This window comes from Trachurus trachurus (genome assembly GCF_905171665.1).
Source record: "Trachurus trachurus genome assembly, chromosome: 11".
NCBI lineage: Eukaryota > Metazoa > Chordata > Actinopteri > Carangiformes > Carangidae > Trachurus > Trachurus trachurus.
This window is the reverse complement of record NC_139904.1, coordinates 18,719,701-19,006,791: the sequence shown is the minus strand read 5'-3', so window position 1 is coordinate 19,006,791 and position 287,091 is coordinate 18,719,701. Positions and strand designations below refer to the sequence as shown.

The following is a 287,091-nucleotide window of genomic DNA, read 5'->3' as shown; positions in this document are numbered from 1 at the left end:
TTTGCGGATATCATAAATATTCTTTTTGACTAGGCAAAACTGAATTACAGATATGTAAGATATCCAGTCTGGCTTTTAAATGTTAATGGCTTCCCATACATGTTGCACCTTTTACTATCAACTCCATGCTGCAAGAAACAATTACCACATTTACATGATGTTTTTTAATTCGGAATTAATTATTCTGAATTAAATTATTTTAATTCGGAATTAAAGCTCTCATGTAAACGGGGCAATTGTCAGCATTTAATTTTACTTACAGAATTCTGCCTGAAGCTCAGAAGACAGACCAGGTCCTACTTCAACCCCTTCTCAAAGACCAATCAGCATCTTGCATGGCAGCTCCATCCATGGTATAGGCCTACTGTGTGATAGAATGAATGCATTTTTAATTTTCTGCATATTCCTGCTGGACTCAAAGTGATGCAATGTAGGCAGCACATTATGGTCTAGGCAGGCACATGGTCAGTTTTGAACAATATCATACTTTTCATATAATTCATTAAATTATGAATTCATTATGTTTTTAATTTGTAAAATCGGATTTTAATCCGAGTAGAAACTAACAAGTAGCCTAGCCTAATATTTGTAGGCCTAATAGGTTACATTTTGAGAAACAGGCTCGTGGAGTAAACATAGACTAGAAGACAGGACAGGGCAGCCTGTAGCCTACTGTACTTGTGTATTTCTCGACCTTTTACTGCCTAACCTAACCAAGATATTTAATTTCAGCGAGCTCATCAAATAAAGCTATTCTTTCACCCTTTCTCGTTTCTTCAAAAGCTCCACACTGTTACTGTAGCAACAAGACCGGACCAGCGCAAAGAGTCAACAGGTGACTCCATTTCCCAGAATGCAGTCCTCGAGCGGAAACGCCCATAGACTCCATGGAAACGACAGACTGGCGTGCTAGCCTGGAAAATAGCATAATTAGCTAGCGACTCGGTTTGCATTTGCATGTCGATAAACTTTGCTGTTCACCGACTACATTAAGGTTTGCTGCGTTTGTGTGAAGATGAGTCGTACGCCTGACGCAAGAGCGAGGTAAGACGTTCACCACGCCTCGCAAAAAAAGAAAATAAAAAAAACCTCCGTTAACGGTACCAGGGCTTTGTAACGTTAACGTTAGCCTTCACAAAAAAAATCAATTTCGCAAGAGAAGCAAAGGGTGAAAAGGTGTGTAAGCTAGCTGCTGGTTACACGTTCAGAGGAATGAGTTGTTGTGCAGTAACGTTACCTGTAATCCACGATATCTATTCTCAAAGAGATTTCCATGCATCAGCCACAAACCGCTAAAGCGCAACGTTAGCATGGGAAATGTCCTTAACTGAAGTTAATCAAACATATGGGCTTTCAAGGTTTCACTGGCTAGGTGTCTGCATCATCAACCATGATAAGATTAAAAACAAAAACTGTACATCACTTGAACAGATGTTTCAGGGCTCCGGACTTCTTTTTTTCTCCCTCTCTTTTTTTTTTTACTAGGAGCACAGTGGCCCCTAATTTAAAATTTTGGGTGCACAAGCAGAAAATCTAGGGGCGTACAATCGACTTGCAAAGCAAATATTCACATTTCCTTTTCATTCATGATCCTCACACACATTGGCCTGCCACCTGTAATGACAGATTACAGATTATTTGAGTCTTCCATGTGTCACCCGTGTTTAAAAAAAAGACCAACAACAACAAAAACAGCACATTTACTGGTTGCACATGTGCAAGTAAATTTAAAAAAATACATGCACACTTTCAAATTTTAGGGGCAAAATGTACTTGCACACTCTCAAATTGTAGGGGAAAAATGCCCCCATTTAGGGCCAGTCTGGAGCCCTGTGTTTGGTTGTCCATGTTCTCCATGCTTGTTGAACTACTGTCTGATCAGTGCATGTTCACCCACTCCAGGGACAGCCAGACAAGAAAGATCCAGGAAAACATCACCAATGTGGAGAAGCACTTCGGAGACATGTGCCAACTGTTTGCTGCCTATGTCCGTAAAACGGCCAGGCTACGAGACAAGGCAGACCTCCTGGTCCGTGAGATTGGTTTGTATGCAGACACTGAAACCCCAAACCTGAAGAGGGGCATGAAGCAGTACGCTGACCACCTGGCTAAGATTCAAGACTATCGCCAAGCTGAGGTAAAACTACAGTAATCTGCCTTCTGGTGCTTTGACATCATTGATCATTTCATGTTTACAGCCACACACCCTGAATTTGTTCAGTAACCTAATGTGTTTCTGCCTTGTAGGTGGAAAGACTTGAAGCCAAAGTCATAGAGCCATTAAAAAGTTATGGATCTGTAGTGAAACGAAAAAGGGTAAGTGTTTCCACAACCATGTTGGCATCTGCACTTCAAAATGAGCCAAAAAAAAAGACAAATGACAGTGACAAGGCTTAATCCATAATCCCTTTGGACTCACTGTAATTAGTAAAATTATTCCTCAGTGAGGACAGTGTTACCAAATTATTTTACAATTAATTTTTGTAATGCAAATACAGTTACATATATGACATTTAACTTGTCAGAGCTTTGACATCAATGTTCAGATATTTATTTACATCATAAAACACCCCAAAGATGTTGAAGTATTTTACCTTCCTGCCCTGGCCCGTCTTTACACAAGTGTGTTTTAGTTGTATCTAAATTGCTGCGGGTTCTTTGAAGCGCACATTTAAAATAGAAATGTTCTGGCCGACAATGATGCAGTGACATAATCACCAAAATACTTTCTGGAGGGAGGGCATCATGTGGATCACAGATGGTTATGGTTGTTGTCAGTAGTACCACTGCTTGGCCACGTGAGGGCATCATTGAACAAGCCTCAGAACCAACTCACTGGTATGAAGCCTTTCAACTTTCAGAGCCTTTGACATACGGTGCTGCACTGAAATAGATGTACAGTATGCCATGGTCTACTTTACAGTTGTCAAAATGCAATTAAAAGAGTATCTGTTTTTCTTGACTTTTTTATTTTATTTTAATACTTTCAAACTGCCCATATGACAGATTTTTAACTAGTTGCAAAAATGATGGATTGTTTCTTAGCTTGATTTTCATTTAGTGCTGAATAAGTCATGCAACTATGAGAACGATTGTGATTGGCCAGAGAGTCGGAGTGCAAAATGTAATTACACCTGACTTAGTTATTATTAATTATTTGTCAAAGCGGAAATACTATCCTAAAATATCATTCAGCTTATGCCTTGAACATTACCAACAGAGTAAAGATAACACGAAAAATGTTTTAAAAACAAAATGGACTTGAGGATATAATTCGGAAACAGTGAGGTTAACCAAATCCTGGTTAGATTCCTCAGTATCTAAATACCTGACTATCATAGTTATTTCTCACAATGATTGCTGTGTCCTTGTGTGCTTGTGCATCCATGCAGGAGGATCTGAAGACGACTCAAAGTGCCAGAGACAGAGAAGCCAAACAGATGGCTCAGCTTGAGAGGACCAGACAAAGAAACCCCTCAGACAGACAGATCATTGTATCCTTCCCTTGTTTTTCTTCTATTTTCCAATTCTATAATAGCGAACAGGCAGGGGGACGTCAATGTTACAAAAGCTTCTTATTTTTATTTAAGTGCAGGGGACATCTCAGAAACTGAGTAACTGCTCAGAAAGTTGTTGATATTAATGTTTCAACAGGAAAATATTCTCAGCTCTGTATAGATTTTATAACCCTGTCAAGTTTTTAAATGTTTACTTTACATTTACTTATTATTTTCATGTTGTTTCCTTGACCAAGCCCTCAGTCTCAGGTTTGTGCCATTAAAACCTGTGCATCTCATCACTGGTGATCAATGCAATTCAGTCATCAATGAATCCTTGTTTTTTAAATACAGTAATAGCTACAGATTACAGATTGTTGTTTTTACTCTTTACCGTTAGTGTAGTACATTATGGGAGTGACCTGTTACTGATTTACAACTAAAAAAAACACTGCAGCTTCTCAACGACAGGAAGGTGCGTAGTCATTGTCAGACCACTTCTTCACATGTCAATCTAAAGCACCTGCAGGAAGTGAAAATAATAACAGCAGCTCATTTTTGTCGCTCCTCTGTTACTGTTTTAAACCCCAATTAGCAACAAGGGTGACATTACAGGAACTGTTACTTTCCCTTCCTGTAAAAAGAGCATATTCTGTCAATACCTGAAGCGACAGGTTGGACTGGAACTGCAGGTCCTTTAGTTTTACTAATGGACACTGGCCCAGTTTCAAGTGCATCACATTAATGACATTGGTGACTTTCTGTACTACAGAATACAAATTAGCATACACGTCAAGCATTCATTTTTTTATGTATTCAACCAACAACCACAAATTGATGCTGTTGGATTTTCTCAAACACTTTAGCCCTCTTGTGTTAGTGTGTTTGATATGTTTTGTAGTATGTTGGATTTTCTTTTGTTCTGCCATCAGGCTGAGAGTGAGCTCCAGAGAGCCACCATGGATGCCACACGGACCACCAGGCAGCTGGAGGAGACCATAGACGAGTTTGAGAAACAGAAGATCCGTGACATCAAGGTCTGCTGCAACAAACTTTGTTTAAACTGCCTGAAATTAAGAATTTTAGTTTCTGTTGTGGGAATTGTGTGGATGTTGAGACAGTGGGTGACACTGAAGTGAAACCAGACAGTTATAATTTCAAAGGTCTTTTTTGTCCACACTTCTTTATCCTCCTTCAGTTGTTGGAAACTATTCTTGCTTTGTCATTTCGGAACCTTGTTCTTCTTCATGTCTTGTACCCAGCAGGAAGTGGTGATTCATATCAGTAGTGTCAAAGGCTACTCAGTAGGGCTGGGGCAATTCATCAATGTAGTCAACGTAATTGAATACAAAAATACTTCGATTTGCATAACGTGTGTCAATGTTTCACATTGAAGTAATATGTCAACTCCCGGTCAAAGGATGGATCGAGAACACACTGAAGTAAAAAAAAAAAAAAAAAATCGCTCACAATCATCTAAAGTGCAAAAGTGTGGGAATATTTTAGGATGTGACGGTTTTGTTCACACTGACCCAACCGCACTGCATCCAGGCCCAAAGTTCAACCGGGTCACACAGTGTGCGCACAGGGTTAGGGCTTGAAGGGTTGGGCCTCGGTGCCGCTACAGTTGAACTGTGGTGCGGTCCGTTTGTTATGTGAATGCGGCCGGACCTCGGTCTGCTCCAACTGCCTGGTGAATGTCACAGGTTTCTCTCCATCCGCAGCCGTGCTTCATTTTTACCATCGGGCGTCATGAAAACATGGTCATCATTGAAACATGAGACTTGGTCAGTGGTGCGGCGTTTGGACCGGAGTGAAAACAAACATGTGTGAACGCGAACCGTCCCTGCTGAAAAATGAAACGCATTATTTGCACATGTGGTGCAGCATGTGTGAAAAGAGCCTTCTGTTCTTGCGGAGTACGTACAGGCCTTAGAGAGAGACCCGACAATGTGGCGGTCGGTAAGCGGAGAGGAATTATGAGACTGCAGTGCACACTTTGTTTCATTTTGTTAGATTCTTATTCTTGTAAGAGAATATGTTTGAATTAAATACTGAAATTAATTGGGTAAATTCATTGTTATATTAATCGAGTAAGAGAAAAATAATAAATAGAATAACTGATAAATTAATCGACTTATGGAAAAAATAATTTTCTGATTAAACAAAATAAATAAATAATTGTACAGTGCAGCCCTACTTATCTGTACTATTATCATATTCCCTCCCCACAGAAAATATTTGGTGAGTTTGTGACAGTGGAGATGTCGTTCCATGCCAAGGCCTTGGAGGTATACACCTTGGCCTACCAGACCATTCACAGCGTGGATGAAGATGAGGACCTTGAGGTACGTTATCCATGGCTTACTCATGTGCCAACATTACTGTGTGAGAATATGAGGTGTAATTATTGACCTGACATAATCACTGGAGTGTTACTGACAAACACTTGAGAAAAAAAAAAGATGTGCTTTTAAATGCTTTTTAAAAAAGGATGAAAGCCAATAAGTCTTAAATACACCCTCTTCTGTATACTTGATTAACCTGATATTTAAGTTTAAAGCTATCATGGTCTTTGAAACCTATTACTCATCCACTCATTGCTCATATGTATTAAAGAGTCCACACCCTTTAACTGATGTGGTAACTTTGAAGTAACCTGCGGTGACTACTACACAATTCCAGAGTCAGAGCTAGCTACTTTCTTCTGTTTACAGTTTGGTCTGAAGGGTTTACCGAACTATTTTGAGAGATAAAGCCTATGGTGAGAAAACAAAGGATCAATGATATTTAGCGAGCGTGGTTTCTCCGGCTGATGCCCTTGTGCTATTTTCCTCCACCCCTTGCCATCTCATCTGTGTGTTTTTGCACTGAATCATCTCCCTTCCATTCATATTGAAGTGAAACTCCTCACCCAGACAAGGCTGTTTTTCAGTGACTCATAGCACAAAGCATGGTAGATTGAATCATCTGAAAATGGCACAATGACAGGCATGAAGATAATCCTGATCAAGAGCCTTTGCGGAATTTTATTTTCTACAGCGGAAAGCACTGGTGCGGTTTAAAGGGTAGTTCGCTGTGTTATCAGTCATACTTTATGAGCTGCTTTGTTTACGTGTGATCCAAAACTGACTGTCAGCCCAGTTGTTGATGTGCTGGATATTCCCGACTGTAGAGTTTTTCTTCTTTGTGTGTTTTCTCTTCCGAAACTCCAGGTTTTCTTTATCTGTAATATTAAATACCCCAAATTTTCTATAGCACCCCTAAACTGTATATGCGAGCTGTATGCTCAGTCTGTGTTCACTGTGGCAACTTTACAATCATTCCTTAAAATCATGGTTGGCTATCTTGCAGCATAATCAGTACACACGTAGGCGTGTGTGTGTGTAGGCATTTCTCGTCTTCCCCTATGTCTCTCTGAAAAAGTCTAGCGCCTCCTACTGTCTTTGGCAGGTGTTCAGGAGTTCGCTGCACCCCCCTGACTACCAGTCACGATTAGACATAGTGCGAGCTAATTCCAAAACCTCGCTCGATCGGACCGGGTCTTTCCTGAGTACATCAGGGACCTTGCAGGTAAGACGCAGACAGTGCATAGACTTTTAATACCTGATGCAAAACTAGAATTTCCCCTGAAGAGTCCTCACTAACTTCTCTAACAAATGAAAGTTTCATTGTGATGATGAAATTTAAAAAAAAAAAAAAAAAAAAAAAAAAAAAATTCCTTCTTCCTTTTTTGTACCCAGTAGTTTTCCTCATACCAGTAGAGACTGGTGCTCGATAACAGCCAGTCTTATCACTGCAGCCAGTTTGTGTGTGGCATCACCCCAACCATCTTTCAGTCTGTATTTCCACATGTCATAACATGCCAGTAACATCATGCATTTCCTCATAGATTCACAGCGTTACTGCAGCATCTTAACGGCAGTAGTGCACCAACTTAACTCGTAAAATGTCTGGACAACTAGGACTCCCCTTCTCACCTAATGAGACATATCATTTGATATCTTTTGAAGAGCTGTACCTGCAGGATCTCACAGGGTGTGTTCAGATGTAGTAACTTCTCTACAAAGATGTCCAGATTGTAGAGTTCAGGGGCAGATTGCAACTAACATCAGTCATCAGAATGTGCCTCAAAAGCATCCTGCGTCACATCTGGAGATCGTGTTTTGTTTCAGTGAACAAGTTTGATTTAAATCTATGAAAAACTGCAATCACTGCTAAACAACAACCACACCTGTAGTCAGGGACATAGCTACAAAAAGATCCTGATACCCACTGGATTAAACTACAAAGAAAAACATGCTGGAGTAAACATTTTGACACAGAGTCTTAATCTTAGATTCTTCACATACCATGATATATATATAACTACAGTACAAGTAATGACAAATTTAACGTGGGGACTTTGGTGTCAGTGTGTTACGGTATGTTCTCACCTCTGTCTCTATATCTTCACACTTTATTGAGAAAGAAACAGGAGGAACCCAATTGTGCTTTATAACTATCTGTGCTTTAGTGGGACATTGACTGTTTATTCGTTGTCACAGCAACAAAGAGCTTGCAGTCGGCAGACGAGAGGAGAGGAGGAGGAGGAGGATGAAGATGAATCTGAAGAGGAGGATTCTTACAACGATGAAGATAAGGACACAGATGAAGATTAAATTCTCTCAAACTGTTTAATTGTGTGTTTGTCTGTGTGGAGGGGAGGGGGAAAAAAGGATATAAACTTTTCAATACTGTTAAAACTGAAAAGAAGAGCTGTGTCATTGCCAAAATCACCTCACTCATTGGTGGTCTAAGCAGTATTGTAGTGGCGAGGTAGTGTTGTCGTGTGATGTTTCACAAGAGAGCTTGTTGTTCTTTACTAACATTTGTCTTGAAAACTCCAACCAGTTTTTTTGTCTTTTCTACAATTTTATATCATGCACGTGGTGTCAAAATGCACAGTCAACGTTCACTCATCTTTATGTGTTCTGCATTGTTCCATTAAATTGCTGTTTCTATAAAAAAGTACATGGTGTACCCTTAGTCACTGTGTATACAAAAAAAATGCCTGCAGAGAGGTTGATTGTTATTTTAGAAATTGTTGGGAGTGTGAATCAGTCTAAGTGACAGTTACATGACGACTGCAGTTGAAAGTGACTCATCTCTTCCACCGACATGCAAAAGTGCCACTAATGAAGTCGGGGACATTTTGCACTGTGCTGTGTCTGTGTTTATCAGGATATAGATGCCAGTGCATGTGTGTGTGTGTGTGTGTGTGTGGCAGCGGGCATGTTTCTGTATGTGAATATGGTGCTGTATGAAACTAATTATGTGCATGTGTTACAGAATGTGTTGTCTGTCACAGTGGAGGCTGCTGCTACCGTGTCAGCTGATGGCTCCTATGTCTGTCTTGCATGAGTCATCCAACACATTTATCATTCCTCAGCTGCCCGTGTCATGATGAATACTTTTCTGCCTCTGGACTTGTGCACATCCAACAAATGCACATTACAGGTTTATATAATTTTTTCTTAGACAAACAATACGAGCATATTTACACACATGCATGCGATCACGGAGAAGAGTTGCTTTTTCAATGTAACAAACATGAGGGCTATCAAAAAACCTCCCTTACAGCAACACCGGTTATCGCAGTGATTCTGTGAGATAAAAGCTGCGTAGGTGGTGTGTCATCAGCCCTGCGTGCAACAGCACCTTAATACATATAAAAGGTTAATGTGTATGCAAACAGCCACGCTAGCGCACACTCACGTACCAGTTTGACTTTGGTGTACTGTGGATCTGAATGGCCTGTGTTGCAATGAGTCATCACCTATAAAGTGTGTGTGTGTGTTTGCGCGAGCGGGTGAGTCACAGAGCTTTTCCAATCGTCAGATAAACCTAAAGGTTCCACTCCCTGATCACAGGGTAGAAGCACATGGACGGTGTGGACCGGCAGCGGAGAGGGAAAAAAAAGAGAGTCTGAAAGAATCAAAGGAAAAGAATCATGAAAAGGCAAAGTGGTGAAAGAAAAGACCGGTCCTCCTGTTAGCCTAGAGTTAAAGGTACAAAGGGAGATGAGGTGGTTGTGACTCACTTGCCTGTTAAAAAACAATGGCTGAGAAACAAACACGGATACCCATGGAAGGAACCAGATGTGAAGAGAAAGGAGGAGCAGGAAACGGGGACAGTTGAGAGAGGTCATCCCTAACCCCGGGTCCTTATCGCTGAGTGAGCCGTTGCCCCCTCAGCGTCACATCACTCCTATCAAATTCAACACCCCCGGGCACACGTCAGCCTCATGCAGCTGCTTTCATATGCACTAACTTTCCCTTGAGCCCTGTGCTACTGATCTTACTTTGCCAGGAGCACACTCGTCTGTCATAGGTTTTATTTTTTTTCTCTGAACATCCATTTAAAATTGCTATTACCTTCCACACTCGCCAGTAAATGGAGCCTCACACCACCTACACTATAATAATACCATTTAAATAAATAATGCTTGGAGAAAACCTTTCCTTTGAATGGCCGCAAGGTGATTCACTTCCTCTGATCTGCCACCAGAGGGGGACATTTAAAGGTTTTCTCACCTGGACTGTGTAATTTGGGAAACCTGGATACGGAGACATTGTGTTCTTTTTCAACCTGTGGGTAGCTGCAGTGTGTACGAGTGCACTGCCTCTTATCAGTTGCCGCCGGAGAGAAGCAGGCTGATTGCATTCTGGGAGAAACAAACCTGAGCTTTGAACCGTGAGACAGAAACATCCCGATGTGCATATGTGTATTTTTAGCATTTAAAAACCTGATTTTATGAGTCAATCATTTAGGTCTCCACCTTAATGACAGTGCCGGTCTGGCTGAGCCACACAGCCTTTGCAAAATGATTCAACCCTTTTGATCCACACTTGACATTTACCGTGTTGGTGCCAGGACATGCCAGTGTTTTGTGTCTGCTTTGCCAGTTTGAAACTGTGAAACAGGTGGGGGATTTAATATTCCACCAAAGAAGCCGACACAGATTTAGAGCTACGCCTTGGAATGATATTTTATGTACACACCTGTCCATATTTTTGCTCCTCCAAAAGCTACAAACATTCTCCTGTGAGAGGATAAAGGGGGAACAATTCGTGGGCCGAATGCAGCGTAGTGACTGTCTATGTTGCAGGGGCATACAGTATGCGATCAGTGCTCCTATAGATCTGCCACACAATGAGGTTAGGATTCCTTCCTCTCTCCCTCTGACTCATCTGCAGACATCCCCAATGACGGGTGTGTTTGAATGAAGGGGAAGAAGAGGCATGAAAGTGAGTGTGATATGTGTTCATGTGTCAGTGTAACTACCCCACAACTTATTTTTGCAGGCACACAAGGCCAGAGGACATAGTGTATTTCTACGGTGTACAAATGTCAGCGGCAGCGTATATACATATGTGGATATATGTGCATGTGTGCCACAGAGTCCTACAGTACAGTTGTTTGGAATATTAAATACAGTGCTGTGCTGGCGGCTGTTATAAAATCAAGAGGCAGCATAGCCGGAGTGTGACTCACACACTGACTCACTGACAGTGCTGCCATTGCATGTGTATGTTTCTGTGTGTGTGTGTGTGCGTCTCACACTCTGTGGTTCCTCCGGTCGGCCCGCAGTGTGTTGCTGGTGTTCTAAGAACTCTGGACCCTGCCACATTCCCTGGATTTCACACCAGCAAACAAGGTTACATATGTGTGTGTGTCCTCTTTCCTATAACAGCATGTGTGAGTGTTGCAAAATATCCACATACTGTACTGATAGCTCCCTGCTAATTCAATTCAGCACGGCAAGGTTTCAATCTTCACATAAAGCATCCAAAATAGGAAAAAATGATAATACAAACTGCTCCACACAGAGGACAAAGGAGTAAAAGAGGTAATATCTGTCATTTATCATTTAAAAAATGTTTGTTTTAACAGCAAAAGTTTACAACAAAAACAGTTAAAACCCTTAGGTAACAGGGTTTTTTTTTTTTACATGTGCAAAGCCCATGTGTGTGTTTAAGCAAGGTTGCATGTTTTCGTGTAGAACCGCCAGAGCGCTGTATTGCGTGCTTCCAGTCACGTGTTTGCTATTACCAAGAGAGGGGACCTGGAGCTGCTCCTGAGTCTCCTACCAACATGTGTACGGTCTCTGCTCCTGCTTCTATCCCTCTTGATTTATGCACCGACATGAAAAGCAGTGTACCTGTTGTCAAGGCCGGTGAGTTACAGCAGTCACTGCACAGTAGCTGTCCCCACATTCCTGGATCACAGGTACAAACGTAAATCAAGGGGCGGGGATGCCTGCGCTTTAAAATACAGCAAGCTGGCCGTATTTTAAATCTGTATGTGTATTGGTGTGTGTCAGGCAGCGCTGGGCCTCTGTGCTCTGCTACACTATATCATCTGATGGTGATAAAGCAGAAAGTGACTTCTTATTTACTTTCTGCCTGATGCCTGATAGTGGCGTCATTTGGATATCCCCGCTCACGCTCAGCATAAATCACTGTTTGCAAAGAATAAGAGGGAAGTGAGAAACCTGGTGTATGTATATGTGGTTGTGGGCGTGTGTTCTCTACTGGCTGATTTTGATGTTATGTATGTTAGGTATGAATCTTTACAAAGAGACAAATACTGGAAAAGGACAAACATATGCAAAAAAAAGTGTTACTTCTCTGGTTTGAGTTTCAATTACAGATGACAGGGTTTAAGGGCAAGTTCTCATATAAGACAACAAATTATATCTAATGTTTTTTTTCATATACTAAAAAGAAGGGGGATCTGGTTTGGTACAAGGATATCGAGTCGTGTTAAGTCATGTTTACTGTTTGTGCTTCAGATTTGTGTGTGCGTTATGTGTTACTACAATATCTATGTTTGGCCTCATACCCGGTCTGTCAATCTTTCCCTCCCCATGGCTGTTGATAATGATGTTGAAATCACCCGCTTTCAAAAAAAAAAAAAAAAAAAAGAATGGGAAGGAGAGCGCGTGTGCTGTTTGTGTGTCTTGCATTAATGCGTTGCGCAAGACGCTTATCAGACAGAACCGTGTTGTGATCAGTGAGGGAGGCCTTGGCTTGGGCCCGTACAGGAGCTCACTGTCGCTGCAGCCTTGGCGTGTGGCCCTGTGTGTGTGTCTGTGTGTGTGTTATAGCTCGCCTGACGTCTGTGTCTTGTCTTGTTTTTCTGTCCCGTGCCTCTCATCAGCCGGCGGCCTGGTATCAGCGTGGGTCATGATTAGTCTGTTGTGTGTATTAGCCAACTTGAGGCTCCTGCCTGAGTGTGTTTACAGTTGGCCAACCACTTCCTAGTATAATACCGCACTGCTATCAGCCATAGCCTGCAGCCCATCAGCCTTATCTCTCCCTCAGTCCATTACAATATCAATCTATTTTTATGAACTTTACCTTTCAAAAACAATTTCTGAACCTTGGCCACAGATGATTTCAACCATTGACTGATATGTTATGTGAAGCTTCCACCTGCTCTGTCCTTTACAAATGTCTTTTCCAACATGCTTTTAGTTAAAGTAGATACAACAGCAGCCACCTGGTGCTTGTTGCCCACTCACTAACAGATCCCCATGTGAGTCTGAGCCAGAGGATGTGAAGCAGAAAGATAAACAGACAGGCAGAACATATGGCAGTTCTCCTGTTTTATTGTTCATCTTTCTTTCATATTTAGAGCCAACAAAAAGAACAGTAATACTCGTAGCGACTGTGGTTAGATTTCAAACCCAAAGCATATAAGTGAAGCCTCAGCCCCTTATGGCACATATTACAGTGTAAGTGATACTTTTTTCCCCTTCTCTCTACAAACAAGAGGCAGAGGCTGCTGCAGTCTGCATGTCTCAGGTAAGTTGTAGTTCACAGGAATGTGCAAAGTGGCTGAATGTGCTCCCCGGTCGTGAAGGGAGGGGAAGAAAAAAAAAAATTCTGTCGTCTGCAATTGCACAACAAAGGCCGCATTCTCCTTCCACATTTTGAAAAATCAGAACAGAGCATTTCCCCCCTCCCCACCGAACACACCCAACCCCCCACCACCCTCTCCCTAACCCTCCACCCCCTCCTCTCGTCTCACTCTCCTCCGGCTTGAAAAATAAAGTGAAACCAAAGACAGAATGTGACATGAGAAGCTGTCAGGCCCTACCCGGGTCAACAGCAGGGGGTCAAAGCTATGTCTGGAACACAGAGTCACTGAGTGATGTGTTAAGTGTCTCTCAGGGACACTTTAGTACATGACAGCATGGTGAAAAGAGTCTGTGTGTGTGTGTGCATACATGTACAATTTTGCCAAGGCTGAGAGGAGTCGATCAGGAAAGCTAGTCCCTTGAGTACATCTCATACCCTTGCAGACTTCGCTGACCTCCCCTTGCTCCCTTACTGAGTATCACACACCATGTCAAAGTACAGGCAGGACGCCAGCTACACTGTCTAACCTGTCCTTTGGAGCTATGCTCACAAACACAAGCGTATAATAGGAGCATCACAAAATGACAAGCAGACAGGAAGCCATGCGGGGACTCTCAACAAAAAAAAAAGGACATGGAAATAAAAAAATGTGTGAAGAAATACTTTCAGCGACACACACACACACACACATCGTAGCAGTGGCTATGAGACAGCCTGGGAACAGCTAGTCCACTAATGAGGTCTATCCCATGAGGATTTAGTACTACACAGAGGAATGCAGGCACTCCGCTCTCATGACTGACCTGCCTTGACACACACAGACACACACACACACACAGTCACAAAAACACACACAGACGGGGCTACTTTACTGTCCGAGAGCTGCCCTCTTGCACATGAATGAGAACTGATAGAAGGCATCCAAGAATAGGACACTTGTAATTTGGTAGGTACTGCATTAAAAACAAACATAACAAGCACACTGGGGAATTTGACACTAATTTGAGATGAGAGCAAGTAGAGGCAGGAGGAAAAGAGGGGGAACAGGGCTGAGAAAACAGAGTGAGTAGAAGGAATAAATAAACAAGGCCACGGCACGGTCAGAGAGAGAGAAAGCCATGCAAGGAGAGAGAGAGAGATGGAAAGATGGTATTATGAGGGGATGAATCTCAGAGTTTTATTTGCACTTAGCATTTGCTCTCGAGATTGGCTCATGTTCTGGATGTGAGAGCCAACTTGAGCAAGTTTACTAGAACAGATCTGGTGTCTGAAGCAGCCAGGCCCCGTCGCTGGAGGTCTGTCGACGGAGCCTGCTGCTAACTGACAGACGGGACAGCACGGGTGTACGTCTCTTGTCACGACTCCCTCCGAGAGCACACAAAGAAGCTCTCTACCGTTCAGAGAGAGAGAGAATTTTGAGTTGAGATAACTTCACAAGTGTGTTTCGAAACATTTGGAGGAGCCAGTGCACCAGCAGTTGCGTAGCCAACCCAAACAATTTGGAGTGTGAACACATCACTCAGAAGAACACAAACCGGGTTCAACGCTATAAACAGCACTAAAATGTAGTAGTTAGATGAGGAGCTTTGAAAAACATGATTTGTTTGAGAAATCCCACTAAACAAACAAGATTTCACTTGTTTACTATGGTCGGTATCTTAATTTAGTACGCTAACAAATGCCAACACAAGGCACAGCTGAGGCTGCTGAGGCGGTCAATAACTTAGTATCTGACCTGATGACGGCAAAAGATGAAGCTTCTAGCATGACTTCCTGATGGCACAAGCAGAAACAAGGGAGTTGTTCAGACGCACAGGTGTAACTCGCAGGCAGCCATCTTGCATTGGTCCACTCGCTCTGACCAGTCATCTGCACTAAAAAATGTACTCATAACTCGGTGAAATGTATATCTCGCATATAGCTATACTTGAACTCTTAATAGATGCAGTATCATAACTGCATTTCTGACGTTCATAACAAAACAAACCGTTTGAAAATCTGTCAAAAACTGAGCAAGTTTTGGTTATTTTAGTAGAACATGCACCATAGGTTTAATGCTCTGAGGGAGCGAGCGGACCGAGCCAAGATGGCGGCCATGTGGCGACGCTGTGTCATTGGGCAGCAGTGTTGGGCGAGTCATCTAGTCTTCTTTTATGTATCTATGAGGTGAAAGGTCATCTAAGTCTTTAGGATTCATCATGCGGGAACCATAAATATCAGAACAAAAAAAATGCAAACTTTGATGTGCTGGTGGCGCTAGATGAAAGTTCAGGGACAAAACCAAAGTCAAACAGATTTATCCTCCAAGAGCAATGAACATCTGTACCTAATTTCTAGGCGATCAGTCTGACAATGTTTGAGATATTTCACCTCAAAAGAAATGTCAATGTAATGGTTGTTCTAGAGAAAAAGTCAATCAGGTCAGTAAAGTTATGAGGCTGCTCCAGGCCGTGATGTCGACTGCTTTACAATTCTGTGACAACATGTAGATAAGGACGTCCCCTCCCATGGCTTCTCTGGTATAGCTACATGATCCACTCATGCTGCAGCATTATAACAATCTACAGTTTCCTGTAGCTGTTGTCACTTGACGTCTATCTCCAGGGCTTAAAGCAAAGGAAATGTCTGTGCCTCAAATGTGTTCAGGGGTTGATGAGAAAAATGGAGCTGTAGGCTACAAGTCACATGGCTGATGGCTTCGGCACATGAACAACAAGAACAACAAATGTGATCATTTTATTGTAAATCCTCACGATAACTTGAAAGATCCAAAATGAAAAAAAAATGCACATCTAGTCATCCATTTCTCGTTCAGAAACAATCATCTGGTTATTCTTTCCAAGACTAAGCACAAGTTTCACATGCAGCCATAAATAAATATCCTATCTATGGTATAACAGACCACAGCAACAGACACATGGCACATTCGGTGCAGTGCTTTTTCAGAGAGGTGCAGTCACATGAAATGTTGAGCTGACAATGAGCAGAAGTGTCAACAAAGTTTGTTTGTTTTTTGTGAATAACATCGGCCAAATTTTTTGCTTGGTGACAATAAAGAAAAATATACAAGAATATTTAATTATGTATTTTTGAGTCTAAAATGGCTGCGGCCTCACACCAGTATTCCAGCACAGTGCCAGTGGACTTTAAACCCTGAATATCACAACTTCATTTCACAACATAATCTGACAATTACAGTGGTAACACAGTCACAAGAGCATTTTAGCAGCTTGGCCAATCATAATTAAGGACTGGGAATGTTGTTTGTTTTTTTATATTTAAAATATGGATCCAACCTCTGGACACCGTGAATGTCTGTTCTGTTCATGAAGGCGGTGGGATATTTCAGTCTAAAGCAGCAGACTAACAGTCTAGCATACCACTGCTACAGTATACCATCGCTAATGTATATTGTATATCATACCTAAGGCCTATCTTCTTTGTACAGTGGTCTGGTTATTGTTAATTGTGACTGTTTTCATTAATGGTGTGTAGCGTGGTCTGTGTGCTACCCTGACAATGACAGTGTGCAACCACTGTGCACCCATCCCTGGAAATAAACACTGGGCCACTGGTAATCGTCCCTGTGTCAGCCATGCGTAACACCATGTCACAGCCACCGCGCATGCTGAATGCCTCGCAGGCCTTTGTTTTGGAAAATGTGGCAGGGTTGCCATGGAGCCAGTGTTTGATCTATTGTAATTAACCGAGCCCATTGATTGCACAACACTTCCCCCCTGGCTCGTCTCCATCAGTGGGTAGCTCTGGATGTCTCATCAAACACCACGTTAACCACCGTTTATGCAGTCGCCTCCCCACAATGATTTGTCCTTACATGGCCTAACAGGAATGAAAGGAGCGCAGGAAGTGGACGGGAGGCAGAGCAATGAGGATCATTGGAGGATTTAACAAAGCTGAGGTTTACTGTTTGAAATGGGTTTTTGATTCTGAGCTCAAGAGACCTGATAAGTCTCAAGTGATTACAGCTGATAACTGTGTGTGTGTGTGTGTGTGTGTGTGTGTGTGTGTGTGTGTGTGTGTGTGTGTGTGTGTGTGTGTGTGTGTGTGTGTGTGTGTGTGTAAGGGGTTGGGGGTAAATCATATGCTTTATAGAAGGAATACATGTTTTATTGTCTATTATCTACCACTATCTTCAACCAAACTGACTTTGTGTTCATTTAACTCTCATATTTGCATCATGTTTATTAATATGAAACTTCAGCCTGCAGCTGATTAGCTCAGCTAAGCTAAAAACACCTGAAGCAGCTAGTTTGGCTCTGTTTAATGGTGAGAAAAATCTGCCTACAAGCACCTTTAAAACTAACACTCCGGCACATGACTGCCCGTAAAAACAGAAACTTGTTTTTACCCTTCTGTTTGTCTATGGATTAAACATGTAAGACGTAACATGTTAATTAGTGACCTTAAGCGATGCTAGGCAGATTTCCTTTTTAACTTTTAGACAGAGCCAGGGTGCTTCCACTCTCTGTGCTAAGTTAGCCGTCTCCTGACAGTAGCTTTTATATTTAGCGGACAGATGTGAGCTGTATTGATTTCCAAATCTTTGGCAAGACAGTGAACAAGCATGTTTCTAAAAATGTCAAACCAATGTCTTCAGTTGCATATTGAGGGGGATTTCTGTTATATTTATATCCCCTCGAAGCCGCAGTGGTTTATCGTGACTGTAATTCCTCTGAAATCCAGTTAGTTTGTATACGGTTTCCTTCTGGGGAAGTTGTACTAGGTGACCACATCCTTCTGTAAATTTGTCCTTTGTCCGTCAGCGGTCCAGTCAGTGTGTCCTGGTGCGTGTCATGCAGCATGGTTTAAAGTCAATTAGCCCTGCTTCTCATCCCCAGGGGTGACAATCTGGGGCTCACATGTCCCGTCAGGCCTGACCTTCACATGAGGGACTGAGCCAGCACTCGCATATGGCCAGGCCCTGGGGTGGGAAACTGCCTCCTATCAAGGACACCACTGTGCATGACAGGTTGAAGGATGGATATGAGGGTGGCTTTGTAATCTATAGAGAACATACAAATATGGCAACCTTTGTAATGTAGATATACATTTAATATTATGGTTTCAGAGGATTCCCTTTTTTCGGACTATAAAAAGTATGAGTGAAATAAAAAAAAAACATGTGAGGGGAAACAGTGTTGGAAACTGTGGTTTCCATTTTATTTATCTGATATAAGTGAAAGTGTGAAAGCCCTTTCTCTGAGTGCATAGTACTATGAACTCAGGGGATTTCCAGTGAAATGAATTTATGCTTGTTCTTTGAACCTGCTCAAAGAATGGCGCAATAACCCTACAGCTGAATTTATATCATAATTAAAGCCATTATATGGAATATAGCCTATGCAGACAACACAGGAGGCCTCATGACTTCAGTCTGGACTTTCCCGGAGCTGCTGTGAAGTTTTATTTTTTCAGTTCTTGCTCAGTAATCCAAGGTGGATCAGGGGCGTATCTGCAATGAAGCAGCCACTAAGATTATCTCTATTTTTGTGAAGGCTGGGTATGAAATAAGGAACAGAAGACCACCCAGCACTACTGGATATAAGGAAGTCCACCCAATAGAGCCAATCTAGACCAGGTTTTCACAAATGCATATTTCAGCAAGAATAACAAGAGCTAAAAGCAGCTTATCCGTCAGAGGAGAGTCCTGTCATGTAAGATATAAACAAAGTTAAGATACATAAGACGTCTGGAGCTATAATACAATTTCATAAGCATCAGCGGTCAGTGAGCAGGGGCTTCTTACAAAAGGGAGGTTTTCCTCGTGCCTCAGTTCACTAAAGGCATGGGAATAGGTGTGTGAGACGGCCCACTGCAGTAAAACAAGGTGTTTCCACTTTGAGGGTCGGTTAAATTGAACTGAATGGAAAAACAATCGTGTGATGCAGCAAACTGCCTCGGCGAGCTTTTCCAAACATTGTTTACTGCAGTTTGAGTGTGAATGTTCCAAAGCGCGCGCGTGTGTGTGTGTGAGGTTTTGATGTGCTGGTGGCTGCACAGTTGTGCAACTGCAGCCCATTTGCCCAAAGCAAATAGCAACATTCTGAGAAAGAAGAAAGGGGGTTGTGTTTTTTGTGAAGGTTTTGTGCTCTTTTTTTCTCTCTCTGTTTTCCACCAGTGTCATTCGCGTCTAATCTGCAGGGCTTGCACAATTTTCTGTTTCATTTGATGCTGAGCAACACACTGATAAAGGTCACAAGCAGGCAGGACTCTGAAAAACACCTCATTGAAAAACGCTGGGGCATGGATATGAATCATGTGCAGAACCATTTTAATAGTGTTTAATCATACTCCACAATGACAGACTACCGGTGGTTCTTGGGATATTTGAAAAGGTCATCTGGTTTGTACAAATGCCTTGTTAAATAGGTGTTAGCTCTACTTGTAAGAGCCTGTATGTACGCTTGCATTCCTGCATAACCATAACCTCCGGAAGCCACAGGTTGCCAGGTGCCTAAAGCTTTAGTCTGCTCATGCCTCTGAAAAGTAAAAAATATAAACTATGAAAGAAAATGACAAAATGTTGAGCTATACGAAACAATCACAACCTCAAATATTCTTCAATAATAAATGATAACGATACATTTATTTAAAATGAGCAAAAGTGAACAGATTGATTTACTAAACAAAAATCCAAATGCCTTGGAGTCTTTCTTTTTTGGCACATTAAGAAATAAAAATTCATCATAGAACATCTTAACAAGCAGACATGATATAATAACTCAGAATTAGATTAACTTTAACCTGCAGTAAAACCTGACTCAACCACAGCAAACAGGAAAGCGGAACACCTGTGTCGAAAGACAAATATGAAGGATGATGAAACAGATGTTTCAGTAACAAGGTAACCCTGTCAGCACAGAAGTCAACAATCATATATGCACGAGCTTGTGTGTGTGTGTGTCTGTGTGTCTGTGTGTACACTGGAGAAGGGGTAATATCCTCTCCAAGCTTTCCTGGTAAACCTGTGTTTACTGACAGAGGGATTTACCAGAGGACTAATGAGAAGGGGTGTATGTGAGGGCGTGTTGGGAAACACCAACCAGATTCTGATTTCAGATCACTTTTTCAGTTTTCACTCTTGTTGTGAAAATGTGGCAAGGGCGAGCTGACTTCAGGTCTGTGTCAAGCATCAACACCCCCCCCCCCCCCCACACACACACACACACACCCCTGAGCCAGTGTCACTGTTATTACCTATGCCAATGGGAATCCTGTGTTTACTGACCACACAAACACCAGCCAGTGCCTGGTACCAAGATTGCTTACAGTCACTAAGCATACATATGTCAGCCTGTTAGTCAGTGCACTTCCCCATGTGGTGACATACGGATGTCTGCTCCTCCCCATAATCAGGATGTAAGTCGGTCATCTGTTCAGTGGTTCTCCTCTGCCCGCTCTAATGCTGTCGGACAGTCGTCTTGTTTCATCGTCATGTGTCTGTAATCACTGTGGCGGCAAAATATGGGGAGAACAACTGCAGCAATCAGCAGTTGTGGTTTTGCAACGTAATTATAAAATCCGGCCCTGAATTCAGTGTTCATTTGTTTTCCATGGTATTGAAACCTAATGTTTGTTGTGAGGGTAAAAAAAAAAAGAAAGAGGAATGTGCACATCACCGGGCCTCTAGCACTGTTTCATTCAGTGATACTAAACCTGATGAACCCATCGTTATTCAGCCATGTTTTTGTAACTTAGTGAAGAAGAGCTGACTGCTTTTGGATGTTTGCGTGAATATGTGTGTGTGTTTATTGACTGTTTACATCATGCCCTTTTCTTGAACTTTTATAAATTGCCTTTACTTTCATGGTTTGCCAGTTTTTCTTTTTCTTTTTGCAAATAGCTCATCTTAACTCAGGGTCACTCGCCGCATTTTCAATTATTCAGCATATGATGCGAAATATGTCTCATATGTAACTCGTTCCAACACACTGAAACCCAAGGTCACATTTTAATTGGCTGTAGCGTTGCTCTGATACTCTCATATTCCCCGTAATGATGGGTTTCCGAGCTGAGCAAATTCCTAACCACCCGTTTGTCACTTGAGTCATCTCACCCTGTGCAAGCCTTTGTCTGCCAGTGCTACACAAGACATCACCCACAAACAGTGGAGCTTTTGAAATGCAGCAAATTTGAAATGTAAAAATGTTCTCTCTTTTTTTTGTTTGATTAATGCCCCAGACCACACACTGTGTGGGGGAGTGGTGGAATTTTTCTCCTTAATAAGCGTGTTTCAGGTCGAAACAGGCTGTTTTCCTTTCATTCATATTCATGTTCCAGTGTCTGTGAAAACAGGCATGTCTGAATCATCACTGCACATCACAAGGCGACTGTGTATAGATGGTAACTTCAAAGTGACTGTCCTTTACTTCCTGACATCAAAATCTCGGAAAATTTGATTTATTATCCCACTGTAAGGAACGTTTGGTTTGCTGAGGCTTCATTAAACGACCAAGTGAAATTATTCCTTTGGCTTTTAGTTAAAGTTCAAACAATTCACTGGCTGAAAACTTTTCTGGGTAACACTACAAACAAAGATGCAGAATTTTCTGCATAACCAATCAACAATCTCCCATAAATAAAGCAAACTTTTAGTCATAAATACGATCCCTTTCAATAATAAAAGCATCTTCTATGCAGCAAACAGATAAGACTTTTTCTTTTCAGTCTCCCGCTCAGATACAAACACTTCTGCCTCGACTCTTGGCAAACAAGTGGACAGTCCGTGGAAAGATGTATTAACATTGGAAAATATGCTCATCCTTTGAATTACACATTCCACCTTGACTTTTTCAGATATCTTATCTTGATAAATGTGTCATTACAAACATATTTCGGACAACTTGAGTCTATATTAGGCGTTGGAATGCCGTCCTGTATACAACAGGAGAGATGGACAGAGACAGCGGTTTTTACAAAGCTGCTATGCCACATTAAACAATAGATTGCTTCAGTTCTCCAGCAGCTGAGTTACTGCTGCAGGGTCCGCTCTGGCATCAGACCACGCTCCTTTACAGTAATATTTGTCCACCCCCTCCTCACCGTAGTGCCTGCTGCATTTGTATAAACTGTGTTTGTCACTTTATTAATAACAGGTTTGCTCTTGTCATAGCTTTTTCTCTGAGTTATTTGTAATGAACTGACGACAGACAAGTTGTAGTAAATATAGGGTCTACTGTATTTAGTCTATTGCCCTCCTTGTGTTTACATTTTATTGCTGCTCTTTTGTTGTAGGAACTCTGCACAGCCAATGACATTGTGTTCATTGAGGAAGAGGAAGGACACACTGAAGTTAACCTGGAACAGACTCTGTGCCAGGGAAGGAACTCATGTCCTGTTAAACTGTTTTTATACAGGCTGTATTTACTTACAGTAGAGGAACATTACTTTTTACGTAAACATACAACATACTCATGTGTTTTTATTAATTATTATTTATGGCACAAATTACTGGTACATATGGCCACGTGCCTGTAATGCATTTCTTGAGGCTATGTTGTTATTATGTAGCATTTAACAACAGAATAGCACAACAATCGGTAGGTCGTGTGGATTAATCATGACTCATTTTCTGTTCAAATTTAAATGGAGTCAGTAGGAATAATGAGCTTGGTCAATATGAATTTAAATTGACTGTCAAGGAAATTAACACAATAAATCATCACAGTTGCCAAATGAAAATATGGATAAGTACAGTTACGTCGTTATAATTAGGCACTGCCAGAACAGGTTTCATTCTCCCGATCGTTTCTAATCTAAAGTTAAACCAGATATTATTCCTCTCATTACAACATGTTGTTCTTAAATGCAAACATGAAGATCGAAGATTTTTTTTATAATAAAAATGAATGGATTTCTTTTTTGAGGCGCTTTAAATCTTGTGTCTCTATCAGACCTGCAGCTCTGTAGTCGATTTAAAATTTCAGGTTGAAGGTGTCTGGATGTTTTGCAGGTGATGTCTTTGTACATTTACCACGGTGCTTAATCTTGGGGCGAGTTCCGCCATTACTTCATTCTTGTCTGTATTGTCTCCTTAATAATGTAACAGTATACTATACCTCTGACTCTGGGGGGAGTTTGATCCATAGCTCCTTGGAACATGCTCTGTCGACTCAAGGTTAGATTGTTTCATTACATCCCATCAATCATTCAGTGATGTAAACATCCCCTGAGCCTAACGTTTTGCCAAATGCCCTTCATAGAGCGAGCTAAAGGAAGGAAGAGAGATGGGAGGAAAGAGAGAATAAATGCACAAGGAAGAGAGAAGACGGATGATAACCAGAGAGAGAGAGAGAGACAGATGGAGTGAGGAAGAGAGAGACACTGAGTCAGAAAGAAATATCCTGACTGAGAAGTATACGGAGCTCTTGCCGAGTATCCTGCTCTCCCTGAGAGAGGATTTGTTTGGGCTGGACAGGATACAGGGGGGGTACATCTGGACAGATTATTCCCAAATACAATATACAATATCTCTCTTCCTGTGCTGTGAGGGACAAGGAGGTTTTTCCTCCAGGAACTGTCAGTTCCTAACACTTCAGAGCACTTCACCTTGAATTCCTGGCTGGGGAGTGGAAGTTAAACTATAATTCCAACTATTTATTTGTTTGTTTATTCATATATTACATTTTACTTATCCTTTTCATTATCACAAATAACACCATTGTCATAGACTTAATTGCTGAGATCCCATGATGTAGTAACTTCCCTAAATAAGAAGTCTGAACAGGCAAAAACACAAGCAGACGATCATGCGACCTTTAAGATGAGTAAAATCATTTCCCAACTGTCTCACTTCACTGTCTGTTGTGAACACATACCACAATTCAAGTCAGTTTCTGGGCTAGTGTGCACATTGGGTCTATCAGATAGACCTTTGGGATAAGGGATAAGGGTTTCAAAGCAATAGGCTTATAGGTAGAATAACTTTCCCACATTAAAATATCTGGGAAAAAAACTACTAAACCCAAGTTGTGTTTTTGCATTATATCAAATCTTACAAAAAAAAAATATATATATATATATATATATATAATTTCATCTGCATTTGAATGCAAGCACAGTACCCATGATATGTGCCAACTTGGGACTAACAGGAACTAAGTACAGTACAACAAGCTAAAGTTTGCATTAGCACAATTACAAATATTGAGTCAAGCTAAACACCATAAAAATGCTAAGTACACTCAGCAGTCTGATCTTGGTGATTGGTCTTCAATAGACTCTTCATTCGAGTCTGACTGAGGCTGAGATGTTTTGATACAGCTGCTCTTTCACCTGACAACCTAGCGTGAACAGGAATGGTGTACAGTACAGGGCACTGGGCCTGATCCAGATGAGGAAGTGAGTATTGATATGCTCCAAGGCCAATATTAATCATAGAAGAGTATATTTACATAGCCTAAAATGTGTGTTGGAACTTTCAAGCAGCTTTATTTGATATTTTTCTTCCAACAATGTATCAAATGACAACATAAAAACAATTATCACCGGAATCTGCAGCTTCCCTCAGCATTTAGACCACAACTGTATTGTTTTGGTGGCTTACTTCTCTAAAGTTGATGTGGAAAACACAGCAGGATGTGGAGAGACAGACGTCCCTCGGGAAAAGGTACAGAACAAAAACAGAGCTGACAGAAAGTCAGTTAGACATTGACAGATGGTACATGAGCTAACTGTTTGCTAAACACGTTCGTCATGTCATCATTTAAGATGTTAGCATTGTGTTCACACTGCTTTTCAAAGCCCTTAAAATCAGCTATTGGAGTCCACAGACAGATGTGGTATATTACCTCGGTTACCTTGGTGATTTTTGCGTTAAGGAGGAACTACGGTATGCAAGATTTTTACATATATGCTACATTTTTACCTTTGTTAAACAGCTTCGGAGTAGTTGTGATGGATAAACATATGAGTTGATGGAGTTTCTCTGCCTACCACGTAGCGTCTCCGGTCAAAAACCAACCTTGCAAGATCATGCCACCGGCCCGGTGTCCTAGCTCTCGTCTTTGCCCACTGCGATACAAACGCACCCCGTAACCCATGATCTCTTGTTTATGACAGATAAGACTAGACAGATATAAACAACGTTATCCACCGCTCCATGGATTGCTTTTTTGTGCTTTTTCATTGAAAACGAATGCACATGGCCAGTAGGAGGGTTAGCAAAACAGTGGAAAAGTGGCCGGACTTACATAGTTCCCCTTTAAGAATCACAGCTTCAGCTGTAGTGGCAAGTTGGTGTTGAAACACTCACTGGATTAAAATGAAAAAATGAGAGTGTGAGCAAAAAATCTAAACGTATTTTACAAGCTGGGTGATTAATTTTCACCATTGCGCTGCCTGTTGTTATTGTGTTATTGTTACAAATAATAATAATAAAAAAGAAATAAAAAAAAACACCTCAAGGCCCGTTGGCTTATGGTCCATGGGCACCAGCCCATGGTCCTGTTCAACAACATCCACACTGGTTAAGGAGAAAAGTTGGCAACACTCAGTGTATCTGTCACAGTCAAAACCAGCCAGAAAGAGTCCTGAAATCAATACAAGGATCCAATTTCATTCAGTTTGACCTTTGAATAAAGTGGTTGAGATCATCTGGATAAACTGTTGGCTTGTTAACAACCTGTCCGACTACTTGTCTCTTTTACCTTCCTGGATGTCACTGTGTGCTGTGTTCTCATATTTCACCAGTCACTTTGTGTGCAGTGCCATCATAAAAAAAACTATCTTGTACTTTTCTCTCAAAGTTAAAAAGAATTTACCCTCAACACAAACTCGCAGCTGTATGACGTCAGTGGAAGGATTACGTATATAGACTAGATTCAGTGTATGGTTCATACACTCTCACAGGACTGGACGTGTCAAAACGCTTGTAAAACCTGAGCGTTCTGTGAGTAAAGTTTGTGGAGGTAAGATGAGCGATCCCGGTGGTCTCACTTTACTATGGTTCCTGTTATATTATCATGAGTATTTTGGAGAGGTGAACGTCTTTCATTACTGGTCTTCTTACGCACAAAGCACCTGAGGATAATGTTGTTCCTCTATCAGAGTTTCTCTCTCTCTCTCTCTCTCTTTCTCTGTCTTCAATCCGGCTGTTTCCAGTTACCTTTCAACCGGTGAAAAATATTTACTCCTGAAAATTAAGAGGATAACTTTCCATCTCCGACACTGTTCCAGGAGACATCTGGCTTGTGTTAGAAGAGCTTCAGTGTGTGTGTGTGTGTGTGTGTGTGTGTGTGTGTGTGTGTGTGTGTGTGTGTGTGTGTGTGTGTGTGTGTGTGTGTGTGTGTATGGTGGAGAATGATAATCATAAGTGAAGTGTATTGTTTCACTGTCTGTATTCTCCCACAGGGGAAGTCAGCTGCAGTGGATCACACACGCATGCAAGCCACAAAGTCTCTCAACAAATAGCACAAAAACACACATTCATACACACACAGAGACGCACAATGGGCCTCGCCATTGTGCGTGTGTGTGCCTAATGTGCAGATAATCTTGTTCTACTTCCTCTGATGAATGTATGTACGCACTCGCGGGGAGGATCCACAGGTGGAAAGCTTCAGATTCATACGTATACCGCTGACCTCAGAGGTCAAACACGATGCGTGTACGGTCTTGCTCTGACTTGCACTAGGGAATCTGCTCCTGATCCGTTTCCCCTCCGTCTCCTCAGAGAGAGTCTTGCGCACTAAACCCAACCTTGAACCAGCTCAGTGTATAAACCACATGTCTGAATAAGTCACAGCGTTGACAGCTTTCAAATAAACAGACGGTCCAGCGCTGTTAATGATCTGAACATCTTCTTCAGGGATTCACATCATGTGTTTATAATCGACTCGCGTGACCCAGGCTCGATCCGTTCGCTGGTGTTGGTAATTATAAAAATAACAATAAATATTCATGATTCTCAGTGCGGTGAAGGAAAACTGTCAAATTGTAAAAGTACAAAGATTTAAGATTAGGTTTGGCTTTCCTCCATAGATGATAAACATCCAGGGATGATGTATATCTGGAGTGTGCCAGGTTTTTAGAAAACTACATAAAAAAGATCAGACAGCATTGTGCCGAACCAACCAGCAGGGTCTCAGTTTTCAGGTTGGTAAAAATGAACATAAATGACATGAGTTTTATCATTTGCGTTCTTGCCAAAAGTAAGCATTGTCAGTTTTTATATATATATATATATAGTATAGTTACACCAGACTGGAACCTGCCACAGCCTCTGCTGCTGTACAAATAGTCTGGATCCAGTTAAATTATGTTAATCAAATGAAAACTCAAGGATCTCAACACTGAGGAGCGCTGCTTCCTCTTTCACATGTTGAAGACATTATGGCCAAAACAAACATTTATTGGAATTTCCTGACTTATAGAAATTGTTTTAGATTGAGTCATAGCCCTCAGAACCTCAGCAGCTACTAGTGAGGTGAAAAAATGTGCCCAGCGAGAGCCCCCCTCCTCCCTCCTCCTCCTGCTCTTCCTCCTCCTCCTCCTCCACCTCTCCACACCGGGTGAATACTTTGCCCATCTTTTCCAGGCAAGCCTCCATGCAGGTTTTTAGAGCTTCTCTCAGATGCACGTCCAGGCGCGGTAAACAATAATAACATATCAAAGAAGCTCACCACAGCACAGGTCGTAGAGAAACGGAACACGCCTCGGGCTGGGGAAGAAAACACTTCAAGATTCCTTGCGGCGCTCTTGACTTCATTGAGTGCCGTGACCCCTGCCTACCGCTCAGGAGCAGAGGGACAACAAGTGAACGGAGGCACGACTTTCATGATTTACCTCACTCTGCTGTGAGTTAATAGTGCCTGAGAGAGATCTATTATCCAAGCGTTGTTGCATAGCTATTTATAGAGTTTTTTGTATAACACATATTTCACTGCCGTCTCACACCATAAAAAGTAAGAGTTGGACCGGCTGCTGCACTGATCTTTCTACATGAAATCGCACATAACTCATTATTACTGTATGCAGTGTTGGGGAGACTTAAACTACATGTAGTTGAACTACATATCTTAACTACAATTTGCTGTAACTTGCTGGTAGTTAGTATTTCAACTACTTTTGGGTCAGTTTCTGTAGTTTAACTACTCAATTTACAAACTACAATTTTGGCCAATAACATGAAATATGTTTTATTTAAAAAAAGATATAATATACATTTTATTTTACCATTATCTCTCTTTGAAAAAAGGCATGAATCATGTCATGACACGCCATGCCAAGCCAACGTTCCATGACGTTCCTGTCATGGTTTTAAACATTGTTATTCAAGACACATCAATCTAGAGTATGTCTACCTCTTTGTATTATTTATTACATTTTTTGTTGACTGATTTACATTTCTGATTTACAAGTGAGTACTGGGGTAGGATTTTCATTTTCTCTTTATATTACCCAACATGTCTGTGGTAAACCTACAGCATGTTGACCAAAACTGTCAGCTTTTTGTCTTTAAAAAACTGAGAGGCTGATTTCTGCTGGCATGTGATTTTTTTGTAGGCTATTATATTTTGTTTCATACTGTATACACCACATGTCAATTTATTTACCACAGAGTTAAATGAGTATAATGAGTATAAGTAGTTGCTAAAGCTACTGTATTTTAGCTGTAGTTTTACAAACTACATTTCTCCAGGGGTAGAAATGTAGCTTGTTCAAACTACTGCCAGGCTGAACTACATGTACAAGCTACACTTGCAAAGTAGCTTCCCCAACATTGACTGTATTTATACTTTATGATGAACAATAGCAGTTCAAAACCAACGCAAATCTCAATCTTGCAGCAATATGCGTGTCAGATTAGAAACATGACAGGAATGAGCACAGCCCCGATTAGGCCTACCTGCCAGTACAAATGTAGATTTACCTGCTCTTTGCTTTTCTATTTATTTGTAGTCAGTGAAGTGTACACAGTGTTCTTGAAAAGCGCTTTTGCTCTCTATTTGAAACTAATTTAAAGATTCGTGCCATTGGGTTTGCACTTTCTTTCCCCCTGTGGATCTTGGCTTGCCGTGTGATCTACAGAAACAACTTTCCCCTAAGCCCTTCACAAGTCTCTTTTTCCATTGGTTATATACCACTGCTCAACCTGGATTTAAAACGACCGGATCAACCTTACCCCTTTCAGAATTTAACCTGAGGGAAAATAACACAGCACTCAAAAACACTGAGGGAAAATCAACACCAAACATTGAGTCACAGCCTGGTAACTTGCCTAACACCTAAGCCCTGTCTCAACACTGTAGCACAAACAAGCATGGCTCCTCTTCAGCCCAATGAGCCACGAATAGAACATTTCTGTCCTCATTTGTGAGATAGCCCTGTCACGACTACACTCAGAGTGTCCTTTACAGCGGGCTTTTGTTGTGGCTTGAATGGCAGGATGACCTCATGAAACAAAAGCAAGATGCTATCAGAAATAGGACACATACTGTTCCAAGCACTCGTGCTAAAAAAAAAACAGTTCATTTTAGGATTTGATTTCTTAGATTGACGCAAAACCACAACACAGAAGCAGTCATGGCCACATGCATAAAAAGAAATCACATCCGCAGCACATAAAGTGTTCCTGTAGTGACATGGAAACAACTTGCACAAAAAAATCCCACCAGACACACACACACACACACTCCCCCCATACACACACCTACACACACACACCCCAGGGCTGTTAAAGCAGCCAGGCATGACAGATCACGCTGCCGCTCCATTATTACGTCGTGTTACGATTAATAATGCATGTTTCCTGACACCTTAATTACCTCCGCCCACACCCTATACACACACAAATACACACATGCAAACCTTCATTCAGCACCAGCTCCATCACGTCAGCACACACACACACACACATTCTCTGTCTCCTTGTGGAGGGAACACATCAACAGCACCCATAACAACTGGATGAGGTGCTTGAGGTAAGTGCAGCTGTGTGTCCCTGAACACCCACTGCTGGACACGACGCTGCTCACGAAGCTGTCACACACCCAAAGTGATCCTGTCACACTGACTCGGCGCTCAATTTAACACAAAGCAAAGAAGACAAAACCCGTTTCCTGTGGGTTTGACTGGGTTAAATTTGGCGCAATGAATCACCCGTCAACAAAAAATGATGCACGACTGTAACCTCGACGGGGACTTCTGACCTGAAAGCTGCAGAACAGGTCTATGTGCTGTGCATAATGTTGGCTGTTTGCCTGCTGACACCTTTCAGTTGATATATAAAAAAAAAAAAAGAAAAAAAGTCTGGGAACCACCAGGCAACCCATGGTTAGATCATTAAAGATTCAAGACTGACTCATCTTATTCTGATTGGTTTCAATTCTCATGCACTTTGCACACCTTATCTGATGTGGAGCCGATAACGTTGCAAAAACAGGAAGCGCACATTGATGGGAATTGCTGCCGACTACTTCTGTTCAAGGGTCAGTTCCCATTTTTTTTCCCACTGAACCACGATGGTATGAACTCCCATTAAGATGGATATGAATAGACATTTGTTAGTGGTTCACAAAGCATCCAAAAATACATCCACAACGGCGTAGTTTGGTGGACAAGTGGTTTAAGAAGCATGAAGGCTGGAGAGATCTTTGTTGCACGTCATACAGTTCTCTGCCTCTCTCATCATTTCCTGTGTGCGTACAGTATCTCCTGCGACCTACCTAATGAAGGCAATATAAGAAAAGGCAAAACTGCAAAACTGTTGGGCCTGTTTACATCACACAAGCTACTGTTTGCAACATGAGATGAGATCATTTCATCCCACTCACGGTGACACATACCATCAATCAGAAAGAAAATGCCATGCTTGCAACCAGAGAGTCCAGTAAGACCTGCAAAATTCCCACAATACACAAGTGCAAATCAGGTGTGGAAGGTGATGTTGCCACCATTTGCAATCTGCTTGTAAGCAGTGCTCACAAATTGCTTCTGTGAAAAGAGCCCTGGGATAAAGCAAAGACTGTACTATCAACAATTTTTATTCAGAAATGTTCCTCTGAAGATTGGGTGTGTTTTTTTCCAGCTGTTAGTTTTTCCTGCTTTGAGCACCACAAACATTTTACTCTCTGCAAATAAAACAACAGCATCTATGCAGTTAAATATCATCAAGAGGGGAAAATTAGATGTTTTTTTTTTTCCTAATCTGAATGAACTGAATAGATGTCTTGCGAAACATCTTCTGATTAAGTTCTGGATCAACAGTTCAGGATGTTTTTGAAAAATTAATTTCTCACATTCTGGTCGACGATCACCCGTTAATTAGGAGGCTGTGCCATCGCGAACAAATGACTATGAATGAATTCCTTTGAAAGACTTTAGTGCCTGTTTCAATAACATCATGTGTACTCCTTTATGATGACATTCTGCCGTCGAAACTCAAACACAAACTTCATGAATGTTAACCCACATTTTCAACATCCTTCAAAACTGATGAAACGCCAAGAAACGCAGGGGCCTAATTTTCAGAAGCCACGCAGTCTGCAGTTAATGGAGCAGCACGCGGCTTTCATCTTTCTCCCGTGAGTTGTAGTGCAATCATATCATTAAAAGCTCTGCGTTAGGTAATTTGTGAAGAGTGACAGGTTGTTGTTGCTGGCTAAATAGTAAGTGTGTATGCGTACACACAAAACACTTTCTTGTCTTTTCCTCCTGCTCCTCGCTTCCTCTTTCTCCCGCTGGCCTAGCCCTGGTTTAGGCAGTGTGTTCCAATGCATGGGAAATAATTGGCCATCCCTTTCATCACGGGATTATGAGGATAAATCTCCTTTTGGAGTGGAGCAGCGCTAACAGTCATTGAAATCCTGTTACATGGGGTATTATCCTGCAATTAATTGCTTTTTCCAAACACTAAGCTCTTCTCTCCCTCTCGTGTTCGCACACTTTGATAGATTCAGCACTGGGTGACTCACTCTGGAAAGAGGTTGGGGGTTATGGGACTTGTAGAAGGGATTGGGAACAAATAACAGTTTTTAACTCTGCGTACCCGTCTCGCACTCTCACTAGAAGTGCCATTAATGATGATCCAACCTCTTCTGTTTTGGCTGGAGGATGTACTTTGTGTCCTCGCTCATTGCAATGAAGAGGGGACCGAGGATCCGCTCACTTCAGGATATAATTTAGTGTAGGTATGTTAAAAGCGGACGCCCCTTTTGAACAGCAGCTGTAGCTTATCTTTCATCAACCGGCAGAGGAGATTAACGTCAGATGACAGTGTGCCATCCTCTCTCAGCCGCTGTTTGTAAAAGAATATTTTTTACTGCGATGATAAAATAAATCAAAGCGAGTCGCACCTGGAAGAAATCGTGTGGGAGAGAACATCAAGAAGAGAACGGCTAAATGACTGAAAAACTAATGACATGACTGAAATGACTTCAGCTAGCCTATACTTTGTGCTAATTAGGAAATATTAACATGTCCACGTTACTGTAATGTGCACCGAGACTGTTTGCAGCCGAGTGTGAAGTGCTCATAGGCGAATCAGCACCTTCATGTCTGAGGCCGTGGTTCAGACCTATGGACTGCTGCTTCCGTACTGGGGCGAGTTAAGGATCTCAAGTATCGACAGGGTCTTGTTCACAGGGGAGGGTAGGATGGAGCAGGAGATCGACAAACAAATCAGGGACAGTTCAATCGTGATGGAGACGTTCTACTGGATCGTTGTGGTAAAGAAGGAGCTTTTTGTTCATTGAATTTTGTTCCAACTCTCATCTATGGTCATAACTCACATCAAGGGTCGTCATGAGAACAAATAATTGGGTGCCAAGTCGATGCCAACAAAACACAAAAAGTACGTCAATGTCAAAAAAGATTTGGGGAGCAGTAAGTGAGTAACGGATATAAAACGTTGCCCTCAGCAGGCCGCATCGATACACATAAGCAGTGGCGGCTGGTGGTCAAACTAGTTGGGTGGGCTAATAAATAAATTATACCCATTAAATGGTTAACACAGCTAAAAGTTAGGGTTATCCCATCTCACAAAAGTATAGCAACTAACTAGGCCTACATACTGCATTAAGTAGAGTAAAGGGTCTAGTCCAAAAAAAAACAAACTTCACCTGGTTATCTCACACATACACACACAGTCACGCACGCACGCACACACGCACGCACGCAATGCCCCAATGACAAGTAAACCAAGGGGGCGGGACATGACGCCTGTCAATCACTGACCCTGCGTCAGCTGGCTGCTGATTGGTCAGAACCGATCGGCCTATGGGCTGAATGAAATTAGCCCCAACAGTCGGTCAATGGCGAGGGCGGGACATGGCACCTGTCAATCATCCACAGTCTGAAAATGAATGAGAGCAGACTCGGTGAGCTGGGGCTGATTAAAATTAGCCCATTTAGAGATATCCTGTGTTTTTCTTGAAACTATTTAATATTGTTGCCAGTTCCGATTTTACTAAGACTTAGAACAATCTTTTGTATGTTATTTAGAGAATATAATATAGGCTATAATATTTTTCCTCATCTTTTGTTGTGTAATGCAGGGAGGGCTTAGCCCCACTAGCCCATTGATACCAGCCGTCACTGCGCATAAGTCTGAGCACGCTCATGGTCTTGGTGCGGCTACACTCAAACTCACGGTCCATTTTTTCATGTGAATGCAGCCGGACCTCATGACTTGCATACGCCACAAGTTTGGGCTCATGTGAACATGACGTACCATGTGTCAGTCGTCATGGAAACATGACACTGCCAGTTGTGTGGCGTTTGGACCAGAATGAAAACAAAAGTGTGTGAAGGCGAACCGTACTCGCTGAAAAATGAAACAAAGTATAATTTTCGCATCCGTGAAAACATCCTGAAAGTGAATGAATAAGAATTGTCTTGTTAAACCAAGGACACAGTAATGACTACATGACTTTGTGTTGAGCCATTTTTACCATTTTAACACTGTTCTTAATTTAATGTTGCTGCTGCTCTAAAATCTAAATCTTAAATTCTGTGCAGTTTGAGAAGTTGTTGAAGCACAGTTGAGCTTAAATACAAGAAAGTTTGATGTGAAACAGTCTTTCATTGAAGTAGTAAAGTACATGATACGTGCAGATACCCCTATCCTCCTCAACCAATCACAGTCAGGCCTCAAAAATGGGAGGATATTTAAATGCCTCGCACCGCACCAGAACCATTTGACCCTGATGAAGACGTTGCACGTCGAAATGTTGGTCCTTCTTTTGCACTAATTAAACAGTGTTGCATCACCAGTGACTCGTGTGCTCCAGGCTCCTCTTTCCTTTCTTCAAATTGCTGGTCCTTCCTGAGAGCACCGACCTCCATCTGTGGAGGGGCTGCAGCGCACAGACACTCCTCCTTCATCTAGTAAATCTAGTTTTTATCGTGGTATCGAATGAGTATCAAGAATCGTGGAAATTCACTGTTTTTTGCTGTATTTTGCTGGTATCGACTATTGAAATCATGTATTGTGACAAGCCTAATCACAACCATACATAGTGAGCCAAAGATTGAGGCCATTGATGCAAGTAGCTGAAATGGGCATCCTGTGAGAGGGTGAGGAGCTCAGAGTAGAACCACTGCTTCTTCACACCTCAAGGATCTGGATTTAGGTGGTTCAGGATCTGATAAGGATGCCTCCTGGGAACCTCTTCTTCTGGGTTTGTCCGACTTGGGCACTGATGCTCTGGGGCAGATTCAGAACTTGCTGGAGGGTTTATACCTCCTTTCTCACCTGGAAACACCCAAGAGGAGCTGGAAAGTGTTGCCAGGGAGAGGGATGTCTGGGGCCCTATAGGCTTGACCTGCTGCCACTGTGACCCAACCCCAGATAAGGAAGAGGAATATGTTATAATAGTGAATATTTTACATGGGGTGGGAATCTTTTACTGTCTCACGATTAGATTAGATTAGATTAGATTAGATTAGATTAGATTAGATTCTGATTTTTGGGGCTACGATTCGATTCAAAATTGATTTTCGATTCAAAACAATTTGATTCATGATGATTTCTGCTTCAGTCTATCGGTGTGCAAGGATCCTCGTGATCTACTCCATTCTGCTTTGCAAGACAGAAGGACTAAAGTAGGGCTGAAACGATTCCTCGAGTAATTCGAGTACCTCGATTACAAAAAATGGTCCGAGGATTTTTTTCTGCCTCGAGGAATCGTTAATTTAATTGTAGTTCAAGCGGCCGCACGGACTACTTTCAATGTGGCAGAACGTGCGCCGTAACGTAACCTATGAACGTAACCGTGCGCCCCCCCGCGCGGCCATCCGCCGCGGATGACGGCGGAGATAGCAGGGGGGCGGCGGCGGCGGCGAGGCGATGGCCGCGGTGACGGCGGAGATGTTTCAAAGTCTCTTGAAATATCAAACAAAGAAAAGGACTATGACTGTGGAAGCTTGAATGGCCAAAATACAGAAGTTATCATGACGTGAACCCACAGTCTATGCGTGAACCATATGTTGCGGTGTAAAAAAAAAAAAAAAAAAAAAAAAGACCGTTGATTCGGTAGAAACCGGGGGCCCCCACGGCATGCGGCGGCTGCGGGGGGGGGGGGGGGGGGGGGGGCTGTGACGTGTATTCGTTGTAACACGGCCCTTGCATACCACAACAGCACGTCTTCCATGTTGCAGCATCTCCGCAGAAAACATTTTTGATATATTGAAATTAATTTAATTTATTTTTATTTGTGTTTTATTTATTCTTATTTATGTTAGCAGTTGCCTCATTGGTAATGTTTCAAGACCAGAAAATACTTGCTTGTGAATTTAAGAAATAAAAACAGTTGATTCTACAAAAGGAAACCAATTGGTCATTCATTATTAAGTGAAATATGTTATTTTCTCTTGTGTATTCATAATTGCTCTTTAACCAAGCAAAAATACGTTTTATCCGATTACTCGATTAATCGATGTAATTTTCAGTAGAATACTCGATTACTAAAATATTCGATAGCTGCAGCCCTAGACTAAAGTGTCTTTTTATTGAGTTTTAAACATTTATCCATGCTTAGATGGAATCGTTGAAACTGTTGCATAAAAGCAATATCACATATTGCTTAAGTCACAAAATTAAAAGTGCCTCTTTATTTTAAAAAAACAGTGCAGTTAAACATGCTGCCTTTTAAATTCTAAGGAAATGGATTTTCCTTAGAAGAAATAGAATTGCGATTCTTTTGTGAATCGATTTTTTGGCACACCCCTACATTTTACATCACCATCAGTCAGTGGAACCATGACTCTGTGATCTAAAATCATTTTCCTCTACGTTCCTGCTCACAAAGGTGAATCGTCACCAACACACTTCTTCTTCTTCTTCTTTTCTCAGCAGGGCATGAAATGACCGTCACTTCTTGTTTCCTTTTCTCAATCGGTGTTTTCACATTCCACTCTGGGTGACATCATGGACTCGGCCGGGCTGAGTTGAGACAGCTTGTGTAACCCCAGTGATGGGCTGGTGACAGTGTGGCAGTGACGTCTTTGTGTGTGTGTGTGTGTGTGTGTGTGTGTGTGTGTGTGTGTGTGTGTGTGTGTGTGTGTGTGTGTGTGTGTGTGTGTGTGTGTGTGTGTGTGTGTGTGTGTGTGTGTGTGTGTGTGTGTTGTGGGCACGGTGCGCGAGCACACGCACAATTGCTATCAACTTCCCATTAGCAACAGGAAACCCCTTGAGTCATCCTGGAGCAGAGCAGTGAGCATAAGGGCGACTATTTCAGTGAAATCATGTGTCGGAGAGAGACTGATAAAGTTATGAAATTGCGTTCCAAGGATGTGAAGGGAAGTGAGCTGAACTTTTCAAGTGAAACTCTGCTGATTAAGGCCTGCTGGGGGATACCTGGTATATGCATGACCTTTCCCAAGAAACTGTGTTATTGCACAAACAGTGGACAAAGGCATTCAATTCAGCTTTGACTTTAAATGGTAAAAATGTATTTCCTTATTCTGCTGCACTACAGCGGAATAACTCAAGTTGTCCTCACTTTATCACGAGTACTGGGAATATGTACGCTTAATCACCTCGCTCGCCGAGTGCACAGTGTTCACGCGGTGTCACTATAATTAGCTTTTCAGGACATGAAGGCTTTTTGCGATGTAAGTGCATACGTGGTGTTCAGTTATGTGAAGAGGGTTTGTCAGAATAAAAAGGAAAAACCTGTGCAAATGAGCGGAAAAAAACATGGCAGATGCAGCTGCTTTCACACAAGCCTCTGTATGGTTTGGTGAGTTTGAAATTGATGTGAATCATATGCTTCACGGTCACCAGGACCCAACCAAGCTGAATACCTATGGGAGGTAAAGTTATTGATCTGCGGTTTTGAAGCTCAGAGTGGGCAGTTCAGCTGTCTCCACACTGCCCATACCTGACTCTGCCAAACTCCCAGCTAATTCAAAAATTGGAAAAGAGGAAGGAGTGGGGGTCGAACTGAGATTTAGGTACCAGCCGTCTCGTGAGAAGCACTCCTCCACCCGTCACTCAAAGCCGCACGCCCTCAATTATTCAGAACTTTACACTTTAATAAAATTTAAATTGGGGAGCTGTACAAAAATTCACCCCTATCACAGCTGTTACGAAGGAGGAAATTAGCTGCAGTACTGGGCTGTAAACAAGTTTCTGCTGCAAAGTTGGGCATATTTACACGGGAGTCAATGGAGATTGCTTCACTTTTGGATCCGGCCTCCAGCGGCCATTTGAAGAAGTGTAGTTCTTTGGTACTTCCATGTAGGCTTCAGAGGTTGCCACTTGGTCAGCAACTATGACAGTCTTTTGTAAGAGTGGTGTTTTAATTCCTCCTGTGGAACTTCATGACGCTTCATATTTGGGTTGGGAAATACCATTATCTGATTCCAAGTAAATACCAGGGCTATGATTGACATACAGTATACTGTGCATGCAGAGTTAAAACTAATGTGAGATGGATCTATTTTGGGTGTTATGTATTAAAACCTGATACTAGTCTATTCTACTACTAGTGTCAGTATGAGACAAAAAGGTCATCAACCAACTAGGTACTGAGTGAGTGATCATGGCCCCATTGAGCGCCTTCGTCTACAGTAAATTCAATGTAACCTGTGGTGAGGTTTTTCTTCTTTTCTCTTTTTCGGATTAGAATCAGCTGGTTTTACGAAACTAACCACTTCATGTGAACGCACTGCAAACAGACGACAGAAAATTTTACATTCAGCTAATGCTTTATAACTTCTTAGAAGACCTTTGGGGAAGTCTTTGTGCTGAGTGTGTGCAAACACGACAACTCCCCTGTGTGAGAACAAATGTTTTCAATCATTGGGGAACAATGTGTAGGTGTGAGTTCTCTACAAACAATTAGTTGTAGTATGTTGTAAAAGCCCGTGCGCTGCATATTGTAAAAAGCGAAAGAACATTTTATACCTAAACTGGGTTTTTTGGATTGCACAAAATATCCATGTTGCCAAGAGCCCAGACTCTCCAGACTAACCAACATTAGCTGAAGCAAGCACATCAAAGGAATAATGATGGACAGATTGGGATAACTAGCAAAAGAAGGATGAATTTTTTGGCCAGACTACAGTCTGGAGTCCATCCACATGAAACAATCCCCCATCTCGGCTCCTGGTTTGATTGATTGTCCCTGAGATCAGCCGAGGTTGTGAAAATATAGCGCATATTCAGTAGAGAAGGTTATAGCTGGCTGATGACTAATTTTGGATGAGACTATAACGCTCGAGTTCATACAGTTCACAGAGTCCAGGAGCTTATATGAAGATATACAGTAGAGCTGAGGCATACTGCAGTGCTAGAAGAACTTCTTTTCTTTGTTATAGAGAGTTTACACCCTGAATAGAAATTCAATCATTTTTATTGCAAGCATAGAGTTGAATATCCACTGGCCCACTTCTATCTCCCACACTCTAATTCTGCATTCACAGCAAACTGTCAGCTGTCCACAGACACAATGGTAGCAGCACACACTAGCAGACATTTGCAGAAAACAAGTTCTACTTCACAAAATTCATAAAAGACACAGTGGCAGCAGTCAGTGTAAAACCAATAGAGGAAGATAATGAACTTGTCAAAAGAATAGTGTTGCATAAACTATCCTTCCCTCTGTCCTCGTGTGACCTTTTTTCATGAAATGGAGGTCAAAGTTCAGATGCAATTACATTACTTGGCATATGCGGCATATTTTTGCATGTGGTCACACTGTCACAAAAAACAACTGTCTAGCTCTTTAATGTTACAGGGATGAAAGTATTTGATGCACCTTGTGCCTGGGTTATTACTTTATGTACAGACCATCTTCCGGTGTACATCCTCGGGATGATCATTAACCAGCACATGACTTAGCAAATGTGCATGTCAATCGGTATTTAGGTAAATTAACTTGTTGTAGGGTTGCCATAGTACTAATTAAAATAAATCAATGAGGGCTGGATCCCATTTACGTGCCTCAGTTTCAGTGTCCTGACGTCCTACATGCTGTTTTTCACATCAGCCTACACATGTTCTATACATGTTCAGTTATTTGTATATTGTTTCCAAGTGTTCACAAACCACTTCAAACATAGCACAGGTGGCTAATCTCATGTGGCATCCAGGCAGGAAGTGGAGTGAAATGGTATCGCTCCCAATTTAGATTAATGGTAGGGTTTTTTTTTTTTTTTAGCCCTACCCATTCTTACGACACTGTGTGAAGGCTGCATTACTTGAACAGCAGACACTTGAAGTTATTAGTAACATCTGTGCTGTTCCTCCTATGACGAGTCAAACTGTCTGCTGTTTAAAAGGCCCGTTATGTAAATGGAACTGTGTATTTTGTGGAAAAAATTGGTTTTCTTTATGATTTGCTTGCTTCGTTTCATCATTAGACAATCTACTCGGCAGCATCATTATTCATTCATTAAGAGAGGTCTGCTAGCAGAGCTCGTGGTGGGGATCGTTTAACCGTTATTTCAGCAGGGTCTTACTTGATCAAAACTGACCACGCCGTCCAGTTGGGAGTCCTGATTTTCATAACTGTGCTCCGGTCTCAAGTCTGCAGCTCTGTTCGTTTGTCATGTCTGCATGTGTGCGTATGTGGAATGTGACGGAGCAGCTCAAATGAAGAATAATTCACAGCGATGGCTGGCTGTCAGCCAGAGCAGATTGGACTATTCTCAGAGCAGATCAATTCCCAGCCTCCCTTCACCGCTGCTGGTGGTGAATGACTCAGCTAATTATTACAAGGGAGAGCATGCCCTGAATACTGTTTTCTCTTCTAGCTCACTAGTACGGGGATGCATGCAGCCGCACTCCTACACAGGCACTGTATATACACACACACACATCTATATAACACACACCCACGTACACCATGAGGTACATACTGGAGTCCAGCAACGTAAACTATCCTGCTTATGAGTAATGCTCAGCCTAAACATGTAGTATGGTGTGACCTGGTGTAATGATTCCAGCATGAACTCTGAGTTACATTGATACAAATTGTTATATCACACACACACACACATATGCAAACACTTTGTTTAATCACGACCAACACAAATAAGTCAGTTTTTCCAGTGTACACCTAAACAGTGTGTCACACTCAAAGACACTACAAATATACATCATCGCTTTGATGCGCTGGCACGCCGGATCCTGGCTATTGTCACATAACAATGAAGCATCTCGGCCTCCTGTACCTCTTGCCACTCATTTCCCACAGTGGCTGTTCATCCTGCTTTTTGAACTTCTTTTAAAAAAAAAAAAGAGGCAGGGAGACCGCAGCGAGAGAGGAAACCTGTTCCTGTGCCTGCTCGACGGCATGACAAACACACTTGCTCACGGAGAGACACACACATCAATCAGCTGGTGAGTCACCTCATTCGTAGGACGACCACTGCACAAAGAAAGAATGCGAGGCCTAAAAATAACAGCCATCATTTCTATGGACTCTGCAGCTCGTCCATGTTTGGACGGCCCCACGGAGACAGGTTCACATGACCTTTCTGAGTCAAGCTGAGCTGCCGTGACCTGGTTCAGTGTGTAACCTCTGGAAACGTGGAGAGGAACGGTTCTGGGGAGAAGGTCCGTGCTCCTGTTTTGCAGGACAGAAGACTGTCCAGCTGGTGCTCTGGGGATTTAGTGTGTGTGCCTCTGCTGCTGCTGCTGCTGCTGCCACCACTGTGCTTGTTCAACATAAAGCAGTGGAAAGAAGAAAAAAATAGAGAACTCTTGCGCAACGAGCACATGGTCACGCGCATGCACACACCCTGACAAACACAAAAACACGCACATTTAATTACCTCATACCTACAGTTCATCGCAATACTCATCACAGGAATGTTTGTGGGGCTGACCGTATACTGTACTTCACCCTTCAATTTCTGATACATCCTTAAGTAATAGTCCATAGGTCACTGATTACTCTTTTTCACACACACATACACAGGGAGCAGTGTGTGTGTGTGTGTGTGTGTGTGTGTGTGTGTGTGTGTGTGTGTGTGTGTGTGTGTGTGTGTGTGTGTGTGTGTGTGTGTGTGTGTGTGTGTTTCTTTTGTGGTATCTGGGTATGAGAAGTTTCAACTTCAGTGATCAGTGTCTCTGGGAGCCCAGCTGCTGCGGTGCTGTTTACAGAGCTGTGCTGGCACAGGCTATTTTATGTGAATGCTTATAGCCCCGGCACCAGTAAGGGCTTTATGGGGGTGAGTCATATCCACATAACAAACAGGCACAGCATGGGAAAATATCATGGTGATGTTAAAGCTGGAGTTAAAGCTTTACACTGCTGGAGCGGTTGTATCGACTCTTTCACACTTTGGAGGGCAAACAGTTGAGGAGGGACTGTTGCAACGTGCAATAAACGGCAATAAGAGAGAGGTGAACGTGAAGGAAGAACTGAGTCAGAGGAAGAGTTTTAAAAGATTGTTAATTATTGTCTAAAAGCATGTGCAGGCTGGATGGAGCAGCAGCCATCATAAGTGGCCATGAGGGTTTCGTCATTCAAAAAATCTGAAGAGCTCAGAGGGGAGTTTACAGATTCATTACAGCGTGACGGAGAGAGAGAGAGGAGGAGGAGAGAGAGAGAGAAATAAATAACATTATGATGTCTGAACCATATGCTGCAGGCGCTCTTGTGTGAAAGGTAATACAGTACAGCAGGCGGTTTCATCAGAGCCGTGCTGCTGGAGCTGGAGTCGGTGCCGTTACAGGATTGCTCAATGGTTGTGTCACCAGGAGGCTGGACTGGTCGGGCGGAGTGTTTGAGCTCAGAGCTCAACATCACCGCGGCTCACTCACTCTCTGCCTCTCTCTGAGTGTGTGAGGCGGTCTCTCCTCTCTCTGTCTGTCTTTTTCTCTCACCCCCCTCCTCTCTCTCCCCCTCACTCTCTTTCTCTCTCACTCACTCACTCACTCTCTCTCGTCTGTCTGGACGGTGCTCTGAGGGGGGGATCGGGATTTTCTCACCAAAAGTGCACAGACCTCGGAGCTGCGGGCATCCACTCTCTGTAAAGAAAAAAGAAAAAAGAAAAAAGGACGTGTGTTTGGATTATTTACCCCCCCAAAAAAAAGAAAAGAAAGAAGAGAAAATCCGCTGAAGTTTCATCTACACTTCAACTATAATGAGTCTGACGCGGATCAATGGAGCGCACCGTTTGTAGTTTCATCTAATCGATCGAGGAGAGAGAGAGAGGACGCATCCGAACCAGCAGCTCTCGGTGCTCAGCGCCTTCATGGTGAATCGCTCCATCAGGATGAACTTGCAGTGGGGCAGCCCGGCGGCGCCCTGCATCCGCGCCGTCAGAGTCGCGCACAAGCGGCTGGACTCGGACGACCAGCCGCCGGCCAAATGCGCCCGGCTGAGCGGAGCGGAGACCGGGGAGGCGGGGACGCAGGGTCTCCTCCTCGGCAGCTCGCCGGGCTCCCCGCCGGTCAGCCCGGTGTCCAGCCTGCCCCCCCCGGCCGCCCACCAGGGACCGTCCAGGATAGGACCGTTCCTGCTGCTACCTCTGGCGGACCGGGAGAGCATGCACAGCGCGATGAACACCGACACGGGCGATGAGCTACTGTGCAAGGTATGCGCAACCCCCCCCCCCCCCCCCCCCCTCCCCCTCTCTCTCTCTGTCATTGTGCAATTTCTTTGAATGAATGGTTGTTTCGAGACGCGGCGTTGCTCAACAGCCTCCACACCGTCTGACATGTCATCAGTGTTGAGTCGACTTTTTCACCTAAATGTGATTCGCACGCGAAAATGTGTCACGCTTTTTTGCGTAACGACAGCGAGTGTTGCTTCATGATTTTTTTTTTTTTTTTTTTTTTTAAATCCTGGACCATATTAGGCTGTGTGACTGACTGCTGCTCAATCATGTTTACAAATACGAGACGGACCAGCCTGTGCCTGCGCCTCATTCAGGTCCACCTTGTCCTCCTTGTTGGCGCTGTGTTGGCTTCACCGCCGTGTCTGTCAACCTCGGCTCATTTGCATACACGTCACTGCAATACGCCAAGCCTGTGACACAAAAATGCAAACATGCGAGGCAAAGAAAAAAAAAAAACTATACCACCACGATAAGGATCTGTTCTGATAACGCCAGACACCCCCTCCTCCTCTCCTCCTTCTCCTCTCCTCCACTGTTCCAGATCCCTGTGTTTATGCTGCACGAAAAGACCTGCAGGCGTTTGGCTTTGTTGATTAATAAAGTTAAAGGCTTTGGTGATTCATTTGTCACGCTGGAGCAAAAAGCAACGTATTGAGCTGGAATCAAAGCATATCCTACGCCTGTTTTTATCTGGCTGCCAAATTTGCATGGTTGTTTCCTCAGATTATCATTAAGAACAAACTGACCCGCTGCCTCCTCCCTTCCTTCTCTCTCCCCCCTCCTCCTCCTTTCCTATCGTCCTAATTTCCATCCTGCAAACCTCCCTCTACTCCCGTCTCTCTCTCTCTCTCCCAGGTCTTTGACATGGGGGTGTACCAGGAAAAGATCAGAGCCTACGGGATCCTGCCGGGCCACAACAACGTGGCGGGCATCAGGGACATCATCCTGGGCGAGTGCAAGGCCTACGTGTTCCTGGACAAAGACTTTGGGGACATGCACACCCTGGTGAAGAGCTGTCGCAGGCTGGACGAGGAGAGCGCCTGCAGGCTCTTCCGTCAGGTGGCCCGGGCCGTGGCGCACTGCCACCACAACGGGATCGTGCTGGGCGACCTCAAACTCCGCAAGTTCATCTTCGCCGACGAGAAAAGGTGAGAGGACGGGAGAGCCAAAGAGTCAAACCCCCAAAACCTGAAACATTTCTCACGCGTTGAACCACCTGCTTGCTCAGCATCGTATAGTCCTTTAAACCACTTCTCATCATCCGGCCTACTTTGTAGTATCGCTTCAGTTCAGATGCTCTGGGTCTTAAATGCATGCAGCGTGGTGGGACTTGCCACCAGAAAGGCACAGAGCAAACGTGGCAGCAGCTGATACACACAAGGCCATGTGTGCAGATACCGACGTGGGTGCTGATAGAGTAGGAGGTTCTGTACTTGTGGAGGCAGACTGCATAGCTTCCCAGATTTTCGCCCTCTCTGTCTGTCTGTCTTCCCTTCTCACTCACCATGTGTCTCTTTGTATGCGCCTTGTTGTGTGTTTGTTTTGCATGCCTCTCTCTCTCTCTCTCTTTCTCTGTGTGTGTGTATGTGTGAATGTAGTGGGTGGCAGCTTGGCAGAGCTGCTAGACGAGGCTGGTGAATGAGACAATCATCCCCTTCTGTGGCCTGTATCTTAGAATATATTTATTACTCATTATTTATTAATAAATAACATCATAACTGTGCTGCGGAAATAACTGACTCTCCCAACAAGGATTCATTCACATACACTTTCATCCATGAAGGAGGAGTAGTTCAAAGCACTATCCTTTGAACTCGCTCCCAAACATAAACACACACACACACACACATAGGTCTTCATGTCTGCCTCTCTGTTCAGGAAGACACACAAAATCCCTGCTTACAAAACTATTTGTCGCCTCTTTGCCCTTGCGTCACTCTCTTTCCTGTAAGCGCCTGCTGATCCCACACAACCCCTCCGCTCCGGCCCCCCCTCCAGCTTTTTCTCTCTCTCTCTCTCATGGAGACTTTTCAACAGTAACATTCTCCAGCCGTGACCTCTGGGTGTTTCAGGGTCACGCTGGATGAATGAGTGCAGACAGCCCAGTGAGAGAAGTTGAAGTTGGTTGTGCCCCCTCTCTGATAGCTATACGGCTGCAGAGCGATGAGTCACAGTGTATATGCGCAGAGGGGAAGAGGAGGAGGGGAGGGAGGGAGAGAGGGAGGGAGGAGGGGGGGCAGCATAGCTCATTTTCTTTCCCTGTGTGTGTGTGTGCGTGTCCATACATACGTGCTTGTATGTGTGGCGATTAGACATTCATGGCTGCGAGCAGGAATGTCTGTATTTCAGTATCTTGTCATCTAGGTGACGACATGGCAACTTTAACGCTGGTAGACTTGACCCACAAGACCCATCTGACCCTGGAGTTGTGGGATGACGTCTTTTTTTTTTTTTTTTTTTAAACTTCTCTTCCCTTGACTCTTTTGACCATAACGCCACTAAAAAAAAAAATAAAAATAAAAAAAGATCCTACAGAGATACAGCTGTGGATTTTGATGATACCATTAAACGGCTGTGTGACATCATGGAATTTGGTTTTCCTTTGCCAGGAAATCAAGTTTCCTGCGCCCTGAGATCGCTGCTTCCTTCTAATCATAGGCCTGACTTTTTGACTCATGTTGACATAATAACACAAGTGTCTTTGAAATGTTGCAATCCTGCATGACCTCATTTATTCCGTCACATAGTTCTTCCAAAATTCACAATCAGGCATCTTTCAAACCTCAACAATCGCACCGTGATGCAATGTCCTGGCCGACAATGCAGCACTCAGGCCAGAGGCGGAGAAAGTCACAACAATTTGACAAACGCTGTCTCCATTCACACACACACACGCACACACACACACACACACACACACACGCTGCAGCTGAAGCAGCCAGTTTAGGGAAGGTGACTAGCACTGTGAAGCATGCAGAGCTTCACTGTCGGGCCAGCCTTCCCGTGCGTCACTGATGTGGCAACAGCCATTTGAGGGTAATTATGGGATGGCTGGCGCCGCGAGTGTGGGACCCAGGTGCAGATAGCCTCGGCTCGAGAAAGAGAGGGAGAGGAGGAGGAGGAGAGAAGATATGTACTCTCAACAGAAGGATGAGTCATTCTCTCCATCCCTCCAACTCTCTCTGTTCTGTTTCCTTTTCTGTCTCCATCTCTTTTTCTCCTCTGCTGACTTATCTCCTCCACTATCTTGGTGTTTAAATATCAGCTGCTTTCTATCTTGGTCCTTCTGCCTGTCAATCTTTTCATCCTCTCTCTGTGGCTGTCCGTCTCTCTCTCTCTCTCTCTGTCTGTCTCTGTCTGTCTCTCTCCGGCCGCTCCGTCTTGATGACTGAAGTGTCTCGCGGAGTCGACCCTTCTGAACGTGAGATAAAACAGCACACTTCTCATGTGTGGTTCGACTTGATAAAGAAAAGAAAAACTCACTCCGCCTGTCAGCCTCGGGAGCAAATCTCAAGACACTCACATTCACTTTTAATTTAAACACAGTGCACATCTTTTGCCGTAGAGAATTAATCACTCTTGGAGTTACGCAGGGATATTTTTCTTTGTCCCATTAATCAAGAGCGTTTCCACGGTAAAAGTCTCCCTCTACAAATATACTCTCTCAGTCTTAATTGCTCTGGTTACAGGACTAAATGCACGTCCTGTCGTTACCATGGCTAAATATAGCGTTGAGTGTGTGAGTACAGGACGGGGGGAGGGGGTTGGAGTTGTATATTTATATGCGTGTTTATCTGAGCATGTGTGCACCAGGAAGTCTTTGGAAATTTGCTTAGGCAGCTCTGCCTCTCAAATAGGACTCAGTGTTGTGCACTTAGGTCATAGTAAGTTCACTGGTGTGTGTGTGTGTTTCTGTGTGTCCATCTGTCTGTCTTCTGTGCAGTTTAAGGATAAAGGATGGATGATTGTTTTTCCATGATGCAATCAATGGCTTACATTTAACAGATCCCTGAAATGTTTGACAGTGACAAACAAAGTCACTGTTACACACACACACACACAGAGCGCAGTGTACAGGATCAAAGAATGACTTGAGCTTTAAAACTTGTTGTGTACGTGTGAACTCGATAGCATCGTTTTCCAACAACAACATGACATTCAGTAAACATATTCTGTTTCTGTAAATGCAGATTCACGTTTGGTTTTGAACACTGTGTCCTTTGGTTCCACTGTAACATGTAAAGTTGCACGCTATACAAGATAACAGATGATGTCACTGCCATGGCATCTCGCTCTGCACTCCGCATTTAGAGCACGACGAGGGTACACACTTGAAGCTGCCGTTTGTGTCAGACGGTGTCTGAGGCTTAGGGATAAGCTGTGATAGTAAAGGAATTCCCCCTCCGTGTACTAAACATGACATTTTTCAACATTTCCTCTGCTCTTAAAGGTCACGCCAAATGTCCTGACCTTATTCTGACTTTTCTCTTCACAGGACGCAGGTGAGACTAGAGAGCCTCGAGGACTGTCGGGTCCTGGAAGACCCCAACAACGACTCCATGTCGGACACCCACGGCTGCCCCGCTTACGTCAGCCCGGAGATCCTCAGCGGCTCGGCGCCTTACTCCGGCAAGATGGCCGACATGTGGAGCCTGGGGGTCATGCTGTACACCATGCTGGTCGGCCGTTACCCCTTCCACGACCCGGACCCGGCCACGCTGTTTTCCAAGATCCGCAGAGGCCAGTGCTGTTTGCCAGAGGGCTTGTCGCCCAAGGCCAAGTGTCTGCTCCAGAGCCTGCTGAGGAAAGAACCCTGGGAGAGACTCACGGCGGCCGAGCTGCTCGCTCACCCGTGGTTCCACCAGCCGCCGTCATCGCAGGAAGCGACGCTGGGCGAACAGGAAGTGAACTCGGCGGAACAGATGGTGCCGTCCTTTGACGTGGAAGAGGACGATGATCTGTTCTGCTGACGGACTTGATCCAGCTAAAAACTGGCTGAGGGACCAAACACAAAAATTGCCATGAGGGATTCATTGTTGTTTTTTTTACATTGGCACTTTTTAGAAACTCATTTGTCTACTGTTGTGTGTACATACACCCTCAAGCTTTCTACAAAAACTTACTGTACTGTATTTTGTTGTCGTATATGTGTTACTTGCTAAGGGCATTGCTCACAATGATCATTCATTGTGTTTCTATATGTGCGTTTTTGAAATTATTTGGTGCTAAAAAAATAATAACAACAACAAGGACTCGAAACTTGCCAGATTATGTTAACAAAATAATTTCTGCGGGCCACTGCGAGTGAATCACAGAAATTTCAACTCGTGGCAAACAGTAGTCACCAATGTTTGCTCACAGCCCGGACTCACGAGGCTTCAGAAAGCATTAGATGAGCTCTGAACGGGAGGCGAGGAGACCAGGATGTTGCTCCTCTCACTCTCTGACCGGGCTGGAGGCTTCACCACGGCTGACTCACCGACCGGCTCCAAGAGGACCTAGCACAAGCTCGACGTCTCGCAGAAGGCAGTGACATGAAGTGAGAAAGATGCTTTAGCAGAGGACTGATGTGTCACACTCAGCGGGACGACACCAAAAGGTGTCACACTGCCAATCTGGCAACATCTCAGCGACTGGAGAGCATTTACAAATCTCGCACCATGCGCAGAAGGTTGAGAAAGGCAGGGTGTTACTGGTGCAAGACTCACTGAAAACTGGGACGAGTTTGTCACACACACACACTCAGAGATAAGCAGTGGCACTGGGCCAGCAGTTAAAATCAAATCATTACCTTATTTAAAAGCATGCTCAAAAAGCTGAATATTTCATATAAAGATTGCTTCCAGACGTAAGTGTCTATTAACAGGGTTGAGCCTTGCGAAATTGACTCCTCTCAAATGCTGTGTGCCATTAGCCACAATGAAACCTAACACTAATGCTTCGGGTTTAAAAACCGGTCACCTGCCTCAGCAGCAGCAGAGGTTGAAGATGGTCGTATCCTCAGCCTGAAGGCACGCTACAGCAGATAGAATACAGAAATCAAATGGTACTTCCCAACAATGCAATACACATTTCCTCTCAGTCACATGATGCTAGTATTTTCTTAAAAAAAAAAAAAAAAGAAAAGAAAAAAAAGAAAATATCCAGTTAAGGAAAGACAAACATTACAGGAAAAATGAAGACTTTCTCAGTTGAGCAGTTGAACCTGCTCTGTTCGCTTCTGTCGGAACATTATGTCAAGCTGTGTTGCTTTAACAAAAGCTGAGCTGTGCTGAGTGCTGTGCCCGTATCACTGTGTTTCATAAACTGAATGGCTCTGAATCAGTCGCAGTCAGGCGATGTTTGATGTTGGTTGTCTGATGATGACTCAACACTTGAGCCTGTCTGTAGAGAACGGTCCTGACCTTGGCTGGAAGAATCTGTTCTGACTGTTTCACCTTCTTTTTTTATGGTATTTTTTTCCCCCCTTTCCCTTTTTTTTTTTTGCCGTTGAAAGCTGTGGATCCATGGAGACTAGTCGTCATAGCTAGTGACATGATGTACCACTTTCAAAGAGATCTTTTATATTGTATTGTGACTGGCGGATGCAGTGTTTCAGTGACGTTTAGCCTCACAGGCTACTGCAGGTCTGCAGCCTGCTATTTTTCTTCTGGTACAATAACGTTGACAATGGTACTAAATCTGGCTCATCTGAGAAGCGCTGTGCATTCAATGTTTGGGTCAGGCGGTAGACTAATAAAGCTAATGTTGCAGTTCTCTCATCATCTTCTCCCATCCGCCGAGATGCGAACAGACTTGTGACAATCTGGGGGTTGTTCCTTGCAGAAAAGTAATTTAAGAGATTTATGATTTTGTTCGGTTCATACATGTAGAGTGAGTCACATGTTCATGTGACACGTAGAGTAAACTGACACGGGTGCACAAACTTCATATTGCACTGTGAATTATGTATTTGTGACACAACCTAGAGGCTTTTATGGCTCCAGACAGGTTACACACAAGAGTTATATTCGTTGTACAAAAGATGTAAATATGTATATTTGAAATATGTGTGGAGTTGTTGAATAAAGATCACATTTTTTCATATTCATACAGATTTTTCTTTCCATTACTGCTTGTCCTCCTCTCTCCCTCTCCTTCTCTCTCGCACTCACACACACACCCACCCTTGCAAACACCTGCACATTACATTACACAGCTCAGCCGCATGCCTGGAAGGTTTCCCTGAAAGACTTCTCCCCACACAGCTCTTCATCACTGCCAGTGAACTTGATACATTTTCTCATTTTCTTCAGCACTTTCAATTTCATCCCTGCAAGGGAGAAAAACTCTCCCTCTCTCCATCTCTGCCTCTAACCGCTTACTCCTCTCTGACCTTTGCTTAATGTAACATTTAACTCCTCAAACACACAAATGTCAATAATGGGTCGGTGTCTTTTCCTGGAATACGCAAGAGGGAGCGTACTTTCCTTTTTGTCTTGAGGTCAAACCATCAAACACGGACCACCAGCACCATTTAAACTCACATGCCCATGTTCTTTTATATGTAATCCACTTTTTCTTGTGACTCACAGTTTGACCTATAAGAGCTTGGCGCGTCTCCACCCCTCTCTGTGTTATGACTACCCAAGGCATGGCTGGCTGGGGCTTGCGTAAGCGTAGTGTGTGCATGTACATGCGCATACCTGCCTGCAAGTCCACATTTGTGTGTATGTGTGTGCGTGAGAGCACAAGAGTCAGATTAAGTATCAACAGGGTTACTGGAGTGCCTCAGCTGCTGGGAAGCTGCCAAACCCACGATTGCCTAACACGTCAGAGTCGCACTCCTCCGGGAATGACAGGGGCCCCTAAAAGTAGGCTAATAATGGGTCAAATAATGAATATCTAGAGAAATGTGTACATGTGTGGGAAAGGGTGTGTTCGAGATGGGAGTTTGTTTGTGGGAACTCCTCATTCACGAGATACAAGATTTAATGAGGGATGTATTTCAGTATTTTCACCAGCCCACTCGTATTTCTACACACTCGATATGAAGCCAGGAGCTAGTTAGCTCAGCTAGCATACAAAACTGGAAATTGGGAAACAACTAGCCCAAAGGTAATAAAAATCAGCCCAACAACACACCTTTAAAGACACTGACTCATAACCTCCCAGAAAACACACAGTCTTCCATTTATGCTTCAGCTTTTTTTGTTGTTGTTGTAGCTGTTTTTTACTTAAGTATGAACCAAACAAGATATAAATTAGTAATGAGTAAAGTTGGGGTGGTCTTGGTAGGCAGGTCTTGTTACTTTTTGACAGAGCCAGGCCCATTTTTAGGCTTTCTAACAGGTAAAGCTCCCAAATGTAAAACAAGGGTACATTAGCTTAAAGCTACAGTAAGGATAGGTGAGGTAAAAATGAGACGAGATGTTAACAAATGGGCTCTACTGTATTGTGTGGCTGTGTGAGCTCATCCTGTCCCTTGGCCACAAGTGTAAACTTTATCCTTCCTGGTTATCCGGGATCATTATAGTTTCCCAAGCATGTGGCGTAATCCTTAAAACAACAGACTCCACAAACTTCCTCATAACAAAATGGATGTTGCACACACTGGAGTGTCATAGGGTATTTCCTTGGTCCTGTGTGACTTCATTTTTTAAATACACATTATACAACAGAGTGGGTAATACTGTAGTCACCTGTTGCATGCAAATAAAACATGTGTATCATTGAGGAATGTAAACTTTCCTAATAAAAACTGTGTTGTTTGTTGTTGGTTTTCCCCCGTGGATCATACAAAAGGTTGTAACCCTAGGTTTCACTCAGAGCCCACACAAGGAAGTGAAGAAGCAGATCTGAGATTTGACAGTAAAGCACCTGCTCCACTCTCCACTCTGAGGTGATGTTAGGCATTGTGCTTCTTCCTGGAACTCGCTGGCACTGCCGCGCACTGCACTGATGCAATGGAAACAGCCTCCCCTGTTTAAATTACTCTGACCTGATTTATTTCACAATAAAAGCCCCTGAAGGAATCTGAAGAAGGTTGTGCCGATTATAGTTCAGAGAGGACACCGAAGGCTTGTTATAATGCTGGTATTTTCAACTGTCATCTTAAATCACAAAGGGCATACCTGGGATTCATTTGAAATAAATGAAGTTGTGATCTCTGCTGTCACCTTGTGGAGGCACAGCAAACTGCAGCTTTAGGAGTATGACAGATACAGTGCAGGGCTTTTTTTCTTTTTTCTTTTTAAGAAACTGCAACTTTATAGCAAAGATACTTTAGTGAGAGATATGACATAATTAATTGCATTTGAGGTGTATGATCCTGTATTGACAATTGCCATAGTTTCTTGGGAAGGCACTAGATAGTCATTTCATTACATTTATGTTAACTGTTACCAAAATGGATTTTGTGAGTACGGTGGCGTGCAGCCTTTCAGTCTGCGTGGGATCTCTCTAGGTTCTCTGTCTCTATGTCAGCTCTGCAATAAACTGGCAACCTGTCAACACGGGTAAGTGGTATAGACAATGGATAGATGGATGGAAGGAAAATGGATTTCCATGCAAATGTGCATGTGCAGCTCTTTTCAGAATTTTAGCAGTCGAACTAGTAAGACTAATGCTAATCAACTTTTGCTGATCAATAAAGCTTTGATACATTCATTTTAATTAAAAAGCTGTTAGTTAACTTACATTACAACGTGTAACCTTATTAGAATGTGTAACAGATTATTTCAAGTTTGTTAGAGTTGTTTGTCTATGCTGAAATGAAGCCCAACCTAGACCCAGAAAGACGATTCGTTTGCCAACTATGAATGAATTTCCATCTATTTTGATAATCACACGAACAGTTGACACCTGTATTGTTTGCCTCCATGTTTACCGACTAGCAGTCTTCTGCTTCTCTGCCTTTGTTGATCTTTGTGCCGTACTACCACCTGTTGATTAGTGTTATCAAAAATATGAAACTGGCAGGTAAGTTTATTATTCCCCCTAACGTTTATACGCAAGGACAAATAAAACCAAGTCCACTCGTAAAAATATTGCTCTGTTGCACAACTAAAGAACTTTAATCGAGAAACACTAAAAATCAAATCAATCAGCCTCGACAACAATCATTAGTTCTTGCAGCCTGATAAAAACGGGCATTGCAGGAAAACATGGCACAGCCTCATGTCTTTCGCTCCTCTGACAGAGTAAGTCTGTGGGTGGTAAATGGGAGTCTTCAGTGTTGTCGGGTCAACAGCCTCTTAAACACCGACAGGAGGGGAATAAAGAGTATTTCTCTGATGAGGTTATTTCAAACAAAGTGGACCCTCGGGGCTCAGCGGTACCACCATGATTGTTTTCTATTCAGACAAGGCGAAACAGAAAAACATTGTTCACATATTAAAACCTGCTGATGGAACGGCCCTGGGTGCCTTTATTTACTTTGTTTATCATGACTTGAAGGAGTTTGTGAACAAAAATTAAAATCAATCAATGTGTTTTTTTCTACCAACTGCTATGTAGCCTCAAACTGATAGACAAGCTTGTGCAGAATAATTTAAGGCAGAAAACCTCTTTTATAGTCAGTGTTCAGACAGGAAACATCCATCTACATCCATTTTCTGTGCCACTTATCTGTGCAGGGAACCAATTCCAGCTGACACAGGGCGAGAGTGGGGTACAGCCTGGACAGGTCGCCTGTCTATCACAGGGTCGACATAACCTCACACACTGACAAGAACACCTACGGGAAATTTTAAAGTGTGCATATCTTGGAGAGGAAGCCCAAGTACGCAGAGAGAACCCATAAAGTGTTGTGTGTTGTGTGTTAGTATTCGTTTTCTTGAGACAAGTTCAGAATCATACAAACAACCTTCTTGTTCTGCCTCCATCACTTCTTCCATTGTACCGACATTAGCACGTTAACCAGTTTGTTATTGTCGGATACTGAGTCACTGTCTTATCCAGTCTGAGGAAGTAGCGCTGCTCAGGTGATGTATGGAAACTTTTGTGTTTCTGATGGCTGAAGCTCTTGCTAGGCCTGCTAGGTAAACAACTGTTAATGCTAACAAATAGCTGCTTTAAAGCAACTGATTAACCAAAGTAAAATCTCTGCTTCGGGAGTCGGCTATAGGGTCAGCTGTGTCCAGGATGCTCTTTGCTGTGAAATCTCCAATGGAGACAGAGTAGTAGAGCTTTTCTTTCTAATATCATAGTCACAAAACAACAGTACATCAAATTGTGTTGAAGATTAGTCGATCTTTTATCTCTATGGATAATCACTTGTAAGAAATCTTATCAGACTCCATAACCATTGACTAGTATGAGGTGAACTGTTAGAAAACATAATGACAACACATTCCCAGGAGAGGGCAGTGTTTTCATGCACACGGACAAGTTTTTCTTTATAATGCTTTATAATGAAACAGCTTCTTTCGAACTGGTACAGGTGGACTCTAGGTTATGGTTCTTGTAAATATGATGTTATGATATTAACAGTGAGAACTGCATATTACTGTATGCTTGTGTTTTATGCATCTGCTGGACATAACTGAAGTGTATCAGACAACCTCACACCACTGGGTTGTCATTGGCTTTCCCATACTCATGCAGTCCCACCCTGTATTTTTATTTGAGGACTTACAAAATGAAACAACCTCAGATCTGGGTTTTATGAGGTCTTAAAACTCAACAGACCCAATACTGTTTGAATGGTTTGGTTGTGAAATTGTCCATCTGTCTGTGGAACCAGTTTTTCCTTTCCTTAGTCTAAAAATAAACCTGTTTTAACAAAGCACATGTGGAATATATAAATTTGTATTCTCAGTGGCTCCTAAAATAATTATGTTACTGCTCCGACAAATGTCCTGTAAATCAGTCATTACTGTGAGAACATCTACGGTACATATTTTATCTTCCTGTTTCATGTTGGAGTTGCTCAACATAGCTAAGAAGATGATTCAAATGTCGGGTGAAATGAATTCATGTTAATTATGTGAGAATATATTTCCCCATGCTGTATTGTAATATCACTGCTGTGTTCATTTTCTATGAGATTTCACCTTGACTGAAGTGTTTCCTCCTTTATTGTATTAAAGATTAAAGAGAAACTTTAAAGGGTGGCAGAGGATTGAACTTGAACTCACGACATCCTTCCCTCAAGTATGCGCTCTCCTGGTTAGAACAAAACAAGCGAGCTATTCTACGAGGCAGGCCAGGTGTTTGACATCACACATGAACTCAGTAGCAGGCTACGTCCATTCACTGCTAACCGCTACAGAAAATAGGCTGCGTGTCATTTCATGAAAACCACTGTATGTTTTGCTGCAGTTTCCTAGAAATGTGTTATTCCAGCGCTGGCTTTGTGCACTCAGGCTGCAGTATTAACGCTGACATCACTGACTCACGGCTGCCACAAATGGAGACAATGGGGTGTACCAGAGCGTTCCCTGAAAGCTTTGTGTCATTCATAAAAACCACACTGACAGACAGCTCCAAATAATCTGGATTTCTCTAAATTCTACCATGCTCTACTTATAGTGCCAATTGTGATTATCTGTGGCCAGAGTCATGTGGCGCTAAGGCCCATCGCGGCAGAATCATCACAAGACTAACACAGATAGACAATCTTGCACACTTTGATCTGACCACCTCACTGGGCTGCAGAAAAAGAAACATAATAAAATCAAGGTCAGAGCCTTTTTTCCCTTTTTACTCTCTCATAGTGAAGCTTACTGCTGTGATGCCATGCTTTCCTTTGGGATTTTATTGAAAGTGCAAAGCTAGTATCCTCGCCCCTCCTCGAGTACAACGGTACTTTTCTGGTAAATAGTAAAATGCTGCAGTTCTCCTGTTGTCATCCTGTGAGGGGTTTTCCTCTCGTGCATGTCACTCATGCTTCAAGCAGCACATGGTATCTTGTGCTTCCAGGGCTGCCTTGTTCAAAAGGCACTGTGTCAACTTGTCTAATAATTCCCAACTTTTTACTTTCCCTCTACAGACCCTGGTGCTCGAACACAATCGCTGCTAATCTCTGAGCAATAAACACACGCCTGTGAGGAGAGCAGAAATGATTGTGTTTTTCGGATGAAGGAGTTGATTATTTCTTGTAGGAAGGTTAAAAGGCTCCTCCAAAATATTGTCATAAGAAAGAAAATTAAATCCTGCACAGCATGAGAGCTGACCTGTAATGGTATTTTAATACTAAACCAGTTAGTTAGAGAGAGACCTGACATTTGTATTGCTCCACACGAGGGTGTACTGTATACATAAGCTGCTTAATTCCTAACCCCCTGGCTGCAAAAATGATAGATCAGCACTTTCTTTTACTGATGGCAGAGAGAAAATAGTGCATCGGCCAAACAGATTAGCTCAAAATTAAACAAAGAGCACAGTGTAAGGGGATTTGCTCTGTCACACAGGGCAGCGTGGACCAAATGAGTATACAGTGGCTATGGCTACCGCCTTTGTGGTCTTTCATGCCATTGAGCTTTGTAATGATTCTTATTCTCTAAAAATGCCCATTAGTCAACTTGCTGTTCACTTCAAGCCAGTGGATTAGATGTTGAGTACATAGGTACCATTGTGTGTTACCCAGCAGCATTAACCCTTGTCCTCCTCGCATACCCACATCCACAACAACACACTTGAGAAGCTAAAAATAAAAGGAGAAAAGAGAGATGGAGAACCACAAGACCTGTTCATATGTCCAGTGGCTACCAGGACATTAAGAGTTTATTTACTCAAGTGAGGTACATGTATGTTATTATGTTTCATTTCTTATCCTGCTGCTTTTTATGGTGGCAGATAAAACTGTTGGACACAGTCAGTAGACACCACATCAGAATGTATTACGTTCCCCACTCAGGTTATCAATCAAAAGAGTGAAAGAGAAATGGGACTCACTCACTTTCTTGGCCACAGCTCTTTCTCTCTCACTCATATGGTAACATAATGTACCATACCAAAGTCCTAATAACGTCTCTGACCTGCCCAGAAGTTCAGAAGCAACATCGACATTCGTCTGGAGTCAAATGAAGAATATTTATATCCAACATTAACTTTTTGCTTAGGATGTGTTTTGCTGCTGGGGGAAATATCTGGCTGTTTAGCTGCCAAATGCTCCAATAACAGTGTAAATAGTTGCGTTTTTACATATCCATCCAAGTATTCGCTCTAATCTGAGGCTTGTTTCTCTTCACACCAACTCAAATAAGGTAAATAACTGTCTCTTCTTCAGCTGTCAAAATGCAGTGCCTTGTTCACCAGTGAGTCACTAGCTATGATCTGCTGTGGGGTGATTTTCACACAGCTACCTGCTGTGTCCAAAAACGATGCGAGAGTGAACCAACAGAGTAAAGCTGTGGGCCCAGAAGCAAAACAGCTGAAACTCCACAAAACCCCTCTCATATTATCACTAGTGGGGGGCGTGGGAGGTTTAGATATGACATAGTATCACAATATTTTGTGTGGCAATATACACAGACACCAAGTATCAATCTTTTAAGGTAATTGCAAATTCAATTTTAAGTTTGTACAAGAATACTAGAGTACTTTTTATGACTGTGTTGGTCAGTCTGTTTGCTTGAAAATCCAATTTTGCAAGAATGAAACCTTTATCTAGATAAAACACATGTCGACAAAGTTTTACTTTCTTATTACCTTTTTGCAGTTGGGAAAAGGTAATAAACTCAACTTTATGACAATGTGTAATTGCAATACGAAGGAGGGATAGTGCAAAATGTTTACAATTGTAATAAAGTCATATCATCAAGTATCATGATGATATTGTTGATGTAATTTCCACCCCATTTTCATGTTACTGAATTAAGCAACAAGTCATCAATTTGCAGAATATTCAGACTGTGGTATTCCTATTAGGGCTGCCCCAAAAAAATCGTTTGCCATGGTAATCGATCATGAAGTCCGTGATCGATTTTTTTCCTTTTTTCCTTTTTGACACCAGTTCTCATCGTTACGATCGCGCACCCCCCAGCTGTCGAAGCTTCGATTTTGATCGATTTTATGTCCGCGAATAATTGATTATCTAAATATGATAATCGGGACAGCCCTAATTCCTATGTTTGAGGATTCAAGTAAATTGAGCAAGCCACCGCACGCCAAGCATGAACCTCATGTTCTTGCAGTCTTAACAAAATGACATGCGTGTTATGTCTAATTGAACTGAAGTTCATTGATCCTCAGGGGAAGGATTAAACACACACGTTCCCCTGACATGCTGTCTACACTCTTTTTAATCCACTACTGATGCCTGCTCTGCTGGCTCATCACCATCTTACATGCATGCTCTCTGGCTGCTCCCGAGTGGGAGAAACTGTGAGAACTTAATAGAATGACTATTTATTTCTTAAACATCTTGTCATTAGTTAAGGTGTCAGCAGGACAGACACCAAACTGTGTACAGTGCCTGAACTGTGCCAAACATGACAAGATGATGAAGGGATTTAGTCACCAATCCACATACTTGCACAATGCCCCCCACCCCCTTTCTCCATTTACTCTGAGCTCCCCATGGGTGAGCCTGGGGGTTATGAACAGGGGAACAGTGAAAGGGTAATCTTTCACTCCTTTGCATAGCACAAAGGCTTAGCTAGAGATAAGCTCACCCTCTGCAGCAAGTACTATTAGAGAGACACCCCCCTGCTTTAAAAGGAAAGTTGGTGATCCCTAGCTCCCACCAGCTAAACACTTTGATGAATTACATTCCCTCTCTAAAGTCATTTGGACTGGTAAGAAGAAGACATTGCATCGGGCTGCGTACACCTCAGCGGCTGAAGCCCTCTGGAGGTCTGGCAGGACCTGAGTTTATACTATATTGATCATTTGGGATAAAGCTCCTGCCAACCTGGTGCAACAAAGAAGCCGCTATACACCAAACAGATCAAGAACAGGTGAAACCACACAGAACTGCAGATGTACTAACTCTCTATAATAAAAGTTAGGTCAGCGCATAAAATGTCTGGACTAGTATTTGGCGATTCTGTGGAAACTTAGTCTGATGTCCAAAAATATATGGGATGTAATGTCAAGCTCTGTGACCTCTCTCCAATTTGTTATAATTAAAATTTACCAAAGAATTCCAGTCTATATTGAAACAGATTGACCTCAGGGGAAATCTATGGGCTTCAAGATCTATGTAATAGAAAATGTCACTTAGAAAATGACTTTTTTTTCCCTAGAAGCTCAAAGAGTTTAATTCTCCAGTCCTCAGTTTTGTTGGTGCCTGTACGCACAGTTGAGATCAGAAATCCACCCTGGGAACTGTAACCTCAAAGGACAGGGCCTTGAACGTGACAGGGACAAACTAGGGCTGATGTACTGTATTAATCTAATCTAATCTAAAAACAAACTGCTCATCAGTTCAATCACTGTAGGTTTCATGCTACATTACACAGACACAAAATAAAGTTTACAGTCAGACAGTTCAAACCAAACTAAATGTCACCAGAATACTGATAGAGAATCTGCATGTTTTCAGAGGACGCCCTCTAATCTCCGGTCTCAGGTGTCTTAAATGTCTTGGAATAAAATCCCAGGATTCCCAATTCCTAAAAAAAAACATTTTACTGCATTTTTATTCACCAATGACTCCACTCGCAGAGGCAACACCAGGTACGACCTCAAGATGAATGAAAACATGTACAGATGTTACTGGTTCAAATTTGCGGGGTTTTTCCTGCACTGCAGGATCGCGTGATCGCGTGACTTTTCACCACAACTGTTTTCCTCTAGGTGGCAGCACCGTACTAAATACTGCTCAGACGTTTTGGGGACAATGCTGACAGCCTGATAGCCGCGATTAGGAGTGGCGCTGTTCATGATACAGAATACAAGAGGATGAAAGGAGAACTAGCTGCAGACAGTAAATAATATAGTAGCCTAGTTTTTCAATGACAAAATGTAACGACGGCAGCTACAGTAGACTATAGCCCACGTCTCACTCTCTTTTTTCGGTCATCTGTCTCGTCATCTCCAAAATGTGTTTTTAAAATGAGCCAACTACAGTACTGTGCAGTAGTGCCGCAGATTTCTCACTCCGCACCTTGTTTGAGAGTGCAGCTGGATGATTTCTTGTGAATGAACGGGTCTGTGTCACTTTGGGGCTGGGCGATAAAACATAGGATAAATAACTTTCCCTCGATAGAAGACGCGGCCGATACAAAGTGACACCGTCAGCCATGCATAATTAATTGATCTGTTGTTTGGCCACTGTTTGAAAATAACCCGAATTATGAGCAAATAATCTGATCCAGAGCAGCAGTCATAATCAGACTTCTTCTAAATAAACCTTAACATTCAATAACTGGGTCAGGTCGGACCATGGGGTTATTTTTTCTCTTCTTCTTCACAGGAGAAAATGAGGTGCCGCTCACGGACGCGTTGATGTTTTGTGATTTATCTGCTGCCTTGACTCTGCCCTTTATACATGTGCGTTCAGATTAACAATAAGACAAGCCATGGTTGAGTTTATTGAGTTTTAGCTGCTCAATCTCATTGTTTCAAAGAAAAGGGATTGATTTTTATAACGAAATGAAACAAAAACAATATTATATTGATACATTGTTGTAAAAAAAATCCAAAAGAAACGAAAATGAACTAAAGAAAATAACTTTCACACACACACATTAAAACAGTGCGATTGGTTGAAAGCTGATAATTAGCCATGTGCTTATAAGCTGATTGGCCGAAACCAAGAACAAAGCCGCGTGAATGGCCAATCGCCATGTGTTAACGGCCGACATGTAAATCAGCTGTTTCGATGGGCGTTATATGAATAGAGATGTTAATGTGGTACTTTGCACATAGGCTGTATACTTTCTGTAACTGGAAGAAAAACAGCCAGCTGGAAGAATGTGTTGCCTAAATCTTTTACTGTGTGGGAGATCTCCACCAACGTACTGTAGCCGGGGAGAAAGCAACCGTTCTGCTGCGGGGGGAGGGAGGGGGGCTGTCGGGGTGGAGGTGCTGAAATGGAGAGCTGTCCCCCACAAGGTGCTAAAGTGAGGGAGAGGAGTGGAGACGCCGGTTGATTTGAGCGATTTAAGCAAAGCAAAGCCTGGGCTTTTATTTGGTTTTATTATATGCTTGTGGTTTTTCTCTATTTTTGCCTGTTTTCACTCTGCACCTGCCCTAATGTGTGTCTCCCTTGTCTCTAGTAAATGAATATTTCCCACAATAAAATGAGTCTTTAGAACAAAGAACTGATTTTTTTCTCTAGCTTTATAGAGCTTTATAGGCTATAATAACCTTGCTTACTGCTTTTTGAATCACTTGACAAAATAAGATGCCTCGAGCAAACTTGGATATGAAAACATTTTATTGAAGAAAAAACACACACACATTGTAGCATCAAGTTTCATTTCAAGTCCTTTCTGTCCATGCCTGGAAACTCCGTTCTCAGTGACTGCACTCTAGCTTTATTTAAAATATACAGCAGCTTTATATTAGGCTACAGTCACCAGCAGGCACACAAACAGCATCCCCAGGACAGGATATCGATTACGGTCACATGCCAGTCGCTCCTCCCTTCAGTTCTATAACTTTCTCAATGACACTGTCCAGATGATCGATGTACTTATTACAGACGCTGATGGTCAGCTTCTCCATCCAAAATGTCTGGATCGCTGCTTCCAACTCCTCCCTGTTAGTTGGTTTCGCCTCAGAGCGGATGTAGTGCTTCATCGAAGCCCAGACCAGCTCTATCGGGTTTAGATCTGGTGACCTAAACAGAAGAATATGATAGATTAGCACTTATTTCCTGCTATTAATTTATCCCAATTATAAATGCATCATTATTAATGCAGGTAATCACGCCAAATTTATGACTAACTTACTCTGCTGGTGTTGGCACCCAGTTGATTCCCTCTGTCTTCATACAGGCTCTGACACTGATTGCAGTGTGTTTGGGATCATTGTCTGGTGGAGGGAAAATAAAGAAAACATTAGATTTCACCAACTAAATCATCATTACATTGCCTTTATTGTAGCCTAAGAATGTTAAGGATGGTTTTAAAAAAGTGTTAAGATGATACCTTGGAAGAATCGATGTGTGCGCATCGGATACTGCTCTCTGAGGTATGGACCAGCAACTTTTCGGATGATTTCCTCTTGGTAAAAGTGTCGGTCCATAATGCCTGTGGGTGACATAACGGGCTTAATTTCAACATTTTTTATTCTTCATTTTTTTTATTTTTTTTATTTTAACTCTGTTTCAGACTAAATTGTTAGGTAGGTCTATATATATTCAAACTACGTTTTTTCCCCACTCACCGTCGAAAATGAGAAGCGGGCAAGGGCCACAGCGTGAAATTCCACCCCAGACATGAAGCTTGAGGGGGTGTTTAGCTTTAGGCTTTGGCGTCCCTGCAAAGTTGCTCCTCCTCCAGCACTTCAAGGCAAAACGCTCAAGGGCCACAGTCGACTCGTCGGTGAAGAGGACATCGTCGAATTTCTCCCCAGCAGCTTTCCATTTCTCAGCCTGGAGTAGACGTGCTTCTTTGTTTTTGTCCCTCGTCATAGGAACAAATCTGCAGAATATGTAGAAATTAGGCTTAAGCGAGCAGTTCATTACTAATAAATGTAACATAATTTCAAATTTCAATGCAAGATGCAAAAGAGCCTAATGTTTTACCTTGACTTCCCATAGTTCCAGCCAAGCTGATGCAACGCCTTCCGCACCGACCATAAACTGATGTTTATGTTGTGGTCACGCAAAAGAATCTCTTTCAATTTTCTTGCAGGTAACTCGTCGTTTGCTTTCAGGATGGCATCTAGTCTTTCCACCACCTGACTGATAGAGAGACATTGTTAGGGTAATAACAACAATAATAATAATAATAATAATAATAATAATAATAATAATAATAATAATGAAAATATATATATATTGGCAATACCTTGTCAGTTTACGTGGTTTACAGACTCTTTTCTCCACAGTTGCATGCAGGAAATGATGCTGAATTGTGCGCAGGGAGGCTGAGACTCCGGCCGACTTGAGATGTGCAGCGATGGCTCGTGCAGTCCAGCCTTTCCTCCGCAGAGTCTTGATGAGTTCACTCGTTTTCGCGTCGATCATAGCCATCTCTGAGTAAATCGAAGTCCAACTCAATGAAGACTAACCAAATGTAGTCCATGTACAGTAGGCTACAACAATTTATTCTTGCTGAGTGGGCGTTGATTAGGATGCCTCTCCCAAGGGGCGTGTCTGGTCTAAAATGATTTTTTTTCTTTTACTGTGGGTCTCACATTCGCCTAATGGGCGTGGCTACCCTACTGTAACTCTGCTGCCTTGTTCAATCACGTCCTCAGTTCTGTACCATATGGGCTATATGGCCCCCTGCTGATTACTCGACTCGACCTACTGATTACTTTAGCTGACCGAATTCAACTGCTTCAAGATGAAGAGCGCACGTTTCTACGGAGCATCCAAGGTCAGCAAGGCTCTCTTTCCCCGAGATGAGAACTCACCACCTGCTGCACGGGGGCGCAAAAAGGTATTTTTTCCCATTACATTTACAAGCGAGAATCAAACATTTGTCAACCTAATGGAAGAGATCAACGTTTTTAATTTTCAGTCTCTAATTTCTTTGCTATTTTTCCTTGTTACAGGTTGCAGCAAAAACCGCACAATCGTCTGCCCCGCCAGCAAAGCGTCTCATCCAAAAAAAAGCGGTAAGTGTCATAGGCCTAGACTACACTTTATACCGTGTACTGTATACTACTCTATCTCCCTTGTTTATTATACCGTAAACCATGACTCATTACTTGTTTGTTTTTCAAACCACAGGCAGAGGTTTCTCGTTTGGTGGCTCCTCGTGTTCCTGGTGATGTTGCTCTGAATATGCTCCTGGACCACAGAACGCAGCAGCTGCAGCGCGAGAAAGAGGAAAAAGGCAAGCTTCTGGCAGAAAAAGAGACCCTGCTCGCAAAAATTACCCGGATGGAGGATGAACTGGCAACCCTGAGGCAGGAAAATCAAAACCTCAGAGAGAGCGGGAACTCCGAAGGAAGAGGGCAGGCTTTCATGGAGGAGATCCGAGCTGGGATCGGAGAACTGCGAGATGCTTTCCGCGAGCAGCGAACTCGCATCCCGGTTACGCCCCTTACCCCCGTCAGGCCGATCCCACGACACACATCGACTCCTGATCTTTCCTCGTCGCAAGCCTCGATGTCTCCGCTGGTTCTATCTTCAACCTCGGACAGCATTAACATCTCTCACCAACACCCCGATGTAAGCTTGAGGCATGTCGGACCTGAAGACCATGCTCAAGTCCGTCACCAGAGCCACGGCCAGGTGGGACGTTTTGGGTGCCTACTGTTCCGGAGAGTCATTTCAGAGGACAATTACCGAGCCTGGGCCAAAACGACAAACTGGGACGGATCCCGGGGGAAACATGAACTGCCACAAAATGTGAAGAACTTTGTAGTGCAGTCACTGAGAACGGAGTTTCCAGGCATGGACAGAAAGGACTTGAAATACTGCATAGATAAGATCAACGAGTTCTTGCGAACTCCGAGAAGATCATCTGAGGGTCCTATCCTCACCCTACTGTAGCCTACAGTAGCCTACAGTACTTGATGCTACAATGTGTGTGTGTTTTTTCTTCTTCAATAAAATGTTTTCATATCCAAGTTTGCTCGAGGCATCTTATTTTGTCAAGTGATTCAAAAAGCAGTAAGCAAGGTTATTATAGCCTATAAAGCTCTATAAAGCTAGAGAAAAAAATCAGTTCTTTGTTCTAAAGACTCATTTTATTGTGGGAAATATTCATTTACTAGAGACAAGGGAGACACACATTAGGGCAGGTGCAGAGTGAAAACAGGCAAAAATAGAGAAAAACCACAAGCATATAATAAAACCAAATAAAAGCCCAGGCTTTGCTTTGCTTAAATCGCTCAAATCAACCGGCGTCTCCACTCCTCTCCCTCACTTTAGCACCTTGTGGGGGACAGCTCTCCATTTCAGCACCTCCACCCCGACAGCCCCCCTCCCTCCCCCCGCAGCAGAACGGTTGCTTTCTCCCCGGCTACAGTACGTTGGTGGAGATCTCCCACACAGTAAAAGATTTAGGCAACACATTCTTCCAGCTGGCTGTTTTTCTTCCAGTTACAGAAAGTATACAGCCTATGTGCAAAGTACCACATTAACATCTCTATTCATATAACGCCCATCGAAACAGCTGATTTACATGTCGGCCGTTAACACATGGCGATTGGCCATTCACGCGGCTTTGTTCTTGGTTTCGGCCAATCAGCTTATAAGCACATGGCTAATTATCAGCTTTCAACCAATCGCACTGTTTTAATGTGTGTGTGTGAAAGTTATTTTCTTTAGTTCATTTTCGTTTCTTTTGGATTTTTTTTACAACAATGTATCAATATAATATTGTTTTCGTTTCATTTCGTTATAAAAATCAATCCCTTTTCTTTGAAACAATGAGATTGAGCAGCTAAAACTCAATAAACTCAACCATGGCTTGTCTTATTGTTAATCTGAACGCACATGTATAAAGGGCAGAGTCAAGGCAGCAGATAAATCACAAAACATCAACGCGTCCGTGAGCGGCACCTCATTTTCTCCTGTGAAGAAGAAGAGAAAAAATAACCCCATGGTCCGACCTGACCCAGTTATTGAATGTTAAGGTTTATTTAGAAGAAGTCTGATTATGACTGCTGCTCTGGATCAGATTATTTGCTCATAATTCGGGTTATTTTCAAACAGTGGCCAAACAACAGATCAATTAATTATTATAGACTATATTTTCCATTTTTGCTAAGCGGTTTGTTCTGAATTAAATAAAAGCCTGTCCCATACAGCCGCGTGTGTTACGCCGTGTTTTGTTGATGCTATCATCTTTGCCTTGTGCAGATGATCCTTCATAATTTGTGATACATAATCATCAAGTCATAAAGCAAGACAGGCTTTATCATATTACAATATTTTCTGTGATTTAGGCAGGGTATACAGTAGTTAGTTCTAGTTTAATAGCCTAGAGTTTAAGCTGTGGATTACTGCACAGATCACTGAGTCATCCGCCTGTCGTCCTCCGTTCTCACAGATGCCACCTGGCGGTTGTTTTGGCACATTGAGGCTTTTCATTAAAACCTCTTGTCTCGCCAAAGAAAAAAAATGCATGAGTCTTGTGGCGTCTCGCGTGAACCACGCGTGAAGTCCGCAAATTTGAACCAGTAACATCTGTACAAGAAGAAGTCTGTGAGAATGATATATAACCACTACATCTATGTAGTAACAGATAGGGATGCACGATTTTTTTTTTTTTTTGACCCATACCAATAATTGATAACTTCGGATTCTCATAACTGATGCTGATACCAATAACCATAACTTTTTTTTCAAAGGAGGTTAAATCGAAAGCAACTGGACTTAGTTATTTGTCTAGGAAGACGTTCCAGTTGCTTTCGATTTAACCTCCTTTGAAATACTATGACCTGGGCAAATGAGAATATGCACCGGCCAATAACCATAACATTTATATACACACCTGAGGTTAAGAAAGGCTAAGATGTAGTGAGTAATTAAGTATTTAACATTATTAATAATAATAATAATGGTTTACATTTATATAGCCGATAACCCAAAGCGCATACAGAAACCATCATTCATTCATACCACATTCACACCTGTGGTGGTAAGCTACGTATGTCCCTGGGGCAGACTGACAGAAGCGTGGCTGCCAATGTGGGCGCCAAACGGCCCCTCCAACCACCACCAAGATCATTCATACACATTCACACAAGGTGGAGAGAGCGGGATTCGAACCGCCAACCCTCTGATTATTGGATGACCCGCTCTACCTCCTGACATTATATCTCTGCCTCTGACTTAACACAAATAATACAACCGACATCACTACTGTAATCACAACAAAAACAAGAACAGTTGTGACCCCTCAATAATCAACATTCATTATTCTTTCCAATCCACTTGACAGAAATCAAGGCAATGTTGGCTAACTATAACTGGTTCTATTAATTGGCAAAACATGTCATTATTGGACTTATCTGTGTATTTTGGCCAATAATTATGCCGATAATTATCAGCCAACCGGACCGATAATTATCTGTACGGTCGGTCCTCAAGTGTTTACTTTGTACAACTATGCAATAAAAACTTGAGGTAAAGATCGATTTAACTGAGTGTTTTGGGAGGAACATGTGCCCTGTGTAAGTGTGTGGCATGGAGTTGAGGGTTGTCGAGGTCCATTCATTTAGCAGTTTTGCACTTAACAGGCAGCTGCTGTGTTCATGAGTAGGCGGGTGATGGATGGCGAGAAGAAGAATGATGGACGGAGTAGGATAAGGAAAGGCAGGAGTTTAGGGGAGGTTAGCCCAGGGTTAGGAAGGAGGTAAAGGAAAGAAATCCAGTAGGATATGAGGGAAGACAAGACTGAGGAGAGAGAGAGAGAGAGAGAGAGAGAACAATAGAACAGCACAAAGTGAAGAAGGGGTGTTGTTGCAAGCTGTGAGTGCAGTTTGCATGGCTCCACTCTGCGGGTGACTTTAATTACCTTTCAGCGTCACTGCCTCTGCTGGTCATGAGCTGCAAGCTCCGATCACCCGCCTCTGATTATTGGGCCTTTGTGAGGGCCTCCACCCGCTGTCAGGCCGTAATTACGTTTGCGCTGGAGAGCGTCTCGGCACGTCAGAGAGCTTACAAAGCTATTATCCAAGTGCTCTCGTTCTCTACTGGCTTGAGCTGCACAAGTGCTGAAGAACTCAAAAGGTTAAGGCCAGCACATCCATAAATTGTTGTTATTGTTAACAATGATATTAGCTGGTTTGAATATGTGATTATCTGGTATTTCTGTCTGTGCTCTGAAGGTTAAGGTAAATAACAAGATAGTTTCAAGGCTGACTTGCAAACAAAAGCAGAAGGAATAAAAGAAAAGGAAGTGATTGCATAAGTAAGCTGGCGATTCACAATGAGACAGCACAATAAAGCACATAATCACCCTGTCATTGTGAAATCGTATGGTTTGTGCCATTTCTTACACTGCCACAGACGCCCAACTTCCTCCACTGTGTAAGCAACGAGGTGATGATACAATGGATAAAAGTCGATGACGGTGACAATAAAGCCACTTGTTTCCTGTTTAAACACATCTGTCACCATGGTCAACAGGAACAGACCGTATCCTATGTACATATTAAGGTGTCGATCAGTCTCCCAGGCACTGCACTATCACTCTGCAACCCTCCTCTCATGCCAGCTTCTAACATTTCTCTTTCCAATCTTCACTCAATCTCCACCTCTGAACTTAATGCAGTACCGTGCATACGAATTATCCATTTTTTTCCATTTGAGTAGAAAGAGAGTTGTCTTTTCAGATATCAACAATGTTTTAAGATGCACCGCAGTACAGCATCAGGATAACATACTACCTACTACCTTCTTTTAACACACAGCTATATTTCTCCTCCTCTCACAACGCTAATATGGTAAATTACACTGTAAATGCTTAACAGAAACATGCAATCTTTGTGAGCATGGTAGCATCCAACATTAGCATTTAGTTCAAAGCAGCATTGTTCCCATGTGCAGCCTCATGGAACAGTTAGCATGCCTGTTGATGTGCACTATAAAAAGAAGTGATTTGAGTGTTACTGCAGCTTAAAACCTTAATTCCTTTCCTCCATCCTGTTTGCTTTCACGCTGTCTAACCTTCCTTTGCATCTTTTTGTCTCTCTCTTGCTGGTCTGTAAATCCTCTGTGCCTCTGATCTCTGTTACTCCCCTTTCCCTCCATCTCCACATCCCCGCCATGCTCCCTCTCTCTCTCTCTCCCCTGCAATCACTCTCCACTGAACCAAAAAAAGGGGTGAATCCAATACCATAAAGAGAGAGCTGCAGGTGTCTATTGAAGTGGTGTCCAGCTAAGGCAGCCCACCTGTCAGCAGCCACATCCCACAAGCCCACGGCGGCCTGCACTTGTCAGAAGATCCCACCTCTCTGAGCCATCTGGTTTTAGCTGCTCAGAGTCTCAGAGCGCCGTGCTCATCCTGCAGTCCAGTGCCCTCCTGCTGAGCAAAATCAAAAGAGCTGGGATAGACCTTCAGTCGCACCAAAGTCAAAAGATTCTCAGTTGGCATTTGTCTTTAAAAAAATAAAAAATAAACGCTAAGGAACATCTCTGCAGGATATAGACCAACATGTGATGTCTGCCTGTTTTATTCGCCCTATACTGTGACCCTTTTCACCCAATATACTTCTAGTACAGTCATAAAGGAAAAAAGAAAGATGAACAGCAGCGAAAAGTGAAAGGACAAGGCAGAGGCTGCAGAGAGAAGACCTCAGGAGGACACTTTATCAGCCAGGTTTTATGACACCTTGAGATTCCTCCTTTGTCTGAGTAGAGAGCAGTGTGAAAAAACTCACCTTATGTAACATATAGCAGTAGCTCACAACACATATCACTGGTCAGCAAACTTAAAAGATTTGCCCATTGCCATATTCCCAGTAGTCATAGGAGTTGGTTCAATACCACGCTATGAAATAATCATCATTTATAATTATGTTACGAAACACGGAGCAAATACTTGAACTATTTGTGCTTTTGAAATCACTCCGCCCAGGAGCCGTGTCTGGAATGTAGTTCCGGCTATTTGTCTCGAAAACAACTCTGTCTCATAATGTTACATTATTATTTCACAGCGTGGTGAATGTGCAGGTCACAACTTCTCCACTTTGGAGTTGATGGACTGCATATTTGATGAGTTTTGAGGGACAGGGGACCTGTACCGTTACCTCAATTGTGTTCGCTGAGCAGCTCGCGTCTCTGCCCTGCGGCTCTCAAAACAACATGCACTGACAATTAAATGGTAATGATTGAACCAAATTTGCTAAAATGTTGAACTATCCCTTTCATTTTTGCATATCTTTAAATGCATACACAATTCACCAACCTAATTCCTCAGTTACTGTGATTTTGTGTCTCATTCAGTAACGGGCTTCAAAGGCCAGGCTTCAGACAACTCACTCATTCTGAGAGACAGCGGGGATGTGATGATGGACGTCAACGAGACCTTGATGTCACACTGCAGGCCAAAAGCCCCACACTGTGACACAAAGATGGGCTTAGACTTTAATTATTAGAGTTCTGACTTCAAGGTTTTCTATCTTACAGGTCAGACAGTCTGTGGAGGTCAGATTTTAGCACTTTATAAACAATACCCGCCACTCCCTTTAGAGGAGTTTTAAAGGCGACAAGATGAGTGCGAGTCTGCCTGAGCACCTTGAGGCCACTGTGCCACTGAGCAAACACCACAGTGAGGATTAAAAAAAGGTGCAGGTCTGAGCAAAGGTCTAACAGCGGAACAGAGCTGAATACAAATGCAGCGTTGGGTGATAAATCTCTTATTTTTAAACTTTGCCAATATGAGCAAAAAGGTAATAACACTATAGCTATTCAAACACTAATCATTTCTAACTGTCTCTAGTCTAACTTTAGGCCAAATTTCTTTGCAGTCTGTTAATTAATTCCTCTTAACTGAGATAGAAATTAAACAAAAGGGAATAAAAACATAATTTTCTTGGCAGAGTTAGGAGAATTAGAGGGAAGATGGTTAACTAGCTCCCAGATTTTCACTACTTGGCTCAGCCGTATAAAACCTGACTGGAGCGCCTCCTTATATGAAAGTCTGTATCCTGGCAACCGTAGAATTGGCCTTGAGATGTGATTGGAAGTTATCCCTGGCCTGGAGCTAAAACATCTCCAGGGGTGATTTCTAAGACACATATATGTCACATTTCAAACCACCTCTTCAGTCATACATATCCATTGTTAACGGCAATAAAACTCCAGCCCCGGCCTCGCTTTAAAAAACCGTTCATTATAGCCACAATTTACAATGCAACTCTGAACTTCACCAGGCGCTTGGGCGGCATATTAAAGCATCTTGTATGTACAGTAGTGCTTATATCGTCTCTGGGGCAAAAAAAAAAAAGAAGTGTCAACTGCCTTTGATTGGTGCCGTGCCTGATCACGACTGAGAGTCTTTTTCATGTGTTGTGTCGCATCCAGTGTGTGTGTGCGTATGTGTGTTTGCTTCTCAGCACAGCGAGCCATCAGAGGAACAAGAGTCTGTGTCCCCTGAACGGATTTCCCTGACACATGGCATGATTTTTGTCAAGCATCTCCTAGGAGGCAGCACTGCTACCAATTACCTCAGCGGAGTCAGCCAGCCGTCTCGCCGGTCTGACAGATGACTTTGACCTCAGCAAACACGAGGACCTTCTATTGGTTGACACATACGGCAGCTGTTGAAGCGAAAGGTTGATGGGTTGAGGTGTGGGTATATGTATGGAGGATGTGAGGCTTATTTTCAGTTTGCATCCTGTACTGTACAAGCCTCGGGCAGACAAGGACAAGTTACCTAGATGGCAGGCCTCTGTCAACGCCTGCGATGCCCCCCTCTGTAGTCTATTCACACAGACATTTTTCCCCCCTAATGATTGGGTTCACAGCCAACCTCCTGCTGGGTCTGAGAGCTTGACCGTTCTTTCACTGAACCACAGAGCCATGAACGTAACTTTGTGTGATAAGAGACACTGAATGTGACGACTGACTCATGGTATATTTGTCCGTGTGAGGATAATTCATGGGGTCGGTGACAAAGTTTGCAAACTGCATCTCATAAAATTGGAATATAAACCAAATTATGGGAATAAAAAGCAGCAACAACAACAAGTCAATACCAGGACATTTGATTTGTCTTCCTAACAATGTAGATAACTGAGCATCTAACTCTAAAAACCTGCAGGCCCCTTTTTTTATGAGTCCGCTGATGTGCTCCAATGTGATGGAGCTGCAGATCTACAGTATTAAATCTTTACCATCCCAGAGCAAAAGAAGTCTCGTTATATCAGTTAAATATCAACATTAATGCATAGTCAGAGTCAAACACACTGAGGTATGTAAGATCTAAATAAAATCCTTGCACTTTGCTGTGTAATTGGTAGACGCTTGTTTCACAATTTGCGGCGCTGCATGACTCTTCACGCTGTTATTAACATTCCCTCCAATATTACATGCTGCTAAAACACCCTCGTGTTAATCACAATAAGGCTTTCGAGCCTTACACTCCCCACGCATCTGACTTGATCCTTTGTTTTCTGTGCTGCTGTTATTATCGTAATCAAGGCTCTTGAAGTACTGGAATTTCCTCTGCTTTGGCTGACCCACCAGGCAGAGTGATGAAAATGCGCCTCATGAGTGAGAGTTCATTATTCTCGGCTTTACACACACCATGAATACAAATACACAGTAAATGTACCTGGGTGGCATACCTTACCTAAGGTAAATATCAAAGCTAATTACAATTGATTTGTTAGGTAACTCAGGCTCTGGTACAGGGTGATATCACTGTTTTGCATCTTATTTTTCCACTGCAAACACAAACAGTCGGACTTTACTTTATTAGAAGTGTCTCCTGAACAACCATCAAAACACTGTACTCATGCCATGTTAGGCTGTCTTTACACTGCATGGTTCAAGTGGCCCAATTCCGATTTTTTCCTCTCAAGTGGCTCAGATCGGATCTGTAACATGAATGTGTAAACAGGACAAATGCGCATTGAATCGGATATCGTCAGATCAGATTATATGTGGAAATAAATCAGATACAAATCAGATATCTGCCAATGCGTCTGCAGTCTAAACAGACAGATTGGATCTCTCCTGGCAATGCGTGTCATACGTCATAAATGATAATATTAATTCACATGCTCACGCGTCTCGCTGAACCTCTGTAGCCCGTGATTGACACGTGGGGCTGACCTGGACTACCGTGGCCAGCTGTGGCCAGCTGTAATCACTGTCACAGGCATTACAGCGTTTCATTTTTGTGGTGTCTGCGCGTCTGTTTTTTCCCCCCCTCACTAGTTCTTGTTTTCATATAGGCCTACAGTAACATTCATTTCGATGCAGATCGATATGAGGGCAAGCGAGGGAGTGTGAAAAAAGAGAGCGCGCGAGATAAACACCAGATTTCAGGTTTTCCTACCGGCAAAAACTGAACCGAGCTGATAAGAAATCAAGAGAGGAAAAACAAACAATGTAGCCTACACAAATGTGTCCAAGAGGCTTTGTCCCGTCCTCACTACGTGAGCGACGGAGGATCGAACAGTGGCACAACGTTACTTTTACTGTCAGCTGCTCATCTCACAGCAGCTCCGCTCCACGCAGCCACACTGACTTTATTTTGTAACGTTCACTTTGTAAGTGACGTGTTGGATATAAACTCTGAACACCAGACTCACCTTTGTTTAAAAATATTATGGAATCATAACGTGACAATCTCCTGTAGCCTATTAAAAAAGAAAAAATCACTAGTTTATTTCCAGCGGGTTGTTTCATGCAAGCAGCAGGTGTAAATGCAAATTATCAGATATGGGTCACTTCTGGTAGAATATGTAAATAGACAGTCAAAAAAATCGGATATAGGCAACAAATCGGAATTGGGCATCAAGGCCTGCAGTGTAAAGACAGCCTTAGTCTTTTCAGCAGAGTTTGTCCAGATTGTGTTATTCCACAGGAGCAGAATCAAAGTCCTTTATAACGTTCTTATTGTTTGGCAGAAGAAGTGATACAAAAAAAGCACAATGCACCATAATATTATAAACTGTGTGAAACATTGTGTTGCAGACAATGCCTCACTAGTACTTCAACTGAATGTTAGATCACCTGACTTTCTATAAATGTGCTCAAATTTGACTTTAGGCCTATAATTTCCTCTCACCAAACGTGTTATTATGTCAGCAAGCCGTGCAGATATTGATATTTTCTTCAGGTTAGGCCTGACTGTCAGACTAATTTCTCCATCATACCAGCTTTGGGTGAGTATTGTGTGTCAGGATATGAAAGGGGCTCTGCTCCTGCCTGGCAGCATCCACAGTGCAGGAACTGGACCACATGGTGAGCACCAAAGGCACAAATCTGAAACGGTGTCTTTGTGAATTTATCCTCCACCCTCTCTCTAAACACAGTTCCGTTTAGGAAATAATGAGGTTCATTCTCATCTCATCCGGTGGTGTTTGACAGATCCCTAAAGCTGCAATAACTGATTGGCCACTTGGGAGCAGCTGAAACAAGCTGTGAACATAGTACTTATGTTATCACCTCTTGGGTTCATATGGTGGGACTGTTAACGTATGTTTGCCTATTGCAAAGAGAGTAGAGGTCCACGAGTCATGCACGTGTCACTATAATTTTGTTGGCGCTGAAGCCTGAAAAAAGAGTTACTTTTATGTTTTGCAGTTGCTACAAATCCAACACTGGTATTAACAGCTGTTTGCAAGTTCAGCACCAGACTTCAGACAAGCGCCGTCTCCAGAAGTGGAAAGGAGCCGGCCGCCTTGTTTTGCTTTAATCTCTGATCAGTTTTATTTTCTCGTAAGCTTAAACCTCAGCCTGCTGTAGATATCTGACCAGTACCCAATAAGTTGGCAGGTAACCAGCTACTTATGTTAATGTTAACCATTGTAGCAATAGCACAACTTCCAAATAGCTTCTTTAAACTGTTTTGCACTAAACTGGTTGTTTATATTGGGGCTTTTGTGATTTTTTTGCTGAAAACAGAAGTCTGGTGCTGCTCAAACAACACACTGAGGGTAACTCAGAGCTGATGCTGTGGGTTCGTTCCAGGTCGCAAAACCAAAACAACAAGGTGAAGATGCCACAAAATCTAGTGCCAAAATGCAATATAGCATATATTAAAATAAGGGATCTGAATCAATGATATTTCAAACAGACAATAAGAGAATTAGAGCAGAGTGGAGGTAAGAGTTCACCCCCACATGGTGGAGAGGTGACCCAGCCTGCTGTTATCCCGTCCTGCTTCATCCACAGCATCTGGAAGCCAAACATTTATGCAAATGCACAGCAATTAGTACGAGGACGCTCATTTGCCCTAGTGTGCTCCCTAGACATGACCGGAAATCAAGAAGGAGAGCGCCAAGGGGTTTAAACAGAAGAGTGTAAAATTTCATGAATACTGATATGTGGTGTAACATGCTGGCTAATCTCCCTGCAGTGAAAACCAGAGTCAGGTCTCTCTCTCGGCAGAGCTGTTAGCGACAGCACCTCGACTGCCTGTAGAATCATTAGCAGAGGAAGCTCAGCATGCTGACACTCTATCTGAACAAATGGCCCCTCTGTAGAGACAGGTAAAGCAAAGCCCTTAACTATGTGGAGAGAGACGAGGCCGCCGCTAGCTCCTGGAGCTGATGAAGTCACGGGGGGGCTCCCCAAGTCCCAGCTGATTATCAGGCCTAAAATTCAAATTCACCTCTTGCTGTACACCATCACTCTTCAGTCCTGGATCATCTCCGTTTCCCTGAGCCCTGACCTCAGCTGCCGAAGTAAGAAATGAAAACCCTAAGCTCGGCCTCTGAAAGTGATCGACTGCTATCCTGCTCTGATTTCACAATGAAGTTGACGTGTGACACGCATTTGGAAGCAACACCTTGGTCCCCAGATCTCCGGACAGATGGCATGTGCCAGTTAGAGCGTGCCCTGGGCTGTCTGCAGCAGCCCGGCAGAGAGGAGCCATCGCTCCACAATCTACCCGTCGACGATAGAGTGTCCACCAACAAAATTATATGACCAATATGCTCCGTTTCAACCTGGGCTCAGGAGAATACGCCATTATGGCCCATTTGCATCATGTGCTCTTCCAATCCAATAAAACTGAATGTCTGAGGAGCAGGGTGATATTTGGGAAACAGGCTTGGAAAACACACAAACGCCACATTTGTAGAGGAACAATTTCTCCTCCATAGTATTCTCAGAGGGTGCTTCGCCTTATGTCTGTAACTTATTCGATATAAACATATCTCCGTCATCACTCTTGCAAATGGCCAAAAGCCAGATGATGTAACAAGGAAGACAGGGCACACTTGAGTGAACTCTGAAAATTGCGTTTTGTTTTGAGAATAACTGTGAGCAAGCAGATGACAGTCATTACAAAGTCTCAGATGCAATCATAACTAATATGAAAATTGGCAATGTGGTGCAGCACAATTTTCAGTGCTTTCAAGAGCATTGCATTTGGAACAAGTAATTGCTGAGGCAGCCTCATGAAAGTTGCTGTTAATTTGTTTGTTAAGGGGGGGGGGGGGGGGACTGTGGCTGTATGAGGAGGAGAGGCAGAATGCAAATCGATTTTGGAGTACCTCCTTCCTGCTTGTTACGCCGTCTTTGTAAGCTTTCCTTTACTTAAAAACAGCCTCTGTAGAGTCTAAAGAAGGCTTATTATTTTAGACAGTGGAACAGCTGTGGTCAGGTGGGAGTCAAAGCAGTGCAGAGGCTGCCACATAATGAGGATGTAAATGCAGGGATGCAGTCAGGGCAGCAGAGTCCAGCTGTAATGTGCCCCCCAGATTTGGCAGACACACAAACATATTACATATTGACGTATAATTCACACAGGGCTAAATACATTTAGCCCACTGAGTTGTGGTCTTAGAGACTTTTATGTGTAAGCAGGGGAGGAAGCACGCTCACTGCACCTTCACTTCACATAGTCTGGATTTTATGCAAAATATCAGTTAATGAGTCAGAGCTTTGATTTATCTTAGGTCTTATTCTGCCCCAGCTGCATGTAAATTTTTCAGGTCAGACTTGACGCTTGTACTGCATGAGCTCGTGCTTACATGTTAGTAGAGGAATTGCCTTAACCTCTTCCCATTTGTTTGGCATAATTTTACACATGGTTTAACCAGAGGTGGGTAGAGTAGCCAAAAATTGTACTCAAGTAAGAGTATAGTTACTTTAGAATAATATTACTCTAGTAAAAGTAAAAAGTAGCCATTCAAATATTTACTTGAGTAAGAGTAGAAAATACTTGGTGAAAAAGCTACTCAAGTACTGAGTAACTGCTGAGTAACCTCTGATGTGTTCGTTTAATGATCAGTGCGTAAATGTAGGCCTAATCAAATACACAGAAATATAATAGCAATGAAAAAATTCAGATATTGCCAAAGAACAACATTTAACAACTAAGACAATAGCCTAAATTACTTTTTTTTTCTTCTTTTTTTTACAAAGTAACATAAATTAAGACAAATTCAGCCACAATAGCCGTGTTTCCACTGCTAGAGTTCCTGGTAAAGGGAGGGGGTAGGAACTTCTACAGGAACCGTCCTCTCACTCGGCCCTCTCAGTGGTCGTGTTTCCACTGCAGAGTCGGACCCCGCGGTGACGTCATGAGTTTCGATCGCCGCTTAATCGTTGTGCGACAGTTTCGACCGTGACGTCACCCAGGCAGGTCACAAGCACATGCACAAAAATCATAACAACAACGGAGAAGAAGGATGGAAGGAGCTGAGGCGGTAGCCGCGTTTCTGGTTTGTGTGTTTGTGCACATGGCGGCTGATTGTAATCCTGCTTGAGTTTTTTTTTTTTTTTTTTTTTTTTTAATTTTTCACGGCATTGTTTTGTGGCGTGATGGATCCCCAGTGTGTCGAAGTGCGCTGATATTTTCATTTCGCCGCGATGACTCAAACCCCCTCTGAATCTCCTCGGTGCCGTAGACTACAATCAATGCCTGCACCTCATCGTCGGTCCATTTGTCGTACATCTTCCAGCTGTTTTCTTGTTGTTTACAGCGTCTGTCTGCTAGGCTAATGCCCCTTCTGCTCCCCCTTTTTAAAAATGTTTTGGTGCTTTCTGGTAGCGTCAGAGCCTGCTCTAGCTTTAGCCAATCAGCGCCGGGTTAACCTCGAGCCCCACCCAGGAGCTTTTCAGGGCCCAACGGAGTACCTACCCTGGAGTAGGTACTCCGTTGGCCCCCGTAAAAGTTCCTGTAAATGGCCCTGTGGGGGAGGCTCCTGCAGTGGAGACACGCACCAACGGGGCTGGCCCCATAAAATTACCCTGAAGTTCCTGCAGTGGAAACGCGCCTAATAACTATACTGTAGGTCTATGAACTGTCTGAGACTAATGCCAGAACCAGGTATTTAAACCCGGAGTCTGATAAATACGCGATCGCGCGACGATCGAAACGGCAGCTTAAACCCCAGCTTTATTAGTAAGTGACTCCTACTGCTGGAAAAACAACAGCGACAAGAGCAGTGGGGGGAAAGCTGTACAGCGACCGCGCGCACCGTTGCACATTGCTCCAAGAGCCCGGTGCGTCCGGTCTGCAGCGGAGACACGGCCACTGAGTGAGGAGAGACGGCTGTAGCAGTTAAAACGAAAGTTCCTCGTCCCAGCATGTCGCCCACTCCGTCCGTGGCCGACAGCTTTTAAAACAGTGTTTACCAACCTTGGGGTCGGGACCCCATGTGGGGTCACCTGAAATTCAAATGAGGTCGCCTGAAATGTCTAGTAGCCTAATTGATGAATTAAAAAAAATCTGACCAAGAAAGGTTAGGAACCACCGTCTTAAAAGACACTTGGGTTTTTTTGGAATGTACTTGCATAGATCTTTCAGCACTCACAATGGGCCGATATAGGCCTAAATGAAAAACTTTATATAACTTCTTGTGCTTTTTTGATGAGCAATGGCAACTGGAATATTCCAAAACTGTCAGAATAGTCAATAAACATTTACTTTCTTTGAAAATTAAGTTTAAAAAAATATTTTATTTAAAAATGTATAACCGCTTTAGGTATTCGGTATTATTCGGTTATTCGGCCAAGCATTTTGATTTTATTCGGTATTCGGCTTTGGCCAAAAAATGCCATTCGGTGCACCCCTAGTTTCTAGTGAAACCAAAGTCACATGACCACACCCCCGAGACTCGAGTCACATGACCACACCCCCGAAACTGGAGGGGTGGTCATGTGACTAGGAGTCACATGTCTCCAGGTGTGTATGGGGTTTAAACTTCCTGGGGAGGAAGAAGAATAAGATGACCTGGATGACTGAGAACCTTTTACAGTCTATGCCAAAGACGGTTTATATTGAATATCTTTGCCTTGACGGACATTATCCACGACATACCAGGGCTGACGTCATCCTAATCATTTACCAGCCGCAGTTTCTCAAATTTGGCCTTCCTGTTTACCGCGGAGATTTTGTGTGCGGTCATGTGACTGCCTGGCTCTGTCCGATTGGTTACACGGAGGCAAACATCGCGAGTGGCTACATCTGATTGGTGAAACGCAGTCATGTGACAGAGGCTCGGAAGTATCTCATTAAAAAAAAAAAATTCACATTAGATCTATAAGAAACAGTAGTGAGTAGCGACCGGAATGAAGCTCAATGTAACAGAGTAAAAGTACTGCTTCTTCTGAAGAAATATACTCAAGTAAAAGTAACAAGTATGCTGCATTGAAACTACTCTTAGAAGTACAATTTATCCAGAAAGTTACTCAAGTAAATGTAACGGAGTAAATGTAGCGCGTTACTACCCACCTCTGGGTTTAACAGCACTAAGGAGACACTGAGTCAGTTGAACTTGTAAGCAAGCATAATTAGAAAAAAGGTATTAAAAAAAAGGCAACTCCACTGGAACAATTGCAAAGTCATTAACCCTTTAAAGGGTAATTACTGTACCCTAATTAAGTAATTACTGTACTACTTTTTTACCAAATCAAATCATATAGTCCTCCAGATGTTAAGATAGTAGCTGCTAATTTAACTGATAGCAGGGCAAAAAAAATCATTAGATTCATTCAAACTAAAGTGTTTGGCGCTGATTCGTTGTGGTGTTCTGTCCTTTCAGATATGATTTCTGTCTGCATATACAGCTGTGTTTAAGGCAGCGATAAGGAGAAACTGTTGTGCCGCCACGTCCTTTGACTCATACACTCTGCCCTTGTGTCCTCCAATTTAGCAGCTTAATGGTGCGTTAACACAGAGGAGAAAAGCCTTTACTGTTGGGTTACAGTATGTTAATTTGCTTTGATTTCCTGGCTTCGTGTCATGCAGCAAAGTGACTTTCTAGTCAAGTCTTCCATGACGTGGATAAATGTGGCAGCTGGAGGACATAAAGCATCAGCCTGCTAAACATTTCTTAAAGCTTACTATATGAATGCTTTTAACAGCTTATGTTTACTGAGCTGATGTAAAGTGACTCAAATTTTTTAAAACAACACAGTTTTTGTGATTACAATCACAAAGTCCTACTGTATCATCTCAAAATGACCAGCTCAGAGTGCCACTGCCAGAGGGAGCTGCCATGGACGGATAAACAAAGCCTGGGCAGACAATGACGCCACCTGCCTCTTCTGCATCTCAAGCCACTCAGCTGTTGCCACTCAACTGTGGCCCTCAAAGGAAAGACCACTGCTCCAGGCGTCACTGTGGGCGAAACACCCGGGCAGCCGTCCTAATCATTAGAATTGGAAAAATTGAGAGGGCAAATTGAATCTAGAAAACTGGTGTCAGTGCATCAGCAGCTAAAACCGGCTCATTGGTTAAAAAAATATTGTTGCAAGGACTTCACTGAATCAGTAATGACAGATTTTTTTTTTCCCTTTTTCTTTTTTTAAGCGAGACACATAGCTACTAAAAGAAAGCCAGCTTCTTTCTTTCACAAATGAAAAGCTGAAATTACGAGCAATAAAAAAGACTTTATGGCTACAAACTCGGTCTTGTATGACCATGAGCACATGATTGCTATCCTTAGCGATAGATAGACACAAAAATTGACATTACAGTTCATACGCAGACAGGAAAATGCAAATGGCTCTGTTTCATTTACAGGAGTTGAATGCATCAAGATCAGTAGTGGGTGGCATCATTACCATGTTCACATCATACTGTTTGACCTGGAATACAGTCAATTATGCTAATTTTATATGAACAAGTTACGATTGGTAGTGAATGAAACAAGTTAAGCTTAACTTGTTTCGTTCACTACCACACAACGACTAAATTTTAGTCTATTTATGTATAAAGTGCTTGGAAATAATGAGTGAATGCTCCAAAGTTGGAATAAAGGGTGTTGATCCACTTTTTCCTCATTCTGCTAACGTTGCATGAACACAGCATATTTCTACAGTCAGTAGCTGTTAAACTACTCCGGAAGAAGAGAGCGCAATGAGAGGACATAATTAAAAGAGAACTAGTCAGACCACGAACGGTGGAAAGTAAGGTAGAAAATGTGATGAAACGGCTTTAATGTTTGTTCCAGGTATTAATTTGAGCAAGGTCACAGACTCCTCATCCCCACAGAGAGCTTCTGTTTTTGGTTGGGCTTTAGCTTTCAGTCTTTTTGGTGACGTGGAAACTATAACGCACAAGCCTGTCTCAATTATTCACATTTTATTATCCGATGCATCGACAAAATTTTCTTTTTTTATCAAATTCCCAGAATTTAAAGGTTCTTTATGCTCAAATTGAAAATGAAAGTGTGTTTGTAGTCTCGGTTTTGAAAAAAGGACGTTTCTCAGAATAATCACCAGTTACCCATTATTCACCATGTCGGCAATGACTCACTCCGTTTTCTTGCATGCCACCGATTTCTGGCAAATGCATGCTGTTTAGGTATTTTTTCCTTTCAAAGGGTTTTGTGTCAACCTATCAGGAGATGCACATATTCACAGTATCTTAATTGTCCTCTGAGCAAGGGGGAGTTTTCCTGGCAAGACTCTCAACACACAAACAAAGACTGTGTCGCTATTGTGGGTGGCTGTTACTCACTCCATCGTGGCAGGTGTAATCAGCCGACCTTTTCCCATCATCCTCTGGTTGTCCAGACAGGTCATGCCACCAAGAGAGCAGAACTTGAATATGAAAACATTTAGCCTACAAGCAGCTGAATGGTTACTTGCAGCTTTTAATCAGTTTATTCTTGATTTCTTCTTAGGAAATGGGCCTCCATTTGTGTCCTTAATTGGAGCTTTTGTTGTTCTGTTTTTGTTTACATAAGTATGAGCTTGTGTAACTGTGTATTTACTTGTATTGATGCATGTTGCTTTGCCCTGTAGTTGGAAAACAGCAAAGCGTTTTAGTTTTTGCATCAACACACTTATTCTTCTATTGTAGCACCCCCTTTGGAAACTATCACAATGTGAAAATAGTATATAGCAGTGGTATTAAGTGGTAAATAATATTTGTTTTCTACCCAAATGTTTTTCAATGAAATGTGGGGGTGCTGCTGCCTGTTGGTTGGAAAAACTTTAAATATTGTGCAGATGTGGCCCAGCAGATCTCCCATACTCCTCCTCCATACCCGTACTCAGTCACCAATAAGTAGGCCTACCACAGCTCAATGAAAGCGTCCACTAAACACACCATCACCACAACAACAACAACAACAACAACAACAAATACAACGGAATAAAGCTACTCCGTGTACACTAGAGCCAACAAAAACAAACTAGCCAACACCGTTAGCAGCGAGCTAGCCGAACACATTGCTAGGTAACGCGGCGCCAGAGCTACGGTTACCATGGCCCCGGTAACTGATGAAAACAGACACATAACATCGTGGAGCCACTGTACTCACACATGGAGGTGAAGAAAAGCCGGTTCCTCTTCAAACTGGAGCCATTCAGTCCTCTGCAGGTCTTTGTTTCGGTTCAATGTTGGTTCGACGGCCCGGAGTGGAGAAGAAGTGAAGCTGAGCTGGCACTGGACCACGCTACTGTCAAAGAAACACGCTGAGGAAGCCGGGAAAGACATTTAAAACATAATTTGACGGTCCACGGCTAGACAGAGTTTTGAGCTACAACTAGTCCCCAAGTAAAGTCCACGGGTCTGGTCTTCAAGTCAGAAAACGCGGTTTCTTCAGTGGTGAAAACCCTGTCAGGTGGCAGTCACTGGAGCGCCGCGCATGGTACCGTGACCGTCATCTCAGGTGTGGGCGTGGCCTGCTTCTTTATACAGGTAAGACCGAGGCACGCACATGCACTAACATGAACGCGCTCCCAGACCAGGCATGGTTGGTACCCAAGCTGAGGACAGGAGCTGCACATTACAATAGCTATCTGGGGCGTCATTTCTTTCCTAAATTATTGTTTTGTTTACAGGAATTTCAGATGAATTTCCAGGAAATAGTCTAAATCCAGCTTACCTATATCTCACAGTCTCAGTGTTTTTCAACCTTGGGGTCGGGACCCCACGTGTGGTCGCCTGGAATTCAAATGAGGTTTTCTGAAATGTCTAGTAATTGATCAAAAACAAATTACTGATCAAAATATTTTTTAAACTACTTAGTCTTTTTAAAATTATGATTAAAAACACCACATACGGGGCGTCGAGTGGCGCAGGAGGTTAAGCAGACGCCCCATGTAGAGGCTACAGTCCTCAGTGCAGGTGGCCCCCTAGTAGGGTGACATCAGGTAAATTGGGCCACTTTTTGGTAAATCACTTAGGAAACTAAGAAAAAGCACTGTGTGACACTGAATTATATTTTTGTAGTTAAAGCAGAAGTGAGTGATCCGGTCGTTTTCGCTAATGCTGCGTTCCAGGCAGGCTTTTGAAATCGTAAATTACAGCTTCAAGTCACAACTTACGACTTTGTAGCGTTCCAGGCAACCAACTCGTGTTTTTCCGACCTGTTTTACCGGTGAAAGTCACTATAACGGCCACTCGTAACTTCCGACCGGTGAACTCGTACCAGATCGAACTGGTACCACTTCACGGTCGGAAAAATACGAGTTTCCTTGAACGCACCATAACAGTCCTCGTCGCTACGTCACCACATTCACGGCGTTCCTTGGCTGCACACACAGCCAAGGGGGCAGTTGTCGGTCTGAGAAGTGAAGCTCACTTCCGCGTTCAAAAAGCTGCAATACCCCCGGCTGTCGCTGGGGGCTGGCTCCAGAAGGGAGCAACTCCAGTTGAGCCCCATGTTAAAATAGCCGATTTTACAGCTTTAAAAAACATATTTACAGCCTGGTACATTTCATTTTTTTGGTCTCAATCGATAGTTTCTACCCCCGCACACACTCTGAGGGGGGTGAATTTTTTTTAAACTCTACAGTTTTACTGTTATTAGGTTTAAAGTTCTGGCCAATCAGGGCGCAGAACCGTTGAGTGACAGGTCCGGCGACCGCTGCTACGAGGCCAGTGGGCGGGCTCCCGGCTGGCCAACGGCCGCACCGCTCCAAATATGGCAAGTAGAATCCAACATGGCGCGGCTCAAACCCCCGTAGTAGCGGCACAAAACAGACTCCTCCAAACCAATGGGTGACGTCACGGACGCTACGTCCATTCTTTTTACAGTCTATGCACACAGCCCTGCATGCCGTTCTCTCTCCTCATTGGATAAAAACTGTAGGATACGATAAATGTTTTCTCTTCGGCTCAGAGCAGAGCAGAGGGACTGAGAGACTCGTGTTTCAGTCCAAACACTCTATGTAAGTGATTGCTGTCGGAAGATATAACTATTTAAAGGGACAACGAGGAGTTTCTATTCGGTTATAAAAAAGTCTCACGTTAATGTGGATGAATCTCCGCTACCCACACTTGTTAATGGCTCCATTTTCGCTAAATATATCGATCTGTCTCTATCGTTATTTTGTTATTATTAGTGGTGGCGGAAATGCTGGTCGAGCCGACCAGCGTTTCCTTCATGGCGAGTTATGAGAATAACGCCGCCGAATCGCCGTTTATGGTCGGAACTACGGTAGTATGTGAACCTCTTTGAACCTCTGACTTTAATTCTTGATGAATGAAAACATGAGTCTGTCTTGCGCCGGTCAAAGAAATGTACGGTGCGCGCGGAGGCTCATAAATGTAGTGTGAAAACGCTTCGCTTTTCCAAAACTCCTCGTTGTCCCTTTAAGACTTATATTAACACAAATATATCACTCACTTCTGCTTTAATATTGACTGTTTTTAATATTTTTTTGTTGAAATGACATAATAAAATATAATTGTTCAAGTCCTATAGCTTTTGAAACATCAGCTGTCCAACATTTTTGAGATGAGCATTGTTCAGGTAAAATGTGCCACCTGTTCAGGTAAAATGAGCCAGTCATCAGCTAAAATGAGCCACTCAAGCAAAACTTCTTCTTTTTCTTCTTTTTTAAAGTTTAGTTTTGGGCTTTTAGGCCTCTAAGTGATACGGCAGCTGTAGAGAGACAGAGAGACGGAATGACATGCAGCAAAGGACCACCAGAGGAATCGAACCGGGGCCAAGGACTATAGCCTTTGCACATGGGCACCTGCTCTATCTACTGAGCTAAACAATGCCCTCAAAACACTATAATTTATGATAAAACAATCCACATATATAGCCTAATATTATTATATAACATTTGAATTCGTGAACAATAACATTGAAACATTAAGAATGAATAGAATATTAGAATAACATCATGACAATTTTGGAACTTGTGTGTGTTTGTGGTGTTAGTGTGTGTGCGTATGTGTCTGTATGTGTGCGTGCGTGTGTGTGTGTGTGTACGTGCATGTGTGTGTGGTGTTAGTGTGCGTGCGTGTGGTGTTAGTGTGCGTGCATGTGTGTCTGTGTGTTTGTGTGTGCACAGGTCACGATGCCTCCTGCACCAAAGCTAAAACACACACACACAAACATTGGGTCTGTATAATAACAAGGACAGTGTGAAGATACGTAATATATGCTGGAGAAACCATCAAAACTCTGCTCTGAAGGTGGCTCATTTTAGCTGAAATGCGGCTCAATTTACCATGATGCATTAAGGTAAATTGAGCCACCCACAAAAAATGCATTTAAATTAAAAATAAGTAAGCTTAGCAAGAATTTTGCATTCTATCCAATGGGGGGAATCACAATGTATATTATAAATCACATTTTTTATTGTCTATCTGTTTTTTTTTACGGAGTTATCAACCTAATCAGTTTCAAGTGAAATTTGTTTGCCAGGCCACTTTTCGCACACTTCTCCTCAGCAGGCTGGATATAAAGCATTGTCCCACCCAAAACAGCAACCCGAGACCACTCAAATCAATTGTTTTTTGTCAAGTACAGTTGTAGCAACAATTTGAGATAATTTACAGCCATTGCCTGTTAAAACTTAAAAAGCTAGGAGGCTCAAACCTTAAATGGCTCATTTTACCTGATGGCCCAATTTACCTGATGTCACCCTACTATCAATAAATCAAAAAATATACTTAAACATTTTTTTTTTGAAAACACCACATACAATCTTAAACAACTGTATTCTATTCTTTCATTTTCTCGACATTAAATCGAGTTCAAATAAAATGCAGCATATAAAAATATCTGAGCTGACGCATGATTGACGGCCGCGATCACATGACTGCACGTGGATTGACATCTTTGAGGTGCTCTGTGATGGTGTGCTAAGTTTTTTGTTAGGGTAAAATTGACTATTACCAATGTCAAATCAACTATGTTGTGACAATGGGGAAGGGACCATGTAAAGACGAGCCCCCCACACAAGTTCTTTAAGCATGTGCAGTAGATAAATAGGGCAAACAGACGGGAAGCATATTGTTTCAAAATCATGAGCTTGTTAAAATGCGCTGTCCACCAAACAATCCAATGCAGACATCTCTCAGAGTCTTTGCATTTCAGCCACAGTGGGACATGAATTCAATTGTGTTTCTTCCTTACAACACAACTAATTTCATCAGTTCATCAGCATCCAAAGGAAACTAAATCTACACAGTAGCAGCGGCAAGCTGAGGTACCTGGAGGCGAGCGCTGGCAGTTGATTATAATTGGGTTGCCTTTGCTATGTCCAAGCTTTCACATCCCATCAAGAGGAATGGCCTGGCAGACAGTTAATGCTGGATGACTGCTGCTTCACTGTAAGTGCAGTCAGACTGTATACTACAGAGGGAACGCACTGTATATAAATGAAATAATAACCCCAGTGATATTAATTTGGACGTTGTGCAGTCGATCCAATCAGGCCTTTCCTGGATGCAGCAGGAGGCAGGGAGACATCCAGGATATGTCCATCACAGAGACAATGATGTCACTCGTCTATGACTAATTCAACCTTATTTTAACAAGCACTTTTCTCTATCAGTTATCATGAGGTGCTCCCCAGGTCAATCCAACCACAGCATGAGATCGACTAACAAACAGACTGAACATCAATGAAAGGCCTGTCCATACAAGACGCTTTTCAGATGACATTTAAACGTGTTTACACTAATGACTGACATTTTATCTGGCTGCTAAAGAGTCTGTGCCAATGAGGTAAGTTTTGAGTTTGAGGGTTGACTGAGTCATAGCAGAAAAATGTCCTGGTCAGACGACCTCCTGCTTAAAGAGTCAGAGATTAAGAGTTGTCCCCAAGGTAGATGTCCAAGGTCAGAAGATATCAAAACAAAACAAAACAAAGAAACATAGATTTTTGGTTCCAAACTGAGACTTTCTTCACTTTTAAAACTGGTGAAAAGAAAATACCCACTGCCCATCTGCAGGGAAACATTTCCACTTGTTTCTCATTTAAATCACTGTGTTTCAATGTTTTTAAAAGAACAACCTGGCTTCTTCGTTCTCAAGGCACAAACTCTAATTGCTAGAAAATCCTCAAATCAAGCTTCTCTCTAACAGACTGAAATTGCATCTCATTTTGAGGTTTATAGGAATTAATTCTAGACAGAAATGTACTTAACAGATGGAGCTTTTTAAAACGTAATATAGAGTATAAAGTTATGTGATTTTCTGCCTTTTTTGTCACATACCGTACTGGATACTTCTTTGACCTTTTCAAGCCTTCAAATGCAACAGTCTGATAAGGAAGACTGCTCACAGTTCATGTCCACACTCCAACAAGGTGCTTTCTCAGCCTCTCACTGAAATCCATTCCTTGTGAAGTTCAAATTCTGCCAGACTTCTCAAGAAACAAGACCCCCTTCACATCTGCACAGCTGCACGCCTGCCTTGTTAAATGACTCTTTATTCAATCTCAAATTGTCTAATACACTCAGGAAAGGCTGAGCTTGACAAGACCCTATGGAGGCTTTACCGTGTCCTAATTTGATCAGAGGCCTGCATCAAACCAACCTCACGTGGTGTCTCAAGAAGCTAGTTATCTACTAATGTGGCATATAGAAGCATATAGCACACCATTTTACTCTGTTTGATCCCTGCGGTAACATGACAAAACATCTGTATCTCTGCTGGACTGTCCCACATGATTTTATAGGTTGAATGGTCTGTTTGAAACTGGGTGAAACAACCACAGGTTTAAATCCACAAATATCAAGTCTGACCTTGTTCTGTTATATAAAAAACAACTCGGTGCAAACAATGCAGTTGCGGTTATTCAAAACTGTTAACTTGTATTTCTTGTAGTGAACGTGTTTGTATGGTTGTTGTTGAGGCTTCTACGGGTACAACTAAATATGTGTATTGTTACCAGTAGCACAGCATAGTGCACATTCTTCGCATTGATACAGAAAGTTGTGTCACCACACTGAGGCTGCAAACACACAGTGTTTCCAGTTGTTCTTGGGGGCTGTTATCTAGAAAGCTACAAAAAAGAATATGCAGTGGAGTTTCTGTGCAACAACAAATTTAGTTCAACTTTCACTTGCTACATGTTTTTTTGCCTGAGTCTCACTTTGTTTCATCTCAATGTATCTGGGTGCTGTGGGAGGCATCCTGGATTGCTTGAGGGAACATTTCTTTACCTTTCAGACTTTAGCTTTTTGTAAATTTTTAATCCCAGTGCAATTTCAGTGTGCCCTCTCCAGCTGTTGGCTCCTGGAATCAACACAATCTTTCACCCAACTAGTCACGGTCTTGCCTGCAGGAATTAGGGCTTCATTTTCTCTGAGAGTTGATTGATGAGGAAGCAGGTGTTATACGTTTTGATCGTCTGCGCTAGTTCAAGGTGGATTAGCCCCGTGGTGCAGGTTGCCATGGTGACACCTCAGTTAAAAGTGTGAGACCAAAACATCGGGCTTAAACCAAAGGTTAGCTCAAAACAACACTTTAAATACACCATTAATCGAGCCACTACCTAATGTGGGGCTTTTTAGAGGTTGTAGCTGATTGTTTTATTAAAATAATAAATGCAGCTATTATAGAGCACGAGAACGTTTTTAACAGGGCAATTATTTTAGTTTTTTTCCCTTTCTGTCTCTCTCACTGTGACCTCAATAACACATCAATAAACTGGGTTTAGATCTTCTGCAGACACTTCTCACAAGATAAGCAGTTAAATGGACCAATCACTGTGAGGGATTTTTCACAATTGAGAAACCCCCCGAAATTGGGTCATTAATGGCTTATTGATGATGTGATTTGTGAAGACTTAATAGAAATCTTCTTTTGTATATTAGACAGTGTATTGGATTATCAGCATTATGGAAGCCTGAAACCTTAGTGTAATAAAAAGTTTACCAACCTTTTAATTTAAGTTTTCTGAACTATGAAAAATACTATAGAACATTTCAGCCACGTCTGTAGTTAGGGTTGAAGCTCGGCCTGTTCAGCCTGAGTTTATGAAGTCACCATAGGTTCCCATTTTTAAATTATAACAAACAAAAAAGATGACCAACTATTATCCATGGACTGGATATAATAATCTCATTTTCTCTGCTTTTGACATTTAAGAAAATACATCTCTCGCAACAAGTCAAACTTTTAACCTCTGAAATCAAGGAAGTTATTCTGATGTGTAAAAGCCTCTTACATCACAGGACGAGAAGGACAGGGCTATACATTTAAATACACAGCTTATGTGCTCAGTGTTAATTGATCAAACAGACACCAGTGTGTTCAGGGTAGGAATGACTCTTAATACATGTATACGACAATATGACAGAAGACTGTTGAAAAAAGAGACAATGATCCGTGGTTTACTTGGACTTTGGACGACATTTCACACAGACTTACTCCATCAGTGCAACACAGACCAGCTCCACAACATTTTCTTAAGATGTGCTGGTGTGAGAATTAAACCCTCTACAGGAGAAAGAAGCCTTCCGGTGTTCGGCTCTGACACTTGGCTGTGTGTGTGTGTGTGAGCTGAGGGGTGAAGTTCAAACCACACGAGGATCGAGTAACAGGACACACTATGAATAAAGACACTGTTCACTCTACTTACAAGAATCATGACATTTGAAAACGGATGTGTAAAGCTCTTATAAAACTATACATTCTGTATGTATGTGAATGTGAATGTGTGTGGAGGGGGGCTGCTGGACCCACAAATAAGCCCATCAATTAATTCAATCAATTCAATTTTCTTCCAGATAATTGAATTCATAATTGCTAAGGCCATTCAACGTCAGAGGATGGACAGAATTGTGGCTTTAAGGCAATAACATCGTCATAAACGCATGGAAACACGGAGCAAAATGCGCAATTTGGATGATTATGTTCAAGTAGAAATGATGGTGTGTGTGTGTGTGTGTGTGTGTGTGTGTGTGTGTGTGTGTGTGTGTGTGTGTGTGTGTGTGTGTGTGTGTGTGTGTGTGTGTGTGTGTGTGTGTGTGTGAGGAGTGTGCATGTTTTGCTATAGGTTGAAGCGGGTTGTAACAGTTTGTGTTTCCGTATTGTCAACTCTACTCCACAGCGGAGCAGCTGATCGTCAGAGTGAAGCATCAGTCAGCAGCTGGCTCACTCCGAGTCTCCTCCACGCTGTTGAAGTGCGTGGCCAGCTCCTGCAACACGGCTGTCCTGCCCAGGTGATCGTTCCTCCTCTTCTCCATGATCATGTCCTCCAGGCTCTGAAACTCCAACACGTGCGCGTGTTTGTCCGACATGAATATTTTCAGCCTGTACGGCTGTTTGCCTATCCGTATCTCCCCACCCATTTTGAACTCCCTCTTGCCGAACCGGCACCAGGCTGCGAAGCACTCGGAGTTCCTCCAGCTCAGCTCCCGGTCCTTCAAACCCACCTGCTCCATCGCGTTCTGCACCACCACGTCCGCACCCAGAGCTTTAAACTTGTACAACACATTCACGATCCTGCACCTCCTCCCTTGACTCGCGTCCGTCAGGAAGCTGTTTTTCACCTCGGCTCTGTGCAGGTGCACCACCTGGAAGTCTCCCACGTACACCGCCCAGTGCGGGTACTGCCCCGTGGCCACGAACTCCACCAGGTCCCCAGCTTTGCATTTGTTCAGGAGGTTCTCCGGGGAGTAAACCTCCAGGTTGGCGGACTTGACGCTCTTCTCGTAAATGCACTCATCCCTGTTGTAGACGGCGCACTCCACCTCGTCGCGCTGGTCGTATTGTTTCTCTTCCTGGTTCGGGTCTTTCTCCTTGATGTCGACCGCACAGCCGTCCTCCAGCTCGTCGTCATCGTTGGAAAAGATATACGAGACGCCGATCCGCGGTCCTTCCTCCGTGTCCACGCCGTTCGGGTCCACCGTGGGAACTTCTGCGTAACTTAAATGAGACAGCTTGTCCATCTGGTTCCCCATGCCGCTGCTCACCTGGCCGCAGCAGCCCCGTGTGGTGGCCTACGATCTGACGCCGAGAGCTGTTGACTACCGGTGGCTAAACATCACCGCCGTCTGCCACAAACCCTCACGACTGCATAAAACTTCCGTGGCCCTGCCTGCCGCCCTCGGACAGGGGTTGTATCCAAATTACGCATAAGAATGACCCCCGTGAAAACCTGTTAGTGCCCCATCAACAAGTGTGGAGTTGGGAGGGGTAGACAAACTGGTTTCAAATTCAGCACAGCACAAATATCCTCAGGTGTAGTGTCGCCGGCCCTGCGTAAAGTTCCGTCCCCCAGCTGCTGCTGCTGCTGCTGTCACACTGAAAACAAAGCCGAGTCCAACACCAAACACGGCGCCGGTGGGTCGTGTGTTTGTCTCCGCAGCAGATGAAACAGTTTCTGTGCTGGAGGCGAAGTGACTGCGCTCAGAGCTGCAGAGAGAGAGAGAGAGAGAGAGAGAGAGAGAGAGAGAGAGAGAGAGAGAGAGAGAGAGAGAGAGAGAGAGATCCGGTGAAGTGAAGGTGTAGCTCGGTGTGTGTGCTCGAAATCAACAGCGACTCTCCAGCAACACACACACACGCGCGCGCGCGCTCACAGCTCTGCTTTTAAAGCGGAAGTGCGCGTAATTTGACATCGCCGCACCTTTCACGTCCTCATCACCAGGAACAGAAAACTTGGCAGCTTGTTTGAGATGCTCAACAGTTTGACTTTATCTCAACAGTTATCAGATAGCTATCTTTTATGGCCTATATACTAAACACACACTGGCTTTAATTAGCGGCAGTTAAAAAACAAACAAACAGTAGCCTGGGCCACTCCTGTAATGTTGCTGTTGTCATTTAGCATATTTATTCAGTTAGGCTAATTCATTTCATTTGACCTTTTTTTTTTGTCTTTTTGTTGTATTATATTTGTTTATACTTTTTCATTTTGTTTGTTTTTTATAAATGTATTTTGATTTGATTTGATTTATTTTTATATTTTATTGTTCATCTTTACTATTTTATTTGTTTTATTCATCATTTTATTTGAGCTATTTAATTCTATTTATTGATTTAATGGTATGCTATTCATCTTGTCAGTTCTCTACTTTATCTTAGTTAATTAGGTAGACAAACCATCTGGTTTAGTAGGTGAATGTGCCCATATTGCAGGTGACACATCTCAACAGGATAAGGGCTGTGAGGGCTCCAACATCTTTATTTATTTTTTTACCGTTTTGACCACCTGTCTGTCCTTGAGTGAACTGAAGCTGCACAGTCATTCGCTCCCTCTCCATCTCCTGCTGGGACCATAATGTCTCTATTACGTTTGTAGTGGCTTGTGTCCTGCCTAGACTCGCTCTCGGTTATGGGCTATTTTCTCACCACTGTATCCCACAGGCAAGGGGAATGCGCTCAGTATGCCCCCAAAAAATGGCACACGCTGCAGCAGTCTCTGTGTGAAAACACCTGTGCTGCATATGTTATGGCTGCCAGCGAGAGGCTGCAAGAGACGCTGTTTCACAGGCTGTAAAGGGAAACAAATGTTCACCATTGTGAAGAAGCGAGACAGACAGAGACACAAATTCTGTTAACAGAGCAGATGAGCCCGAGTTTGACCCCATTACTGAGCTGGGTGCCCACAGGAGGGACTCATTACAACTGCAAAGTCATTCAGCATAGTGGATATGACAGAGGACGTGACTCCCAGCAGAAGCAGTTCTCACTTTCTTATCTGTTTGTCTGTTTTAAACAGGCAGAAAGGCCTCAGTTAACACAGTGAACTCAGCAGATTAGTTAGGAGGCCTTTGGGCAAAGTGACTATCAGGTTAATTAAGAGACTGAGCTTTTCCTGGAGCTGCACGGGATCACACTGTGATTTCCAACCCTGTGTAATCCAGATTGAATGTTTTGCCTGTTTGGTGAGATTGAGCCCGGGTCGCAGAGTTCACATTTCTTCACACAGGTCACCAGGTCAATGTGGCACTACCAAGGGCTGGATGGATGACATATCCATATCTCAACATCTGTAAAAGGGGATTTTCAGGTAGTCATACAGTAGTCCCCCATCACTAACTCAGAATTTAGATGAGATGAGCTCATCAAACAGATCTGTGTTTTGTGTCATCTTCAGCTATAGCGATTTAGCGCTATTTATACAGTAAGTCCTCTATGATAGAATAGATGAGCTGTATAGACCTCATAATGATACATAGTGATTGAAAGGAACATAATAAATTTTATGATCAACTGATAAAGCAGCAGTATGCATCATGCAAGAGGTTGATAATTTCACCATCACTGACCTTTCTCCAGCTTCGGCTCAAGCTTACGCACAAACTATGTGTGCGCACAACCTTTTTTTTTCTGCCTTCTATTCCCAGCGTGGCTCCTATTTCAGTCTGAAGCCTTGCAGCAGTCCCACTTTGACAATGTGGATTCAGAAATAACAAATCTGCAAAATGAACCCAGCAGATCAGTGTTACACTTTTACCAAGCACAAGGTTTCGCATCAGCGTGTGGCTGAGGGTGTTACAGGAAAGAAATGACCTGTTAGTGGCGACACGCAGCCCATTTGACCGCATCTTGGAGCTTTCTATCCTCAGGTGGCGTGACCCAGTTTAGGCCCCTGGTGCCCCCCCACCCCCCACCCCTCCTCAGTGACACAGTGTAATTTGTGGTGCTGGGAAATTACTGAAGCAGGGCGACCTGGGAGACATAGTCAATTAGGCAGGACTCCACCTGTCCGGAGGGGGCACAGCCAGCCACGGATCGAAATGTGGGCTTTTCATAGCTTCTCGAAGGCTTCACACCCGTGTATCAGACGTTGCCTTTCAGCACAGCGTCCATTTACATCCACGAGGATTGGTGAACAAGTGTGTATACTTGAGGCAGATGGACAGAGCATCCGGGCCGCTGCGTCTTGCGCACCATCTGTTCCACCTGGCTTGGAAAACATCTAGCGGCCTAATATCATGTAATGTGATTGGCTACAACTCAGAGGCAGCAGAGGCTGGAATCAGTGATACAAAACCTCAAAGTATATATATAAGAAAAGAAGCAACACTTGGGAGACATGTTCAGGGAGGAAAAAGAGTTTGCTATTATTACATATTTATTTATATTTTCATATACTTTTTACATATTTATTTGTAATAATAACATGTATCTTGAGCAGATCGGACATGGAGCAAGAATGGAAGAGGAGGGCATGTCGAAGGAATGTCACTTTCTTTTTTTTAAACCCATTTAGTTTCAAGAGCATCATCATCATCAACTCAACTGTCAATGATATTCACAGTCCCATTAAACAAGCTACAACAAAGATTTCCTAAAATATAGGCTGACATATAAAACTAGCAATTTTTTTTAAACACTGTGTTGGATGAATACCTGCGAGAGGATGGGGGATATCTGGAATGACCAAATAACTGTAACCAGATAACAGACAGGCAGGATTGGGGGCAGGGGGGAAAACTCTTATTGTGAAAGGTAGGCGTGTATGAAAACACACCAGTAGTGAGGTGCACAATACACACGCATACACAACATACACACAACAGTTTCTACACAGTCGTCATGCTTCAATGGGACCTCATGTTAAGTCTCCTTTTTTTTCTATTTTAGGATCACATCATTAGAAACAACAACCACAAGTGGGTCAAAAATACAGAAGGCAAAAAAAGAAGAAAAAAAATCATATAAAAAAACAAAACAAAATGGGTTACCATTCTAAATGTAATATAAAGTACTCTATATTCTTGGAGCCACACTTTTTGGGCCATTACGTCTGAGAAGCTGGGCAAAGCATTAGCATTTCCGTCCCTTGGGTCTTGTGACAGCCTTCACAGTGAAGTTGCCTTCTCCTCTCTGCTACAAACCCCATTTTTCAAAACATGGTGTAAACAGAATCCCCTGGAGAGTGTTGCTGGATAGCCAAGAGTGCACTGCACTGCACACCAACTGGAGCCGATCCAGGGAGAGATACTGGCAGGCAAAGAGCGGCAACAGGCCTGGGTCAAACACACACAGACCTGACTGTTCGCATTCAACCCAGTTAGATACACTTGGCTAATCTATCCGTCCTCTTGAGCTGGGCTGGTGGTTTGTAGTTTGTGACCCAGTGATTGTATTGGTTTTATATACACATAATCGAATTCACATAAATCATTTGAAAAATTTTGCGAAAATACGGAGAAAAAAAAAAAGGCAAAAAAACTAAACTAAAGCAAATCAAATCAGCTGATTTGATCTGAGACCTGGTAGTTTCTGATTGGCTGACAGTAATAAGGCAACAAAATGAAAAAAGGAAGGACAGAAAAACACAAGTGAAAGAAATATTTTACAGGCGGGAAAAAATGGTCTTTGGTGTTCTCCTGCACTGAGAAAGAATGATAACAAAGCATTAAAAAAAAAACAGAAATTTCAGTTTCTCTGATTTTTAACATGTCTGAGTTTTCAACAGGAAATATTTCCTTGTGGTAAATGTCTTTAAAATCATGTGCGCATAACAAGGGATTCAAAAAAAAGAAAAGAAAAATAAATGACATAACTTCATCCACAGGTTTGGTGAAATCCTGCAAAGTGCAAATAATAAAAAAAAAAAGCCCATTATTGATTACAAGAGGAAAGTATTTTTTTATGGTACAAGTTGTGCAACAGTATCATGCATCAGATCACTTAACATGAGACAACACAGGGAGGCAGCGGCAAGAGTCTGTGTTCAGACTCTTTCCTTTGACTGGCAAGTCCCAACAACTTGGTCCTTGAATATGCATATCATCAGCTGATTCCTGAAGAAGTCTGTTCAACACTTCATTGTTTATTTTGCGGGTCATTTGTAGAACATCTATACAATATTAACCACTTTACACTCCGCTCTCAAAGATCACTAAACATCCATTGGTTTGAAGAGGGGGTGGGGGTGGTGGGGTTGAGGGTTTGGGGGGGTTGGGGGGTCGTCATCAGAGAGCAGTGCTTGTTCCAGTTAAATGGTATTCCAGGTTATATGGTGTTTACCTGCATCACTTGAATATAGTGTGATAATAGCACCACTCCAACAGATAACACTGCCTTGCTACGAATACGAGGAATCACAGAAGGGAAACATCGAGGTGGGTGGGAGCGGGAAGGAAGGAAGGGTGGAGGGAGGGAGGGTGTCAAATTAGTGTTGGCAAGAGCTGATTCCTCATACGGTAGGTAAATGACAAAGTGCTGGCAGGGCTAATTTTCCCATGATTGGATACTGATGAACAAGAGAAGGTAGAGTTTTATGAAGAAGTGTTTCCTTGTTTGTGTTCGGATATGAAGACGTAAGGTCGACCCTCCGGTAACGATTCCCCTCGGTGAGACGTGACACTGCAAGAGAGGGCCGTCCTTTGCAAGGAGATGTTGTCGTTGTTTCTTTTTTCCTCGTGGCCAGATCTGGCGGTGGTGGTGGTGGTGGTGGTGGGGGGGGGGGATGAGGGTGTGTGTGTGGGGGGGGGGGGGGGGGGGGGGGGGGGGGTGGCTGGTTTATGTGGGTTGGTCTTTCTGCAGGGCTGAGATGTCCAGAGCAGGAGGGGCCCGCCCGCTCCACTCGCTCAGCTGTCCGTCCTTGAAGAGGAGGTTAAGGGCGGGCAGGGGGACGCCGGACTCGGCCGGGGGCTGACTGAGAGGGTTTGACACGCCGCTGTCCAGGTCAGACGGCTGGCTGCCATCCTGCCAAACAGAGGGCAAAGGTTACAGATCAGCACCCCAGGCGGGGCGGGGGAGGAGGATATTTTTTGGGACAAGGATATGTCTCTCGAGGATAACAACAACAAATCAGGAGAGGTTACGTAAAGTGGTTTCTGCCTGATTTACAGTCCGTGTGGGACAGAGCAGAGCTCACGCAACAGAGACATGATGTGTAAAAATAAAACTTCCACGTCCTTCACCTTCCCTTTTTTTTCCTTATTTTTTACTCTCTGCCTTAGATTGCTTGTTTTTCTCCCTTCTCTCTTCGCGCTCACCCACATCGTCACACTGAGACACACTATTTGAAAATCATCAGAAACCCTCATTATACCGTATCTCTCACACAATGTTGCACTCAATCTCAACTATGATAATAACGTTCTTCTTTCCTTCGTCTCCTATGTATTTGTTTTATTCCTACTATAACTTCAGTACACTACACTGCACTAACACACACACTATGTTTGGGATTTTCGTCTTTTATCTCTCAGTAAAAGAAAATAAAACATTAAAGTCGCTACGTTTAATATCAAATGTATTTATTTTGATGCCTACCAAATGAAGCAATTAGTAGCATGCTGAATTGATTAACTATTATTGGTTGAAAACAAAGGGTTTAATGATGTGGCTGCAGGACTCTAGTTGCTGTGTCAAAACCAAATATATGCACCAATATTTCTATTAATTGCACTTAAAAGTTATCATCAATTATTAATATTAATTAATATTAATTAATTAATTAATTAATTAATATTGAACTCCAGCTGTAAAATAAAATTCCTAAATCCTGATATTTTCACTGGACACAGTTGTATCTGTTTTTCTCTGTGAGTTTCTCAAGTGGCTGCCTGAAGAGACAGCAGCGTGTTTTTACCTGGAATGACTGAACAAAGCTCAACACCTTCAGCGACAGCTTTCGGCTTGAGTGAAGTAGTTCTTGAAGGCTGAAAGAACAACAAAGTCTGAAGTCTGGCACTGCTGCAACACTTTTCTTTACACTTCTCTCAATGTTTTAAACAAAAGAAACATTTGTGAGGATGCTGGGTGGGGCTTTTTTTTTTTTTTTTTTTCACCTTTCGCTGCTGCAGAGCTTGTGCGAGGCGATCTTTCGACACACTTTGCGGTTGAGCTCGGAGCTGAACAGAGGCATGCCGAAGCAGAGTTCGAGAGGGACCCATTCATCTTCAGATGAAAGGGCTGAAAGAAAGGGATTGACAAGAGAGGAGGGATGGCTTTCGTTCTGAAGCTAACATCAGGCCTTTGTCACAGGTTGTCCTTTACTCTCCACTGTCCTCAACACCTCGTCCAACTCTCAAACATCAGATCAAGTTATTGAAGATATTCAAATTAAATTATAAATACATTAACCACAAAAGTAAACTTACAGTCTGTCTTTCCTTTGACCTCCCCGTTGTTCTCTTCGGTCACGAGCTCAAAGGACTCGGTGCTGCCGTTGGTGTCCAGGCCTCCACCTAGATGAGTGTCTCCTTGGAGGAAGGACAAACCTCCATCAGCATTAAGATGCCGAAATGTTGTTTCTGGGGAACTCATCACAGCCAGATTACAGCCTGAATGACCTTCGCTCAAGCTTCATCAGAACTTTTTACAACTTTCTTTTTGCTGAATGAACATTTGTTTGACTATTAGCATAAAATGTGTACTGCCATGTGCATAAATATTGATGTGAAACAAAGACTTTGATCAGTTATGGCAGCAAGATTGAATCAGTGAATCTCAACGTAAAGGCTAAGGCAGTTCGATCCGCGTCCATTAGCAAAGGCTATCACAATAAGACTCACAATTATGCAGACAAACAGCATAATTAAAGTGGACTGTGAGCAATCTTTATCTAATTTGCACCATCAGTGCCAATGGCCATCAGAGGCAAGGACATTGCTACTAATTCAACTATAAGTCTCGTCTGCCCGGTGCTCACGTTGTTGGCGTTAGTGCGCCTCACCTCTGCACTCGGCGCTGTCGCTGGGCCTGCGACGGTGCCTGTTGTTGGAGTTGAGCATGGTGATGTAGCCGCACTGGTGCTCCAGGTCCACGTGCTCCTTCAGCTTCTGCAGCGCTTTGTGCACACACATGTTGGAGGTGGAGAACTCTGCACAGGATGGCGAAGGAGAGAACACAACCAATATATATTTAGATCAGTCTACATCACATTATAATGTAGTTATGAGTACATATGAAGTGTTAATTAGTGCACAATAGATTCAACAATTATAATTGATAAAATACCAATAAATACCTATGTGCTAATACTATGAGATGGTGTAAATAGATATTTGAAAGGGACAGTTCACCCAAAATTCAAATCTCATTATCTACTCACCCTCATGTCGACTAAGGGCTGGGAGAATTTTCAGAGTCCTCCGTGCCTTCTCTGAGTTACGGGGGGGTCCGCGCAGCAGTATTTGTCCATATAATGGTTGTGAATGGGGCTCACTTTTCTTCGTCCAAAAAGACACACAAAAAAACATCCATATACCTCCATACTGCTTGTCTGTAATGTCCCTCTTGTATTGAAGCCCCGACATGAGAAATTGTTCCGCCGGCGTGATTTGCACTGACACAGGAAGGGCAGTGAACTGAGACACTGGGAGCTTCCGCTACAAACAAGCTTAAAATACAGACTTATTTAATTTTTTTCGGAACAATTTCTCATGTCGGGGCTTCAATACAAGAGGGACATTACAGACGAGCAGTATGGAGGTATTTGGATGTTTTTTTGTTGAAATTTGAATTTTGGGTGAACTATTCCTTTAATAACATTTTATATACTAAAAAGTAAGAGAGTACCAAATAAAGAGTTACTGGGGCGTTCTATCATCAGTTTTCATGTTTTTGTTTTGTTTTGTTTAGATAAGACTTACATTAATAGGTTTTATTCAAAATGAATACATCACATACGTGACAGCTTCATGCACTAAGAGGTTCCTACCTCCCTTCATGTCCTGCTCATCGAAGGGGAATGGGATGTGAACCATTTCTCCATGGCCATGCATCCCATGACCCTGAGGGTTACACACACATAGGGTTTCTATGTTAATGCAGAGATGCTTGGTACCAAATACAGCACACAACAAGTTGAAACCAAAACTGAAAATACAAATCATACATTGTGATATCCTGAAACCCCTCACGGAAAATAAATCAAGTTTCTATGTGTTCACCTGGATGAGAACAGCAGAGTGTGTGAGGGCATCATTGAGCATGGTCAGCACGTTGGACGTAGGGACGACTCCGGGGTCGTGACCCCAGGAGGTGATCAACAACCTGTCGTACACCTGCGAAGAGTAAAAATTGATAAACAGTTAATTCTTCCACAGCTGAAACCATCACGGGAAAACTATTATTTTACAGGTAACTTAGAGATGAGCCCAATAATCAAAGAGCCAAAAATGGGAGAATCAAGACGTTCCTGTATTTCAAAGCCCTACAAAATAACAAGTATCAGGTTTCTAAGTTTAATACAGAACGCTCTATTGTTTATATTAGAAACAGTTTAATTTAGAGAAGCAAAAAACAAGAAGGAAGCAGTGGAAACCTCACTTCACCGATCAAATTAACATGTCAAATTGTCAACCTCCCACAGTGTGGAACATTAACTGATTAAAGTGCGGTAATTAAAGCTCCACTCAGGCACTGAATTTACCTGCTATTTTGACTTAAACGTGACTCTGCCTGATTGAACCAGAACATTTAATTTATTGTTTTTTTTCCCCGTCTTGTGCTGTGAAAGTGGTGGAGGGGTAAGAAGTCTGATTTTTTACTTCAGTCAGGTTCAGCTCAAAGGCAGCCTGTCGTCTGAAACATGGAGAGGAACGCATTCTGCCATGTTTCTACTGTATAAAGTGACCCATTTGCATGATATTACCTGTCCTCCCCTGTGAATTAGCTACATCAAATTGTCTTTTGTTCCCCGACTCGCATTCCCAGAATAGTTAATAAAATTCCAAGACCACTGGGAGGCCGGGGAAGGAGGGGAAAATGCAGGTGCACAGTGTGATCTGACTGTGACTTTGATGAACCTGGAGCTTTGAGGGGAAAAATGAAGTTTGACTGGGACGAAGGAAAAAACCTTGAATTTCACCTGCAGTGCTCTGATTACCTGCTCCTCCAGCTGAAAGCGCAAGGTCAACGTTTTTAAAGGGCAGGTGTCAAAGATGAATGGAAAACTACCCGTAGACGTGTTTGATCAGAATCAGCACCGTTCCTGTAATCACTTGTGTGACGTTTCTTATCCAACTTCAAAGAGGTTTCTCTTGCAGGTGCACACATTTCCTCCTTCCATTGTAAACCTACCTGTAAATTGAACCCCGACTGATTAATAATTAGTTTCGACTAACCTGGAATATGGGCGGCAGTTTGCGGAGCCTGGAGCCCTTGGAGAGCAGCAGAGACGGCGGGCCTTGGCCGGTCACATGGTACAGGTACAGCTTGAACCAGATGGAGCTCACCTCGGGGATGGCTGGGCCAATGTGCTGCGGGGAGAAACAAACACACACATATACTGTACTCACACACACACATAAGTGCACAGGAGCAGAACTAATGCACCTATATCCCCAGACACACACTTCTCCATTTCATCTCTCACAATAACAGATACTTCAAGTGGACAAAAAAAGAAAGCAACAAGCACAAAGAGGAATAATTATTCTTATGTTGTTCCTCCGTTTGAGATTTGGAAAATGAAGCTGCTATGAGAGATATGAGTAGAAAACTGAGGGGAGACCCACTTCAGCGAGTGCCGGTGGTGTAAGAATAAACAGCAGCGTGAATGGAACAACAAGAGTTTAACTTCTATCCCTCTGTCGCTCTGAGCTCAGCCAGAAATCTGGAGTGTGGCCAGGCAGAGGAATTACTCATGAGCCTCGCCTCCTCTCTCCCTCTCCTCTCTCTCTTTGTGTAGTCTTGTTGTTGGGGCAACTGTGTGCCGAGCGCTCACAACGTGCACACACACACAGTCACAGTCACAATCACTCAGGCCACACGAGTGTGAACACACAGCGAGTGACCAAACACAACCACACAAAACACACAAGCGTAAGCGCATTAACTGTTGACTAAAACACAAACACACGGAGCGCACTCACATAATAACACACACACAAACAACATTTGAGCCAATACTCCTGCTTGCCACTTAGTGCCCCCCCCCCCCCCCCCTCTCCCCTCCCCCCTCCCTCCTCTGTTCTCCCCTGGCGTCATACCTGAGGCGTGCAGCTGCTGATGGGCCTGATCTCGTTGCTGAGCGGCGCCATCGACACCAGCAGCTTGTAGTTCTTGTTGAGGACGCGGCTGCAGGTGGCCTGGTCCAGACCCAGCAGGCTCTCGCAGCGCAGCATGTCCAAGGGGAATCCTGGGGGGGGGGGGCAACCAGGGACAGTCAGAGCTTCTATGTAGGACAGGCTGAGAGCCAAGTGGAAGTCATTGGGTGCATTCACATGGTTTGGATGGGGTGGATTTATTTCTATCAAGCAGTATAACAACATTTAGTTTGTAGTTAACTTTCCACCTGTTCCCAGTTTTTATGCTAAGTTGACAAGTAACCGCAGCTTTAAAAGCTATAAAGATACCATAGTTCTCTCATCGAACTCTCAAGAAGTAAAGCGGATAAAAACATTATTGTTCTTTCATTCACTCAAATGAAAAGAAGCTCAGAAAGCTGCTGCCAACACATGATATAGACACCATGACTTTCTTTATACTTTTCTCTCCATGCTGGCTAATGAAGAACATCCTCTCAAAGGACACGAGTGTCAAGTTGACATTTTGGGATTAATAATCACCTCATGCCTCCTACAGCACATATAGAAATAAGGAGGTGTCTGTGAACAGCTGATAGTGATAATTAAATTACAACCACACTTCAGATAAGAGTCAGACGTATGGCGACTCAAACCCAGCCAAAAGGGTCAAGTCCTTTACAAAGGTCAGACTGCAGCTTCATGTTCACAACTTTAAATGTTGATTTTTGTGTAGCAGGAATTAGTGAACTTTCCATTATTTTTTATTTTTCTACTGCAATGGTGAACATCTGTAGCAAAACAAAGGCTGCTTTGTTGAGAATTGACTGAATTGATTTTACATTTTCCTTCACTTCCTAAATGAGCGATCATCACTCGAGTTTTTGTAACATTAGGGGCCTAGTTTAGCTTCAGGCACTGCACTCACTCCTCAGCAGAAGCCTGGAGCAGCAGCTGAGGACGACTGAGAGATAAGACAATCAGAGATGTGGCTCACAGCCAAAGCAAACACACAGCATCTGGCAGCACAATGGCAGCTACATGGAAACTCAGAGGTTTGCTTTGTCGTCATTGGAGGACTCGGTCTCGGCTGCTCCCTCTAGAGACGCGAGTCGAACAATACAGCTTCACTTGTGTGGACTCTTCAAGCAGAGCCACAGTCAAGACGGACTGTCCAGACACAGGTGAGAAGCAAACAGCCAGGAGCGAGACAAAGATAAAGATTTTCACTTCCTCTTTGTTATTCCCGGGGGGAGTTTCCAGCCCTTCAAAGATTTCATGAGATATTGATTTTCTAAAGCCACAAAAGAGATTTAGGTATAAAGGGTGAATATTAATCATTTAGAAGAGCTGAATATCGTTCCAATAACAAAAAACAACAGAGGGGAGGTGTTGAAGAGCAATTGATTTCTCTTTTCTTCTGATTTCCACATTGATTTTAACACTTACATAAAGAAATGCCGTTCTTTTTGTTTTCTCACTGGTTCTGAGTCACTGTGTTTTGACATAATCAAATAACAATGTTAAACACGGGTGAACTGCTATTAATGTTCTTCAAGATGAAATGTTTCTGCATCTATCATGTCATATTGAAAATGTTATATCAACAGCTTTTGTCTCCCTTTGTCTATGGCACATACACACACACCACATGGTTCTCATATCGAATTTCAGCGTTACATAAAATGATACCTGCATTTTTCTTTCCTACAGTTCATGTCACCTGCTGGCACCACAAAACACAGACAAATCACAGACAGCAGTGTGTACTGACAGCTCTTGCAGCTGGGAAGGCAGTGAGACCAACCAACAACCAAAACCAGATTGACAGCTGCAAAACAACACACAAAAACCCAATCTGGTCTGGAAGCTGCCTATTCAACACGTCTATAGACATGTGCAGGTGTGCGACATGTGGTTTCCCATAAAAACAAGGAAAACGAGAATGCAACTGCAGGTTTACTGTACCTATGTTGGGGATATCAGGTCCCTGGTCCTGAGTGAGTTCTTTGTTGTAGCGCAGGAAGAGGATGGTGTTTTTCAGGGTCAGAGCGTGGTCAAAGTAACGCTGGGCCTCGCCCTCTGCTGTGCTCTCCACCTGCAGCCACAGGAACCAACAGAGAGGTTAAACCACAGTGTTTGTCTGCTTGCGTGAGGCACTCGTGATTATGTACACATCAATTATTTGCTAAACTGAATCTGTAGACTTTGATTAGTCACTCTGGTTATTCATACAGACATGACTCGACAAAGGTCTCATTAAGGAAAAACCTTCCTCACCTTCTCCAGCTCTGCCAGGAAGCTGTCGAGAGTCTCATCAGACAGCTTACCCACTTCAAACATGGTCACAGCATGACTCTTCAGGTTCTGATAAAAAGACATAGACACAAAAATATAATGATTCAGTTTGTAATTAACTTTTTTTTTTTTTTTTTATCAAATAAGAGCTCATATGGATACGGAAGAGCATTATGGCCAACAACAGAGGTTTTTTTTTAATTTTTTTTTTTAAGATTCTGAGCTAAAAGTTAGAAATCATTTCTGAGAAAAAAACTCAAATTTCTGACTTTTTATCTCAGAATCTTACAAAAAAAAATCTCCGTTGTTGGCCCTAATGCTCTTCCTTGTCATATGTGTATATGTGTATTTGTTCCCATCCATTCACTAACTGGAGACAGGTTGCCCATCATGAGGAAGGCTGTCAGGGTGGAGTCAAAGAGAAAGGCGATCCTCTTGGTGGGAGCAGCTGGGATGCTCAGGCTGCAAACGCTGCCTGTGTCCGCTACAGGAAAAAAAAAGACACAGAAGAGGAATATTGCGATAAGATTAATGCATGTACTTCTCTCTCTTAAACCAAGCACATTAGCCTGTAATTTAGAAGAGAATTAAATATTTACAAGGACCAAAACATTCTCAACGTTCTCAAAGAGATTCAGTTTAATTGATGATTAACATGTAAATGCTGTTGATGAACAGGGCTCTTTCCTAATATCCAATTTGTTAGCTCGAACAACCCGACAATAAAAGCTTAACCTGCACAACAAAATTAAAAATCAGACCAAAAATTAGACCCGTTTTGACAAACACCTGTTAATGTGAAAATGACTTCCAAAAGCATGACCAAGCTTTCTTAGGGATTAATTAGCGCTGCTGCCTCAAAACTTCTAAAGTAACATTCAGAAAGTGCTTTGTGTGCATTCATCAGCATCTGTATTAATTTGCATATATTGCTGAATATGCTTTCGTGTGTGTGTGTGTGTGTGTGTGTGTGTGTGTGTGTGTGTGTGTGTGTGTGTGTGTGTGTAGCACAGACCCTGGTCTTCCAGACTGGTGGTGTCAGTGTCGGTAGCAGAAGAGCCTCCCTCCATGACGGGACTGCCCTGCTCCCAGGACAGCAGCATCTTCTGAGGGTCCATGGTGCTCCTATCACAGAGGACAGACACATGTACTCAAGCATCTGTTATCTATTTTTCTTTTGGTCAAATTAATTATTTTGTCAGCAGAAGAGGACAGGTCAAATATATCAGAACATCATGTTCTCTATTCATCAGCTCCTGAGCATTTCAATATTTAGAGTATTACATGTTTTCAGAAGGACAAACTGAAGGATATAAAACAGTGATGTAAATAGATGAGTGGATTCTGGCCCTAGATCGAATTTTCTTTGACCACAGACATAATAATCCTGCTTTTCAGTTTTGCACTACCTTTGTCAGGGGTATTGAGTGTCATCACTGAGTCTCTTGTCTGTGAGTCCATGTAAGGAGGACTGAGTTTAAACGTTCATTTAAAAAGGAAAACATGCTCACATTCTGGCACTTTTTTTCTCAACAGTTTGGTAATTTTGTCAGACTATATAAAGATGTATGTACAAATCAGGATTTTAGCAGAGAACTTTCTTCATTATCTGACAACAGAAACAGAAAACAACATGAAAATGAGCTAAACGGCTTAATTGGGAACTACTGTAATTCTGCTCTATTAAAATACTGTAAATATGAACAAATTAAGAGCTGACACCAACTATAGCGGGCCAACCATATGCTAGGTGTTTTACTTTGTCTTGTTTATTTTTCACTGTAATTACTATAAAATACAAGTTAGTTCTTCAACCATCTCAGATTTGACAAATGAAAATCCACTTCCAGTTGTGGGATGAGCACGGATCGGTTGAAGGTGTCACATTGCTCTTGTACGTACTTGAGTCTGTTGACAGATGGAGCATTCTTCCAGGTCGGGTGGAGCTGCTCTGAACTGATCACCTGACCTTTCTTTACAGCGAAGCCGAGGCGACAGTACATAGACACTGCGTTCTGACAAGACACAACAGAGACAAAATATTTGACCTCATTAGTCACTAGGTCCTCGGGTACTCGTCCACTGTCAAATATCACAACCCTGTGACCCTCCTGGACCTCTAAGAGTTTGCCTGAGTTTCACTGTCAGTGGGGGGCGCAGACCATGAAAAAGGGAGTGAAAGGACCAGAGTGACTTGCAGCACCTCCTCACTTCAGGAGATGATAATAAAACATCACTGTGATGATCCACACACTATGTGAGGGTTGTAACAGTGGAATCCAAAACAAGTGGCTGCTTTTGACATTTACTGTGGACGTCTACTGGTTATTAGAAGAGCAGTCAAATCATTCTGACATCAGTGTTGAGTTATGAGACTTAAAAAACTGAATAATTGTCAGGGTGATGTTCACTTGATGAGTCACAGAGTCAACAATAAAAAGTCGCTGCTCCATGACCTGGGACTCAAACTGTCTCCGAAAAGAAGAAAGAAAACGGAGCTGCTGTGTATGTTCCTCTGAAGAGTCGGCAGGATTTTTCCATTATTTCCTCAGTATATACATTCGTCAACTTCCCTTGCTGTTAAATCTTTTATTCAAAGTGAACAGGCTAGTGAAGTGAAGTAAGGTAGACTTGATTGCTTTCTACACCTTGATGCCCCAGAGGTGCAAGCCAAAGTCAGCTCTTAGCTATCCTCTTATCATATCAAAAGGAGCATGGCGAAGAATTTTTTAGGCCGTGAGGTAGTAATTACATAGAGAAAAATTAAACTCGGGTGGGGAAAAGTTCTGCACAAGGAGACCTCTCAGACATCTCAATCATCTCATCATGTTACAGGGTGTCTCCTGTCTCTCTGAAGTGCTGGCTTTCAGCAGCAGGAATGAGATGAGAGCAAGGGACAGGGGAGGTGAGCTCTTCACACCGGAGGTCATAACACTGACAGGCAGTTTGGCTCTGTGTCAGATAGAGAACGAATAGGAAGCTGGGGGAAAACTGGGCCAAACCCTAGCACCAATTCAACCAGAATGGTGTTGTCCAGCCTTCCTGTGGAGTCATGGGGCATGAGGGGTCTAATCTGAAGCTGTGTGTGTGCTGCATGTGAGTGTCACAGTATAGGCTACCTCGAAGGTGTATGCGAAAGAGTGAAACCATCGTATCGTGCAGAAATATCTACTTGTGAGGCTGCATCTCTGCTTTTCTCACCAATTTGCACTTTAAATGGCCAGAGCAACAAAAATAACAGCAAAGTCAATGCAGTGCTGATAAAATGTTATATTATTTATTTATCTGACAAATTGCCTGCACCCAAGTGTAAATATAGCATACCTCTGGAAAGTAAATGTCTGACTTTCCGTTTTAATTGAATTTTTTTTTTTTTCAGATTAGATGCCAAACTTAAATCTCCAGAAAATCGATTGGCACAACATGTAAGTCAACTGTGAAAGTATTTTGCATAAGACTAAGAAAACATACTTAAATTATCTTCACTTCCTTTAAATGTCCGTTAAATACGATATATGAAAGTTATATGAAACGATCAAAGTGAATATTTAACTATTTCTATTTGACTTTATTTTATTTAGCAGTTATCATTTTTTATCCATGGAGGGAATCCATTCAATGGAATATGAAGGAATTTGAGTTATATTAGTTTCTAACTTTTATAATATTTTTGTTTTAGCTCCCACTATTTGTGAGGCTAATTGTCTTTTTTTACTCTTTAATGGTGTAAAAGGAACTATCACTGTTTGTCTGGGAATCTGCAGTCAGGGAATACACATATTTATAACTTCTATCTTCTACATTGTTTCATGTGTTTGTTATTACTGAATATATCCGTGCTATTTCTGCAACTCTACACACTGCTGCACTGTGTGTCTTGAATCAAAGACAGAAACAAAAGCAAGGCCACATAGAGACCAGAGGAAAAAACAAACAAACAAAAAAAAAACCACATTCTATACATTCAGTTTATACATCACAATAAGTGTGACATTCAACAGTAAGTGGACACCTACCTTCACCAAGTCCAAGTCAATCTCCAGCACATTCGCCAGCTGAGCATCAAGGAGGGAGAAAGGATCAGGAGGAGAAAAGAACACAGGACTCGGTTGACAAGTTGATCAATAAACACACACACACAGTCATATTATATCTAATGAGAACAGCAGGCCAGTGCAATAAGATATATTTCTAAAGCCTACCTCTGATACGTTTGTCTGCTCATCAATGGACACAAAGATTTTGTAGAGAAGCGTTTCAAAGTAATCACCCTGCACCCGGTTCATGACAAAGCCCTCCAGCGGGGGCACTGAAAAACACAAAACACAAACAGTCATGAACAACTGTGCAACAACCGTTATTTCACCTTTTTTTTTTTTTATTTGGCTGTTGAAGTGTTTTCTCTACTTTCTTTCGTTTTTAAGGACTGTCATTATTATACTCATAATTTTCACTCTTAAATCCCCAAAGCTGTCACTTAATTCCATAGTGTTAAGTGAAGGTAATTATTCAGGGAGGATAATAATAGGATGTGAGAAGAAGACACACACAAACACACAAACACACCCTTACCTGAGATACAGCTGTCATCAGATATGGGAACATCCAAGTAGATGAACCCGCGGTTGTACAAGCCTGCAAAGAAAGAAAAAAAAATACACAAACACTCTGTAAGCATTACTGTGTTTCATTACATCAACATCTGTACTGTCATTCCAAAAAATAATTATAACTATCTGGGTACTGAAATTTGTAGAATACAAATTACGCATATTTAATATTGCGAAAAAAATAAAATCGCATGTAAACAGGTTCTTGTACTGACATGGCACAGCAGCTCCTGTGTTTAACTGTATTTAGTCACTCCGGTGGCAGAGGATAATCAATGTCAAACTGTTTACTAATTAACATTTACACTGCATGCACAAAGCCTGACTCCCTATGCTTCATCCTATAAATTCACATTCACAGGGACTTTTAACACTTTTGGTATGGGATAATATTTTTTTCATGTATTTAAGATGAAAATATAAAACTTTCCTTTTATTATCCTGAAGTTGCGGGAGCCTGGACACCTTTTAATATTTTATGATCCCATCACCCTATTTGAATGCTTTAAAATAAAATATATTCAATAGACCTTTCTCATCGAAACACTTTGACATGTGATGGGATAAATAATAAAAATAAATAAAAGCAAGAAGCTGGACAAGATCAAATATGGAGAAAGAAAGGTGAGGTAATCTTTGTTCAAAATCTTGAACCCTAACAAAGTTATTATGTTGCTGCTGTCGTGCTCAGGTCTTATAAAATGTAATACACACTCCTGAGGGAGCACGACGCAGTTAACATGGTTTACTTAAGATGTGAGGTATTTTAGTTCACAGTGGTTTTGTGCTGATATGTATTATACTGAAAGTGCCTCATATTGTAAGTCAACCTGTATTTCAATGAATGAAAGTAGAGAGACAAAATTATTAGAAATACAACTCAATACAGTGGAGTTTAATAGAGTGCCACCTTAAATGTTACAATAAACTTACCAAAATAGTTGTTTGTGACAGTGATGTTAATTCGTGTGATTAGGATAATTAGCTACAGAGATTTAAAACATCTCTTTACAGGTATGACTAAAGTGTTCAGATACTCACTTAACACTACATTGTACTCCATTGAACCAGCCAGCTGAGGACCAGAATCTATCATCTTATCAATGGCTTTCTTCTCTGCGGCAGAACAGATCTGTAATCACACACAATAAAGAGGCAACATTAGAGTACACCTGCACTAGCGGCTTTTTTTCCCATGGATGTCAAAACAACAGTGGTGGCGCGGCTGCTGGGAGGGATGAATACATTTGCATGTGATAACAGCGTGGACTGTTTTCCAGTGTTGCCTTTTTATCTTGTGGGAGGCAGAAAACCTGTTGGAAACTTGGCAGATATTATTTCTAGTCAGGTGAGATTTCAGCACTTGTACTGTAAACACTGTGAAAGGGGTTGTGATTAAAATAATGAAGTTGACTAGCTGAACTTCAATAAACATGACATACAGTAGCACAAACTTGTTTCTCCCCAAATCCATGCAATTCACTCCTCTCCCATTCAAGTGTGATGTTCCTTATGCCAGATCCTCGTTTTTATGTCACTGTCACTATTTCTTCATCACCAATCTCTATAAATTACTGTGCAATATTATTATCTCCTGGTGCAATATGTTTCTCATTTACAAGTACTTTTGTTTAAATTGTGTATATTTTGTATAGTCTGTGTTTTTCTTCTTTTCCTCTTCACCTTAGCTACAGAATTTGCACTCCAGTTTTATACCTTCATTATTGTACCCTTATTTATTTCAGCATCTATTCATCCCTCTCTCTTTACTCTCAATAAAAAGTAACAGAGTTCTCATCTCACCCTGATATCGTCTTCAGTGATGTAGCCCGTCTGTGCGACCCACCACGGCTCCACAGAGATCTCTACTGGTTTGGCGGGCAGCAGGTCACGCGCCGATTTCCTGCGGAAGAATTTCTGACAAAAAAACCCACCTCAGCTCAAGTCAATACAATCAGCTGAGAATCACTGTAAAGTTTTGGTATTTTTAGTTATTAGGAGTATTGTGGAATATATTACTAAAACATTAATAGCGAGGCTGCAAAATATAACAATGTAAAGTTGCATTCATGATGATGTGTTTCTAGTGTTTCTTGTTTTGTGTATTTCACACCAAAGCTGCAGTATGTGTTGAGTTTGCATTTTAAAAATTGCTCCGGTTATCTATTTTAGAAACAGGTCTTACTTTGGAGGATCTGCACTGGTTCATCAGGTCAATGTACTGGTTTCTCCCAATTCCCAGCAGCCGCAGACCTGCAGGACAACAGGGAGGTGAGTGAGTCGGTGAGACTCAATCACGCCTCAATAACTGGCTATGAAATTGTAATGCTACACATTAACCCCACAGAAAATAAATCTGGCCATAGTGCAGCTGCAAAAAGTGTCCCCGGCATTTTTCAATTACAGCTTCTGAGGCTCTAGTGAATAAAAAAAATTGGAGAGAATTACAACGAGGAGCAAAGTTTGAGAATGAGTTTTTCTGGATGTTTCCAACTTCATATATTGAGTTATTTCAGTGAAAGAAGGCGTTCGCAAACGGTAACAGTGACTCATCCAAACACTGCTCAGAGTGTACGTCCACACACTTCCCCACACAGGTAACACACATACACACTGAAGCAATGCTAATACATCTACCAATCAACAGACAAGCTATCTCAGACAATATAAGTGTGTGCATTAATTTCTCCTGAATCAAATCAATTTGTTATGAATCGGAGGAAATACTGGTCCATATATCTTAAGTTTTAGTCTGAGGGTGTCTGTGCGGAGGTACAGTACGCAGTTTCATCTCCAAATCCCACCTTTTCGCCCCCTCCCTTTGCCTGTGCTGCACCGGCCTGTGAGGGGCAGAGCAAAATGTGCTGGGACGGCTGCCAACGCAAGCAGGGACCAGTAAGGGACGTTTGCATTTCAGCCTCCTAAGGCTGCAGAATCCAACACGCGTATCCTGCTGTTTCACCGAGACACAGACACAACACACGAACATCCACCCACATAACCCTCTCTCACTCACACACACACACACACATACACACATACACACACACACACACACACGCTTTGACTGTCTCTCCATCCACCCACTTCTGCATGACACACTTCCAAAGCTCCTCCGGGGAGATTAGAGGAGAGAGGCCCCTCCGAGCGAGGCTCCGACAGCCTGCTGGCAGCCGTCTGTCTCCGCAGCATGAAGGTCCTGTACTGCCAGGACTCAGTCACTCACGGGCCAGCGCCAAAGCCCGTTTCACTTGACAGCAGAAAGTCAGGGGACACGACAACGGCCCTGACACTTGACTTTCAGCTCTGATGCCGTCCTAATGGGCTTCTGCAATTATTTCTGAGGAATACGTCTCCTCGGTGATGCAGCTTCCTTTTTTGGAGAAGCAATTTTGATTTACTATGTAATGGGATTTAAACAGAGACGTTCGATTTAAATCAACGAATCCATGAACCACTTGGCTGGTGCTCTGATTTGGTTATGGAAATATAAAGATATCATTTATGTTTATTAGTTATGCTAGTCAGAAGACAGGAAACCTATGTCTATAGACAAAACCGCCGTGGGAACCGTTGTTTTTTTGTAGTAAAGTAGGGGTGCACCGATTATTCGGTAACCGAATATATTCGGCCGAAAATTGCAAAAAAAGCAACATTCGGCCTTCGGTGGAATGAGCGCAAAGCAAGGCCGAATATATATATGTATATATAAAAAAATAAAAAAAAAAGTCTGATAAATACGCGATCGCGCGACGATGGAAACGGCAGCTTAAACTTCATGGAGCTTTATTAGTAGGTGACTCCTACTGCTGGAAAAACAACAGCAACAAGAGCAGTGGGGGGAAGCTGCACAGCGACCGCGCGCACCGTTGCACGTCGCTCCAAGAGCCCGGTGCCGGTGCGTCCTGTCTGCAGCGGAGACACGGCCACTGAGAGGCTGAGTGAGGGGACCGCGTTCCTGTAGGAATCATTTAAAAACCAAACAACAACATGCTGAGTAGGCTACGAAAGGGAGAGACGGCTGCAGCAGTTAAAACGAAAGCTCCTCGTCCCAGCATGTCGCCAACTCCGTCCGTGGCCGACGTCTTTTAAAACAGTGTTTCCCAACCTTGGGGTCGGGACCCCACGTGGGGTCGCCTGAAATTCAAATGAGGTCGCCTGAAATGTCTAGCAGCCTAATTGATGAATTAAAAAAAATCTGACCAAGAAAGGTTAGGAACCACTGTTTTAAAAGACACTTGGGTTTTTTTGGAATGTACTTGCATAGATCTTTCAGCACTCACAATGGGCCGATATAAATGAAAAACTTTATTTAACTTCTTGTGCTTTTTTGATGAGCAACGGCAACTGGAATATTCAAAAACTGTCATAATAGTTAATAAACATTTACTTTCTTTGAAAATTAAGTTTAAAAAAATATTTTATTTAAAAACTTTATAACCACTTTCAGTATTCGGTATTATTCGGTTATTCGGCCAAGCGTTTTGATTTTATTCGGTATTCGGCTTCGGCCCAAAAAATGCCTTTCGGTGCACCCCTATAGTAAAGTAAGAAAACTGAAACCACCGGTATTTAAAAACTACAACACAAACAAAAATCAAATGCACACACGACAAGAGAATAAATAAACTAAATATGCTCCACTTGCTAAAACGATGGCAGCCAGGTGCCAATGGCCCATTTCCATATAAAACTTTTTGGTTTGCTTAATTTGTCTTTTAAGTGTTCTACTACACAAAATATGAAAAAAAAAAGAAAAAAAGAAACAAGACTAGCTAAATTAATTTACCAATTATTTTTCCCAAGTAATTTCCTCGGTTGATAAAATGTTAGAAAAGTAAAACAAAATTCACGATATCCTAAAGGTGACATCTCCAAACATGTTTTTTTCTAACTTCAGTACAGTTCACTGATACAAATAGAGGCCATTTAATTTTCTGTACATTAATTTCACTGTCGCCTTTAATTTATAAGGGTCTGACTTTTACCATGAATAACACGGTAAAGTCAAATAACCACTGGAGATCTTAAAGTTTTAAAGTTTAAGGTGACTTCCTGACCCTCAGCTTTCTGAAAACTTTTATCTTTTCACAGCGACTGATTCACCGCTCCGTCCTCTGACAGACGTCTCAAAATGAAGAAGTGGGAAAAGATGTAGAATAAGGGACCAGGCACAGACAGAGAGAGAGTAGGTGTAAGGCAAAGTACACAGAAGCCCAGTGAAGTCATTTCATCTTTGTGGGGGAGAACTGGAGAAACTGAGCCAAAAAAAAAGAAAAAAAAACACAGGGAAGGAACTCACAGTCAGCAGCAGTGAAGTTGGGCAAGGAGTCGTAACTCTTCTCACTGTTCATAATATCCTAGAGGAGCAAAAAGAGAAAGGAGAAAGGAGAGACGGGGAAACGAAGAATTAAACTCATTTTTCCTCGCCCCTTTCTGTGTCCCCTGCCTCTGATTAATAACAGGATTAGCAGATCTGGGCAGCCATGCTAATTTCTACTCCCCGTTTTCATTAAGTGCTTAAGAGGGATTATCAGAATATGACATAGCTTTCAGCAATTTAGTGGCCACAGTTAAAGCTCAGTCGAGTTTAGTTTGGCATGCACAGGAAAGTGGGTGAAGCCTCTTTTTAAGTGAGCTAAAAACTTAATGTCTCATCTTCATTCACATTTGTAAGTGAAGTGATAAGACAGAACATATTAGTCACATCTGCTCTGATGAAACAGGAAGTATGCCAAATGTGGAACAATCGAATGTGGCAGCTCACATCTGTACACACACAAACACAGGATTGTGTGGTAATGGGAATACATCTGAGGACATTATGCATGATAATCAATCTATAACCAGCTTCAAGCGTAACCAAACAGTTGTAACTGAATTATGGGTGCATTAATGACTAGCAATAAGAAATCATAAGTATTAAACACGAGGTTTGGATTACTTTTCAAAGGCAACACTTCCATTTTTGTGAGCTGCTGGGATCAGTCTTTGAAACGTAATTAAGAAATTCAGAATTCAATGAGATCCCGTCTGGTCAAAGTCTCCGACAGACCGGTTCTCTGTGACGGCCTCCATCAACAGACTGAGCTTTATCAGTGGGAGTGAGCCGCCGTGCAGGCAGAGCCACAAACCGACTGCAGAGCAACCAACAGAGATTTTCTCTGGGTGTGCTGAGTCCTGGGATCAGAGCCTCCAACACGAGACGCCGTGAGTAGACACTGACTGACACCTAGTGCCCGACCGATGCCAAGACTACCAGCAGGATGCCATGCAATACAATGCGCACAACTTTAACCCACGTGTTCTTCTAAAACGGCCGAGTATTAAATAAACAAACTAATCAAATGCGCCGTCCCTGTTGCTAGGCGCTGTGTGTCACGTTACAACATATCTCCTGATATTGGTATGCAAACAAAATGTAATTTCAAGCCGCAGACAAAGACAGGCTTCTCCTCTATACATACTGACCACACAGTCCTGCTGTGGCTGCACAGACCGACACCTTATAGTCGATCTGTTGAGTACATTGTCTTTGTTGGTGTAACAAAGAACACGCCACACATGCCAGCAAGCTCAGATCCTTCTTACTGCTGTGGTGTTTCTTGAACTCCTTGTTTTGCCCCGAAACTGACATTTCTGCAGCTGTTTCCATGGGATTACAAAACTGAAGACATTGTTCAATTTAAATTAACAGTTTCCAAACCAATTAAAGAGTCGTTGCTGCTGCAAAACAAGAACTCCTGCTTCGCTCCTTTGAGTTTTAACCGGCTCATTGTTTCCCGAAAGCGCACATGGAAATTGTGTTATTGTCTTGGCTTTCTGAACAAACAAAAAAAAGCAAAGACTCCTGAACCAGCGAGGGATTTCACATGCCGTGTGCGACAAAGATAGATGTTTAGGTGTAAGAGCGCCGGCTTGCAGAGATTGCGACGACATAAAAAGCGCTGAAGCTCGGTTACATCAAGCGAGTTCCTCACCTCCATGATTCCTATGTAATAGGAGAACGGAGTGACTCGCAGCCCTTTGACCATGATGTCAGACAGGTGGTACGGGTACAGCATCAGGTGGTCCCGGCTGTACTTCAGCAGCTCCTCGTAATACTTGCGCTCATCCTTCCTCACATGGCGCACTGCTCATCAAACACACACACACACACACACACACACACACACACACACACACAAAGGTCACAGATGGGGTTAACAGTCGATCCACAGCAGATCAATCCATGTTAAGAAAAAGGAATATTGATCCGGAACAAGCTCAACATAGTTACATGGGAAATTACACAATTGATTAAAGTATCATTGACATTTTACTTAACTGGTAATATAATCACTTTCTCAATCATTGAGGACAAGTATGCTTATGGATAATGCCAATAATATAATGGTAACGCATACATATAGGAATATACAAAGAGACGAGTCAATTTTTGCTGCACGTACTTGCAATAAAATAAAATATTTTGTATTGCAAGTTGACCTGTTGTAGTGCAGTTACAATTAACATAAAACAGGATAAAAAAAATCACCTATATGATCAGTCAGATTTATTCACAGGTCTGTTGTATATCAGAGTTTCTCTACTCCTACTTTCTTTATTCCAGAGTCATAAATATTAGAGGATTTGTTTGCACCGTATCTTCTTAACCTCACACCCAGTCATGACATGTGATACAGCAGGAGGTGTGTGTTTAGCCCTGGACTGTGTGTGATGGGCAAACCGTCTCACCTAGGTTATTGCGGAAGCGCAGCTGGTTGCGGATGCTGTACAGCAGCACATGCTTCTCATATTCGCGCTGAGAGTTCCCCAAACTCTGCAGAAAAAAACAAACAAACACAACACACAGGTGAAGACATAAACACAAAACTGAAACAATGACGGTTTAACAAACAGGTTTTAACACAACAACCTTTAAATCTGACAGAGGGGCCATTTTAAGGGTGTCAGCTGATTTTATGCTTTAGTATAGTTCAGTTCACACCTCCAAACATACTCTCTAGAGATGCACGAACCTGGTAAGACTGACCGAATGAAATGAATCAGGTATTGGCCGAAACATGACTGACCCCCATCAAATTCTGTTTCTCTGTCAATGTCATTATGAAAGTTAGTGTTTTCACTTAGCTATGACCACCATCTCAGTTTTTTAAATCAGTTTAGTTTTTAGCCTCATTATATCTAGGCAGTGATACATTTGAATTTTTACATTTTAAGAGAAAACTACACTGATATCAAATCAGTACTCAAAGAATCAGTATCCAGAAAAGAAAAACATGGCAAAATGCTGCAAATTCTTAAAATGTTCAATTGGATTGGCACAACCCAGCTGACACACAGTAAGCGTGCGGGAACCACTTCTTCTGGTTGGTTATCCAGCTGTGCTGGTGAGCAGGATGCACAGCAGCAGCAGCAGGCGCAGCAGCACAGATACTGTACATGTGCATGTGCATGTGCCCGCCTCCTGTTTGCCACGACATGTTGGCATAATGGCACAACAGCAGATGCAGGAGGAGACATCTGTGCCTACAGTTACATCTTTCACGTTTCCCTACTTTACAATAACATGCATTAAAATCAAGTGGTGCCACTATCAAATAGTCAGTAATGTGTGCAATCTAATATGATACTGTCATCCTCATCCCCCACGGTGTTAATCTTGCTCTATTATGCAAACACGACATCTATTGGTCCTGCATGAGGGATGCTCCCTCTGGTTGCTCCTCCTCAGGTTTCTACCATTTTCCCCATTTCATAATTTTGAATTATTAGGCTACTATGATCATTTTGCATTGCAGGGGAATTCTTACTTTTGCTTTGAGGGTCCATGCATCAGAGGATGTTGAAATTTGCATGCGGCTAATTTATGATTTGTGACAAAGTGGGGGGGCCACGTTAACATGATCTGCCTCGAGTCGACTCGGGTGTGGAGTCATGTGATGCCGGCGGGCTGAGGGTGAAGCCGAGGCTGCAGCACCGACCGACCGACGGTCAGTCAGTCAGTCAGTCGGTCATGGCTCCTGCAGCAGCAGAGGAGGAGGAAGAGGAGCGGGCGGTGACAGCCGAGCCGAGCCGAGCCGAGCTGCCCGTGTGTGTGTGTGTGACATTGACAGGTTAACCCCCACCTCCTCCTTCCCTCCACCCCCCCCCCCTCCCTTCCTCTCCCCCTCGCCCCCCCTCCCGGTGTGAGGACACGGTAAAACACGGTACCTGCTTGACGTTAGCGGGCAGTTTGGTCCACGGGTAATTCTGCCTGATGTGGAATTCCACGTCCGTGTTCATCGCTCCGCTAGCTGCCTGGCTAACGGCTCAGTCCCCTTGGAAACGGTCTCACACGGGCTCTCCGGCAAAGTCCACGGTGACTTTACCCCACCGACCCCACTCCCAGCAGCCGAGCGAAGGAAGCGACCCCCCTCCCCTCCTTCGCCGTGGCAGAGAGACGTTGTTGTTATTATTTTTTCTCCGGTGGTTATTTTCTTCCTCCACGGTAAACGGCCACTTCCTTGTTGTATTTTCGAACAAGCCGTTCGTCACGCTCGTGGCCGCTGACGTCACTTCCTGCCGAGGCGTGACCGTGCCGTGGATGATGTGAATGGAGCTCGTGACAGATGAAAGGTGATTGGTTATGGTTATGTCGCACCTGGGCAGTGTCATGTCCAGAAACACCTTCATCTTTGTTGTTATTGAAGTAGCAACATGTCAGGTGGTGGTGTTGAGAGCATGGACGGATTAACCAACCGGGGGGGCCCCGGGGTAAAAGTGAGCTACTGGCCCCCCAGTGACCCCCACAGCACATTGTTTTATTAGGCTATAAGATATCAAACGATTTTATTTAACATTTTAGCAAATATGAAGAGATATAGATGAACCCAATTAATTATTTTACTGAGAAAGAGACAATATTAATTGAATGGAAAAGGGAACGAGAAAACGCAAAGAAACTAAAAAGCCTACCATATGGACCTGCTGGATGGCTGCGGATGCTGGATTGGATGTAGGTTGGCATAGTCGAAAACTTAATGTTGGGATAAAGAGTCACAGTAGGGCCTCAGCTGTTGAGAGTCACATTCATATTTTCCCAAGTATTTGGGCTATAGGCGAAGTAAATATTTTTTAACATTCACTAGTAACAAATTTGCCAATGTGCCGTTTTTCCTGTAACAGCAATCACCAACTTTTGGGGGAAAATCTTGGTCAGTAAATCCTGGGATTGATGTAATGATGATGATGTCTTATAAAATAAGAGTATAGCCTAATCCAATAAAACATGAGGGCCACCAGGTATCCTGTCAAAGAGCTGATGCTGTGTATAAATGAATAGAATAGAATAGAATAGAATAGAATAGAATAGAATAGAATAGCCTTTACTGTCATTATGCATTTCTGTACAACGAAATAGGAGAGCTGCTCCTTTAAAGTGCCAATATGTAGGCTACAAACGATAGGCTACACAATACAAATGCAATAAATAATACACATCACTTCACACACAGCATCATTAACACAGGCAGCAGTTTAAAATATGCAGCATAGTCAATTTAATTGATACACATTTCTAATGAATCTGCCATTAATTAAATTATGTATAGTCCCATTTATCCTATGTTTTTCACAAATTGAATTACTAAAGCAACAATATGTTCTGTCTCTTTCCTGCTGCAGCTGGTCTGTGGCTTTCAGTGTTCATTCATGAGACCTAAATCTTTAAAACAGATCATGAACATACATCCATCTTTCCTTTTCATCCATGGCCAGGTTACAGTGACAGTTGTCTGCAGTCTGCAGCAGGGACTTTGAGTAATCTTATTTTAGTTTCAAGACGAACTTCAAACCAAGGTCAGGTTAACTTTATTTCTCCACATATAAAATGTCATTTAAAACATAAAACCATCAAGAAAAGGTGAGAATCCTGGTTTCCTTCTGCACACGTCTGGGCCTGAGCTCTGTCAGTGGATTTGAATAAAAGTCCCAAAATCCATTATTATTCAGCACAAGTTAAATCAGTGAATCAGGACGGTGGGATTTTAAGCCAGGAAGGTGAAGTAAAAGTGGGAAATCATAATCTCTGCTCTGCACCTCATTCTGCTTTTTTATTTATTTTTTTTATGTTTTTCAGAAACCAGCCTTTGTCAGATTTTCAGCTCGATCCCTGAAGGAGTCTCCATGAGCTCGGAGCATGAAGCTGTCACTGGGTAACTAATAACACAGTGTAGGATTTCACTGTGTCTCAAAGTCCACCAAAGCTGCGTGTGCTCACATGTCATGTTGCTGACAGCTCACTTTCTTACAGCTCAGTCATTCAATCTGTCCACATGTAACTCCAGTTCCTTGTCATTTGCCACTAAACAAACATGACAATAACTCATCTCACTGCCTCTGGAGCTGCAGGTTAGGGAGGGGCCGCCGGTAGGAAATGACTTAAATGCCTCAGAACAGTTAGCCTATCTCTTTGAAATATGAGTGGGAATATGAGGTTATGACATAAAAGGTTAAGACTTCTTAAAATAGCGTTGTGTCTGTTTGTGGTTTGTCATCAGAGGATCAGGCTTCAATGTGAACAGAAACTATGAGCTGTTTCCTCTCTCAGACCGTTGAATTTCAAGGTCCGATGACGTCAAGGTGTTTAATATTTGATTGAAGATCTAATTTTTATTCATGTATAGACTGTAATTTAAGTTTTTGCATCATTTCTGGCTAATATTTCAAAGCAGCATTAATGTTCACACCCAAAACATTGCAATTAGGTTTCAAAACCTAGTTTCTGCAACAGTTAATCGTCCAGTGGCACCAAAATGAAAAGTTGTTTTATAATCGTTTTAGCTAAACTGCTCAAAATGTAAAGATGCTTTTTCACCTTGATGGGCTTCTACATTATGATTATGATTGTCATAAATTTACATCCTTGTGAAAATGTATGGAAAAAAACATCCCATAACAATGAAACCTGGTAGTTTAATATAAACAATTCAAAACAAAAAAGTGTTACAATTAAAACAAGCAACAGTTTTAATTTATAATCCTTGGGATTTTAATGAAATCAAATCCTGTTTTTAAAACTAAATAGCTATGGTCGATATTTTTTATTATTTGTTTTTTTGCAATCACTGAATAAAAACATTCAACTGAAACACAGGGTTTCTACCAGTTGTCAGAAGAAATAGGATTAAAATCTTACGTATTACAACGTTAAGCACTAAACTTATGTACAAACACACTTGGTACAAGGAGATTTCTACTGTGGTTTATGACCTCTCATGACCCCAGTGCTTTATATCAACCAAGTCTAATCTGTAATATGTCAAGTACAGTTAATAACACCACTTACCTTAAAATACAGACATTTCAAACAGCTTATCTCACTGTGTGTATGATTTAGGGCAATGGGTGTCATTTGGAAACATGACACATACCAGCTATGAAGTAACTGATACAGGTGACTGACTAGTAGTGAAAGTATCACCCCCAGTTTTGCACACTCATGCACCGACGCACAAAAACACCACCACACCTTGAGTATACAGTGCTCTAAGATCTTACAGCTGTTTCTCCTGATCAAACCAGCCCATCAGCGCTGCTCTATATTTACCTTCATCCTGGGTTACACACAAAAGGGAGGAGGAGGAGGAGGTGAGGACCTTAACAGCACAGGAAGGTGGACAAGGGTTAGCAGCTCAGGGACATTTTGATTAAACACCAGCCTGGGTGGGCTCTGTGGCTGACTCAGGACCCCGTGATGAGTCTCCTTCCCCGGGCTATTGTAAACACTCTCTCCCCTGGACCCCGTTAAGCCGGCAACTGGGTACCAAACGGCTCCGTGTCACATGAGAGGCCTGGCTGAAGTCACAGTGGCCCAGGATACTATTCTTAGCTGCAGGAATGTACACAGTGGCCTCATGGCGAGCTCACCAGCGCCTAACTGGAGAGCTGCGTCGTTTCTCTATGTCATGCTCCTTCTCTCTCCCTGACTACGCCACCCACTTTCTCTCGGGACTATGTTTTGCCTTTTTGCTTGGAACTGAAACTTTCAGACCAGACTGACAAGATATTTTGGATATTTTGGACTTTCTCAGAACAGGAGGTAAGGACTCAGCCGGTCACAGATGTTGATGAACTGACAGCAATCTCAGTATGAAAACTCAGTATAATCTCATTATTCAATGCTTTTGTTCAGTTTAATTAAGTTTTTACAGTATAAATTGAAAATTTTAATGATCACAAATTAATAATTCCTAAATAAATATGTTTATTACAGTCCGACACTTCCCCTATAAAAATAGACCACACGTGTTTTAATTTAATGATGATTACCACAGTCACAATTTTCCACCAAAACTGTATAAAAAGTTTTACATTAATAATGTTCACTAAAATTTTCAATGGTTTATTATACTGAGAGAAAATGTCACTCCCTGCAGTTGGTATTTCATAGTATACAATAATGATTAGAGGTCCAAATATACCAGACAGGCAGGGCCGGTAAGTGGGAGTAAATCAGTAGCTGTCGTGGGAGTGATTAGAAGACTTAGTGTTGCTAATAGCCCAGTGAAATTCCTGCTCTTTAAGCAGCAGGATCATCACAAACCCTTCAATCAGGGAGAGACTGACAGAGACTGAGTGGAGGGATAGCCTAGTGTTTAAAAAAAAAAGAGTAGCATACGGAAAATAGCAACAGAAACAGGTGAAGAGAGAAAGCCCAGTGAAAACGAGTCAAAGTGATGGAGAAAGAAAACACAGATGGCATGTTGACGCCGCTCTGATGGTGTTATCAGTGATGGGCGGCTTCATTACAGAGATGTGGCCTAATGCTACATGGATGCATCAAGATAATTTAGAAGCAGTTTAAAATAGAAATGTGTGAGTCAGTAATTCACATCCAGACAGCTGCACGGCAGGAGTTTTAAGAGTTTTAGTGCGAGCTAATAAATGAAAGGGTTTCCTATCACATGGATCTGCCTGGTTAGTTTGAGAGCAAAGGTGAGAAAGCCTGTAAAGAAATTACAGACATACAGTAGAGCTTCTATGACCTAACTCTACTTTGCATGTCGTGTTGTGGATATAAATTACTTACATAGTTTACTGATTAATCAACTCATCAGCCAGTACTTTACTTTTACATCCTTTAACAGCATGTTTCACTATACTACCGGTACATTATTTGAAATAACTAACTAAGTAAAACACCAGTGAATCGAATAAAACTAAAAGAAAATACAGCAGGTATGTCAGCTCAGGTTCACAAACTAAGAAGCGTTTTGGTAGATTAGGCTTTTGGTACATGTTTAGTGTATGTGCAGCTATTTTTGTAAAAACATCATCTGCATGTTGGATCTTACTCTTACGTCTCACCTGAAAATAAGTACAAATGCTTTTAGACTTTGGTTTCTGTCCATATAAAACAAATAAGATATGAATCTTTAGTGAATGTCAGAGCTGGTAAGGAGATTTATTGCCTTCATTAAGTTGTTGTTTCAAGCCTTCATGGTGATGACCACATCCTCCAAGGTGTTACGTGTTTAAAGATGTAGTCTTTATGTTCTCAACTAACTTTAAGCAAGCAAAGCATATGTCCCAAAATGACAAACTTTTTCTGATATGAAGGTAAATCAACAACAAAGCTTTGACTAATGTCATCAGTCCTGTGTTTTTGTCAACCATCTCAGTTTCTTCCTTTGTCTTCTTGTACTTTTACACAGAATGGCCTGTAGACCACGAGACGTTTTTAATTTCAAAGACTCGGAGCTTCCCTCCCACCTGCTCGGCCAGCTCAACATCCTTCGGCAGGAGCGCATCCTGACCGACGTCCTGCTCTGCACGGACGACCAGGAGATCCCCTGCCACAGGAACGTCCTGGTGTCCAGCAGCCCGTACTTCCGCGCCATGTTCTGCAGCAACTTCCTGGAGAGCAGCCAGGCCCGCGTGAATCTCAAAGGAATCTCTTCGAACGTCATCAGTGGCATCGTGGACTATGTCTACACAGGCTGCATCACTATCACCATGGAGATTGTGCTCCCTCTCATGCAGGCGGCGTCCATGCTCCACTATGGAGGTCTCTTCGAGGCCTGTTCGTTGTTTCTCCAGGAGCAGCTGAGTCCGGAAAACTGCCTGAGCATGATCCGGCTGTCTGAGATCCTTCACTGTGAGAGTCTGAGGGAGAGGGCGAAGGAGATGGCTGTTCGCTTTTTCTCCGATGTTGCCGCAACAGAGGACTTCTGCGAGTTGTCTCTTCCTGAGCTCATGTGCTACCTAGAAGACGACCGACTTTGCGCTGAGGAGGAGCAAGTGTTCGAGACCCTCCTGGCGTGGATCCACCACGACCCGTTCTCACGTCGTGGCGCGATCCACGACCTCTTCAAGAAAGTTCGTCTTCGCTACATCCATCCAACTTACCTCTTCCAGTTCATCGCCAACGACCCTCTGGTGCAGTCCTCCACGCTTTGCACCGAGATCATCGAGTCGGTGCGTCGCCTCATGCTCACAGTCAGTGCAAAGTGCAGTCGTGAGCTGAAGCCGCTCTGGACCACGCCGCGCCGGTACACCTGCAGGGAAACGCTGGTGGTGGTCGGAGGACGCAAAAACAACGAGCAAACTTCTCGAGAAGCCCTGCTGTACGATGAGAGGACTCAGCGTTGGCAGTGGTTGGCCAAGCTGCCTCTGCGGCTCTACAAAGCTGCCTATGTGTGTATTCACAGCATCCTCTATGTGCTGGGTGGGCTCAGCCTCTGCATGACATCAGGCGACAGCTCAGTCAGCGCCACAGTTTACACACTGTCCCTCAAAACCAACCAGTGGAGGACTGCCGAGCCCATGCTGGAGCGGCGATACGCCCACCAGAGTGTGTCATATCTGCACTTTATTTTTGTGTTAGGAGGCATCGGGGTGGATAAGAGAATCTCTCAGTCAGTGGAGAGGTATAACAGTATGTTTAATCAGTGGGAGGCCATGGCGCCGATGCCCACGGCGGTGCTGCATCCGGCCGTGGCAGCCAGCGATCAGAGGATCTATGTGTTCGGAGGGGAAGATGCCATGCAGAACCCTGTCAGGCTGATTCAGGTAGAGAAGACCATTCTCGTAGGGTCAAAAGGTCAAGACCTAAAGGGATAGTTCAACATTTTGGCAAATTGACACATTGCCATAATCCCTATAGTCATAGCAGTAGGTTCGTTACCTTTAATTGTCGGTGCAAGCTATTTTTAGAACGGCGGATGGCATTACGAGACAGAGTTGTTTTCGAGGCAAATACAGAGACTGTTTGCCGAAACACGAAACGCGCATCAGCAGTTTTGCATGAATTTGCGCCTAACTGTCTCATAACGTTCCGTTATTATCTCATAGCGTGGTGAATGTGCAGGTCACAACTTGTCCATGAGAGCATTTTGGAGTTGCTGATTGTGATTGTCTAGATTGTGTATTTGATGAGTTTGATGAGGGAAACCAAGAAATACCATTACCCTCGTAGCGTAGCTCTGAGCAGCTTGCGGCTCTGCTCTGCCGTTCTAAAAGTAGCTTGCACCGACAATTAAAGGTAATGAATCTACTCCTAAGACTATAAGGATTAGCTATGGCAATGGGCCAATTTGCTAAAATGTTGAACTATCCCTTTAAGTGCTAATACTGCCATTCAACTATAATTCAAGTGGTTTTTAGAAAGTTAAAAAGTTATTGAGAAATTCTGCTTTATTACCAAAGTACCAGAGTCTCTATAAAACAGACTGAGAGCTGATGTTTGTCGTGTGTTAACAGGTTTATCACATCGCTCGCAACTTGTGGTCGAGCTTAGAGACAAGGACGGTGAAAAATGTTTGTGCCCCTGCTGCGGTCATAGATGACAAGATCTACATCATAGGAGGTAAGTTCAGAAGTAACTTCAAACCTTTTACACTGTGGGACTTTTTATCATTAAAGGATAAGATGCACATTATTTCTCTTGTCAACAAGCAAATAGGCTACTTCAACCAACAATATGTTAGTCTCGATACCTGCTAACTTCCCTTCTCTGTGACTCTTAGCCCTGAGCCCACTGCATCCAATTAAATATATACAGTAAATGCTATCTGGATATTAACACTGTTGTGCAGTAGGTTTTGCTTATGTTGAAAAACTGAAAAAAGATTTTTATGAAGCCTCTGTAATTCCCTGAAACAACTACGTCTTGCAAACATCACTCAAAGAGTTGAGGGTAGAGTTATCCACAAACTGACTGTACTAACAAGTGTAGCCAGTGTCTGGCTGTAGCTTTTTACTGTGTAGATCTCCAGCATAACGCTGCAATGGGTGTCATCATTACAATTAATATAGGCACTTGAGCTTCACCCTCACTCACTGTAATGCTGCTGGAAATACTCACTAGAGCACCAAATGTGTATTAATCCACTGCTGAAAATAGTCCCCAACAAATGTAGGCTACTACTCACTCCTCTTGAAAGCATAACCCTATTGTTAGAGTTGTGGTGGTCTCCTCACTCCCTTTGGTCTCGTACTGTTGGTTGACAATAAGAAACAATAAGAAACATAATTCTTATAATATTTACATTTCCAGGGTACACCAGGAGAATGATAGCCTACGACACCAAAGCCAACAAGTTTGTCAAATGTGAGAATCTAAAGGAGAGGAGGATGCATCACAGCGCCACAGTGATCAACAACAAGCTCTACGTCACCGGGGGACGAATCCTCAACAGCCAAGATGTCATCGAGGACTCGGACTGCTTTGAATGTTACGACCCCAAAACAGACGTGTGGACCTCTAAAGGCTCTTTGCCGTACAAGCTCTTTGACCACGGCTCTCTGCCGCTGGTCTGTGTTTCCAATAGACGCAACCCTCCTTGATCAACCGTCCAGTCCACCATCTTTGGTTAAATGCTAAGCTGCATGCTCCTCACCTTCCCTTTTGCCATGATTTACTGGCCTCTAACTACACAAATGGGAAACCATTTCAGATTGACTGCATTCCTTCACGCAGCTCAGTCTCTGCCACAACTTAGCAGCGTGTTAAGTCGAGGCTGACTTCGACGTGAATCAAAGGAGAGCTCAGCTGACGCGCAGAGGTGTCATGTCTGAGACACCTGGGGTGGAACTGAGCTGAGAGAAACCCCAGAGATGACAAGAGGCAGTCACACTCGCACAACAAGCAGCTGCTCAGACACCTACGTAATCCAAAAAAGCTCTTTCCGCAGATGGCTGCGCTCGTTTGATGTCAACTGAAAGTGTTAATGTTTTAATTTCCCTGACATTTATACACAGCCTATCACTCTGACTCTGGCAGCTGCGACAACTCCTCTGTAACAGTTAAATACACAGGGAATTACGTGTATACGGCTGTGGTAATAAAGTTGCACTTTATAGAAAATACATTCCTCCGTGACCCACAGGCTTCAAACAGAGCGCACTTGATGATGAGAGCAGTTGTGACAGCCCATGGACAAGCTCCCTTGGCGAAGCGCAGTAGTCCATCACATTTGCTGAAATGTTGCTAAAACGAACAGCTGAAATGTATGACAGTATCTGGGCCAACATTATTCCAGTTTTGTTGGCTTGATCCGTGACTTTGAGATGAATTCCTGTCACTCTCCGATAAAGCATAAAGCATGTTTCCTATTGCGTTTTAATAACGGTTTTGCTTGAAACTCACAGCCCTTGAAGTGGAATAAAAAGACGTGGTGAAGTGTCAGTCAGATGAGTCACTGTGAAGACAAATGATTGTGTTTTCTCCAGTGGTGGTTTACCTTTAATCTCATTAATGTGCAATTGTTTTTGTTAAAGAAACTAGATTTTCACAGTCAGCCATGTTGATGTGAGGATATGTGACAATGCTGCCTTTGAATCCAAGTGCCTGGTGGGGATGTAGTGACCTGCTAAGCTCAACTGTGACTGAAAATGGGTTTGGAGAGAGTGTCAGCCAGCGGGTTCACGTTGATACATCTGTAACATGGAGGTGTCTCTCTCTCTAGTAGAGACTAACACGTCCCACCATCTCGCTGGTCACTCCTGTCACTACCCCTGATGACCCTTATGGAGCATACAGTCACTGCTGTGATGAACCAGCCTCCAGCCCAGGTGACGATTGCCATGGCAACCCTGTCATCATCACTCAAAGGGAATCATCTGGGGCATGCGTCGCTCCGTTTAAGGCCGCATCACTCATCAGCTGCTGTTACTTGCACAATTGAAAGACATTTCTTATTGTACAACACAATTTTATGTTGGTTGTGTGACTTGGTTGTTGTTTTTTTTACACCATGTGGTGACAGATCAAACTGAATCCTGATATTAATTTATTGCTTTGGATCTCTAAACGTACAAGAACAAATGACTGAGTCTGTGTGTTCTGCTTGCTGCTCTTTAGTTGTACTTGGTTCAGACTTAAACCGTCGTCCGTTTGTCTGCAGACCGACTGAGTCATGTTCCCTCCATACACAAGGGAACATTGTTGACAAGGACACAGAAACATGCTCACTGGCTATAAGGCAACACATTTGTTCCCCATGTATCATTAGGTAACATGCACAACATGCACAAAAATACTGCAGTGTATTCAACTCAGATGTAGTATTTAAAATAATATGGTTTGCAATGCTTTGTCTGAAGCATTATTAAGCCAAAACAGCTGTAAACATAAAATCTAAAACCCGAAACCTCACAAACTATCACACTACATCTCGCATCAGCCAAGATGTCAGACGTCGTATCGTCCACTCGGTTAGACAGAGCAGCATTCAAGAACAACACCCTGTGAAACTTTTTATTGAGCTGCTGCTAAAGACACGGCCTCTCCAGACTTTTTTATTGACTGTGTGTTTGCTTGCTGTCGTTCCATAGAAACCAGTGTGTGAGGGTCACCCCCCCCCCCAACACACACACACACACACATACTCCCCCCCTTTAGAGGGGCTGTGGCCCGGCAGGTTATTTTCAGTGTCTGTTACTAACCCATTAAGGGATAGCATTTCACTGCTTGCCAAAGCTGTGTGTCTGTGTCTACACACACACACACACACCATTGTGGTTAAGTGACCTGTATACATATATAGGAGCAGCACACATATCTCCACTAGAGGCCTCATGCTGTATAATCCTTTACAGATTTCAGGCAGAGTCTTGTTGTATTTATGTATAACTTTTTACACTGATGGTTAGTCTCATTACTGTAAAGTGTAACTAAAACTTGAAATCAATCACTGTTTTCCAATTCCCCCGTTTTTAACAAGAGTCTAATTGAAGCATCCAATATTGTTTTGAGAGGAGCACCTGCTTTCATCTTAGAGTAATGTTGAATACTAATGGAGGGCTTTCCCTGCTGCATCACATGAGTGGGCACTTTGCCAGTCTGTAATGTGACCCCTCCGCCTCTCTCCTCCTCCACCGTCCTCTGTGTTAATGTGATGGACAGGAGGGTTTAAGGAGGTTTACACCTTTACAGCATGGAATGCTTCAGAAATGCTGGGAAACTCTCGTCTGCCATCTTTTACACAGTGTCCCACAAAGATCAGTTAAGCACATCTCTCAAAGCTCTTAAAATAATGCAGCGAACTCTTCAAGCTAAAGAGTATTTACAGTCCAGATACAATAAAGCAACATAATCCATTTTCAGATTGAGCATGGCCTCTTTATTTTTAATATGAGAGAACATAGAAATTGAGCAAAAGAATGAAAACTGAGGTAAGTGAAGGTCTCCAGGTTGCCCATGTGAAGCGTTACATTCTGTTGCAACAGGTCAACTACGGGACAGTGTTCGTACGACAACAATATCGTGACCCTGTCGGCTGAATTGAATACACACAGGAGGATGTTCTGGATATGGAAAAGCAGTGCAGCTCAAAATGCCTGCACCACACACGTTCTACCACACGATGTCCCTCGGTCATTAGGACGAGGTGGAAGGTTTTCTTTCATCGCCCTCTGCTGACTGATGTGACTTGGTACAATTTGTGGAATTAAATTCAACACCAAGCTTGATATTTTTTGCAACCGAGTCAAACGTACTGTAAGAATCATGATGATTTTATTAGAATTTCTGATAAAAACAAATAAATCACAATACAGCATGCACACATTCCTTACAGAGGTCTAAAATCAAATTTAACCAGATGAACTATTCCATGGCATCAGTGTTTGACAGGCTGATTAGGGTTCGTGTGTCCATCTGGTAAAACAACTGTCACAAAACACACTATATGAACATAACATGTTTGTGTGTATATGTCTGTGTATTTGTGAATGTTGTGAAAATGTTCATAAAGTACATTCGATGACAGTCATACACTTTAAAATGCCTACAATCAATCCAGTTGAATGTTTGATTTTGTTTCAGCTGTTATCCTTTCCTACAAACCACCTGCAGCCACTCACACATCTTCATTCATGAGTAACTCTGGGAAATGGCACTATGGACCCCCAAGAGATGAAAAAAAAAAAAAAGAATTTAATAATTATAATAATAATTATTATTATTAATTAAGACAAAAACCCAACATAAACAATTAATTGGTCCAATAAAAGTGCTATTTGCAATTTAGAGGATAATTTTAACACTGAGGAGTTTATAAACTATACAATAGAAATAAAATCTTTCTTACTATTACATTGACACAAACATAATAAACACTAATAATAAAGGTCTTAGAGAAGAATTTCAAATAAAGAAACTCCAGAGGCAAAAAATCTTAAAACATGGTAAAATTATACCTCTACTTAGTTTAGCTTTTTTATATTAAATTTGAAACAATTATGATATACAGCATGTACACATTCATGGCCCACATTTCTGTGCTTCTATTGCCCAGCTTGGAACATGATAGGGCAAGAAACCAAGCCTTGGATTACCCTAAAATGTACCCCATTGAGTTTATCACACATATGTACAGTAGGTCCGTAACTACAAAGGCATTTAAAAGAAAAAAAAGAAAAAACATTTTGGCACCAGGCACATAATTAAATATACATTATAACTAAAAGCTAAACCCCACCCAGAAAAATAAACGGACTATCCCCCCTCGATGTTTTCTGAAATAATAGTAAATATACATTTCAACTGGCTAAAAAAATGAATGATGTAACATTTGGCATAATAGTTGCTGGAAGAATAAAGGAGGGGCAGGGAGTGGCTGGGATCTGCCCCAGCAGACCTGACAGGAGAATCTACAGTGCATTTCTGTCAAAAAGACAATCGGTTGTTCTTCCTGAGTGCTCCAAGTAAACAGGAACTGGAAAACTTGTTGATAGCTAAGATTAGGGCCGGGGCTTCGTTACTATTTACACAAGGGTCGCTGCAGCTTTCGGCTTTCTGCGTCACCGCCTGATCCCGCTCCTATGTCAAATATACATTCTCTTACCTGGTTTATCAACAACAGCAACATCAGCAGCTCCATATATCCATGTTGCCCACCACGTCCTGAACTACCACTGCTGCTGCCAGAAACATGGCTGACTCTGCAGCGACTGCAGAGTCCTGACTAGTCATGGCCAATCATAGCGTGCCAACTATTCCTGAGAGGGGGTAAGGTACGAGAACCTTTACTACCTTTGGGGTGGGACAGACTGGCTTCATGGTCACTTCAGATTTTTTTTTTTTTTGTTGAAAAATCATCATTTACATAAACTGCGGTGAACCAGTCCAGGTCAAAACAAGACTATGAGAGGATTTTTTTCCCTCTCTCCGTTGAACAAATGAGCTCAGCATGAACAAAAGTGCACAGGGCGGTCCTACTCTCTACACCTCGTTGATGGTGCGCTCGGAGGGCCTGAAGTTGACGGAGCTGGACGACGACATGTAGAAGGATTGGGTTTTGCGATTGAGCCGGGCGCGCTTGGTGGCCACGCACAGGCTGCGCTTGCTGGTGGAGATGATGTCCGTGATGAACTTTTTGCAGTCTACACAGACCTCCATGGCGACCCAGTCCTCCGTCAGCTCCTTGGGCAGCTCCGGCTCGTCCTGTGACCGGTCGTCTTTACTGCCGTGCTTGGAGAACCTGAGGACAGAGACATCGTGAGCAACTTTACCCTGACGAGGCCGGACGCTTTTGTATGTACAAAGAAACAAGAGTTTGACTGTTACGCACTTGTAAACACTCCTGCGCAGACTGCTTCTGCTGTGTCCAGACCCAAATGGGTTTTTTTCAGGCTCTGCTGGTGCGGCAGACGCTCCACCTGCCTCTTCTTTAGCCATAGAACTGGGGCCCAACGAGTAGATGGGCAAGGTGGAATAAGGCTTCGATGGGAGCCGCATCTGACGCACAAAGTCACACAAAATGATTAAAACCACTCACTGTATTCAGCATCTATAATAAACCTAACACTTTTCATGAATCAGATGTCAGGAGCGTCAAATTTAACAGAAAAGTGTGTTAAATGTGTTAAATATAAATCGGCCTCCTACCTTTTTAGAGCACTGGGAACACACAGGTCTGAGGAAGAGATAAATGAAGCGTTGAGTCAGAGATTACTGAACGGCTACTATGCTTCAGTTCAGTGGTTCTAGTACAAGAGAGATTCACTTTACCTTTTGCAGAACTGGCAGGTGTAGGACCAAGTGAAGAAGGAGAACCTCTTGGTCCGACATGAGAAGCAAAGCTAGAGAGGAAAGAATGTGAGGTGAACGGTGCCGGAAAATATTAGCCTGGATGGAGTTAAAAAATAATATTTAAAAAAAATCTACAGTTTGTTTTTGTTACTACCTTTCCTTTCTTGAGGGCGGTGTAGATCTCTTTGTACTGCTGGAACTTCTCCAGCTCAGCCTTGACCAGCACCTGTCGGATGTGCATCACCTCCTCCACCGTCAGAGCCAGACACTCCACAGGGTAACAGAACTCCTCCTGGAAGAAAATATTCACCACGTCAATAAAAAAAGAAAACTCCCTTCACATCAGCAGCTCAGTGACTGGACAACCCAGGAAGTGAAGCCGTCTGCTGCCACAAACACTAACACCACGTGTGAGTCCCACAAACTATACCAAACACCCACAGCACCACCACTGAACCAAAAGACCAGACATGCAATGAGATGGTGAGGGGACATGAAGGATGCTTCCAATGACGGTGCAAAATGAACACAAATGAGAGCATCCTGGTGATGTAACACAACCCACCATGCTGGTGGTCCACGGCTTTAGGCTGTCAGTTTCTTTTATTTAATTATTCTATTAACGTTATTGCTGACCACAGGTCCAAATTAAACAACAGATAATTGTATCTATAAATCTGGAGATTGTGATCTTTCCATCTAATATAACATGCATGACTTCAATCCTAATCAATGTATTAGTTATTATTTACACCCACTCAAAGCAAGTGGACCCCCACCATGTTGCAAGCTGGAGCTTTGTGACATAACGGGAAGCCTTTATTTATCTATCTTTTGTCTGAATTTATAACTTAACACACACAAAGACAAACTCACCACAAGTAAAGAAAAAAATCATAAAACTTTGCTTTTATGAATCATTTACACTTTGAATTAGCTAATGTTTCTCCACTCATCTGATTTCCCTCTTAACCTTCCCGGAGGTATTTTCAGTTAACCACAGACACAAATAGTCACGACTCCAAGTCCCATTCACCAAAACCAATCTGTTATTACAGTTATCCAGTTTTCTGGATGGGCTCCGCCTACACATGAGCTTTTGATGACAGAGTTAGATGATGTGCTGTAACAGTGACATACCGTGCCCTGAGCACCACTGGCAGCTCCCACCTGACCAGCAGACAGAGGGAACAGGACATTCAAACAGAGGCAGGTCCCAACAACTTAATCACACACAGTATGTATCATAAAATTTAATACTACAGCGCCACAAGCTTATTAGTGGATGTGATGTAACTGACATTCACATCGGTTTTTACAGCTGAGTTTGTCTGACACTTGATTTGAGTTTTCTTCTTTAATATCAAAACTTATAAAAATCTATAAAAACAAAGTTCACTACAGTTTAGGTCGGAGGAATCACAAAAATCTGAATTATAATTGATGCATTGTCTCACAATGTCCGTCCCAGCATGAGTTGATGTTTCTCTTCATATATTGCATGACATTTGATTTCATAACAGCAGAACTTCATAACAGCCAGTCTCATGATTGAAGAATCATCTGACAGTGTCCATCTCAAAGAGAAAACAGCTCCTTGAGATGGTTTCCTTCAGCTCAGTGCGGATCACAGCTGATGTTTAATAGTGCAGAACTTCCTTTTCCACATCCCCAAAACCTTTCTTCTGTGTGCCCCCTGACTTATGTCCCTCTTTGAAATCCTTATTTGTCTAAACTGAAAATGCTATGAAATAAAATCTTTAAAAAGATGGTGATGAATACACAGGATTTTGACCAAGTTACCTTGGCGCTGGAATCCGCCCTCATCTGCAGCATTGTGCAAAATAGAAAATGACTGCAGGTAAATTCTGGGGACAAGTCAACCAACCAGTGTAAACACATTAATGAGATCCGACTACCACAAGAGGAGGAGGACGGCTGCAACAAAGATCTTACTGTTTAACATCTACTAGAGAGGCTCAACCTCTCCAATCTATGTGAAAGGCAACACATGCTCGAGCATGTGTTTACGTCAGGATACAGGAAAGAGGAAATGAAAAACATCTTCTGGTAACACAAAGTATGTGTCTCTTCATGAGTTAAAAATAATGTAACGTAATTGTTCTCATGTTTAAACAGGTCAGACAGGATAAAAATGTATCATCAACAATAACAGTTAAATATGTCAATACAACCAGTGGCTCTAAATGTCTTATCTGAAATTCCTCTGGATCATCTTTAAAGGAGTAATGCAGGAGAAAAGGTCAGTAAGTCGGAGATAAAGTGAAAGTGAAGTAACACATTAAGGGTGTGAAGTTATACTGGATGAACCAGTGGTCGAGTCTACACCAGTGTTTTCGAGTGAATCCGACTTCCTGCTGGTTGTGGCTCTGGTTGGCCGTCAGAGGTCCGACATTAAACTAGTAAGTTGTGAGAATGAGCTAATTCCATCTAAATGCTCTCGGTACAGCGGCCCGGTCCTGTGGTTCCAATTACGTCCATCAGCCTCACTAGAATCATACGACCAGCACAGAGTCACTCACAGTGACCTCACGGCAGACAAATGAGCAGTCACAGGACGGGAGTAAATTCAACAGACGTATATTGTACGTCCTGTGTTGTTGTGTCGCCGTCGCCACAGTAACAGGGAGCATTCATTCAAATTATATGTGATGTGCATGTTTATGACTAAACTCTGCCCTTCACATATTTGTAACTACATATATGGTACTCTGTACATTTGGCTGACCAGTGGAGGTGATTGTGTAATAAACCGTCTTAGTTTAATTATCTAATGTGAGTGTGTTTGTGACTGATACAGTCAAATCCACTGGTTTAAGACCTGTCATCAACCTGAGGAGCTTCACTCACTCATTCATATCATTCAATAAAAACAGTTCCCATGGTCTACGTACCAAAGACTTGGAGCTCTGTTTGGATGGAGGTGCAAAGGGGCGGACACTGGTGGGGGTCTCCTTCTCGATGGAGTGTCGTCTCTGTGGAGACTGTCGCTTGTCCGGCTGTGGGGTGGCCGAGACCGGCAGGAACTTTGGAGGAGCTGCGTCAGACAAAGAGGAGTGCATCAGGAGGCGGCTACAGAGTGAACATGATGAACCTCAGGCAGAAGCAGAGGGTCTATGTTGGAGACATGTCGCAGGTGATTCTCTTACCCTTCTTCCCTACGACAGAATCGGGTGACGTGTCGTCCAATAAAGATGTGGACATACTGGAGCTGCTCCGTGTGGGCTCCTCCTGTCACCCAGGAAATCAAACATATTCAATACAGTCCAATTTCCCTATTAACTATCAAAAAGTCACTTGCCTACGAGATTATTTCAGCATTACTTTTGAAAAACCTTTTAAGAGAAGCAATTTTTTTTTTAGGGAAAAAGGGAGACAAAATATTAAGGTTTGATTTTCTTCTTGTAGACCTAGGGATACTCTAGTTATCCACCTTTTTCCGAACGTCAAAAACGTAAGACGGTTTTGCTCCTCCGGTGGAATTTTATGTTAGTACGTTTCCATGGTTTCAGTAGTCGCGGTAAATGCATGGATTTTTTTTTTTTTCCCCCAATTAAAATCTGTAAAACGCATGGATCATCACACCAGCTTTTAACAGTGGATATCACACAAATTGACATCCGTATTAAAAGCCAGTGTTAATAGATCCATGCGTTTACCGCAACCATGACAACGACCGAAAACCATGGAAACGTAAACGTACAATTCCACCAAACTGGCAAAACCGGCTTCCGGTTTTGACCATAGATGACGTTCGGAAACTTGTGGATACTGCAGCAACGTTTCTCAGGCTGCTCAACTGAAATGTCAATTTTATGTTAATTTAGATTTCCTATCTCACAGCACTTGGACAGTAATCTTACATCCGATTCGGAGCTGTCCAGCTCGGCCAGCGTGGGCGCCCTGAGCAGCCTCTTCCTCTGGCTAAGTGGCACCACTCCACCTTGATTGGGTCCCATGGTGCCACTGGCCAGAGAGTGGGTGCTGCCAGCCAACTTCCTGGGTGCATCGGGAGTGTCTGTAGGTCAAAGACAGAACAGTCAGTGAAGAAAACATAGGAGGATCGTAGCTTCTGAGAAACTAAACACAACACATTTTGGTTTGAGGAGTGAATCATAAACCCTCATGCACATCCTTATCAGAACAGCTGGCCATCATGCTTCCTGTGTAAACTATGGGCGTCTTAGCATTCAAACTATACGACGGTGCGGTGTCGATCAAGACAAACCACAAACACATGCAAATGCTGCAGATTTTTTTCTTCCTCAGTCAAACCAGCCTGACAACCATCAAGCATTACAAAGTTCCTGCTAAAGCAACAGGTCACACCACTAATGCTGGCTTTTTCCAGTGAGACGGCACTTCATGCGTCGTTTACCTGAGCTTCGGAACAAGTCCTGGGGGGTGCTGATGCTTTTCCCCGCACCTGTAAAGGAGTTACGAGAACACAGCCTTCAGCAGGACCGGACGCACATGAGTGATTTCATCCCTAACATTATAATAACTGGTACCACAGGGACGGGGGAGGGGGAGAGGGGGCAGGACAGCAACAAGCATCTGTCAGAGTGAACAGGAGTGAACAAGGAGGGGTGGGGGTGTTACACTCACACTTTGATGCTTTGTGCGTAGCTGGAAAGCACAGAGGGAGTGGAGGCGTGAGGGGAAGTGCCAAGGGAGCAGAAAAAGATGAGCCTCAGCACAAAAACAATAATTAAATATCTGGATTATGGTCGTCCAGTGAACTGCAGTCATACATCCAGACCATCATCTGACATTCAACTATTTATCTGAGGTGGGCTGCTGCTGACACCAGCGTTATGTAACTCTTCATATTCCACAGTGAGAGCGGATTAGGGTGACAGGCAGGGCAGACTGGCTGCAGAGACACAGTGATGATCTGTAATCTCACCATAGTGGCTCCGGCTCAGTGGCTACGCCTCATCAACTAGATCACAGTCACCGTGAGTGGCTACTTTACCCAGGACATTTTTTAAACACTGGGCCTTTTATACCATTCATAACACAGACATCCTGCTCTTGTAGCAGTGTGTTTATATTATGGTCCAGATATTACCGGATTTAAAATAATTGAGATCGACAGTTTTACATACAGTATCTTGACGTAAAGTTGCTCAGAACTGACGTCATCTTTTTTGGGGGGGCGGGTAGAGTGGGTGTGGATGATAACATTGAGTGAGTGACAGCAATGTGTCATACACACAAGTTCCCATGACACAAGTAGGAAAGAAAAAACAACAAGGTGTGTGTGTTTATATTAGGTTGAAGCAGGTGCTGATCCTATAAATAGGCTGGAATGCAACAAGGATGGCACAACAGCAGGATGGTGTTCAACTTTACCTGCTGAGTCAAAACTGTAAGACATGCTAAGCGGTCGCATGACTGACAGATATGCCCATGTTTGGAAAAAAAAAAACAGAGGAAATGGAAGCAAAGAAGGAGAAAAAGAAATCCATGAGAGTTAAAATGGATGATGAAGACAGTGAATCATCCAAATTTATAAAATGTTTATCATTTACATCATAGTCCGTTTCTAAAAATAATATAATTTTAACTTTTTAAACAGGAAATGTTTCAGAAAACCTGTGTTGTCCATATGTATGATTATGTAACAGCAGCTGTATGTTATCCTCCTAAAGCCCTAAACAAAGGGCATCTTGTATTTAAAGTAGTATGGTACCAACTGGGAAAATAATTGACATTTTTTATCTGATCAAAGCTTTTAAATACTTTAAAACATTATTTCCAATTGGCCAATTATGACCACCCAACCCAAAGTGACCTCCTCTGCACTGCCGGGTCTTGTGAGGAAAACCACAACAGGCAGTGTTACATAATAGAGTTATATTATTGTCAATGAAGTTTAAACTGGAGACTCATCGGTCCAAAGAAGTAACAACAACAGCAGCAGCAGCAGTGGAGGTCTGACAAACAACTGACGGCACACAGCTACAGACAGTTATATTTGCTGCGACACTTCTGATGAAGCGAACAGATCAATGCAGGAAGAGGGCTGTTAGAGCAATCATGAGTCATGACAGATGCTGCGGTTAAGAATGATTAAGTGGAGGTTAATGGTTGTTGTCTTGAGTGTTGGTTCATAAAAAGCAGCCGAAGGTTAACAGCCACACTCTGCAGCCGGGCTTCTCTCCACGTACAACAAAAGGGTTCACGCACACAGTCGGAACAAAAAGTACAACTATTTGCGTAAGAGTTACGTCCAGGAGGGTGTTGTGTCGCTATTTATAGCACGTAAACAACATCATCACCACGTCTGTGTCAGAGCCTCACCCAGACGACTTCTGCGGAGCATGTCCGGCGAGACGGGCCTGAGCTTCCTCTCAGCTTTGATGTCCTCAAGCAGACGCTCATGGAGGCTGCGGGGCCGTGGAGGGTGGGGCTTCAGTTTACGGGCCGCGACCTGCCATGGCAAGCACAGGGGGTGAGCACTTGACTGAGGTCACCATGGAAACCCAAGTGTAATTAAAGATGATCAGTCGGTCTCTAAATGTTTTGCTTTGATGGAAATACATGAGGTTAGAGATGCACCGATCCGATACCCGGATTGGATATCGGCTCCGATATTGACTAATTAGCTGGATCGGATATCGGATGAATGAGGCCGATCCAGCATTCCGATCCAGCCATTTCTTTTTTATTAATATCATACACAGCAATACAGTTAAAGCCATCTAGTTTTATTAGTAGACTTTTATTAGTTAGTGTTATTTCTTTTTGCTGCTAATGTACACTTATTATAAATAAAGTTATTTGTTAATAAATAATATTAAAGCAGAAGTAAGTGATATATTTGTGTTAATATAAGTCTTAAATAGTTATATCTTCCGACAGCAATCACTTACATAGAGTGTTTGGACCGAAACACGGGTCTGTCAGTCACTCTGCTCTGAGCCGAGGAGAAAACATTTATCGTATCCTACAGTTTTTATCCAATGAGGAGAGAGAACGGCATGCAGGGCTGTGTGTGCAGCCAAGGGACGCCGTGAATGTGGCGACGTAGGGACGAGGACTGTTATAGTGCGTTCAAGGAAACTCGTATTTTTCCGACCGTGAAGTCGTACCAGTTCGATCTGGTACGAGTTCACCGGTCGGAAGTTACGAGTGGCCGTTATAGTGACTTTCACCGGTAAAACAGGTCGGAAAAACACGAGTGGGTTGCCTGGAACGCTACAAAGTCGTAAGTTGTGACTTGAAGCTGTAATTTACGATTTCAAAAGCCTGCCTGGAACGCAGCATTAGCGAAAACGACCGGACCACTTACTTCTGCTTTAAGTACATTTCTATCTGTGTTAATTTCTTACCTTTTTTTTTTTTTAAAAAGGCTAAATGTTTATGTCAAGCCTGATGCCTTCACTCACATGGCAAGGTATACGGTTCATTCATTCAACAGTAGTATCGGATCGGTATCGGGTATCGGCCGATACGCTCAGCCCAGATATTGGTATCGGATTGGATCGGAAAAAACTCGATCGGTGCATCTCTACTGCAAACTAAACGCTGTATACTTCCAAACAAGAAAATTGCTGAGTGGGGAAAAGACCAATGTCACCGAGTTGTGTTCCTACTCACAGGATTGAGTGGCGGTCGTGACCGGATGAAGTCCAGGATAATTTCATGTGCGCTCTTCTTTAACCTTGGAGGGATGTTTCCGTTCACCTGCCATTTACAAACACATGCACTTAACACCATGACACCTGAGATTTCAATTTCACACACACAAGACAGTGCAAATTAAATGAAAAAGAAGATGTGGGCCTGTGCAGGACCGTGAAATCCTCACCATGACTTTTCGCAGTTTGTAACGTTTGGAGCGGATGTCATCCATCAGCATTTCATAGGGCGTGAGCTGGTACTCAATGGGCAGCGGGTTGTACTGGCGTTCCTGCACCTTCTTCAACTTCACACCATGTCGTAGATCTCGCATCACCTGCACCCAGAACCGTGCCTGATGGGAGTAAAAAAATGACACTTGTTACAGCCACATTCACCACCTGTGTGTAAATTTTATGTAATTCCCAACACATTTTAAGTCTTGCAATGCTTGGCGCAGTTAAGTCGTTCTCCTTACCCAGTCTGCATTTTGCAGCTCATCGAGGTCTTTAACGGGGTCCTCACGTGCGTCTCTCTCCATTTTCCGCAGGTTCTAGTCGAGAAAGGAGGAAGAACATAGAAAGAGGGTGAAGGGGAAAGGCAGAAAAAAAAATCAAAATTGTTTTTTTAACCTTATTATATGCTACTCTTCAGTTCAGTTCAGAAAACTTTATTATCCCCCGAGGGGGCAATTTGTTGTGCGACAAGCAGAACAACACAGTACTCTAGAACTCTAGAACTCTAGAATCTAGATGTACCACTGTGTCCACAGTACTGGAGCTGGAATTGAGTTAAGGACACTGGGCAATGTGCCCATATTGTCATAGCAGTCTGGTTAATTCATCAATGGATGCTGTTTTACATGAGCAGGTCGATATCTTGTCTGGTCCCACAGTGACAGTGTAGCAGAGGGGAGAAAACGCAAGTCAATAGTCAAACTAATAACTGCTATTAATGCATGTCTGCTGAATCTTCACTGAACAAGCTGATTATTGGAAGTTCTGGGTGACTTCTGGGTTTTTCAGATGTCAACTCCTCCCTGTTGATGTACTGGACATGTGCATCCGTCCTGTGTACAGTTAAAGTCAGCTGCATGAGGCAATCCTCCTGGACGTGGGAAACAAGAAGCTACTGTGTGTATTTTTAACATGTTGTCCCACTGTCCTGTCCTAATTTGTTTTTTTACCTCAGACATTAATATGTACTGACTGGGGAAGACAAAGCAGCCACTCAGACCGGACCGAGGGCCTCAGTTTAGCTTCATTACTAACACACTCAAACTCTTCTTCATATTCCATATACAGATCTAAAAAGGCTCTTGTCTCAAGTTCAGCCCAAGTTCATTAAAATAACTGAATATAACATAATCACTTGAGATCACTGCTCGTCAGACTTTTCGATCAGAAGCTCCTGTGCCGACAGCCTCGGCTGCTTTTCTCCTTATCATCTTTGCACATATTCATCCACACCCATCTTTATTGCTGGAACACATTCCTTCACCGCAAGACTAATTCCTTTTTCTGCTTATCTGATCAGTCTCTTCATATAGCTAAAAGCTGCTGCCAACTTATCTTACACCCTATTAAACATGTGATGTCTCTCACTGACACTTTTCATTAAAAAAAAGAAGGTTTCAGTGTGAAAGAGCTGATCTGCACTGGCAAAACAACAAGTGCAAGAAAAGAAACACTCAAAGACAGACTCACTGACTAGCCTCCTAATTTGTAAGCATGTGTGGTACTGTGTATGGTTACTTATTATCAATTATCCGCAAGCATTCAGTGCAACAGGAAGTAAACCTCTGTAGCTTGGTGGTTCCCCCCCCGTAAGCTCCTTAAATTGCTGTAATAATGTTGCACTTGATTCTATAACCATACGTTGCATAAGACTGTTTACATGAGTCATGCGGAAGTCGCAGCCAGTGTGTGCAAGGTACAGTAAAGCTACGCTGATATTAGGCAGCAACTGTTCACTGTAGAGGCTGTGACAGTGTGTTTTTTCATACGGATGATTTTTTAATTAATCGTCTTAAATGAAATAAACAAACTCTTGGGCGAACAGTTGCGCAACAAGCACAAGCTCTACAGGGGATCCCTCATTAATCATACTCCACTTCTTCATTTACAGGAATCAGTCTGCCAGTGAGCTAGTGTCCTGATGCCAGGGTGAGTTTGGCCAAGTTCTCCGTTGGCCTGACGAGGGGGGTCATGCGCAGTCTCAGTCCTTCTGGGACCATCACCGCCACTTTATGGGCTGTTTTGTTGTTATTGTGCTGTTTCTGGGCACCGCTCAGGCACTTTTCTTTTCTCTGCAACAGAAACTCTGTTGGGCTAACAGATCCTAATTTAACCATCTGATTTCTAAAGCAGCCACATACCAAAGCAGAGTGGGAGCCACTGAGGGCAAAAGACATTTGGTACTTTCCCATCCCTCATCCCTGCACTTCTAAACAAATGTTTCCCCTTCCACCTGGTTTTGGGAATGTGGATGAGTGACAGTAATTAAAAAGTGAGTGTCAAACTTACTCATTAAATAAGCACTGAAGACTCACTTGTTATGTTGTTATCAATGATGTCATTGTTTGTGTTTGTGCTCGACTGTTCAGACTTGGCAGTAGCTTACAAGTTCAGGATGATGCAGCAGTTTCTTACCTCCTTTGCACTTTTGATCTTTTCCAGAAAGGTGCGCAGTTCCCGGGTCTCGGCATAGAGAGCGCGACACACAGCCTGGTAGTGACAGGGAGCGTCTGATGGACTGGGCAGGTGGGAGGAACATATCTGTAGAAGGAGAAAGGGAAAAGGGAAAAGATGCGTTACATGTATATTGCACATATGCACAAACATAATTTAAACTTGACTGACATTAAAAAAACAGTAACATATTGCTGCAGAGATCTCACACAAAAATAAAAAGACAAGTACTGTCAACAGTACTGCCTGCAACCTTTACTTTTTGGTTTAACTTTTCCAGTTAGACTTGATTGCAAAGTTGCTACAGCTTTCATTTTCATTTAAACCACTGACTTTACATTTTCCATCAAATTCAAATCATATACTCACAAGAAGAGTCTAAAACCATGTTTGCAGCTCAGACACAGCAGTGCTTTAAACAAATACTAACCTATTTTAGGTATGCTAACAATGTCAAACATGCTCATCTTAATTTACTGTGTTATAAGCATGCTAACATTTTGTAATCGGCACCAAATACAAAGCATACCTGAAGCAAAAGGGAATATCATTGTGTGGTCATAAAACCCAATCACTGGTTAAATCAATAAGCCTGATGATTGAACTAGATGAAAACACTTGATCCTGAGAAGGGCAGGACTGTTTGTGCCAATTTATTTGACAATTCTTTAAACTGAAAACCAAAAAGGTCACCTCATGGTGTCACTAGAGGGAAAGTGAAAGGATCACACGTATACAGACACAACATAACCATCTTCACAGCCAAGTCACAGGTGTGGCTAAAAAACACTGAGAGTATGTGAAGTATAACATTCAACAGTGTGTACTGTGGACCTGCCCGTCCAGTAGCAGCAACATTGCCTGCCAGGTATCACCAAAGCATCTAGAGTTCACCTCTGTGGTATTTGACAGCCATTATATAAAGATTTTGTCAAAGTAATAGAAGGGCTGTCAAATTATCTCTCTGACAACAAAAGGAGGAATCCAGATGAATGACATATTTGCGTGCTCTGCCGGTGGGCTGGGCAGGGCCACAGGAATGTCTGAGTCAACAAAAGGCGTCCTCTTCCGTGACGGTAAAGGGAAATTCACAGGTAAAATGATTCCACTATAGATTTACTGACAAGACAGAAATGGCACTGAATCAGTAGTTTCCGCTGTTTATGTCAAAAACTATGATCTTTATCAGCACTAAAACAAAAACATATTATGAAAGCAAAAGTGCCAACATGAGTTTGCAGATGTAGCATCACACCGATGACTCGTGGTGTGTGAAATCTGGGCGAGCCGAGCAATCACCAGCACTAAAACAGATTGACAGTTTTGGTGAGAGGCCGACAGCTCGTCTAGCCACGCCTCGGTTCACTCTATTCCACCGAAGCCCTGAAGAAGACGGATTTGACATGCAGCTATCCCACGTTTTACTGAGACGCTTCACCAGCCACTCCTGGCATCATTAGTCAGCTTCACATTTCATCAAACCCTAATTGCCCCCACCTACCTCTGTCTGACAGAACAGCAAAGTACAAGGAAGGACAGAGGTTAGTCAGGAATGTGCAGTTACCTAATCTGACCATCTCATACCAACAAGTTGCGGTTCACACTCAAGAGGATCATTGTTGGGGTAATTAGGGGCCAGACTGGACCCGCGCTGGCAGCAAACAGACCTGACGTTTGTGTTGTACGCTGGGGTTCATTACTTAGTGGGAACAAGCTGTGAAAGTTTCTAAGCTTATTCCCCCCCAAATACCAGTGTGTTTACACTGCTATAATTACCAGGCTCATATACAGGAGCTACTTGCGTGACAGCCTCTATCAGGGGAATTTGTCTGGAGCTGGGCCGACGATGATGACGTGTGGATTCACTGCTTCGTCTACAACACACCGGTTGTAGGAACGTGGGAAAAAAGGCGGGGAACAGGCAGATGGTTCAGTTTTTAAACACATGCAGGCCAGGATATATGAGAATCTGCACATTTAATACGCAGGCAGTGACAATTTGTTGCGCCATTTCCATCTGTCATGGATCGTCTTCAGCCTGATCCCCGACTCTACGACTGATTGAAACGTTGCAGGATATTATCAAAGTGTTTTTTTAAGCATTTTATGAGAGAGACAGGAAATGGGGAGGCAGAGAGAGGGCAGAATGACATGAAGCAAAGGGCCACCGGGGGAATCGAAACAGGGCCGACTGCTGCAAGGGCTGTAGCCCCATTATCAAAGTATTTTGATAAGACTTGAAGTAAATGAAATGGAGTCAAGCAGACCAACTGACTGTCACTTTGTCATCACTCACAATGCACCAGGTAAATGAGAAAACATGCAGCTTAGTTTGAACTTCATTAATTTGTTTACAGTATTTTTTTCCATCCGTTTGTTTCTTCAAACCCCCTATCAACATACCGAGATGATGTCTTGATAGCTGCGGATGCTGCTGATTGTGCCGGTGGTGGTGGTGGTGGCAGGGACGAGTTCCTCTTCCTCACACTCGTCCTCCTCCTCCGTGGCCTCGTAGCCCTCGTCTGGACAGGGGTCGCTCTCCGTTTCTTCGATGTTGGTCATCATATCGATGAGGCGCTCCAGCGGCGGGCTGAGCTCCCGCTCCTCGTTTTCTTTGAGGCCATAGTCCAGAGCTTTGTAGATCATGACGCCCAGCGAGTCGATAACCTGTGGGACAGACGACGGATGTTATGACGGATATGGTTATCGCGTGCTGAGATACAATCGCTTCTTTCACTTGGTTTCACTCTTTTTGCTCACAGTTTATTTATACTGAACTACTGTATGTCCACAAAAGAAAAAGGGAGATTTTATTTTTTTCTTATAACACAATATTATACATCATTATTGCAACTGTTCACCGCCACATTTCTGTTTTTGGTTATTCATTTTGGTGCAGACATGTTTTTCTAGTCAAATGAAATCAGTCAGGAATTTAATTCTCCTCGACAAGAAAATGTATTTTCTCAACCCTGAGGGTAGTAATTATTTTATGAAAAATACCAGCAAGTTTTCTCCTGTCTGGTATTTGTTTGCTGGCTGTTAAGTGTTCTTTCCAGTTGACAGTCACTCATTTCCCATGTGTTTTCTCTGCCCCTGCTGCTCTTATAATTACTGCACATCCTCATGAAATGCACCAAATTTCATGGCACCGCTGTCTTAGTTAGATAAACAACTCTTATCTACAGCAAACTGAGTTCACCTGAGCAGACAAGAAGACAGTTTGTGTCCTCAAACCAGATGTGAAACAGGGCCACAGTGTTCCTCCAAACGGCATGATTATTTCCATAATCTGAGGATGATTTCATTTCATCACTACTTCCCCTCATTAATAAGCAGAGTATGACCCATCTTTTTTTTTTTGCAGATTGTTGTAGCTCGTCTTAATGTCTCTAACTACGACCAGGCTAAAATTGGGACAAAGTTGTTCTTTCACTGCAGCATGTCCACTTGGCGCTGATGCTCATGTGTCCTCCCCTGACAACTAAATCTAACCAATAATCATCAATGATCTCAGGTCAACAAGTGTTTAGCAGTGAGATGAGCTGGGGACAATAAATAAATAAATAAAAATGGACAGCATGCTGAGGACTTAGTGATGCAGGAAATGACTTCGATCAGAGTTCAGTGATAAAGGAGAAAATCAGGTTAATAGCATCTTATATAAAATGGACGTAGAGCTCTCGCCTTTATTTTAACAGTTTTTATGTGACTGATTCAGTCAATAATTACTGTTAGGCTGTCATTTATTCCAGTATTAGTCAAGATACTCCTCCTCACCTTCAAAGCCCTCCACCACCTGCCCCCCCCCCCTCCCTACCTGTCTGACCTCCTCATTCCCCACCGCCCCACCCGTGCCCTCCGATCCTCCTCCACTCTCTCCCTGACAACACCCATATCTAAACTCAAATCCTTCGGCGACAGAGCCTTCTCCCGTACTGCACCCCGACTCTGGAACTCTCCCCCCCCCCCCCCCCCATCTGTCCGCGACTCACCCTCACTCCCCACATTCAAGTCCCGGTTAAAAACATACCTCTTCTCCCAAGCCTATGACCTCCCCTACCCATAGCCGGTCTCTCATCACCTCGCTCATTAATGTGTCACTGTGTACTGTCGCTCCCTCGTCTCCCCCGTATGTCTCTACCCTGTTTCTTTTGTTTCTTTGTAAGCGTCTTTGGGTTATTGAAAAGCGCTATATAAATTAAATGAATTATTATTATTATTATTATTATTATTATTATTATTATTATTATTATTATTATTATTATTATTATTATTATTATTATTATTATTATTATTATTATTATTACTACGATGATGATATCTACCTATATAACCTATAATGTAGATATAAGTGTACGTAAGCTCCACAGGGCACATTCTCCCTCTAATAAAATATACTGTAGCTTGTATCCCTGCAGCTAGTTTCCAGCACGCTATTGTACAGTGACCTTCAATGTTTTCTATAATATTAAACAACAGGGTTGTGTCGGAATACAATTGCTGTGGATACAGTGTTTGCAGTGTGGATATACTTAATAGAAACTGCTGCCTGCTGTGTGTTTGTTTCTGTTGCTCTGTGGTCAGGTCACTCGCAATGATGGATTTAAGTTTCTGTTTTTACAGTCTGCAACAGGTCGCAGTCATCTCACACTGTAGAGGATGAATACAAAACAATGCAATGGCTGCAGTAAAGAAAGAAAACAAGCCTTATAGTATACTCCAAATAAAACTATTAGACTATTAGTCCTCCTGACTAACACCGACTGCTTCTACATGACTGTGTTATTCCATTAAAGCAATTAATTCATTAATCAAAGAGATCTTTACCACACTACTATTAAACTGAAAATGTCTCAGATCAATTATGTTTTCGATTATATGCGACGTTAAATGTAGTCACAACAATAACAATAACAACACCTCAAAGCATCTTCATAATGGTTTTGTTGAGGTAATGATGTGATCACCTATTGGCGCTAACATGTGCTACATAATGCAACTGTATGTTCTTATGACAGGAATGGCGCCACATTGTTGAAAAAGGGAGGTGTCCAAAAGCAAAACAAAGTGGCTGTGGGTGAAACTGGTGCTGATGGGCATGGCTGCTGCTGGTGCCAGGGAACAGTGTGTCTAGGTGTGTAGCACACAGAGGGGAGGGGTGTTGACTCAGCACAATTGCCTCATTGCCTTCAGCAAAGGAGGATAAAAAATCATTATGTGATTGACACGACAGCGTCGACGCGTCTTGTCTAAACTAGCCTGAGCCTTAAGATGTCTGTGCCAAACATTATTATATCATAAAAACCTGAAAGCGTGTTAATCACAGCTCATGACAAACCCGAGAGCAGGTTTTGACAAACCTGTTTCAGGTAAATTACACAAAGGATTTCAGCTTGACTGGGACTTGACCTCATACTGTGCTCCAGCTCATGCTGATCAATTAGAAAATTACTTAATTATTGTGAATATGACTAACTAGCAAACACTCAGTGAGCAGCATGTGCTTCTTCATGACAGCATTAGCTTATTCTCTAGAGACATTATTGAAGAAAGACACATATTTTCTGCATTAAAATCGAGTTATCAATTAATGAAATCTAACCACTGTTACTCAACACAGAGCCGTTTTCAACCTTATGTGGTAAAACTTAGAAAAGCTGCAGGGTTCACTGCCAAAACAAGTTACACCTCGAAGCATTTTTTTCTAAATTGCTTTATTAAGGTACTGAAATGAGCTCCGGCATGTACTGTGTAATGACACTAATGGACTATAAGTTCCTCTGAAGAAAGGAATGAAGCCACAGCAGCAAACCAGTGCATGTGTTTGCACATTTGTCAATGTTCTGTCAATGTTTTGTTTTGTTTTTTTATATGTATTTACCTTAAGCTATTCTCAACCCATAAAAAAGGAATTAATCTCTGTGTGTATCTTAAACAGTAACCATGTCTATAAACATTGTTTTCACTGCACAGGAATGACTCTGGTCCTGTCTACTTCTTGTACTTGATCTAAGAAGAAAAAGGTGAGGAGTTCATGTTACAAAGGATTTGACTTGTGGGAAATAATAAATCACTGAAAATGATAAAACTGAATAAATAACTTATAAACATTTCTTGTTATTTCTTGGGATTGTGCTTCTCTTATTTATGGATAAATCCCAGATCTGTCTGTTTTATTTGGCTCTCTCTCTCTCTCTCTCTCTCTCTCTCTCTCTCTCTCTCTCTCTCTCTCTTTCTCTCTTTCTCTCTCTAGCGCCTGAAAATACAAATGCGATGAAAGTGAAAAATTTTTATTGAGAATTTCCCCGACCCTAATCTGTTGTATTTATTCTGGGCAACGATCAATTTTACCGTTATCATTTATCAACCATCTCTATGTGCAGCTGATAATCCTGTTCCAGGGCTAAAATGAATATCCTATTCCTTGGTGTCTTATTATGTAACCTTATAATCCATCTGTAGGACAACATGCGCTGTAATGGGAGGAGGTAGCAGGGAATGCTGGAGTGACAGACGGCACAAACGGTCTCATTCATGAGCCATCTTGGTCGTCTTCTTACTGTGCACTGAAACATCATGTAACAGTAAACCAACATTAATAATCACGTGAGGGAAAAATCCTCTTGAATCCATGTCCAATTTAAGCAAGTTTCATTAGTCTATGTTTCTAAACGAGGAACATGTGCTCCACTGGCGGGGCAAAAGCAGATTCAGCCAACAGTTATAGTTTAAATCCAATTGCCCAGCCAACACAGAAATGACTTGTAATGATCAACTATCCAGTGGCTCAACAGTAGCTAGAACATCTATTCACTCAATCTTATGTCTGGTGCCCAGGCTGACTGCGGGGAAAGAGAGAGGAAGAGAAAGAGGGAAAAATTCAGCTTGATTTTCCAATTACACATCACAATCTCATATGGAGACTTGTGACTCAGAGGAATGAGGCAAGGAGGCAAAGCAGAGGAGAAGCGTGACAGAGGACGTAAGTATGCGGGTAAACAGTTGGTAAAGACAAGCAGAAAACCCACTGCTGGGTCTCAGGTACATGTTTTGTAGCGAACCGCTAATTGAAGTCAGACCCCACCCGGGATAGGTGGATGCATGCCACAGTGGATGAGACACACAAACACACATACGTTCCCACCGGTGAGGTCTCACGTCAACCACGAGTATCACGCAAAAAACACCTACGTTTCCAAATGTGTCTTAGGAAATGTAGCAGGATGAGTCATCTGGGTGTCTAAGACAAAGAATAACAGTGAGAATGAACTCAGCTTAAATATACACAACTCAGAATCAATGTGCGAATCCAATTCAAAACTGTATCTTTAACTCCATTTAGATAATACTGCAGCCTCCCTCACCAGCTACGTTTCTCACGCTCCGTTAACAAATAAGCGATACTGAGCTTGACATTACTAACCGAGGTAAAAGATGTGATTTTCCAACAATGACTTATTTTATACGAGTGAGGCTCCACTTCCCATGAAGACCGGAGATGCTGCATCTTGAGAATCAATGACGAATACAAGAAGAATCTTTTACTCATGAATAACCTTTGTCTGCTGAGGGAAGAGATGTGGTCATGTCAAATCCTGAACATCATAGCCCGAGTCAGTACAAAAAACGAAAAAGTAAAAAGAAAGCTAATACATTACAACATATAAGTATGAAAAGAAAATCCTTATCCCTTAAGTGCACATTTTCCTCAAAGCACGACCTTCTTAGTGCCTTAAAATAAATAAAATTAGGAGTAATGTAATGTTTTTTTCCTCAACTTAAGCAGCTAAATGGGTCAGGCTGTACACTTAAACACAGGCCTTTTGATGACCAAACAAAATAACAAGGGATATGTAATTTGAAACATCTGTTTGGTGTCCTCCCAGGCCAAGAATCTCACAGAAGCGAGCGAACAAGTTGGGTCACTCATGAGTAAAGTTACAACTCATGTGGCTCCAGACCTTTAAGACTGTGTGCTACTGTCTGGAGAGTTTTTCTGCCTGTGCCGTGTTTGTGGCCAGAACCTGCTTGGAAAAAAGTTTATTTACATGCAGACTTTATGATTAGATCGAGTTAAATAAATTGAGTGTACTTTATGTTTCAGTTCTGCTGTCACTGAGCCTTTAATAAAACAGCAAAATGTGTGTCAAATTGCAAGGGCAGTGTAGTTGTATATTGAAGCTGGTCAAACAGAACAAGACCACGTGCCTATGATCGGTGAAGAACCAATGAGTCAACCAGTGCGCAGATGGGATAAGAATGAACTATTTGTGTGTAAGAGCACCATTAACTCTCTCACACAAGCACATGAGAAAGGAAACAAAAACCAGGCTTTTGTACTGTTGGATCCTGCAACCAGCTCAGTTTGTACAGAAATCTAAAACTATTCCTAAACTCAGTATCACCATCTCACCGTCAAGCTGTATTCGTTACATACAGGCCATTGTAAGTGGCCTGACATCACTGTCGGGTCTGCCTTTACACCATCACACTCTCTCTTTCTTTGCAGTTACAGCCCGAGGCGTCAGTGTGGCCATCTGAGTTCACAGAGCAGTCGGATAAGCAGCCTTCAGCATTTTGCTGCAGTAGTAGAGCAAAGCCATCACAACACAGACAGTTACATAACCAGTGCTAAATCTAGAGGCCTCTCTCTGCAGGAGCGGATGCTACGTCTCCTCCCGGGCCGCAGCATCACTATCATCAGTCATAGCGGGACAGAAGATGATGCTGCTCTTTCACATCTCGTCACGGTCCCAAAAAAAAATCTCTTCATGCTCTTTTGTGGGTGGAAAAAAAAGGAAACTGTTGAGTTTGCATCCAAGTCGACTGAGGACCGAGACAACGTCCCCCTGGATCAAACATCCACCTTTGACTTTATGTGTCATCATTCCTTAACCATCTATGTGACGTACGGGCATAAAAGCTGAGGAATGCAGAGAGGGAGGACTGAAAAAAAAGTAAAACTCACAAAAAACACTCACAACGCGTGACACTGTGAACCATCAGTTATTCAGAGCTCCACAGTCTTAGCAACACATGATGCACTTGTTGTATGTGCCAGAAAAGATAAATCCACAGAAACTAGTTTGCATCACTGAAGCCCTTATTCCCCAGCTGCAAAATAACCCAGCTCCCTCTTATTGAGTTTATCCTGAAACACTGTAGGACTCAATCAGACAGACAGCTTTTTTTTTTTTATGACTGAGGAGAAAAACCTGGCTCCTCAACACAAAACAAATTTGTCATCACAAAACCGCTGAGGAGTTGCTGCAAAACATCTGAGGTATTCATCTGGTAATTTCATAAAGTTGGTTCACTAACGAGGAAACTTTCATCTCTCAGGCCTGACAGGAGGAGAAAAAAAATGAGGGATAGATTTTTTTTTCTCTTGTGGATATAAATAGAATACCCTGACTCACATAGTTCGATCTACTCAATAAACTGGCTTTGTGTTTGCTGTGAATATCCCTATATAGGCAGAAATGTAACCTTGGGGACTGTAATCTAAGATGCATGGGTGCTTATGTGTCACAAAAATCAATTGAGTGATTAGGATAACAGCGCGATGTAACATAATGAGGTCACTGATACATACAGGGATCAAACTAGGTGCCACTCACTCACTGCAGGGACCTAGTCGACAAACAAGCGTGCAGACAACTGACCCCGAAAAAAATCTCACTTTTCCTTCCTCTCAAAATACTCACACTGACATCAGAGCTGACAAGAGTGCGAGTCGGTCTTGGTAGAGACGGAGCTCATAGTCTCCAGAGGCTGTTGTAAGGGAAGATATGCACACACACACACACTAAACACACACTCAACACAGACGCCTCACATGCAGACACATGCAGCCACTGTTCAACCAGCTGCAGCGTGGAAGCCACTACTGTACACTGTACTATACTGAGACTCAGCAAAACATCCAAATACAGCCCCAAGTTTAAAAGGATTTGAATTTTACTGAAAACAAACAAAACAAAAAAGGAACAGGTCTCTGAGTGAGAAACACTTCCACATTAAGGTTCAACAATATTTCACATTAAAAAAATAAACCTGAGCCACCTACTGACCGACGGACTCGGATCTGAAACTCAGTCTATCAGGATCCATTTCAAAATCCAAGGCTTTAGCTTGTGTATTGTGTTGGCAAACTAATGGTCTTGGCCCAAAATTGAGCTACAGGGGCGTGAGCAGATCTGGCAAACTGTAGAAGCTGTAATAGGATACTACAACTAATCTCACCTTAATCTTCAACAGGGGACAAACTGGGTTAAGCTTGTCCTATAGGACGCAACATAAGGTGCACGTTCCACATAAAAGGAAATTATTTTCCTGCAAGACGTATTCACCACCAACCACCAACACGATAGGACAGCAGCCGAAGAGAAAGGCTACGGGACCAAATTTAAATGATTTTTTGATGATTTGTTTTGTCACTGGTGATGATTATGACTTGATGCTTTGGTGTCAGCGGGAAAGTGGGTCAACACACTAACCGAGTCAGTGATTAGCTCCAAAACACTCAAGTGTAGAGAAGTAGTGGTATGAGAGTGGTTAGCTGGCTGACTCACCTTACTTGGGTACTACTGAGACACAACCAACACCAAGCACAAAAACATGAGAGACACAAGCCGATGGCCAAAATGTGGCCGAGGAAAGCACTTCTTTGAATTACCGTTTATGAAGTGGCTGCGTGTATTAGATCAATTTCCACAAAATGACCTGAATGGAATTGGGTCACATGGAAAAGTGCCAGGCCAAATTTACAGATCATCTAGTTCATGTTAGCAGCTTCTCAGAAAAACAAAATTACACCAAGCAGCACACAAAAATGAGAATTTTACAAAACAAGTCTGCAACTTTAGCATCCTAACAACGACAAGACTAGAAAGCCGCGAGTGATCAGAAAATCAGCATTTGACTTTGATCATTGAATAATAGTGTACACATGAAAAATAGTGTACACATGAAACATTTAACACGTACAGTAAAATGATAAAACAAGATAATTTAAGATGATTTGTGGGCGTTTAGAAACTGTAACACAATATGTCAATATTTACTGTTATTTCAATGACCTAATCAATTGAGGCAACAATAGGCAGATTAGCTAATGATTTAAATTATACTTGCAGCAATACGTCTGCCATTGTAATATTTACTGCATGCAGGGGCAAAAATATCTCCAGACTTTTGACAATTTCTCCTACAACTCCACGCCTGGCACAAGGGAAAAGTCAGGGATCATCCATGTCAGTGAGCTTCATTCTCTGTCTGTCCAAAACTCTATGATTTGTTAATTTATTTCATTTTGGACCGAAGCAGTCGACCAACCAGCCGAGAGATTGAGACCTTCATCCTCAAAAACACTGTTTTTCCAGCATGCAACGCTCAGCAATACTACCGACTCTGACAGAGAGCTCACACAGGTGACAGCTAATTTTATCTGTGTTCAAGCTATAGATCAATCAGCAGGACTAAAATGAAAATTTAAAACAAGGTGTGAACTCAAGGTTTAACCACACACAATTAACCACACACACGGCTGATTCTGTACAATCATCACATTGATATCCAATAACAATTGTGCAAGGTGTTATTTCAATGAGACCAGCAACAGGCAAACACCCACTGTCTATTTAGCAGTCCAGCATCATTAAAGATACTGTAAGAAGTAGTAGTAGGTGATGAGCAAAGGTTAAAGTATGAGGAGGGAAAACACCCGTGCTTAACATTTTGACGTCAACAGTTCAGCGGCGAGCCGAGTAGCCACTATTCAGCCATGAGATTTCACATCTGTTCTGACTGTCAGCTGAGGCAGAGGAATTATTTCCAAATAAGCCATGCGGAAACACACTCATGCTGTGCATGCCTGTGATCACATGAACTAACAAGACAAACATGAAAGTGGATCTGGCTGCTCAGAGTTGTTAAAGAGACTCTGTAGAATTAGTCTGTGTTTACACATAATGAATCCTTCAGAGCGAGACTTCCCCTCCCAACATTATACACTGTAACCTACTTGGCCAAACAGACACTGGTCTCTTCACATGCTCTTGGCGCTGGTGTTTTAGTGTATAATAATTAAAAAATGGGATGCACTCATGAACAAAAAGAGGAGGACAGAGACGTGCTCTTCTGCATCAGAGCGCGGCACACACAATAACTTCAAAACAAAGTAGAGAGTGACATTTGTATGGAGCTCAGCTCACTCCCACTCACTCATGCGTAGTCCATCACAGGTCAGGGCTCAGTCTGAGGGAAAACACTTGAAAGGATGCCGTGCATGTTGTTTTATTTGAATGGGCAATAATGATTTTTCCTGGTTAAAACTCTCTGCTCTCTCTGAAAGCTGATTTCATGTTTCTGAAAGTTTATTTTGTGCCTGCATATCAACACACGGAAGGAAAAAATCTAGGAGAGTAGATCCCATTGGCACCTGCTGAGAAGTGACATCTAGATTTTGACTGTGCTGATGTGGCAGACAGATTAGATTTATATCCTTTCTAAAGAGAAAAAAAACGTAACATCCAAAATTTACAGCTTTCCAGTTAATGTTTAAATGTCATCTTGCTCTGACTGGAGGCAGAGGGAATGATTTTCCTTCAGGTCCACACAGGCCTATTTTTGGTGTGATTGCGCACTAATAGCATCCGCGGTGGACAAGCTGTGAAAACAGATTCTGAAATAGTACTGCCTGTGTCAGCATGACAAGTGAACTAAATGTATAGCAGATGTGGAGTGAAAGGAAATTCAACAACTGAATTACCCAAACCTTTATGTAAAAAGAAAAACAAAAGGAGAATATACAGTATCTTGAGTATCATAAAACCACTGAAATGTAGTTAATGTAAAACTTGGAGGCCGATTAGAAACTTACCGCTAATGACGTGGGAGCCGATTGGTATTTATCTGCAATGACAGAACATAAAGTAAAAATTTATTAGTTACACCCAGTAATGCTGAGAATGGTTATTACTCGCACGAGTAATTATAGGTAACAATCAACCAACATCGCAAACACACCCATTGAACTATAATGTGCATTTACTGTACAATTATACAAGGTATTTTCAAGTGAATGTCGCACACAGTGTCACAGAATATAAAATATTAACTTCACGTACGAGAGTGGAGACTAGATGTAGCCACACAGAGAGAGGAGATGAAAGAGAGCAATACAGATGACTAGAAAACGAGTGAGTGAATAAATGATCGTGTTTTCTCTGCAGCCGCTGCACACGCTGCCTGAGGCAAAGTGAGGTGTCAAAACCTGCCACAGGGGGCTGCTTGTGGTAACATGGCAGTTCATGCATGATGGGGGGATTGGGGTGGAGGGGGGGGGGCGTCTAACCACTGCTCTCTATCCATTATCCTGGAAAGCTCTCTCAATATGGAAATAAAAATAAAAGCAATACCTCAACCTTGACCGTCTGTGACCTTTCCAAAAACAAATGACTGCCTCCGAGGCTGAATGTGGTGCATTAGCTTTTGAGGTTCACTCAAAACCTGCTCTTAAAAAGTACAGAGGATAATAAGAACCTACAGTATATGGAAGAGAAAGCAACCCTTCCTCTTTTCCGTTCTGTTGGAGCAGAGACATAACCTTTGACAATCTTATCTCCTGGTCCAAGTAGCTTTCCGATACATATCTCGCATAAGATTATCAGGCTGGGTACAAAAGCTACACATAAGCCCCCCCCCCCCCCCCTTTCACACACTGATCAATTTAATACCATACATGACGTGTAATCACAAGCAATCAGTGCTGGACAAAAGATGACTGCTGGTGAGAGCAACGTCAGGGGTTAAAGTACACCGTAAGCGATAGATGTGCAGACTTTCCACACACACACACACACACACACACACACACACACACACACACACCGTTCCAGAGTTCGAGATTAGTTGACCCCGAATAAATGAGACACTTTGGTCTGAATGTGAGCGCCACAGAGTTTAAATTCTGTGAGCGGAGGTAGTGATTGAGTCATTTCCCATTACACGACGAGACTCTTGTTTTTCTTTTTCCTACAAAACTAAAAAAAGACATGTTGGCAGATATGTTTCATGGTGTGGCTCTATTTCGTATAGGTCACTATAAATTACAACCAACAGTCAGGAGAAAAAAATAAACATCCATCCACCAGCGGTCATCCTGGGAAACACTGGGTCCTCTGTTTGTCCCGGCAAAGGGAGAGGTGGCTTGGCCAGGGCCCTTGTCTCTCCTAGGGCAAGTAAATCACAGAGAGCATATTTGGAGCAGTGGGCAGTGTCACCCAGACGCTATTCAAAAGAAAAATCGATGTCTGTGCCACTAAATAGGTTTCACAGAGAGAGAGAGAATGAGAGGGGGATACAAACGAGTAGATTGTTATTTATTTTACCAGATAAAATGGCAAAAGTTTGATCTTTGATCCATTACTAGCCTCCAATCTAATAAACAAATATAGACGGCGCGGATGATCCATCCTTACTCAAACCCATTTGATAATGAGATAATCAACCACATCAACTGCATGAATGAATCTCATTCCAGTTAAAACACTGCATGCACCAAATCAACTTAAATGGAGGAGAAAACTCTGCACTGTAGGTATGAATCACTGAAAATCTTGGGGTAAACAAGTTTCGTCTTGATGCAGCGTTCAGGCATCGCCCTCCTTTAGGCAACGTGGAGTGTGAGAGAATATATTCAGCGGCACGCTCCATGTGAATTGATGGGACTGACTGACTGCAGCAGGGGCGGTGTACCTACATCTTGCATCAATCGAGTCTAAAATAAGACTCCACTTGGACTTCATCCTGCTTATTAGTTTGATTGTGTTTGCAATGCGTCACAAAAATAAACACTTCCTTGTTTGCCGAGGTGACTTGATCCGCTGACCACAGCAGCAGCAGCAGCGTATGGCTCGGGCTGCAGAGCTCAGCGTTGACGGCTGGTGATCTGGGTGCTGGCCAAACCGTGCCACCTTGTCACTGACTCATGTGCAGCCGGACATACGTAGGTTGCGTAAGCGTTGATTTTCTGCTGGAGTAGTATAACCTCTTAAACTAGCCGCCGAGCTACTGGAGGCTTAACAAGTCTCACATCTCTCTCATCGCCAGGCCTAATAAGAATCAGGACAGGGCCAAGCTGTCCCAAAATACCTCTCAGCAGCAACTCGCCACAGGAGCAGCAGCGACGGACTCTCCCCATAATCTCCAAAACTCATCTGCAGTCAGACTTCTAAAAGGCTTCTGCATCTAATCATCACGTTTGTGCTATTTTTGGGGGGTGCCGAGACACTCAGCAGCACTGACTGTATGTGTGTTTCGCACTGGAAGAGTCATTTCCACGCATGAAAACAAATAAAGCAAACATTACTGGTGGTTAGCTTCGTCTACTGTGATGAATGAGAGCTGGGCCGAGGGGTCAGCTCGAGACAGAGATGGTGGGGAGGGGGGATAAGAGGCAGGATAGTTAATAGGTTCCCAAGGGAGAGAGAGAGAAAGCAGAGCCCTCGGTGCCTGAGGCTCTGCTGACATCCACACCTCCTCCTCCTTCTCCTCCTCCCAAACCCAGGATCCCACATTTTGATGTAGTGCAGTTAAAAAGAGACAAGGTCTCAAATCTGGGACTTTTTTTTTACAGCAGATTTACCATTTACCAGATTGTCAGCAATTATAGTCTTTTTTAATTTTATTATTTAGTATTTCAGCTTGCATTCCAGGTGATAGTCCACTCCACACCAACACTAGATGGCAGATCCAGGTCAAAGGGGGATGGGATTGCTTTATACTGCCTGTCAAGCAAATAAGTGCTGATTATTCTCATTAAAAGATATATAATTGGCCTGTGAAGTGTCAGGCCCATGCTACAACTTCAACAGTCCAAAAATCCAAAATGGCATTTAACTTCCTCATCATGAACAAAAAATGTCAAATTCAAGAAGGCCAGAACCAATTTTTGATTACTTAAAAGGTTATGAAAAGTGCTACTTACTTATCTCCTGTCATTTGACTGATCAATTTTTTTTTATCACTCTCTATCTTGCTATAGTGAAACACAGTGGACCTCCAAAGGCATGCACTTCATGCAGCCTGTGTGCATGCTAGCTGTAATCCTTATTCATTTAACTGTACTAAATGTGTTTGATTGTGTTTGACATGATGCAGCCCACACCAAACACCTGCCCTGAGCTACTGCATCACTACACCTTTAATTCCCTCCAAACACTAACCTGTGTGTCTTTATCTAAATGTCACAACACAACTAATGGGGCTGTTAGCAGCACCATAATGAGTCATCTGTATTTGGCTCCTGACTCTGTAGCTATATAGCACTGGATGTGCTCCCAAGGTGCTCTGCAGTTTGAATCTACCCTATCACATGGTTCATTGTTTACTGAAGCTAACCGACTGCTGCAGGAGCATGAATTTAAAATACATGCAGCCCCCTCCTCTGTCTGAACGAGCCTTGCTGACACAGCCCCCAGTATGAATGAACCAGTATTATGAACCAACCATCATATAAATACCAGGTTTTGTTGTGATAACAAAATCGTGTAGGATAACACAGTTTTTTGTCTTGCTCTTTGTGATTTGCCAGAGGCTTTGTGGTGATCTATGGTGCATTAATAACGACCGCATCGGGCGTCTGTAAACAAATTCACCACATGGCCTGAAGCAGACAGCCACAACAACATGGCCTCTTTGTGGAGATGCTCCGCTCGGCCTGCGAGGGATGCGAAGGAAAAAAATGCTTCATTGTTGGCCGCCTGTTGAGGAGGCGATAGTCACTGTGCGGGTATTTAAAAAGCAGACACGCCGGAGGATAAATCCCGACCACCAACCAACCACCTGTGTCCGGGGCTCGGTTCGTTTACCTGTGCCGTGTTCAAAGTGCAGCACCACAGTCCCGTCTCTCCCGATCTTCACATCCCCCGGTCCCTCGATCCTCCGCGGGAAGTCGGCGGCGGAGGCACCGGCAGACTTGGAGCCTTTCCTCCGGTGTCTCTGGGCTAAAGTCCGACAACATTGATAGCACACGGCCCACGCCTGCTCCTCGTTTATCGGCTGGCTGTACAGGGACAGGATTTCCTCCAAGGAGACCGCCTCGGCTCCGCCGCCGCCGCCGCCGCAGTCCATGGTCACATCCGCGGCGTTCAGGTCGGCGGAGAAATCCCGGAGGACGGTCGGCGAAGTCAACATCCCGTCGTCGGTCCCCGGTCGCTTGGCCATGCTCAGTCAGACCATCATGAGCAGATAAAAGGAAGGGGAGAAGGTGTCTGTTGATCTGTCAGTGTTTCAGAGCCTCCTGCGGTCGGTCGGTCGGACGTTGGTCGTCGCTCTCTCAGCCGTTTGTTTTTCCGGTGGAACGAAGAGCAGCAACGGTTCACTGTGACAGGCAGGCGGGCGCGCGGCGGGCGGTTCGCTGGCAGAGCTCCGCGCGGTCCCGCTGCCCGCCGTTTAAGTTGCCTCGTCATCACCATCACCTGCAACAGGAAGAGGAAATTAATGGCCATTAACCAGGTGTGTGTCGATAAAAGTCTCACAAACAGAATTTTGAGTGTTGAGTTTCTACATTTCCCGCCTTTTATATTTCTTTAAGCTTTAAAACGTTTCTACATAATTAGCATTTAAAATAAAAAATAAGAAATGTCTTTTACCTGTTTGTTTTGTCATCTAGCTACTAGGATACTTTTACACACTTTATTTTTCTTGTTTGTACGTAGGCCTTTCCCTTCTTATCATATGGTGCTGCACCTGGAGATATAGCATTTGTGTCTTTATTATTCAATCAAAAATGATATTTTCAATCAAATAATAACTAACTTCAATTAAAAAACAACAACTTTAAATCAAAGAAAAAAAAGGGGTTCAAACGTTTTAGGGGTCTCAAATATTTTTCTTGCATTCAAACACTTCTTTTTTGTACTTTTAACTTACTTTTTTTGGATTGAATAATAGAGACACAAATGTATCTCCATAGTAGTACATGCACAAAATACCACTGCAATATAATAATTTTAAAAAGTGTATTCTCTTGAAATTTTAACTGTTCATACCTAAAACGTGAATTTAGATTTAAACGCAGGACATTTACTAGTAACTGAATATATATTCACTAAAATATTACCACATTTAATAAAATAGGGGATCATTTCACTCACTGTCTGCTTATATTGACCTATGCTGACAGTAGAATAACTTGGGCAGTTCCCTTTACTTATCATTTTACTACATATACATACATTCTCTGTACCAGAGCTCCATCTCCTGACTGTTCATCACATCACATCAAATCACATCAAGATTTTACATCATTGTATTGAACATATGTGCTATTAATTATTTAGCCTGCGGCTGCTATTATTTAACAGCATAATTAGAATCTCAACTACGGTAACTATTTTTTTTTCTGAACAACTGTAATCAAATTATTTGGTAACGATGATAATGTAAGTGGACGTATATTATTTTTATTTCATTTTTTAACCACTTCTTGTAATTAATAGGGATTTTTTCCAACATAAAAATAATACAACTTTCACAGATTTTGTTTTTCTTAGTTAAATATGATTATCATAAGTAAGCAAGTAAACGTATTGAAATGAGCTGTGATTGTGGGCTTGGTGAAGAGGTTACTCTATAAGTATTTAGGTCTTTAAGATATGTATAAATACATCCATAGATTATTTTTTTAATAACATCAAGCAAGATATTGGTCTACTGTTGCCTGTTTAAAAGCTGTTACCTGCCACTTCAGTAATGAGAAATGATTACACACACACATCACTTGGGTTTCACAACTGAAGAAGCTGACAACAACTTTAATACAAAGAAGAGAACATGACATTGTGGCAGATCCTGTGTTAAATTTTCAATCTTCTTTTCCATCACAAAACAAAGTTGGCCTGCATGTACACATTTCACCATTACCGTCTCAGTGCTATCATAGGCATCAAATACCAAACCAGACTCTGAATTTACTGACAAGACATGAATGACAAGTTGATGTTCAATTACTCTCTCTTACAGAGCAGAAAACAACATCCTCTATGAAATCAATGGTTTTCTTAAAGTGGTTGTTATCAATAGCAATATATCCCAGCTGGTCATCAGCGCCATCTGCTGGCCGTTCATCTCATTATCCTGATGATTAATTTCCATGTCTATTGGTTAAATAATTTTATTTCAAACTCTTTGCTGTTGATTATGTTTGGGTAGAGAGTTCTCACCAATGCTGAATCAATTTGTGATTGATTTACACATGCAGATCAGCGTAAGCCAAACAAATGACACATTTTTACAATACGTTGAGGTAAATGATACTGAAGTGTAAAATCATACAACATAAAGGAAGATGCAAGAAAAATGGAAAAACACAATACCCAACAAAGTTTTAAAAAATAAACAAATTAACACAGGAGCAGTTTAATTTGAATAAGTTATAGGCACATGCGGGTGTGTTTGTTTCTTTATCTTTTGAAGGCCGGAAAGTTAGTTTTCAGCCTTTAAGCCTCAAACCTCCCAATCACAGCTTCTAAACAGCACTTCAGGTTCTTCTAAATGAAAATCATTCACAGCACTGACTTAGGTCAAACAGCATCGTCATTGGTTCCCACACTTTTGTTTGTCATTCACAACAAAAGGAATACACTTGCACAAAGAACTGAAGCTAATTCTTGAGGAAGGCCCCACACACAAAACATCTGATGTGCAGATTGTGATTATCATGTGCATATGGGACGGTCTGTTTCTTAAAATTGGCTTAACACAGTGGCACATTCCCTGACCGTGGGAGAAAAGCATGGTGGAGGGTGTGAACACTGATTGTGAACCACTCTCTGCTTCACACATGCATTTGCAATGGCAACAACAAAGATGCAGCATCCCGAGATCTTTGGGTGGAGACAAACGCAGGAGCTTATGTTGTAAATCACCAAGATCGACAGCCAAGATCTTGCAAAGTCACTGGCAAACATCATCCGCACACTCTGTAAACCACCATCCCATCTTCTACCGAACTCCTCGCAGCTCCGGACATCTTCTTTTTCCCAGAGTCTCAGCCTTTCTTCATCTTTCGTCACACACTTTTCCAGGTTCGGTGTCTCCACTACCGTTGATACTGACTGACTGCCCATCCTTAGACAACGCGTTGGCCTCATTTGATGCCCTCCTTTTGGAGTCACGGGTGGTTTGCTGTGGAAAGATGTAAGAATTTGAAGGTCACGTCATTTAAATGTCACCACACTGGACAGAGAGTGAGTGGGCGAAGACGACCCACTGAGACCTGAGTCTTTGGTGCGCTGCCCCTAAGTGGAAGGTTAAGTAAATAAAGCACAACAGTCTTTGTTCACGAGATGCTGAAATTATAATTTGTCAGGTCAGAGGAATTCATTTTGTAGATGTTTATGAATTCTCAGGTGAGTTTTGTAAAGGACGAGAAACATTCAAACCACAATCCTCAACGACAGAATTTATCTAAATCTTAGACAGTTTGTCTGAGTCTCTATAACTCCTCTACGTTAATGTTAAAAACCCATAAATTTGCATTCTGGGAGGAGACAACAGTTTTTTTTTTTTTAAAGTGCAGTTAGTTCTCAAGACAGAAAATTAGAGAAACATACGTCTACAAGTAAATGTTGTGGTTGAACATATCAGGAATATGTTTTTGAGAAATTATTATTCTCTAATTGTGTACTTACGACTGAAGAAGAAGGGCCAAAATTGTTGATTGGCAAGACTATCAAACACAGATATTTGATTACAGATATTTGAGAATATTATTGTATGAATAGTATACAGTACATTATCCATCAATACGCACACTAAAAACCACCTCTGAGAGCCTGCTACTAATGATTATTCAGTGATTGTGTTTAATTTCTCTATATCAATTTGTATGTTGTGTCAGTGAATAATGAGAAACATTAATTTGATTTCAGGATGAAAATCCTTACATTTAAAAACACAACTGAAACAATACACGGTTTACATCTCTGTATACTGAATTACTTATTATCCCTCCACACAGACAGCAGTTACTCCAGCACTTTCTGCTCTAACGCTACATATATGGCTACACTGCAGTGTGCAGGGATATGTAGGCTATAGACACTGCAGGGTTGTTGTACAGCTCTAGTCGTATGCATTTGCTTTTCTTTCATTGTGCTTCATTATGTCTATATTCCCTGTTTTCATAGTTATCATATCTGTGCACATCTGTTACAGACAGGAAAACACTAGATAAAAGTTCATTCTGATTCTGCAGAGCATCCTGGTGGCATCACAGGTCGATTATGACAAGCTGCTTCTGCTGCTGTTCATTCCCAGCTGTCAGACATGCCAGCGCCCTGCTGCCAGTCATACCTACATCACTTAAGGAGCGTCTGGCTCTCCTCTGGTGGTTGGAGCCAGTGGTGGAGGTGGAGGAAGTGGTGGAGGAGGAGGAGGAGGAAAAGGAGGAGGTGGTGGTGGTGGTGGTAGTGGTGAGGGCCTGCTTCCCACACTGGGTGCCTGTGTTCACCATCCTCTTCTCTCGCAGACTGGCCTCCAGAGCTTTACCTGTGGACAACAGTTAAGGACTTCCAGTGGGTTATCACTTGAAACACAATCACATCCTCGTCCAGGGCTTCACCCAGACAAGGACACCACACAACAACGGAGAGGCAACAAGAACTGCTATCTATGTCTGGAGTTGACAGCTGCTTGTGTGTTTGAATGGTTCGTTTGGCTTTGCAGTGCAGCCACCTGCAATGTTTGATCATATTGGAAGACTGAGTGTTGCGTGTGTGTGTGTGTGTGTGTGTGTGTGTGTGTGTGTGTGTGTGTGTGTGTGTGTGTGTGTGTGTGTGTGTGTGTGTGTGTGTGTGTGTGTGTGTGTGTGTGTGTGTGTGTGTGGCCTGTGGTACGCGCAGATTAAAGGACGAGGCTCTTACTGTTTGCTACAGGTAGAGGGGTCTCCACGTCCGTGTTGGTGAGCCACGTCGATTCCGTCTCCCTGGTCCAGCTCTCATGATACCTCGGCTCGATGATCGCGTCCGCCCGACTCCCTCCACAACCCATCGGGACAATCATCCAGGGCAGGTGTAGCCGCAGCTGACACGGACTGAACACGGTTCAAGACTCGTCTCACCGCAGCTGCAGCATCATCATCATCCTCCTCCCGCGGATCTCTACTGCAGCTCTATCCGGGCGTCCGTGTCCATTATCAGCACCAGAGCTGCTGCTGCTGCTGCTGCTGTTAGTGGTGGTGATGGTGGTGGTGGTGGTGTAGGAGCTGGTGGTCGCTGATGCTGCTCCTCACAGACATCAGCTGAGCAGAGTGAATACACACCGGGGCTATCTGCGTCACCCAGAGAGAGAGAGAGAGAGAGAAGGGGAGAGGAGGGGGATGGAGACTGTATCCGCTGATAGGCTGAGGGCCAAATGAAGCCCAGCCTCTGTCAGCATCATCACACCACCACCACCACCTCTAACACTACCAGCATCATCATGCAAATGTGCACGATGCCCATCACAACCACTCATAATTTCAGAGGATTATTAATATGTTGATGATGATTAAGAAATAATAAGGAGTAAACTCCAAAAACATTTTTTTTAAAATTATAATTCATGGTATATTGAGTTGTAAAAAGATCTTCACCATCCACTCATGACTAGGCTATAGTTACAAATATTAGAAGAATGGGCCGCTGTATGTATTTCTACATGGATGACCACATTTTGTTTTTCTATTAGACCCTCAGCACAAAATAAAATAATCTGGTGAGAAATAAGAAATGAAGACAAACTGCCACGATAAAATGAGGAAAAAAGGACTTCCCAGTGTGAATATATGTATAGGCTATGCACATACTGTACACACCTGTTAAAAGTCTTTGGATAAACACCGGAAACTTGAGTTCACCATGGAGGTTTTACAATAATCCACCATTGTGCAGACAGTTGTAAACATGATAAAGTTATTAATGAGCCGGCGTTTTAGTTTTCTGTGATACAATAAAGATAAATATAAGGGATGGAGGAGGACATTTTTTACCACCTAAGCTTTCATGAAGGCTTCTTAATTGTCACGTATTCTGTGGGGAAATACTGAAATACCGATCAGTACAGTTTTGTTCTTTGTTATTAACTTGCACTTCCAATGCCTATGTGGTCTATTATATTTATATTGTGCAAGTATGAACATGAAGAGAAAAATGAACTGAAGGCAAGTATCTTTCACATAGAGCATTTATTTTCACATTTATTTTAAATATGTGGTTCATTTCTCAGTTATACTGACAATACAGTATTTGCACATAGACCTATGATAATTATTCTTAAAACGCTTAATATACAGAAATCAAGGGAGCATACGAGCAGCAAACATATTGCTTCCTTATACTGTAAAATGACCGGTTTCAGCATTTCACAGGATTAGAGCTGGAGAGGGGGAAACAATGGTCAACATCTACTTGTAAACAGACATTCCTTACATGGAGCTAAAAACACATCACCTTCAAAAACTGAACAAACAAAAACACATTCGCTGATTTTAGAGTCTTTAAATAAATACTATATTTAACATACATTTATTTTCCCCCCATATTTCCCCCACACATTGGTACTGTTCATGTTACTTTAAATAAAGTAGGATGAGGGGGAAAAACGACAGTAAAAATATTGTTTCATGTCCTTTGATGTCACGAGGGAATGTCGACCGTTTTGGTGGGTGTACACTGTGAAGATGTTTACTCTTACAGCATGGTACAAAGAGGAGGTGGCAGCACAGGAGAGGGCCCATATTCAAGTGTATTAGAGCAGAAGTTACCTCTGTGATCTGTCCGACTTTATTTATAGTCACCAATCAGCTCTGATACCTAACAACTCACTGTGTTTCCACCCAGGAATGTGGCAGGAACATAAAGGAGGAGAGAAAGGGAATGAGAAAGCCACAAAGTGAGAAAAGAGGGAGAACAGAGACGGGGTGGGAATAAATTAAAGCTTGTGGATGTGACTGTGTTATATCAGAACATTACTGCACATGAAAATGATGATGACGATGATGATGACGATGCATCTAGACTTTGAAGTCCAGCAGGTTGCAGTCGATCTTGTAGTAAACATATGGGTAGTACTCCTGCTGGCTCAAATTCAGACCTGGGATGTCCATCGAGGCCTAGTGGCACAGGAGAGACAGGAACACAAACATTACGCACATATTTTAATCATAATAAAGTCCAGTTGAGATGGTTATATGGCTGGTTTAATGTGTCCATATCAACTAACAAAGAGTAATTTAATCTTTTTGGTGTCTCCTGAAGCAGTGGAGTAACTCCAAACTCCCAAAACAAGCATCAGGAGAGATTGTACTAAAAAAAAAAGATTATTTTTAACCTTGGCAAAGTGTGAAGTATTTTAATAACTGTATGTTTCTTTCTGATATGAAATATGTCTTGAGTCTTGTGATGTGTGAGAGGGTGTATTATGCACATGTGTATGGATGTTTAGAACGCTATGTAAATTGATAATTCTTACCTTTCTATTGTTCTTACTCACCTGCCCAGGGACTACGGATACATACCGGTACAAGGCATCTCTTCTCATCTCGAGACTAATGTTATTTTGTACATTGTCCCTGATACAAATAAACGTATTAAACTAAACTAAATGTATCATTATAATAATTATACTTCCACTATGTTAAACAGTGTGTGAATGGGGCTCACATCAATGATTGCAGCACTGCTGTCCAGATGTTTGTAGAGGTCGTACAGCACCTCCCTCAGCTTCTTCATGTTCTTCTTGTTGGGCTGAAGCAGCATGGCCTGGAAGTTGACTGGCAGCCCGTATCTACGAAACACAACAGGCCGGTCAACGCAGGCGGTCGCACACTTTTCACAAACATCGCAGACGCCGCTACAGTAGGTCTTAACTCTCTCACCTCAGCACCGACTCCACAAACACGCGCAGGGCTTTTATGTGAATCCACGCAATGAAGGCTTCACTGAAATTCACTTTCAGCCATCGTACCAGAGGCCCCTGTAAGTACAACAACAGCATTTCACCAAACAAAAATACACACTCATCATCAGCCTCACAGATGAGATCTAAAACTGATCTTGTCATTAATTACCCAAACTTAAAGCAGATATCAGCTTCACGGCCGTTTCGGCTAATGCTGCGTTCAAGGCAGGCTTTTGAAACCGTAAGTTACAGCTTCAAGTCACAACTACGACTTGGTAGCGTTCCAGGTAACCCGTAGCTCGTGTTTTTACCATCCTGTTGTCTGTGAAAGTTCCCTATAACGGCCACTCGTAACTTCCGACCCGTGAACTCGTACCAGATCGAACTGGTATGACTTCACAGGAAGGAAAAACACAAAGTACGAGTTTCTTTGAACGCACCATGAGTTAGCAGCCCCCGCCCTTGTCAGGCATCAATTGGTCCTCGTGCTACGTCACCACATTCACGCGCATCCCTTGGCTGCACACACAGCCCTTCATGCCGTTCTCTCTCCTCATTGGATAACACTTGTATCCCACAAGGAAAATTTTCTCCTCGGGTTACAGCAGAGCAGAGTGACGGAGAGACTCGTGTTTAGGCTGAAATACTTCATGTAAGTGATTGCTGACGGAAAATAGGACTATTTAGGACTTATATTAACAAAAACATTCCACTGATATCTGCTTTAATTCACTGGTGTGAAGAATAACCATACATTTGAAAACACTGGTGAATGGCTACAGTAACTTCCTCTTTCTCTAGCTGTTCAGTAGTGAGGTTTGTAGAGAAATCAGCAGCCGTACAAACTGTTTCTTCTTGTCAGTGGACAAACGTGTCATCTCTTCTTTGTCTGCCTTCATCTCCTCCTCATTGTACTGGAAATCACGCACTGTAAACCTGGGTCAGGACACACAGCAGAGAGCTGGCAATCAGATGATGGGCAGACATCACACACACTCACACACACTCACACACACACACTCAAGTGCTCTTCTGAAAATAAGTGACATGCAAACACACAGACACTGAATGAAATCCCTCTGTTATGCTAATTGGAGAGACCATCGAGTGCTGGCAAAATTGTGTTTATCGCGTCTTTTTTTAGAGCATAACAAGGCAGCCCCTGTGTTTCACAAACACATAGCCTACTTCAGTAATGACCTATCATCACTGCTGTTAGTCTGTGGTTGATTTCCCGAGGGATAAATAAACATCATTCATGGAAAACCACCAATAGTAAAAAAGAAAAAAAAAAAAAAAAAAGAAGGCTTAAAAGTCAAATAAAAAAATATATTCTAATTACATTTACACATGAACTCTTTTGACCTGCTCACATTCTTATGACACAAGTGAAACTGAGTCATTTACTTGTTTTCTCTGGCCTTGTGCTTGAAGTCGTCGACAGCCTTCCTGAAGAGAGTGACACTGAACAGACCGCTGTCATGGTCTTCAAACAGCAGCCTGAAGGAGAGGAACCACAAGACGAAGGATCAGCACCTGTGAGACTCTTATCAGCAGTATTTGTTATAGAGAACACAACACAGGCTCTCTGGTGGATCTTACTCAATAATTCATAAACACAGGACACACAGGCTCCCTCCGTTCATGTAAAATATCATATAAATTATAATGTTGCTGAGTCATTTTTTAACTTTTGTGTCAAGTCAGTGTTTTTGTACCACCCAGCTGTCTCACAGCCATGACACATCACTTGTGTGGAGCAGGTTATATGGTTTATATTCTATGAGATTAAAAGATGACAGCAGGGGTGAAGAGTAAATACAAGTATGTACTGAAATGTATGACTTTGACACTATACTGAGAAGAGAATTAGTCCTTTTAGCTTTTAGTCACTGGAATTAGTTTCGGTTTATTAGGAAAATGCGATGGACCATATGCTGTTTTGATCACAGAAGAAAAAAACTATCACAGCCAACTCCTACACTGTCAGCCATGTTTGATCAGCTCAGTCTGAGCCTGGCAGTCACAGCCATAACAACAGCTACATGAGATAAAAGACAAGGCAGAGTACCAGTGGGCTTATTGTAGGTGAGGTCCTTATTTGAAAATGTGTACAAAAAGACTGATTCCTATTGTTTTAAGAGAACTATGAAAAAGGCAATATATTGAATATTGATTCGAAAGTTTTGGGGGGTATTTCAGCAGGCTTATTGGCATATTATACAAGTTCTACAAAGTCAGTGCTTTAAATATGTTCTTCCTGAGTTATTATGTTAATGTGGAACAATACAATGTGTTCACATCAAGTAAAAAAGTATTTTTCAAAATCAAATAACTCCGCACACTGTAAATGTATTGAATGGCTACATTTCGGTTTTGCAAGAAAGGGACAGTGACACATCCTCCACTAACCCTAACAACCAATCCTCTGGACCGAGCACTAGCCAAAAAAACAAGGTCCCGTAAAAGCCTCACACATAACTGGATAGTGTGAGTCACAGCTCCAACTCCATTTTTGACTCCCCACTTCTTTCCCCCTCCCTTATGCACCAGTACAACTGAGAAATTAGAAAATTATTTGTTCACAATTTTTGGTCATCAAGTGATTGCACAGCTTCCTCTGTAATAAAGAGATTTCCTTTGATACACATTAGTCGCCAGCTGTGTCGTTCATGCAACAGAGGGTAAATGATCCCAAACAAACACTTTTCCTGTTGTTTCTGGATATTGAAATGAAAATATAATAAAACGAGTTAGAGAGAAGTCTTCCTCCCTGCTCTGTATTTCTCCTGTGGATCATAGGAAGTTTCTTGTTCCTCGATCACATCAGCAGATCGTGCTCCGTATCTGGTCTGGAGGAGCAGGTTGCTAGGTAACCACATCACAATGAGACGTGTATGTCCAGAAGCCTGAAGGTAATGTCTTGAATCATCTGGCTATGTTGGCTAAAGGTCAACCCCTCTCTACAGGTCAACCACGTAATGTTTTCTTTTCTAATGGGAGTCAATTGCTTTTTGCAGGTCAACCATGAAATATTGCCAATTTTAATCAGAGTCAAGCACAAGGCTAAATCAACTGAAGAGGGGTGAGAAAGGAAGAGGAGGCAAAGTGTCGAAAGTGTCTGGTCTGAGGAAGTTATAAAAAATATAATTAAAATGTTCTTTGAAATGAATAAATCACCCAGAAATGTCGTCTCTTTCCTTTGTCTGATCATTCATGAATTTAAAAACAGAGTCATCTTGTTATTCTTACTTAGTGGAGCGTGGTACAACCATTTCTGCCAGTGTTTCATACTCCTTCTGCCAGTCACCGTAGCCTGTCCTGGTGATGGTAGAAAGGGAAAGTAAAATTTGAACATGAAGTTTTAAGGCTGAGACCAAAACTGGTTTTATTGAACAAAAACAAACTGTTTAAAAAAGAAAAAGTATACCTATACCTATGTAATTTGACCATTTCCAGGTCTAAATAGGTTTCCGTTTTTTCCATGTAATACAATGTAGACTACACTCTAAATATACTTACTAGTAAAATATCAAAACGAAATGAATGAAGGAAAAAATATACACAAAACAAATATAGAGAGACTAATGAAGGTGTGCTTACTTTGGTACGACTACCAGCATGGTAATCAGGTACTCTGAGTCCAGGACAAAGTCCTCCTTCTTCACTATGTCAGCCAGACTCCTGGTCAACAAGCTCCCCCTAAAGGACAACATATGACAACACACAGATAACATCAGGAAAATCTATTTTGTACAATGCAATGTGCTACTTTACAGATTTAATTACTGACTATTTCAATCTCATCATCCAAGGGAGGAATGATACTGAGATAAAGCTATAGGTACAGTTTCTTACAAAGGCAACACTGTAAACTGAGTTTTTATCTTGCTGGGTTGATGGTTATAAAAAAAAGAGTAAGAGAATAAAAGGAGAAAGAGTTGAGACCCCAGTTTGAAGGATCTGTACATGGAGATTTATTCTTGTTTAAAACTGTCACTGAAGAAAAGAGTGACAGATATTTTCCGCTATTACTCACGCATTCTTCCTCTCCAGATTCTGCAGATTTCCCTTCAGATTGTTGTAGGCTGAAGCTCTAGCCTTCAGGTCGTTGTCTATTTGAGTCGCTTGCTGGAAACCGAGCAGGAGAAGGTTAGTATGGAAAATTTTCCCGTCTTTATCCAGCAAAATCAAAATGTCTGCATGTGATATGTGACAACATGTGATAGTTTGTGTTACTGAGTACTGTACATTTGTTTTCTGTAGTAATTTATTCTGCTGCATTCAGTCTGTCTCGTCAGTCTTAATTTTCCTTGGAGGTTGACTCATTTTAAGCCAAAATTGTAAGACACACACACCCCCACCCAGGCTTACTCAGGTGTATGACCAATGTTACCATGGCTACGTGGTATTCAGTGACACCTGTGCTGAGTAATAATGCCCCCCAAAAAAACAAACAGGGAAACATGGCTCGTAATTTGTGGTTTGAGGTGTGTTTTTTTTGCTAAGGCAGATATGGTTCCTTGATCAACAATTACCCACAATTCATTGCACCACAGTCCATCTCAACATAGTCAAAAACTAGATACTAGCTACATGAAATTAGAGTGTATCTGAAGTCTGGCTATTTGTTATGATAGACACAGTCAAAGTCTGTCTTGGTGAAACCAAACCCAGGTCTAAGACCAATGTCACCAAGGCAACAGTGACACTAAAGCCGACGAAAAAACGTGAAAACATGGCCTATAATTTGTAGTTTGCTGACACTGTTTTGGAGGAAAAAGAGCAAAACATTTTGACTGCAGCCATTTTCCTTTTTATTATTTTATTCTTTGATGATTACAAACTAAAACCTCCTTGTACTATACTGTTGAATTCTTCTGAAAGACAAATATTTTTCTGCAAAGATAAACAGAGCTGAGCACTGAGGTGTGGTTCCTTTGTCCAAGTTGGTCAGCCATTTTTAAAAAATATATAAATTACAAATTGTTTATTTTATAAAGTATAATCCACAGTAATCTTCATCCTGAAGTATTCAGTGTATTGATGTATATCATATAAACATTATAAGTGATCAGATTTTCTAACATACCTTGGAGATGATCTCAGAGATGTTTTTCAAAGACTGTTTGATTGGGTACTTTGCCATGTCCCACTGAAACCTGGTGATGTAAGTGACCAGGTCAACTGCAGAGAGAAGCAGATAAAGCCAGCAGCACCAATCACAATCAATAAACAGGTTTTGTTTGCTATCATGATCACATCACAATGGTTTATTGTATGAGTTGTAGTTGTGAGTCTTACTGTGTCTGCGCTGTGTAGGTACCTGCCTTGGGACTATACGGATTAAATTTAGCATTTGTGCTAAGTTCGCTGCATTTTGTTTAATGCAGCAATGTTGATTCATGTGCATTGTCCCGATTCAATACATAAATAAATGAAATGAAATGACATCCATAGTAACCGCTAACCACAATCACTTCATACTTCAAAGTCTTATCAGCAACAACAATGTCTGTGCATCAGTGTGAGGATGTCGACGGTGATTACCTCCGTTAGCCAGTAGATTCTCCTGGACTTTGTCTCGGCTGTCCTCCAGAACGTCAGCCATGTACTGAGCCACCTTCTTCACCACACTGAGGAGAGAGATCAGGGGTCAACATGAGTGGCCGAAACATGGGATCATGTTTTAGCAATGTAAAAGTAAAAGTAAAGCTTATACGTTTCCACAAAAGTGTCCAGTTTGGCCAGCTCATCCGACAGACCCACTAAGACGTCTAGTGTTCCAACCTGAAGAAACAGAGAACAACGTTTTAAGAAACGGCCCCATGACGGCCCCTTCACTGTCCACACAGAGGCTTTAACTACAGAAGGCAGCTGTGTTTAACCTTGAGGTCGGGAATGTTGAACTTGTTGTTGGTAGAGAGGTTGGTGCGTGAGGTGGCGACCATCATCTTGTCCCAGGTCTGCTGGCACGTCTTCTCCCCCGGAGCGGAGATCAACCAGAATTCTGTCATGGCTGCTGGCAGGAAGTTTGTCCACCGGGCCTCTGATGTAAGACAGTCACTGCAGAGAGAGGTGAAGGTTAGATTATAAATAAATTCATCTTTATTATGACTCTGTCCAGGACTTTTGTTGTTCTGTTGCCAACTCTGAACTACGAAGAAGAGGGACAGGAGGTGAAAAGTGAAAATTTGTCAGTTGAAATGTTGCCGTTTCAATTATATCATGAGTGTCATGTTATTCATTAATTCATTTATTTCACATTAACAAATACTCATGGATTGGCATTTGGCACTTAAGAGACATATTAATCAGGGAACATCAATACTCAAGTACAATACTTGACCAATTCTCCACTGTGACATCATGACAAAATATTACATAATATTGATATTCCACTATAAATTGACACGATAAAGATGATTTTATTCCTATGGCCCACTCCTACATTTTATTCTAACTATTACTTAAACAACTGAGTGTTGGGGAAATGCTATCGTTTGTTAACAATTGGGTCCATTTCTGAACTCTGACATATGCTTTCATCTAAGCCTAACTTAATTTCACATACACACATCTTCAGTCATAAGTGAAGTGCATATGTACGCCTATGTTTACCCATGTATTGTATTATTTTGCAATATAAGATTGAGGTGTGTGTACTTTATTTGATCATTTATATGTATCGCTCCTTTACATAGCCTCCCCCACTACATTTATGAAAAAAAAAAAAAAAAACATGACGCGTGATGACACTTACCTCACAATTTAAGTTACCAGTGACTTTTCTTTAGAGTTACCAGGCAAAATGTACCATTATCTAACCGCAGGTAAATGTCATACAGTATACTGTATTGGCTCTTTCTCAACCAGCTAAAATATTAAAATGCTGCTGACATGGTCAGACATCAATAAACCAATAACATAATATATTCTATATGACAAATAGAAAGAGGTCATAGAAATGAATAGAGATCATTCCACAGGATCACTATTTAGCCTACTTGTAAACTGATACAGATAATGTTTTGTTCTCTTTCTTTCCTTTGTACTTATGTAATTGAGTCACAGTCATATTTTCATACATATCAGTGTCTTGTTCCTCTTTTTAAGTCCTGTTTGCCTCAGACTCACGAGCTTCCTCACATTTCCCAGTGGTTTTAAGTGTGGTCACTGGGCTGAACAGTGGTGGCTGATTGCATCAAGGGGAAGGACAGCAGAGACAGACATGTCTGCTGATTGACTGTCATATGACCAGTCTCCATGCAAGACCAGCTAAACACATTGATCCTGCTCGTCATTTAAAACAACAACACAAAGAGCTTTGTTGCTTTACGTTAGATTTACAGCTCATCCTCTAATCGGAACCAGTGACAGACAACAACAACAACATAACCAGGTGCATACATGGTTAAATCCAGTGCTAGCTTTGCTGCTGACATGAGCTTGTTTGCAGTGCAGTGTCGCGCTGTCACGACATCAATAATCTGTGCGTCTTCATACTCACCGATGTGTTTGACGCCTTCGGTGTTTGCTCCACACGGTGTAAATCAGTCAAGTAATCGCAGCTTCCCATACATAGCGCAGATAATAGCAGGTTTTCGCCTCAGAGGTCCTTCAACACAGCATCTCACTCACAGTCAGCTGACCGAGGAAGGGGGAGTAATGCGCGTGCGCAAAGGGGCTGCTGCGCACTGTGCTGCCTTCACGTGACCCGTCTGTCCTGGTGAGGTTCAGGGTCTAAACATGAGCACAGAGAGCCATGAATATATGGGGAAGAACACGTGTTGGTGTTGAGCAGTCCTTAAATTAAAAATATAAGGTGTGCTTAATAATAACAGACTTTAAAATAGCATTTACATATAAGGTAGGTAACAATATTTTAAATAGTCTGTGGTTAGAGACTTATAAAAGTAATTAGCTCACATGATGAGAAACATGGTTGTAATTTTTTTACATGGTTTTCATAACTGAACATCATGGCTAACCTGAGTTATCCAACAGTCATTCAACATGGATCAATAGTGAAAATAGCTGGATGATATGGATACACTGAGTGAGCTGAAGATTAGTAGGCCTAAGCTAAAATAGCTAAATGAATAGGTAAAATGAGGCTCAGCCAATTAAAGTGGTTAGTAGTGGTGGTGGTGGTGGTGGTGAGAGGTGGTTAAAGGTGTTACAATACACGTACAATGCTTCCTTTGATATTTTTTTCTTGAATATTTTATTGCAAAACTGTGACTTTTATAATGTTCTATATTTTATTGTTCTATAAAACACTTTGAATAGCCCTTTTGTATGAAGTGTGCTCTACAAATAAAATTGCCCGACCTTGCCCAAAATTTATTTTTTTATTTTTCTTGAATGGAGAAAAAATGTTTTATTACTGTATAACTCATTTGTTTCCTTCATGTTGCAATATATAACTTTCACCACTTGGTCTTACTCCTTTCATGCTCCTTGCCCTGCACAAGCTGGTAATTGTCAGTAAATGCATAATTTCCGGCTGTACCTAAAGGCAGCATGCGTTTGTTTTGACAGCTCAGTCAGTGGTTCTCAATACTGACCTCCTCTGGTGAGATGTAGCTACTCCATTTGTGAACAGTTAATGCCTTTGGGTGAGTTAAATGTCTTTCAGTCAACATCTTCTTTGAAGAGCATTCAGCTGTTTGCAGTTCTTCATGAAATGCAAGTTTGAACATCATTGTGTGCACACCTGTTTACTTCTACTGAATGCATAGCTGTGGAGTGACAAAAAAGAGGGATAAGGACCACCTCGTCTGCTTTCTTATGGTTAAAGAATAATCTATTTATGTTATAGTTTTACACAGTTACATCATGTGTGTTTCTCTGCTGCAACGTGGTCTGATGAAGAGCTATGAGCTCGAAACGTTACTACTGATGTGCTAATAAATCTGCACATAAGGGAGCTGATGTGTGCGGTCTCCTTTTTTTGCTTTTCATGTCCACATTTTTGAGGCCAGCACCTATTGAACTGGATGTGCGCGACCGTGTCTACTCTTTGTTCTCTGCTGCAACGTGTTCAAATGTGTTGTTATAAAACTAGAGTTAGAAGAACTCTGAAGTTTTTGACAGATTATATGATATTAATGTTGGCTAATCTTACATTTTCATGTAAACATGAACACAAATTTTTGTTTCATGAAAAATAGACTATTAACGTGAATGCGTTGTCATGAATGGCATAAATAATAAAAAAATAAATTGAAATTCATGTCATAGCACCAGTCCTAACACCTGGCAAGTTAAAATCTCCATTTGTCAGACAGTTTCCAATTGGGACAAATTAATAAACACTGTTTCTAGGGTTAGTGCATGTCTGATGTTTCTTGCCACTAAATAGAGATACCGAATGTGCTGAGCCACATCCTCTTGACCCTGACTGTTGTCTTATCGAAACAGTTTGGAAAATGTTTTGTGGGAAGGTTGTTGGGTATTGAGAATTGGTTATTTATGCCACTGTTTGTTTATATCTGTTACCTCTGGCTGCAAATTGTATTTCCTTCCTGAATACAGTGAGAGCATTCACCTAAACTCAGTAGAACCAAAGCACAAAATCTAATTTACCCCCGTCTCCATGGATCCTGATGAGAACCTTGAAGCACATACTTTACTGTACACTTTACACCATGTTGACCATCTTCCCGCGTAGCTTCTTGGGAGACCTGGCGCTCCACACAATTGTGTCTTGTAAGATCCACATGTCGACACTGTGTGGTGTACGAAATAAAGTTCACAGGATATTGGGATTACAGTAAAGAAAACAGCAATAAATCAATTATCAGTGTTACCAGTGTTTATTACACAAATTGTGCAAGATATTTTTATATTGATAATTTAATTGACAGAATATTGCTTTCTTTTTTGCAATCCCTGTGTACTGTCATTTATGGCTCTATTGCAAATGTTATCTTGTACCATAAATTGCACAATATTTACAAATACACTCTCGCTCCACTGCCCTACTTATATTGCTCCCAAAAAGATTTAGAAGCCAGAAAATGTAACACCTTGTTTCTCAGAATTTAGGAATCCATGGCCCAATTTGATTAAGCACTTTCAGCTGTTTGTTTGTGCCTCAGGGCCATTAGCATGGTGGTGCGGAGTGAATCCATACATTCAACCCAGTCTCTCTCTCTCTCTCTGATCATAGCAAAGGAGGCCAGCCAACTGAGATACTTCAAAATAATAGTGTCAGATTGCTTCCACAGGATTTTCCTTGTTGTGCCGAATCTGGTGGTTTCTAGGCCGTGCTGTTTTGTGAACAGAGTGTCCCTTGGAGTGACTGCCATAAAACAAAGATAAGAGCCACAGGACCGACAGACAGACAGACAGACAGACATACAGCCACGGAGACACAGATGAAGCCCTGCATCGTGTTGTATCACAGAAACACAAGTCATACGACTAAGGTGGCTGCAGGCTGAGTTTTTTCAACGTTGTACCAAACTCCTGACTACCATGCTTAATAAAATTAATATTTACTAAATGAAGTTCTTTTCCGTCAAATTGGATTACATAGAGCATTTAATTATCACAGTTGAAATAAGTCTGGGAGAGAGTGTGACAAAGGCTTAAGGTCTAATCAACAAAATATTCAGTAAGCTCTTGAATCGTAATAATCCCCCACATTCCATCAGACACTGGGAGGAAAACAGAGAACGTCAAAAACAGAGACAAAATGTGTGTGTTTTGTCTTTTCTGAAGTTTAGCTGATGTTTTAAAATTGTCTAAGTCTCCAGATGGATCCAGACAAAGTGTGGTAACAATAATAACATGTAATCGAGCGAGTGTTGTAGTTGGAAAGCTTTTGGCCCAGTGACTTTCGCAACCTCATAAGGCCTGCACTTATGCACTCTAAATGTCTTCGAGACTCACAAATACTCTCTGAAAAAATAGGGTTGAATATCTTGGGTTTTTATTCACTGACTGTAAACATGTGGATGAAAAGCAGAGCATATCTCAAAGAAATTTAAAACTGTGATGCAGGGTCATAAAGGATCATGGAGGATAGGATACAGGTTTTGGCCGGATGTTACTTAAAACAAAGACATCTTTTTTGCATTCTCACACGGACTTAGTCAAACAAGAAAAATACAAATATCCTCAAGGAATCAGCAAATGCCTGCATGTTCAATGAATGAGCCAGCCCAGCAATGATGTCAAGTTATTATTACCACTAATTGTATTTTCTGCTCACCAAGATGTTGATTATACATTCAACAGTAATCCATAAATATGTCATCAAAGGTTTTTTTTTTTTTTTTTACTTGTGTTGTTTGTTTTGAATAAGCTCTTAAGCTATTTACTGAACATATCCTTAAAAAAATAAAAACTAATTTAAACCTAAAATTTACCTAAGCTAAACAAACAGCCCGGTAGGTTATATCCCAAGGCAGGGGTGCAAAGTTTCAGCCACACCTTCATGTTTACAGAGGATCCTTGTTTAATGAACTTTGGAGATTTAGCCTAATACAATGTTTATCTAGCTTCATATATAACCTATTCACAGAAAATTGTATGTGAAATATCTCCTCCAGATTTATTTATTTTTTGAATTAGAAGGGATGCAGGTTGTCAGACAATTAATTACACCAATAGTGGCTTTTAAAATATTTTATACATTTGTTAGTTTGTCGCTTAAAATAGCCCTTGTTCTTTTGTAACAGCAAATGGACTGTCTCAAATGAGTGTTTCAGCGTAATCCAATTCACAAGTGTTTACAGGTGTAAGAAGTGTAATTTGATTGTCTCATCTAAAAAAGAGCAGCAGGGGGGTTACGAGGACTGATTGACTTGAACCGGTGGCCATCTACGGAAAGTTTTATGGTTATGTAACGTGAGTAAACATCGCAGACCGGCCGCGGCCTCTGTATATGTTCGGAAATACATATTTGGTATGTTCTCAAAATTACTGGCCGCTGATTGGTGGAACTGAACGTTAGGCCCCGCCCCCCGGCCGTTGATTACCTTTTCCACTTCCCCTGCTCGGTTCCAGTAGTTCTCCACCCACCAGCCGATAGACAGAGAAGACACCGCTCGACCGACGCTCGTCCCCTCGCTCGAAACATATGGCCAAAACAGCCCACTTTCTTTCTTATATCGTTGTGCCCACTACTCTTTAAAAATTCCGCCGAAAAAGAGAAGACGATTTTCCAAAACATTCTGGCCGTTATCTCACGTAAGTACAGCGGAATACTTGGGTTGAGTTCCTTGGATCCAGCAGGCGGACGTAACATGGCGGGCTGCTCTTTCTGCCTTCTTGCCACACATGACAGACCGATTCATTGGATTTTGTGTTTTTGTGTTGCCTTACGACTGACTGTCAAGCTGTTATTACATACATTAGGTGGCCGTAGGTCCTGCTTTTAGTTTTTAACCGTGTGCTGTTGATGTTTGTGCGAGGGTTAGTGTGAATTACAGCGTTAACGTAAGCTTCTTGTATCGACGTGCTGTCGGCAGCCAACTCAACGTTAGCAGGAATCTCTCTCAGCGGCGCGTTTCCTCCGCCATGGCCTTATATATCTATATATATTCACAGAAGCGAGACTTAAACGTGTTTAATGTAACCGGTAGTGACATTTATACGCTGTAGTTAAGGTCTCCTGTTATGTTATGGTGACGCATCGCAATAATAATACCGCTTTTGTCAAGTTGTGACAGTATTGTGACGCCTGCAATGCGCATGCGCGGCATGTGTATAGATAGTTACCGCATAATCTAACAGTGATTAAAAACAGACGGCTGGAGTAATACAATTAATAGGTAATACTATTCTGTAGTAAAATGCTTTTGTATTAGTTGGAAATGAAAAGCACAAGCAACATAAATGGGCGTGAACGTTACTTAACACATTGTTTATGTCAATGAAATACTGACTATGGTGTCAACAAATGTTAGCCCACAGGTGATAGAAGTAGACTTTGTAGTGACATAGGGATCAAATTGATTGACTTGTCTAGTAGTATAGCCAAAGGCATTTAAGTTAGCATTTTAATTTGTTTGTGATGTCCCTTGAGTGTTGAGAGCTAATATTATTTGTTTGTCCCTCAGGGCTCCCCTGTCTCTGTACAGGTGTATGAGCGATACCCGGAGGGGCTAGGGGCAGCTCTCTACCGGGAGCACTTTGACTTCAACGCTGAGCCACCTTGGGATCCTAGCTGATAGCGGGACAGGTCCATCTCCTGACTTGTCCATGTGAGTGACCCACAAACACACAGGCACACACATACACTCGTATCAAAGTCCAGGATCATTGTGTTCTGTGTAGAAACTGCTGTATGAGTAAACACACGTTTTTGATTTGAAGTGTTGAGAAGCCAGTTGATTTAAATAAAAGCTCAGGGAAGAGTCTGAAGCCAATTTAAAAATATTTTGAGTTCAGTGTTTAAACCCACTATATAACAGTATGTGAATACAAACAGTTTACATTCATGTATGTGTAACTTATTTTTGAATAGTGAAGATGTAAAATAGCATGTGATCGTTTTTGTTTTGTAAATGATGGTAAAGGAATTCAGTGTGATGATATTAATTGTAATGTTTCTTTCTCTCTCTGTTTATTTTTCCAGTTTGTTGCATACCGGCAGGACCCATTGGCTCAGTCGTGACCCCTTGACTTGTTTATCTGTTCTTTATGATTGTCGGCTTAGCGGAATACGGTTGAGATGAAAGGACTCGCTGACAAACCCAGCTACATAATTGAACTCCTGGAGGGAGGAGTGACCCTAGAAGATGTCATTGATGGACACATCTATGAGCAGGCTCTGGTCAGTTCAGCTCGTAGGCCTTTTAGTATCTTCCTGAGCAAACTCGCTAGTGATTCAGATATTTTGCATGAAACTTGTGTTAGCGCTTTAACCTGGTACTCGGTACGTTTTCTCTGCTTTACGTACTCTTGTGTTTACAGGTGGAGAAGAATGCGTTTGTGGTGGGTGACCTCGGTGCCCTGATGCGACAGCATGTGTGCTGGCAGAGTGTCGTGCCAGAGCTGCAGCCCTACTACCCAGTCAAGTGCAACAGCAGCCCTGCAGTCATCCAGGTGCTGGCCTCCTTGGGCCTGGGTTTCATTTGCAGCAGCAAGGTAAACTTTGGACTTCACAGAATCAAATTCAGTCAGCTTTGAGTCATTCGTTTATTTATTTTTAACTGCTCAGTGCTTCATCCTCTTACGTTAGCTCTTGACATTTTGGAGCCATTACATTACAAGCACTCAATTGATTACTGGTCAGCTGATTACTGCTCTCCTCTCGACTTACGCAACACTTGATGCCATTTTTATTGTTTTGATGCTGCTTTCAGACTTTGTTGCATATCTAACACGTGTGTCCTCTCTGCCGTAGGCTGAAATGAACCTGGTGCTGGACCATGGCGTGCCACCAGAAAACATCATTCTGTCAGGTGTTTGCAAGCAGCTGGCGCACATCAAGTTTGCTGCCAAGAACAACATCCAGCATCTTGTGTGCGAAAATGAGGCAGAGTTGTCCAAGATTTCCCGCCTGCACCCTAACGCAAAGTATGTGGTCAAGTTAGGCTGAATATTTTATTTGTTTGTTACCATTAGTCCTCATGACTTTCTGTAAAACTGACTCTGAATCACTCTCTCCCTGTGGAGGTACATTTATTTCCCCCCTCATGTTTGGATCCCAGGCTGATGGTTTTTCAAAAATCTTTTGTAGGTTGCTGCTGCAGTTGACCACTGAGGCTCACGCAGCTGAGACCAGCATGACCTTCGGCTCTTCTCTGAAGAGCTGCCGGCACCTGCTGGAGGCAGCCGTGGAGCTAGGGGTTCAGGTGGTCGGGGTAACCTTCCACATTCCCAGCTCCTGCCAAGACCTGCCACAGGCTTACACCCATGCACTGTCAGATGCCCGCTGTGTGTTTGACATGGGGGTGAGTACTGTCTTGGAAAATATCTCTTCTATTTAGTAAATAAACATTTTAAGAGTATTTTCAGAAACCTCAATGCCTTTTTATCTCTTGATTAATCATTATGTGGCTGTTTTTGTGTTCAGGTGGATCTGGGCTTCAACATGAACATCCTGGACATTGGTGGTGGATTTACTGGCTCAGAGTTTCAACTTAAACAGGTAAGTGATACACAGCGGTGATAACCGATGACGCATAGTGGAAGCTCCGCCATGTGTAGCTGAAACAGAACTTTTTAATTTAGAAGTTCTCAACGCCTGTAAACAAAGTTCTTGCACCACATTTGTTTTCATCAAGACCCACTCTCATATTTACTGTAACATTGTATGAACAGGTTGAGTCTGCAGTCAGGCCGCTGCTGGACGCTTACTTCCCCCCCATGTCTGGTGTGCAAGTGTTGGCTCAGCCCGGCAGCTTCTATGTGGCCTCAGCTTTCAGCCTGGCAGTCAACGTGATCGGCAAAAAGGTGTTGACCCACCACTGGGACAGTCTGGCTCAGGGTGAGTTGTCTGTTGGTTTTTTTCCCCTATATTTTTTGTCCTGTGTAGTCTAATTAGATCTGACTCTAGCACATATTTCTCTGCACCCCGACTCTGAATATATGTGGGTCAATTATTATCTAACATGATTATATGTGTTCTCATATTTGGTATTTAAAGATTTTTCACACACATGTCTGTTACATAATCATAACTAATCCCTCAGAGGTCAAGTCGCGCTCTGGGGACCTCACCTCAGTTTCATTTCTGACATGGTCACCCACTGTGTTCTCATAGGTGAAAACAATGAGGATACCGAGTTCCTGTACTACATGAATGAAGGTGTCTATGGCCCATTCAGCCACAAGCTCCTGGGAAACTCCATCGCTGCCCCGTCAGTGCATAAGGTTAGTAGGTCTCCACCCTAAAGTTAACCCTATTCAGGCCTGAATGAGACATCTGATAGTGGCTCCAGTTCTATTGGGAAAAAGGGGGTCATGCATTGTGGGTATTTCAGGAAGTTGGATCAGCATCGCCTCAGATATACTGACTCATATAAAGAACCTACATTGAATCTGTGTTTTTTCATACAAAGCAAAGTTATTTCAAACACATCCTGTTGTCCTGATGTGTGACATTTCTTCAAAAGGTCAGTGGCGACAAAAAACAAATAAAACAACAACAAAAAAAACAGCCGGTTGCTACCTAACTGTTCTTCCTGCCAGATCAGGATATTGCATTTCCTCTTCTGTGCTCTGTTTACCTCACACACAAAATAACTACAGGTTTTCAAGATTACATAACACACAAATGGTTAACTATTAGGGTCAGGGGTAAGTAAACAGACAAAGATGGCAGGTGGTGTTGGAACTGTACTGTGGTGCTTCAGGGTAGTAATTCATATCATGCATCACAGACGGCTGGGTAATGGGATACCACCTACTGTAATACTTTTTACCTGAATCTTTTATAGTGGGCTTCAGCTCATGATAGGTATCGCCTCCCGTATTGCATAGTATAATTATATACCGTACATTTGGGCAGAGGTGTATAAAGTACTTGGAAAAAAACAACTAAGTAAAAGTACAAATACCATAACTGAAAATTACTTTGGTAAAAGTTAAACTCACCCATAAGAAAATCACTTGAGTAAAAGTCTTAAAGTAGCTCACATTAAATGTACTTAAGTATCAAAAGTATCTTGTGAAAAAATATACTCGAGTATCAAAAGTACAAGTAAAGTACAAAGTACGCAAAACAACCAAAAATGGTTTTCCCCTTCTTCTCTTTATTTCACTTTCAGGTGAATAAAATAGATGTGGTATGATAAAACGAAAACAAAAAAAACACGCGAGCAAACATGTGGAGTGAGGGAATCAAGTGTCTCGTGCCTGCCTGAGAACATAACTATAAATAAAGTGTCTGTCTGCCTGAGAACACAAAAAAGTGCCTCCTGTTAACGTTAACTGCGCAGGTAGCCATGTCGATCTCCGCCGCCCAGCGCATCCCGCCCTTACCTCTAATCTTAGCGAGAGTACCGTACGTTGTTCTTCTCGTCCTCTCGGACACGCCCATTCCAGATAATCCTTTGATTAATATATTTCTATTTTAATTTGTAACGAGGTGGTAAACGTCAAAGTAACGGAGTAAAAGTATATATTTAACTTTTACATGTAGTAGAGTAAACGTTTTTAAAAAATCAAGCAAAGTACAGACCTCTGCATTTGGGTTAGCACTGTCATTTATTAAGACAGAAGGTCTCATTTGGTTAGGAAAGAGCAAGTCTCTTTTCCTCATTGTTGCTTATTGGATTTGATGACACTGTTTCCTCTCTGCAGCATGTGCTCTGCGCCGAGCAGACGGTGTATCCCAGCAGCCTGTGGGGCCCGTCACTGGACCAGCTGGACCAGGTGGTTGAGCGCTGCCTGTTGCCTGAGCTCAGTGTAGGAGACTGGCTTCTCTTCTCCAACATGGGAGCGTGCGGCCTGGAGGAGTCTTCATGCCTCTTCAGCTCCCCCCAGCTGCCCATCTACTACACTGTCTCCACCTCTGACTGGTGAGTGTGCAGTGAGTCGCTCTGTGAGGGTCCACCACTAATACGTACAGACGTCAGGGGCGTCATGTGATGTTTCTTCAGAGAACTGATCTCGGTGTTTGGTTTCGCCCACAGGTACGAAATGCAGGAGGCCGGTGTGGCACTGGACAGCACCATGAAGAATTTCTCCATGGTCCAGTACAGTGCATAACTACCTTTTGCCCCTGTCCCATATTATGTTGCACGGATCCTCCTCAGCCTCTCCTTCCACCGTGTGAGCACAGAGGGTCAGCGTGGTGTATCTGGGACAAGGGGCTAAATGTGGTCAACATTCCAGCCACCATGGAAAACGCAGTGTCCTATCATTTCTTCCAGGAATTAGATGTTTTTTTTACCTCTAGAAATGGAAAACAATTGGTGTTTGATACCTCAATTGTCTAAATTTTTATCTGGAAGATAATCTTCTTACTTTTGCTCCTCCCTCCAATGGACTTCGAAAAAAAAAGTCTTGTCAGCTAAATGAACTCCAGGCCAAGCTCGTATGACATTATGCAACAAAATGGACGACTCTTTGGAGATGGGACCCCCCCGACATGTTTGGGGTGGTTTTGTTTCCTAAATAAAAATCCAGTTTACAAAATGCACAATTGATTTAAATCATATTGATCACCTGTTGACAGTCGTGTAAATCCTGTACCTGTTCAATACACAAACATTTTGTCTGTAGATGATTTTTTGAAGTGTTTAAAAGAATCGATGCCTTGTGTGGATTCTGTACTTCAGACCCCTCACTTTGCAGAGTTTAAATGAAATTATGACAATGATGTAACCTATTTCTATATTGCAGTTCACCTCAATGCATTTTTATTTATTGGATTCAGATATTACTGGGGGCATATTTAAAGCTCCGTCTTTAAGTGTGGTTTGCCCAGGTATTATGCTGTGGCCCATTTAACAGTGTTTTCCTGATTTAAGATATTGATGTGTTTTTTTAACGCTACATGGATATAAGTGTGCTGTGATTGCCATTTGTGACCTCAGTGGTTTCCCTTTACTCGAAAGGCTTGAAGGAATCACAGTGGGAGACGCTCTCTACACTGAGTCAGAGCTTGAATACAGAGAAGCTGTACACCTAAATGCACTCCTTATCTCTAATAATAGGGCGAGGTTAATCTGGTCTAAAATGCACAAAATCTTCTGTAGGTTAAAAAAATACTGTGACATTTGACAGCACTGTCCTGGTTATTTGTTAGATCCTCATGTATTAGTGTCCCCTGCCATGGGGTTCGGTCCATGTTCTCCCAGATACTGAAAAAGCAGCACATTTCCTGACACATGCTCAAACTTAAGTGATTTGTATGCAGCTGGTATAGACTCACATGTCTATATCCCTAAAGTAGAAGACATGCTAGTTGTACACAGACCTCTCTGAGGCAGTGCAAAGTTGCAAACCATGAATACAATGCCAGACAATTCCTCATACCTCTCAAAAGTTGTGAGGGACATACTGCACAGTCTCTTGTACAGCTAAACCGCTCATGTCTATTGATATTAAAGGTGACCTGACTTTACTGCAGTTTTTAAAGAATCCTGCCCTTGTGTTAAAAATGACTAATGTATTAATTACTTGCTTGTCTAAGGCACTAATGGACCATAGCCTGTTTTGACTGTAAATTGTGCTTGTTAGTTATGAAAGTGATTAATTTAATACATTTCTGACTGAAATCATTTTTCTTGTCTGTGTGTGATCTTTGGCTTTGTAAGGCGCAACAGTTGAATATTACAACAAGATAAAGTTTTCAAAGTAATTGAAAACAATTGTGGCATGCTAAGGGACTAATGTCCTGAATGAAATAGTTAAATTTCCTGAAACAGCCTCATAATAAGGATTTAGGGCTGGTTGGGGTCAGGTAATAAATCCCTCTTTCAGTAAAAGTGTCAGACTTATGCAAATATTATAAACTTTTAACTACACCTCTCTTTGAAATTGAGTTATCTCATTTTCTCTGTCACTTTAAATAAGACACCACCAATTTTATTCAAAAAGCTACCCTCAACACAGAAATCTGTTATATTTGTATATGTTTCGGGCTGGTTAATAAATTTGTCACGAGGAAAAAAAGGGATGTGGCACACTCTTCTTCCCCCTGACGAAGACCATGTTTGGTCGAAACGTTGGTTTTTAACACAGCTTGAATAAATATTTTTGCATCTGAGGCTACGAGTGTGCCACATCCCTTTTTTTCCTCAGTTCATTTTTTGTTTGTGAGCACCTCATCAATACAGGTGTGCGCTCTCCTCTTCAAAGTAATAAGTTTGTCATACCAGGGAAGTAGTCTTTTTACTTGTGTTTAATTCAATAGTATACTATTTTTTAGTGTTTTCAATGATGACTGCTTTTATTGTTACCAAAAAATCAATTCTTAATCATAGGCTTTCAATCCGAATACAAAATACAAAGAAATACTGTACAACAATATTAATCTTATTGATTAGTGTAATTTAACCGAGCATAACTGGAAAGAAAGATTAAAACATTTGTCACTGGTTTCATTTAAGTCAGAGTATGCTCAAGGATCAAGTGTCTGGGCTGTCAATCACACTCCAGATATTGATTAAATATTAAATTGATATAGTGAACTCAGCTCCTGCAGTGTTGTTAATGAACACTGGCATGTTTGCACACTTTGATGACACACAAAACATATGATGAACACTTTTATTACATTGTAATTATCAAAGCGCTCAGCATCTATTATGCTCTCTCCACTCTTTTTGTACCTGTGCATCAAAGTATGTAATTAATTATATAGGCCTACATATTCCTAAAGGCCTTTTCAAACTAAACCCATTATTACATCAGCTTTAGCTCCACTCTGAACCCTCAGCATCATTAACAAATCAAGTAAAAGATTTACATACACATGTAATGTAAGTGCAATGATTTCTACCACAGAAATTGGCTTCAAAATGTTTATGAATTACCGCCACTGAAACACTCCCTGGATATTGTTCAAGAGAAAGGATAACAGTCGAGTCAGTTGTTGCTCTTGGAGGAGTCATTATTGCTTCAATCAAGCGCCTCATTCACATACTTGAGTTTGGCGCTTACTGCATGTAATGGTCAGACAGTGTGCTGCAGAGTGTACAGTGGTGATAGTGATGATGAAGAAAGAGCAGGCAGCTTTTAACAACAGCACCGAGTGAAACAACGGCATAGAAACAAATAAAAGGTTTTGCAATTACAAGATGATAGGGTTGCAATTATCACAATTGAGGGTAACTTTCTTGATTCACAGCCTGTTCATGTAACAGAGCAGTAAGTCTGAAAGCACTCAGGGTTGTTGAATCTGATTGGTGGACTGTTCATTGGTTTAATTGCGTAATCTGATATTGGTTTGACAAGAAGGAATCTCACTGGAAGAAATCCCTTTATTCACTACTAAGTGGGTTTAGACATGATGTAATCCAGCTCTGTTGTCCTTCAGCAGTCTTACCTTCGGGACATGGCTGTTCTGCCTTGGTGAGAAATGCTGCAGTGCAATGTGCTGCAGTACGGCCACAAAATTTCACTTTACCCTGTCTGTCTGTCTGTCTGGGTTATTACTGTTATTGCCCCAGGAATCATATTGTCCTGGTTTGTATTGTCTGACCAGAGGGCACAGTGGTTGACGTGACCTTATTAGTCAACTTTTACTGTAAATCTTTAATGATACAGAATTTCAATTCGAGTTGAGATGTGACAGGTAACCAATGTCAACTAAGCGAGGTGTCATGATGACTCGTCAAGGCACAAACTGGTGTGAATAAGATAGCCTAATGTATGGACAACTCGGCTAACATTAGGGCGTAATGAGATTCTTCGGAAATCAGAAACACTTGTACACTGGTGCACTTGATTGTCCAAGACGAAGAAGCTTTGGACTGGACTAAAGTCACATTGATGCTTTAACGAAGTATCGATTTGTCTCCAAAAACTGTGACCTTGTTTCGTAAAGGCCAACAGGTGGCTTGACCTTTGCTCAACTTGTAGGAGAGCGAACACATAGGGAAGTTGTTGGCTGGGAAGGCTGAACATAATTGTTAATTTAAAAAAAAAAAGAAGACATAAATTAACTTTTATCTATAACTGATCATAAAATTGTTAAATTTATTTTAGCTATTTGTATAAGTGACCACATGGTCGTAGCTAGCCTTATCGTTATTGTTGTCTTCAAACATGACAAAAAGTCCAAGCACTTTATGCTATGCTAGCCCAGACACATCTGACCTACCAATTTCACTTCCTCTCCTATCAAAATGGCGGATCCACATGATTGGCTAAAAAAAGTAGCATGATATGACGTCACGGCAGAGGGACCGCCCATTTAGCTCATTTTCTCGACATCTCATTGGTTACCCTTAGTCATGTACCACGTGACTGCCAGTGGGGGTCGCTGTAGCCACGCCCCCTCTGCCTAGCTATGTGGTGTAGGACCCAAAAATCAATTAACAAGTTAGTTTTTACATGAAATTCATAAAGTGTCTGATGAAACCTGTCACCTGAACACAGTTTGACAGCGGTTGACAGTCGAGGTACAAGGAGAAAAAGTTATTCAGTTTTTAGGGTGAGAGGCCTCCCATTGGTCAGTTTGTGCAGTATGCAAATGAGGTCGACGACGTCACATCCTGAAGTTGAGCGCCATATTTTTCCTCAATAAGGGGAAGAAAGGGACAAAAGCGGACCAAAAATAAATTATCTGCGGAGGGGGTTTGTACACGCCACCTTTCGTTTTGTGCGGTGTTGTTCCTAAAGCAGCTATACACGCGGAGGATGCTCCTCGGCTGAGCGTGTGCGTGTGTGTTTGTGTGTGTGTGAGAGTGTGTGTGTGTGTGCAGCAGCGCTAGCAGCGGACGCAGCTCGTCGACACACAGTTGCGGGCCACCGGTGGAAGTGGAAAAACGTCGGAGGCGGCAACGCAACAACTAACGTTAACTGGAAAATCAGACGAGGTAAATATCCGTGAGGAGGCTGAGGGCATCCTCACGTCGGGGGAGGCGGCGGCGGCGGCGGCGTGGTCGGATCAGTGACCCGGCTCGATGCTGTCAGCCGGAAACCAGGGGGCTATATGATGAGCCCAATGTGGGCAGCTTATATATGCACATATACGCACACACAGCAATGTTAGCTCCTATGATGAGCGTGTGTGTGCAGGGACAGGTTATAGGTAGAGGGTATTTAATCCACATGCACACTTTGCCCAACGCGAGGCAAAAGTTTCCACCTCGCTCGTCAGTAAATCGCGGTTGTTGTTGTTGTTGTGTTTCTTCTTTTTCTGTTGTGTGCATGTTGGGGTTTAACGTGAGAGATGGTTAAAGTGAGATCAGCTGTTGCACACTGTTATGAAGTGTGTGTGCGCGCTCCCATGATGCGCACATGTAGGGATAATGAATAATAACATCATGTAGCGGTTCAACCGTGCTGTGATTTCATCTAGAGAGGAAACTACCATAAAGACCGGGGATGTTATCGCAGACCTGTGCTTCACTATTTTTCTATTTCATGGTCGCTACAGTATATTTATAAGTTTATGTTTGTGTTCTTGCAGCATGGCTGTATGCAGTGGCGCACCCTTGGCAGTAAATGTGTTCATTTATGATCAGAATGAGATGGTAGTTTACTGAAATCATAATATCTTGTCGATATACCCACTGTACAAATTAACTCACCACAATTGTCATTGTTTTCAGTACTTTCCATTTTCTCAGTTTCACCTATTTCTCAAGTGGCTATAATAGTTATGTGCTACAAATACATAAAGTAAAAACCTAATTTAATCATGTGTCTGTTATCATTAGAGTAATTAATTTGTGTTGATGCTCTATGACTTCACAATACATTTCTTGTTGTTAGGTATAATGTATCAGGTACCGGTGGGAAGCATTGACAAAATCAGGAAGGCACGCAAGGCAGTGAAAAACATCCTCAGTGAGATCGGCCTAGAGGACTGCCAAAACCTGCTGAAGGTATGTCTCATATTTGAAATTAAGTAAATATGTCTTTAAGATATTGGTCTAACGTGCAGTTAACAGTGGTCATAAGCCATAATTTCTAGTTTTTGTTAATGATTGCCTTTGTTTTTTTGTCTTTTTGCACTGGCTAATGAAGCTCTGTACTTCATTTTGCTGCATATGCATCTATGCATCTGTGCTTGGTGATCCATTGCAAATCTCCCAACTATCATTACAATTAAAGTCTAACGTGTCACATTCAGGTTGTAAGTTCATCAGAGACGCCGCCTGCCTCATATAACTTATGAAACTGAAAAAAATGCATGTTTTTTTTATGTCCCTTATGAATATAAAGGAAGTTAGGTCTTGCTAACTGATTGATATTTAATACTGGTTTCAAGTGACATAACATCAGTCTATACATAGCCAAATTTGTCATGTTGTATTAATCCAGATAACACCATGGCAACCGCTATGTCACAGTAAAAAAAAAAGATAATTCATTGTATAGTGAATAATGTTTGTTAGATTCAGGATATGGTTCTTCAAATACAACCAAACGCATCAAATCAGATTTGGATTTGATATGTCGATGGTCACATTAAAAGAAAGCTGTTCAGAGGGTTTTTCTCTTTAGTTGTTATGGCAACTGGGAGGGGGCTGGGCGATATGATGTCATGTCTACTGTCAGAGATTTTCTGTGGTAGTGAGCTAATGTGGATAATGTTGCAAATCCATGAGCAGAAGCGCTTTATGGCAGTTTTGTCTTTATACAAGTGTGATGTGATTTGTCAGATATTTTCTTTTACATATTTTATCCCAGCTCCAATTAAAAACTCACTACTACACTTATTGTTTTATGGCAGAGATTTCACTCTTGACTCTTGTTGCTGATGGTATGATTACAAGTCAAATCTTGAAGAATGACACAATTTCTTCATTTTTTCTCAATTAGACTGCATCCGGGAGTGCATAGGTATAACACATAGGTGAAGATCCATTTTTGTAACTCAATTCACATATTCGGTGATGCACTTTAATTTTTACTCCACCGTCTTTATCTGATGGCGGCTGCTGCTGTAACTTTGCTTTCGCTTTTAGGATTTGGCTTGACAAGTTAAAACTAAAGCCTGTCTGCTGTTATTCCTGTGTAGTAAATGGGTGGAGAATGCAACTCAACACCCAGCAAGAATATAAATCAGCATCTCTAAAACAGTTTACACAAAAACTGCTGTATCAGGCTGCATTAGCTTAAACTGTCACATATCATTATCATACAGTATAAGTATAACACCTATAACACCTTTGAATGTAGGGTTTTAAATGAACATGTTTTACATTGTACTATTACTTATATTTAACAATTGCTTGCTCATTGTTCACTGTGCAGGATCTCAATGAAGACACTGAGAAAGCCCCAGAAGATGACGAGGCCTTTCTGGAAACTGAGTGGCTTGACTTCACAGATGGATACAGCACGAGACAACAGAAAAAGGTGACCATGACACTGTTGAGAACTTTTAATAATCAACAAAAACTGATCATTAGCTTTGAATAATTGTTAGATAAGACTGATCTGTCACCTTTCTTGTGGATTACAGTGCCCTGTCCACAAGTTTCCGAATGTCAAAAACGTAAGCCGGTTTTGCTCTTCCAGTGGAAATGTATGTTTACGTTTCCATGGTTTCCCTAGTTGTCATAGTTGCAGTAAACCCATGGATCTGTTAACGCTGGCTTTTAACAATGGATGTCCATTTGTGTGATATCCATTGTTAAAAGCTGGCGTGATGATCCATGCGTTTTACAGATTTTTAATTGAGGAAAAAAAAAATCCATACCATGGATGATCTTTTACCACGACTACTGAAACCAAGGAAACGTAAACATTCAGTTCCACCAGAAGAGCAAAACCGGCTTACGTTTTTGACGTTCGGAAAAATGTGGATACAATGGGAAAGTTAGATTTGATTCACTTATTTGTAATAGCGGTGATAACTGACTCTTGTTTTTTTCTACTTCCTCTGTCTATACAGTGGCCTTATCGGTCGCGGTCTCTGTGCTGTACCCTGTGCAAGTACTCATCACAGAACATCTACAACTTCAGGAGTCACGTCTCCCGCTGCCATGGATATGTTCAGTCATTCTGTGCGCTGGCACCCTGCTCTCAGTGCCTCTTTGTCAGCCACCCCAAGACTGTCAAGAAGCACATGCTGTTCTTCCATGCCAAACCCACCAGCCACATACAGTCACAGAGGGAGGCTGTAACCACCCACCGTGGAAACGAGAGGTACCAGTGTCGGAGATGCGGATTTCCGAGCTCCTCTATCTTTGTTATGAAGAAGCACATTATCCTTAAGCACCTGGACAGTTTGGCAGAACAGTATATAGGTTACAGATTACATGTTCAAGGGACTACATCCATAAAGGTCTATTGCTGCAAAGTGTGCAAGGTGAACGCTGGAAATCTAGACCAAATGCTGCATCACATGCTGGTTGAGCCTTCGCACTATGCAGTCAGCACACAGGTGCAGAGCATGATTCATGAAAACAAGAACTACACCATTAAACAAACGCCCAATGGGAATGGCGTATTTGTGACATTCCCAAGTATCGCTCCTAAACCACAGCAACCTCAAATGTTAAGCGGTAAGTCCTTGGTTTTACCGAGTAATGGTCAAGCCCCGGGGACTGTGGTGACATTACAGCAGCTACAAGCAGCTACAAACAGCGCTACGCTGATATGTACCCCGGGAACAAACCAAGCTTTTCTGCCTCCTCAAGCATCAGCGCTAGTGCAACTAGCTAGCGCTGAGGCTAAAGGTTTGCTCCAGCCTGGTGCCACGATAGCCCTCCGAAGTACTTTGCCCCAAGGACAGTCAATGGTCCAGATCCCCAATGTGTCTAATGTGTCTCTGAAACAGGCACCGATGACTCTAGCCACTGCTCCTGTTGCCACTGCTGCTCAACCACAACCGACTCCACAAGCGCAGCAGATCTTTGTCCCTTCAGGACTACAGGCCAACGTGGTAGCTGGAACCGGGGCCGTGCCCAAGTCTAATGTGGTTACACAAAATGCATCAACAAACCAACTCGCCCTACAAGGAACCATGCTGACTTCACAGTCTCTGCTGAGTCACCTGATCCCAACCGGTAACAAGGTGAACGGCATGCCCACGTACACTTTTGCTCCACTACAAGTAGCAGTGCCTGTTTCTCAAAGCACAAGTACCCCTCTCAAGGCTGTTGGGCAAACAAGTAACTCCTCAACTCCACAAACTAAGAAATGGATCACCTGTCCCCTCTGCAATGAACTTTTCCCCTCCAATGTCTTTGACATGCATACAGAGGTCGCCCACCAGACAAAATCTACCACGTCCAAGTCAGAAAGTGTGGCGGCAAGGGCAGCGTTCCTGAAGAAAATGCCCGACAAAACTGTCAAATGTCTAACATGCAAAATTCTTCTGTCAGAAAAGAGTGTCTTCCAGCACCTGCTGCATGGGCTGAATTGCTTGTACTGCTCTGCTTTGTTTTTTTCAATCAAACAACTGACTGAGCATGTTAAGATGCACAATCCCACAAGCAAATCATACTGTGATTTCCTGAGGCAGAAGTACAGGATCTACTCGAAAGGTATCAGTGGAATCCTATTCCCTTACTTCGATGTCAACACCACTGCACCCAAAGAAGTCCTCGGAGACACAGAGGTCAACCTGGCTCTGGTCACAAACTCACTTGACCTGATCTACTTCAAGTTGCAGCCCAGCAGCCAGCCAGAAATCTGTCCAGCGCCTGTGAAAATCAACAACGCCTTCTGCCCCTTCTGTGACGAAAAGTTTCAGAACGAGTCCAAACACCTACAGCACCTGAAGCAGAAACACTTTGTAGCGCCCACCATCCATGCCATCCTCAAAACGGAGGCATTCAAGTGCATATACTGCAACGGGGTGTACACAGGGAAGGTCACCCAGCAGGCTGTGATGCTTCACATCCAGCGTTGCCGTTGTTCACCAAAACAACAGCAACAACCACCACCGCCGCCCAAACCGACAGCAGCAGCAGCACCGGCACCATCACAAACACAACAACTGCAGCAGACCCCAAAACAAGCTCAGATCATTCAGCCATCTGGACTCTACTTTCTCCAAGTGCCACAAAGGCTGACGATGAAACAGACTTTACCTCCAGCACGTATTTTGCCAGCTCCAACCACAACAGAGCCCCAAGAGTCAGAGGCAGAGATACAGTCCAAGAAGAGGCTGGAGGCTGCGCTGAGGCAGGTCATCGAGGCCAACAAACGCGAACGAGAACAAAAGGCGGCCAACCGTAAGAAGCGAGAGCAGGAGAAGGTGTTGCCCCCACCAGAGCCCGAGATCCAGAGCGACCCGTCGGTGAAGCTGGTTTTGGAGCCTTCTGGGGTCGAGCGCCGCTGCAGCGAGGAGCGCAGAGACTTCATATCTAAATACTTCAACCTGAACCCCTATGCGACCAAAGCAGAGACTGATGAGCTGTGCAGGAGGCTGTCGCTCACTAAGGCAGAGCTGGCGGCACTCTTCAGCGCAAAGCGCAGCAGATGCATGAAGAGTCTCAAGAGGAACACGGCTGCGATTTTCCTCGGCTTCAACATGACCCAAGTGAGCAAACTTAAGCACAACCTTGCCATCCCAGAACAGAAGCCAGCAGATCCCGTGGAGCAGCCGCCCAGTGCTACAGCAGAGCGGTTGGAGAACAGTGAGGACAGACCAGAGCCTATGGACCACAGTGGAAATGAGAAAGTTACAGAGGAGGTGGAGCAGATGGAATGAGTTTAGAAATGTGTGAAAATGTAATAATCTGAAAATGGCAAATAATTAAAAAATATATAGGTTTCCCTGATTAAAAACAGAACAAAAGCATATTAATTTGATGATTTTTGGTTTTGACCGTCACTGGAGTTTATCATGTAGTGGATACAGGGTATTTCCTGCATACACCTGTACTTGGGGGCAGTTTCTTAATGTAGCCTTCATTAGTAGTTCTTCATATGACTTCATTATGTTGTCAGTGTCTCCTAATTTCTACATGAATGCAGAGCCACATTGTGATGCTCCCTAACGTATATAATACATAATAAGATTATGGTGCAGACTGTTGAGCTGTAACAGTATTTAGCTGGTAACAATCTCTTATTTTACCATGGGTACTGACTTCAACATAAGCACTCATCAGTGACTAGTAGCTCCCGTTTCGCCCCCTTTATTTATGCCCATTTGTACAAAATTGTGTTTTCATTTCTTCTCTGCAAATATTGAGACTTTGGTGCACACCTCAGTATCGAGTAGGGTTATGTTATTATGCTTTCCTTCACATTTTTAAAAAAACATATTTGGACCTATTTCTGTCATGCGCACAGCTTCATTGTTTTCTCATTCATGTTTTGTTTGGTTTTTCACATTATTTTCCTCTCTCTGTTGTGTTGGCACAGTTTAAGAGGGAAATGTCTCCTGCTCACCAGCTACAAAAAGTGTTTTGGTGGATGTTCATCTTGCAGTTTCAAAGCCAAATTCGTAGAATGTATAAATGTTTGAGCTAAGAAGTTGCTGGATTTTCTGATTTTCATGAGCACCTGGTATATTATAACTCTCCAACCATGTTGCTTGCATGAGCCTTTGTTTTACTGTCAGATAAAAATTTTATTTTGTGCCATTGTGAAGTCTACATATTTGCATAGACTTGTGGAAATTTAACCTATAGATTCAGAGAAACTTAATTAACTTAGTGTTATTGGGTGTTGATTCTGCCACCATACATCTTCTGTTCTCCTGACTGCTGTTTTTTTGTACTATACTTAAATTTTCTATATAATTCCTAGAGGATAAAAACAATGTTGGGAGAGGTAAAAATTCTCATTCTGTCCAAGACCACTGTGTTGTTAATAATAAAGTGGTTTCCTTTTACGTAAATGGTTAACTCATTTTTATTTTCAATTTGTAATAAACTATAGAGTTTTTAATCAAGCTGTGCTTAATGCACTCCAAGGTAGATTTCTTTCCTGTGTAACTGACTGACCTTGAAAATGATGGAAAAACTTTAGTGTACGCTTCATTCCTTTATCAGCGGGGACAAAACAGTTCAAGTAATAATAAAAACAATGGAAGACTAACATGTTTTTTTCATTTGTTTAATATTCCCCCTGAGAAATACTCAAGTTAATCACTTTGCCCACCATGGACATTTTGGTCTTCCATTGTGATGGCTCTAAAATTAAATACATCCGTCGCAATACTGATCAAGTTAAGTGCTTCAAACTAAAGCAGCTCGAAATACAAGATAAATATGTATTGGGGCCAGCCAAATGTCTAATTACAAAAAGCATTAATTATTAATATGGTACCAGAATCTAGGAAATTGTCACCTGAAAGAAAATCTTAAATCAAGGTCTACTTACTAGCTGTCCCACATTCTGTTTAGTGAGACTCATTGTCTTCAACAAAATAGTGTGATTGACATTTAGTCATTCCAGCAGTAGTATAGATACTTCACCTTTTCTTATACAAGGATTAAGACCCATGTATAGACAGACCTACAGTGGACCTCAGAACAGCTCTCTTAATTGACCTTTTGGTGAGGCCGTTTTTGTTCACTGATGTTTTCAAGTTAGGGAACAAACTTTTATTGAACTGTTATTTCACAGGGGCACGGATTTGGTCGAGGACTGAGGGGCCACTGTAGTCGTTGGTTTGAATGACCTCCAGTCTCTTGAGGTACTCCTCTGGGAGGCCGTTCTGCTCTGCACCCAGGCACACCACCTAGTACAGAAGGCACAGAGAGAGACGTTGAGGAAGACTATTGCTTAGCATATTGCTGTTATAATACAGTTGTCTTTGACCTAGTGTTTGCTTAATTGGTGTGCACACACCTGTTTGTACTGAGGAGAGGGAGGACAAGCGTGGAAGTTGTTCATTTGATAGGTCCTGCAGAGAATCAGTCCTTTGTCCGTCTCCACCGAGACCTCCAGGGGTGAGTACATGCCCAGGTTCACCCCCTCCTGGCTGAGGACCCATGGAGGAGAAAAAAGCAGCACCAATGCATTACAATGACCAATGTTCACAGCTGATCTGATTTGCAGCTTTGTGTTTTGATGACATGTCTCACCTGTCAAGGCTTATGAGGTTTTCGTTGCTCAAAGTCCAGATGACCCCCCACACTTCTGCGCCTGGACAGAACTCAATGGTAGCCACCCCACCATGCCAGGAGTTTTCCACATGTTTTTCCCAAAGGCCAAAGTTCAACTTATAGTCCTATGTACACACACAAACACACACAGTGGGGAGGTAAATGGGGGGCAGGTGGTATATAGTTCAAAAAGCTATGAAGAGTGCACTTTAGACTTTTTTTTTTTTTTTTTTTAATCCCACAATGTAATTTGTATTTTAAACGGTGTCCCCTGGTCTGTTCGCTGGGTCACTCTCACAGACCCAATACAGCGATATTCGTCATTTTGGATAACAAAAGTCTGAAAATACTATTGCGAAGTACATCATGGCACAAGAAGCGTTGAGTACATGTGTTTCTATGGTAACCTGCCGTTGCGCACCACTGATATGGAACGGCAGTTAAATTGTAACCCGGGTTGTTTAACATGGTAAACAACTGTCAACCAGGCCAGCAGCCGAAATCATCCGTGGACACAGTGAGTGTAACAAATAGCTGTTCGGTGAATGGGCTGTATAATCCAAACAACATGACAGTTTATGCGTTTATTGCGTTGTTTAATTTCCCCTCTGAGACATGATTTATGTACATTTCCAGCCGTTAAGCTAACGAATGAATGCGTGGTGGTGGTGGACGGTGCTGCGTTCAGGTCCCACCGGTCCAGTTGGTCGTCGGGTTTGTACACGTACAAACGGCTTATAATGTCGGACAAGCGAGCGTAGTTTGTTACAATGAATAGATACTTAGTTAATGAATAACTATTTATACGCACCAGGCATCGTACGTAATTGTGGGTTTCGTGTGAAAGATCACGTTAACGTTACACAAAACCAACTCGTCACCGATGTGTGCTTATTTCCAACACGACTTGAACGTCATGTCGATTAAAAGGGGAAACTACACAATATTGTTAATAATTGTTGTATTCTTTAAAAAAGCCATTGTTACCTTCAGTCGACCCGTGGTGCAAAATATCGCAGAGGGGTTTTTCAGCTGCAGTCTCTCCTTCAACAAGTTGCTCCCAAAAGCGAAATACATGAAGCGGCCGCTGGCAGCAGCGACAGACATTTCTGAGATTTTAACAACGTCGGCGGCGAAGCAGAGACATAAGAGCCGGGCCAACATGCAGGCCAACACCAGCGGCAGACGTCGGAGGACCGGTGTAGCCGCCAGACTGAGGCCGTGTCTTCGTCCAGCCGCCACCGGAGCAGAGACTCTGTGACCAGCTACAACATCTAGTGAATGAATGGCTCCTATACCACCAGCGGTTTGAAAGGAAGAAACGAAGACTGGATATTTCTGCTACTGCAACCACAACAACTACAATTTAACAAGTTGTTCACAGAAACGACACTACATCGACATCGTTGAGGAAACAACAGAGGTTACGTCTGTGTATTTCATCAGCTATGTACAGGCTATGTAGTGTTGTGTTGTGCTATTACTGATGAGAACCAGAAGAGGGCGCTACAGGATCGTGTGTCGTAATGAATGTGACCGTAGAAGGAGAGTGAATAAAGCATGGAAGAAGTGGTGAAGCACAGAGTCAGAGAAGTTTCTCCGGCTAGTTCTTTACTGCAATAAAGTCAGCTCGGCTGAAGTAGGCTACGTCTGCTCTTGTGGTTAATTGTTGTGTCATGCCACATCAATACTCTGTAAAGTTGGTACTGTCACAAAAGTAGCCTACTTCCAAATCATTAGGCCCATCATAATTCACAAGCACTAGTGCATTTGTATAACAGTTAAATGGATCAATTTCGGACTTAATTATACTAGTGTAGCCGCTGGAGGGAGGCGGGGTTATAAATTCGGACAGGCAGATTTAAGGAGGCCCTAATCAGGCAGAAAGACAGCTGTCTGTCTGGAGTCCTCACCGGGCAGGAATAGAAGGTAGGGTATTGATGGCAGCTATAGGGAGTGCAGGATGAGGGTGTTTATTTATTTATTAGGGTCCGGGCAGCGCAGCTGACAGGACACTATTGTATTCCTAGGAATTCTTCTTCTTCTTTCTTTCTTTCTTTCTTTCTTCTTCTTCCAAGGAAGTCATACTTCCCATGGGCGAAAACTCACCAAACTTTGCACAAAGGTCCAGTCCCATGCCAGATTCACTCAACTCCAAGGACATGTGCCCCCCCCTCCTAGGGGGGGGCACAATAAGCGTTTAAATTAAAAAACTTAAAAAATTCCCACCAAACCAACGGTAGATGCTACAGTTTTGAAACTTCACCACAATGTAGCCTCAATACTGCTGAAACTTTTGTCCACTTAAACTTATTACAAATTATGAAGTCCATCACTCAGTTTTTTTCAATAACTGTAAAACTTTTAAAATGTATCTCCTCCCACAATTTTTGCTCAATTGACACCAAACTTGCTACAGAGAATCTCCAGACTGTCCTCCACAAAACTTGTTTCTCGGATTTTTGATTAAGCAAAAATTGAGCCTACAGTGCATGAAAACGTTTGACTGTAAACACTACTGTAAACATATACCATCAAATTCTTGCTAAATACATTTTCAATCTTCCTGAAAAAAATTGAGAATATTCTGGAGTCATGGTTGATGAAGTTTAGCAAATATCAGAATTTTATCTCAAAAACTGAATTTTCTAGAACATTTTGACTTCTGCTCTCATGGGAACAACTGCAGTCAATGTGAGAGTGGAATTTATAAACATCATATTTTCTCTTATGAAGCAAAACACTTATCATTAAAAACAAATCACCAACATTTCCATGCTGTCAAGATGCAATTTATGTATTATCAGATTTTTGTTTAGATGACTGAATTATTGACATTTTGACCATTTCATCACAACAGCTGCCCGGGCACTGGCTCACCTGAGTGGATAAATGAAGCTACACAGCAGGTCTCACTACCAGCCAATTAGCTCAGCGAGTTAGGAGCTGGTTCTTGGTGTCAGAGGCTGTGGGTTCGAGACCCAGCAAGGGTGATGATGATGATGATGACGGATCAAAATGTCACATGTCCTTAAGCTGTTTTGCTGTCTAAATGCAATTTATGTATTAACAGATTTTTGTTTAGATAATAGAATTTCTGACTTTCTGAAATCTGCCTTGACAACAGCTGCCTGGGCACTGACTCCCTGAGTGGATAAATGAAGCTACACAGCAGGTCTCACTACCAGCCAATTAGCTCAGCGAGTTAGGAGCTGGTTCTTGGTGTCAGAGGTTGTGAGTTCGAGACCCAGCAAGGGTGATGGTGATGATGACAGATCAAAATGTCAGTTGACCTCAATATGAAACACAAGACAATTGTCCTAATGGTGGCATCACAGCAAGCCTCTAAATTAAAAAACAACAACAAATAGCCTGGACTGGTCCATGCGCGAAGGCTCCTAACATCTTAGACTCATAGTAGATGTTTGACAAATATCATTATTTTACCTCAAAAACTGATTTTTCTTTTTACTGTGGTTTCAAATCTGCCTACACGACAGTGAATGGCTTAGTCAATTTGTGAAGCCACTGTTGAACTGCCACTTGTCAATTAGCTCAGTGTGATAGACAATGGTCTTTGGTTCCCGAGGTTGTGGGTTCAATCCTCAACTGATGCAAATTGAACATTATAAGGTTAACTGTCTTGTCTTCCTATTCTCCTGTTTGTTGCTCAGAATTGCCTAAATTTGCCCAAAAGTAGCCCGGACCCGACCCATTGCTGCGCAGCAGCTATAATCTTCTTCTTCTTCTTTCTTTCTTCTTCCAAGGAAGTCATACTTCCCATGGGTGAAAACTCACCAAACTTTGCACAAAGGTCCAGTCCCATGCCAGATTCACTCAACTCCAAGGACATGTGCCCCCCCCCTCCTAGGGGGGGCACAATAAGCGTTTAAATTTAAAAACTTAAAAAATTCCTACCAAACCAACGGTAGATGCTAAAGTTTTGAAACTTCACCACAATGTAGCCTCAATACTGCTGAAACTTTTGTCCACTTAAACTCATTACAAATTATGAAGTCCATCACTCTGTTTTTTTCAATAACTGTAAAACTTTTAAAATGTATCTCCTCCCACAATTTTTGCTCAATTGACACCAAACTTGCTACAGAGCATCTTCAGACCGTCCTCCACAAAACTTGTTTCTCAGATTTTTGATTAAGCAAAAATTGAGCCTACAGTGCATTAAAACGTTTGACTGTAAACACTACTGTAAACATATACCATCAAATTCTTGATAAATACATTTTCAATCTTCCTGAAAAAAATTGACAATATTCTGGAGTCATGGTTGATGAAGTTTGGCAAATATCTGAATTTTATCTCAAAAACTGAATTTTTGAGAACATTTTGAATTCTGCTCTCATGGGAACAACTGCAGCCAATGTGAGAGTGGAATTTATAAACATCATATTTTCTCTTATGAGGCAAAACACTTATCATTAAAAACAAATCACCAACATTTCTATGCTGTCAAGATGCAATTTATGTATTATCAGATTTTTGTTTAGATGACTGAATTTCTGACTTTTGACCATTTCATCACAACAGCTGCCCGGGCACTGATTCACCTGAGTGGATAAATAAAGCTACACAGCAAGCCTCACTACCAGCCAATTAGCTCAGTGAGTTAGGACCTGGTTCTTGGTGTCAGAGATTGTGAGTTCGAGACCCAACAAGGGTGATAATGACGATAACAGATCAAAATGTCACATGTCCTCAAGCTCTTTTGCTGTCTAGATGCAATTTATGTATTAACAGATTTTTGTTTAGATAACAGAATTTCTGACTTTTTGACCATTTTTGAAATCTGCGTTCACAACAGCTGCCCGGGCACTGACTCACCTGAGTGGATAAATGAAGCTACACAGCAGGTCTCACCACCAGCCAATTAGCTCAGCGAGTTAGGAGCTGGTTCTTGGTGTCAGAGGTTGTGAGTTCGAGACCCAGCAAGGGTGATGATGATGATGACAGATCAAAATGTCAATTGTCCTCAACACGAAATACAAGACAATTGTCCTAATGGTAGCATCACAGCAAGCCTCTAAGTTTAAAAATCCAAATAGCTTGGACTGGACCATGTGTCACAGTAGATGTTTTACAAATACATATCATTATTCTACCTCAAAAACTGATTTTTCTTTTTACTGTGGTTTCAAATCTGCCTGCGCGACAGTGAATGGCTTACTCAATTTGTGAAGCCACCTTTGCACTGCCACTTGTCAATTAGCTCAGTGCGATAGACCACGGTCTTTGGTTCCCGAGGTTGTGGGTTCAATCCTCAAATGATGCAAATTGGACATTATAAGGTCAACTGTCCTGTCTTCCTATTCTCCTGTTTGTTGCTCAGAATTGCCTAAATATGCCCAAAAGTAGCCCGGACCCGACCCATTGCTGCGCAGCAGCTATAATTATTATTCTTTTTTTTTTTCTCTATGTATGATATGGGGGTAGAATGTAACCCACTGAGCATTAGACGTCTATTAGACGTCTAGTCTAAGTTTAGACCAACATTCGCCCGTCTATAATCGGTCTATATTTTAGCCCAAATCTAGACGATAGAATTTAATCCATTAATCATTAAATATTAAATAAAAAAACAACTGTAAATTGTATAAATGATGGCCAAATGTTGGATTAAAACATTTTTAACAGTCATTTATCAATGTACAGTGTAGTTTAGATTTAGACTCGATTTAGACATCTAAATCAAGACCTCATTTAAACGTCTATTTTTAGACCAAATCTAGACAATTGAATTGTATAATGAATACTGACCAAAGAAAACAACTGTAAATTGTATAAATGATGGCCAAATGCTGGATTAAAACATTTTTAACAGTCATTGATCAATGTACAGTGTAGTTTAGATTTAGACTCGATTTAGACGTCTAAATCAAGACCTCATATCAACGTCTATTTTTAGACCAAATCTAGATGATTGCACTAAATGATGAATACCGTCCAAAAAGTAACTGTAACTTGTATAAATGGTGGCCAAATGTTGGATTAAAACATTTACAGCAGTCATTGATCAATGTACAGTGTAGTTTAGATTTAGACTCGATTTAGACATCTAAATCAAGACCTCATATCAACGTCTATTTTTAGACCAAATCTAGACGATTGAATTAAATACATTAAATAATGAATACTGACCAAAGAAATAGCCTAACTGTAAGTTGCACAATGGTGTCCAGATATTGTACTAAAATCATCTGAATGACCATTGATCAATATACAGTGAAGTTTAGATTTAGCCTTGATTTAGACGTTTAATCAGCATCTAGATTTAGACCAGGTTTAAACTATTAAGTGATCTTTATTTTTTTAATGTTGTTTATGTTATGTTTACATCTTATGCTTTCTTTTTTAAGCATAAGATTATGCCAACCATGTTTAGAAATATTTAGATATCACTATTAACCTATATAGATATAGGCAGTTTGCAATTAAGTTTATTGAGCATTAATGCAAATAATTCCTTTGAAAAAATAATTATTGGTGAACAGTAAAATAAAATGGCAATTTGCACGGCGATCGGGGACAGTAGCCAATATGGATATGGAGATACTGTCAGCAGATCCCTCCCCTCCCCACTAGGAGGCAGCAACACGCTGGAAGTTGTCTTGTGGACCGGAAATCAGTTTCGGGAAGTTCAAAAACGACTTCTGGCCGTCTATGCTTCTAGCACTACACCACATCCATGCACAACACTGGTCGAGAGCGGAGAAGAGTGTGCGAAAAGAAGAAGAGCTTCCTATAGGTGAGTGGTCAAGGTTACGTTATTGAAATGCTGCTTTTTCCTGCAATGTTTGTTCATTTAATTGTCATCAATCCGTTTGCAAAATGCCGACGATATGCTTGATATGCTAGCTATGGCTTGCCTGCCCTGCTAGCTCGCTAGCTATGGCTTGCCTGCTAGTACAAGCATCATTGCAAAAATGATTTGTTTGTTTGTGAAATATGGCATGCTCAGCCAAAAGTAAGGTTTAAATGAGACTTTACACAGTAGCACATACAATAGCAGATTTTCTTGAGTCATATGATGCATAATACTTACTACCTGAAAATATAAGCCCAAAATTGATTAAAATATAGCTAGCAGCACTATTTCCAGTGTCTATTTGATTTCATAAACTCCCAGTTACAGACTTGTAAGGGTCACATTTTCCTTACCTAAAGGAACAGTCCCTGAATTCAACTTTGAAAAGCGTTTCCTTAAGTAATTCCATGTTTTTCACAATGTTGATAATTTGTATGATATTATACAGATTGCAAAACTGTCTCATATTGGAGGAAAGGATTTGAAGACCTGCACGAACAAAATCATGGACAGGTATGATTACACATAGAAGTTTAATATCTGTAGAACAGACAACATAGGCTAATAGTGGGTGGTTACAAGTTATATAAGTTTACTGTTAACAATTGTCTTCATTTTTTATCTGTTGCAGACTCTTCATGAACAGCATCATGACACAATTTAATATGTTGGAGGTGGGAAGCAAAAGAAGAGGGCCTTCACACAGACTGCCTTCTACTCTGTGGTCACAGGTAAATAGAAAACTGTCTGCTAGTTATTTGGAAATTGCTTCATGTTAAACATGTGTGACTGACATGACATTAACAAACAACAATTTGTCTGGACTGTACTAGGTAATCTCTGTAATACTGACAATTATGAAACTTAATTGGTGTTGTTTCATGAAAGGGAACCATAATACAGTTATAGTCAGGCTTTATTTATTAATTTATTAATCTTCACAGACTTACTGCGCAGTGCAAGTTTTGTCCAGCGCAGTGCAGCACGCGCTTGGTTTGCAGTTTGGTAGACAGAGGTGTGCAGAGATGGGTGTGGCGGCGCAGCAGGGGGAGGAGTCACATTCAGCTTGGCGCAGTGACAGTTTCGTGCCAAAGAGCAACGCCGACGGTGCGCTGAATGCTTGCCAACTAAAATCAGGTCTACTCTCAGCGCAAGGTAGTGCAGTGGTAGTTTGGCTGACAGGCGCAGAGTGCACACGTCACCAAGACCTCACAGGCAGGTTTCCACAGATTCAGGCACATTTTAATGCAATTGCAATTGTCACTATTCAATGCAATCATCTTAATCAGCACATACATCTATATCTATATAGATTGTCCCATCACATCTGATGTCAGATCAAAGGCAGTTGGCATGTGTAATGGAACTCAACCTGCCTGATTTAACACAGATTAAAACGTGATGCAAAATAACAAGTTAACATCTCTCTCAGCCAACCACAAACAGCATCAGAGAGTGAATATATATTCGGCATTGCTCATCTCCGGAAAAAAAGAGAGAGAGACGCTCTGCGATGCGTCCTTTACGCACAGCTACTTCTGGTTTCATCCCCATTACTATTTTTTTATGTTGATGTGATCTGTGCACAGTGGTTACAGGGGTTTAAAGGAGCATTATCGCAAATACAGCAGTAATAGCATAAAATAAGCTGAAATATGCAAAAGATTGGTCGGGGGAGCCATAAATAAATTTACAAAGAAAATAGCAAACAGTGTAGTGTCCGTGGGGCAAATGCAGAATTTGTCTATGTTATGATCCAAGCCGGCCCGGCACTTGCTGCGTTTAATTGCACTCGGAACGCGGAAAACCAAACTCCGAATCGCAAAAATTCAATAGAAAATTGTAATGTAGCAGTGTTACTGTGCGTTCACACCAAAAGCTTCCAAAGCGTCAAAAACGCCGGAAGTCAATTTATTTTCAATGAGCGCCCGGCGACACCGAGCGTCCAAAGCGTCAACAGGCGTTGCCGCGCTTCCAGAGCGTCCAAAGCTTCCAAAGCGTCCAAAGCGTCACCAGATGAAAAGTTGAGCCAGGTTTAACTTTAGGGTAATTAGCTATGACGCGGTCAAACGGCAACCGGCGGCAGCCTGTCAGAATAGAGATATCCGTCGGTTGCCTGTTTTTTTCTTTTTTTGTATTTCGGCTCCCCAATGACCAGCGCGATCGAACTTTGACGTCAGTCACCAGACGAGCGGCCAAAGCGGCTGAAAATATTTGCAGTTTTGGGAGCTGTCTTGTCTGACGCCCCCCCTCGAGCGTTTTTGACGCTTTGGAAGCTTTTGGTGTGAACGCACAGTTAGGCTGCTTACAGTCACTGAATCGCTCGGTAGAACACTTCTCTCCACGCCCCTGTGTCTTTCTTCAGCTGTCCTCTCAGCGTTATTAACGTGTTGACACAAAAATGATTTTAACGGCACATTAACGCGGGCCACTCTGTAGTTTTGGAAAACAGAGAGGCTGCTCCTCTCCAGACATGTGTATGCGTCTGTGTGTGTGAGTTACTACAGTTACGGCGACGCTCCTGTCCCCCGGATATTTCTGCAGTTGGATTTACATGATCTGGTCTGAGACATGAAACTCATGGACTGAGGAGTCGTCCACTGCGGTCTGCACGTACTCCGTCGTGCATTTGTAGGAGGAAGTTGTAGCTGTTGTTGTGGTTGTGCGCGACGTAGAGCTGCCGTGTCGACTAGGGAGTTTTTTTTTTCCTTTCCCCAATCGCACGGTGAGGGGGGGGGGGCATATTTTTTCTCCTCATGTCCTACACTAGAGAACTTGTTCTTCTTATCACCAAACGAGGCTGCTCTCTCTCTGACAACTGATTGCACTTGTTTATATCTGATATGCTCCGCCACTGGCTCCATCTAGTCTCGTCCATGTCGAAATGACAAAATTGCAGTGCGCATCACTCGTGGCGCATTTAAAGGTGAGGAGAGGAGCTCATTTGATTGGTGAAGAACGGACTCGCACCCTCTCCTTTGCCATTTGCGCCGGTAGGAGTAGAGGGACGGGAGGAGTGCCTGTGCCGAGCTGCGCCGTGCACCAAACTTGTAAAGTGCTCCTAGACACACCCCGTTGGCGCGACTGCGCCTGGTTTATGAAACTAGAGCCCCAAGTCTCAAATGGGTGGTGACCAATGCCCATTAGTCAAGTCCTTTGAAACCATGTACCTTTTGTTATTGGATAGTATCTCTGTGACATCACGTAAAACAATGGGCAACCACACTTGCAATTTCTCTTCATTTATTTTATTGCTTTGTTTGCAGAAGCTGTACGAAAGTCCTTTAAGGATGCCACAGATGACCTCATTGCCTCAGCAACGGGGCTACATTTTAAGCAGGCCCCAGCTCGCAGCGGTGGAGGGGGCTACAAGAGTGTGTAGTTGTTTGTCTTTTTGTTAACAGTTTCAGGGTGTTCTTTTCAAATTTCTAATGTTTTTAACCCTCCTGTTCTGTTCTGACTCAAATTGACCCAATCTGTTCACTTCCTCCATCCTTGGTTCTTTCCTTCCTTCCCTTCATCCTTCCTTCTTCCTTCTTCTTGATCCACTTGTTCCCTCCCTCCATGTTTTGTATTTTCTGTTTTGTAAAGGAATTAAAAATATTTATATTGCACTTTCATATGTTTGTGATGGTTGGAATTTGTTTTAAAAATGTAGGTTGATTGAGATTACAGTAGGATAGTTTGGTTAATGTTCCCATCAAGAGATATATTTATATCCAGTGGTAAAATAAGCATGACATTAGTGTTACTGAAACCTATTTAAAAGACCAAAAAAACACATAATGTGAATAGATTGTCATAACATACTGCAACTACATCAAGGTAAGGATCACAGGTTAAATTTGGTCATGATGCATTTTGACAACTTTAATGTCCTTTTTAATATAGGGTTCTTGTTAATAATTTGATAGATTGTAATTACATGACTTAAATATCTAGATTTATTAGAATATCCATGTAATAGTATGTTTAATTGATGTCTAGATTTTGTAATGGGCTTTAAATATGGTATAAAAGTAAACGTCTAAAATTAGTCTATAAATAGACGTTCATTAGCAGTTATTTAAACGTCTAAGGTTAGACAAGACGTATACATTTGGTATAAAAATAGACGTCTGGCAAACGTCTAAATTTAGACGTCTATAAATAGACGTCTATTAGCGGTTATTTAAACGTCTATGATTAGACAAGATGTCTAGACGTAGTCGTCTTTTAGACGTCTTTTAGACGGCTAGTATAAACTTAGACGTCTAAAAAACTTTCACTTTTATACCAGTGGTAGACCGATTTTAGCCTAGACGTCTAGGTACCATTTAGACGTCTATTAGACGTCTTTTAGACCGGAAAATGCTCGGTGGGAAGTCTTGTCTGGCTCACACTCCAGAACAGAAGGTGGCGGTAATGCACCAAAAGCTGGATGCCAACCGCCGTAAAACTAAAAGAAGAAGAAGAGAAGAAGAGTCCTCACCGGCTGATTTGCTGCAGGCTGGTGAGGAGGATTGTGTGAGGGCACTGCCGACCTTGTTAGGTGCCGTTCCTGTGTGTTAAACTGCACAACAAGTGCCCAGCGCATATAACCTACTGAAACACGGAGCAGGTTGGGCTCCTGGGTAGGAATGAGCTGGTGAACAGGAGTTACAGGAGGGAAGCGAGCCAACAAGGGTCGGTCAGATCAGTGTGTGTGCACCCTGTGACAGTCGTATGGTGCATGAGGAACAGCTGTGCATGGCCTGACTGCTGTTCCTTTTTCCTCTTCTTTGTGGTTTGGTTGATGTGTTCAGTTGAGCAGCTACCGCGGAGCGGGATTGCGCTCCTTGATGGTCTCGTGTTAAGATACACAGAGCGGAGCTGTTCAGCTGAGCCGTCATTTATTTTGTTTGTTTGTTTTTGTTTTGTTTGTTTTACCACTCTCCCAGTCCCACCTATTGACCATGTTAAACAGTCGGCTTCCATCTCCAAGTGTGCTCAGTCTGCCTTAACTCGAGGGGCTTAGGGGTTTGCTGTGTATACCGGCAGGAGTTGCATTTGAGCGTGTGCAGTGTTTGGTTGCTCTATAGAGGTGCTGTGTTATAGTAACTGCCAGGTGCGTGTGTGTAATGTTATAAATCACTGTGTCTATCCCCTCTCTCACTCGCAGTAAGCCCGAGGGAGCCAGGCCGGCTGTATCCTGATCATTAGAGGAGATGTTTTAATCATTATTGCTCCTTTTACATGTGCCAATAAATAAATAGATTTGAATATAACTTTTGTATAAATAAAGAAACAAGTGTTGTTTTAAAACTTTATACTGGAGTTCTGGCTCATCTTTTGAACCAAGGGTAACACTAGTAAATATTTCTAAAACCATGATTTTAGTTTAATAAAAAAATAAAAAAATGTCTATTTTACATTTTTTTCCGCATTGCTAAAATACTATCCTGTTGTGTAAATCAATTGCTCAGTTGTCTAAGCTAATTCACTGAATTGAACATCCTTACCAATACACCATACCTAAAAACACTTGGAGATCTCAGTCATTCCTTTTGCAAAACTAAAACACATTCTCATACAATAAAACATAATTGTCAGTGTGATGCATGATAATCACAAAGGGCAAAACATAAACCCAAGTAAAACACGTGTCATCCAATAAACACAATGACTCAAAATTGATCACACTTGTTTCTCTTTATGTGACAACCAATATAAGCCCCAAATCAGAGTGCAAGAATACGAAGAGTGGTCATTTCTGGTGCATTGAAAGACAATTATGGGAGGCAGGCCAAAGAGTCCCACCAATCATGAGTAGATTATCTGTCCAGTGCACCATAATCCTGAGATTTAGACAAGCAAACGGATGCAGTCTATTTTACTGGATTGTTTTATCATTGAAACTACCATTACACTTTAAGTGTAAAAATATAGCATGTGGTGTTGATGAAGTGCTGTGGCCTGACCCAGCCCAAAGATAAGATGAAGCTCAATGACTGCGTGACCAATTGTGTGCAGTCTTTTGATTTTTCCCCCCTTAGCTTTCATTCAAGATGGAACATTTTGTTTTTCCACATGTACCTGTTACCATAGTTTATGGTTGATGAATGAGGAGTAAATGCTGAATCCACTGAGTTGTCTTTTTTTCTCTTAACATTTGGAGATGCAAAATCCATATGCCATACTGTAATGTGATCAATAAACATTTCTCCATGAGCCACATGCCCTGAACACTGTGTTTTCCTTTTATCTTTAATAATAAATGTCATTTGTAAAGATTCTGTGATCATCTGCAGTGTGATCCCCTTACATGATAACAATGATAATAGAAACATTAATTACAATATAATCATAATACAAATTTGACAGATTGTAGGGAAATAAATGTATAAAAAAAACATGAATGAATCCTGAAGTGTGCTATGTATATTCAGTTAAAACATTTTATGAATATCCATATTTACAAATCTTGATGTATGTTGATTTCAGAATTATACTTGCATGATGAGTTTAGGCATTTGTCTTCTGCTGATGAATCTCTTGGATTTCAATGGTATTGGCATATAAAATTTCTGGACTCTCATATATGTTCTCTTCTTGCTTCAGATGGTCCATGATACACTGGTGCAGGAAAACATACTGGGACTGAAAATAAATTAAAGGAGAATTCTGGTCATTTTCTAAATAACACTCTACAGCTCTAGGTCCTCGAGTGCTATCATAGGAAAACACCCGAGAAAAATATGTGCAACCAGGACCTAGCTCTCCTCCTGCTAGCTGCGCAACATTGCAGTTAAACAAGGAAGTAATTGGGGCAGAACTTTAACACCATGACTTTGGCCTCTATAATGCTCAAAATATCACTACACATGCTTTGCAACATCCACCAGTTCCTTACCACACAACACTGACTGTGCATAATCTGTTAATATGAGAGAGCAGTGCTACATGTGTGTTTTACCTTCACTGATATGGCATTCCCGAGCTCGACAGTTGACTAGTAAGGTCATGTGTAAGCATGTTTAGTTATATTTTGAGCATAATAGAGGCCAAAGTCACAGTTTTAAAGTTTTGCCTCCATTACTTCTGTTTAACTGCAATGTTGCGCAGCTAGCAGGAGGAGAGCTAGGTATGTCCGGTCCGCACATATTTTTCTCGGGTGTTTTCCTATGGTAGCACTCTGGGACCTAGAACTGTAGGTAAACACTGTAATCTATGTTAATCTCTTATTTGCCACATGATGGTATAATTTGCATGTTTACCAGACTCAGAGCTTCCCAATCTTAAACTTAAAAAAAACTTAAATTCTTAAACAGCAAGCTTTTGTGTTTGTACTTATAACTCAGTGTCATAAACAATGCAAATAGCTCAATTTTACCTCATACACAATGCAAATAGCTCAGTTTTACCTCTGATCGCACCATGTATGGTCGACTCAGCCTCATCTTGTGCACAACAGCTTTGATGCCCACTTCTCTTTTTTTGTCGAGCTGCTGAAGCAGCACATCCAGGGCAATGATAATACCTGTCCTCCCCTCTCCGGCACTAAGAGACAGAGAAGTAACACAGATAAAATAAAATAAAAAGTCATCATGAAGTAGTGCTGCAGGTTTCCATATCGGTCATTCATTTCACATAGAAATCTTCAACGACTGACCCTCAAACAGCTTAAAGCAGAAGTAAGCGGAATATTTGCGTTAATATAGGCTAAGTCTTAAGTAGTTATATCTTCCGACGGCAATCACTTACATAGAGTGTTTGGTCCGAAACACGGGTCTGTCAGTCACTCTGCTCTGCTCTGAGGCGAGGAGAAAACGTCTTGTATAGGCTACTTCCTTGTATCCTACAAGCTTTATCCAATGAGGAGAGAGAACGGCATGAAGGGCTGTGTGTGCAGCCAAGGGATGCGCGTGAATGTGGTGACGTAGGGACGAGGACCAATAGATCCATGACGAGGGCGGGGGCTGCTAACTCCATCGGCAGACAAAAAGTTAGCCAAAACGACCGGATCGCTTACTTCTGCTTTAACTGCTTATGTACATCTAACAACATCAACAACAACATCAGGAAACAGAACAAGAATTTTAATTTTAATGGTTGTCATAACTTGTCAAATGGAAGTGTCCAACAAATGGTATAGTTATTGTCCAGAAAGACAGAAGCATGTATTCTGTACCTGCAGTGAACCACGGTTGGTGCTCCATCCCCCTCTGTGTCTATGTGGCGCCTCACCAGCTCTGAGAACTGGATCAGGACGTCGGTTCCTTGTGGGACTCCGTGGTCAGGCCAGGCGGTGAAGTGGAAATGTTTCACCGTGAGCTCTTCAGACGTGCTTGTCTGTTGAGAGGTTTCACATGGACAAATACAAAAACTGTAGGTCAATGTCATGAACCAATAAACTGCCCGGTTAAGTTTTTTTTTTTTTTTGCTCAGAGATGAGTTAATACTATCTAACCTATTTATTCACACTAAAATATTAAAGATGTTGATTACATTTTTCACACTGAACTCCCTCAATGTCCAGTTGGGCTCCTGCTGCTCAGATTTCATGGTGATCAGTAAGTTTCCATGAGAGCAAGGGTCGCTGTCTGGAGGCCAGTATCGTTCACACTTGGTCTGGAGACAAAACACACATTAGAAAAACAAAATTAGATTCTTGAAGTTGTTTAGTTGAGACAACAGAACAAAAAGTGGCGATGAACAACGGTCTAAGCGTTTCTTTGTGGTGACCCTCATGAACCACACTGGAACAGTAGTTCAAAGTAATTACACGATAAGGAAGTTGTTACCACGAAAGTCATTGATTTCGCAACCGCTCGTAAAATTTGAGGTCAGCACGTAGGATGTGAGAATAAAACATTTCTGAATACTAACCTGTCCTTCTTCAACACAGTTGGTTACCATGACGATGCCTTTCACTCTTTGCTCCCAAATCATCCTCCAGAAGTCACTAAAGGTGGAGGGCAAAGGACCCTGAGTAGCAATGTACTCGCTCTCTCCATTGTAGCCCTGAGAAGCCGTTGTTAAAGTAAATATGTTTAGATCTGAGCATAGTTCAACCTTATCAAACCTGACCTATTTTTGATTTTCACAAGCTATATAGTAATTAGAGAACAATATTTACTGTACAAGATGATTGTCAGTGATCAAATAATACCTGCATGTAACTGGCATTAATGTAGTCAGAGGTCTCATTGGGATTTGATGTGCTTAGCTTCACTCGACACCAGTCGTCTAGGATGATAAAACAGAAGATGTAGGCTACAGTAGGCTATGATGTACAGCCACATCAGAATGACTCCTTGGACCTGGACCGTTTAATGTATTTCTATAACTCATGACATCAGAAGACAAGCTTACATGGCAGGACATTGTCGAAACGATTCCTGGCTTTGTTCTCAGGCTGAGTCGCTGCTTTACACGTCTGCTTAGTGCCAACAGAGGCCAAGCTCTGCATGAAGTTGGCAGATAACACAACATGCAATATAATGTGTCATGGAAAATAAATAAAACAGTCAACTTAACAGACTTTTACACACTTTTACAGTCATATGCAAAATAAACAGGAAGAGAATTAAGAGGAAGATGTTTTTATACCTCATATTCTTCTCTGACTCCTCTATGGTCATCCACACTTAACTGGTGGAAGTGGTCTGGAAATGTTGCTACAGAAATTGCTCTAAGACAAATGTAAAATGCATGTCACATTACATAAAATTACTGATGTGTAGACATTTTACCAGATAGAGACTGACACTAATCATATAGTGATTTTTTTTCATTTGAGGTAAACAACTGATTCTATCCCAAATGGGATTCAGGGTCTAAACCTTGACGTACTTGCTCATTTCATCAGCTTGTTTGAATCCAACAATGAATGTTTTCTTTCTGTTGTGGGAAAGAATCAAAGAGAAGTTCACTGCCTGACAGTAACCTATATGACTGAGCCTGACAGTATAAGTTGTTGTGTTGACACTGAGGTGGCACCAACCTGATTAAATTTGTTTTTTTGAGCAAAATGAAGACAGCCAGGCCGATCAGAATAAAAAACAGCAGCACACCAATTACTGACCCAGCAATGACTCCTGCAGAGAGTAAAATTTGGCTAAAATCAACAAAAACTCAACGCAGCAGAAAAGTTCCTATCTACGCACAGATCACAGTCTAATTTTCTTTATTTTGCCACCAGGTTGAATTTTATGATGGTAGAAAAGGCTACCAATTCAAAGAACCTGAACAAGAGAGTCATATTACCAATGCCAATTTAAAAAGTAGTATTTTTACTCGACTCACCTCTCGGATCAGTATAGCACAAAAAAACATACGGTGCAGAGCGCCTTATGGTCCCTGGACCCAGGCTCACTGAACCTATGGAGACTTCATACGTCTTAGCAGGTTGGAATCCAGGTATTTTGATCTGATCTCCCCCGTTTTCAGATACTGTGTAAGTTTGCCCGGTCACATTCACCTCCACTTCAGCCCACTCGCCTTCCAGTTTATCCCAGACAACATTGATGGCATAGCCACCATTCGAGTACTCACAGAAAGCATTTACATCTGCAGGAACTGAATGAAACAAGTGGAAAGAGTCACAAACAACAACATATAACAGACTCTAAATATATGACTTTATATATTTGTAGACATACAGATTTGATTTAATTGACTTGTCATTTTAGAATATGCCCCATATAACACATTAAATTTGTGTTTACTTTTTTATAGATAAATTGATGAAGCACTTAATTACAAAACCAATAAATAAATTAATAATAGGCTAATCATTAGTTGCATCCCATATAATGTTGGACTACTTCTAAAACTAAAAAGATTGAATACAACTGCAGACAAAGCTTCAATAACTTGTGTTTTACAGAGTAGGCTCTTTGTAGGCTCTTTGTAAATGTAAATGTGGAATAAGATATTATTGATACGGAAAAACATTATCTACTGACAATAATTTGTCATCTGATTAGACAGCCTGTACATACTTGTTATAATGAAGTCTTCATAAGCAGTGCTATTGAGTCCAGAGAATGTTGTGATCACACTGAATGGATACTCTGTCCCAGGCTCGAGTTTGAGCTTGACTGAATGTGTGTGGTTTGCAGCTGGGGGAACCGTTATGGTGCTCCCATTAATATGAAGCATGTATCCCCAGTTTTCATTCACATTGTCCCATGTCAGGGTTACGCTTGTGGTTGAACGTTCAGCCACAGTGACTGAAGAGACCTTTGGAGGAACTGATGGAAAGAAAGACACACATAAATCTTTGCACTGTGACTATATAACAACATTAATGATAATAATGACAAACATGATAATAAGACATACGATAACCAGAAGAACACTTTGCATGTCAATGGGTAAAAGATAGTTCAAATTGTTGTCACTAACCACTTACAGCTTCAAACGTCTATCCAGTGCTGCTGTCTGAGTCTCTCAAACGAAGAGAGTGAAACTAAATAGTGAAGAGACCTCATGCTCTACTGGGGTCCCTGGTTGAGATTCTGTGATATTTTCCTCCTTTATTTTATTATTGCTCTCATACTGTAGGATCTACCTTGCACCACATCAAACCTATTACTCTCAGCTTGGTTCAACAACATCACATCCATAACATTGTCAGGTTGTTGTTTTTTAAACAAATGAACAGTCTGGTTCAGTTAATTATTTTATCAGCAACAGCCAAAAATATCACAGTAACATCGCTCTGTTAGTGAGAAACTTGATGTTAGATGTTGGTACAGAGCTCTGGTCTGCCTCTTGTTTTACAGCTGTATAAAAAGAAAATACTCTCTTACCAGTTGATGCAATGAGGCTGACTCCAGTGCTGTTGATGTGATCAAACACAGTCAGGAGAGTGAAGGTGTATGTTGTTCCACTTGTGAGTCCTGAGATTGTGTGTCTCACAGGATTTTGTCCCTCTGATGCAGTGACTGTTTCCTCTTTGTCATTGAACTGAAGTATATAGTTGGGGATGTTGTCCACTTTTGTCCACTCCAGAGTTATGCTGGTCTCATTTTGGGTCACTGCTTGAAACCTTTCAGCATTAGGTGCTGGGATCAAAAAGGAAGAGAGGAAAGTTTAACAAAATGTGGATGTTAAAATGTTTTTTGAAGAAGAAACAAACTACTCATTTCCATATTCAGGCTTCTTGTATGAAGGGTTATAAGGAGTTTGCATGCAAAAGAGACGATTTGAAAGAAACTGTGGCAAATAGATTTTCAACACGGATACTGATATTACAACAAAACTTTATCTTCTTCATCCAATAAACAGGAGTGATGAATTAAAAGAAAATTGTAAAGTTAAAAATTATTCAAAAATGACAAATAGGCCACACTTAATCATGAGTCGATCTAGAACTGGCAAACCGTGTTTCAATTACTTTGCCACCAACCACTAACAGCTTCAAATGTCTATCCAGTGCTGCTGAGTCTCTCAAACACAGTGAAGAGTGAAACTAAATACTGTCCCAGCTGAAAGTGAGACCGCAAACTTTACTGACGTATCTTAATAGGCTAATTCATATCTTCCTTCTCTATACAACCATTGCTCTCATATTGTAGCATTTATCCTGAGATGTTGTTAACGTTGTCCTACATCAGACCTTTAGTGCTCTCAGTTTGGTTCAACAGCATCACATCCTTATTGTCAGGAACTAAGATCACTGAGTGGACAATATCATCACTGGGTTGTCAGGAGCTGTTTTTGATCAAATAAACGGTTTGATTCAGTTAATTATTTGATCAGCAAAATCCAAAAATATCACAGTAACATCGCTCTGTTACTGAGAAACTTGATGTTTGATGTTGGTACAGAGCTCTGGTCTGCCTCTTGTTTCACAGCTGTATAAAAAGAAAATACTCTCTTACCAGTTGATGCAGTGAGGCTGACTCCAGTGCTGTTGATACCTTCATGCACAGTCAAGAGAGTGAAGGTGTATGTTGTTGTACTTGTGAGTCCTGAGATTGTGTGTCTCATAGGATTTTGTCCCTCTGCTGCAGTGACTGTTTCCTCTCTGTTATTGAACTTAAGTATATATTTGGTGATGTTGTCCACTCTATACCACTCCAGAGTTATACTGGTCTCACTTTGGGTCACTGCTTGAAACCCTTCAGCATTACGAGGAGCTGGGATCAAAAAGGAAGAGAGGAAAGTTTAACAAGATGTTGATGTTAAAATCTTTTTTTTTTTTTTTTTTTTTTTTTTTTTTGAAGAAGAAGAAGAAGAAGAAGAAGAAGAAGAAGAAGAAGAAGAAGAAGAAGAAATGACAAACTATTAATGTCAATATTCAGGCTTCTTGTATAAAGGGTTATAAGGAGTTTGCATATAAAAGATATGATTTGCAGAATCTGTGGCAATTGGATTTTTAACAGTGATACTGATATTACAAATCCTACATCAGACCTATAGTGCTCTCAGTTTGGTTCAACAACATCACATCTTTGTCAGGAACTAAGATCACTGAGTGGACAATATTATCACTGGGTTGTCAGGAGCTGTTTTTGATCAAATAAACGGTTTGATTCAGTTAATTATTTTATCAGCAACAGCCAAAAATATCACAGTAACATCCCTCTGTTACTGAGAAACTTGATGTTAGATGTTGGTACAGAGCTCTGGTCTGTCTCTTTTTTTACAGCTGTATAAAAATAAAATACTCTCTTACCAGTTGATGCATCGATGCTGACTCCAGTGCTTCTGATGTTATCAAACACAGTCAAGAGAGTGAAGGTGTATGTTGTTGCACTTGTGAGTCCTGAGATTTGTCTCACAGGATCTTGTTCCTCTGCTGCAGTGATCGTTTCCACTCTGTCATTGAACTTAAGTATATAGTTGGGGATGTTTTCCACTTTTGTCCACTCCAGAGTTATACTGGTCTCATTTTGGGTCACTGCTTGAAACCTTTCAGGATTACGAGGAGCTGGGATCAAAAAGGAAGAGAGGAAGGTTTAACAAGATGTTGATGTTCAAAAGAATTTATGAAGAACTGATAAACAAGCTATACATTTCAATATTCAGGCTTCTTGTATAAATGGTTATAAGGAGTTTGCCTATAAAATAGACGATTTGCAGAAATTGTGCCAATTTGATTGATACTGATGTTTCAATAAATCCTCATCTTCTTCTGCCAATGAACAGGAGTGGTTTGCTAAAAGAATATGGTAACATAATACTAAAAATTATATGAAAATTACAAGTAGGCTATACTTAATCATCGAGTTTATCTAGAATCTGCAAACCATGTTTCAATTACTTTGCCACCTTCCACCATCTATCCAGTGCTGCTGAGTCTCTCAAACACAGTGAAGAGAGTGAAACTAAATACTGTCCCAGCTGTAAGTGAAGAGACTTAAAACTCTACTGACGTCTCTTAATAAGATTAATTGATTCCTTCTCTATACAACCATGGATCTTGTATCTAAGCATTAGATGTTGTTAACTTTGTTGTCCTCGATCAGACCTATAGTGCTCTCAGTTTGGTTCAACAACATCACATCCTTATTGTCAGGAACTAAGATCACTGAGTGGACAATATCATCACTGGGTTGTCAGGAGCTGTTTTTGATCAAATAAACGGTTTGATGCAGTTAATTATTTTATCAGCAACAGCCAAAAATATCACAGTAACATCCCTCTGTTACTGAGAAACTTGATGTTAGATGTTGGTACAGAGCTCTGGTCTGTCTCTTTTTTTACAGCTGTATAAAAATAAAATACTCTCTTACCAGTTGATGCATCGATGCTGACTCCAGTGCTGTTGATGTGATGAAACACAGTCAGGAGAGTGAAGGTGTATGTTGTTGCACTTATGAGTCCTGAGATTGTGTGTCTCACAGGATCTTGTTCCTCTGCTGCAGTGATCGTTTCCACTCTGTCATTGAACTTAAGTATATAGTTGGGGATGTTTTCCACTTTTGTCCACTCCAGAGTTATACTGGTCTCATTTTGGGTCACTGCTTGAAACCTTTCAGGATTACGAGGAGCTGGGATCAAAAAGGAAGAGAGGAAGGTTTAACAAGATGTTGATGTTCAAAAGAATTTATGAAGAACTGATAAACAAGTGTAATGGGAAATTTTGGTGTAACCCATTGTATGCTTTACAAGGGTTGTATAACCATGTTAACTAAGTGAACTTCCTTTCACTTTGTGGAAAGTGGTACTCAGCTAATCCTTTCCTTTTACCTGTGTGACATACACCAGACACAAAATCACTGAATCCACACAGAGCAGGTTAAAGGTCAGACCGGTGCTCTGTGTTAATTTACAAGGGGAGTTGTGTCCTGGCGGTGAAGCCAGGCACAGCTATCACAGCCATATATTTTGTCTGTTGTTCAAATGTGTTTTGGGAACTATAAAGATAGCGCCCGGGTGAGCCTCTTCAGCTCACTCACTCACTGACTGTACTCCTGTGCAGTTGTGTTGTGTGACTCCATTCATGAATGCCTTTTATTAAAACTCAAGAAAGACAGCTGACGTGTCCAGTTATACTTTTTTAAATACTTTGGTGAAGGAACAACATTTTTTGCCACCACACAAGCTATACATTTCAATATTCAGGCTTCTTGTATAAATGGTTATAAGGAGTTTGCCTATAAAATAGACGATTTGCAGAAATTGTGCCAATTTGATTGATACTGATGTTTCAATAAATCCTCATCTTCTTCTGCCAATGAACAGGAGTGGTTTGCTAAAAGAATATGGTAACATAATACTAAAAATTATATGAAAATTACAAGTAGGCTATACTTAATCACCGAGTTTATCTAGAATCTGCAAACCATGTTTCAATTACTTTGCCACCTTCCACCATCTATCCAGTGCTGCTGAGTCTCTCAAACACAGTGAAGAGAGTGAAACTAAATACTGTCCCAGCTGTAAGTGAAGAGACTTAAAACTCTACTGACGTCTCTTAATAAGATTAATTGATTCCTTCTCTATACAACCATGGATCTTGTATCTAAGCATTAGATGTTGTTAACTTTGTTGTCCTACATCAGACCTATAGTGCTCTCAGTTTGGTTCAACAGCATCACATCCTTATTGTCAAGAACTAAGATCACTGAGTGGACAATATCATCACTGGGTTGTCAGGAGCTGTTTTTGATCAAATAAACGGTTTGATGCAGTTAATTATTTGATCAGCAAAATCCAAAAATATCACAGTAACATCCCTCTGTTACTGAGAAACTTGATGTTAGATGTTGGTACAGAGCTCTGGTCTGTCTCTTTTTTTACAGCTGTATAAAAAGAAAATACTCTCTTACCAGTTGATGCAGTGAGGTTGACTCCAGTGCTGTTGATACCTTCAAACACAGTCAAGAGAGTGAAGGTGTATGTTGTTGTACTTGTGAGTCCTGAGATTGTGTGTCTCACAGGATTTTGTCCCTCTGGTGCAGTGACTGTTTCCTCTCTGTTATTGAACTTAAGTATATAGTTGGGGATGTTTTCCACTTTTGTCCACTCCAGAGTTATACTGGTCTCATTTTGGGTCACTGCTTGAAACCTTTCAGGATTACGAGGAGCTGGGATCAAAAAGGAAGAGAGGAAAGTTTAACAAGATGTTGATGTTCAAAAGAATTTATGAAGAAATTATAAACAAGCTATTAATTTCAATATTCAGGCTCGTTGTATAAAGGATTATAAGGGGTTTGCACGATTTACAGAAATTGTGCCAATTTGATTGACACTGATGTTTCAACAAATCCTCATCTTCTTCTGCCAATGAACAGGAGTGATTTCCTAAAAGAATATGTTAACATAATACAAAAAAAATGTATGAAAATTACAAGTAGGCCATACTTAATCATCGAGTTGATCTAGAATCTTTACTTGTAATTGTTTTTCTGTTTCTATTTTTCTATGTGTGTAAAGCACCTTGTGTTGCATTTCCGTGTATGAAAGGTGCTCTATAAATAAAGATTGATTGAACCATGTTTCAATTACTTTGCCACCTTCCACCGTCTATCCAGTGCTGCTGAGTCTCTCAAACACAGTGAAGAGAGTGAAACTAAATACTGTCCCAGCTGTAAGTGAAGAGACTTAAAACTCTACTGACGTCTCTTAATAAGATTAATTGATTCCTTCTCTATACAACCATGGATCTTGTATCTAAGCATTAGATGTTGTTAACTTTGTTGTCCTACATCAGACCTATAGTGCTCTCAGTTTGGTTCAACAGCATCACATCCTTATTGTCAGGAACTAAGATCACTGAGTGGACAATATCATCACTGGGTTGTCAGGAGCTGTTTTTGATCAAATAAATGGTTTGATGCAGTTAATTATTTTATCAGCAACAGCCAAAAATATCACAGTAACATCGCTCTGTTAGTGAGAAACTTGATGTTAGATGTTGGTACAGAGCTCTGGTCTGCCTCTTGTTTTACAGCTGTATAAAAAGAAAATACTCTCTTACCAGTTGATGCAATGAGGCTGACTCCAGTGCTGTTGATGTGACCAAACACAGTCAAGAGATTGAAGGTGTATGTTGTTGCACTTGTGAGTCCTGAGATTGTGTGTCTCACAGGATCTTGTCCCTCTGCTGCAGTGACTGTTTCCTCTCTGTCATTGAACTTCAGTATATAGTTGAGGATGTTGTCCACTTTTGTCCACTCCAGAGTTATACTGGTCTCATTTTGGGTCACTGCTTGAAACCCTTCAGCATTAGGAGGAGCTGGGATCAGAAAGGAAGAGAGGAAAGTTGATGTTATTTTTTTGTTTTTATTTTTTATGAAGAAATAATAAACTATTAATGTCAATATTCATGCTTCTTGTGTAAAGCATTATAAGGAGTTTACACACAAAAGAGACGATTTGCAGAAACGGTGGCAATTTGATTTTCAACAGTGATATTGATATCAACAAATCCTCATATTCTTTATTGACTGTCTGAAAGGAGTGATTTTCTAAAAGACTACGGTAACATAATGTTAAAAACAATATGAAAATTAGGCTATACTTAATCATGATTCGATCTAGAATTTGTAAACCATGGTTCAATTACTTTACTTTATTTTCTATTTTTTCTAATCTTTATTGTAAGCACTTTGAGACTTGTTCTTCAGGTGAAAATGCGCTCTATAAATACAATTTATTATTATTATTATTATTATTATTATTATTATTATTATTATTATTATTATTATTATTATTATTATTATTATTACTTTGCCACCAACCACTTACAGCTTCAAATGTCTATCAGTGCTGCTGAGTCTCTCAAACACAGTGAAGAGTGAAACTCAATACTGTCCCAGCTGTAAGTGAAGAGACCTCAAACTCTACTGATGTCCGTTGATAAGATTGATTTATATCTTCCTTCTCTATACCTTTGCTCTCATATTGTAGCATTTATTCTGAGGTGCTGTTAACCTTGTCCTACATCAGACCTATAGTTCTCTCAGTTTGATTCAACAACATCACATCCTTATTGTCAGGAACTAAGATCACTGAGTGGACAATATCATCACTGGGTTGTCAGGGGCTTTTTTTTAAATCAAATAAACGGTTCGATTCAGTTAATTATTTTATCAGCAACAGCCAAAAATATCACAGTAACATCCCTCTGTTACTGAGAAACTTGATGTTAGATGTTGGTACAGAGCTCTGGTCTGCCTCTTGTTTTACAGCTGTTAAAAAAGAAAATACTCTCTTACCCGTTGATGCAGTGACGTTGACTCCAGTGTTGTTGATACCTTCAAACACAGTCAAGAGACTGAAGGTGTATGTTGTTGCACTTGTGAGTCCTGAGATTGTGTGTTCCACATTTTGTCCCTCTGGTGCAGTGACTGTTTCCTCTCTGTCATTGAACTTAAGTATATAGTTGGTGATGTTGTCCACTTTTGTCCACTCCAGAGTTATACTGGTCTCATTTTGGGTCACTGCTTGAAACCCTTCAGCATTAGGAGGAGCTGGGATCAGAAAGGAAGAGAGGAAGTTTCAACAAAATTATTATTATTATTATTTTAAGAAATTATAAACAAAGCATTAATGTCAATGTTCAGGCTCCTTTTCTAAAGGATTATAAGGAGTTTGCATATAAGAGAAAATAATGTCCGTCTTTCGTAGGTTTCCTGTTGCATCATCAGTAATTAATACCAGTAACTTTATAAACAGGACCAATTTGTTACAGGAATATCAAAATATAACAATAATCATGACCTGACATGATAATTAGAAGGACAGATTTTGTACATCACAACCAAAGTGTGTGGAGACACTGAGTGGAAATTATATCAAATTGCTTAAAATTGATATAATGTATTGCTGATATTACAAATTCCATCTTGCTCATCAGATGAATAAGACAAAATCACACCATACCACAATACCATATGATCATTGCAAATGCAGCTAAACTTGACAATCTGTTTAGATTACAATCTGCAGTATGATATGTGACAATACAAACATGTCAACCACAACAATTAAAGAGTGAGATGGATACTTACGACCTGTTTGTAGTGCTGGAGGTGGTGTTGTTCTGGAATCAGTGACATCCTAAAAACAGAAAAAAGTTTGTTAGGGGACAGAGAGAAGGACCCACACTCAAATAAAATATCAAGTCCAGATGTGTGACCTACATCTGACAGTGAAATCTACACAGAGCCTGAACCTCTCTGAGTAAATTTAAGTTGTGTTTTTTTCCCCTCTGGGATACCTATACTATCTATATCATAGAATACAACACTACTGTCTAGGTGTGATCTATTGTACTCCACCTTTAATAGACACAAAAATAAACATCACAAACTGTGCTACAAACTTTCTGAGACAAACTAATGACACAAATTTGCAGAAACCTTGTTGAGGCAGTGCAGAACACCAAAGGCAAATTATAGGTGCTGCACAGCAATGGACTCGGGGCCTCAATTTTAGGCAAAATCAGGCAATTTGAAAGTTACAAAGTTGTTGCCCATATGGTTGATTTGTTATGAATTTTCAAAGTTTTGAAATTTAAAGGCGAGCTGTAATGCCACCATCAGGACTATTGTCTTGTGTTTCCAGTTGAGGACATCTGGCATTTCGATGTGTCTTCATCACCCTAGCTGAGGCTTGAAATCACAACCAAGAACCCGATCCCAAGTTGTCGTGGCAGATTTCAAAAATTGTAAAAATGTCTCATCAAAAATCTGATAATACATAAAATGCATCTTGACCACATGGAAATGTTGGTGATTTGTTTTTAATGAGAAGTTGTTTTGCTTAAAATGCCACTGTTCTTGCTCTCTAGCAAGTTTGGTGTCATATAGGTGTAATAATTTTTACAGAATTTGAAGAAAAAAACAAAAATAGATTGATGGACTTCATAATTTGTAGCCTGCGTTAAAGCAGCCAAAAGTTTCAGCAGTGGGGCTACATTTTGGTGAAAGCTGTTGTCAAAACTGTAGCATATACCATTGGTTTTGGTAGAAATACCAAATCACCCCTCACAATTTCCATTGTAAGAAGAAGAACATTGAGGAAAACAATAGGACAAATAAAGGTGTAGAAATTCAATAAGGCAAATAAAGGTGTGAAATTCTTATCTTGCTTTTTGTACCTCTACTTCCTTATCAACAACAATCATAACGGACAAAACATGCTAACAAAAGTCCCAACTTGATTTAGACACTACTTATCAATTGCATTAAAAAAATGACAAAATAAAACAAAAAAACACATAATATCTCTCTATCTTGTACTGTACCACACATGCACACTAAGTTATAAGTGCTACTCCTACATGCTACTCTGAATGCACTTTCTTCTATTTTATTCCTCTTAAATTTATCAATTTGTAGCTTACATGCACAGTGCACCTACATGCTGGCCTCGGGGTCACAGTGATATTGTTTTAATACGTTCCTGTTAAGGAGATGTCGGATACAATATTTTGCCTATGGGGATAAATAAAGGATCTCTATCCATGTATGACTCATCTTTCACCATCTGGAAAAGTCCACCAATCTCAGTCTTTTTTTGAATTTACTCTTCATCCTGACACTTTTTAATGTTAACTACATTACAATTCATGTCATTCATACATATAATGAAGTTAATAATTAAATATAATAACAACAATAATAAATAATATTAAAGTTGCACCAGCCCATGACTATCAAAGTAGAAAGTTAAAAAAAAAAAAAAAAACTTACCCAGAGAAGACTCAGAAAGACATACAGCATCAAGTGGTTTGAGGTTGTTTTAAAAGATAAAGGCTTCATCATCGTTATGGTTTGTTAAGCTAAACACATACTATAAACTTGTTAAAGGATGAACTTAGGTTTCTAACTTCAGTGTGCAAAGGATTTCTTCCAGCCTGAGCTGATGTAGTCCAATGTCCACTGTACTCCAGTGGTGTTGACTTTTATTTCTTAACTATTTCCTCCTTTCATATCATCGGTTCTTTCCCATTTTCACAAATGATTAGGTTTATATTAGGTAAATAGCTGCCTCCCCCTTTTAGACCTTGCATACAGGGAGAGGCCTTTGTAATGTTCCTGTTGCAGTATTAATTTGTGTTGCCTGTACTTTCTTCTGGTACAAACACTTCTCTGTAGCAGCCTCTACTGGCAGTCTGGTGGAAACAGATCTTCTTACTAACCTTGATGAAAAGGCTAGACTGCAGTAAGGGCTATGAAGTCTCCTCTGTATGACTACCAGTACCTGCAATTAAAGCAGAGGACTCTGCACTTGAATAACTCCACAGACCACGTTTAAAAGATTGATTTTAGCATGTGTGCATATCACGTATATATTGATTGATCTCCATTTTGACCACAAACTTAAAGCAGATATCAGTGGAATGTTTTTGTTAATATAAGTCCTAAATAGTCCTATTTTCCGTCAGCAATCACTTACATGAAGTATTTCAGCCTAAACACGAGTCTCTCCGTCACTCTGCTCTGCTGTAACCCGAGGAGAAAATTTTCCTTGTGGGATACAAGTGTTATCCAATGAGGAGAGAGAACGTCATGAAGGGCTGTGTGTGCAGCCAAGGGATGCGCGTGAATGTGGTGACGTAGCACGAGGACCAATTGATGCCTGACAAGGGCGGGGGCTGCTAACTCATGGTGCGTTCAAAGAAACTCGTACTTTGTGTTTTTCCTTCCTGTGAAGTCATACCAGTTCGATCTGGTACGAGTTCACGGGTCGGAAGTTACGAGTGGCCGTTATAGGGAACTTTCACAGACAACAGGATGGTAAAAACACGAGCTACGGGTTACCTGGAACGCTACCAAGTCGTAGTTGTGACTTGAAGCTGTAACTTACGGTTTCAAAAGCCTGCCTTGAACGCAGCATTAGCCGAAACGGCCGTGAAGCTGATATCTGCTTTAACGTAATAATCCCTTTGGCAAACATTTATATGCAAATACCCTTTATTATGCCATGTAACGAAAACATAATGTAGGAACACAAAGTGCCCTGACTTGAAAAAAAAAAAAAATCCAGTCAACAACACAGCAATAACACACATAAGTCAGGTTTATCCTCTTTGTAAGGAGCATTTTAATGTACAAAATAAGAAAAAACAAAGAAAAACACAGAAATTCACAAAACCATTTCCTCTGAGAAAAAAAAATCCTGTACAAACAGCTGGTTGGTGTGTAGAAGAAACTGTATGGCCTGGTGATCATCTCCTGGGACCGCCCCGACCTCGTCCCCGTCCTCTGCCACGACCTCGTCCTCTTCCTCGTCCCCGGCCAGCCACTGAGAAAAGACACAAAAACACATTAGTCAGAAACATTTACCAGCAAACCAGAGTTAAATTTCCCCCCAACACCTTATTAACAACTACACTGAATGATGCCAGAGCTGCTTGACTCGTCATAAAATCTAAATGTTGGTCAATTACTTCAGGTGAGATTAGTATTGTTGGTTTCTCAACTGCAACATTGCCACTTTGCAGAACTGACACCATTAACATTAGATACCGATGTTGGCAATGAAAACGTGGAGTCACTTTGCACAAATCTAACATCAGCATTGGTGTTTAACTTAAGAGATTGAGGATTTTTGCTATACGGTTAAAATAATCAACCTCTTGTTCAGGCTCCGTACCAACCTTAACATTGATTACAAACGTAACAAACAAACCTATATAGAGCTTGTTAATGCATCAACATCCTGTAATAACTACATCTGCTTAAGAGGAAAAATGGGTTTGAGTGGAAGATATTTCCCTGACGCTTGCTTACAGCATAACCTTAACGATACAACAAGGGTTAAGATAAAACAGAACCCAACATCAGTGGTGTGATTACGTTCATTATGTCTTCTTTTTAGTATTTTGCGTTTTCTACTTCATTGACATGTTTTGATTGCACGCTGCAGTCGAAACATGTCAAGGAGGCAACGTTAAAGATTTACTTGTGACTGTTAAAAATGAAGTAGAAAACCCTAAAACGGATTCTACATCAAAACAACTAAAAACAAAACAACAAAACAAAACGACCCACTGTATCCTCGTGTCACTTCCTCCACACTCACCTGCTTCCCTCTTCTTGGACTTGATCTTTGGCTCGATGTCGACCAGCAAGGTGTCCAGTGGGAGGCTGTCGGGCAGGATGAAGTAGCGGATGTTGTTGCCACGGATACTAAGCGACTCCAGCTGAGTGGGCTCCCTGTTCTTCAGGGTCATTTTCACAGCCTTCAGGTGGGTGTTCATACTTACATCAACACCTAAACAGGAAAACAAGAAGAGAAGAATGAAAATGAGAACAGATCAACCATCCCAATGACTGCACAAGGTACAGCTACAGGAGCTTCATTTGAAGTCATTCAAACTACTCCTGTGTTTTCATGAATCCTCCATCCTTGCATTAGAGCCGAAACAGGTAAGACTGAACATCTGGAAGGCAGCAACATCAGCCTGAGCCAGTGCTGTGCCCCAAAGTTAACCAGAGTCTCAGCAGACAAGCTGCCTTGTTACAGCCTTGATGCAGTATCACTTGTTGTGGTGAATTCAATGTAGCCAGGGGTCGGCCAAACATGACCTCCTAATCTACACTGAGGATGCACCACACAAAAACGATCACCTGGCCATGCGCACTAGCACTATGCACTTATAGAGCTGCCAAAATCACAAATACATTAGGACAACACCCCAAAAGCAAAGGACTTAGTGGCACCGTGAACCTACAAACAGATTCAACGATTCTTAACTGGAGCCATAACAAACTAAATCTCTCAGTGCAGTTTGTCAGTACAGACTGGTTGTGGCACCAACAGTTTCTTACCTGTGATGGTGCCGTGGACCTGGGTGCCATTTTTCAGTTCGATGGTAACCGTCTCATGGCTGAGCTTCATCAAAAACCTTTAAAAAACAAACAGCAGGAGAGAACAAGGTTACACACATTGTAAACACATCGACCTGTGGACCCTGTTCAGTTTTAAGTTGCAGGGTCCCAGACAAACTTTTTATTTTCTAGGAGCACAGAGCCCCTTACTTAAAATGTTAGGAGCACAAGCAGAAAGTTAAACACCAAATAAAGTATTGATTACATTTAGGCTAGTTTTCATTCATGATCCTCACACACATTGGCCTGGCCTGCCACCATACCAGGTTATTTGACTCTCCATTTTCACCAGAGTTAAACAAAACAAACAAAAACACAGACAATTTACTGGTTGCACATGCGCATGTAGATTAAAAAAAAAAAAAAAGTACTTTATGCACACTCATAAAATTTCGGGGGCAAAATGCCTAATGCCCCCACTTAGGGGCAGCCTGTTACCTTAGTTAGCCTCAGTTAGCTGTGGAGCTAACCTGCACCAAAACAAAGGCACTACGGTGAAACGCGGCCTCCGCTCAGACTGAAGGACAACTTTCTTGCTTCATTTAGTATTTTCAAATCACATTGAGAAGAAACTCTAGTAAACCGGGGTTTAACTCGGGTTTAAAGAAGCCGTAGTAAGTTAATAGTAGAGGCGGGGCCTACGACTAACGTTACCGTAACGTTAACGTCCGTATGAATTCATGCGAGTTGGCAAACTGTATCTAGCCGAGCACCTGGACAAGTTCAGGACTAAACCCTGGGCTCAGGCATTAATAACCCCACATGTGTGAGCGTGTATCTGTGTTTGTTGTGAATGAATATCGGGTTATTTCAGAGCCCGGTGCCCGGTCTTTGTAGCAGCAGCCTGCCTCCCTCCCTCCATTCATTCCGCTTCCCGCCTCCATCACCGTCTCGGCACCGTAACTATCTACCTCCATCCGCCGGCGTCGGTTCGTTTTCAACAAATCTAATCACACAGCTCGACGGACAAAGTGTTTTCACGTCCACCTACCTGACTAGTTTCATGATGGTGACGGATTGCAGACACAAATCCTCCACCGGAGAGAAAAAATTACAGCGCTCAAGTGAAAACACACAGGCCGCTGTCGTACGTACGGTTTACGTCGCGGTATCACGACGTCACGTTGATGACGCGACGAAGAGGAAGAAGAAGAGGCGGCCATTATGGGACCACAGCGCCGCCTGTCGGCTGAGAGCATGGATGTATTAGGCTGAGAGAGGGACAACGTTTTAGACAAGGGGAGTTTAACCAAAGTCCTTCTAGGCAATATTAGAACGTCTCTGTCTGGTTTAACTTCTTTATCCAACATACAGTATTTTCAAACAAACATTTTATTCACAGATAAAAGAAAGAAAGAAAAAAGAAATGAATTGAGGAAGAAAAAAAAGAAAGAATTACAAATGCGTGGTTTAATTTTGGCACTGTCCTTATGCAAAATGTTTAGGGAAATGAAGAAAAAAATATAGGCTACACAAAGAAATATATCTGTAGTTCTGTCATCATAAAGGCAAACTAATGTATCTACAAATTTGAATTAATTAAATATTACTTGTATTTCATGATCTATTAATGATATTAGCATTATTAGAACAATAAAAACAATATATAAATTGGTGTATAGGCTACATTCCTTTGTTTTGTTGTTGATGCGTTGGTTCTCTGAATTAGGCTTATCAAAGTTAAAAAGGTCAGTTTTCACCTGCCAGCAGCTGTAGATATATCAGAGTAATACTGCTACATTGACCACAGGCTGTCTCTGAAAACCTGTATGATTTCAAGATTTAATGGAAATCCTCACACAGAATTAGTTTTAAAAGTGATGAAAACTGGGAGAAAGACAAACAATTGTTGTAGCGTGTCTAATGTGTTGTAGTTCCCAGTGGTTGCCAACAGATGCTGTTAAAATGCTGTTTAATTGAGGATTTTCCATCTGACTGGTTGAGCACCACTCACTGGGAGAGGTAATGTCCTGCATGAATACATCCTGAATGAATAACATTTCATTTTGCTTGACACTATTTGTGGTAAAGAATTCAACATACATTCATCAAATAATCAAGTCAAGTTTACTCCTGAATATCAGTGTCAACAGTGTTTCAACGAGTAATTCAATGTTTTTAAAGTATTCAAATTTAAAAAGTATGACGTTAGTTTACTTCATTGCTATCACAAGTTGTTGATAACTAGTGACAAGGGGAAGTTGACAGTAGGCACGATGCTCTTGATCATAAATAATCAGGGAAAGAAAAAAGTGACATGGAGCTGCCTGTTCTTTCTTTTTTCCGATTGAGAGCAGTTTTGAAACGACTGTCGTAAAGCACTTACACAAAACCCATGGCGACACACTTTCAGTTCTTTTTATTGAGAGTAAACTTTGCACTGACACTTTCATTTACAGTTTTGGCCACACATCAAACCTCTCTTATGGACCGACTGGGAATGTATCAAGTATAATCTATGAGAGTGCAATTTCATTTTTTTTTTTTTAATTGTGAAGTTGTTGGTTGAGGAATCTTTAAAATATAAACATTATATATGGAGTGCAAAATGGCACAGAGCCATTCCCTTGATGCCATAAATCCAATTCTAATTGAGAAAAGAAAAAAGAGGAAATAATACCAAAAAGTGGCCCTCATCAGTCCTCCACACCTTTGCCTGACAGCACTGGATTAGTGCAACGCATTAACAGCATGCTTGTGCAAATCAAAAGACCCCGGACTCAGTGCTCCCACTGTTGCACCATGCAACCCAAAAAGAAGTGTGTGCAGTCCTGTGGATCAAGCCATTCCTCGGGGAACAAAGTCTGAAACGTTAACGGGGGCGACACCAGCTGCCCTCACATCTCAGTAGGCTTTAAGAAGTGTCTTGGTCAGCACCTACAGTACAACCTGTCCGGCACCTTCACAGTCTCATGTTCAATACACAGAGGAGCGGGTGCCGTGTCGGGGTTTTGTTGTCACTTCCTCTCAAGTCACTTCACTTTAATCAAGCGTCAAAACTCACACTATCAATTATAAGTGATGCACGTTTGATCGCAGGTCACATTATAACTGGCTGCTTTTGTAAAAGTCAAGGGAGGAATTTAAACAAAATTGGAATTTGACAGGATTTCTTTCTTTTTTTCCTTCTTTTTTAACATTTGTTTGGCATGCCGTCAAAATATGATTAAAACACTCCATCATTACCATTTCAGTCCCCAAAGCACCAAATCATATCTCAACACAAAAGGCAGTGTTTAATTCTCTTGTAAACATTAAGGTTGGGCAATAAAGTTTTCAGATAAAGGCTGCACGACAACCCAGGAGTCAGAGTGCTACATCACATTTTGAAAATGAAATCAAAGGCCGACATTCAGATAAAGTGGTTGGTAATTATAGTGGAAACTCAGAGTGTGAATAATAAAGGAGTGAATTAGTTCAGACGTCTGATTAAGTAAATCGGCCAAAACATGGGTGTGTGTGTGTGTTCTCTGGGGATAAGGTCAAGTGAGATAAAACAGGGCGGAAAGGACAAACAATACGAATGTGCATCAAGAACCTCAGTGTATTATGGCAACAGCCAGAGTGGTGTGTCCTCCATTAACTTCCATTAGCAACTTGTTTAGCATGTTTAAAAAGTAATGACACTAATAAATACCAACAAAATAAACAAGTACAATCGAAACAAAAAAGGCACACAGACCAAACAACTCTGGTCTCAACTGGAAGAGATTTTATCTCTATGATAAAGAACAAAGGAATTTTTTTTTTTTTTTTTTAAAGGATACGTTACAGTAAAAACCCAACCCATCTCACATCTGTCAACAGCACACCGCACTAGCCATCAGTAGTGGAACAGATATGATAATAACAGCAAACTCAAAGGTTGCAGAAGGATTTTGATTTACAGCATTTTGCGACTGCTTTGGCTCGGTTTCTGTTCGCAAATTCCTTAACGGAGAAATGCATCGACGTAACACGTTCTCCCTGGGAACACACTGTGGTTTGAGGTTATGCAGGATTACAGCACTTCGCTGTGGTCTAGATGATGAAACTGACTGAAATGTTTACTTGTTTGTGAAATGGTAAACAAATGCAATGAAGTATAATCCAAAATCATCATTTTGACCTGTATGTACAGTATAAAGAAGCCACACTCTCTCCAGACGTCTTCATGTATGTAAAGACATTAAAGCAGAAATGTTTCATAAATACAAAAGTTAGTCTTACTCTATCATTTCAAATACTTTATAGTTCTGCATAAATGACAGTTTTGTCACTACACAAAGTGGAAATGGCGTAGAACTAGTTAGTGTTTGACAGCAGCACTTCAATAGATGTTTTCATTGCATTTCATTGTTTTGCGATAATCTGAGCCAAAGCAACAATAAAATACCGTAACATTTATGAAAGTCACAGATGAAAACTCATCTATAAATCGATATAATCGATAAAGACAAAAAAGGACATGGAATGAGTAGCAGGATGACCAGGAGAAATTAGAGGGTTCAACCCCCTCCCCTGAAATCAAGCAGCCATGACGCTGAACTGCCTTTTGAGCAGGACACTGAATTCCTACCGCTGCTCTGTAGCTGAGACTGACCTCCGACGTCTCCGTGCAGGGTGACAATACAATTGATCATCTGAGAATTACAAAAGACTTGTTTCCGTCATAAAATCCAGATAAGCGCGTACCACCGAGCAGACAGGTGTGTGGTGGTTCTTTGAAGCCTACCGAAAGGAAAGATCAGTAGTGTGTGTTGGCTCTCTTAAACAAAGCAGGCACAGTGTGCGTGAAGGTCCAAAAATCTGAATTAGGCCCTCTGATTGTACAGTACGCTGACAAGCTCCAAGGTTTAAGTTATCATCGTATTTGGCTCTCGGAGCTCTGAACAGGCTCGTGGTTGGGTCGCCGTGGTAATAATAAAGTGTAGGTGTACGAGGCAAGTTTGGATTTCAGCAGCACCAAAACTTCACCCTGAACAAACTGAGAAGACAAAAATACAGGAGGCAGGGAATAAATAAAACAAGACATGTGCAGCATTTTTATGTGTTATGATATCAGTAGCTTTCCGTTGATGTACTCTGTTTTAAACACTAATTTGTTTTCAAAGAATAGTTTGTCTGTTTTTACGGCAGACAGAAGCACTTAAAAAAAAAAAAAAAAAAATTCTGCGTATGACATCATCTTAACTGGACAAAGTCTGCAGGGTTTTGCGTCCTCTCTAGATACAGTATAATACATACAGCAAGCACTCTACCCCCAAAGACCTAGATCTCTCATCGAGGCGTCACTGTTACATCGTGTATTCTTCCATCAGAGCTTCACTCTACTTTTTCTGTCTTTGATTTTCTTTCCTCTTTCGTTCCCATCGTTCTTTCTCTTCCTGAACTTTCTCTCTCTCTTCTGCTCCGTCACACCAGGTGAACCTGCTCCTCCCACTCCTCAGGCGACTGATCCACCTCTAACTGAAGAACCAGGTCCAAGTCCCTCTCCGTGGCCGAGGCAGTGTGTGCAGGACTGTTTCCACGTTGGGAGTGCGAGCACGGGTGTGTGTGCGCTTCGTCCAGCGACAGGTCCGCCACACACCCTGCGTCCGCCCCCTCCTCGCCGGCGTCTCTGTGTTCCAGCTCCAGAGTGTTGGGCCGCGTCGTCTTCTGGCCCTCCGCGCCGGCAGCAGCACCTAAACGGGGACTGGCAGACGCCCCGTCCGCTTCTGGCTCGCCCTCCAGGGGCTGCCAGAGCGGGGCGGGGGTCACGCCCCTGGACGTCTGGCTCTCCGACTCAGTCTCAGTGTGCGTGTCGGGGGAGGAGTCGGTCTCTGTGGTGGGCGGGGAGGGGATGAGGGCCAGGCTCTGCGGGTTGTTCTGTGGGTTGATGTTGTTGTTGAACCAGGCCATGATGTTGTCCAGCAGCTGGGCACTGGCTGTGGGGTCCAGGGCCTCCAGGCTCTGGGGGTCGCTGGGGGTGAACGGGCCCCCGGGGGGGATCACCGGCGAAAGCAGCAGCTCCGGCTCGAGCTCTGGAGATGGGAGGCACAACTGGGCGGGGGGCTGGGGGTCTGTTTTGGGCGGGCGTTCAAGAGTGTAGGCAGGAGGACGCTCCTGAGTGTAAGAGCTACTGTGTTCTGGGCAGGGGGTGTAAGAGCTGTCTGGTTTGGGGGCGTTGTCGTACGTGGCTGCGTGTTCCCGGTTGTACGAGCTGGGATGGGCGGCGTTTTGGGAGGGATTCTGGGCTCCACGCTCCCCCATGCAGGAGGCAGCGTGTTCGGCCTCGGCCAGATAAGCCGTGGAGTGGCAGTAACTCTGCTCTTTGCCGTCGTAGCGAGGGTCCGTGATGGTGATATGGTCGAGTGCGTACGGAGCCGTCAGTGCGCTCTGGTCTTGTCTATGGCTGCAGTCGCTGTAAGCGGGTTCGGTGGCGTACGGAGCGGTGAGAGTACTGTGGTTGTATGTGTGGTGCGAGCAGAGCTGCTCCTGGGTGTGTGTGTCCAGGTCGTAAGGAGTGGTTATGTTCCCCAGTTTCATAAGGCTGTCTCCCAACTCCAGCAGCTCTGCACTGAGAGAGGGAGGCGGGGGAGGGAGGGGGAGGGGGTTGGACGTCATGGGAGGCTGGGAGGTGGAGTCTGTCCTGTTAGGGGGGCGAGGAGGATCCAGGAGCGACGCGGGGAAGGTTGAGCCTCTGGCTCCTGGAGGGCCGTCTGTGTTGATGGAGTGCAAAGCGACGTCTCCCAGGTCAACCGAGGGTCCCGGCCTCCTCTCCTGTCCTCTGTCCAGCCCACGCTCCAGCTCCGCTCGCCCCTCCATCCCTCGCTCCATCCCGCCCTCCAGGCCTCGCTCTCTGCGGGAATCCTGGAGCGAGAGCTGGATGGCCAGGAGGATGTTGGGGTCGTCTTCGTCCAGCGAGCCCAGCACTCTCCGGCGGCCCTCGCTCCTCTCTGGAACTTCTGGAAAAGAAAACGTCACATTAAAAACAGGGAGCACTTTGTGTGACTTTGACTGCCAATTGATCCGAGTGATCAATGGCTCTGTGTGCTTCGACAGGCCTGATTCATAGAGCAATAAAGTAAAATCCCATTTGCAGGTTGTCGGGTGCAATGACAAGTGAAAATTTATAAATGGGAGGCAAGGAATGAGTTGGACTGGGATGTATAGTATTACAAATCCGCAGTATATAGTCCTACACATGAGTAAAAATATGGACCTGCGCAAAATTCCCATACACTATATACAGCTTTTTGCCTTTTTTGATAATCCCTGTGATAAAGATCATTATATAAGGCTGTGAAACTAGACCTGTGTTGTCACTCCTCCTGCTGGTCTCTGGTGTGTTGCTGCTGCTTCTGAGGTTGTGCAGACTCAGCATGTCTCCTCTGCGCCGTGGCCTGTGTCTACGACGGTACTGAATGTCAGCATAATCCTGCGAAGAGTATTCAGGCTACGTTAGTACAAAACCAACACTAAGCAGCTGTAACGTGTAGTCTACAGCTATATATACACATATCAAATGGCAAGGACCAAGTTAAAATAAATGTGCATTTCTGTGGTGGGTGTTAAGCTTTGGAATTCGTTTACAGTCGAAGAGAAAAGTTGTTCAAATGTTTTTCAGTTTAAGAGGGTAAATAAGAAAAAGATGGGGAATTATATATAGAAACATGTTGTGATGGAAGATATTGGTTGTGGACATATACAAAATACAGTTCATTCATTACGCACAAAGTTGCAAGAAACCATGGTGCATTACCTGTGACTGCCTCTCCCTCTGATCTGCTCCTAGTACAGTGTGACGATTCCCCATCTTAACACATAAGCAAACCTGAGTCAGCTGCAGCCGTAGTCATGCGTTAGTATGACCTCATACAGAAGTAGGTCAGGTCATCACTTGCACTTGGTTTGAGAAAGTAGCATTAGCTTAGCAAGAACAGAAAAATGTGTATCTGTATCTACTAGTGTGTATCTAGTTACCTCTGGAGAGGCAAAGCCAAGATATTCCCAGTCCCATGATCCTCCAGGGTAGCTGAAAGAAACACAAACACGTGAGTGTTTTATCAAGGTTGCTACACCTGTGCCTCCTGAGTCTCTGCCAGAGCCTCTTTAGTGCAAATAATTTGTTAACCTGTGCAAAGTGAAACCATATTTTGTTTATGTGCGAGTGTGTTTGTCCTCACTTCCTGCGGGGAAGCTCAGGGGAGTCATTAGGAGCCACGCCACGCGCCACTGATGCCAGGAACTCCTGCCTCTTCTGCTGGACCAGTCGGGCTGCACTGATTATCTTGTGGCACGGCGTCCTCAGGTACGGCCGGTTCACCTTCTGAGCCAGATCTTCCACTACCATCTCCAGGTCGGTCTGGGCAGAAACAAAGGAAAACATGCAAACTCCCATCTACGCCAAAGACTGAAAATTCAAATTTGAACAGGGATTTGTGACATATATTTAACTCTCACTGTAGATAAGACATGAGCTGATTATCTCACAGCAGACATTATCCCCTCTTAATCCTGTTTAAATGTCTGAAAAGTCAATGAAATGGACCTCCAGTGGTTCAAATATTTTTGCAGGGATCTTCTGTGGTTAACTGTACTTAATTCTCTTCAATCACTACAATCCCAACACTTAGCATGACAGAAAGAAAAATACTGTCAGTGCAATGCTGCAAACTGGATTCTGGAGTCTGTAATCAGGAATCTTCAAGCAGAGATGTAAATCAAAAGATCAAATCTTGATTTATTATCTCATAAACTGCGGGCTTGCAGAAAAGTTTTCTGCCCTGAAAGTCTGAAGAATAATTATTTATATCCATTAAGTGAAGGGGAGACATAGGTCAGGTAGTAGAACAGGTTCGTCACTGATGACTGCGTTGGCGTTTCATCCTCCAGCCCCTCAAACCCAGAGCTGTGTCAGGGAGGGCATCTGGTGTAAAAACCTATGCCATATATAATTTTTTCCTTTATTATTTCCTCTCTTGCCAACAGGCTCATATATCCATTCATACATTAAAAAAAAACATACAAACTTATGGTCACGGACCCACAGTATAAAACAATACTTTGTTCTAACCATTTAGAGTCCGGGGGTTCACCAAGGAAACTACAGTTGTGAATGGCAGAAAATGTGTCATATTACCTGCATGAGTTCAAATATCTCTTTCTGGGTGCTGCCTTGCTGCAGGAAGAAGCCGTATGGGTAAGAGCACTTCAGCACGCGCCGCGTCTTCAGCAGCTCACACACACCATCCTCAATGAAGCGTGTGTCTGGAGGAGTGCCTTCACCTGCATCAGCAAAGATACATTTATACAGAGACACCATTATGGTCTCTGACGTCCTTGCAGCAATTAAGCCAGCCAGTATCATAATGCATTTAGGTTAGGATGAATGTATTATGATAAAACCAAAGCTTGGATGTGAGGCTGTCAGATCTATGCTCCATTCATGTATTATTATTGTAAGTACTTACGGCAAATGAAGGCTCTGCTCAGCTGCTCCATCTTCTCTTTAGCAGTTTTCAGCAGCTTCTGCTCCAACTAATGGACGGAGAGAAGGCAATACATATCTATTAGGTAATGATCTTCAGATTCAGATGCAAGCTTGTGTGTGTGTGCCGAGAGAGAATTACCTTATAGCTGTGTTCATGGTTCTTGAAGCGAGTGTAATAGTGCATGAACCGGTCCAGCTCCTGAAAACTTTTGTGCTTCTTTTCCGCCTGTGACAAAATACAAGTTATAATTTGGAGAGTGTTAAAGTCTCTTTGGGGGTTAGGGTTAAGCAGAGAGTCTGTGTGTGACCAACTGAGTGGGTCTCTCTGTATTTTATGAGTGTGTGTGTGTGTGTGTGTGTGTGTGTGTGTGTGTGTGTGTGTGTGTGTGTGTGTGTGTGTGTGTGTACCTCTACAGTCATCTCCTTGGACTGCTCCTCTAGTTGTTGGATGACCTCATAGCGAGTACAGCGATAGTAGCCTCCTGTTGATGAGCTGTGCTTCTTCCACTCCTCCAGACAGATCCAACAGAAATCATACTTACACTACAGAGAGAGAGAGAGAGGAAGGGGGGGGGGTATTTTTAATAATTCAAACCTTAATACAGCACACATTAGGATAAAAACATGCTGACAGAGAGATTAAGTGTGTATACCTTGGCACACTGCATATGGTTGCAGCCCTCATTCTTCTGAATGGGTGACTTGCAGTTGGCACATGGTTTGGAGTTGGTCAACAGCCACAGGCAGTTAGCAGCATCCTCGTAGGCTTCGCTCACACCTGCCACTGTGGAAAGTACACACAAACACAGGCGCATTACACACACAGATCAGCTGCATCTCAATTGTTCAAAAACCTGCCTCGCGGATACACCCTCCAGCACACACACATGCACACATTTGGCAAATATCAATGTCCTGAACACCTGCCACTATGTTATAAAAGTAAATGAGACACATCCTGGTAGGCTGCGCCGACAGCTGCTCTTAACTGCCTTACTGTGGTGCCAGTTTACTGAGGTGCAGCTGAAACGATCTGTGGCCCACACCAGAAAACACCCAGATGATTCCTGGGAGCACAGACAATACAGGACAGACTTACACTCCTCAGGCTTCATCTCTGTGACTTTCTGGAGCCAGTTCCTCCACATCTGACAGTCACATGGCTCATGGGCCTCGCCAAGGCACTCCCTGCAGGCAGGGAGGGGAATAGTAAATTACAAGGCACTAAGGCTTGTCATTCTTTTCTAGAGAAATGCACAAAAGAATGAAGTCACAGTTAGAGATAATATATATTTTGTTAGGGTGGTAAAATAAAGAAATAAGAAAAACAAAAAGACAAGAGCTGCCTCACATGCATTTTTAGGTCAATTTTGTGAGAAAGAAAACTGGCATTTAGTCTGCAGTGGTTTTCAAAAAACAAGGCTAATGGTTAACGTTGTCAAGCCCTGACTGAACAGTAATGACTATGTTCAACACAGGGCTCTACTCCCAACCGTAGAAAAAAGAGACGGAGTGGTGCAGCTTAAACATTACACTGGGTTATACTTTTAGCAAGGCAGACATCACTCGCCGTTCTGGTTTTGCAAAATGACACATCATGTATGAAAAGTATGTATGTGCGCACGGTGATCGCATGTGTGAACGCAGCCAATAAAACCGTGAAGCATACCAGCAGAAGAGGTGACCCTTGCCACAATCAACAGCTGGTGAGGGCAGCAGAGGGAAACTGTGAGGGTCACTGTCTCCGGGGCCTGGTCGGGTGAGCCTCACCGCTCGCTCACAACGTGCTGCAGGACACCAGCGAATAGCAGGATTGTTCTCAACGAATGCCTGGAGAAAAAAAAAGAGGGGGGTGAGAAAGAGGCGTCATAGCGAGAAACAAACATGGAGTCACAACAATATGAGGTAAAAGGGTTAGGCAAAAGGATGAGGACACATACAGGATGAAATGTGTTTGTTTTGTTTTACCTTGATGTCAAACTGTAGGTATCTCTGGTCCATCTCTCTGGAAACCACACTCTCTATCACATGCACTGGCACCAACTGATAACACTCATAGGCTGGGCAGAAAATATTGTGTGCATCACCCTCCTGAATCTTCACATTGAGGAATCTGAGAGAAAAAACACACACAAACATGTTAAAAAAATAAATAAATTAAAAAAAAGTAAAAACCTGCAGTAGAAGATATCGAATAAGTGTGCAGGAACATTTACACACAAACACAGATCCTTACCCCTCCCAGCAGGCTCTGCAGAACTCATGGCCACAGGACATGTCCACTGGGTCCTCAAAGACGGAGATAGAGCAGAGACAGATTCCACACTGCAAAAGAGACAAGGAAGCATCAAAACACATATTAAGTTGTTGTTTATTTAAAAAGACTCTGTCATTCTGTATGTGTCATCTCCATCATTTTACACAGTGAAAGGACAAAATAACAAAATGTGCCGTGGCATATTTTTCCAAGGTCTGTACTGTTTATCGTACCAAAAGTATCAAAAGCAATATTGAACCCCATTCACTGCATATGATTCAGCCAAACGTCCTTCATGCTGTACATGTAAGTGTTCAGGTAGAAGCAGAACATTTTAAAAGCCTGAAAGTTTGACTGCAGCTGGGATTAGCAGACAAAAGATAAGTACTGGATGTTCTTCCATAGCAGAAGTTGACAACAGGCTGACACTGATGTAAAGCTACAAAGAACAGAGAGAAGAATTGCTGGAAGGAGGCCTATGACCTCCTTTGCTCTAATAAGATTAGACATTAACCTATTGTAAGTAAATGAGTGAGACACTTGGCGCTCTATCGAAAGCTCTACTACAATCAAAGTCAGGTACTTGATATCATCATCGCTCTGTCCTTACCGTAGCCAGGCCCTCCTCTCCAGGCGTGAGGCAGCTATCAGTGGGAGAGGTGAGGGTGAGTGTGAGGGGCGAGCGGGGGGTCCTAGGGGTGCGGGGTGAGGGCAGGGTGTCCCAAGCGTTGTAGCCGCTGGGTGGTGGGGTGGGCATGGCCACACCTGAGCGCTGACAGCAGCCCTCAGCGTCCGACATCCAGGCCTCCAGAAGCTTTTCTCTGTCCCAGTCTGAGTGAGGGAACGGGTTGAACACAGGTTTAGAGACAGGGAACAAGGTTTCTATATAGGAACTCTTTTATGAATACTGCAGTCAGGATGGATTGATGTGAGAAAGTGATAATAATGAATGTAAACTGTCTCCACACACACACACACACCATGTGCTCGGAGCAGGGCCTCAGCAGTGAAGAGGGGGGCTTGCAGCATGTCTGCTGTCTCCACAATCAGCATGTCCTTCAGCCGGCGCAGGTCCTGAAGCTTCAGTCCCTCGTAAGGCTGAAAGGACAGAGTGAGGAATATGTTAGAGAAAAAAGAGAAGGCGGAGGCAGAGATGAAGGACAGAGAGGGGAAAGAAGCAGAAAGGAGGAAAACTATGTCAGAGGGAAGATGAGGGCAAGAAAGTATGAGCAAAAAAAAAGTATTAAAACACAAATACGTATGAGATTGAGATACGGCAGATTTAAGGATGTGGGAAAAAAATGATAATGTGAGAAAAGAAATTTGAAAAATGACTGGGATGTAAGGCAGTGAGCACTGGGGGCTGTGGTGGGAAAGAGAGATTAAGTATTAGCATGGATTTGAATGCTGGACGGAAGATCAAACCGCTATCAGTTGGCAGCAGCCACTGCAAGACGACTGTGCTCAGCTAAGAGCCGTGACACAAGGTGTGCGCATTCCCGTTTTCCTATACTTGTAAGGACCAGTGCAAGTTTACGCAAAACCAGTTGATGTCTGAAGGTGAGTGGTAAGGACTCTGTGACAGTGGGCTTAAATGGCTTCATAGAAAAATGAGGGGAGCCGCTCGATGCAGATAAGTGAGAAATGTAATCTGCTTCTTTGTCCACAAATGCAGCCGCTCGGAGACAGAGAGAACAAAAAAATGACTGAAATAGCTGCTACTTGTGTTAATTTACTGCTTGACATCACTTGGTTGAACTCAGCTGCGAGCTGTGAAATACTTTCATGTAGATTTTAAACAATCTCTTCAGGGTGATGATAGTTATAAACCTGCATCATTATTATTTCATTTTTTCCCCTTTTGCCTCTCCACATGAGCTCGTCTAAAAAAAGCAGGTGTTAATTGTTTTATTCTTGTTAATCTTGACTATGTCATATTTCCTCCTGTAAAAGCAAACTGACCTCACACTTTTAAAGAATATTTAGACATTTCCATTACTTCAAAAGTTAATTTATTTTATGCAATGCAATGCAAGAAGTGAAAGTCGCAACACTACCCAAGCTGTGGCTTTAAAAAGCATAAAAATAACACATTAAATCAAAAAGTCAGGACAGCAGGAAACCCCCAGATCTCGTAACTGTGGTCTCACCTCCTTGTATTGCAGCAGGTTGGTTTCACCATGTGCGTCTGTGTTTGACTGCTGAGCTGAAGAGGAGGAAAAAACCATCTGTGACTCCAGGCTGAGGGCCAGCTCTGTGTGGTGATGCCGCTCAGCATGGTCACATGGCGTCAGCTTGTCCTCATCCTCCACAAAAAGGTCCGCCTCACTCTGGATTAGCAGCTAGAGGGAGGGACGAGGAGGGAGAGAAGAGAGAACAAAAGAAATGGGTGAAAAATAGATCATGTGGAGGAAAAAGACACTGAAGGAACTTGCAACCAAAGACAACAAAGGAAGCCAGAGGTGAGAGCAAGTGGAGGAGATAGGGGGAAGGGGAAAGAGAGACAAAGTGTAAACAAAGATGTGATGGGAGAAAAAAAAGACAAGATACATGAGAAGGGGAAGCAGCAGTGATATGTTAAGAAAGAGAGAGAAACGTGACAAGTGGAGGAAAAGTTAGAAAGTGAAAGGAAGGAAGAAATGGAGATGTGGTAAAAATGGGTTTATTAAAGGAACTGAATCTACCACTTGAAGCTCCTGAGATATTTGACCCAGGACTAAGTTAAAGTCCAGGCGCTGTTTTTCTGATGCAGCACAGTAACATTTATTCTTCGGTGCGGGTGCAAGTTGTCAAAGTCCATTTCTTGCCATTTTTCATCAATAAACCGAACAAACAAACAAAAAAAAAAACTCCAGAATGACAAGTGTCTTAGTGCCACAGCGGTCAAACACCAGGCAACAACTGTGATGTTGCTTCCCCCAACACATACAGAGTGAATTACACTTTAAATCAGAAGATCTTAACACCTCATCTGGCTCCTAAGGCTAAAAGGGTGAACTTTGTACATCAAGAAAGAGATGGAAAGACAGGAGAGGTCCAATAAAAGATGAAAGAAGAGAATAAAGAGGTGAAGAGAAACTTGTTCACATGTTTTTCTTAAAGGATAAAATCTGGGTTATTTGTATCCCAGGCTGCCCAAGTCAGCACTGACTGAGCTCCATGTTGTTTTAATTCAAGGAGTGGATTTTCTTCCTTCTCCAAAAGCTGTACAATCTTTAAAAACAAGGGAGGAAGAGCTACTCGGATCTGAGGGTAATGAAACACAAAGCAGCTGCTCCCATTGAAAGAATAGGCATCGTGCTTGCTCAGCCTACAGATCTGACTGACTGTAAAAAATCTTCAAGAACACAAAGAGATTCGCTCCACACAGAAACTAAAGATCAGCCTAAAACGAGTTTGAATTTCAGACACTTTCTCTCTCTCTCTCTCACCTCCACACAGCTCTTCATGCCCGCAGCAGCAGCGTAGTGCAGACAGGTGCTGTGGTGGTTGTCGGTGGCGTTGACATTGGCCTTCTCGTACTGGCCTCCCTCCAGCCTGGCCCCTGTCCAGCTCAGGATCATCTGGCAGCAGGGAAACCCGCAAATACATGCACATATTATTTGTATGTCAACTTTAATAAAAGCCATGACTTAATACAATACACCATTTCCACTGCGACAGGTACGTAAGTGTGGACACAAAACTATATTCATCTGTGCGTGTGTCCTTGTTAGGGTGGTGGGGTTTTTTAAACCGATAAAATAAATTAGTCTAAAAATGTGCTACTTTGGCTCTGATGCAGCCGCCTGCTCCTGTCTGTCGTCGTCCCTCTGTGTCCCACCCATGAGTAATACTGAGGTCTACTGTGTAGCAGACGGTCACATAGCAGAGCAGCTCAGGTTGACATGCAGGACAGTAAATAATCACTGAAGTTGTAATAAATATCACAATAAAGAGATAAAAGACACAAAAACACAACACTAGTGAGCAAGTTTTTTTGTTGTTGTTGTATCAAGATTGAGTGAGAAAAGCCATCGTTAACAGTGGAGATAAAGTTACTAGCTGATCTGAGCTAGAGAATTGATGGAAGTCTCTGTAAGGAGCAGGAAGCCCTGAATTAGGGGTGGGCGATATGACGATATTAGATCGTGAAGTGATTAGAGCGTGTAGACGATCTGCCAAAGTGCAGAGATCGTAGGATCGTCTGGGGCTCATTCTATAAATTGCAGTTCTATGTTGATGCACCGACGCACCAGACGTATTACGTCGTCAACCTGAACGACCAATCATAGCGAATAACGGGCAGTGATGCACTTTCTTACCTGCCTCCTTGTTTGTGTGTGTAGCGGTAGCCGCATGGAGAACCATGGCTGAAAGCCAAAGCAGGAGTTGGTCGCTTTTTTTTTTTCTTTTTTAAAACAGCGTTTCACTATCTCTCATCTCTGCTCCGCTAATAAACGGTAAATGCGCTATGTCGCGCTAATTGTACAGTGTTCAAATTGCCGCAACCCCTCCTCCCCCTCCTAAATAAAAGCTACCTTTTGTGCATTTTACTTGCACATGTTGGCAAAACTGCAGCTATTTAAATGGGCTCTATGCACTTCCTGAATTTAAGGCAGCTCCTGTATTTCCTGTCTTGGACAAACTGATTAATCCAGGTGTGTCTGATCATTGTGACTACTCAGACACACCTCCGTTTGTCCAATAATGTAAGACAGGAAATAAAAGAGCAGCATTAAGTTCAGGAAGTAGTGGAGCTCTGCATAGAGCCCATTAAAATCTGTTCAGAAAGGCTCTTTGACCTAAATTGTCTGTTTTTCAATTTTCGATTGAAGATCGTGATAAAATCGAGATTGTTATTTTATTTTTTTTAAATCGTGATATGATATTTTTGCCATATCGCCCACCCCTACCCTGAATTGAGTTTGAGTTTAAGTTTATTATTATTCATGTGTTATAACGCATTGAATGGTCAGTAAAACATGGACCAAAAAGACGTAGGCTGAAGCCATGGTTTATGGTGCCTACCCTTTTTACATCGAGATATGCAAAACCAGACAGAATTAATATTATGGCTTATATTTCTCCAATATGTCATGATACAGCCCTATACTTGTTAATTATGTTGGATTTATACCTCTTTTTTATTTTATGGATTGAGCTACAGTGTTTTAAGTTGTGTAAAATTAAATGTGTAGCAGGTGGTTAGTCACTGTGGTGAAGAAAAAGGCAACATTACGTATGATAAGACAAAGCAAGAATAAACACAACCAGTCACAGAAACTCCAGCAGCTGGTGATAATGATCATATATGATAGAACTAACCAATCAAAGAGCATCTTTAGGCTTCCAGGTGAATCAGTTCCTACATGAGGATTGCATAACAAACAATTCGCTTTCTCCATTCAATCACTGTGCAGCCTTTACGTTCATCTGTCAATTACTTATATACACAACTGTGACTTCATTAGGAACATCTCATTAAAACTGATGAAGTCTAATACAACGGCCCTGCAGTAAATCCTCCTTCATTAATGTTGTGATAAAATAGTTTTAGACAGATGCTGATTCAACTACATGAGCATTTTGTAGGATGTAGTGAGTGGAGCTCTGCTGAACGGTACAGAGTTGTTCATTCATTTACCGATGGTAATTGATGAGATTTTATTGATACCGATGCCATTACCAATTACACTTGGCGATCCGATTCTTTATCAACTCCAGTGGATTTTCTGTGTTGAAATAAGTTGTGTCAGACTCAGTGTCACTGACGAGTGCATCATCAAATCCTCCCGGACCCTCTCATTCTTCAAAATTAGAGCAGTTGCTATAGTGAATAGGACAGCGAGTATCGAGCCAGCCTGCTGCCGTGACCGGTGTCTTTCCACCCTTTACTTTAAATCTTAGTGCCACAGACTCTGCACGTTGGACTGTTAGCGTCATTTTGTGTCAAATTATCCCTCGTGTTTGTACCTGTAGGCAGTCTGCACGGCGCTGCTCGTCCCTCTGCGGTCGGGCAAGTCGTGGTGACAGCGCTCCCTCTGGCAGCAGTAGGATCTGCGGCCCTTGGCACAGCACATGTAGGCACGTCTCATTGTGCACATTGCGCTTGTTGGGGTTCCCCTCTTTGCTGAACAGGAAAGACCTACACGACGCAGGCAAGAAAGAAGGGATTAAATAAAACGTAAAAGGAGGACAAAAGGACAATTATCAGCACAGAAGTCCTTCAGTGATGAGGCTTTAATCGGAGGGGGGGGGGGGGGGGGGGCTGAGGCGCACTTAAGAGAGATACAGAGATGTGAAGAGGAAGGAGTGAGTGGAGGACAAAGTATGATGCTCTGTGAGCTGAGTGTTGGTGGGTAAGACGAAGGGTATAGAGAGGGAGGAGAAGAGAGATGGCTGAATATTGACTATTTCTGTTTAACGTCTCTGAGATAATTGACACACACACACACACACGGTGATGGATGTGCCAGTTGCACCAGGAGCCCGGCTGTGGTTCTGTTTAGTAAATAGTTTTTCTCTGCTCTTTGTCTGTCAAAACCTCCATTTACTGATTAGCTTTCTGCTCTTTTCTTTGGCTCCACCTATTCTGTTTCTTCCTCTTCAAGTTTCTTTCTGCTTCCCCACTTTTTCCCCATTTCATTTTCTCTATTCCATACTCATTTCCCCCCTCCACAATCTCTATTTATACTCTATCTTTCTTTCATTTGACATCCTTTATGCCATTCTCCCGTGGTAGCTACATGTTGAAACTGCAAAGAAAAACACATTTTATTTTTGATAAGTGGTTACAGCGTGGATATTTCAAGCATCTCACTGATGCAAATTTAACATAGAAGAAGAAAATAATAGGATGCCATAGGATTTCTACTGGGTGAATACAAAAAAAACATCTCCCTCTCGGCTCTCTCTGCAATTTGGACACAGCGGTAGCCACTATTGAATTAGTGTTTGAATGTTTCCTTATTGTGCAGCCCTTCAGCCTATTCTTCCACTGCTCTCCTGCTCGTCCACTTTTGACCTTCTTATCCTGTCAGCCACAAGCCCTGCAGCCTCCCCCTAATGACAGTGCACTGCCAATTCAGCCGCACAACAATAATCACTAATTATTCCCTTTTCGACTACAACCCAGCACCCCCCACCTCTACACACACTCACACACACAGATACGTGTATATACACATACAAAGCTGTATGTACAGAATGGATGGCCCTAATATCAGTCTAGTAGAAACAACAGACTAAAGGCTGTCACGTTTTGCTGCAACTGTTGAAAGCTGTTCACTAGAAAGTAAACCTCAGGAGACACACACACAACATCTAAGAGAAAAATAAAAGGGAAGTTGCTGTATGTTGACAAACTTGCTTAACATCTTTGCTTCTTCAAAAAGCAGAAAAATCAATGGTTCATAAATGAGTAAACCAAGCCAAGAGTTGTTATTTACATGTTTCTAAGACTGTTTACTCAGTTGCTGAGGAGGAAGGGTTACACTTCCTGAACTGCACCCATTTTTTCCAGTAATAGGTCTACTTGTGATTTCACACTTTCCACATCTCATGGGATTACTAGCCTATATAACCCACGGAGATGACTCGAGGAGAGCAAACAAATATGAAGAAGATACATGTTAAAAATAATCTGAAAAACACTCTCTGCATCTACCAGCCTACGCTCGTCCTCGGTGAGTCTTTATTTTGTCTGAGACTTCTCAGGCGTCTATCTTCTTGCCTCCGTCCAATCGAGCTGTTGGAACAAAGAAGCATTTCCTCTGATACTTATCTGGAGCCGAGCGCTGCGTTCAGCACGCCTCTCCGGCCCATTATAGGTTAGTGGGAAGGGACACAAATAGCACACCAATTGATTCACTGTGTTATATTCATAGACTCGGACACGTTAAGCAGTTGTGGAGTCACAGTCCCCCTGAAAAAAACACACACACGCGTGTGCACACATGCAGATGCACAGATAATTGACTGGCCTTTTCAAACAGCTTCCTCTGACCCCCCCCCCCCCTGTAATCATGGAAAGAAAGGGCAAGAGAGAGGAAGAGTGTAAGGAGAGGAGGAGGAGGAGGTGAGGACGGCTATTGAGTCACTGAATCAGCTGTCTCGGTCATGGCCAGCAGCCTGATTATCCCTGCAGGGGGTAAAAAGACACACTGGTGTCTTGTTCTCCATATGTTTTTTTCATTTGACCCCTTTCTTTTAGGTCGTGTTAGAGTCAGTCACTCTGCTTTATGGTTTCTCTCTTATGACATTATCCAAGACAGAGTGTGCCGGTGTGTGTGCGCATCGTTCCCATGATGCAACTCATTAGTCTTTCCTTAGACATTGTGCTAAGTACCCAGATCCGTCCCCAGTCTGTAATGCAGGCTTTCTGCTAAAAACGTCTAGTTCGAGGTAACCCTGACGACATCATTAGTTATTCTTTCAGGCTTAAATCCTCCAGAGCCACAGACGACCACGGCCCAACTGTTTGCACAGGCCGACTACTACTAGGACTACGCACATCATCACACGTAGAAACTGGCTTCTTTAATCTTTGGTGAGATGTTCTCAGGTGCTCACCGAGGTCATTAGTTGTTCTTTCAACTTGCGACTGCTCACGCACATTTTCTGTGCCTTTTTAACATCATGTAGGCTACCGAGTCTGACAACTAACAGTGTGCGAAGGCCTTGTTGGACCTAAGTATAGTCATCACCTTATTTGCCTTAAAAACACAATTATGAAAGCGGAGACTCTCAGAAATCTATTAAACCTGACGTACTGCTAATTGTTATTCAATTTAACATGACTCACTACCTCTGTAACCGTATTAGATAACTGCTTAACTACATTATAAACCCCAAGCTCAAAAATGACTGTCAAATTCAATTGACTTCTTCAATAATCCAAAACAAAACAAAAAAACACGAGTTTTTACCTGAGCAGACGTGTCATGGCGTGGCGGCAGACGTAGTGCAGGGCTGTGTTGTGCTGGTACTGCTCTCCGTACGATGCGTTCGGGTCCAGGCCGTCCCTGAACTGAGGGTTGCCCTCGTACAGCTGCCAGGCCAGGGCCTCGTCGCCGCTCACCAGCGCCTTGCGGAACTTGGTGGCTGTGTTGCCCATGGCTTCAAGCTTGCAAAGGGCCGCCTAAAGGGAGCTGTGGCAGATGCCCCTCTGCCTGCCTGCCTGCCTGCCTGCGCCTCCCTCCTCCTCCTCCTCCTCCTCCTCCTCCTCCTCTTCCTCCTCCTCCTCCTCTTCCTCCTCCCCCGTTCACCACAGGTCAAAACCTACAGCAACATGGTTCAGTGTTTTCCTGCCCTGTAAGTAGAGAGAGAGAGAGACTGATTAGAGGAAAATGGTGGTGGAGAGAGGAACATGAGAAGAGGGAAAAAAATGGGTGGAAAGAAGAGAAAGGCTGGTGAAGGTTGAGAAAAAGGAGAGAAAAATAGTTAGACAGAAAAAGTGCGCAGAAAAAGTATGGAGAAAGGGATGGAGATGGAGGATCAATCAATCAATCAGTTGATGTGCAGCAGCGAGAACGTTATCTTAACTGGAAATAGAGAGGAAAAACAGAGGGACAGAAGAGGAAGAAGAAGAAGAAGTTAGAAAGACAGAGAGACAATTATAAAGAGGACAGGCCCGAGAGAGGAAAGTTAATGATACCCAGGCCATTGATCTGTTGGACAGCTGATGAAAGGCATGGTCAATATTACCTCAGCTGCCCAGTGTGTGTCCGTTAGTTTGCGTTTGTGAGGAATTTGCATACATTAGGCCGTTCACATGCTTGTCTGCTACTGAAGATATGACAGTCTGAATGTGTGTTCAACCATGCGGCACTAATACACTGGGCCAAAACCAGTTTTTACTTTGGCTCTCGGGTGCTAAAACCAAAGAATCACAGCGATGGCTGCTACAGCTGGGTTTCTGCTCTCGGAGGCAACAGCTTATAAAACCTCCTGTTGATCCACAACGAGTTATCGTGATCTTTTCATCGTTTCCCTGATCCTTCGACGAATTTTGAGACTCACTCGCTTTAACTGGCATGACAAGCAGTTTCCATATCACAAAAGAATAACACGACACGCGACACAAAGGTAATAACAGTGCGGCGAAAGGGAACTGATACGGGAGAAACAAACAAACACACACACATACTGTAGTGTTCATAATCACTATCTTTACCTGTGTTCTGCTTCATTTCCTTCAACTCTTCCCAACCTCTCTTTCTTTCTCTCTCTCACAGACACATACACTTTCTCCTGTCTTAAACACACACAAACACACACACACACACACACCACCATTACATCCTGTAATGAGTGGAGTGTGTGCCTGTGTCTGCGGCGCCCTGTGCGTATTGGGCCGTTGAGATCATTACAGTCTTCATTCTATGGCCATCTGTCTGGCCCTCACAAAGAGCCTCTTTTAGCCGGCCTACAGTTGGCCACTGGCTGGCCGGGCGCTGGAACATTTGAATAACGCGGCTGGCTGCCTCCCCTCTCGTCCGCCTCCCATTTCTATGCAGTGACAGACAGGAAAAACACACACCGACAACAGACGGAGACATACGGGGCCGCACAGAAGCTGCTGCCGCTGGCGGATAATAGCCAACATTTTGTAGCTTCTTTTCATGTGTGTGTTTGTGTGTGTGTGTGTGGTTGTGTGTATCTGGAGGGGTGATGATGATGGTGAGGATGGTGGTGGTGGTGGTGGTGACGGGGGTTTACTATAGTTAATAGGTCAGTCTGTCTGCTTGGCTCTCTTGTTTTGTGCACACTGGTTTACTTCCAGTTCACTTCACTCCTCTGTGTATCTCTGCCGGTCTCTCTCTCTCTCTGTCTCTCATACTAAATAAGGACAGGAAGTCTGGACATGGAGGAACTTAGGAATTCTAGGATCGCAACTTCTGCTGTTTAAACTTGGCTGTGACAGCGCAATTATCTACTATTACGAAAGCTCCTTGAGCCTACACGTCATTTAGTGGTTTGGTTGGGTGGAGTGGAGCGAGGCTCAGGAAGTGGATCCCCTCCTCGTTGACTGGACACTCGTCCTCCTCGTAGACTCAAACCACACCACTAACACAAGAAATAAGTCTGTAAAGTCACACACAGAGCTCTACGCTGAACCGGCATCTGGTACATATGGTATTCCCTATTACGAGCAGTGTGATCACCGAAACTTAATGACTCATGAGCCCCAGAATCCCAAACACATGAATCTTGTCTGGAAAAGCCGTCTGACGATCCCTGCTTAAAGGAACAAGTCACAGCATTGTCGTTTTTCTCAACAACCCAGCCCAGCGATTCACACACACACTAACAAAGCATCAGATGTCACCGTATTTCACAACTAATATCGCAGCTTATGACGATATTTTGAATGTGTGTGTGTGGGGTTCAAGCTCCAATAAGCATCAGGAAATTACAGTTTTATAAAAGATGAGATGGCTTTAGTAAGATTAGGGCTATAAATCTGACAATTATTTTCTTGAGTGGGCATTTGTTTTGTCAAAGCATTAAAATAAATTGGTAAAGCAAAAACAAGAAAGTCCATCACACCTCTCTACAGCACTAAATACCTGACCAGCAGCCCAAAACCAACATACTGTCAGTTTGCAATCATATACTGTACCAAAAGAAAATCACAGCACTTTTAAGATGGAGCTTGGCAGCGTTTGGCTGCTTTGCTTGATAAATGATTAAAATGACTGAATATTATAAAAGTAACAGCTGAAAACGATCATTACAGCCACACCACAGACACTATCTGTCAAAGCAAGATATTAATACCATAGTGATGTGCATTGAGGCTCTGTGATAAGTTCCCACAGTCTAGCTACTATATCCAGCTACAGTTATGATTGATTGGAGACTTTACAAAGTAAAAAAGACAGCACTTTAAAAGTCAGGTCTACAGCTACTACTCTGCTGCTATTACTGTGACATGTCTTGATCACAAAACAAAACAAAAAAACACCCACTGCGGTGCAATTGCAGATATCAAAACTTGCTGTCAGCTGATACAGATTATCTCAACCAGCTCAACTAATAAAGTATGGCTGGGTGGATCTTGTCGCTATGTAAACAGCCGGAGGCCGAAGTGGTTGTCAGAAGAATAAGACATAAAACTTATATGTGAAAGTCAAAGTCAAGACGGACAAGAGCTGCATAATGAGGCGGCAGCAAGTTGAACTTATATCTTTTTAAAAGCGTTTACCATAATTAGCTAGGTCACCGCCGTGTATCAGCTGAAATATTCAGGTCAGACCTCGTGTGGTTATCCCCGAAGAAGAAGAAGTGTGTCAGCATGAAATGGAGCACAAAACAAACACACAACACACAACACACACACACATACATACATACATACAGAGAGAGAGAGAGTCCACTTCTGTGTGTGTGTTTCTGTCCATGCGGCCCCTCGGTTAAAGCTCCTTTGTTCATCAACACACTGATGATGATGACAGTAGTCCGTGTGAATAACTAACCCGGCTGGAAAGCGCACTGCTGCTGCTGATGAGGTGTAGCTACGCTGTCGACACAAACAGAAAAAGAAAAAGGAAAGGAACAACGGCTGTAACGTTGCCGTTGCCTCGGCTGGTCCGCCCGTTGCCACGGCGCCGTGGGGAGACGTTAACACCCACAGCAGCAGCAGCAGCAGCAGCAGCAGCCTGTGTGTGTGTACACCTTTGCTGCTGCCGCTGTTACCGAAGCTAGCACTTAGCCTCCACTACCTTTTACCCCAGCAGCAGCAGCAGCAGGACAACACAACACACAACACAACACACCACATCTCCTACTTACACGGTCGTTTCACTTGGTCACTCAGTCGCACATTTGGCAACATGCGAAAAAACCGAGGGCCATTATCTTATTATCACTGTCATCCGCTCCCTTCGACTGTTTTGCGGCTGGACCATCCTCTCTGCCCCGGCCAGCGAGCCAGCGGACCCGGCGGGGGACGACGACGACGACGGAGACGACGTCGGTGGTGGTGGTGGTGGTTGTGGTTGGTGGTGGTGGTGGTGGTGATGCTGCTGGGAGCGGAGGGGCGAGACTGACTGACTGGATTCGCTCAGTGTGTTGTTGTTGCTGCCAGAGAGGAAAGAGCACTGCGCATGCGCGGCGGCATCAACTGTCACACCGAGGGCTCGCACCTGATTGGTCGGTTGTCTGGGTTCACTGGTTGGTTTGGGTGTATGGTGTCCAAAAGTGTCAATATTAAATACATTAGAGCCATTATGAAGAAAATACAATACATAAATAAAGATTTACTGTAAACAACGATAATATTAATGAATAATAAACCAATAATTCAATTTGTGGTATGAACAGAACATGCACTTCAACTGGGAGCAGCAAAGTCTTTACTCAACCAAGACTATATTTCTGTTGTGTTTTTGTCCTATTTTGTCAACAACTGATGGATACTTCTGTGGGGAGAGGAGAGGAGCTTCTTTCATTGAAAACGGAGCACATCTGGAGGATATGCCACCCTGTTCCAGCTGAGATGAAGAGGTGCTTTTGTGGTTGTTGTGCTGCTGCTGGTGCAAAGATGAAGTACTATTGGGCCTTTCTGCCGTCAGTCATCTTGGGAAATATCAACTCTCTGCTCAACAAGAGTGATGAAGAGCTGGAGATATTGGAGACTTCAGTCATGTTTCCCTGATGGATTCACTGGGGTATGTGGTGGAAAGATGTGCACTGAGGGGGGTGGAGGCCATTCTGGACGGCTTGGATCATCCACTTCATGGCACCTTGATGGACCAGGAAAGCAGCGGTGGTGGACGGCTCCTCTCTCTTTGCTGCAGGACGGAGAAATATAGAGGGCTTTTTGATTCTTCTGCAAATGGAGATGAGCAAAGTAATTGGTATTCGTATTCATATGACTGAGAAAATATAGTCTAACAGACTCTATTCATGATACATACTAGTTCAATGAATTATTTATTTTGTAAGACATTTTTGTTTAAAGCAGAAGTAAGCGGAATATTTGTGTTAATATAAGTCTTAAATAGTTATATCTTCCGACGGCAATCACTTACATAGAGTGTTTGGTCCGAAACACGGGTCTGTCAGTCACTCTGCTCTGCTGTAAGCCGAGGAGAAAACTTTCCTTGTATCCTACAGCCTTTATCCAATGAGGAGAGAGAACGGCATAAAGGGGCGGTCCTCTCTGTTTGTGCAGCCAAGGGATGCGCGTGCATGTGGTGACGTAGGGACGAGGGCGGGGACTGCTAACTCCATCTGCTGACAAGAAGTTAGCCAAAACGACCGGATCGCTTACTTCTGCTTTAATAAGTACATTCTTTAAAGGTATAATGTGTAGGAATTACCCCCATCGGTGCGGTTGCATATCGGAACGTATTCTTGATGTTGCATTCACGTGAAATCGGGCAGACGTCAGACAGACAACAGACTGCATGTAACAGGATAAACAAGCGTCTATGTAAACAAGTGGTCCGCCAGCACGAGGCAAAACAATACAGGCGTGACAATATGTTGTCATATTGTTTATCTGACCCACAGCCTCGGTTTGGTGCATCGCCCACTTATGTATAATTGTAACGACTTGTAACAACTCATTCTAAGGTATGAGAAAGCTTTCATTTGCATGCGGGTGTGATTCGACTTAAGTGAAATACATATTTATGAAAGCAATATTTGATTTTTGCTAATAAAAAGCCAAAAAAGTTACACACTGGGGCTTTATAAACCGTTTCTTAAAGCAACTATAAAGAACTTTTATTTTGTGCTGATTTTGGCAACCTCTGTGGACAAAATCAGTAGGTTTCTCTTTTTGCGGATCCTGTCCCAGTATAATAACAGCCAATAACAAAAATATAGTGATAAAATTGAACTCGGTTTACTGGCTGGCGTGGCAACAACTCAATGCTAATTTACCTCGTCAGGTGTGCTGTCTTCTCCGGTCTGAATGCCGTAAAACATTTTGTCGGTGCAGTGGACCGACCTGACCACTGCCTCCTGAAGGTAAAAAGTTACACTATTTAGGAATAGCTTATCTTCCCACCGATGGCCTCATTTGCTGTTGTAGGTCATACAGAGACATCAGCAGAAACAAAAGACTTTTGCATATCCCGTTAAAAGTTCTTTGTAGCTGCTTTAACTATTAAAGACATTTATTTTTTTGTATGTTAGTTAGCCAGCTATGTTATTATTCTGCTATGGCTAAGTTAGCTAAAGCATAAGCATGCTGTGAGTGTATTTTTCAGATGGAAAGTAGAGGCCTGAGCATGTGCTGTAGCTACCATTGAGGACACCGAGGTCATGATATTTTTTTCGGCCTAATGAATGAAAAAGTGGAGAAAAAAAAGTGCGGTGAAAGTATTAGGGAGGACAGATGGAAGGTGACTGAGTGACTCCTCTCTTGTCCAAACAACAATTCCGGTAGGCCTATAATGCTCTTGTTTATTGACGCCCTCACGTACGCTGGTGTTTGTTTACTGGTCGCGGGAAAAAGGGCGATTCATTCGGAAAAAGCGAGTGATACAGCGCGTCGCGGAGCCTGCGTGCATGGAGGAGAAGGCTACTGAGTCGGTTGGCTCTAGATAAACTGCTTTTTCCAACCAGTTGTTACACTGTAAAAGTTTTGTACATACGTGCAATTGAACCACTGTATTATTTCGGGACGGAACCTAATGTATCCGGAGAAAACATTAGGTTGTGACATGATAGCTACATGTAGGGGCGTCACTAAGTTTTAAGGACGGGGGGGGGGGGGGGGGGGGTCTTTTTTATTTAATTTAAAGAAAGCTAAGACCTGTGAGATTACTACAGACATGTCTGGAGTACAGTAGAACATTTTTCATCTCTGCCTAGTAAAAAAATTAACAAAAATCATATTAGGGTAAAATCTACCTTTGAATCATGGGATATCAGGCAAATGAATAAGTAATGCGTAGGCTAAAAGTAGATGAACCTGATCAATTTTGCAGCTGTTTTATTATCAGAGATATGTCCAGGTGGAATTTGACCTTTGGAAAACTAATTATATTTCACTAATAGCCTGTGTCATAATATTCATTCCATCCAAATACAACTGTTTTTGGCTCAATTTGATTTAACCTAGACCTCTTCATATTTTCCCATTCAAAGAAGACCATACAACCGAAATGAAGTTTGACACCAATATTTTACTAATAAAAAATATGCATAGAAATGTGAAATACTACATAGCTAAACAACGTGAATAACAAATTATAACACAAACCAAAATTTGCTGCAACAAGGAGAAGTCAGATGTATGTTTGTGGTAACTATAAGGAAAAGCAAACAAACTTCCTGGGCCTGTTTCAAAGTGAGGAACACAGCTGACGCTCCAGAAGGAAGTCACCCCAAAAATAGTAGGCTATAGCTATGGTCAAAAAAGAGTGCACACTTCACCCTAGAAACCTGTTAATCTTTATGTTAACAACCAGGACCTTCACATTGCATTTCAAACTCTTTTTTTTCAAGCTGGAAATAAACTTTATAATATCATATTTTTGCTACTCTGTGGCTGCTACGAGTGTGAGGAGCTAGTCTCCTGTTTGTAATAGATGGTGTGTTCTCATCAGAATTCAGTGAAGTTGGGTCTTCTCTGGATGATCACTAGTGATGATAATATCATAAAAATAGGATTAATCTAATATGATGTATGTAGTTTTTATCTGTCAAAGTGCACCAGATTGAAGCCTTTTAATATAAAATTGTTGCAAATTTCTTACACCCCCACCCCGCCACCCCCACCGCGCACCACGACTAAATGACCTCGGTATTTCAAAAATCCAGGCTACGGCCCTGAGCAAGACTTATGGTGCAGTCAGACTGAAATCTGCTCCCAATCATTTGCATGAGGAGATGGTTAAGGCCACAGATGTATTATTGGAAACCAGATTTAAAGACGGCGCCCGGTCACTTGAATGAAACTGTTTGCTTTGCACATGAGCCAGAAAAGTTCAATAGCTTCTGGGTCAGTTTCCTTATTGTGTGGGCCACTGCATATTCACAATTGTGCTTTGCCAACTCGACCTGTCCCCATGCTTGCACTTGCCCGATAGACTTTATATGGAAATTATGTAATTCTAATAAAACTCAATTTCACAGTTATAAAATTTTGTTTGATTAAAATTGTGCACTATAATGGTAAAGGATGAGCTTGATTGCAGCTGCAGGTGTCCTGTCAACAGTTTTACAGTCGCCTCTTATACTTAACTATTGACAGGTCAAGGTTTTAAGTGGTTTGAAATAAAATGACTGATAAACAACTGCAGTTGTAATTAAGATAAAATTAAATAATTACCCCCCAAAACATACACACAGTTGGCTAGTCCTCATCCTGACTGCAGATGCCCATTGTGCAGGCCTCACACAGGGACTTCTCATGTGGTTTGGTGATGACATGTGAATCGGCTGATCCATGATCACTGTCATCGTCCTCTCCATAGCAATTCCTACGAATCTTAGAGAACAGCCTGCTCAGAGCTCTTTCCACCTCTACATTGGAAAAACCAGGGAGCCTGAACCCATTATTATCACAATCACGACACATCTGACGAAAGGGACGCATGATCACTGTCCCCCGGTCTTCTCCCAGCCGGTAACGGAACAGCACCACCACCCGTGCTGAGGGCCAGGTATTAGGGCAGGATTCACACCGGAAACTGTGGGGAGAAGAGAAAACAGCCGATGAGAGGAGGGAGCTCAGAGGTATCCTCAGGTGTACAGCCATCACCTCAAGCCTGCAGTGGAACATATGTATTTCAGTTGCTTTATATAGAAATACACTGTCATACACTTAATACATGAGGAAGGTACACAGACATTTAAAGAACTGTTATATTTGGTAACTTAACTTTGCTGCTTTAATTAAATACTGTACTTTGACTCACTGTGAGTTGTTGACGTTTCTCCATACAGTGTCATTTATTTTATCACTGCACAAAACCTGTTTCCTATCTCTCTCTCGCACGCACGCACGCACGCACGCACACACACACACACACACACACACAAACTTCATCATACAGTATGACCTAGCATTAAAAGGAAACCCAGAACAAAACAAAACTGAGTCTGAGAAACCAACCAACTGCAGTTCAATATTGTTTTAGCGTCTTTGAACTGAATAACTAGAAAAAGGGGGATACTCACTTTCCAAAGGCACAGTGGTTGTAGACTTTCCAGCCTCTCTTCCTCTCCTCCTTGGTGACTTTCTCTGTCAGAGAGTTGTAGTTAAAGTTGAGAGACCACCGGTCTTCATGGTACAGCTGTCCATCATTCAACAACTGACCAAAGGTGTCCAGCCACAGCTGTGAAGTCCACGCTGCACAGAGACAGAAAGGACTGATGAATAAAATAATAATAATAATAAAATAATATAAAATAAGACACTACTCTTCCTGTGGTTATGGTCAAATCAACAAAGGTAGAAGGAAATGAAAGAGGAAAGATCCAAATAACTAAGATAAAATAATGTTACTTTTCTCAAAGGCCTTTTTTTATTATTATTTAAAAAACTGAGAATTACTAAACTAAACATAATGAAATATAAGAAACTCTACTTACAGTATAAACATTTGAAACGTTGCAGCACTTGAGTCAAAATGGCCAAAAACAAACGTTGCATTGCACCAAACCAAAAAGAAAACAAACCTAAATTCACAATAGGCCTACAACAAGTATTACAGTAAAACCCATCAGGCTGTGTGTTACCTGTAGCTCCGCTCATGGTGCTGGAGGATCGGATGGTTGAAGAGCCGAGGTGAAGCCTGATGCTTGTGGCCTGTGAGCGTCGCTGTGGTCGCACGCTGCCTCTCTGTTTATTATGATGTGACTACAGCTGACTACAGTCTGGAAAACGAAACTTAACATCACAGTTTCACTTTCCAGCTTATCCCGGTGCACTGCGTGATGCGAAGTCACAGCAACATCAGCTAAATCGGGTTGTGGTTAGGTCAGATGTGATTAGAGACATAGATTAGAAATAATTATTGTTTTGTTTTGTTTAAATTATTTTTGTGATTTATCTGAAAGTGTGATTTATCTGCAGGGATAGTTAAGCAAGGTAATCGATCAAATACTGTAAATATCAGAAAAGTTTCAAATTAACTGAATATATCAAGTTGAAGTTATAGTTAATTTAGAAGCTGCCCAACATGAACAGAGTTTTAATTAGGCTAGGTAGATGATTCAATACATATTTAATAGAATGACCATATGTTTTGTGAGTGCAATCATTATGCCTAATAAATGCAGTATAAATTGAGTACAATATTTATCACTGAACTGTTCAGGTCAGGTCAAGGTATTAAGTGGTAGAATGACTGATAAGTACAATTACAGATGTAGGCTAATTCAAATAAAATGAAACCCCCGAAAACAAATGTGTTGTCAGATTGAACCCATTTATTAAGATGCACAAAGTACAAAAATATGCAACTGTAGGAAATGAGCCATTTCAATAAATTTATTATTGGTCCTGATGTTGTTATAACTGTTATAACACACCATACACTGTACAATTACATATTTAGCACTGATCAGCAAGCAAGTAATCAAAGTAAACAAAATATTAGCAATAAAGAATAAAGGCATCGCAGCCAAGTTACCTGCTAACACATACTGTACATCCACATATATATACACACACACACACACACACACACACACACACTTCTAGTCCTCATTCTGACAGCAGATGCCCTGGATGCAGGCCTGACACAGGGTCTTCTCATGTGGTTTGGTCCTTTTTGTGACTGAACCGGCTGATCCATGATCACTGTCATCGTCCTCTCCATAGCAATTCTTACGAATCCTAGAGAACAGCCTGCTCAGAGCTTTTTCCACCTCTTCATTGGAAAAACCAGAGAGCCTGAACACGTCATCATCACAATCACGGCACATCTGACCAAAGGGACGCATGATCACGGTCCCCCGGTCTCCTCGCAGCCGGTAACGGAACAGCACCACCACCCGTGCTGAGGACCAGGTATTAGAGCAGGATGCACACCGGAAACTGTGGAGAAAAGAGAAAACAGCTGATGAGAGGAGGGAGCACAGAGGTATCCTCAGGTGTACAGCCATCATCACCTCAACCTGTGAGTGTTTTAGGAATTACAGTAAGGTAAACAATCAATCCTGTGGTGGAAATATACTTCTATTTCTATGCTGTATAGAAATGTAGGCTACTGTCATGACATTGATGAAATTGCAATAATCCACACTTTGCAGCTGTTTATTAATACATTTGACATGTGACACATTTATTACTGCACATATCCTGTTCCCTCTCTTTCTCTCTCTCTCTCTCTCTCTCTCTCTCTCTCTCACACACACACACACACACACACACACACACACACACACACACACACACGTACACTTCATCATGTGATTTTTTTAGGCGTAGTCTAAAAAAAAACAACCAACCAATCTTTGTATTTAGCAACTATTGTTATTATTGAACAATAGTTGCCAAGTAAAACCTGAACAACAGCTTCATTGAACTGAATGACTATAACTGAGAGATACTCACTTTCCGAAGGCACAGTGGTTGTAGACTTTCCAGCCTCTCTTCCTCTCTTCTTTGGTAACTTTGTCTGTCAGAGTGTAGTTAAAGTTGAGAGACCACTGGTCTTCATAGTCCAGCTCATTGTCATCATTCAGCAGCTCATCAAAGGTGTCCAGCCACAGCTGAGGAGTCCACACTGCACAGAGACAGAAAGGACTGATGGTGAATAAAATAACATTAAATGAAGACACTACTCTTCCTGTGGTTATGGTCAAATCGACAAAGGTAGAAGGAAATGAAAGAGGAAAGATCCAAATAATTAAGATGATATAATGTTTTCTTTTCTCACAAGCCCATTTTCATTTAATTGGAAATCAGACTTTCTTATTTTAAACTCAGAATTAACATGAAAATATAAGAAACTCAGCTTATAAACACTTGAAAAGTTGCAGCACTTGCGTCTAAATGGCCAAAAACAAACGTTGCATTGCACCAAACCAAAAAGAAAACAAACCTAAATACAACAATACAACAAGTATTAAAACCCATCAGGCTGTGTCTTACCTGTATCTCCGCTCATGGTGCTCGAGGATCGGATAGTTGAAGAGCTCTTGGTCGCCGAGGTGAAGCTTGATGCTTGCAGGTTGTGTCTGTCGCTGTGTCTGTGTCGCACTCTGCCTCTCTATTTATGTAGTGACTACAGCTGATAGTCTGGAAAACGAAACTTAACATCACCGTTTCACTTTCCAGCTTGGACTGCGTGATGCAAAGTCACAGCAACATCAGCTAAATCGGGTTGTGGTTAGGTCAGATGTGATTAGAGACTAAGATTAAACATAATTACAGTTTTTCTCTTTTTTAAATGATTGTTTTTGTGATTTAGCTGCAGGGACTTAGTTACAGTAAGCAGGTTCGTCGATCAAATGCATGTAAAAAAGTTTTTAATATAACTGAATATATCAATGTATGAAAGTGTGAAAACTGAAAACGAATAAAAAGCTTTGTTGTTTTCTCATTAACCTTTAACCAGTTTCTTTAAAAGAAGAAAATAAAATTTTCCTTCAAGCTAATGAATAAAACATTATATTCTTTTATTTATACTGAACAGCATCAACATCATGTGTTTTGGAGTTGGAACAACTTTCAGTTCTTTCAATGGATGCACTTCCGGTTTCATTTATGGTAACAGAAAAGCGTGGTGATGATATCTATGGATGATACCAGAGCTAGAAGTTCTCTGATGATACTCAGGTGCTTTGAGACAACGCAGTCCAGGCCTGCTCACTTCTCTCCAGTAGAGGGGGCTATAACACAACACACTCACATCAGAACACTGATCACAGAGCAGGAGGGGGACACATTTTAGTGCACAGTGGTGTAAACTGACTTGGGATTTCCAACCAGCCACTGCCTATTTTTATCAGAAGCAAACTATGGTTAGGTTTCCATTTCCTTACAGTCAGTGGTTGCACTTTCAATATCCGAGCATGGAGTAGTAGGCTGTAGGCCGGGTCATCCCCAGGACCTGTCAGACTGACAACTCACAGGTGTTTTCATCCATAGAAAAAAAACATACATCCTGCCAGAGCTCAAAGGCACATGAGACATTTAATTAATACCAGTAGTCCAGGTAGGTCACCAGCTGCCATGAAAAACGATGAATAATATGTGAGCAATTGATGATGAACAGCTGAACCAGTTACCCCGCTAGAAAGAAAATATTACTGTAGGCACTTCACAATTAGGTCAACAGTTTGGAGCTGACGAGCTGCACTGTGATATACAGAAACGTAGGCTAAATAATCAAGGCGAATTAAATATTCCCAGTTCAAACATTAGGGCTCCAATGAAAGCAAGATTTTGGATTATATTGTATTGATTTTATTGAAGTGCACAGGTACCTAGGTGGACACAACTAGTGTATTCGGTTAAATGTATCGGTCCAGATTTTTCAAACACACTCAGTAGTTTTTGTCTAAAACATCTAACCCCAACAAGTTGCTTTGTCAGCGTGTTCCTCTTGGTGACTGATAATTATCAGTGCATTGCTGCACACTGAAGTCCCTATCTGTCCTGTCTGCTCCTTTTTCCATCTACACAGTTGTTTGTTTGATTGATTGACTTCTTCTTGCAGCCTGTATTTGACATTGATGGAAAAATTGAATCCCAAGAGTTGCTGGTGCAAACAGTGAACTGGGTTTTGACTTAGAAAGAGTTTAAAACTGATTTTGATTCCCTACGTTCTCCCTGTTTTGCACGTTAACATGCTTTGCACACCTAGACCTGTTTGAGGCCATCATTAATTACCCAAGAGGCTTGAGCAGTTTCAACCCCAAGTGATTACTGTGATTTGAATTTATTGTTTGAGCCTGAGCAGAGCCACCCTGTCTGGTGAAGTTTAAGATTAAGTCCAAAGGTAAAGACCAACCCAAGCCCTGAAAAAGGCCTCTCTCATGTGTGTGAAATGGGGGTTTCTTATAAAGATACAGAAAAGAGAATAAGTTGTGTAAAGAAAAACGTTCAGGTCTAACGACAAATCAGGCCAACGCCGATGCTGTCAAGCTGGTTATGACCCCTTGTATACTCAAGGATCCTATTGTAAAAGCATGCGTAATATTCCTGGAATAATCATTACTATCGTTTTATGATGAATTGAAAATGGTAACACCCTGTCACAGGTATGTAATGACGTTGTGAATGACAAAAATAAAAAAACATCCACTGGCTGCAGGGACTTTCCTTCTGCCTAAGCTGTTCTAGGTCGTAACGATGCTCCACCCAGTGCTGACAACTGATTGTAACGCTTGTCACACGGGAGAGAGACTCTCACACTTGATAACACGCATGCAGGCTTGTCAAGTTCATAAGACAAATCTCATTTAAAAGTACTTGACAGCAGTGATTTGGGTGTTATCTGTAATAGCGTAACGACAATTATATAACCAGGTGTCTTAGTCATGTACGCACACTCGCACACACACACACACACACACACACACACACACACACACACACACACACACACACACACACACAAGCACATATAGACACATGTTCTCATACAACAGCATATTTTACTCTGCTCTGTCGAACATGATTACTTTACAAGCTGAAATGAAATGTCATTATATGCTGAGTGGTAATGAGTGAAGTGTTTTCCCATTGGCATGAGGCTCTACAAAAACACACAGTAACACACAGAGATAGCCCTTCAAATACTGTATAATGTTAAACCGTGTGTGTGTGTGTGTGTGTGTGTGTGTGTGTGTGTGTGTGTGTGTGTGTGTGTGTGTGTGTGTGTGTGTGTGTGTGTGTGTGTGTGTGTGTGTGTGTGTGTGTGTACCTTTTCCTCCCGGCACAGTGGTGTAAAGATGACCTCAAAGCCCCAGGCTCCAGAGAGTCACCTTATACTCAGGTGTGACATTACAGCGTGAGAAAAGCATGCTGGGTAGGCTCACAAGCCCAGAGAGATGCAGGCTCCAGACCAACAGAAAGAGAGAGACAGGACAAGAGGAACCTCTTTGTGTTGTGCACAGAGGCACATTTATATTCGGTGGAAACGGTGAATAAATCAACTCAGGAACAACTCAGCTACATGAAACAAGTAAAAGCAAATAGTGTTAAAGTAGAAACAAACAGCTCAGTCAGCATGGTCTGAAATAACACTGAGATAAAAGTGAGCCTCTAAACAAAGCCACTCTCCTTTTTTTTATGCAATCACCCTGCGTTTATCTAATTTGCCTGCTATCTTTCATGTCTTGGAAAACACACAAATAGATTACTCATTTATTCTGTGAAAATAGGAATAAAAGGCTTTATTTATAATCTATGATAACACACCCAGCTAAAACCACCTCTATGATTCTCCTCATGTTTGTGTGGAAACAGAGACATGTTGGTTCAACTTTTGGACACTTTTGTGTGGTATTTTACCAACAGGAGTTTCAACTGTTCTCTTGTCCCTCTTTGATATAAACTGGACGGACAAAATAGAAAGTTTTCTTAGGACGCCACTTCACTTTTTCCACCATAATCTCCACCATACTCTTCATTTGCCGCCGCCTACTCCGTCCCCGTCACTACAGTTGCTCCCCTCTTCAGTGCTGCCAAACCAATCATTGCTAGCTGATGTAAAATACTTCACTAATGGTTCTCTAGCACAAGACCACAAATGCCATATTTAAAATATTGCAAATTACAGAGATTCTGCAGCACTGTTGCTTAGTCAGAGCTTGAATGTAGCAGATGTTCATTTTTATGTAAAAGTCAATCCAGCTGTTTCATAATAACACAAGTAACTACTTCAATACAGAGCATGATAGATCACTGAATGTTTGGATGAGTATTATTAAAACAACCTTTGCAATCTCAGCATTGGACTGACATGTCTGAATCACAGCAGTAGACAACATTGTCCTGTAGCTGCACGTACATGTGCGTATTTGATGTCAGTGTTATTCATTCATTCATCTAATGGGGTCCAGAGACTTGGAGGATCTAGACAAAGGAGAACTGAGGTTTGTCTCGTGCTCTAGATGTTTTCTTTTCCCCCCACATCTGTACAGTTTGTGCTTTACATGAATATTTCTGCATTGTCAACACTGAACGCTTACAGCCGTGTCAACAGAGCTCGTTTTACTGCAAACAGACACAGATAAGAGCGACTCCTGAACCAGGTGTGTTGAGGTGCAGACCGGGATTTAGCTGCCACCTGGACTCTGCCTGGACCTGTACACCTGTTGAGTCCCTGCCAGAGAGAGAGAGAGAGAGAGAGAGGAGGGTGGGGGAAAGGGAGGGGGAGAGGCATAGGGAGAGTAAGGGTGAAGGCGTTGGGTGGGTGCGGTAAGATGCCTTGAGCACATTCCTCTAAGCGACCGCGCCCTGTATTTCAGCGACTGTATACCTGTTGGTGTTTGTTATCAGAACTTGTTCATGTAAGCAGACTTTCTCTGTCAGCACCCACGCTCCGTTCACTGAATGACAACACACACCCAAAATATTCAGCTCTGTTTACTGCACCGTGACAGTCTACTAGTGATACTCACGGCTGTATGCAAACATTTAACTCTCATTTCATATCTCCGCCACGCTGAGAGTTACACATTTTCCAGATAGGAAGACCATACAGGCCCAGAGAGAGGCCCTCAGAAACATGGCTCCTGCAGTGTGTGTGTGTGTGTGTGTGTGTGTGTGTGTGTGTGTGTGTGTGTGTGTGTGTGTGCCTAACAACTTAGTATGAAATGGGTGCAGACATTCAAACAAGAGACACACCCTGCAGGAGCAGGACTGAACACACAGTCATGAGTGTGTGTGCATCGCTATCAGAGGGCTATGAAACAAGGTGTGTCCTGTCTGATAGACACGTTTGAGGACAAAGGACGGCACAAATAAAGTCCACACTCAGACTCACACAATAGTCTACACTTAAACCTGTATTTCACCTAGTTGTGTTCATGGCATAATTGCAGATGCATTTGCATCCAAGTGAACAACGCAGAAGAGGAGACTGGAAATGATAAAGAGAAGTTGTTCTAAGTAAATAAAGACGGACTGGAGTTCATATTACACAATCTACAGGTGTTGGATTTAACTCAGCCACACAGAAAATCTATTAATGTGTTAAACAACTATGTATCTCACTGCAAAAGTTACAGGCGAAATGAAGGAAGAGATCGTGGTTTCATCCAGGACAAACAGTGACCCTGCACCACACCTGCATCGCCGTAATGTGCTTCCCAGATCCAGCTCTTGATCAGAGAGGAGGAAGTGAGCAGTGCAGCACGGTTTCACAGAGGACTCACACAAAGCAGAAAAAGGGAACTGCTGGAGTCTGCTGATTCAGCACAAGTGTTTTGCTATGGTGAAAAACAACAAGTGACTCATTTAGACAACGTTTCAGACACAATTTCCAAAGAAACCATAAACATTGAGAGAGCATGCAACTTTTGATCAGGAGCCAGTTTCTGTGCAGTGAAAAATGGGAACATGTAGGATAATTTTAGCAAAAAAATAAATAAAAAGTTCTCAGAAGAGTCAAAAAATGAGACAATTGACTCAGAAATATCATTTGCCTTGCAATATCTCAGTAAAGTTAACTTACTTAGCTAATTTTAGCTGCTTTAATTCGGTTGTCATACCAGACCAATTGCAATTGTGGCAGCAACATGTGTGAGACGACTAAATTGAGGACTACTGCTTGAATTAAGTTTGCACTTAAAATCAAATCAAATCAACTTTATTTAGCTATATGGCACTTTTCATACTTTGCAGTAGCACAAAGTGCCTCACAGAGAATAAAAACAAAACAAAACAAAACATGAACAACAAAAAAACACCATGAAAACCCAAACCTCCCATCCCCACAAATATACACAAATACATACATAGGCTACTTGTAAGGGAAGATTATATTTCTTTTTTCATAAATGTGTGCAACTTCAACCCCGTGACACTGCTTATCTTCAAGGGTCTCAGGGGGACGGTTCTTGTTCACCAATCCATAAATAAAAATCAATTAGCCTAGAGATAAAAAAAAAAAAAAAAATCTTAGTTAACACTGAGATAATTGAGGTGGGTGAGAGTTAGGGAAATAAACAAAACAGGGCTAAATACGTAGGTATACAGTCGGGGTAAACAGGAAGACTTGAAGAAAGTTGACACACCTCAGAGAAAGGGGGGAAGTTTTCCAAGAGAAAGGAGAAAGTTGAGGGAACCAATTTTGTTCCACAAAAGGTTAAGGATACCAATTATCAGCCTTAACATAAAGGGAGACACTTTCGAAATATGCCACTGGGTGTGAACTTCCAATCGTCTTGCGCTCCCAGTGATCAACGGGGTTTTGGGAGGAGTCTCGCCGCCGGTGGGAAAGCCCTGCCCAACAGGAGTCCTCCGCGCTTCTTCCTCATTCGCCGCGGTGCTCTGTGACTTTAGTGGCGGCGGCGGTTCCGGAGAGTTTTCTCACAGCAGCTGGATGAAGCGGCCAGCAGCCCGGGCCTGGAGCAGAGCAGGAGCAGGAGCAGGAGCAGGAGCAGGAGCAGCCTCGTCTCGCCTCTACTTCGCTCAGCCCGCACTGGAGGCTGCGCACCGGGGGTTTGGGTGGAGTACGTAACCGATCCGAGGAATGTGACGCACGGACGGAGGAAGACGCACATCGGAGGTTTCAACCGCGTAAAGCGATACCTGTTGGTAGAAGAAACACAAACACAAACAAAGAGGAGACGAGACGAGTTCTGCAGCAAAGTTATTGGAGGTACGAAGTGGACCAACTGTGGAAATGCAACCTGGGACAGAGACATGCTCAGAGATTATATTACAATTCACTCTTTGTTATTGAGTCCTATCCTGCTTCATTCTCTTCTATCTGCACTCTGCTTTAATCTATTCTATGTATCCCCCTTTGCTGCTGTATTCTTACAACCACAACCCTGTCTATCCTGTCCTATTCTATTCAATTGTATTGTTTCCTGCCTTTCTTATTCATTTATAACTGTATTATGCCCTTGAACTCTATTCTATTGATGTTTTGGTCTATTATTTATCATCTATTATTGCATTAATAACAGTGGAATATCAAAGTGAAATGTGGGTAACTTTCCTCTCCAGCAGGCTTTCAGTTTACTCAGGATGAAGTCATCCAGGTAGCTGCTGTGCACACTGCAAGCCAAAAAAAAAAAAAAAACTGAACTGCATTGTGTTATGACAGTCTGAGCACACAGTTGTGGGCTTGGCGTTGGCTCCAACAAAATGTGCTGCTCTCTTTCCAGTCCTTTGAAGACATTCAAGAGAAAAAAGAAAAAAAAACACACTTGGAAAAATTACAGGGTTTCGGACTGCAGGGAGCCTGGGTGCTAAATAGTGCTTAAAAGGGCAGTGACACTTTTACAAGCCGGTTCAGTGCCTTGGTTGCACAATGCCACTGTTGGCCCAGTTTGAGATCCCTCTAATTTAAGGATGATTGATGGGATAGCCTATTACACATTCCTTGCCTTCCAAGCTGACAGCTCTGTCTGCTGCTGAACAGGGATGACACCCGCTACATATCGTCTCCTATACTGTAGATGTTGTTCTCCTATGGGCTCTGATAATTGTCTTTATTGCAGACAGACAGATCAATTTCACTACAAGCTCTGATTTAGACAAGCAACGTATTGATTTAAATTTAGAGGCTTTCCCCTAGATTCAGTCAGTGAGTCACCGCACTGGAATAGTTCAACATGTGGTTATAATTTCAGGGGGAAAAGTTTGTGGTGCCAGCTTCTTCTCTGGTGCGTCAGTACATGTGTGCTCCTTATTGTAGATTCCATCTTGTCACACGCAGCAGCACTACACACAAGCTGCTGCTCGATCCCATTCATACGTCTGTTTGCATTGTGCATGTCACAAAGGGTTAGTGTATGATTTGTAAAGGTGTTGTAATTTAAACCATGAGTAACTTTGTGCTTTGAGGAGAGAAAGAGAGAGAGAGAGAGAGAGAGAGAGAGAGAGAGAGAGAGAGAGAGAGAGAGAGTGGAAGTAATGCAGAGACATTTTTATGCTTTTACTGTTGTGTTTTTTAGTCAAGACGACCGCAGACATTAGGGCATGTGGAACAGATGACGAGGACCTCATTGGACCTGTTTTTCTAGCAGAGCTGCTGTGTAAAACACTAGTTAGAAGAAGGGGAGTATTCATGCTGCTGTGTGCACGTCCGGTATACGTTCAGCTGACCTTGAGCTGTCTTTTGTGTGGCATTCATGGGCCGTGCCGAGGTGTGATGATACATACAGAGACAAGGTGTGCTCTGTGTTTGCTCTTATCTGTGCTGGTGTGTGTGTGTGTGTGTGTGTGTGCGTCTGACTAAAGTGGTTTTTAAAAGGTCCTGACAGGAGCATCAGGGGACGACCGGCTCGTCCCTTCAAAAACCTGTTCTCAGGTATTCTGTTCTCGCTCTGTTCGCATCTAATCATTATCACAGAGGGTGATACAACCCAAGAGGCATGCTGGATCAATCACTCGTGGTGTTTGTTTAGTGAGGTGTGCTCAGATGTGTGTTTGTGTGTGTGTGAGAGAAAGAAAGACAAAGAGATTGGAGTTTGTGGATATGGAGTTTGTGTTTAATTGTTTGCGTCTCATCACTTTAATTCTCTTTAGTGAGACACAGAAGTGTTTTCTCCTCCAGCTCTTCTCTTGCCTATTCTCTCCCTCTTTTCATTTCACTGTGTTCCTCCAGGAATGCCGGGAATGAGCCATTTACACGCTTAGTGAGCAAACATTGGGCACATCTGAATATTGGGTTTATCAGCCTCGGAGTAGCTGCAGTGTGTTGCTGCCCGTTTGTCCCGGGGAGGTTTTGTGTTTCAGACAGGCTTTGTTTATGGTGCATTTGGAGCAGGCTTGTCCTGGTGCGGGCAACAGAAAGTCTAACGCATGAACAGAGGGGGAAAGATCATCGTCATGTGTCACTACAGTTTTATGCTTACTGCAGTTGCTATAACAACAAACAAAGCAGCAGTTTCTTGGTTTGCATATAGTACCAGTCAGGTGGAGGTGGAGAAAGTCTGTCACCATGCACTCAGATGTTATGCTGTTCCTGTGTTGTTTCAGTCTGCACAGACCTAGAGGTCAGGAGGGTGAATAAGACACCCCCGGGCTCTGTGTAGTGCTACTATGCTCCTGAGTCACCCACTTAGCTCATATTCACCTCGGGGTTAAATTGCACCGGTCGCTGTCCTCCTCTAGGGTTTTTCGCAACTGAATGAGAGTAACAACATGACTAAGTATTTCATAATTTGTGAAGCACTTGCGTGTGGTGTTTTTTCTGGCTGCGCTTGCGGTTTTTTCCTTCATGGCGAGCACAGACAGGTGTACATCTCTCACTTTATTACTGATTCATGCTCAGGTATGCAGCTCTTTGCAACATCAGCAAATTAACTTCCATGTGGATCGAACTTCAGGCTACTGGGTTACTTTATAGCAACAAGGAACAAAACATATCAAAATCATTGCGATTCTCCCATATTAGAAACTTGGCGTGAGTCGAGTTATTCCATGCAACCAGCATATGCACCCAGCATGCCTGACTGCCCACCATGAAACTGTGGTAGGGGAACAGAACACCGCAAAGGCCTAATTTCTATGGCTAGAAATGAGAGAGGAAACAGGATGTCAGCCATTTTGCCAGTGGATGAATCACCACAGAGACACGTGGTGGAAGTTATCCTCAGGCTAGGCCAGGCCGGGCTCCTCTGTGACTCACCAGGCCTCTGACTGAACGGGGCTCTCACAGTAATTGCACGTCAGGACGGGACACTTTTGTTATCACCACAGATCACCAAAAAATTGTGTTTGTGGAAGTTTACAGGGAACACATCACATACACACTGGAGGCGAAACACCTTGCACAACACCTACTCACCTACCCATTCAGACCCCGGGTCACACACACACACCCACACCCTGATCATGTACTCAGACTTTCAAGTCAACCGCAGCTCCTATGACATGGATATATCACCGTTTCCATGGTGATGCATCCACACAGGCAAAAACACATCCTGTTTTGACAACATGCTGCAATGTGCAGAAGAGATTTACCAAGAGTTTACCTCCGGGTTAGTTAACCCAGGTCTGAATAACACCTCTGATGACCCATATGCAGCTGTCAGGACCACATTAAATATCAATGAGGGGGTTCCTGGTTGGCCCAGTTAATGGTGCACAACACATCAGTTGTGAGTTGAAACTGATCCTGAGCCCTTTGTTGCCGACATGTCTGCATCTTTCTTTGGCTTCCTTTATCTCATGCCAAACAAAATATTACAAGTGGCCTACTTGGATCTACTTGCTCTTTTGTAAGCAGATGTGCCAGATAGTTGACTACGACCAAATACTGGTGGCCACACAAACACTTAACACAGTGGATTGAACTAGCTGAGCCACAAGCTAACTATCTTCTCATTGCGAAGGTTTGCTGCTTTTCTGTTTTTTTTTAAATGTTGGTCAGACAACACAAGCTACTGGAAGGCAACGCCTAAGGCTTTAGGAAGTTAAAGGGCACTTTTCACTACTTTAACAATTATTAAACAACAATTAATAGCAGCCTGGCTTGTTACAACGCCCCTTCTTGTGCTTTATTGCTTGTAAGAGATACTTGTTTTTACCTTTCCCACTGTCATCTGCCTTTCATTCCCCTTTTCTGACTGTGACTTTGGTCCCTTTTTGTGGGTTTGGTGTAGCAATGATCAGTATCTCATGGGTTTTATACCCTGTATAAAGTCATCTGTTGTTTGTCAGCCCTCACTCTCTCATGCACAATCACACATATAGAAATGGTTGTGTAACAATGCTCCTTTCACTACCTAAAATTAAGTTTAACTCAGCTCAAGGGAGACATGACATAACAGATACTACACTCATTGTGCTCCCCTGAATCAATTTATTCGCCTTGACCATAAGATTTTTCGGGATGAGGTCTAAGTAGCAACTTGAGGCATGACGCACAAGCAAGACAAGTTTGCTAAGTAGATATATGAGTGAACCTGTCTATACACCTCTGCATGCCTTTCCCACCTCTTTCATAGCTGTCCCTTTTTCCTCGCTTGTCTTATTTGTTTCTCTTCCTCCCATTGCACACTCTATGTGCTGCTGTTTTACTTTGTGTACAGTCAGATTGAATTTCAGTTAATCAGTCGAACTAACACAAGCAGGATGTTTCTTTGATAAATACAGTTCTAATGTTACATCAAACAGCCGATTAAACTACTGTAAGTGTGTGATGTTGTAAATGAGGACAAAGTGTGTGTATATATATACTGTGTATACAACACATAATATGATATACGTATATAGTAGGCCTATTAGGTACTAGGTAAAGATGTGTCATATGAAATGTGTATCATTAAACTTACTGAACAGGTTCTGATTTATAGACATGAAGCTTTCTCCCTTACATTACCCCAGGGAATATTTTGTTTTATTACAGCTATTATATCAAAGAGGGAGGGGTAATATGTTATATGCCGTTAGCTTAGACTCATGATATGCTTTTTCTCTAAACCACTAAAAGAGGCTGTACAGATGTGACGATCGGTTCATTTCTATGTGTATTCACCTTTTCCTTCTTTCTGACTCTCTGCACAGGTTCAGATCACTCCTCCCCGACCTCTCTTCATCCCTGAGTCATAGCCTTTGACCCCACTCTTCTCTTCAACCATGCCGCACCGATCTCAGAGTTCATCTATTGGTGAAAACCCCCTTGACCCAAACTACCTCCCCCCACACTACCGTGAGGAGTACCGTCTAGCTATTGATGCTCTGCTAGAAAACGATCTACCGGTAATGCTTTAATTTTCTAATTGTGTATTTTTGGGTTAAAATACTTTAAAATTATAAGTGCATTTATTTTATGATGCAATGAATGTCTCTCCTGTCTCACCAGGGCTACTATGAGTTCCTCCAGAGGGCAGATGTGGTCAGTTTCCTGGCACAGCCAGAAATTGATCTCATCAAAGCCACAATCCAGATGCCCAGTCGGGCCACGAGCATGCCGGAGTTAACATATCACGAGGGAGGCTATGCAGATGAAGGCTCCTCCGACACCTACTGGCCAGTGCAGTCTGACCTGGCTGCACCAGGGCTGGACCTGGGCTGGCCACTGCCACAGCACAGCTTTGCTGGGCCCACAGAGGTCACAACTCTGGTCAATCCCTCTGACCCAGACATGCCAAGCATCAAGCAGCAGGCCAGGAGACTCATCAAGAATGCACGTCAAGTGAGTTAAAGGGACACAAAAGAAGCAGAAAGATGTTAAACCTGCAAATCTGGTTTGTTTTCAACTTGTATTTCTGAGAAATAATTAAATCTGAAGATAAGATCAAAGCATTCTTTGTTTAGAAATGTTCATTTAGTCAATGTGTACACAAGCAGAAACATGCTAAACATGTTTTAGTGCCTAGGCGTGTACACTAGCTCACGTCTCACCTTCAAGTCCATATTAGTATATTAGCACAGTATCTCTTATGTAGTATCTTCATCTTCCTCTGTGTCCTCTTTCTCTATCTTATCAGTATGCACTGTACAAAGCAAATGTTATCTCTTCAAGAAAAAGAAAAGGAGAAAAAAGAGTTGAGATATAAGGCTGTTATTAACTAACACATATATGTGGCATCATTGTTAGTTTAATCTTATATTTTATCTGCCACTGCCAGCATTGCTACCACTCCCTTTCAGATCACTGTCTAACTGGTTGGCTTTTGGCAAAATCTAAAATAAAACTGACACACAGTCTAGATCCTAAATGTCACGAGCAGTCAAACCTGTTGGTGTAGTGGGTAATATTCCCACGTTCTACTCCCGATGTTTCAACAAAATTTATGAGCATGCCTCTTTTATTTTATAAAGTTATGTACAGTATATCAAAGTGCACATAGGGGACAGAGAGGTACTAAGTGACAGAGACTCATAATCTTCTTATACTGTGTATACGGTACTATGTAAAAGTAAGTCTCCCATAATGTTTTGCTGCTAAACTGGGCGTAGTTAATTACATGTTAGGTCTCAGGTATTATATTGCGAGTTGCTTTTCATTTAATTGGAGTTCATTGAAGGACACAGACTTAACCTCTCTTCACCTGTGTTAACTTCATTGCGATGTGGAGTAGCGTAAATGATGATCTTAAATTAAATTATTTAAATTAACAATTTTCACAATTTCCTGAGAAACTCTTACGCAGTCCCTTCAAAAGTGTCATAAACTTGTTAATAGTGCATTAAGTTTCCCTTTATGTAGATAATGTCCTTGGCTTTATCTCTTGCTGATAAACACCATGATCAGCTGCCACTGCCAAAGTTCCTTCAAATTATGTAAATGTTCTGTGTTGCAATCTGTTGAGATTACCAGTGGAAATTAAATTTCAAGTAATTTTAATGGCAGACCACCAAAAGTTACATTATACTGAAAAACCTGTTTGCTCTTCTGCTTTAGGTTATTGCTGTGGTGATGGACATATTCACAGACGTTGACCTTTTTGCTGACCTCTTGGATGCTGCAGCACGTGGCGTTCCTGTTTACATTCTACTGGACGAGCAGGAAGTCCATCACTTTGTGTCGATGGTCGTCAACTGCAAAGTCAACATGGACTTAATTCCTGTGAGTTTGTCTTTTCGTTACATTTAATTTAAAAGACTAGGCTGACACTCAGCCTAGCCATCTAGTGGCATCTGTTGTTGTATATTTTTATTCATACTTAATGATTTTCCCTGTGTGGTGGTTGGTTTTACAGATGATGCGCGTCAGGACTGTGGCAGGAATAAGCTATTATTCTCGGACAGGGAAGTCATTCAAGGGACAGGTGAAAGATCGTTTCCTGCTCTCTGACTGCAGAGCTGTTCTCAGTGGGAACTACAGGTGAGTCATTTAATTATACCAATTATGAGTGTATTTAATACTGGAGACTCCCATGCATTTATTCTGTATATGGAACTTGTTTTCTTATAGTTTTATGTGGTCCTACGAGAAGATCCACCGCTGCATCGCCCACCTATTCCTCGGGGAGCTGGTTGCCACTTTTGATGAAGAGTTTCGCATTCTCTTTGCTCAGTCAGAGCCTCTAGTCATTGACCCATCAGATGCAGTTGCTCTCTCTGACACCAGCAGCACCAGCAGTTACATGAGCGGCCAGTTTGGTCTGAAGAGGACCCAGTCTTTGCGCAACCCCCTGGGATACCGCAGGCAGCATGAGCTTCCCTCTGCCTTCCCCTATGTAGACTCTGCACTTCCTTTCCGGAGGAATGACCCATTTCGTCACACCCTCGAACCTGGACCAGGAATTACAGTTGGAAAGTTTTCCCAGCAACAGTTTCGTATGCAGCAATCCTTCATTGAGCAAGGAAGGTCCATAGTATCCAGGCAGATGGAGATGAGTGGTAGTAGTTTCAAGAGACACAGCTATGCAGAGGGAACCCAGGAAAGCTACTCATCATCAAGGCAATACATGAAGCACAGAGTAATGAACAATGTGGATGAGACAGACTTCCAAAGGTACTTAACCCTCTAATACCTAATTGTTTTGAATGAATCCAGTCATCACAGGTTATCACATCTATCATTGTGTAGGTCAAAGTGTTTGGATATAAATATGACAGGAATATGTGATAATGTGATAAGAACTAATGTATTTTCCTTACAGGGAGCAGATGCAAAGCAGCCATTACTACAGTGGGGGGTCTGGGCCAGGCTCTGGCCATGGACACCACGACAGGCTACGAGGCCGTTCTCCACAACTCCCCAGTGACCAGTATTCAGAATCAAGCGTTCGCTCAGATCTGGAGCCTCCTCCGGGAAACTATGGTCGAGATTACCTTACATCTGACGATTTGAAAGGACCTGAGGGGCACCTCACACCTCCAGTAGCTGGAAGATATGGAGGAGGATCTTCACATAAGAGGCCAACCATAGGTCAGGCGTACGCCTGTCAGAGTTCACCCACACAACCCCATCCACCAGAGAAGAAGCAGTTCCTCAAACAGTCTGATCAAGAGTATGATCAAGATGCAAGTGTTAAACAAGGCCTGCGGAGCTGGCGAATCCACTCTTATCTTAGCGCATATGAGGATGGCGGAGAAGAAGGTCTGACTCAGCCCATGGGGCCTGATGCATTTGAAGATCCACCACCTGAAGAAGCACCAGCTTCTCGTTTTGGAATAAAAGAGCCACCTAATGTTCCCTCAAAGCCCAGACCAGAAATCTCAAGACCACGCTATGGAAAGCCCAAATTGCCTGATAGCAGCAATGCCGACTCTGCTCCAACAACAACTAAGGATCTGCTTTCCTCAGGCAGTGACCTGAAGTCATATTTACTGGATAAAAAGGAGAGGGAGGTGGAGAAGGACAGGGAGAGAGAATCAGAGAGGGGTGCAGTGAAGGAGGTGGGTGTGGATGTTGAGACGAAAGAGGGTCCTGATGTCTTCCTGTCAAAACATGAATCGTTCCGTTCACGTATTAACCCAGTCCTTCAACGTAGCTCTCGTCTACGTTCCTCACTTATATTCTCATCTTCCAAGGCTGAGGTGCACAAAAGTAGCCAGGGATTAAATACAGCCACAGAGGAAGATGAGGGGTCGTCAGACAAAGTGCGCACTTCCTCGCTTGTAGCCCAGATACTAGAGAAGAGGAAGTCATGGTCTCGTGAGCCTTATGATTGGAGAAAGAGGGCTGAGGACAAAGATAAGGATAAGGATGGCGAAGAAAAAGAGAAGGAGAAAGAGAGTCGGAAAATGGACACAGAGACTGGATTGAAAGATGGTGTTAAGGCAAAGGACGAACCTCAGAAAACTAACGACGGGGTAAAGATGACAACAACTGTTGAAAAAAGTGAACTTACATCATCCTCTCTGAACATGAGTGACTCGGCCAGTCGACTGGAGTATTTCAAAGACCTGGCTGCCAAAAGAAAAGCAGCAAAAATGGAGACAGAGTTACCACCACCTGTTGAGAAAAAGCCAGACGTCTCTGATAAACCTCTCTACACTACGACGAGTTCAACCTCAACTGTGTCTGCCAGTTCACAAGAACTGGAGCCAAAGAAGCCGGACATATCTGCAAAACTGGCAGAGTTGACTCGCAAATCCTCTTTTTCCTCAAAACCACCAATAAACTATTCCAAGTCTTCTGCGAGCAACCTGAAGCCGTCAGAGACATCTCAATCTCAAAAAGAAGAGAATGCCTCAGAGGGTCTCAAGAAGGATCTGTTCAAGTCCCTAAAGCCTCTCCCTTCACCCAAGCTCTTCAGGAGGGATCATCTGAAGTTCAAAGGACTGAATCCTCGTCGGATCTCCTGTGATGAGGAAATTCTGACCGGAGACGCCACAGATGCAGAGAAGAGTGAATTGAAAAAGAGCCGCTCTTCAAGTACTTCAACTCAACTGCCACATGATGAATTTAAGGGAGTACAGAAATTTATGGGATCTAATACATCCCTCAACACACTTGGTGAGGGGAAGGGTGATGGTAAGGCAATCGACTTCTTAAAGAAGCAGACACAGAAGCTAAAGGGATTCCTTGGGCCTAAGGATAAAGAAAGGAGATCTTCAGAGGACAGGAGCCTGGGCGTGGCCAGAGATATTACTGAAGATTCAAGCAGAAAGCACAGTTCATCAAGTAAAGATTCAGGATCTAGCGCCACAGACCAAACTTCAGCCAATCATAAGACGTCAACTGGGACGTCCGGCCTGTCCCGATACCAATCCCCGGGCAGCTCTGTTTTGTTCAGTAGTAACCTACGAGATGACACCAAAGTCATTCTGGAGCAGATCTCAGCCAACAGCCAGAAAAACCGCATGGAGAAGGATGAAACAAGTGGAGACGGAGATGGTGACACTGGGGAGAGGGGGCTCGAGAGACAGAACTCCATAAAAAAGAATCGATTTCTTCGACTGCAGGGCACCACCACGGAGCGTGAGGGATTGCTGAAGAGAATAGAGAGCCTGAGGAAGGAGAAGAAGGTCTACAGCCGCTTTGAGGTAGTGTATCACTGCTGGGATGATATTAGCAGCGTAGATGGATAGTGTAGAAAGCAATATAGCAAATTATCAAAGTATTGCATTTATACTCACCTACACGTGTGAGTAGTATGCAGTACAACTAAAGTGAATTTGAAACCATAAAAAAATCAGATGTGTTTAAATTCATGTATTGGTATCCTATATGATACATAATTAATCATTCTTAACTATAGACATAGTTCTGTTGTCAGTATTGAAAATAGATTTCATACCCAAATAATTGCAGATTTAAAGTAGTGTCTGCTTAAGCTGTGATACATTTTGTTTTTCATTGCCTTATACATTAGAAGTCTTGTACAATTACAGTATTTCACTGTTACTTTACTGTCATATTTACTGTTACCCCTATTGTTCTCTCAACAGATGGGGAATAGTCTGTCTTAATGAAAGACAGAGGAGCAGCGGCCTTTTAAATGGAAACTATTTATGCAAGATAATCAAAAAGACCCAATGTCCTTATGTGCCAGCGACAATATCCCAGTACCTCTGTGGCTCAACACTACAGCCTCTCCTGGATTTTCAAAAGAGTGTAATAAAACTTGAAAAGACTTCTACACAGGCACGCACACACACACATACACACACACACACACACACACACACACACATGCACACACACATAAACAAACTAAACAAGTTAAAGTCATTCAGTTTGGCATGTGCCCATTTGCCAAGACCTGCCACTACTTTTTCCTTGTATGGTAAGAGAACAAAGAGTGACTCTACTTTCATACTGGCTGCATGAGCTGATGTTTTACCAACCAGAAATAGGTAGGGCAGTTTACCTACAACTGAGCTTGTATGAACGTGAATGGGGGAGTTTGACAGTAAGAGAAAGACATGTTGTACCTGTAGGAAAGAAAATAGATGAACACAAGTGGAAAAGAAAACATGGCAACGTCTGAACATTTATAGTAACAGGAGTTAAACGAGTGCATAACTGTGACTTGTTTGAAGCTAAACACAAGAAAATGCCCTTGTGGATGTGTGCCAATTGCCCACTGGGGCCTTAACCATAACTCCACAATCTATTATTAGAACAGATGAGGACATTAATGGAATGAGAGTTGATGAAGGGTGAAAATTTAAGTGCAAGTCTGTGAAATTACAGGAGGGTGAAACAAAATTGGAATCAGCAGGTGAGAAAATGGGTTTTCTAATGTGTAATTATAACGCTAAGGTAGCAGCAGTAGTGTTTTGATCGAAAGTAGAGCTTCTAGTGAACTTTGCCCTCTCAAATGAGTGTTATCTACCTTTATTTTAAGGCGTGGATCCACTTCTCAGGATTGACAATGTCAAGTATCCAGTCACAGAGGGACACCTAGCATATTCAGAGTTAAAAATATTTGTCTCATGCAATGTTGACCTAAATCACTGTATAAAAAAAGAGACAATTTTATATGATTGAAAATTGTACCCTCATTTTACTTTCCTTCCTGGACTTGTAAAGTAGACATCACCTCCTAAGGAATGACAGAGTAAAATGATAGGTACACTTTGCATACTTGAGCAGGGCCATGCCTCCTTACATAAGGCATTTAACTTCTGAGAACTACGCCCTGCACAGGACTTATAATTCCTTTGTTTGCCTGTAAATACCACAAAACCAAAGAATTTATTATATGGTACCGTTCCCAGGCTGCTTGACAGCCTTACTAAGCACTCAACCATTTAATGTTTTGTGTGTTTTATACAGTACATCAAAAGAACACTTCAGGGGTTACAATATTCTTTATTAAGGGTTATGTGTATATATATTTTTGTAAAAAGGTCTTGTTGATAATATAAGTAACAAATCTGGCCATGACAACCCTCACTGTTCTATATTGTATCTCCTTTTTTATAGCTTGTAGTCTTGGCTGTAAAAATAATTGGCATTAATTAAGGGGAAATCAGTTGCACAGGGTAAATGTCTTTTTTTTTTTAAACCTAACATAGTATTACATTGTATTTGGACTGCTACAGTAAGTTTTATTAAATATCTTCAAAAACTGAAGTTGTGGCTGTGTGCACATTTACATAGTAGTTTGTGTATATATTCTTAAATGGCTGTACTGTTTTCATTAATAGGTTCTTTCAGAGTCATATTATAAAAGACAGTTTTGATATCAATATAACAGTTCAAAAACAAAACGTATTTTTAATGTTGAACACCCTTCAGTCAATCATTCAGTACACAATATTAGAGTAATATGAACATACATGGTACAAACTGTACCATACAGGATGCTACTGCTCTATGTAAAAACAACAGAATGCAACATATTTCATTGACACATCTCATTTACAGATATCCAAAACTATACACTGTATCGCAAAATCAAGCACAATCACGCACGGGAATAAACGCAAACATTTAACTCGGATGTCACAGGTGTTAGTTGCAATTTAGGTTCAGGTTATTTTCATTTCATTTTGAAGTCAACCTAAGTGTTTTTTTTACGGTACGCGTTCAGCAGGATTCTGCAGCCCTTGGGCTACTGAAACCCAGAAGCCAATATCTGAAAGATTTATGGTTTTCACCTGACAAAGTGTTCAAAGTGCCTCAACTTGGTAATATAACAAGGAACTTTTACCTCTCATTCTCTGAAACTAGCACTGAACATGTGGTTTTACTGCTCCTGAGTCTCTGCAGCTTTTGCTCCCAACTGCTCCTGTTTCCTCAGGTCTTCCAGCTCCTCATCGAGGCGACACAACTGAGCCAACTTCAGCTGTTCTACAAAAATCACAGAACAGTAGTACATCAAGGGGGAAACATTATATTCCTGAGGAAATGTTTGACTGCATGTGTGTTTAGAGATTAATGTGCATAAATTATGAGTTGGCACTTACCAGCTGAAAGCAGCTGACATTTTGAGTTCTCAGCACTCTCTATTTCGACTGGGAGCCTTTCTGGAGTCTGAATAACAATATGTTGGACTTTTGTAATGAACAATACCAGCAACAAATGTATAAATGGGGGAAAAGCACCACTTCTTATTTTAATATCAAATAAACAAACTTACAAACATGGAGTGCAGATTCTTATGTTGCTCTATCAGCTGTTGAAGCTGGTTTTCAAACTTCATCCTACAGAAAGAAAGATAGTAAGTTTGCCTGTTTGATGAGCTGTTTGTTTAAATACAATTAATCATTGATACATACCGCTGCTTCCGCTGTTTAAGCTTGAATTCTTGAATTTCACATCTGTACTGCTCCAGCAGGTCCTCACTTTTCTCATTCTGCTTTAACTGCCTACAACACATAAACAATTCATCATGCCGTACAATGCATCAATAATCTTTAAAAAAAACCTCCTAATTAATCAATTCACCTAGCATTGTGTATGTGTAGGCCACAGTAGACCTGGTGCAGATACTGCAGTGCAAGAAAATAACAAGACAAACAGCTGCAGAAGTATCAAATCTTTAAATGAATGAACAAAGTCTATTCTGCCATCAAAAAAAAAGGTTTAACACAGACACTCTATCAAAACTAATTTCAAGGTGCTGCCACAACACATTACTGCCATCTAGTGTTACACATCATAAATACACAATGAGGTCTTTCAACATGGAGAGGGAAAAATGACAGGTCATGTGCGGACGCCTGCAAAACACTGATCCACATTGCTCATGGATGAAGACGTTCATCATCATATTTAGCTTCCTCACCTTGTAGAGTCCTGCTCAGACTCCTCACACTGGAACTGCAGCTTCCTACACAGCTCTAAGGAAAATTTTAATAAAACCCTTTTATGTGCATGACAAACAAAATCTTCAAATCTACCAGACTGTAATTAATATATATATGTACAATTATTTTTCACCAATATCTATCTACCTTCTTTTTCTTTATGGATTCCCTCAAGTTGGTAAGCTTCAGATTGTACTGCAAAACAATGTCAAAATGCCTGGTACATTAAATAAAACTATAACACATTGTATACACTGTTGTCTTAAAGGGATAGTTCAACATTTTGGCAAATTGGCCCATTGCCATAATCGCTATAGTCATAGCAGTAGGTTCGTTACCTTTAATTGTCGGTGTAAGCTATTTTTAGAATGGAGGAGCAGAGAGGCAGGCTGCTCAGGGCTATGCTATGGAGGCTAAGGGAATTTCTTGGTTTTCCTCATCAAACTCATCAAATACACAACCTAACAACCCCAAAAGGCTGTCGTGGACAAGTTGTGACCTGCACATTCACCACGCTATGAGATAATAATGGAATGTTACGAGACGGAGTTGTTTTAGAGGTAAATTCATGCAAAACCGCTGATGCGCGTTGCGTTCAGGGACAGTTTTTCAGCAAGCAGACTCTGTATTTACCCTGTATTTACCTCGAAAACGGCTCCGTTTCGTAACGTTCCATTATTATCTCATAGCGTGGTGAATGTGCAGGTCACAACTTGTCCACGAAAGCGTTTTGGAGTTTTGGGATTTTGTATTTGATGAGTTTGATGAGGGAAACCAAGAAATTCCTTTAGCCTCCATAGCGTAGCTCTGAGCAGCCTGCCACTCCGCTCCTCCGTTCTAAAAATAGCTTACACCGACAAATAAAGGTAACGAACCTACTGCTATGACTATAGCGATTATGGCAATGGGCCAATTTGCCAAAATGTTGAACTATCCCTTTAAGTTACTGTCTACATTTGGCAGGTCTTTGACAACATCTCAGCAACAGCAACATGAAATAAGTTTAGTAAGTATACTGTATGTTAATCAAATAAAGATAAATGTTTTTGTCTTACAGTTTTCCAGCTCTTCCTTCAAAGAGTTGCTGACAGATTTGATGTCTTTAATTTCTTCCTCCAGTGCTTTTTTACCTTGAATAGATCACAGATAAAAGTTAAAGCTCACAACTGTTGCGTCTGTTGTGTTACGGCTGCTCTAAAACTGGCAGTCATTTGATTCACAGAGACACACTAAAACTATGTGCTGATCAATTCTTCTAGTTGTTTTAAGTATGTTCAGATGTTTTATTTTTCAACATGTTTGTCAGAATGGGTCTTGAAGGGTGTTGCGGTTCCCAACAAGACGGAGATATAATCATATCTCATGCGTCTCCATTCATCACGTTCTGATACTCCTTGTAGGAGTAACAGGTAAGGATGTACCTCACTGAAGATACCAGCATTACGTCACATGAACCGAGATGACCCGTACGTACAGCTGTCTCACTCACGGTTTTACATTTTTGTCTGAGCACTCAAAACTTATCACATCTGGTAAAATGTGTTTGCTTAGACACGGTCGCTTATCGGGGGGACTTTATAAAGGCGTTGGCTCTATATGCTTCTTCCTTCTGTTAAACCTAAAACAGAAAATGCGTGTTCATTAGCATATCGTCAGCACAACTAGCGTTTTTATTGGTGGATATTACCGAAGAGTTTAATCAAACTGCGACCCCCGCGTTGAAGCGTTTTCACATCCTACAGGCAGTTTACTTCTTTTGGATACCCGATACGTTGTCCACATAGTTGTTTTTCACTGCTTTTTGTGTAATTAAAAGGAAATCATCAGAGCGACTCGCTACCGGAAGTGGGAAGTGTACCTTCACAAAGACTAACGACAGAGTCAAGATGAATCTCTGACTTAAGGAGTTGGCTGAGTCATGAGCTAAAAAGACAGAATATGCGATAAATGCTCACAACTGGAGGACTCACACAAATCAGATGATCCGTCTCTCAACACTACAGCTATATAATTGAAATAAACACCGATGTATCCAGGCATTAAACAAACATACTCCGTACATGCAGTATGAGCGCACTTCAACGACAACAAGGAAGAACACAACAGCTACTCATCAGGCTTCATTTGTACTCTTTGTATATGGCATCAAAACTGAACCAAGTAGGCCTAAACTATCTTTTTTTTTTGTACCTAATCTTAAAATTTAAATATTTCAAACAATAGTAATTACCAACAAAGGGACAGGCTCTGTATAAAATCTCATGTTCAAAATGTAACAGTAAAACTAAAGCAAAGTACCACAAACCCTTGATGTGTGTGAGGCCGTTTGCCATTGCTTTGATTTTACTTTTTAAAAAACAAAACTCTTCTCCACAACCAAACCAATCTACTTCAAACGCGATGAGTCCAGGTTGACAATACCTTGTTGGAGCCTCCTCAGTTTGCTCATCAGCTGTTCAACTTTGGGCTCATGTGTGTCTCCAGCTGAAGGTGCAGGGCATGAAAACATAACAGTCTCACTTTAAACATGGTATAAACACTTTCGTTTCATTTGTGCATCGTGCAGCTTCGACTAGTTTACCTCCTTTCAGTGGTTCACCGTTAATGATGTCCTCCAGGTTGAATCCTGATGTGGAGATCAAAGAGATGTTGGATTAAAACATGTTTAGTCGTTTCCACCTTGTAGCTAACAAACCGTGTAACTAAGACATAAGGCAATTTATTTTCAAGCTGTCCCGTTAGTGCACATGTTAAAAAACTGGTTGGGTTGAAATACATTTTCCGAGCTTTCTGTATAACTTATGGTTTTGTTTCGGCTTGGACGGAACTGGTACAAACTCACATCAATGCTAATGTTAGCCACACGGCAGCTAACGCTACGCTAGCTTAGTTTGAAAAACAACGTTTTTCATTTTGTCAATATAAATGACTTTCTGTGGCAATACGACAGCAGAACTTAATTATCAACAATATCCGAGTTATTATTTGTCCGAGCTAAGTGGCTGTTTATTTTGTTATGTCATTACAACCCTATTACAATGACTTTTCCTGTGGGAAGCCATGTTTTTCAGATACTAACTTAACTTACTCTTTTTGCACTTATCTAAAAGCTTTAAAAAGCTGTAACATTAAATATCACCACAGTATCACGAGTCACTATATTTCAATTTCAATTTATGGTATCTAACCTGTTAATGTGCTCATGTTTGTCCAGCCAGTTTTCCTTTCCTGACCCTTCAGGTGACTCCGGAGCCCAAACACACCTACACCCACAGTCAGAGACATGCGCGCGAGGGTGAAACTTTTGGCGCCTAAGCTGCCTTTTTTTTTTTTTTTTTTGAAAAATTATAGTTTCAAGTAAAAGTTATGGTTTTGAATAATCAATCGTAGACTGTGGATATAATGCATATCCATGGTGTTCACAGAAATTAAATTACTGCTGCTTTTTTTTTTTAAACAACAATAATACCATCATTTTTCTTTGAAAATATATTTTGCAGGAGTAAAAAATTGTGATGTATGATTTTCAAATTGACCAGCAGTAGATTTGTGAAAAAAAAAAAACGATATTAAAGTAAAAGCAAACAACAGAA

At 42.1% G+C, this 287,091-nt stretch overlaps 18 protein-coding genes across 19 annotated transcripts; 7 read left to right on the top strand and 11 right to left on the bottom strand.

Moving 5' to 3' along the window:
* The first annotated feature begins 913 nt into the window (after nt 1–913).
* cibar1 (CBY1 interacting BAR domain containing 1) lies at nt 914–8,378 on the top strand. The gene is made up of 9 exons (XM_083981532.1): nt 914–1,044; nt 1,903–2,137; nt 2,248–2,316; nt 3,393–3,494; nt 4,093–4,100; nt 4,399–4,534; nt 5,732–5,845; nt 6,951–7,070; nt 8,045–8,378. The coding sequence occupies exons 1-9, from the start codon at nt 1,016–1,018 to the stop codon at nt 8,156–8,158; spliced, it is 927 nt and encodes a 308-aa protein (XP_083837658.1). The 5' UTR covers nt 914–1,015; the 3' UTR covers nt 8,159–8,378.
* A 34,469-nt stretch (nt 8,379–42,847) lies between these two features.
* trib1 (tribbles pseudokinase 1) lies at nt 42,848–50,534 on the top strand. The gene is made up of 3 exons (XM_083982822.1): nt 42,848–43,420; nt 44,300–44,592; nt 47,940–50,534. The coding sequence occupies exons 1-3, from the start codon at nt 43,079–43,081 to the stop codon at nt 48,412–48,414; spliced, it is 1,110 nt and encodes a 369-aa protein (XP_083838948.1). The 5' UTR covers nt 42,848–43,078; the 3' UTR covers nt 48,415–50,534.
* A 12,107-nt stretch (nt 50,535–62,641) lies between these two features.
* Nucleotides 62,642–66,202, top strand: LOC310993553 (uncharacterized protein). The gene is made up of 3 exons (XM_083981940.1): nt 62,642–63,930; nt 64,046–64,108; nt 64,224–66,202. The coding sequence occupies exons 1-3, from the start codon at nt 63,835–63,837 to the stop codon at nt 64,989–64,991; spliced, it is 927 nt and encodes a 308-aa protein (XP_083838066.1). The 5' UTR covers nt 62,642–63,834; the 3' UTR covers nt 64,992–66,202.
* A 24,668-nt stretch (nt 66,203–90,870) lies between these two features.
* Nucleotides 90,871–91,718, bottom strand: lratd2a (LRAT domain containing 2a; the record flags this gene model as incomplete). The annotated part of the gene is made up of 1 exon (XM_083981531.1): nt 90,871–91,718. Exon 1 carries the CDS (start codon nt 91,693–91,695, stop codon nt 90,871–90,873), a length of 825 nt encoding a protein of 274 aa, XP_083837657.1. The 5' UTR covers nt 91,696–91,718.
* A 3,138-nt stretch (nt 91,719–94,856) lies between these two features.
* fam91a1 (family with sequence similarity 91 member A1) lies at nt 94,857–119,100 on the bottom strand. Its single transcript, XM_083981458.1, has 24 exons — nt 118,800–119,100; nt 117,321–117,405; nt 116,564–116,715; nt 114,886–114,943; nt 111,769–111,836; nt 111,387–111,500; nt 110,625–110,715; nt 109,546–109,608; nt 109,176–109,282; nt 108,990–109,028; nt 106,876–106,988; nt 105,989–106,098; nt 105,345–105,457; nt 104,956–105,042; nt 104,644–104,773; nt 102,640–102,788; nt 101,773–101,907; nt 100,597–100,710; nt 100,365–100,437; nt 99,378–99,524; nt 98,803–98,904; nt 98,491–98,614; nt 98,292–98,361; nt 94,857–97,399 (listed from the first exon to the last, which is right to left on the bottom strand). The coding sequence occupies exons 1-24, from the start codon at nt 118,869–118,871 to the stop codon at nt 97,214–97,216; spliced, it is 2,502 nt and encodes an 833-aa protein (XP_083837584.1). The 5' UTR covers nt 118,872–119,100; the 3' UTR covers nt 94,857–97,213.
* A 3,149-nt stretch (nt 119,101–122,249) lies between these two features.
* Nucleotides 122,250–127,690, top strand: klhl38a (kelch-like family member 38a). Its single transcript, XM_083981720.1, has 4 exons — nt 122,250–122,667; nt 124,283–125,639; nt 126,330–126,435; nt 127,126–127,690. The coding sequence occupies exons 2-4, from the start codon at nt 124,284–124,286 to the stop codon at nt 127,413–127,415; spliced, it is 1,752 nt and encodes a 583-aa protein (XP_083837846.1). The 5' UTR covers nt 122,250–122,667; nt 124,283; the 3' UTR covers nt 127,416–127,690.
* Nucleotides 127,691–130,270: 2,580 nt separating this feature from the next.
* On the bottom strand, nt 130,271–160,764 carry spire1a (spire-type actin nucleation factor 1a). Of its 2 annotated transcripts, XM_083981764.1 has the most exons (17): nt 160,322–160,764; nt 156,331–156,362; nt 145,848–146,111; nt 143,406–143,531; nt 141,233–141,307; nt 140,945–141,109; nt 140,734–140,820; nt 139,435–139,564; nt 137,504–137,551; nt 136,989–137,143; nt 136,275–136,356; nt 136,020–136,162; nt 133,259–133,396; nt 133,084–133,154; nt 132,961–132,988; nt 132,644–132,810; nt 130,271–132,553 (listed from the first exon to the last, which is right to left on the bottom strand). In XM_083981764.1, exons 1-17 carry the CDS (start codon nt 160,674–160,676, stop codon nt 132,295–132,297), a joined length of 2,325 nt encoding a protein of 774 aa, XP_083837890.1. In that variant the 5' UTR covers nt 160,677–160,764; the 3' UTR covers nt 130,271–132,294. The 2 variants fall into 2 exon arrangements, with proteins under 2 accessions (XP_083837890.1, XP_083837889.1); XM_083981763.1 differs by having other exon boundaries at nt 130,271–132,810.
* Nucleotides 160,765–163,514: 2,750 nt separating this feature from the next.
* Nucleotides 163,515–165,518, bottom strand: LOC310993215 (uncharacterized protein; the record flags this gene model as incomplete). The annotated part of the gene is made up of 4 exons (XM_083981530.1): nt 163,515–163,640; nt 164,815–164,873; nt 164,916–165,005; nt 165,380–165,518. 4 exons carry the CDS (start codon nt 165,516–165,518, stop codon nt 163,515–163,517), a joined length of 414 nt encoding a protein of 137 aa, XP_083837656.1.
* Nucleotides 165,519–166,663: 1,145 nt separating this feature from the next.
* On the bottom strand, nt 166,664–176,051 carry atp6v1c1b (ATPase H+ transporting V1 subunit C1b). Its single transcript, XM_083981629.1, has 13 exons — nt 175,906–176,051; nt 174,284–174,461; nt 174,118–174,185; nt 173,946–174,031; nt 173,488–173,582; nt 172,435–172,526; nt 171,999–172,097; nt 171,648–171,716; nt 169,803–169,895; nt 169,238–169,331; nt 168,373–168,470; nt 168,158–168,281; nt 166,664–167,607 (listed from the first exon to the last, which is right to left on the bottom strand). The coding sequence occupies exons 2-13, from the start codon at nt 174,410–174,412 to the stop codon at nt 167,509–167,511; spliced, it is 1,146 nt and encodes a 381-aa protein (XP_083837755.1). The 5' UTR covers nt 174,413–174,461; nt 175,906–176,051; the 3' UTR covers nt 166,664–167,508.
* A 4,219-nt stretch (nt 176,052–180,270) lies between these two features.
* On the top strand, nt 180,271–187,727 carry azin1b (antizyme inhibitor 1b). The gene is made up of 11 exons (XM_083982821.1): nt 180,271–180,599; nt 181,472–181,615; nt 181,990–182,187; nt 182,328–182,501; nt 182,761–182,933; nt 183,097–183,310; nt 183,433–183,507; nt 183,681–183,846; nt 184,123–184,232; nt 185,664–185,881; nt 185,996–187,727. Exons 3-11 carry the CDS (start codon nt 182,086–182,088, stop codon nt 186,069–186,071), a joined length of 1,308 nt encoding a protein of 435 aa, XP_083838947.1. The 5' UTR covers nt 180,271–180,599; nt 181,472–181,615; nt 181,990–182,085; the 3' UTR covers nt 186,072–187,727.
* Nucleotides 187,728–190,550: 2,823 nt separating this feature from the next.
* On the top strand, nt 190,551–197,888 carry adnp2b (ADNP homeobox 2b). The gene is made up of 4 exons (XM_083981718.1): nt 190,551–190,852; nt 191,754–191,866; nt 193,242–193,346; nt 193,885–197,888. The coding sequence occupies exons 2-4, from the start codon at nt 191,759–191,761 to the stop codon at nt 196,651–196,653; spliced, it is 2,982 nt and encodes a 993-aa protein (XP_083837844.1). The 5' UTR covers nt 190,551–190,852; nt 191,754–191,758; the 3' UTR covers nt 196,654–197,888.
* Nucleotides 197,889–198,486: 598 nt separating this feature from the next.
* On the bottom strand, nt 198,487–200,440 carry ggcta (gamma-glutamylcyclotransferase a). The gene is made up of 4 exons (XM_083981650.1): nt 199,991–200,440; nt 198,983–199,128; nt 198,747–198,879; nt 198,487–198,636 (listed from the first exon to the last, which is right to left on the bottom strand). The coding sequence occupies exons 1-4, from the start codon at nt 200,165–200,167 to the stop codon at nt 198,511–198,513; spliced, it is 582 nt and encodes a 193-aa protein (XP_083837776.1). The 5' UTR covers nt 200,168–200,440; the 3' UTR covers nt 198,487–198,510.
* Nucleotides 200,441–212,124: 11,684 nt separating this feature from the next.
* On the bottom strand, nt 212,125–226,786 carry LOC310993214 (receptor-type tyrosine-protein phosphatase H-like; the record flags this gene model as incomplete). The annotated part of the gene is made up of 18 exons (XM_083981529.1): nt 212,125–212,444; nt 213,209–213,344; nt 213,976–214,136; nt 214,293–214,415; nt 214,674–214,808; nt 214,957–215,033; nt 215,160–215,250; nt 215,397–215,478; nt 215,640–215,687; nt 215,791–215,884; nt 216,093–216,365; nt 217,604–217,858; nt 219,475–219,729; nt 220,535–220,792; nt 222,074–222,331; nt 223,225–223,482; nt 224,465–224,719; nt 226,780–226,786. The coding sequence occupies 18 exons, from the start codon at nt 226,784–226,786 to the stop codon at nt 212,310–212,312; spliced, it is 2,901 nt and encodes a 966-aa protein (XP_083837655.1). The 3' UTR covers nt 212,125–212,309.
* Nucleotides 226,787–228,277: 1,491 nt separating this feature from the next.
* Nucleotides 228,278–231,198, bottom strand: snrpd1 (small nuclear ribonucleoprotein D1 polypeptide). The gene is made up of 4 exons (XM_083981658.1): nt 231,081–231,198; nt 230,030–230,106; nt 229,281–229,472; nt 228,278–228,500 (listed from the first exon to the last, which is right to left on the bottom strand). Exons 1-4 carry the CDS (start codon nt 231,092–231,094, stop codon nt 228,424–228,426), a joined length of 360 nt encoding a protein of 119 aa, XP_083837784.1. The 5' UTR covers nt 231,095–231,198; the 3' UTR covers nt 228,278–228,423.
* Nucleotides 231,199–232,482: 1,284 nt separating this feature from the next.
* On the bottom strand, nt 232,483–254,812 carry LOC310994209 (ankyrin repeat and IBR domain-containing protein 1-like). The gene is made up of 21 exons (XM_083982815.1): nt 254,578–254,812; nt 250,710–251,092; nt 247,756–247,927; nt 245,232–245,363; nt 243,951–244,142; nt 242,781–242,898; nt 242,411–242,631; nt 241,780–241,868; nt 241,512–241,656; nt 241,213–241,373; nt 240,643–240,731; nt 240,197–240,327; nt 239,952–240,086; nt 239,683–239,769; nt 239,524–239,590; nt 239,193–239,338; nt 238,237–238,415; nt 238,034–238,085; nt 237,813–237,866; nt 237,365–237,488; nt 232,483–237,015 (listed from the first exon to the last, which is right to left on the bottom strand). The coding sequence occupies exons 2-21, from the start codon at nt 250,895–250,897 to the stop codon at nt 235,484–235,486; spliced, it is 4,014 nt and encodes a 1,337-aa protein (XP_083838941.1). The 5' UTR covers nt 250,898–251,092; nt 254,578–254,812; the 3' UTR covers nt 232,483–235,483.
* Nucleotides 254,813–258,651: 3,839 nt separating this feature from the next.
* On the bottom strand, nt 258,652–260,556 carry LOC310993329 (receptor-transporting protein 4-like). The gene is made up of 3 exons (XM_083981652.1): nt 260,488–260,556; nt 259,927–260,098; nt 258,652–259,436 (listed from the first exon to the last, which is right to left on the bottom strand). The coding sequence occupies exons 1-3, from the start codon at nt 260,501–260,503 to the stop codon at nt 259,100–259,102; spliced, it is 525 nt and encodes a 174-aa protein (XP_083837778.1). The 5' UTR covers nt 260,504–260,556; the 3' UTR covers nt 258,652–259,099.
* A 670-nt stretch (nt 260,557–261,226) lies between these two features.
* On the bottom strand, nt 261,227–262,964 carry LOC310993328 (receptor-transporting protein 3-like). Its single transcript, XM_083981651.1, has 3 exons — nt 262,850–262,964; nt 262,310–262,481; nt 261,227–261,790 (listed from the first exon to the last, which is right to left on the bottom strand). The coding sequence occupies exons 1-3, from the start codon at nt 262,863–262,865 to the stop codon at nt 261,451–261,453; spliced, it is 528 nt and encodes a 175-aa protein (XP_083837777.1). The 5' UTR covers nt 262,866–262,964; the 3' UTR covers nt 261,227–261,450.
* A 6,278-nt stretch (nt 262,965–269,242) lies between these two features.
* Nucleotides 269,243–281,675, top strand: fam83hb (family with sequence similarity 83 member Hb). Its single transcript, XM_083982442.1, has 8 exons — nt 269,243–269,534; nt 274,403–274,597; nt 274,701–275,033; nt 276,246–276,410; nt 276,544–276,668; nt 276,759–277,301; nt 277,450–279,781; nt 280,187–281,675. Exons 2-8 carry the CDS (start codon nt 274,475–274,477, stop codon nt 280,205–280,207), a joined length of 3,642 nt encoding a protein of 1,213 aa, XP_083838568.1. The 5' UTR covers nt 269,243–269,534; nt 274,403–274,474; the 3' UTR covers nt 280,208–281,675.
* The last annotated feature ends 5,416 nt before the right edge of the window (nt 281,676–287,091 follow it).

Bases quoted from the DNA above. Each gene is read 5' to 3' on its own strand.
- LOC310993328 (XM_083981651.1), bottom strand. The intron at 261,791-262,309 runs GTGAGTATCTCT...TTTTCTCCACAG, and splicing joins AACCACTGTGCCTTCGGAAA to TTTCCGGTGTGCATCCTGCT.
- LOC310994209 (XM_083982815.1), bottom strand. From the start codon at position 250,897: ATGGGCAACACAGCCACCAAGTTCCGCAAGGCGCTGGTGAGCGGCGAC. The intron at 242,632-242,780 runs GTGTGTGTGTGT...TCCCTCACTCAG, and splicing joins GGCCCTGCTCCGAGCACATG to ACTGGGACAGAGAAAAGCTT. The intron at 238,416-239,192 runs GTAATATGACAC...GTTTCTGCCCAG, and splicing joins AGATATTTGAACTCATGCAG to ACCGACCTGGAGATGGTAGT.
- atp6v1c1b (XM_083981629.1), bottom strand. From the start codon at position 174,412: ATGACAGAATTCTGGTTGATCTCCGCTCCGGGGGAGAAGACGTGCCAG. The intron at 169,332-169,802 runs GTAAATGACTCA...GTCCTGACCCAG, and splicing joins CACAAGGCCAGAGAAAACAA to GTTTACAGTGCGTGATTTCC. The intron at 168,282-168,372 runs GTGAGAGAGTTA...TGTGTTTCGTAG, and splicing joins TTTGTGGAGTCGGTGCTGAG to ATACGGGCTGCCAGTCAACT.
- snrpd1 (XM_083981658.1), bottom strand. The intron at 229,473-230,029 runs GTAAGAAACTGT...TTTCCTGTTTAG, and splicing joins GGTCCACGGCACCATCACAG to GTGTTGATGTAAGTATGAAC. The intron at 228,501-229,280 runs GTGAGTGTGGAG...GTCTTTTCTCAG, and splicing joins GTCCAAGAAGAGGGAAGCAG to TGGCTGGCCGGGGACGAGGA.
- fam83hb (XM_083982442.1), top strand. From the start codon at position 274,475: ATGCCGCACCGATCTCAGAGTTCATCTATTGGTGAAAACCCCCTTGAC. The intron at 276,411-276,543 runs GTGAGTTTGTCT...TTGGTTTTACAG, and splicing joins TCAACATGGACTTAATTCCT to ATGATGCGCGTCAGGACTGT. The intron at 277,302-277,449 runs GTACTTAACCCT...TTTTCCTTACAG, and splicing joins GATGAGACAGACTTCCAAAG to GGAGCAGATGCAAAGCAGCC.
- spire1a (XM_083981763.1), bottom strand. From the start codon at position 160,676: ATGGCCAAGCGACCGGGGACCGACGACGGGATGTTGACTTCGCCGACC. The intron at 141,110-141,232 runs GTAAGGAGAACG...TACTCCCATCAG, and splicing joins AGCTGCAAAATGCAGACTGG to GCACGGTTCTGGGTGCAGGT. The intron at 139,565-140,733 runs GTGAGTAGGAAC...TTGCCATGGCAG, and splicing joins CACGACCGCCACTCAATCCT to GTCGCGGCCCGTAAACTGAA.
- LOC310993553 (XM_083981940.1), top strand. From the start codon at position 63,835: ATGAAGAGCGCACGTTTCTACGGAGCATCCAAGGTCAGCAAGGCTCTC. The intron at 63,931-64,045 runs GTATTTTTTCCC...TCCTTGTTACAG, and splicing joins CTGCACGGGGGCGCAAAAAG to GTTGCAGCAAAAACCGCACA. The intron at 64,109-64,223 runs GTAAGTGTCATA...TTCAAACCACAG, and splicing joins GTCTCATCCAAAAAAAAGCG to GCAGAGGTTTCTCGTTTGGT.
- trib1 (XM_083982822.1), top strand. From the start codon at position 43,079: ATGGTGAATCGCTCCATCAGGATGAACTTGCAGTGGGGCAGCCCGGCG. The intron at 43,421-44,299 runs GTATGCGCAACC...TCTCTCTCCCAG, and splicing joins GCGATGAGCTACTGTGCAAG to GTCTTTGACATGGGGGTGTA. The intron at 44,593-47,939 runs GTGAGAGGACGG...TTCTCTTCACAG, and splicing joins ATCTTCGCCGACGAGAAAAG to GACGCAGGTGAGACTAGAGA.
- fam91a1 (XM_083981458.1), bottom strand. From the start codon at position 118,871: ATGAACACGGACGTGGAATTCCACATCAGGCAGAATTACCCGTGGACC. The intron at 116,716-117,320 runs GTGAGACGGTTT...TTTGATGAGCAG, and splicing joins GCGCTTCCGCAATAACCTAG to TGCGCCATGTGAGGAAGGAT. The intron at 114,944-116,563 runs GTGAGGAACTCG...TTGCTCCTCTAG, and splicing joins ATTACATAGGAATCATGGAG to GATATTATGAACAGTGAGAA.
- ggcta (XM_083981650.1), bottom strand. From the start codon at position 200,167: ATGTTGGCCCGGCTCTTATGTCTCTGCTTCGCCGCCGACGTTGTTAAA. The intron at 199,129-199,990 runs GTAACAATGGCT...GTGTGTACATAG, and splicing joins GCACCACGGGTCGACTGAAG to GACTATAAGTTGAACTTTGG. The intron at 198,880-198,982 runs GTGAGACATGTC...ATGGGTCCTCAG, and splicing joins AACCTCATAAGCCTTGACAG to CCAGGAGGGGGTGAACCTGG.
- klhl38a (XM_083981720.1), top strand. From the start codon at position 124,284: ATGGCCTGTAGACCACGAGACGTTTTTAATTTCAAAGACTCGGAGCTT. The intron at 125,640-126,329 runs GTAGAGAAGACC...GTGTGTTAACAG, and splicing joins ACCCTGTCAGGCTGATTCAG to GTTTATCACATCGCTCGCAA. The intron at 126,436-127,125 runs GTAAGTTCAGAA...TTACATTTCCAG, and splicing joins CAAGATCTACATCATAGGAG to GGTACACCAGGAGAATGATA.
- cibar1 (XM_083981532.1), top strand. From the start codon at position 1,016: ATGAGTCGTACGCCTGACGCAAGAGCGAG. The intron at 4,535-5,731 runs GTCTGCTGCAAC...CCCTCCCCACAG, and splicing joins AGAAGATCCGTGACATCAAG to AAAATATTTGGTGAGTTTGT. The intron at 7,071-8,044 runs GTAAGACGCAGA...TCGTTGTCACAG, and splicing joins GTACATCAGGGACCTTGCAG to CAACAAAGAGCTTGCAGTCG.
- LOC310993329 (XM_083981652.1), bottom strand. The intron at 259,437-259,926 runs GTGAGTATCCCC...TTCTCCCCACAG, and splicing joins AACCACTGTGCCTTTGGAAA to TTTCCGGTGTGAATCCTGCC.
- adnp2b (XM_083981718.1), top strand. From the start codon at position 191,759: ATGTATCAGGTACCGGTGGGAAGCATTGACAAAATCAGGAAGGCACGC. The intron at 191,867-193,241 runs GTATGTCTCATA...TTCACTGTGCAG, and splicing joins ACTGCCAAAACCTGCTGAAG to GATCTCAATGAAGACACTGA. The intron at 193,347-193,884 runs GTGACCATGACA...CTGTCTATACAG, and splicing joins GCACGAGACAACAGAAAAAG to TGGCCTTATCGGTCGCGGTC.
- azin1b (XM_083982821.1), top strand. From the start codon at position 182,086: ATGAAAGGACTCGCTGACAAACCCAGCTACATAATTGAACTCCTGGAG. The intron at 182,188-182,327 runs GTCAGTTCAGCT...TTGTGTTTACAG, and splicing joins ACATCTATGAGCAGGCTCTG to GTGGAGAAGAATGCGTTTGT. The intron at 185,882-185,995 runs GTGAGTGTGCAG...TTTCGCCCACAG, and splicing joins ACTGTCTCCACCTCTGACTG to GTACGAAATGCAGGAGGCCG.